Genomic DNA, 288358 nt, shown 5'->3' with positions numbered 1-288358 from the left:
CGAATTCTTTATGTCCTTCGCACTGCTTCAAAATTGGCAACCCCTGCCAAATTTCATATACCATTCGACTCAATGAGACGAGACCGGAAAATGTCAATTTGTGCTTTGTTTAGTTAGGTTTAAAAATCTTCAAAGGCTTGGACTGTAGCAAATTGGCACGTTTTTGTCTAACCATACACTCTTTCAGGAATCAGAATATATTGGCTCGAAAGGCACGTTCCCCATGTTGTCCAGAGGTTTGTGCCTTGCCATGTCATCTTATCACTTTCCTGGTGGAAAGGCAAAAGGAGGCAAAGCAAAAAGAAAGGGAACTGGAAAATGACAACACAATATAATCGCAACACGAAACAGTAAACAACCTAATTTTTTTACTTCCGAAGGAATAATGAATCCTACTGATAAAGACTATAGCCCTTTCCACACTGGGTTAGAAACAATAGCACACCCTTGAGTAAAAGCTCCCTGTACATCCATATATGACGAAACAAATAATCCGAATACGCAATCGTATTAGTGCAGGGCAGTTACATATTAAATCATATGAAGTCGTGTAATCGGATTCACTAAGATCACACGTATAATACTCAACGAGCAGAATAGTAGTTACGTGAAAATTGTGTTTGCAATGTTTAGTCAGTGCCCAGTTCCTTGACATTTTCGAACCTCACGTCCGACAGAAAAGTCTTTGTTTGAACGCAAGTTTGCCAGCTACGCCAATGGTTGGCATGTTCGGATGCAGCCCAACAGCGAATCTTGTGCTTTATTCAACTTATCAACAGTAGTTCTGGACCAACAAAATCAGTCGCAGTGCCCGCTCTATCCAATTCATCCGCCGATTCATTTCCAGTAATACGGGAATGACCGGGTACTCATAAAAGATATATAACATTCGAAATGCTATCTGCCGAACTAAGTGCTTTTGGGAATGCCTAACTGTCAGTGTAAAAATAAATTCTTTTACCGCAAATTCCCTGTTGAAGTGTCGATTGTACGCGACACACAATCGCGAAGATTTCTAATGGGAACACAATACAGTACCGTAAACCGGGGTGACTTTGATCATCGGGGTGACTTTGATCACTCGAAACTTTTTTCGTAGATCTCTTATTAAACCAGAATAGTCTACCGAATCATTTTAATTTGAAATAATTTTTATTCTAAACTTATTAAATACTGATTTGTTATACTTTTTGAGTATATTGTTCGGTTTTTGGGCACAAAAACTACAAAAAACCGAAATTTGACTTTACCTTATTTTTACGAAGTTTCGTAAAGTGTCTATTTTATATTAATCGCAGATTTGTGCAAGAGTAATAAATTACAAGCGATTTTTTTCCTTTCCTTTGGGATGTGCCAAATTTAGTTTTAAGAGTTTGTTTATTTTAAATACAAGTTTTGTGAAACTAGTCGGCAATTATTTCAAATTATTTTAAGCTAAAATTCGCAACATTTTTTTATTGTTCAATATTCCAACGTGTTAAAATGGATGAAACTTTTTGTATATTGATAAAGCACTGAAATAAATAATTTTAGTGGTTTTAAACGTTTTCAGAATCTTTTATTCTAGTTGGACACTAATTATACGAATTTTGGTTACTCGAACTTTACAGTACATTGAAATACTTTGTATAATACCAATTAACATCTATTTAACAATGAGTATCTTTCCAGAATTAGTTTAAGCAAACATTTGAATGAATAACATTGACATCAATAATTTAATGTGGGTGAACATGCAGGTTATCAAAGTCACCCCGGAATGCGAAAACGGACTTCAACTTGAAATCATTTTTGAAAAAATAGCAGTAAGCGGACAATTTTAGGTAAAACCATCCAATCTTGTTCTCCATACATCAGTACATGATTTAAAAATACTAAACTTTAAAAAATGTGTTGCGTCTAAAATTATGTAATCATTACTTCGAAAAGTGATCAATGTCACCCCGGTTTACGGTATCTACCAAGCGAATGGGTTTGGTATAGTCTCATTTCACGATTATATACTCCGGCACCGGCTCGGCCCTCCAACAAATAACCGTCAGTGTAAAATATTACAAAGTCATCAATTTGTCGCTCCATACAGCCATTCCTCGCGAGGAGGAATTCTCACATTGAAAGTTTTAAAAGTAATCAGGAACCAGTAATGATTGGCTCAAATGGCACGTTCCCCATGTTGATCAAAGATTTGTGCCTTGTCATGATTTGTCTTTTTGTCGTTTTCCTGATGGGCAGGATTGGTGAGGTAGTAAGTTTAGGGATAAGGAAAATAACGACCCAGAGAACATAGACAATACGGAAGTATATTTCATTTCCCAGGAAATAAAAGACACCTCGATTAGCGGATATATCAACACCCCCGAGAGGATATTGAGATAATAGAACGATAACAACTCCGAAGAAATATTGTCATTCAAATTCGACTTAAACCGATTTAGGCTTAGAAACTATCGTCGTGACATTTGAAAGCCATAGTTCAGTTTATAACCCTTTTTCGCTAGAAATTCCAGCGAACGATCGTTGTATCTACTGTATTTTCTCTGTAAGCGACTTGATTCTCATAACTTCCCATCAAACTGCCCACGAACCAGGATTTTGGAGCTCTAGCGTCATCAAAACATCAGTACTCTTCAAACATACCTTGGGATTCCACGGAATGCAAAAGAATACCTTATTCTAGTGAAGGTTATACGGTTCGTAAAACGGAAGTCTGCATTCTCTCTTATCTTCTCCAATTTCTTTTTCAGCCAGGTACAGCTTTATTCGTTATCCTGAGAGAACCAAACAATACCATACCTAGCCAAACTCACTGAAACTGGGGATGAATGAGTTAGGAGGGATTGAAAGGAGACACATGTGAAAATCTTTGAACAGATCATCCTTCAGCACAATCGAAAAGTGACCTTTCTTCAACCTTGCTTGCACTCGATAAATATTGAAACTCGAAGACTCTATACAATCAGCCGAAGCATTGTTGAAGAGAGCACCTCTGCGGTTGTGCTTCTTTTCATTAATTTTGAACATTTTTTTTCCTATTTTAAGGTATTAGAAGGAGCACGTCTCTCGCAACTACCAGTATTCACACCTGATGTTGTGGGAAGTGATTCAATTTTCGATTCCCCGAAAATCCAAAAAGGATCTACACGCATCAACCGTTTCATCAATACGATCAATACAATCTAGCAAAGTCCACACAATTAAATCCAATATTTTCTACCACTTAGTCAAAATTGAATTATCACACAGTAGAACCACAAGTTTGCCAACTCATGTGTGATACAGTCAAAGCAGAGAGTTACATCTAACGCCTCTTCTCTGCCAGGTTGTGCAAATGTTGGGTGATTTGCTACAAATGATGTTCTATAATTTATTCAGTTTATTCTAGGCATTATTCGTGTAAAACTCGAAATTGTCTCCCTCCTACCTCTAGTTGAGCGCCTACTTCGCATGAGTTCTACAAACTAATGAATTTCAGTTTTTCCTCTAGATCATTTCAAAATCGTAATGACAAATCTATTTCAACTTTTTTCGTCTGCTAAGCCACAATGAAATCCTGTAAAACTGTCGGGGGCTACAAAAACTCGCAGTACCTTCATCCAAACGGAATGCAGTTCACGTACCGGAAATATTTGTGGTCAAGGATCCGGCGATAACAAGCGGTTCTTGAAGAAATCTAGATGAGTGTGTCCCATTTATCACTCGATGAAAGATACTCTTTTGTATTCTTACTTCTTGTTTGTTTGCGATAGAATGTTGTCTTTTGTTTACTAGTAACTTTACTCTCACCAGACAATGATTCCTTCAACTAATACTAACATGTCTACTCACACAAAGTTAGATGTTTGATATTTTCGTCGCCCCCCATCTGTCCCCGGCGCTCAATTGTATCCACTAAGACAAAGCAACACCGCAAAAGTTTCTCAAAAGTTCCGCGAAACAACCTCCAACTAGGCGTTTCGGGTGGATCATTAAAATTGAAATTGAAAATGCACAACTTTTGGCCGCCACAGCCATTGTGGAAACTTTCACGAAGTGGAAAAAAGAACTCAATGGAACTAATTTCCGACAGCCGAAGTAGCAGTGGTAAACTCAACTTTAATTGGGTGAAATGAAGGGAAAATTATCCTACCAAAGAAATTGATGCGAAGTTGCAACGTAGTAAAATTGCGTTCAATTTTTAAACTTGCCTTTGTCAGCTATTTGGTTTGCTCTTCAATACGATGGGAAAAGATGCTAATAAGTCGAATCAAATCTTGAAGAATTCATAAGTGTTCTTTTCCTTTAGAAAAAGAAAATTAAAAATGTAGTAGGAAGATGACGTAAGGTGGAAAACGGAAAACGCCAGACGGAAGATAAAGAACGGATGTCGGAAGACAGTTTTCCATTTTCACAAAACTGATTGCAAGCGTGTTTTGTCTGTTTATCTAGGGTAGGTCTGACATTTCCTTTATCAAATGACTAGCTGTTACTATAACAGTAAATCTAAATATTCATCACTGTTGATACCGCAAATCACTCATTAACACAAGCCAGTCCTTCCCATCAGGAGAAACTACCCCATTCACGCTAGAATAAATTCCAGATTCAACAGAAACCACCCGCCGCCCTTGTAGTCTTCTATTCTGTGGTTTACCCAAAAACCATCCGAACCGTGCTTTCACGAACACACAACCAGCAGTCTTTTCGAAAACACTGGCAAACAGAAAAGACGACCCTCTTCCCGCAGAGAACTGTCCTGAAATTATCCTACCGAGGCTAACCTATCCCGTCTAATCCCTGTTCGGCATTCGAGTTGACCCAGCGGTACTCGGTCACCTCTTCGTGACACCCAACATCACCTTGTTGATGCAAGAGCGAGCAACATAAAACAGACCGAAAATTGTCGTAAATAACCCCCCCCCCCCCCTCTCCAACAAGTGTACGGGTGGCGAAGAACTGTGTTACTGTCTCTGTTCGGTTTCCTGTTCCGTTGGCCTCTTCAAACTGTCCATTTGCTTTGCTCGCTCAGTTGAAGCCGGAGCAATAGAATGTATCACTTGGCCCGGTACGAACAGAGTGCTAAATCAGAAAAAACATGCTGTCAGCACAAATTTACCTTTCTACTTAGTCAAGCTGCAGCTGTTTGCAACTGGTGCTCGAAGGAATTCTCAATTCAGAGGAGTTTATTTGTGAAGTGCTGATAAACTTGAGCAAATCGTGAGAACGGTCCTTTTTTGTTAGTGTCCCATTGTTGTGTTTTTCAATGGCATTAGCTTCGTTAAATTGAACTGCAAAACTTCAAACTTGTATCTGGAACAATAAAGGCTTAGATAGACCACACATTACAAAACAAGTTCGTGATCTGATTGAGAAGTACTTGCGTCTACGTTCTTCCCCGCGTATTCTGGTCCTTCTTCCATTCAGATAAATCCGATTGAATGGTGGATTGATTCATGCAGTCTGCCACTCGTGTATGTTCTATCCGTCCTCAGTTAAGTGTGGATAGATACGAACACTCGAATCAACACCGCCCTAACATGTCCGGTAACTTGAAGCCAACCTAGCAACTCTAGAGCCAATAGAAACATCCGAGGAGAGCAAAGGCCAGACTAGCGTAAAGTTGGAAAATCGATAACACAAGCGCTCGTTAACTACAGCCTGGCGAGGCGTGAGATAACCACCAAGCAGCAGTATGTTAATTGAATTGTTCCGTATTTACAACAGTTTCTCACAGCAGGAGCGAACGTCGCCACCAATAATTGCTAGGAATTGATTCTTGAGATGCCAGTGGATATGCATCGACCTGTGTTCAGGCAATGCAGAGCGGAGGAGATATGTTCAAAATGTGTCGTTGATGAAAAATTTACCCGTTGCAGTTGTCTTTTACGACCAATAAAATTGTAGAAGTAGTTAAAACTCGTATTCCAGTGAATCAAAATGGATGTTCCAATAAAACATATTGCACAAGTTAGAATATTCATTCTACGAACTATTGAATTCCGTATGATTTTACCCTCATGCTACATTTTACCCACTGCTGGCCTGATCCCAGAGTGAGTTCGCCAAATCCACAGCAGCACCGGTTAGGTCGCTCGTGAGAATTGCTGTTCCATTCATAATATTGCAATTTTGACTAAAATGTTGTGGTCGCGGTTAAGGGTCTTCGACTTCATCCTACCTAACAATATACGTTGGTTGCTTGAAAGCAATCAGCTAAACCAGCCATGCTTGATTTTGCAGTTAAAGTGCAAGTTCAGCTCCTGTTATTGCATAGTATCGAAACAACCTTAAATAGATCGAATCTTCATCATTCCTGGTTTACTATTTTTACCGGAAGGGAAGTAGTAAGTTTTTGCTTTTCTCATATAGAAAGGTTATACCATCACTCTGAAAACTATCAACCTAATCCCGGCTCTGACGGCCATGTGTCATATACCATTCGAAAGTTTTTCGTGCGAGAATGACCCAAACGACGGGAATTTTAAAATATAAGCAAAAAGATGGATTTCATGAGAAACCAGCCGACCGCAGATTATAACCATGGCCGATTCGAACGAAACTTTGCCTTATGATAACTTTATACATGTTTTTAAATGTCATGCTTATTGACACTATAACTATAACTATAACTTTATTGCAGAATATAATTCTATGTATAATTTTAAATAGAAATACATTTAACAAAAATCTTCCAAAATGCGATAGTTGTCGAGATATTTGGAATTTTGCTCCAACGAAAGCAATTAATTCGTGTAATTATGCCCTTTCTAAAAGTTATTCGCGTTTCCCCATCATAAAAAGTCAACATCTAATTTTTATCATTTTAATGACGAAAAAGAAACTTTTTCAGTGTATTTGGATCATGGAGAAACTTGCAATAAAAAAGTCTTCCTAACAACAACTTTTGACATATTTTTACAATTCATACTATTTTCCAGACTATTTTTAGTCAAAAATAGAATTTACTTTTTGAATGTGATTCTAGACGGCATTTCAAACCAAAATGCTCTTAACGACAATTTTCTGTAATGTATTAGTGCTCGATCTATTTTAAATTTTGTTTCAACAACACAATTATTTTGTTTTATTATGACCTTTTCATAAGTTATTCGATCACTCGTTCAGCAACTCTTTCCCGTCCGTGCAGTGTAACGTAAAAAATAATAGTACTAATCCGCTGCCAAGATTATCTTGCGCATTCTCCGCCTCGCCGTCATTTCAGTATTTTCCCTTCTTTTGCGTTTCTGTTTCTGAGTAGGGGAAGATGGGGTAAAACGCACCCCCTAAGGAAATATGATCATAACTCAGCTATAGAACGTTAATTGGGAGAATTCAAATAATAATATCGTCTAGCCAACATTTTGCTCTGTAATCACAATCATAACGCTTTGCAAAGTATTCAAAAACATGAAAAATATTCAATTTTTCAAAATCATTGAAAATCATTTTTTCAAAAATAAGCGGGGCAAAACGCACCTGTGCGGGGGCAAAATGCACCACTACAACGGGGCATAATGCACTACAACAACGGGGCAGGATGCCTCGCAACAACGGGGCAGAATGCTCGGTGGACAAGCAAGTAGTTTTGTTTACTGACGGGATTTCACAAAAGTGTGCCATTAAATAGCCTTAGGTTATGCAATTAGCATGTTTTCAGAACGATTTTACTGTTTTCATTTAAAAAATCAGCAAAATCAAAGAAGAGGGCATTTTGCCCCCAGTGGAGTAGAGATATAAAAATAGCGAAAAGTGAACTATTTAGTAGATTTTTCATATATAGTGTGACAGAATAATGAGCAACGGTACAAATAGAACTGGAATGCGCTGATATAATAGTAAATCAGCATTTATAAGAGCTGAAAATCCTTGTTTCACGAGCCACAATAATTACATGAGAAGAGCACGTTATTGTTTTTTGTTTATTTCTCGAGTTGCTATGGATGTACGGTTATCAAACTTTGGCAGTGTAAGTTAACTATGACGGACTTCCGACTGGTGTTGCCTTTATCTAGAAATTTTCAGCAGTTTTCGATATAAACAAGGGGTGCATTTTGCCCCGGAGTGCGTTTTACCCCATCTTCCCCTATAAAAGTTGGCAATGATGAGCTTCGGTTGACAAATGGCATGTGACGGACTCAATTAATCATTTTAGGAGACCAGGTGGTGCGATTATACTTGATACATACATACTATTTATTATTTTATCGTTTTCGTGTGTTGAAATAAGCTGTAGTTCTGTGGTTGATAGGTCACCCGGTAGAGTGCTGTAATTCTTTGCATAAAATAAAAAAACATAACCAATGTGCGAGGGGAAATCTTTTCGTTGATACGCACAAATTAAAATAAATAAAATTTGGATTGCAAATATGCAATCGAATTGATATATACATATGTGAAAGAAATGGTTTTACTCCACGTGAACAAGAACAGATCTTCAATGAAGCGATAAATAAACTATCGCGAATAGAGCTAGTTTGTACTGATTATACATTATACATTATGCTGTTTGTACAATTATAACAAAATTACAATGGTTTGATTGGACGAAGAGTTATTTCAAAAAAAATTATTCTCTATTTTGCACTATGAAATTCACGCTTCTCAGCAAAAAAAAACTTGTCCTGGAAATGCAATAACAATTGATGAAGGTAAATTAGATGGCAAATTTTCAGATGACACAGGATGTGTTACACTGAGTATTATCGATAAGACTATCGCAACGAAACTCATTCTCTTACTTTGCAATTGATGTAGTCAGAGTCGTGGCGAACTCCCACCAACTCGCTCATGCGATGCTGGTCTAAGGGGGATGCCAGAGTGAACGCGATTCGCAACGCGACGCGATGCGAAGCGATTTTTGACAGATCGCGCGACGACGCGCGACCGAGCTCCGTTCATTTGTTTCCTGCAAAATAATACAGTACATGCCAGAGTGGAAGCGACGCGATGCGATGCACTAAGCGTTTTTTTGCGCGACGCGCGACCAACCAGTACGTGCACAGGTTTTTCGCGCGAAAAGATGCTGACAAATTCAAAATTTGATTTTACTTTGGTGGCAGAGGATGTTTATGTCGATGTCGAAGCACACATTGGAGCTGTCTTCCAAAGGTGTGCACTGTGGGACCAACAACCCCGCCATTAACGGCACCGGATTCTTGTGAACCAATGTTGGAAATATGTTTTGGATTAATGGTAAGTAAAATCGATGGACAATTTTTAAATTGTTATTAATGGGTACTGTGAGTGACCGACATTTTCTCAAATGTTATACTTGCTCTAAACTCTATATATTTTTAAATTTCAGACGATTTTGCAAAGAATAGGTATAAAAAGTTGCGTGACACTTTTGGTCGCGAACTATGCAAGCTGCCGGTGTTCAGATCCGAGGATGCTGGTGACCCAAGCGTTTGCTCTAGCTGACCGCATTTCAAAAGTCTACTTTTTACGGCAACAAATGTAGTCCAGGCAAGCAATTGGCAATCTCAAGCCTCAATTTTCCAACAGCGAGGTATTTGAGGACGTCAAGGCATTGGAAGGATTTTTTGAAATCCTACCAAGTCAACTAGAAACAATGGAGGTAGCTGATACCTTCATTGGGCGATCATCAAGTGCTCCTGTCTCGCTTCCCACCAAACGATATAAAAAGAATAACGAAAAGAACGCTCAAGCAGAATATCTTTTAGAGCTTGAGCAAAGGAAGCTAGAACTGCTTGATATAAAACTTTCTTTGATAGCCCGCTACCCCATGTAAAGAAATCCCCTAGAGAAGCTTTGGCTTCGAATTGTGCTGCAACAGACAGGATTATGTGTGGGCTTTTGAACGTTTTATAAGAAATCTTCACTCTTCATAATAGCATCTATACATCCTTCCCTATCAATGATAACATTGTGACAAATACAGAAAGCTTTGGTAGTATCGTAGGCCGTTCCTTTCAATTGGTTTCCATAACAGTCTCCATTTAGCATTTATTGCCCCGACAGCACACTCGATCGATTTCCTTGCACTTGAAAGACTAGAATTAAAATATTCTTCTGAAATAGTGATATCTCGTTGAGCATATAGTCGCAAAACATGTTTTAACAACGGGTGAGCTTCATCATGGATATGTTTGTTTCCGGGGAGATTATTTTCTGATGGAATGCCTAGTTGTCCCGATTCAATCAAGTACTACCAAAAAAACTTTTTGTAGTTGTAGAACATTGTCCTAGAGTGTGGCGGATATTTCACTCGAATGTGCTTTCCATCAATGCTGCCACAACAATGGGGGAAGCTCCACAAAGTCCAGTAATCTTGCGCACGTTGTGTAAATAAATGTTGGGTTAGCTGTGGCATATGAATTGGCTGAAGCTTTATCCATAATGCAAGACAGATCTCCTTAATGATTTTAGCGACCGTAGATCTTCCAATACGAAACGTGTAGGATGGTGCATTGAACGACAAACCCATTGCCAGAAGCCTAGAAATATTGCACTGTATTGGTTCTTAAATAAAACTATTTAATAATTCAATCTAAAAACAGCTTATAAATTTTGCTAATATGCCACGATATATCGTAGAGATTGTAGAATTAATGTGTGGTATTCTACAAATTCAACATTATTTTTTAAGGGGTGATTGCTTTGCAATTCGTGAAGACATACTACGACGGGGAAGGGAGAGGTCTAGCATTACCTTAGCGTGATTAGGGGAATTATGGTTAAAACCGACACCTTAAGCTTAACAATTTTTCTAAGTTGCCACAAAACCAATAAAATTATAGTTTTTATGCAGAATTCTTCTTCAGAAAATTCTTAACAAGACTTAATTTTTTCAGCGCTTCAAAAAATTAATTTCATTAAAAATTATTGGTTGTAAAACTTGAAAAACAAAGTGACTTTTTGTAGGCACTGCGGGTAAAACCGACACCCTATAGGGGTAAGATCGACACCCCCTTTAATTTATTTTCTCTCCACTTTATTGAAATCTTTATCTTTATTAAAAACGAGATATATGCGTGAATAATAAAGTGTGAGTATGTATGATGCAAATATGTGCTTTTTATTGCTTCATCATGTAGTGAGGAGAAGAAAATTTGAAAGCGTAGTACTATAAATAAGAGTATTTTATGCTGTAGGATTATTTATTGATAAGTATTTCCAAATAATCCTTGCGCACATCATTGCAACCTCCAGTGTCATTTTATCTCGTAAAAGAAGATTTGCAAGCGTTCTACGTTCTGCTAATTGTATTCATTCTTTTATAAGTGACACACACACTTCTTAGTAAAACTATCTTTTTCAGATTTGATTTTTCGGACTCTGATCATCAACGATCTATTGGGGTATACATAAGATCATTGTCTCATTGTGATAAAGTTCATCTATGACAAACCAAGAGAACACTAGAAATTCGGTTTGATGAGCTTTTTGCAGAAATAGCAACAGCTTCGATAGAATCAGATAAGTAAAAATTCCAATTTTTGATTTTTAAAGAGACTTACAAGAAATAAACACAATAAAAGTATTTCTGTGTATTTCTGCTGATACTATAGTGTTCTAATAGACTAATTGAAGTGTCACAAAGATCTCCAGTATTTTGAAATGAATCGCAAGTATACACAACCATCTTAACAGCGTGTCGGTTTTACCCTAACCATAGGGTGTCGGTTTTACTTCAACAGCGCACATTTTTTTATAAAAGCTATTAAAAATATTGAATTTCTCAAACTCGTCTTCAATGCACCTAATTGATCATAGGACAGGCCGATAATAATAGGTACTGAAAAATGTGGTGATTTGAAAAGCTTTTGTTCGGTTAAAACCTTAAAATCTACCAACGAAATTTAACATCCAGACGAGTATGAACGCTGCTGTCGTATGTTTTGTTTATTTTTATGACATTCGGCGTACTAACGTAAATCCAATTTTTCTTCAAATGCTCTAAATAAACGCTCTAAATAATGTATCATTATGAAATGTATAAAAATTTGATTTCTAGGAAATGTTGTGGGGTGTCGGTTTTACCCACAGTGTCGGTTTTTCCCACAATTCCCCTATAAGTTTCTCTCGTGGTTCTATGGGAGTTTTAATAACGTTGGTCCACTCTTTAGTGAGAACAACTTCAATATGGCTTAAAATGTAATCAAACGTTTCGATGCTCACACGGGTATAGTTGCGAAATTTTTTTAAATAATTTAGCAAATCTTGGTGCAGGGTGAGATACGTCTTCTCTTTTCCTATTGATCGAATGAATTCCAAAATCTTTATGGTTTCTGAAAAAGAAATCGCGTACGCATTCGGACATGAAATATTTTTCGTTTGAGCTCATTTTCACAGAAACTTTTTAGCTCGCAATCCGTTCGACACTTCAACGCAATTTTTGTTTACGTATAACGCATATGACCATCGCTTCCAGTCGCGTTCACTCTGGCTATCATGTCGTGTTGGAAATCGCACGCAGTTCGCATCGCATCGCGTCGCGTTACGCATCGCGCCCACTCTGGCTTCACCCTAAGCGTGCCGTGGCGACCAGCGACTGTTTCGCTTGCGCGTTGTTTTTCGCATGCCGGGTAATACCATGTTCACACTACAGAGTTAAAACATGTTATAATAATTAGCAACAAGAAAAATGTCATCAAGACAGCGTTAAAACACGTTTTACCTCGTAGTGTGAACGTAGTATAACACAAAAAATCAAATATTTTAAAAACCTTATGTTTGCTCAAATTTTTTTTTCTTGGAATTCAAAGCTGATAATATATGCAACATTTTACAACTTGAACGGAATAAATATTACGTGAAGAAACCATTTAAAATTGCATTTTATTGAAAAATTGTTTAAAAAATAGTAGAAATAGTTAACATTTGTTAAACCTTTTTTCGACATTTTCAAGACTAAACATTTGTTAAACCACCAGTGAAGTTTGGTGCAATTCGAAATTAAGCTTTGGATGTAGAAAATATTTTACTAAAAAGGTGTATAAATTTTCAATTAACTAAAACTATTATAAATATTTCGAATAACGACAAAATATTTCATGAAAATGTTTAGGGGTACCTAAACAATAAAATAAAAACATATTTTTCAAAATTCACTACTTTGTGAAAAATAAGGGGACACTTCAGAAATTTTTACTCATATAGCTTAAGATATGAATATATAAGTACAATTAGGTCGTTGGATGCGGAATTAAATGCTCTGTTACTTTTCATTAAAATAAAGACGTTTCTTTAGAAGAATGTTGAGCATTTTTCATAATTGTTAAACCTCGCGAAATTATGGTTGTTTGCATATTGTTGTGACAAAACCGCACAGTATTTTTGACAAAAGTACATAAAAGCACATCGGTGAAAAGGGCTTAAACTTTAAAATCAGTTGAAAAATGACCGCGTAGAATTTTTTTTGTGTCGAAAATTCCGAAAAATAGTTTTATTGCTATAAATCATGATTTTGGGGATATACACCATTTTTCTTGGATTATTGGAGGGAAGGTACGGGAGGGGGGGCGTTTTGCATCTCTAATCTTCCGGCTATCACATCATATGATTTGATATTCTTAGTATGTATAGGAAACATAAGGATTTGACACAAGGTGCTTAAACGCACTTAAACCCTGTCAATTTCATTTTTTATTGCATTGTCTGCTCTAAAAATATCACAAAGGGGCCGTTCATAAATGACGTCGTATATTGACCGTTGTGAAAGAGCGTGGCAAAATAAATAAAATAAATAAAATAAATAAAATAAATAAAATAAATAAAATAAATAAAATAAATAAAATAAATAAAATAAATAAAATAAATAAAATAAATAAAATAAATAAAATAAATAAAATAAATAAAATAAATAAAATAAATAAAATAAATAAAATAAATCTATTATTTGAACGGGAACAGTTGAAGACAAAAACTTAATTTTGCCTTTTCTAATTTACATAAAAGCACATGAAACAAAGAGGGGAGGGGGTAAAGCTATTTTGGTGAAAAAATATCGCTAACAAAAAATGTTTTTAACGATACAGAAAGTGTTAGTCTGTGCTGTTCATTTCCATACAATAAAGCAACATTTGAACAAAATTTTCCCAAATTTTCATTGCAAAATCTTGAAAATTGGGTGAGTGACAGTGAACCTTCAGGAGGCATCTCGAAAAATTGCGGTGTACACCATAACCCAAAATCTTCTGGACCAATCGTTCTGGAGTTTTTCACGATTGTTCTTCACATCAATGTCCAGGTAAGTACGGGATCATTTTACAAAATTATTTTGATTTTTTTTTTACAATAACATGTCATGTAATTTTTTTCAATGAAGATTGCTGGTTTTTAAGTTCAATGTGCCACGAAAAATTCAAAACTCAAAAAATACGCACCCGTCACTACCTGAGGAATGTTGGGGAGAAGAACTGTGCAAAATTTTAAAATGACTGGTCTAGTAGATTTTGAGTTATGATGTACACCGCAAAACAAGTTTTCGTCGAGGCGGCTCCGCGGAATCTTTGTCACTCGTTCAATTTTCAGAAATTTTGAAAAAAATATTGTTCAACTGTGGCATTATTATATGAGAATTTGAGGAATATACCAACACTCTGTACAGCCACAACCATTTTTTAAACTGTCTTTTTTACCAAATTAACCTCCCCCTTAAATAGGACATTAAAGTATGTCACATTAGGGTGTCCCAAAATGACATCATGTTAAAAAAGTCAACGGGCTCACTTCTTAAATGAAAGGTTAGGGTATTAGGACCACTTTCTTCTTCGGAGTGAGTTTGCTAAAACGCTTCCTACTGGTGGCGACTTTTGATTTTTTGAAAAATGGGCCGATTTTGGATAAAATTTCAAATTTATGCCTGTTGAAGTGGTCCTGAACTGTCTTAGATATTTTTTCAGCATTTTTTATTTTTCTGGAGATCCAAACGGAGAAGTTTGGTTAGTTAGTTTGTACAAATTTGGAATTATAAGAGCGGCAGGGCCATTAAAACTTAGTAAAAAGTGAAATTTTTGGTGTTTTTCAGTATTTTTTCTTCAAAACTGGGTATCTACAAAATTTTAAAAGTACAGAAAATACTTTATATAGTTGAGCCGAATTCAGGGGCGTAATTTTGCTGAAGAAAGTGTATAGCTACGGCCAATAGGGTATAAGTTATTTACGTTTTTGTTAAATAACCTTTTGACATTTTATGATATTCATAAAAAATAACACTGTTCTACAAAATAAAACAACTTAAGCGAACTTAGTCCCCATATTACTTTTCGGAAAATAGAAGGAAAATGATGAAAAATGGCGTTTTTCGCTTGTCTCTAGTACATCAGAATCGGTTTTTATGAGCATTTGACGATTTTTTTAAAAAATGTTTTCTATACTAATAGCCACCTAGCGGGTTTGAAAATCACTAAAATTAAACAACTATGTCGAGTTAATGGCAAGTTATGGCGTATATTTGAAAGCTGAATTGATTAACGTACTTACATTTTGTATATAAAGTCATTTTTTCATGTTAGGAACTTTGAAGTGGAGAAAAATGCAGAAGAGTGAGGTGAGTGTTGAAAAACTGATATTTACTGTTTAGGTCACATAATTCCGAAATAGTCAAATTTGGGGCAAATATCCTCGAAAATGTTTTACAACAGAATACAGCGCATCTTCTGACACAATCGTTTTGTTGAAGATGCCTCCTAGAAGTAATTATGGAGAATTAACTCTTCAAAAAATAATTAGAGACTTCGCGTCATTAGCAAAGTTATTATTTTTATAATTTAAGTTACAAAAAAAATCATCAGATGCTCATTAAACCTCGTCCTGACATACTAAAGACGTACAGAAAACGTCATTTTTCATGATTTTCCTTCTATTGTTCGAAAAGCAATGTGTGGTCAAAGCACATTTGAACTGATTTACTTTTTGGAACAGCATTATGTTTGATAAATTACTAAAAATGTCAAAGGTTATCTAACAAAAACTTAAATAACTCATACCCCATTAGCCATAGCTATACACTTTCTTCAGCAAAATTACGCCCCTGAATTTGGCACAACTATATAAAGTGTTTTCTGTACTTTTAAAATTTTGTAGATACCCAGTTTTGAAGAAAAAATACTGAAAAACACCAAAAATTTCACTTTTTACTAAGTTCTAATGGCCCTGCCGCTCTTATAATTCCAAATTTGTACAAACTAACTAACCAAACTTCTCCGTTTGGATCTCCAGAAAAATAAAAAAATGCTGAAAAAAAGACAGTTCAGGACCACTTCAACAGGCATAAATTTGAAATTTTATCCAAAATCGGCCCATTTTTCAAAAAATCAAAAGTCGCCACCAGTAGGAAGCGTTTTAGCAAACTCACTCCGAAGAAGAAAGTGGTCCCAATACCCTAACCTTTCATTTAAGAAGTGAGCCCAATGACTTTTTTAACATGATGTCATTTTGGGACACCCTAATGTCACATCTTATGACGCAACATAAAAAAAGCAAACAGGTAGGTATGAGCAGTGACAGGTACTATGACTACGAAGAGAGAGAGAGAGAGAAAGAGAACACGAGAGAGAGAAAGAAAGCGTGGGAGGAATAGCAGCTGATGGTTAGTGTTTTTGTAAAACAATTATTTTTATATTGGTTGTATATATTTCGAATATAAATACTGCTACTGATAATTTGTCCGCCATAACCAATATAAAACAAATCTTGCAATAGAAGTCAAACTTTCACTAGAAGTTTTGGATTCAAAATTAAAGTTACTCTTGGTACATAATGATGCCATGAGTATAATATGAACGTTGTCTATATGAGAAAGCTATTCTCTCACTGCTAGGTGTGGTGCATCTACTCGTGACTTCGAACTATTATTTCCAAGTAAGATTCTTTTTGGATCACAATAAAAAATCTACTCACTCAAATGAAATATAATGATATTGAACAACTAAAAAAGCTGTATTTTTGGTGATTCAACTTTATCGCTTCAATAGCTGGCACCAACTTGGGGCCATAAGTTATGTGAACGTTAAAGTAGCTGGCTAATTGCAGCTGCAAAATTTAAATTCTTTTTAGTTTGGTAACTTTGAGCGGAATATGGGGCGAACGTAAGCTGGCGAAATGGTATCTACTCTTCCTCCGTTGCACCTTTTCCCGGAAAGTAAACCAGGATTCCATTAAGCGGTCATCCAACCCTCGTAAATCTAGTAAGTGATTGGTATTTTGTTGTTCAAGCGCGGTGTGTTACTATAATAATTTATTTGAAAAACAAAAATATTATTTTAATTAACATTTGTAACATTCCAAATCGACCAATTGACCAATTGACTCGAAAGTACCGTCTATTTTGAAGATCATTGAAATCCGCATGAATGTTTCATCGATTGTGAGAATCGATCTATTTTAGTAAATATACGACTGAATTGATTTCAATTTAATTAACTTATTTACTATATATTCATAAATCAAAACTGTAGGCCTCGAGAGGTCAAACGAGCACGTCCACATGACGTTCCGCAAAATCTAGTTATACAGTCAACTGATTGTTTTAGCATACAATGCTACCGAAGACATTTAACGGTGAACTCAAATTCTTTCGGAACCATTGGAGCTGTACTGCTTCAGACGAAAAGTTTCACAACCAGTGCACGTGCGGCATCCCGCCAGCTAGCGGCTCGGCCGGCGGAAACAGTTACCACACACAAAAAATTGGAAAATATTTTGGCACAATATTTGCAAAATCTGACGGTGAAACAGCCGGAACGCATTTCCAGCCAGCGGCACTCGAAACTGTAAACCACCGGACGACGCAAAGGCGAACTTTGCGAGTATGTGACCTATCTATCCACCATGCAGGGATAACGGCCATAGACGTGAGTACTTTGTGTACAGTTGCTTTCTTGCTCAATGTCTGGAAAATGCATTAACCCATGCTCTGTGCTTTCTCGATTCCTCACTCGCTCTCTCTCTGTTTGCCCGTACAACCGCAGCAGATGAAAATCCCGTTTCAAACATTTAAAACTTTTTCCTGCCGCTTTTTTTTCGAGGAGGACCAAGCCGGTTTAATATTCCGGTGAGTGGCGGCGGTTGAGTGGTATACAAGTGGAATATTGCTCCCCGAAGTAGCAAAGAGTAAACCCGGCAGGAGGAAAAGTGTGAAAAGCTGAAAAACATGTCAGTGCTATTTTCCCCCAGCTAGATGAAAAGGTGGTGATGTTTTCCATCAATTAGTGCGGTGTGGAGGAATGTTTACACTATGTGGTTTTTATGAAGTGTACGAATATGTGACGTGTCGGGAACTTGGGAAGGTTATAAGCTTTTTTTAGCGTACGGAATGGAAAGTAGATGAGAAATTATTATCTGTTATCGTATGGAGTTACCACACACACAAGTTGCCGTTTGGAGACATAATATAACTTTATTATTTATTGTTAATGTTTCAGTGTGGCAACAAGAACAAGTGTTATGTACAATGACACGATAAGTATCGTATTACTTACTAGCTACTAACTATTATTAAATTTGACATCACCGCACCGCAATCAATTCGGTCGAGTCCAGGGCGTAAGTTTCGTTCAATAACGTTAGACAATGTCTTAGAAGGAGAAGTTTCTTTCGATTAACCTAACCCTATTTCTATATATGTACATAGTACAGATGAAAATGAAAACCTTTTAGTTTCTCTTTGAACGGTATTAACACCAAGACCAACAGAGAGAAACGATATATGACCGGCTTGGTTAGACCAGGCTGGAAACGAGCTACGGATGTTTGCCGTACGCCTACATGGAATGGCAAGCGTTTTTCCATGGAATTTCATAACACTTACCCGTCCTTGTTCTAATGTGTTTTTTCAACATACGGTTTTATGTAGATGTCTGATTATGTCAATTGCAGTGAGCTGTTATAAATCAGTTAATGACTCAGTTTTTCGACATGACTTGATAAATGATTTGAAATTATAATAACGAACCTTTTACTGAATAAGGTTGATTATTATAAACAAACCTTTCACTGATTTTTTTAATGTCTAAAAGTTCTGTCTGTCGTGATCCATTGTCCAGATATTCACAAATAGTATCACCGATTAATTATATTGTCATTGAATCTGAATCACCTATATCACACATTGTTTCTCTTCCTTTGTCGCAGTCCGGATTCTGCTACGCATATTGTGTTTGATTCAACATGATACTTCACCAGTTTGAATCCAAAGGCCCGGGACTGAGTAAGATTCTGCTCTTCCGCAGTATTATTATCCTAATGAGTCGCTCCCGAGCAAGATGAACTGATTGCGAACCAGCTTGTGCTAGTTGGAAAGAGAGTCATTTTCTCGAAGTAGAGTCAAGCCTCAACTTAACCCTGTAATTCAGTCGCACGATCCTTCATTAAAAAATGCAAATTTCCCAGGTCGAGCAACGTCAGCTATTTATTTATCGTTCCAAACCAGTAGTAACCCTATCTGCATGCTTGTGTCATGCACATACACTGAACGATGCAACAGGATTAGGAAAACACTTATAACTGGAAGGTTGAATCCTTTTCTCCGGCAACTGGAGGATAAATGGAAATCTAATCCTTCCTCTGGATTTCGTCCTCTTCTGTGAACATATTCATGAAACATATTCAACATGCTCTGCCCAAGATCACGTTCGAGTAGCTTTTCTTTTATCCTTGTTGCTGTCTACTGCAGGGTTGTTGTATGTATCCACCCCCCCCCCCGACCATTGCAGCACTCCATTTTATGTTTGCTTTGTTCATCACTCCAAAAATACTGTCCCAATTGTTTAACTAAATATTTTAAACTGGTAGGTATGTGCCTATCGGCTACTCACTACAATAGCGCTTGGAGATTTTACTCTCTCCGTAAAGATCAAAGTCTAGAATTTTGGGTTGTTTTGTTCCTCACTTGGGAAAATTTATGGTACAAGATTGCTGGGAGGAAAAGCTCCCCTGATGCTGTCTAATAAACGAGAAATCATCTCATCGGGTAGCAGTTTGGGATGAACTACAAGCTTCGTTCTTACTACTTCTCATTGAATATGTTGAATACTTGTTATTTAGATGGGCTATGGGATTGCTCGAGTGTGCAACACAATTGATTAACTATGCACACTTTGTAGTCAGGCCCGTAGCCAGGATTTTGTTTCGGGAGGGGCATAAAAATTATTGCATAAATGTATTAATTCTGATGATTTGATATAGTCACTGGAAACTGAATGTAATTATGAAAAGTTCTCCAAAACTAAGACAATGGACATTAAAACTCCTAAAAATATGTTATCTGTTCCAGGAAAAGCTATAGTGTGTCGACGAATTCAATTTGCTTATTATTATTAATTTACAAGTTACGATTTTCTCTAGCTACAAAAATGAATATTCAAGAGATCAAAGTATTTAGGGGTGCTTGAAAATGCAACGTATTCTAGACTACACGCCCAAGCAACATGTGTAACAAGTCAAAGAAATTTTTTAATCTATTTGGTTGAATATCAGTTGTAGGAAAGTATCAAAGCATTTTTTCAGACCATGGATTGTTGCTAATAGACCACAAACAAGTTTGTTGCTGCTAATCGAACCGTAAAAAGTAGTTTTGTTGACTAAAAGAATTATTTTCCTTTTAACAACACCGACTCTAAGCGATAGTTAGTAGGTGGAGCCTATTATGTTTGATAACTGTTAGTTGAATGTAACTCAACACTATAGTGGAAAGCAGCTGTCAGCGTTTGTTTGCAATTAGTATCATATAAAGAACATAATACTTGCAAACTTGGAAAATACTTGTCGACACTTTAACAAAACCAATTTGCAACAGCGAGATGGCGTTATCTAGGGTGACCATACGTCCTGGTTTCCCAGGACATATCCTGGTTTTAAGCTTGCTGTCCTGGTGTCCTGGGATGTCGAGGAAAACGCTTGATTTGTCCTGGTTTTGCTCCATAATCACACCACTACCATAACTGCAACGTAAATTAACTCTCAAGCAGAAAACTAGAAACAAAGCCTCGAATCTCCCAATTAATGTTTCAATAGTGCCTCGTTATTTTTCATTTCCGCTACCTTTTTTACGTGAATATTGTGAAGAGAAACTATTAGACATTCATAGGAACGAGAGATATGAATAAACTGTAGTGCGATTGGTTCAAAATTTTGCAGCCGGCAGATATCCGTGAAGATTCCGTACCTGCCAATATTTTCAAAATAGCGCTGTTAGAATTCTGCGATAATTCTACCAGCTATGTTTCTCTTTATTTGCATGTCGCCATGTTCACGTTATTGATGTTATCACAAATAGACAAAGAGATTTAGATTTAAATGTTGCAAGTAGGGGAACATGGGGAGACTTGACCAGGTTTTCAGCTAAAACTGCATAAATCTCTAAATAGGCCTTCAATCCCTCAAAAGTCATTGAGATATTATGTGTAAAGTTATTGTGCGTCTTCATGATTTTTTGCAGAATTTTTAATTTAATTTTTGAAAAGTTACAAAAGTTTTTCTGAGATCGTTTTTTTTGGTCAAGTCTCCCCACTGCGGGCATGGGGAGACTTGACCAAGAGAATTTTGAAAAATCATAACAAAAAATTATGACATAAAACATACTGTAATTATTTTTTTCCATATTTTCGAGATCTTTGGGTAGCAGTAAAAAATATAAAAGGATTGCATTTGATAAATTTCGATTTTTTTAATGCATTTCTTTTTAATGATTAACTGTACTGCTTGCATTGCATGTTCACACATCACGAAATCAGTCCTATTATTACTAACTTTGTTTACTAATACTAAAATATAAAGACCTATATTTGAGGTGGGATTTTTTATGGCGTGATTAACATTAACAGTAGATACCAAAGCATAATAAATATCAGGAATTTTGTATCTTTCTTCAGCTAATTGCCACTTGGTCAAGTCTCCCCATAAAAACTTGGTCAAGTCTCCCCAACATTAGATATTGCGTTCAATGTCATTCAAATTCTAGTAACAACTATTCCAATATTCCAATTTATGTAAAATCATTTCACTGCTTCACAAAGATTAAGATGGTATATCAGTACATTAATAGTAATCAGTAGTCGAGTAGATATGTCCATACAAAGTTTGATAAAATATTACATCATTTAATGCAAATTTATTAATCGCGTAATATTTTCTGTAAGGAGAGGATTTTTCATTCTAAACTTTTAGAATTACCTTAAGGGATCGAAACGAGTATAAAAATATTTTTGAAAAAATTTTATGAATCGAATGGAAGACACCATAGCCAAAAATAGAATTTTGAGCTTGGTCAAGTCTCCCCATGTTCCCCTACCATATTTTAGTTCTTTAGTTTAGTTTCTAATTGGTAACTAATCATGTGTTACGTTAGAATTGTGTTTTCGTACGCGAATTTAGTTCAATTGTCGTTAGCATTTATTAAACGCACTATTCGAACACCCCCTTCATTAAGTTTTGTCACACACTTGCTTGATCACAGCGCCGAGCAACAAATTTGCTGCAAGCAAAGCTGCTGTCAACCGTCCTTCCGCTCAGATTGAAAATTTCATTCGTAGTGGAGTGAATCGACACGAGTGGTCGGCTATAAGTTCGCCACCTGGAAGAAAAAAGTGTGCCGTGAGGGTTTCGCCCGCGAATAAAAAACCGATTGTCGCGCCGAATGAATCTTTTGACTCCGATACCTTTGACGACGATACCTTCCGATCAAAGCGATTCGACCAGAATATGTGGAGCACGTGGAACTAGTCACATTACCCTAAAGCCGACGGGGTGTGCGGAAAGTGCAAAACTCGAGGGCATAATTAGTGCGAGTGCACGTAAGCTAGTGTAAGGAAGACATGGCTTATTGGGCCTAGTAAGTAGCGTTCAGGAAGGAGAAAAGGAAGAGAAAGTGAGACGGGGAAGGTAGAAACAGTAATAAAATGTATGTAGAATCAGATTTGTGGATTTTTTTGATTTCTAGATATGGGTAAGTATTTTCGTGCTACACATGTTCTTATTATAACATCGATCTTCATGAAACAATAAAGAGCTGGTAGAGTTTCATCTCAGCTTAAGTCGATAATGGTTGTCATTGAATATTTACAGAACTCTATATTTACTTCGACATCAGGAATGCCTGAGGGCAGCTACTTGGGATCATTGATGTTTCTGATTTTCATCAACGATGTGTATTCAGCGCTGAGGACTCCTCACCAGTCCTCGTATAAGATCTCAAAATATTCGGTCTCGTAAGTTGATCAATTGAGGGATTGCAAATTGCTCCAACAATAGCTTGAAACGTTTGCTGTTTGTGGTTTAGCAAGAACCGCATGTGTGTAAAGAAGTGCTCGGTCATTGAAATCCCACGAAAAATATTGCCAAAAACCCGGGGAATATTTCACCATGCACGTTCGAGAGAGGAAACGAAAGGTTCCCTTTTGGCTGTCCTGGTTTTTTACTCACCTGATATGGTCACCCTACGTTATCGATGCATTTGTATTCGTTGTCTTTCTTCTGTCAACGAATAAGCCACAACGAGAAGGCCGCCATGATGCTTTCATAAATTTTAGCACTATATTCGAATTGCATATTGGTAGGCGCAATCGAAAACTGCGTCATTTGTCTGGAGCGCTATATCTTATTGTTATATTTTCATCCATTCCTGATTTTATGTGAGGGCGCATTGAAAATGTGAACGTAAAATTGAAAAATTCACAGTAAATCTAGATGCGCCGGTGAAATTTAAGTATAGAATAGCAAAATATTTGCTTTCAAATATTTCAAATTATCTTGTCAAAATCACATCGCATTATTTCAACGCCGAAAATTTTTCAAACATAATTGAGCTCGATTTGAAACTAGGTGGCAAAATTGATTTTCAATACAGCGTACGTTTTCGTGACAAGTTACAAATAGACTCCGCCTTGGGCTTTTTTGGTGATGAAACAGTTGAGATCATGTTCACCTCGGCTAGATTATTACATGTGATTTGGTTTCATGATTAGTTGTTAATATTATTTTACTACAAAATATGTTGCTTGGGACGATTATAAGGTGTAGAAAAGACTAAATTGGAATGAGTAGAAAAATATCTAAACAACCCGTCTCACGAAACTTTACACGCATTTGCTAATCAAATCGTGTTCCGGCTTGGGGAAGGAAGAAACCAACGTCAAGATTATCTCCATGGATAGGAATATATCAGTGTGAAATACAAATTTGCTGTTGCAAAGAATGTCCGACCAAAGTGAATGTCGAAATTTGCTTTAAATCTTTTGATCAGGCAGGCGATTTGTCGATGCGGAAAATAGGTTCAACTCCTATTTTCATGATTAGGCGTCTTGCTACTATTCTAGTACTGATACTTCACCCGAAATTTGCGTTAACTCAACTTTATGAAATTTTCAATTCAAATGATACTGATCATGTCGTCTAGTCTAGTCTAGTCTACACATACACTGCCAATACATGTAGGGATCCTGGAAAATTACAGACGTTATCTTACAATTTTTCTTGTCAATATTAATGCTTGTGGTACATATGCACAACCATTAAAGCGGCAATCAAATTATTCATTTAATGAAGAATTTGATTAACGAAACATTTTGAACCTTGAAAAAGGAAGAAACGTGGACAACCGTACCGACCGTTTCAATTTGATGGGGCTTGTATAGATCGTTGGGAGTGACTTGGCTATGAGGATTAATGTCACTCCTTTGGTCCTAAATTCTTGGGATGGGACAGAGGTATTAAGCCCTGTATTGGCTAATGAGCCTAGGTTATAGCACCTTTACTCGCGCTCTGAAATGAAACATAATACGTAAAATGTCCGACGCTTTTAGAGACATCAACATCAACATCCATATTCTGCCGAAAAGCGCCCTTCCCAGGACAATGGTACACACCTCCACCCTCCTACTGATGTCTCCAACCGCGCTAGACACCTCATGTTTCATGTTTTATTTCATTTCATTGTTTATATTTTGTCGTTTTTAGGAATAGAATTCTTACGCAACTCCAATTAAGATTAAATATACCAACTGAACACAATATGTGTATATTTGAAATACACTAAGCTATACTCTTCTTAGATTGATTATATTTGTTATAATTGTAATACCTATAGGGACGTTTTTGTCAGAATGTTATTTTAACACTTTATGATCTTTATAAAAATATTTCACACGAGTTTTGTATCAAACTATCACAGTTCGCTGCTGCGTGTTGAGATCCTTTTCCTCGACGGTGAAGCCGCTTGGGGGTCATTCAGTCTGCCTTCACTCGCGTTATCGTGCCCGTCCATGTCATCATCGGTACTGCTTTCTTGCTGCTCACGATCAGAGGTTCTTATTTGTTTCTTGTTCTTACGGGTCGCTGTTGTAAATCCGTCTTCATCGGTATTTGCTTCTTTATTGGCGATGCTAGTTGTTGGTTTGGGAGCAGTTGTCGTGTTCGTTGTACCTGCATTATTGGTTAATTGGATCGTTGTTTTTGGTTTATCTGGAGGTTTCGATGGCTGCTTGTTACAGTTGGCTGTAGTAGATGACTTTTGACTAGTTACTTCGGCGCATGTTTTTCTGTAGTGGGCTGTATGGTTACAAAATTGGCATGTTGGGGTCTGCCCGGGATATGTGATTAGCGTTGTTTGCTTATAGGTCACTTATTAGTTAGCGTTGTTTGCTTATTTCTCCTGGTGTCATTCGTACTTCTCCATATTGTGACATGATTAGTTTGATGTAATCATCCCTAGTGCGCGGGGCCTAATCATGGATACGCACATCCACCATGTTGTTTTTCATATGCACGGGGATCTTGAATCTGGTGCTATTAAATTCGACCTGTACTAAGCTTCTAAGCGTGATCAAAACACAGTTTTTACGCGGTGTAGCTGAATGTACCTAACTTCTGCGAGATTAAGCTCAATTTTAACCTTAACTAACTGTTCCACTTCCTGAACTGTGGGTCTGACACGAGTTTTATTAAAATCGATCGAAATCGTGTTATCCCGTATGTCAGAATGTCTCGAATGCGGCAATGTTATGTGTTATTCACTTCGTAGTCAGTCGTAGTAGTAGGAATTATATTTATTATTTTAATATTGAATATTCGGAGAAATGGTTTTAAAGTTGATTATATAAATATTCAAAAAGATAAATTGGATGGATCTCACCAGCGTGTTAGGATACTCAGCAGCTTGTATAATAGTTTGAGCACCGACATCCCTCCGGTCGCCTCTTCCGTATAGTCCGCTGCTGTGGGACGACGGCCTGTAACTGCATTGGACTGTTCGTGGCGTGCTCAATCTGGCTGTTTTCCATTGCCGTATCTTTGTTTGCCAAGGCGGAAAAAAATTCTAAGCAGTTGCGATTCCGCAAGATTCTGGAACAGTTTGGGATGCCAACAGTTATGACTGCTAGAATATCCATTGCACACGTATATACACACATTTTATATTTCATTCAGTATATAAAGGATTTAAAAATACTATAATGCTACATTTTGACATTAAACGAAAATTGAAAACGACCCAATTTTCAGCAACACAAAAAATACGTGAATTTCAGCCAACGCCTACTCGAAGAGATCGAAATGACACTGATCATGTCCTAATCATAAAAGTCCTGAGAAAAACAGGATCATTTTCTCGAACAACTTCCGGATACAGGATCGGTCAATACGAATTGTGGTCGGAGGCTGTTTTTTGGGTGGCGTTGACCTCCACTTGCCTCCAATCGTGTGGGACAATGTTAGCCTCAAGAAACTCATTAAATAAGTTCAACAAGCGTCTTTTGGCTGAGTCTGGTAGATTCTTGAACATATTGAATTTGATTCTGTCTGGCCCTGGAGCTTTATTGCTACATGACAAGAAAGCAAGTGAGTACTCCTTCATCGAGAAAGGTGTTTCGTTCGCACTATCGTGAGGAAACGCTGCGCGGTAGATCTTCTGTTCCGTTCTACCAGTAGTGAGTGATAGCACGAAGACTCGCTAAAGTGGTTCAAGAAGCCTGCTGATGCATTTTTTGATAAAAATCGGGGGAACGCTATCTGGGCCCAGGAAGCTAGATTTTTTCAGCTTGGGATTTGTTGGAGCCTAAAACTCCATTAAATGACATACAACATGGTAAGCCGGATTCTTTTCGCTGCTCGTTTACATCCTTCCAGAACGACTTTGACTTAGATTTCAGTGGACGCCCGACGTTTCGCTGGTATCTTAAAAGGTGCGTCTGCTTTACTGTTTGTATTCGTGTTTGAGTTGAAAATAGTGGTTTCGTAATAAAAGTGTCTTATGTTTTGAGATTTTTAAATGTTTCGTTTGCCTTTTTTAATCATCTAAGGACGGTTGATTGCCAGGGAAGAAGTGGATAGGTACTAATTGTTCGTTTTGGCACACGGCGGTCGATTAGGTAGTTTAGAATATTAGGAAACCTCATCGCTGCTTTTTTCGCGTCGTCATTGTTAAGATTTTCGTCGCAGTTTATATCCAACAGCGTGCTAATGATGCTGTCGTAGTCCGCGTTTTTAAAATCGTAGACGATAGATCTTGAGACGTCCTCAAAATTCACTCCTGGGTTACCAGCGAGTATAAGATGTAGTGGGGGATGATGGCGCACATACGCTATCTAGCACATTTCGAGAAGAACGATTTTAAAAGGTTGAGATTGAATATCTTGAAACATATAAATGGTATAAACAATTTAAAGAAGACAATTGATGCTCTATTCTGTATTAATCTCTCAAATATCGGTTGACTATGCTGCGAGTTTTTACTATAAATGTAAACAAAAGCCGCACTCACGCATGTCATAGACAAAATTTGTATGCCGTGTTATAATCGTGCATGGAAAATTTTCTATGGAAAAAATCATCAATTTTCAACTTTTCTTCATATCTTTGGTTTTATTTGGTCTATAAAAAGAGATGCACTTTGAAGGAAATGAGTCAGGGAATCTAGAAAAAATAGTTATTTTTGGTTACAGTGTTGTTACAAATATGTTACATTTTCAGTTTAAAACTTAAACTGCATTTTTCTCACAATGCGTGTATTTTTGTTTTGAAAATAATTATGCCATTGTGTTTTTCAGATAGTTTTAAAACATAAAAACCTGTTTTAATCCAGTTAGTGGTGCAATTGTGCCTTTCTCATTTGTCAAAACTACGATTCCATAGCTGGTTATGTTCAGTGTCGACACTGAAACATCACTTGAAACCAATGGCGAGGAAGATCCGTTAAAAAATTTAAACTAATTATAATTTTAAAGTAGCAACCCCTTACTGCATACTCCTACCTAAGCCGATACAAGCCAAAAAAAAAATTTGGCCCTTTTTGGCCGGGATTAGGTTGACGATTTTTAGACCGATTGCATATTCTTTCTATATGAGAAAGGCAAAAATGTGCCAAAGTCAAAAAAGTCAACTCTCATCAATTTTTTTTTCGATATCACATTAAATCTCAACGTTTCATGCATTTTAAAGTCATTTGGCATCCAAAATACAAATTCGATTTTGAAATTTTCCCTTTTTCCCCCCTTTGAGAATTTTTCATTTCAGTTTATATGGGAATTTGCTTTGTGGTCGCACTCTTCGACCCGTAATTCCGGAACCAGAAGTCCAATCCACAAAAAAATCAATAACAACCGATGGGAAGGTTGTACCTTTCATTTGAGACTAAGTTTGTGCAAATCAGTCCAGCCATCTCCGAGAAACAGAGGTGACATTTTTTTCCACATAGGCACAATACACACACACACCAACACACACACACAGCCATTTTCCGATCTCGACGAACTGAGTCGAATGGCATATGACATTCGACCCTCCGGGCCGAGATAAGCTAGACGATTTTTAGAGCGATTGCATAATCTTTCTATATGAAAAAGGCTAAACATCTTATACATCAAGATAACTTTAATCAATCCCCAGACACAGTCATTTGAAGCAAAAGAACAAAAAATTCTCAACACGCTTCTCGCTATATCTCAGTTACCAAGCAGAATGTCAAAATTCTTAAACGCCGCTTTGAGATTTTTTAGAGAAGTGATGTGGCATATCTAACTCAGTTTACCCCAAAATGGCGTTCGTCATAAGATAGCCCAACAGCCTCTTACCGTTAACTGCGACTGATGCTGAATGCAAACGTTTGCACTACAATACCTTCACTGACTAAAGCATGGGGTCTTTAAAACAGCCAGTCCCATGTGTCAGTAGGTCCTCGCTATTTAGACTCGAATCGTAAACGACCCCGCAGACTTCAACCCTGTTAGCTGGTATATACACTCTGAATTCCTCCTTAAATGGCCTGTAGGTAGCAATATTAGTATATTAGTATATTTAGTATATTTAGTGGTAGCAAAAGAACAAGTGAAGCATCCGGATATGGGTTTTCACTCCACACTCACCAATATTGGGCCATATTTGGAGTTAGTTGTCAAAATCAACGCTGTTAACGCCACCGAAAGACCCCAGTTGTGGCTGCAATATACATCGCAGCTAGTGGATTAACACCAGCAAGTTCCAGCAGCAAGACTGACTCGTCATCAGAAGTGAAACATCAATCCACAACCTACGCCGACAGGGTCACAAGGCAGTGTGATTTATCTGCAATTACTGGTGAGATCGTTCTGATTATATTGTTTCTACCTACAAATTGTTATGTCATTTTTTCCATAGTGGTAGGCGATTTTATTCCTTCTAAGTTTTTTCCCTTTTTTATGATGAGGGTCGGGATTGGGCGGCATAGCTGCGAATCACCCGGGTTCACTGGCGTGTGTCCTGGTGGAGATGGACGTGTCCATCTTTACCATGTCGGTTGTCACGGTAAAGATGGACACGTCTGTCTCTGCCGGGGCACATGCTGGTGAGCTCGGGTGATTCGTGGTTGTGCTGCCTAGGCTCGACCCTCATTGGCAGGGGACAAAAATTAAGCCCGTACGATATTGAGCCTGTTCTAGTGGCCCTGCCGCTTCTAGTTTTCCGATCTGTTTACTTCGCATCCTTGCTCTCACTTGAGTGCTATGGCTCTAATTTTCATAACTTTCCCTACCTGGTCTCTGGCTGGTTGAATGTCGTTAAAATGTAAAAAAATTCCTTCTAAGTATTTCATTTTTTTTACTCTCTAAAGTACATCCCTAAGATTCGTTATAATCCATGATATTTATTTATTTCAATATTTGGGCAGGGAGGGTGCATCAGGGCATTATACGAATTGTGTCATGGATTAGGATACGTGGATCGCCTGTCTCTAGTGAAAAGATAATAATATCTGCACTTACTTCCAAATTCTTCGGAATTATGTAGTTATTGTTAATATTCTTATCTGACTCGGGATAGTAAATTTGAGAGCGAGTAAAGGCGCTTTAACCTAGGCGTATTAGCCAGGGCAAGGTGTAAATACCTCTGTCCCATCCCAAAGGACCAAAGGAGTGACATTAATCTTCTTAGCCAAGTCACTCCCAACGATTTATTATATTCCCTTTAAACTGAAACGGTCGGTACGGTTGTCCTCGTTTCTTCCTCCTTTAAGATTCAAAACAATTCGTTAATTAAATTATCCATTAAATGAATAGTTTAGTTGCCGGCCTATTTTGAAACATCTTTAAACCCAACTCTACAAGTAGGCCTGGCCATTTTAATATTTGCGACATATGAAAATATGCTTCAAATATTAATATTGACAAGAAAAACACTACAGACTAACTGCAGTGTTTTCCAGGATGCTTTTCAATACTGGCTGTGTAAGGGTTAGAATAGAATAGTATAGAATGAAGACTTTGTCACAAAACGCCACTCTGGATACTTTGTTTTTTCCAAAAATGATCTAGACTGTCATTTGAAAAGGGTCAAACTGTTTTTACCAATTTTTTTAAATGGCTCTAGTCTAAAAATGACAAATCCTACAAAATATGCTGTAGGAGTGATTTTCACAAAATTGGTGAAATTTTTGAATATTAATATTGAAAAAATTCTTCATGGACTCGTACAATGTTGCTTCAGAATCTTCATCGCGACGAAGCACGGTGAATATGAATCACCTGCATTCGTCCCACATCGTTCTTCGCTGTTATATTCAACTTGCTGTTGATATTCATCCACGAATGAAGCCGACTGCCAATCCGTGTTTATCCGAATGCCTTATCCATACGTTCTTGCCTTGCTACTCATCGAACGACCGAATGAACTGCACGAGGAAGCTATGAAGTGAATGACGAATAAACGAATCAGCAAAGCATTCCTCACCATAGCGATGATCGCTTACAACTATTGGCGAAGATGACTTCAATTTTATCTTCGCAGAATGATGGCTCGCGAAGAAATATATTTTTATTCTGATGCGTTGTACTGTTCGGATCAAGCCAATGCGCTACTGGTTCTTCAGTACAAAACTATGGGTTAAATTAACAGCCGAATCAAGGCAATATTTGTTAAATATAATACAATCTTAATAGAAGCCTTGTGTGTCAAGTATTCAAAGGAGATTGAACCCATGTTTGGTAATAAAACTCGGAATAAGCAAAACAAAATTCTTTTGGATGAAGTTTTGATTTCAATCTGCACATGGTGTTATATCACAATAATTTAACCTATTGCGCATGTTTTGCTAGTATCACGACGAAATCGCTTAATCAGCACGGTTGTTTAAAAATAAATTAGCTGTAGAATGAACAGTGTGTTGTGGGTGTAATACAAATATTACTTCTTGTTCCCCCATCGGGAAAGACTTGGCATAAAAAACGTGCTGTAATTATTTTACTCCATATTGTCGAGATCCTTAGATGCCAACAAAAAATATAAAATTGTTGAATTTCGATTTTTTAATGCATTCCCTTCTAGGGATTAGCTATAATGATTACATTGCATGTGCACATCTCACGAATTCAACCATGACTGCTAACTTTGTTAACTAGTGCTATAAAGATAGATTGATGTTTAAGGTGAGATTTTTTGTGACGTGGTTAACATTAACAGTAGGTACCACAGTTTGATAAAAAATACATCATTTAACGCAAATTTATTAATTAGGGGTCATACACTAATTACGTAAGGACATATGGGGGGAGTGGGTGTTTCAAAATATCTTACCAATTCTCACCTGGGGGAGGGAAGGTTTGTCCTTTCTTAAGTAATATCATAAAACATGCATGAAAAATGAAATCGATAAGAAAAATATTCTTCTCATAAGAAAAGAAGCTATTTCTTATTTGTGCCATGAACATTTTATATATCAAACAAAATGAGCACATACTGTACATCATGGTCATGGAAACGCAGACCTCAAATTGAAGTGTTTTGCAGCGACAGAATATGATTGTTAAATTAGTTATGGAATTTATTGTTGCCAACGTAAGGGGCGGCTTAATTGTCGATGGTTTTGTAGCAGTTACAGAAATTTCTTGACTCTTGGTGGTACATTGTTCTGATCGGGAACTGGAGTCACAATCTCAGTGGCGTAGTAAGAAAATTTTTCGGGGGGGGATATGAAATTTTTTTTGTATATATATGAAAAAATGTTCAAAAACATTCTGAGCAGGAAAAACATGTTCAAAAACCAACAACTCAGGGAACGGGTTTGGGTAGTCAAGGTAGGAAAGCTAGCTGTTGGTATAGAATAAATGCTCTTCCCCTACGAGGACAATCTGGGCGGCAAACTTCAGACAGTCTAATTTACTGAGCCCTTCAGTTCCCTTGTGCCATTCAGTACCACTTCCTCGTTGAGCTTCCGACTGGTTCGCGAACTACTCGGTCTAGTCTCCGACGATAGATCTAGCCTACTCCAACGAAAAGTTCCCCGGCGAGAGAAGTTCGAGCCAACCAGCCAGGTGCTGCGGTCAGTTCGGCGATTCCGGTAGAATAGGGCATCCGGTTTGCTGGAGCCCCGGCGCGACTGGTGGTGTATCGTCGCGGTCTACACGGTCTCGTTCCCGGCGGTGAATCTGACTGTAAGCTGACGGATAGGTCTCAGACAAAAGAAGTTCTCCCGATACCGATTCTTCTTTGGTTTCAGTACCACAACTTCTTGAGCCCTTTGACTCCGTAACCGATGCCATTTAGCACCGCAACTTTTTTAAGCCATTTAGTTCTCTTCTTGGGCCATTTAGCACTACTTCCTTGATGGTCCATTCAGTCCTCGACTTGTTCGCGAACAACTCGGTCTAGTCCCCGACGATGAACCTGACCTACTCCAACAGAGAATTCCCCGGCGAGAGAAGTTCTCCCGAGATCGAGCTAATCAGCTAGGTGCCGAGGTCAGTTCGGCGATTCTGGTGAAGCAGGGTATCCGATGAACTGGTGCCCCGATGACTCGCGAATAGTGGTGTCTCGTCGCTGCCTATTCAGTCTAGTCCCCAGCGGTGAATCTAGCTTACGCTAACGGAGAGTTCCCTGGCGAAAGAAGTTTTCTCAATATCGATTCTTCTTTGGTTTTCGCTATTTTTCTATCGGAACAACCGGTGGGGTGCCGTGGTCGGTCTGGCGAATCATGGAGCGTGACGTCCGGTTCGCTGGCGTTTCGACGACCCATACTCGCTGCTCTGTTGCAGTCTATTCGACTAGTACTCGACGGTGGATCTAGCTTATACCTGCGGAGAGTTCCCTGGCGGTGATTGCTCTCCCAAAACCGTTGTTCGATGTCCATTCCGCTGTAAGACGGTCATGATCTACATCAACGGTTCTCAACCTTTTTCGTACCACGGACCCCTTAGATATCACACTGGGTTGCTTCGCACCCCCCCAGATAAACATCAATTTTATATGCTATGAATATGTTATTTTCAAGACTTCGCGGACCCCAGGTTGAGAATCACTGATCTACATCATATCTCTGTTTACTGCGTTCCACGTCTCTACGTCGCTTGTCATTCTGTAGGCTACAGTATCCGGGTTGATGTCCGGTCCTCCCGTTTTAAGTAGCTCCCTGCACGTCACTTCAAACCTCGGACATTCAAAGACGCTCCAGACACAGTGTTGACGTTACGTACCCACACTGATACTCCTTAAGCAGCCATGGTTCGGTAGGAGCTGTTTCAGGTGGAAGGTCATCTCTCCGTGCTTTCTATTGACCCACGTCGACAGGTTTGGATGAGCCGGTAGGTCCACTTTCCTTTCTCCGTATTATCCCATTCCTACTGCTGCGTCATCATCGAATCGATTCTCATCATCTTCCTCACGTTTCTGACGTTTCATTGATTGTAGCACTTGATATCCTCCGTCAGGGTAATGCAGATGGGAATCATCTCGGCGTCAAGGCATACTGCCTCCGGTACGTAATCGCAACTCGTACGATCAGCATTCGAAGCGTCCTGTTCAGCTTTTCGCGGTTTCACTTGGTTTTCAGCGCCGCACCCCAAGCAGGAGCCCCATATCGCAGTATCGATGACGAGACACTCGATAAAGACCCGACATTTCGCATCAACGTGATTGTTAAAGCTCAATGAGTCGTCGAATATCACTCCCAATTGCTTCAGTGCACGCTTCGATGCATTCACAAGCCCTTCGATGGTGATCTGTATCCGCTGAACCGCTTTGCAGTTGCTGTGCAACAACAAATCCGTCTTGTAGTGAGCTATTTGCAGCTTGACCCATTCATCCAGCTCTCGATCGCATCTATTGTCTCCGTCACCGACACCTCTATTTCTTCAAGTGTCTCACCGTTAGTGACACATCGTTCACGAAACCAACGATTTTCACTTTCCTGGGCAGCCGCAGTGTTAAGACCCCACACTGATAGAATATATTCGTAAATCGCTAGGAATTAATTTCGTACAAACAACTTTCATAAAATATACGAATTTTTCGTACATATGATGAATCGTTCGTAGTTCTATCGAAACACTTATTTTTTATTACGAGTTTTTCGTGAAAACCACGAAATGACTTTCGTTAGCTTATTACGAAACAGCTTCATTCAGCAAACGAGTCGTTCGCTGTTATATACGAATATCTTTATAATATTTACGAGCACCATTCGTCAAACCGTCCATGCCAAAAGAGCAATATGGAGCCATTGTTGCTATTCGTCAGATAATTGTTGTTGTCTGACTATTTAGTAGTTGTGTCCGTGTCCGCCTGTTGCAGGAAGATTTCCTGAACCTTCCAGTTGATTCAGAATCTGGAGCAGTACAGAATCAGTTAAGCCGTCGCGTCCGTGCTGTCAAACATCGATCCTAAAAGATCGTTTCGTTTCTTTCACGAAAAATAATGTCGATAACTTTCGGGCAATGTAAACTGAATAAGTAAAATTTACGAAAACTTTCGTTCATCAATCAACCATTTCTTCGTATCGCAATAAAATCGATTTGGCCACATCGATTTGTTTAAATAAAAAAGACATCGATCCGAAAAGATCGACTGAAAACAATAAGAGACTAATAAATACGAAAACTTTTCTAAGATAAACGAAAAGATTTCGTGCGACCAAAGAAATCGTTCGTAATATACACAAACGTTTATTAAAATAAACAAAACATTTCATTTCATCCACGAAAAATAATGTCGTTATCAACGATAACATTCGTGCAGTGTACATTAAATGTGTAAAATTTACGAAAGCTTTCGTTCACCATACGGCCATTCTTGTTCATGAATTGAACGAAACTTACTATTTACAATGCACGAAAATACTTCGTTGCAGAAAACGACGAATGAATTCGTGCATTGCATGATTCATTATATTCACAAATTTATATTATCAGTGCATCCTAAGTGTTGGACAGAGAATGGAGCCCTGAGTTACGCCCGCTGCGACTCGCATTGCCTTCTGCCCATTTGTTCGTCTGGTACATCAGTGCTCTACTCTGGAAGCAGCTCTTCATGATCTGGCTCATTCTTTTATGTCACGCTGCAGCATTGGTCTATTCGAGGCTGGATGGCCTGGTGACTTCCCTGACTTTGGCTGCAACATCAGTTTCTGCACCTTCCTCATTTCGGGGATTACCATCGTCTAAAGACTTCAGCAGTAGCATCAAATACAAACTATTATTATTATTATTACATATTACATATTTGTATTTGGCAGCATCCTGAACATGTTCGGATATGCCAGGATCGCAGCTTTCAGCGCCACGGTTGGTATTCCATCCGGACCGAGGGTTTGCTTTGATTTTAGTCACATCTACGCGTCTTTGAGCTCGTCGTTAGTCACTTGCCACTCGACTGTGTTACCTCTGCCTTCTTCGGTGTCGGTGACCAGGCAGTTGAATCGTGATTCGGGAAGAGACCCTCAACGATTATCTTTAGCTTACCCGGGCATATTTCAGCTGGTGTCGACGGACCATCGTCTTCGTCATGACGAATCAGCACGCGTCCCCCAGGGATTGGCGTTTATTTCTCAGCACAGCTACTTATGGCAATTGGCTTGCTAAGCTTGATCTCCCGTTTTAAAGAGTCCCTACCTTCTAGATACGTCGCTTGCGTTCTTCTCTCACTCTCCGATCTGGCGCTCTGAGCCCGCCTTCTGGCTCTAAGACAAGCAGCGTGTAGCGTACTGAGTTACTCATTTAACCAGTAAGCTGCACGCCGCCTACTGCATGGTCCTAGTTCTCATGACATTGTAACGTCACAAGCCGTCACAATCCTTCTTGTTAGCCGTCAGCCGTATCAACGTACTTGATTCCGTTGTTCGCCGAAGTAACTCAACAAAGAGGTTTTCGTTAAAGGCTTTCGTCTTCCATTTTAGCTTGCCGCCCGTCCTTCTTTGTGCTGCGGCAGGGTTCCATTGGCCGATGCGGTAGCGAATCGCCTGGTGGTCTCTCTGGGGATACTTCTCTCACACTCTCCAGTCCATGTTCGCCGTCAGTCAAAGACTACAGAATGTGGCGAAATTTCTCTCGGTACCGATATCCGTTTCGTGAACCATTAAGCTCCTAGCTCCTCGCTTCGCCGCGATCTGCCCGTTATAGTCCTCGGCGGTTGAGCTAGCCTCCACAACGTGCCGACAGGTAGGTGTCGAGTCTGCAGCCAATTTTCACTACAAGGAAATATTTTCACAAGATAACTTTTGCAAATGAAACTTTGAGAATTTCATTTAAAATATTAAGCATATTTTTGTTTAACATGTTCAATTTTTTCAAATTTCTCCAAAATACTTCGGGGGGGGGGGGGGGGTTTCGTCCCCAAAACCCCCCCCCGCTACTACGCCACTGCACAATCTGCTTTACAAGTTAAGAAGTGTTGAGACCCTTCGTGTTGTTAGGCCAACATCTTTCTTTTCAAACTTTCGCTTCAAACCCGCAAGGTATATGAAAAATTTTCTGTCATGTGATTGTCAAAGAACTTGTTGGCCGTATAGTTCCAGAGTGTGAACTGTATTTTACTTCAAAAAAATTCGAAGATAGCCATGTCGGAACTATGCGTACGATAAGCGTTATAGTTGAAACTCCGAACAAATTCACACCAGAAGAGGTTATAAATTCTTTTGAGTTCTACATCACAAAGAAATAGATTCAAAGGAAGTGGAATGTAGCGAAGCAAATTATGTGGAACAAATCGGAGTTTCTAAATATCTCCCAAAATTTATTCTGAAATTTCTACTGGGCGAGATTAGGATACAAATGAAATTTCTGCAGATGATTATACACACACTTAGAAAAAATCGTATAAATTTACGTCTCCTGATCCTGACATATACGAGCATCAAAAATGACTTAGTTTTACGTTTGATTTTAATTTTACAAGACATTGAATTTCGTAAATCATGTAATTTTACTCCACATATGGCGTTTGTTCTGAATGACAGTAAGTGTAATTTTATGTCATTGCGCATGGAAAATATGTTTCATGTAAAATTATATGGAACACGGTGATGTTTAATGTTTAGTCATATCGTGAATTACGGTTTGTTAAATTGTGTCATGTTTACAATTACGTCAATGATAAAATTTATAATTTTTTGGTGTGTAGTTAAATTTTGTCCGGAGTTCTCTTTTAATAATTCAATAAGGGGAGAGGGAGTTCACCAAAATCATACGAACTCTTTTCTGGGGGGAGTGGGAAGTTGAATAGTTCTAAAAAGCCTTACGTAATTAGTAAACGGCGGCCCCGAGCAGAATATTTTCTATGATGAAAGGATTTTTCATTTCAAATATTTATAATTACCTTAAGGGATCGAAACAAGCATAAAAATATTTAAAAAAAAATTAAAACCAAATAGAATACGTTATAGCCAAATTTAGAATCTTACACTTAGTCAAGTCTCCCCATGTTCCCCTACTCTATCGTCGGAGCAATTAAATTTACGTACATTTTCGAAATATGCTAGAAGTACCAAGTTCCAATCAATCTTACATTTAAGATTCGCCCACTTAAAATAAACAACTTGATCAAATTTAGTAACTCAAGCTTCAAGATAATCAACACATTTCTGGTCAAAATTAGTCGATTCAAAAAGAAGCATTTCGCGGAACGCATTTTCACGCTAGACATTTTGAATTTATTTATGAAACTGTTATGAACACTTTTTCATTAAAAATATTTCTGTTTAATATTCCAGTAGCACTGATTATGGCAAGCAAAGCTTATTTCCGTTCAACTTTATAGTATGTCAAGACTTGTAGAACACTTGAGCGATATTGGAAAATATTGATATTTTTAACGTCCATTTCTCATATTATTTAGGCGCTTCTCCACAAAAGAAATGTTGAAGTTTTCGAACAAAACTTTTGCCTTTAAAAATCTGGCCTAGAGGATTGATATGTCTTGACATATTGATTCCCTAGACTCTAGTTTGTTCCGTGAAAAAATTATGAACACTTTTTATATAGTATTTTGAATGAATATTGCAACATTTAAAAAAAATGCTTTGGCATTTTCAGGCCATTTTTTTTAAAAAAAAGTCGTATATTATTTATGGGAAAAAACAAAATAGTTTAGTGGTTGGTGTCCTTAAACATCTCATGCGCTCTAAAATATGTTTAATATGTCCAGAGATTACATTTATGTTAAATAATAATTACTAAATTTATCTAAAAACGGTTTTAAAGTGCTACAGCACTGTAGAATAAAAAAAGTCGATTTTCAATTTATTAGTCAAAAATGGCTTTAGAATGTTAAAAATCATATCCCAAAACATGGAAGACGAGAACAATACATAAATATTCAGATTTTCAATTCTACCGCAATGCCTCTTATGTATATCTCGTGTGTACTGAAAACCTTAACCGCGGTTTTTTCGAAGCCACTTTTTTGAGCCGGCCGCAAATGTAACTCGAACAAATGATTTTTGAATGCTTGGAAATTTTCACAGTATATTCAAAATTGATTTCTCCAGCGACGTACGTAGGATTTTTTTATTGTTTAGCTTTTTAAATTAATTTTGTGTCGATTTTCATGACATGTTTGGCGTGCTCTACAGTGGTGTAGCCCCTTAATAGAATATATCCAAATTTTATTTCTTGATGTCATGTCAAGTGAGATATACATATTCAGCATTTTTTCTGTAATGCTTTGTTGTACAACTTTATTGAAAACATGCTAGATTTTGCTGAATTTAAAACCATATTAGCTGCTATTTAAGCTAAAGAATAGTCTTTCATGGTACAAGATTTTATGTTTACAAGCAACAACTGAAGTTCTATAGCACGCTACAAGTGCAATTCAAATGTTATGAGTGGCTATAAAAGTACGATGAAAGCTCAATTGATACTAGGATATAAGACTAACCGGTTCAGTTTTGGCAAACAGTTTAATATTTGCTAAGTTTGGTTGAAATCGGAATGCATCGATTTGTCAAAAACTTGTGGCTTGATTATACTTCTATAGATATAAAAATTATATTATATAAGAGTATTTCGTCTTACGGTTGCTATTTGTGCCAAATGGTCCTAAGAAAATTATTAAATGTAGATTCAAGGAAACTATCACCCAGTGTTGATTTCATCATTAGAAAAAAAGTTATTTGAAGTACCAATAGTCTACTATGTAGATTCATAATTGTGTTGATTCGGTTTTCGCCCGCGAGACATCCGCAGATTTCCAAATGTAATTGATTTGTTTTGCTTTGCTTGCGCAGCTTCCCGTTTCAAATCTGATAAAAAACATCAGCAAATAATCATTATGTACTACTAATTGTTGTTTATAGCAAAAGTCATCGTATTCCGAACATAGCAAGCATTTCTGCACCACTTCAGTCATGAAGCTCTGACGCTTCCATCAATGAACAAGAAATTTGTTTTTCTTGGTCGCAATGCAGGAGGAATGAAGAACGAAGAATCTTTAGCGAAGAATGGCTAGTGGCGATTATCACCTAAGCCATTCATGTGCCGATCCGAACGATGCGTGAAGATGAACATTGCATGAATGGCTAAATTCAACAAACAACGATGCGAACAAGCAGCGAACGGCAGACATCAGATTCGGATTTTTTGTTTGTTTGTATTATTCATTTTCGCTGATTCTGTGCTTCCGTGTGACGAACGGCGAAGCGTTATTCGAGGCATGGGTGAATGACACGACGAATATCGCATCGATGATGAACGAATGAACTAGTTCGGCGAAGAATATTTGCAACATTGGTCTGCATCAATAAATTTTCAACTTCAATCCAATTTTTTTGTGGGTGTGGTGGGGGGGGGGGGGTGTTGTACGGTGTTAAACCCCAAAACCTTCTCTTGGCAACGCCGTTGCTTGAAGTTATTTATTTCGCTTTTCATTTTCCGATATGTTTGGTTATAAGTTAGAAAAATTGCAGTCAGAAGGTTCGCACAAATGAACATTTTTGTACTGATAAGTTATCAAGTTTCTTCCAGACAACTTGGAAGTGTTCGGTGATTATTTCCAGCGGTTGTAGATGGTGAAATGAAATACAAAATTCGTTTTATCGAAATAATGTTTAGCTTATTTCAATGGATTATTACTATATTGAACAATAAATAGGCGACAAAGAGTAATCAACAAACAAAAAGCCATAACTTTTAAAGTATTCAAAATAGATATTTAAAGTCTTTAGTAAAGTTATTCGCAAAAGTAAGAGCTACAAATTTGCTGAAGACATCATTTCGATATAATCACTTCCAAGAAAATTTGTGAAAATATCTCACTCATAGGGGGATTAATCAGCAAAAGCACAATACCAAAAGAAAGGGCATAATGCCTCCATTAAATTCTCCGAAGATACTATTGACCTAAAATAAGCCGTTTTGGCGTTAATAATAGATTACATGTCTTTGATCGTATTTCTGGCAATGGGAAATGATAAAAATCTTTCGTCCGCATTTAATGTTAAATATCTCTTTTGATAATAGTCCGATTTCAACATTCTATAGCTTGTTCGAAAGGTATTCGTTAAAGCTGTCTAAAAACATATAAATTGTTAATCTATATTGTCAATTTCGGCAGATAATTCAAAAAAACTGCGAAAAACGCCATTTTTACGCATTCAAACATTCATATCTTGGAAACTAAACATCAGAATCAAAAATAAATTAAAAGCGTTCATACTGTTTTTTAGTTCTTTCATTTAAAATTGGTTTGAATAAGATCGGTCCAGCCATTGCTGAGAAACACGAATGAGAATTTGTCCGTTACATACACACACACACAGACACACACACACACAGACATTGTCCCAAATCGTCGAGCTGAGTCGATTGGTATATAAGACTCGGCCCTCCGGGCCTCGGAAAAAATCTTGAAAGTTTGAGCGAATTCTATACATTTCTTTTATAAGAAATGTAAAACATGGATAATTGTCGAAGTTGTATTAATTTCGCGTTTTGCCTTTCTCATAAAGAAAGGATGTGCAATCACTCTGAAAATCGACTTTTTAATCGAGGCCCGGAGGGCCGAGTCTCATGTACCATTCGACTCAGTTCGTCGAAATTGACAAATGTCTGCATGTGTGTGTATGTGTGTGTGTTTTCAAAACTCACTCACTTTTCAAACTTGATTTCAAATGAAAGGTATAACGCTCCCATAAGCTGCCATTGAATTTTTTGTCAATCGGACTTCCGGTTCCGGAGTTACGGGTTGAAGAGTGCGGTCACCCAGCAAATTCCCATATAAAATGGTAACACCATATGGTGTAATACATATTAAAAAGGGTGCAACATAACTTGGATTTGAGGTTCTAGATCACTTATGATCATTCTAAGCAGCTTTGATCACATTGGCCACCTATGGCGGTTCTTGATGCCACCAGGTACTTTCCAAGTTCGTAAGTTAATCTCATACCTTTTTCTCAAAGAATTCTTGACCGATTTTTATAAACTTGGTTTCAAATGAAAGATACAGTACTCCCATGTACTGTTTTTGAATTTCTTTCGTATCTGGCATTTGGTTCCGGAGTTACAGGTTGTTCATTGCGACCACATAGGTATTTCCCATATAAACCGGTACAATCGTAATATTTCAAAGGCTAAAAATCCATTTCTATTTGCAAGTCTAGATCACATCATTTTCTATTTGCAAATCTATATCACTGATTCTTTGAATATAATGTCCACCATCGACAGTTCCGGGATTTTCGGGTTCTGGACGTATTCCAGAATTAGTCACATCGATTACTCGATGATGACTGAACCGATTTTCATAAACCAAATCTCAAATGGAGGGTATAATATGCGGTTGGGTGTTGCCCCCTCTCAACTTCCCCTCACACCATCTCTTTCTACATAGACTCCCCCTCCCTCCCCTTTGACCTACATTCTCTTCATCCGCCATTTATATTTTTAGAGAATTTCGTCCCATAGCCATATATTATAAGTGAATTTGGAGTCGCTCAGCTCAAATTTGATATCGAAAAGATCAGATCAATTCATCTTACAGTGATAAATTGATTTTGTCACACATTTTATGATATAAGTTTTGCCAATAGTTGGTAATGAATACGAATGAGAACATAAATAAACTATCCGATTTCATTATCGTCAATTCGGTTCTTGCGGATTAGATTTCACCGTACTTTAGTGAACTGTAACTTTTTTTTACTACAAATTTTATATTGGATGAGAGAATCTATCGATATTCTTACTATTCTTACTCTGAACTATGACTATTGTTTTTGTGTACTTGATTGTTAGAAATTAGATTAGTATTAAGGCCAACATCATTGGGGCTTTGATAAAGGGCGAACACGAAATTATTGCGACACATTCAACAGGGCATAACTTTTTTACCATTGGGTAAAAATCAACCAAATTTTGCACACTTTCTCATTGATGTTTACATGCTGTCAAACTCGAAGTCGTGTTTTTCGATTCAACGAAAATGGAGGTGAACCAACGCGAGTCGAGAGAACAAATTCTTTCCAAACACCTGGAATTTCCTGACCTGTCGCACCGACAGTTGGGAAAAATGTTGAACATTCATCATTCAACCGTCTCCAGATTGTTGCAGCGGTTCCAGGAGCGGTTGACGTTGGACCACGGCAAAGGAGCTGGAAGAAAACCGGAACCGGAGAACAAAAAGACGGAGGAAAAGGTGAAGCAGATGATTAAAGCAAATCCCAACGTCTCAAGCCGTGATTTGGCTAAAAAAATCGGCTTGTCGCAGAGCTACGTCCAGAATGCAAAGAAGAGGGCTGGACTACATACATACAAGGTACATAACTTCCCAAACCGCGATGAGCGGCAACAATCGACGACTAAAACTCGGGCACGGAAGCTCTACGAGAAGATGCTGACAAAATATGGCTGCTGTGTGATGGACGACGAAACGTATATAAAAGCCGATTTTAAGCAAATTCCGGAGTTGGAGTTTTTCACCGGCAAGAGCAATTTTTATGTGGACGACAAATTTAAGCAGAAGAAAATGTCGAAATTCGCCTCCAAATATCTCATTTGGCAGGCCATCTGCTCTTGCGGACTGAGGAGTGAGCCTTTCGTGACAAAGGGCACAGTAAAAGGCGAGACCTACAAATCTGAGTGCCTCGCGAAGCGCAAAAAAATTTTTATAGGAATTTGTTACGTAACAGGAGAGGGGGGAATAAAGAAATTTGTGACAATTTGTTACATGGAGGGAGGGGCGAGTCAATTTTGGGCAATTTTTGCGTTACGTAATTTATGAATTGGCTAGAGATTACTGGGTAGGGTAAGTTACGAAAATTTAGAGCTCTAGTACTCCAGACGCCTTTCTACTACTTATGCGCAAATTAATAAGCATTGATGCCTTGTTAGCTTTGTGTCGACTATCAGAGATGGTACTTCATCAGCCTTTAACTAGCAGAATTTTCATAATAACTTGCATCAACTTTAGACAATTCTAATACAGTGAAGATCCGCTTTTAACAGCCCTTTGGTGAGTTTTAGGATGTTAAAACGGAGATATTGACAAAATCTTTCTTTTTAACAAACCGAGGCTCTTAAAATATTCTTCTTTAGTCCCTAGATATAGCTTCATAACCCTTTCCGATTATTTAGCATAAATTTCGCTTAATAGGGTCAGACAGCGCAAAATTTCAAATAAAATTAAAATTTGGATTTTTTCATATTAAGGAGCTCTAAGATAAGAATTTTTTCCTCCCGTCAAGTTTTTTTTCGGTTGTTCGATTATTTTGATTTCTACCATCAGTCCCTGGATATCCAAGTATTTTTATTTGATATTATTTCTTGACCATCGCATTGGTATCTTTTTGGTCCGATCGAGCCTTTTCAATCTTGATGGAGTCGACGCTGGAAACCTCCAGGATTAATAGTTTGGTGTGTAGATTATCGGATCGACGGAAAACAGTCTGATGCTGAACTACAGAAGACCGGCACCGAAGACCGGGGTCCAAATCTGAAAAAATCAGATCCGTTCAGATTTCGAAATATATATGTTAGTTGATTGTCAGCTAATATTTTTTGATGAATTAATATGATGAATGTTAGAAGTATTATTCGAACAGCATCATCTTGAATATAACCAAACATGCTTACCATATTCTTGAAAAAAAAATTATTTTTCTCTAAAAAGATTTCTCCAACCCGACAAAGAGGCGAATGGCCCTAAGGTTAAAACCTTTATAATCAAAACAAAAAAAATATTGGCCACCTATGACGGTTCTTGATACTCTCAGATAGCTATCAAAGCTCGTATGATAATATCACAGCTATTTCTCAGCAAATTCTTAACTGATTTCTAAAAACTTGATTTCAAACGATAAATACAATACACCCATTGACTGCTATCGAATTTCATTGAGATCTGACTTTTGATTCCGAAGTTACTACGGTTACATAGGAATTTAAACCGAACTAAGGTACCGGGCATATTCCAGAAATAAAGTCACATCGGATTCGGTGATGACTGAATCCATTTTCACCAACTAGGCCTCTCTCACATCCTCTTTTACAGGTATAATCCCTTTCCCCTCCCGCTGCATTCCAAAATATGTTTTACGAAGACAACATTTAATTCATGCTGATTTATCCACTTAAATATTATATTTTTTGTTCCAAGGACGTCATCGTCAACATGTTGCTCATCAGGTTCGTGGCACTCGTGCCCTTGTAAATATGTGCAAAGTGTAATAAGAATGTAATAGACATTTTCACAAATATATTGAATATAACTTGCTATTGGATAAATGAGAAAGGCACAATTACACCATTAGGTGGATTAAAACAGGTTTTTTTTACTTGAGTTTGCATCTGTGGTTGTAAATGAGCTGTCAGAAATCTTAATAGCCGATACGACATCTTTCATCCGGTAAAGATCCTGAAAATATGTAAAGTCCCTATATAAAGAGTATCCCGGATAGAATTTTACAATAGCATTTACTCTACAAACAATCATAAAACAATAAATATTATAGTTATTACTGTTTCAACATTGTTTGATGCCAAGTTCTCACAGTAGATTTACAATGAAATTTCATGTAACAATAAATTTCACTGTTCAGCAAAAAACTGATAAAGTGCATTCACATTAAATTTTACTGTTTTTGAGAAAAAATGGATGGAGAAAAATTGATTTTTTTAATGTTAAGATACATAACCACCCCCCTTTTTCACTGTAAAAGTCTATTTTACATTGAAATTTACTGTAAAAACGTTAAAGTTTATTGTTTTTGTATTGTAGCATAACACTAAAACTTACTGTAAATTATTGTAAAATTACTGTACTGTCACAGTGAGAATCATGGTTTTGTTACTGTACATTTCTATTCGGGATCCTATTCATGGCAGTAATATTGCTGGTTGAATAATAGTTTAGAACTACAGGAGCCAAAATCACTCCTCTACCATGTTATCGCGTGCTATTCCAAGAACGGCTTGCCCCAGTGTCCCATCGGTTTCCATTTCTCAACCAGTACATAAATAAACATTTAAACTGCTTCTCTCCAAAGGAAAGACGCAATCCTTGCGAGGCCCAAAGCAAATACAAGCCAAAGACACAAATCTTCGCTCGTTATTTGAAATCTCTACTTTCAGCCCAAAGGAGAATTGTTTTCCTTATAAATCCCGCCGAAAGCCGAAGGAAGTTCTGATATGCGGTTTCCTTTCAGAAACAATGATAAACACACACTTCTCGGATTGTTTACTTTATCGTTGAAAATTTGATGCGCTCGATGTCTTTTGCGGGCGGTTTGCTCGTGTGCTTACCGCAAATTAGAAACTCTGAGCCCGAAACTAAGCATTGTTTTGGCATGGAGAAGAAGCAAGCTTACGAACCCTAGCATTCCGGAATTTTCGGTTGGCGGAAGAATGTCTTGCTGAAAATGGCCTTCGGTAGTACTGCTGCCGGCTACGAATGCAACCATTTCACGAGATCGCTATTTTGTAGATAATTATATAAATGCTGTTGTGTTTGTCTTTGTTCCCAGGGTGAATGACAATCAACTTTTCTTCGGAGACACAACGAACAATAAGTTGGTTCCTATTGGAAACCGAGATTACTTGGATTAATTAAAGGACGAAATAAACGTATGGCGGGAGCGTTAGTACATTGTAAACGACAAACAACCGTGCGCGTTCTTGAAAATAACATTCGATGAGTGGCTAAAAATCATTGACTGTCTGTATATTCGAATAATTTTATGGAGATTTTCTTTGCTCAATTGATAAGCGTTTGGGTTTCTCCCTGTGTTGAACTATGAAAAGAATCTCTTTTAAATTATGTGAAATCACCAGAAGTGACCACTGAATAAGTCAAAAGTCTGCATGTAATTCGCAGAAGCACGCTTTCAACACAAAAGCTTCATTGCGATTTCCAACCACATTTCAGCTGTCAAATTAATTTAACGTTAATACGCCAACCCCAGATATAACCACATTATGGTTGAAGAAAAGAGTCACGCGAGGGTTTTTATTTTGCATTTTCAAATTTATGCAAACGTCAAAACTTCATTTAAATTTTTATTCTACGTGCTGACTGAAATCCCCATTCACGGTACAACCGACCGGAAGGTGTCCGATAGCATAAGGCCGAGGATAAAGTGAAATTAAAACATAATTTTCGTGACATAAATGGCGTGTTAATTTATTTTGCTACGATTGCAGCGATTTTAACTCAAGCAGGAAAGAGTTTCCTGTTTATAGGAAACATGAGGAATTTTCTCGCAATCATTATCGGGTGTTGAGAACTATTTCTAAGAATGACTGGGAAACACTGTTGTGTGGTGGTCTTGAAATGAGGTTATAAAAATGGAAGTGCACAGCGTTATGTATTGGGGGAAAGAACGATCTGTTTAGTGCCTTCTAGGGTTTTCGCATTTCCAGGCATTCTTGATTAGAGTAAGTCGAGAAATATGCATTATGATTTCGTCCCATCAGTATCTGGTACAGATTTAGCGCATAATAATCTAGACGCTAAATCAAAAAATTAAGCCACACTTGTGTTCACTTCTAAACGGCGTAAATAAAACGATTGTAAATGTACCATCAAATATTCACAGAAAAAACTTAGATTTTCAGAGAAGTTTTGTATATATGTTTAGCACAGCGAATCAATTATTAGGTGTTTTGGTAGTTTTTGACTCTCATTTCACACCATCCATAATAGATTGTCCCAAAAAAAATCAATACTCGAAAAGTCACGGTACTCAACTGAAAAAATGAATTTTACCATTAAAATTAAAAGTACGTTCAGTAAAATCCAAAAATCTTCGGTTATAGTGCATCGATATGAAATATTATTATGTTGAATCAAAGGTAACTGAATGCACTTTCGATCGTTAGAACATTTTATTTAAAAGCGACTACTGGTTCTGACGTTATTTACGAATCTATTGAACTTTTTCTTAATTTTTCGTCGTTTTTCGAAGAAAAATTAGTGTGTGATCAATATTTTTGGCAAGATAAAGTAATCCTAAAAATTATATTTTTATGGGAAATTAAAGCCTGCTAATAACCAATGAAAATAAGCACTTGTTAGTTTAAATCCGATGAAAATTGCGAAAGTTATTCAATTTTTTGTAAAATGGCAATTTTTGTGTTTCTCTGGGTCAACTTATTGAACCGTCTCGATTCCAATTTTTTCTAGGGCTGGTTTAATAATATGTGAGGGACTCTCTGTCAGAATTCTGTTAAACAAGTAAATGGAAGAATTTTGAAAGAATTTTTATGTGGGGTAATATTCGAACTCGTTTATCCAAATGATTAAAGACTTCAGATAACAATAATTTCAGGCTCAGTGGAGTAATGTCATCAAAAATTCGGCATACGAATAATATTTACATGTGCAGAATTGTATATGAACAAAATACGTTGTAAACTGCACGCTCCACAATACCTTGATACACACATCGGTAGCTTATGACTGTGCAAAATGCTAAATTTTTTGTAAATTTTTTGGACCTCATTTTCGGAATCAGCACACGTTTTTACATTGAAAATGACTACTAGCTTATTTACTTCAGAAATGCTGTAAACTAGTGTAATTATTTTAATCGTTTTTTGAAGAAAATTCTCACAAAAATAATAAATGTCTTTTTTTGGAGTCCTAAAATATGTATTGGAAGTATACTGCCGGTACTCGCATAACAGTTCCATATGCAAAATCATCATTCGAGAAAATACGCCCATAAGATATTTGTTTTATTTTGCACTACTACCGCCGCTATCAGTTTCATTGAGGAGCATTTGATCAGGAAAGTCGAAAAAATTCACAATACAAATATAACAGAAAAATATTGTCTGCAGCGTTCATCCAGAATGCATATGGGACTGGTGTGTGGGGTCGGGACTCGAACCCAAGTGCACTGCGTACAAGGCAATCGATTTACCAACTACGCTACGCCCACCCCAGAATATGCAATTAGAGTGGGACATGGTTATATGAAAAAATAAAATTTCGCTCCGAGTAACTTTTTGGGTGCCATTTAGCTCCCAGAACAACTCTGCAAATTTTTAGTTCGATCGGTGAAACTATATTTTTGCGCCCATGGTTTACAGTTTACATGGGATTTCGTATGGGGAAATCTACTTTTGCAAAATAATTCTTCCAAGAGTCGCCCGTTATCTCCTAAAAATAAATAGATGACTGATTTTTATAGGAAATTTGTCAAGGAAACAAAGTCTAGATGACCACGAAACGATCTGATGCTTGTGGAACAAGTTATTAAGCAAAAACCGATTGATGCCCTGAAGATTGATGAAAATTTCACTCGGTCAAATTATATACAAAATTTTTAACTTTCTCTTATTATGTACAAAAGAAGCCTCAATTTATCCCCCAAAACCCTTGCGAAGTGGCCAAACAGCATAGATAAATAATTTAAACACATTAAGAGAAGATCAAAACAAAATTGCATATAATTGGACAACCAACAGCTGTGGAGCTAGAAAAAATGAATATTTTATCAATCGTCAGAGCATCAATCGGTTTCAGCTTAATAACTTTTTTCTCAAGCATCAGATCGTTTCATGGTTTTCGAGACTTCGTTTCTTTGTAAAATTTCCCATAAAAGCCACATAACAATTTATTTTTAGGAAGCAATGGGCGACTTCCGGAGGAATTATTTTGTGAAAGTTAGTTTTCTAATACAAAATCCCATGTAAACTTTAAACAGTGGGCGCAAAAATACACACCTAGAAAAAATAGTGTAAATTTACGTCCCCTGTACCTGCAATATACGGGCATCAAAAATGACTTAGTTTTACGTTTGATTTTAATTTTACATGACGTTTAATTTCGTAAATCATGTAATTTTACTCCACATACAGCGTTTGTTCTGAATGGTAGGAAGTGTAATTTTATGTTATTGCGCATGTAAAGTATACGTTTCATGTAAAATTAAACGGAACACGGCAATGTTCCGTCATTTCGTAAATTACAGTTTGTTGAATTGTGTCATGTTTGCAATTACGTCAACGATAAAATTCAGATTTTTTTGGTGTGTATAGTTTCAGGAATCGAGCTAAGAATTTGCACAATTGTTCTATGACCCAAATGGTACCTGAAAAGTTGCTCGGAGTTGGATTCTATTTTTTGTCCCCCCCAATATGTATATAGAACTGTTATGCGGTTACCGGATATATAGTTCATAATTAACACTTTAACGAAAATTTTTATAAAAATGTTGGGTACTGAGATATAGCATTTTCGGTAAACGATTAAAAGCCTTGAAAATGTGCCCACATTTTTATTATCAATCATGATGATTTATATGTTAGGTCTAGTCTACTCAAATTTTTAAAACAAAATTTATACGTCCAACTTTCTTTAGAACAAAACTCACCATGGGTCTATCGAAACCTGATCACTGTATTACTTATGTTGATTTCTTTTCGGATTCGAGTTGCTCTGGTTTCGCACTAATGCTTACAAACTCGATAACGGAATCGTTCAAGTTCCGCGGCATACTGTGCAGCAATGGAAAACTATTCCCCCTTCACAATCAGACAAAATCGACGTGTAATCCAAGTTTTTTTTCATCACCCTAGCGCGCGAAACGATTGTGAGACAAATATATTTGAAAAAAAGAGATTATAACTACTATAATCTCTTTTATTCGAAAGCAGGCACTGCGCACGGAATTGTTTGCCCGACTGGGTAGATGGCAGCACATATGCAAAAACGCTAAGTGTGTCATCGCTAAATGGGCGAATTTCAAGCGTTTGCGGTGAAATAGGGGATACTGACCAGCATTTGTGATTATTCCAAACTGAGACATTAGTTTTAAAATCGCAAAAAACTTACTCCTCCCCTTAATTATGTTCTATCAAAAGTGCGGAGGGTTTAAAGCTTCCATTTCCCGACGGTTGTCAGCTTCCCGGGATTCGGGAAATAAATAAAAAAATTTCGGGCATTCCCGGGATCCCGGGAATACACAAGAACCATAAAGAAGTGAATGATTTTTTTAAACAAAATAATAAAGTTTTCAAACCCGTTTGATTGCATGTATATCTGTCTTAAAGCAGTCGATTTGGTGGCCTACACATCATTGAATCGTTTGATAACTCGTCATTCAGTTTACGCAACTTCTTTTGATGATTTTTCTGGGCTATATGTATAACCTAAATTTTGGTAAGTACTATTACGATTGGGATGATATACTAAACGCAGCTGCTGGAGTTACTGTCCAAAATTGGAATTCGTATCGGAACATTTCGATGGAATGTGATCAATTTAATACAAAGTACCTTCTTTGACAATCTTGAATGAAAATATTAAGCTGTTTCAGGGTAGTTTGCAGTTATTTCCGTTCAAATGAGAAAACTGTGCAGCGATTTCCTGTTAAGGGCGAGTATCTAGATTGCTTGATTTTATCCCTTCAAAAATCCGGAACGAGGGTCATTGATAGGTTTCGTGCTCGATTGAAATGACACTGACAGATAAATGGTAAACAAACGATACACGTGTCGAGTCTTTATCCAGAGGGATTCAGCGTCGTTAATTTTTATCAATGTTGAATGTCGTGTGATTTCGTTAAAGATGCCACAAGGGCATTGCACAGTGACATTGAGTTTGTATTCATTTCTTTTGGGATCTTGTTGCGTTCCTCTTCAAGGAAAATTAATTTTTCGTCAGTGTCTATTTGCTTGTTTGTTCTCTTGAATTCTTCTATTATTTCGCTCTGTGTGTTAGCTTTACTTTTTGAAGCCACCCTAGATAGGCCTGCAGAGACCTCCAAAGATCCAGTTGTTGATTGCTCCAAATTCGGTTCATCTTCATTGAGCCATTCCTCACGATACAACGCAGAATCTGGAATTGAATGTGAAATGAATGCATCATTAAATTACATTCACATTTAATAATTACAGTCTGTATCATTCACAATACTGTCCTAAACAAACGATTCCACGTTATTGATTTTGTACTTCCCTTAAATTTTGTGCACACTGTCATAATGAGGCCACTGTAATGGGGATCCACCGGAACGTCCGATTAGTAGTTTTCTGGTTCTGAATCTGTTTCTTTAGTTCCTCAACAGAAACATCTCGCTCACGTTGCTTAAACTTTTCCTCTATATTACTACTAAAACATGATTGTATGTTGTCATCCGCTCTAGCATTTCTTCCCAACGCTCACACCTTTCATACACACATTGTTTGAATATTCGTAGCACGGTGGATCGAACAGATAGAGGACGACCTGCGAACCCTTCGAAGACTGCGAGGCTGACGACAAGCAGCAATGAACCGAGTGGAGTGGAGACGGCTTCTGCATACAGGAAGAGACAACAAGGCTCTAGGGATGGGCGTAGCGTAGTCGGTAAATCGATTGCCTTGTACGCAGCGCACCTGGTTTCGAGTTAGGGTTAGAAATTTGTCATAAGAGATTTTTCTAACCCGAAGAGACCTTAAGGTTGAAACCTCTATAATGGAAATAAAAAACAAGGCTCTGACCTGAACGTTAAGGTAAGTAAGCTTTCTGTCAAAGGCAATTGAAGGTCAAAGTTGAAAATTCGAGGAACACGTGTAAAAAACTATTTTGTGTTTAGTGGTAATCTTCATTAAACAAATTTTAAATTTAATTTAATTAAATTGTATGTGCCATTCTAGCTGAAAAGAAGAATATAAGATTTTATGGTCACCGCAACATATTTATTTCATGGACTTGTTGATTTTTCTCGGTTCATTTTCACCGAGAAAAATCAACAAGTCCATAAAATGAAAAGAAGAATGTTTTAAAAACTTTGGGTGAATGCTGCTGTTAAAATATGGATATTAATAATATTTAGGGGAGTTTAGTTCTTGCGACTTTCATTTCGGGTCGCTCAATTGATGTAATTCGTATGAATTGGCACCAATATCTTTGCTTTCTTCTTATGAACCAATATGATAACAAAAATCGCCTTGCCATTTGAACCAATGTGTTGAACAAAGATGGCTGACGCCGCTCTAACCAACGGCTTGACACGGTTAGGGCGAAAAAAGGCTCATTACCCTAGTTGAAGTTTTTAAATTTCAACATTTTTGTTATCTAGGGTGAGTATAAAGCTATTCCAAGAATGACTAGATTTTTCGATAGCGTAGGAAAAGAACTTTCCGTGGCCGTATATGTAATATACGTAACCACAAACAAAATTGTTTTTTTTTGTTGATTTAATTTCTCCTGAAGAATTTCGAAAATTCGCTTTTGAATACGAAGAGTGCTCCGAATTTAAAATGGCGGAAAACTTAGGCTGAAAAATAATAACAAGTATCGATTGATTTGCAGTTTTATTGAAAACACATCTCACGCGATCCATACTTTATCATCAAAAGTGACCAGGTGGCATCATTGTGCATATAGTCGTAAGTTTGCGAGATTTCCGCGTCACATATTGAAAATTCTGAGATGAAATACATTCTCTTTTACACGATTTTCATAAATTAAAAGGATAAAACATCGCCAGCGGACCCTGGACTTCCCTACTATAAATAATTAAACAACCAAAGCACTAGAGAAACACTCCTTACAGTTTAGCATTTTGATGGAGTCCAAAATATAAGCAACCATCTGTATTCGCTTATGCTGAAGTAACCAGAAGAAAAAACAATTTTGTTTTTTTTTCGCCCAGGAGCCCAACACAGCCTCTAGGCGGCCTACTTATTTTAGGGCTTTAATGAAAAATCCATTACATACAAGAATTATCAACATTATTTTCGTTTTTCTCATCACGAAGCCCACCTACAAAAGTTTTTTCAAGCCAAAAAAAATTTGGGCACTACAGGGTTAATAAGTATTACATCATTTGGACATTATGGTTTACTTGTTTATATGTGGGTGTACTGTGTGGCCGCACTTTTCCACCCGTAACTCTGGAACCGGAAGTCGGATCAACTTAAAATTCAATAGCGGCTGATGAGAGCGTTACATTTTCATTTGAAACTAGGTTCATGTATAATCAGTAAGTAAGCTACTAGGTCGATGCTCGTTCTTTTGTAGATAAAGATTCAACAGCAATCCATATTCATTGTAGTTCTATTCATATGCCTAGGGTTGTGGTACCGATAAATTCCGGGAATACCAACCTATTATTGGTACCGAAATACCGGAAATGAATAAATATAGGTACCGGTATTTTCGGTACTACGTGAAGCTTTTAATGGCAACTATAATTAACCTAACTTTTCAGCACATATAGAAGCCTGTTTCAGAACATCGGCCAGCAAGGTGTGGCATTAGCAGATTGGCGAATATAACTCCCTTTGAACGTAACTGGATATTTTAACTATTTACAATGATCCTTCATTGAATTTGTGTATTTAAAACTACCATGAATAAAATAACAATTGATTTGATTTTAGAATCACTCATTAGCGACATTCGAGTTGGTTCGTATTATTCGATGTATGTCGACATAATAAGTTTGTGGCTAAAGTCACACCTGCACTAATTTTGCCGTTGAATATTATTTTTTTATTATTTCGATTATAGAGGTTTTAACCTTAAGGTCATTCGCCTCTTCGAGTTAGAAAAATCTCTTATGAAAAATTTCTAACCCTATGTGCGGGGTTGGGATTCGAACCCAGGTGCGCTGCGTTCAAGGCAATTGATTTACCAACTAGGCTACGCCCACCCCCGGTGAATATTATTCTTCAAAAAAACGAATGCTGACTTAATACCTAACCTCGATCCGGATAGGGCACATAGCGATCCCACCTGAGTTTGTGATCGGCGTTGTTTGATTTGCATCTACATTCAGGAATCTAGATTCTCACGACATGATCTGTTGGAACTACGTGGGATAAAGTTTCTTCAAATAATTCTCAATATTTCGACATAACTCATTTAAGAAACTCCAACTTAGTGTGTGGTACAAATCGTGTCTCGATATCATCATCATCCATATACACGGGAATCTTGACTCATGAGCTGGTACTTAAATTGTTTGTTAGAGTTTAAATTTTCAGTTTCTGGTCAATATTACCGTTTTTGACCTGGTTGGTCAGTGGTAATCAGTTCCGAATGAGGTCATGTTTGGCATCCATAAATGTATGACCAGTTATACGGATGTTCCAGATCTTCCAGAATCGTAATCCGGGACATCCAAGATCGGTTGTATCATGTCCAAATTTAATATATACAGTTTTGTTTTTGTTAATAATTAGTATTCTGTCAATAAACTTGCGATTTATGATGATGTTTCTGCATACATCTGTGGATGCCAAACATGACCTCATTCGGCACCGCTTAATTGCATCAACTGAACGATGGAAGAGCTTTGTTTGGTAGGAATTTTCTCAGCTTTTAAGTACAAAAGCTTTTAGAACGGGTATACAAGGTATATTTTTTGAGTTAGATTTATTTTTAAAAACAAGTTATTCACAGAAAAAGATCAATAACTTTGCAACGGTTGTGATTTGCTGATATGTCTAGAACTATTTTTTACTTATTTCTCCTCAAAAAGTTCTTAATCATGAACCAAACACCCTGTATAAGAATGGTAAAAAAATGCTAAACTTAACATTGACTTTGCCGACACTGTACAAACCACGTGAGAACCACAACCCGGCATTTTTTTTTGCGTGAATACACAATCAAATTCAAAACATGCCGAAACCGCATTTGATAGTATTTGTGAAACCAAACCGCAAACATAATGTCGCGAAGCGTGAGAAGCGATTACAGCTCACAAAACGCGTCGCGACGTCTCGTCATTCCGGCTGTGTTATGACTGTGGCAGTCGCTCGGTTGGCCGGTGGATCATTCGCTGCCACTTGCCAGTGAGCTGCTAGTCATTGCGACGATCGTACGTATTTGTTACACTGTGTGTAGGGCGATGTGGCATTGGTTGTGCTTGAGAGAAGAATCTTGTCTCCCTTTCTGACCCACTGGGAAGCACTGCAGGAACGAAGGAAAGTATTTTTTACTTTATAAGTATATTTTGGGAATTTTCTTTTCATCCGAAGTGTTAATTCAATGAAGGAAATATATTTCGAAGTGATTATTAGACTTTACGTTTTCAGTTAATATAGTAGACTTCACTGTTCAAGGTTACTGTTCAATATCGATAAATACACGGAGAGTGGTAAACATTTTTATGCTTGATTCAATCAGCTGTGATCAAAGCTATGTTACTAGGAAGTATATGTTTGCATTTTGCCAACGTTCCTAGAGTGAAACAGGAAAGTAACCATCGTCACTCTAATAAAGTGCTAATGAAAACGGATACCTCATGCAAAATAAATTTCGCCTCCCCGTGCAGGGCCGAGAATTGAGTAATTTACAGAAATATCACAACTAATGTTGATTTATAGTCGACGATTACTCGTGAATCGAAATCCAATGATACGCTCTATTTCGTTTCATATTGCACAAACGATGTAATTCTAATTCTCTGAATAATGAAAATAGAAATATAATTTTCTTTTCAGCAGTCGCTTTGAGCAAGCTTATACCAGAGTCATCTGGTTGTGTTTACATAAATACAGCTGTTTTAGGCACGGAGGTGAAGGTCGTCATCGTGATACTGTAGCACAGCTGTGAAGCCGGTCTTCAACGGCCCCCTTCAGGACCTGTTGATCTAAAGTAACAAGACTGATCAATATCTACAGAGTGAAATGGATGATGCTAAAGGTAAGGGATTTATTGCGTTTAAACAAATTTGACAGAAAAATTTACGAGAAATTACTTTATGAACAAAACAAATAAATGTTTTGACAATTTCTTGGATCTCACAAAAACGCCAAAAAAGTAACTAGACTATCGAGAAGTGTGACAATACCTTTACGGAAAAGCAATGACTATCATATTGTTTCCCGAAGCGGTAACAGTAACATATAACAATAGCAAGGCAAACAACTTGAATCTATTAACCCAAGATACGCATAGAAAAAAATCGTGTAAATTTCCGTCTTCATCAGTGGCGGATCCCGCGGAAAGCTCACGGGGGTCCGGACCCGTCCTGAAAATTTTCAACCTGTTGAGAAATTTTAAATTAGTTTGAATTTGATGTATTAGTTTCAAACTAAAAATCAAATTTGACCACCAATACTGATTTTCATTAAAAGAGGTTTTTACGTATTATGTATTGCACAATGTTCATTTCGAACTCCCGATTTTTTTTTCTGGATCCGCCCCTAGTCTTCGCACTCTGACATAAAAAATGCATAAAAAATATCATAGTTTTGCGTTACATTTTAATTTTATATGACGTTGAATTTCGTAAATCACGTAATTTTACTCCACATATGGCATTTGTTTTTAATGGTGATACGCGTAGTTATGTCACTGCGTATGGAAAGTACATTTTTCAAGTAAAATTAAATGGAACACGGTTATACTTCGCCGTTCCGTGAATTACGGTTCGCTAAACTGTGTTTGAAATTATGTCAATGATAAAATGCATATTCCTTGGTGTGTGCATGTATCGGTTAATATTTCTTTTGCTGGCACACGCCAAAAAATATGAATTTGACGTAATTCCAAACAATACACAACTAAACAAACCGTAATTCACGAAATGATGATAAATTGAAAACTAAATTTAAAATCAAACGTTAGAATATTCAATTTTTATGCTTGTATGTGTCGAGGTCAGGGGATACACGTAAGTTCACATAATTTTTTTTAAGTGCCTAGGCACAAATAATGTTTGCTGTCATAGAAAGTTGTTGTTTTAAATATGAGTTATGTTGGAAAATGTAGAATTAATTACAGACACTTCATACACAGACTAGCGAAGTGTCAAAATGTGCAGCCAAACGAGCATGAGGGTTTTCACGGTGTCTCTGGTAGAACAATATTTACACAAAAAATCAGTATCGCTGAAATATTCAGTAATTGAATGCTTAGATACTCCTCTTTCATCTGAGACTAAATTTGAAATGTTCTATCGGGGGGTCTAGAACAATAAGTTCTTATTAACATTTTGATGATTATTTTTGAAAATTGTGTTTCAATGAAAAGCGCTCTGAAGATAAATCACTTTTAGGGGGATGGATCTTTGGACATACAGTATCAGAAGGAGAGGCTTGTTACGTTAATGAATACCTCCGATGACACAAATGTCCGACATTTAGCCAATTTCGGGATGATTTAAATTAAAAATTTGAATATTTTTTTTACTCGGTGAATTTTTTGTTGTCTCTGGCAGAACAATATTACCACAAACAAATTAATATCACTGAAATACTTACTATCCGGAAACTTGCTTCTATTTTAAAAGAGACAAATTTTGAATTGTTTTTCCTATGTTTCTAGAACTTTTTTTAATATGAAAAATAAATATCTATGTTTATATACATATAGACACTTCATTACTCGTTCATTTGTCGATATATGAAACTAACTTTTTTTTTGAAAATTGATGAATAATTAGTATCAGTAAAAAATTTCTTAGTTAATGATTTATTTGTGTTCTTTGAATTCAATAAGTTTTGTGTAAGTATTGTTTAATACTTAAATTTAGAGCTTTTTTCGCATACGTGCATTTCTTTGAGCGAGAAATCATTTTGATGTGTACCAATTTCAATAATTACAGTGTTTGAGAGTACACTTATTATAAGTACATTGGCCTTATATCTGCTTCCTACTTCCATGGTAAGTGAGATGAAACTGTCTTTGTAGATTAATCTTCTGAAATTGGCTGGAATTTTGAATACTTTCTTTTTGGATTTGCGATCAATGTACTAAATATTATTATATTTTGCCTTAAAAATGCTACGATATAGAAAACGTTACAATTTTTCGCATCTACCAAGTTGTGAAAATATTCAAATTATTTTTTTTTAAATTTATTTTAAATAATTGAGTTTTTGGGCCAACATACGGTTTAAACCTGTTATAATAACTTTTTGGAATTTCTTCAAATCCGCAAAACAGTACCGCTTTGTTTATATTTTATGATAATAGAATTGTTTTGCTCAGGATTGTTTTCCGACCCTTGTCTTGCTTAAAATTATGTCATTTTTGGATTCTTCAGAACATTTTACCTTTATTTTATGTATTTAGATCCTTTGTTTCGTTGACTACTCAAATCAAAATACTTTTTTTTCTAATTTATTTATTTGACACAGCTCATTGCGATAGCTTAACGGAGCCGTGGGTCTCTTAAATAATTACAATATAAAAATGAATAAAAACAAAAGTTATTGAGCGTCCTTTGGATCTCGTCCACGCAACTTTTTATTGCGCGGGGAGACTTTCTTTCGCGGCGGGAAAATATCTTGTGGGTCCATTGCGTTTTCATCATTGCCGTCAATGTCATCATCGTTTGTGGTGCCTTAATGTTCACGATCAGATGTTCCTCCTTTCCTAGGGCACTTACGGGTCACGAGCGTAAAGCCGTTGTCGTTGTTATTAGCTTCCTCGCCGGTGGTGCTAGCAGTTGATTCTGAAGCATTGTATGCTGATTTTACAGTTGTTACCGTTAGGAATACCAGTTAGGAATACCCGGGAAAAAGTTTCTCCAAGTATCAGGCGTGACTGATTCCACTTCTCCGAATTGCGACATGCATTTTGTAATTGATTCATAGGGCTTACGCGGTGACAAATCATGTAGCCTTACATCTGTATAATTGTTTTCTATATATACTGGTATCTTCACACTGTCACTTTCAAACACGTGTTTGAGGTTGTTCTGTAAAGTGAATCGTTTTGTTTGGTCTAGCGTGTTGAATGATATCAATACCGCACTGCGCAAGTGATGATACTGAAGATATATGACATCCTTAAGCCTAAGCTACATGTTCACCTTCAGAAAATGTTCCACCTCACGGAAACTCGGTCGCGTAGACCAAAATCTTAAGTCAAGGTGTCTTCGAAGCAATTTATTAACGTTCCTCTGACAGTGTGTGCTCACTGATTTAACCTCCTAAAAGGGAGATGTATGTTTTGAGCTATTCATTGAAAAATTACCTAAAAATTCATCAAAATATTGAAAACATGTTCTAGACCCCCCGATAGAAAATTTCAAAATTATGATCAAATGAAAGAGGAGCATCTAACCTTTCGATTAGTGAGTATTTTGGCGATACTGATTTTTTTGTTTAAATATTTTCTACCAGAGACACCGTGTTTTGTGAAGGAAGTATGGCCCATACAAAGAGTATGGGATCTTCCGTGATGTCAATTTACATTCATGATTGCTAGTTTTACCGATTTGTCTCCCCAAGTCTATGTTTAAAGCGTTTGTAAAAGTCATTAGGGAAACTGTATCCAAGAAGATAGCAGCAAAACGATTTCTGCAGTCATTTAGGTTAAAGATGCTGAATCTCCGAATAAAGACTCTTCATCAAAATCGTTGGTTTACTATCTATCTATCAGTGCCCAATTGAGCACGAGACCTAAAAGGCGAATACGAAATTATTGCTACACATTCAACAGGGCATAACTTTTTTACCATTGGGTAAAAATCAACCAAATTTTGCACACTTTCTCATTGATGTGTATTGTTTACATGCTGTCAAATTCGTAGTCGTGTTTTTCGATTCAACGAAAATGGAGGTGAACCAACGCGAGTCGAGCGAACAAATTCTTTCCAAACACCTGGAATTTCCTGACCTGTCGCACCGGCAGTTGGGAAAAATATTGAACATTCACCATTCAACCGTCTCCAGAGTGTTGAAGTTGTTCCAGGAGCGGTTGACGTTGGACCACGGCAAAGGAGCTGGAAGAAAACCGGGACCTGAGAACAAAAAGACGGAGGGAAAGGTGAAGCGGATGATTAAAGCAAATCCCAACGTCTCAAGCCGTGATTTGGCTAAAAAGATCGGCATGTCGCAGAGCTACGTCCAGAATGCAAAGAAGAGAGCTGGACTACATACATACAAGGTACAGAACTTCCCAAACCGCGATGAGCGGCAACAATCGATGGCTAAAACTCGGGCACGGAAGCTCTACGAGAAGAGGCTGACAAAATATGGCTGCTGTGTGATGGACGACGAAACGTATATAAAAGCCGATTTTAAGCAAATTCCGGGGTTGGAGTTTTTCACAGCCAAGAGCAAGTTCTATGTGGACGACAAATTTCAGAAGAAGAAAATGTCGAAGTTCGCCTCCAAATATCTCATGGAATTTATTTTTTCACAATTCTTCGAAAATTTTGTGGAAATGATTCATAACTGGATTTCTATCGTGTACCACAATAATTATTCCGTTTCCTTCACGCGGAAACATTGGTGACTGCAGAGAGGAAGTCAGACCTCTCGTGGAATTGGTTGTGGTATGCTCGGCTCCCTAAGACTGAGCGTAAGTTGTGATGTGCTCGTCGCCCATTAGAACGAGAGCAGAAGATTGGTTGGAATATCCGTAGTAAGTCTAGGTGTGCTCGGCACCTTAAAGATCGAGAGTGAAAGATTGGTTTAAACAACCATCATAAAAGTGTTTAAAAAACAATCATAAAAACACACAACTTGCTTTGCCCGTATTATTTAAGAACAAGTGAAAAGCAGTGAAAAACAACGATGTTCAGAATGCTGCAGTTCGTCAAAAACAAGAATGGGCACTGCCGCCTATGTACTGAGCCAAATACGAGGCAGGATATGGTCGCATGCGATGAATGCGACCGATGGTTTCATATCGGATGCGCTGGGTTGGATGGAAAGCCAACCAAGGAATAGCGTTGATTTGTTTCAAATGTTCTGCAATAGAACAGCAATTGCGATCCACGGGGACAGCCCAAAACAAGACGAGTATGGAAACACTACTGAGTTGAATGCTAGATTCACTCAAGGCATTGCATTGAAATCAGCATGCTGCTCCAAGTCGCCAGACAAACGATGATTGGACCATATATTTGAAGCGGCAGGCACTAATGCAGTTGCCAAAGTTCAAAAGGTCAGCGAAAGACTGGTCAACATTCAAAAAATATTCAACGAAACTTCAAAGGAAGGAAGATTTATTCCAATGGAAAATATAAATCGGCTGCAATAAACCATAGGAGGACATGCTGCTAAGAGTATTCAGCCGCTCATGATGGACCCAGGAAATGTTCCACAAATCATGGAAAGATTGTAATAAAACTTCGATAAACCAGACGTCGGCTACAAGGAATTACTGCACGACCTGACAAAGATTAAAAACTACAAGGGGCAGCCCTATGGGGTTGCACGAACTGTAGACGTAGGACTATACTACTTAATGTAAAATATTTATTTTCTTAGTACTTAGTGTGTGGGAAAAAACACCCGGACCGGTGAAGAAAAATCAAATTTTAGACAATATAATCACATCTCATGTACAGAACAAGCTTTCTAGTTGCTCTCAAACAGATCCTAAAAGTTCAAACACCCATGGATAACCCCAAGTTTGTAGATGTGTTTCGATGCCACAGGATTGTAAAATGGTTAATATTACGTCAGGAAAATTCAATTCTTCCGTGACAATTTTTTTTGCCTGAAAATTGCTCTGTGTGTATGCAAAGCTCATGATTTGTTGGGATATTAGCATTGATCGGAAAATGCTTTCCAACGCTGCGCATTGCATACATACAGGACATTTTGCAGGTTACCCACTCGCTATAAACATGTCTCATTTTTGGACATGTTTAGAAATCAAGAATCATGTTTGAAAAAATGTGTTTATGACGAAGTATTTTTACCAGATATGTACAAAACATGTCTAACAAGAAACATAAGGTGATTGTAATTGAGTCAACGCTGATGATGATGGGTAGATCAAAAGAGACAACTAGTACCACCACGACACTATTAGCGCGTTTCACCAACATTCCACGCGGCCTTTCCCGATTGAAAGGAACGGCCGCGCTTAGCCCATCTGTCATAATATCGTGATTTTGCATAGCGAAGGGCTGAATTATTTTGTTCCAAAAAATAGCCCTGCGTTATGCAACACTTTGTGCAGGTTGATTATACCAGTTGCAAGTGGGGCCAAATTCACCAAGTTCCGTAAAATTCATTTTAAATTACAGAATTGATAAAATTGCTTAGATGAGCGAAACTAATTAATCAAATCCTGTTTCAAAACTGTCCTTGCGTTTAAACCAAAATGGGAAGCTTATTACTACCACTACATTACTTAATTTCAAGTGCAAATAGCAAATACATGTGCTAGTTAAACCAAAAATTTACTGGCAACATTACAGCAGCATTTAGGAAGCAGTTGAAGCGGTCGCCTGTTGGACGACACAGGGTAGCGTCCCTCCACAGCCAGTGTAACGGATAGCTCAGCTACACTGGCTGTAAAAAACACAGCGCAGTGATCTGCTTCGCCAGCCGTTCAACAGGGAACTGAGCGTGTCTGGCCAAGTCCGTTCTTTAAATAGTCGATGATGACGTCATTCATAGAAGCGTTGCGCGCTAGGTACACCAATCCGTCGTACAGGGCTTGGGAAGCGCTATCTTCTGTGTGTTAATGCGCGATATTTTGACAAGGTTGCATATTATTTAATTTTTTAATGCTACGATATCAATCATCCTTGGGTTTATCTATTGGAATCTATTCTTAGAAGTATTTCGGGGCGATTTGTGCAAAAAATTTGAAAATTTATCGTGAGATGGCTGAATTATATGCGTTTAAAATTGGACCACTTTTCGTTACATACCATTTTTGTAGAATTTGCAGAGTGCACCCCTATATCGAAAACAAAGACGTAGTCCTACGTCAAAAGGAAAGCAGCTTTGCAGCAGCAGAGATCTCCGAAAATTGGAAAATCTCATCAACAATATGACGGTCCTTAGTAAAGCAGAATATCTGCAAGATATGTGGTTTGTTGAAGAGCAAATAAGTTACCGTACACCGTGAAAATAAAATGGGTTAAAAATCAGAATGGCAGAATGACCGGAACGGTAAGAATGAAGAAACGGTGAAAATTCACCTTTTTATTGGAAGCACATTTCTCAGTCCTCAAGCAGGAATCGAACCTGCGATCTCCCAGTCTCTAGTTGGATGGGTTAACCACTGCGCCATCTTGGAACTGTGATGATGCCATCACATGCTCCCGTCACCGCCACTTCCTCCAATACCTACTAATTGACCTATCGACCCCCGATGTCCCCTAAAAGCAGATCGTCACTTCTCCCTCTCCTCGATCAGGCCAAATCTCTCTCGTTATATATTTTTTGGTTCAGTGGACTGCGCTCAGGTTTGAGATATTTATTATCACTGTTTGCCCCCTTAACTAGTTCAGTCGCTGCCAGACTTTGGCGGGGCATGTTGAAGTCTGCCCTCAAAAAAAGATGAAAAGCCCACGGTCACGATTTTGGAGATTTTCGGACGGATCTTCGTATGATTCCTCTTCACTAAAAATAGTGAATCCAAAGAATTTGTAGATTTTTTATAGGCCATTCCTCAACTGAAAAAGGTTTTCTTTCGATAGGTCAAAAGTCAAAAGTTTTTAAATTCAATCGTTTTCAAATGCGATTGCACGCATTTTTGAAAAATCATGTTTTGAGATAAACGCGTTTAAAGTTTTGACAACACTTTCGATTAATTATTCGTGGTAGCATGTCAATATTTTGTATAATTTCATGGAATTATGGGTTTTGAATATCGTGAAAACCCCATAATTATATGAATATATGAATCGTTTCGAAATTCAAAATGACCTATCCAATATGGCGAAAAATCAAGTGGTAATTCAGCAAAAATCGAGAAAAAGTGATTTGAGTTAATAAGTATCAAAATCAAAAAAAAAATAAAAGCAGCGATTCCAATATGGTGGCCTAAAATATGTCTTTAACAATTTTGACCAACATTTTTTTATTTTTCACCGTTTTCTGTTATTGTTTGATAACTCACGATTAGTCTGCGACGGCAGGTCCATATAACAGTCCTTCCTCTACCTCGAATTGCTCCTGGAAAGAAATGGCTCGAATGTTCTTCTCCAGATAAGCCGTCCTCGCGTAGCCGGACACTCTGCGTTTGGCAGCTTCCACACGTTGATTATCAGAGTTCCGGGTCGAATGGGCTGCTTCAGACCCAACAGCAACTCCCAGCGCGTTCATAATATTCAGCACTGACGAGCTTCCTTCATTGAACAAGTTTGCGGCTATACAAGCGATACCTTCCATGGTTTGAGAAGCAGAATGCAAATATTTCGGAACCAGTCTCCCGTTGAAACATTCATTGGAATTCTGGGTATTTCCTCCAGTGCACCACTGTAGCAAATCATCTGCGGAAAGAGCCTCGTAAACAAGCCGTGAGATACGTTCTCGAGACCTGTACAGTGCAACGCGAAGCATTCTGGCAACGTGCATAATGCCATGAAAAGGTTTCTACCTGAGGCACGTCGCGAGCCGAGAGCATCCCGTGGCGGCCAAGACGCCGCTTCGAACAATGGTCTGTAAAAAATTATACCTTTCAAAAATGCAAAGAAATAAATCAAATTTTGAATGAGAACCTTTCCTTAAATGTTTTGCATAATCTCACAAATATTTTCTTGTTGACAAGAGTTGCCAATTTTTTTGTTCACTTAAGTCAGCAAATTCAGCAACTCTACACACCTTTGTATATTACCTATATACCTACCTAAAACATTCCAAATTTTCGCAGAGCTGCCCACGAATCTGTTGGAAAACTCCATTGCATCCACCAGGTCTTCTTCATCTACGATCCCCACTACACCCTCATTACATTATACTGCAAAAGAGTCACCAGCTAAAACTGTCCGTAGGGGCTACAAACGCACAAAGCAAGCCCGGACATTCCCGGCTTGGCATTTGCTGTTGAAATCTTACGAGATGAGTAGGTATCCTGGCTCCGAAGTTTAGATCCGGATTCAAACCTTCGTTTTCTAACTTTTCACTTACGTCAATAGAAGTTGTTAGTGATGCACTCTGTCTTTCTAAAAAAACTTAAAAATATTTCATCGATTTCATTACTAAAGTAATCAACTACAATATTTTTTCAGAAAAATTGATCTCGAACACTTTTTTCGGCATCGATGATGACGAAGATATCGGTATGAACCGGAAGACTACGATTCCGTCCATCCGTCAGCGAAATTCGCAAATACACGCATTGGAGAATATGGACCACAATGAGGAGGAGGAAAAACTACACGAACTTCATTCGTCGCTGAAACGAGCAAAGATGCCAAAAAAATCGGGAATCTCTTTTGGCGATGAAGGCCTGCGTAAACGGGGCCGATCCACGCACCACGAGAAGCATACTTCAGATCCGAGCAGCAGTACCAACGAGGACGAGAGTAGATTTGGAGAGTCGTTTATGGTTTTAGAATTCGCCGAGAATGCCGAGACTGACACGATCCAGTGGATCATCGACAAGATTCAGGGAAAGAGGGTCGATGGAGGTGCGGAGCTACTGGTGCGAAAGGAGCCGTTAACCAAGTGAGTTTTATTGTGGTTTTTACTTGAGACACAGTGAAACCAGGTTCTAACCCTAAGGGACTGTTCATAAATTACGTAACGCAAAAAATGCCCAAAATTTATTTATCCCCAACCCTTTGCCTAGTACGTAACTATTTATTTAAAAAAATATTTTTAGTAGAATCATGTTATGCAACGTTCTAGCTTACTCCCCCTCCCCATATGTCACAACATGTCACACTTTGTCCCCTTCCCGTCCTGTAAGTGTTGCGTTATTTATGAATGGTGCCTAACTACAGAAAAAATGCATAGAAGTATTTTTGAACGTATTCTGACTATGAATCCATCTCGTAGAGAAACGCAAACCCTAAACTTGCACATCTCAGCCACCCAAATGAAGTTCCTCGAAATCGCAGACGATATGGGCTTCATGAAGCAAACCAAGACTGGAATCATTAGAAATTTTAACGTCGCCTGCTTGGATGACTTCTTCTACGACGGTAATTTTATTCAGTTACGCACAAACAGTCAAAAGTCACTAATCTTTACCTTCTCAATTTAAGAAACAATGGCCGTGGAGGACATCCTGACGTCGGCCGATCGCCAAATCATTATCAAATATGCTTTGGAAAACATCAGAACCTTTGAACACGAACACCACATCCCCGGGACCAAAGTTCAGCTTTACCACGGCCAGTCAATCATTCAAGCAGCCCAACAGGCCGAGATCATAACCCACTTTTACTCGTTACACGACAAATCTAAACTGCGCAAACTACGACACGTGTGGATAAAACCGACCAAACCACAGCCGATTGACGAGATACGAGATTACTTTGGTGAAAGTGTCGGCATGTACTTCTCCTTCCTCGGTTTCTACACGTACGCTCTGATATTCCCAACCGTGCTTGGTCTTCTACAGATGGCTCTATCCGAAGAAACGGAGACTGTCCCGTTCTTCTGTATATTCTACGTCGCTTGGATGAAAGTGTTTCTGGAGTTGTGGAAGCGAAAAAGCTCATCCCACGCGTACCGCTGGGGAACGATTACAATGACAAATCTAGACGAGCCCCGAGTTGGATACTACGGAAAACTGGGCAGAGATCCGATCACCGGCAAAATGACGCTGCATTATCCAAAGTGGAAAACCTACGTACAAATGTACTTCGTGACGACACCAATCATACTTCTGTGCATTTCGATTGCCGCATTTGTGACCATATTCCAGTTCTATGTGGAAAGTTACCTGGCGGAGTTGTACGGACTGGACTCGTACATCTTGTACGTCCCGTCGATCGTGAATGCCATCTATATTGCGATTTCGACAATCGCCTACAATATGCTAGCGACTTATCTGACGGACAAGGAAAACCATCGAACGCAAAGTCAGTACGAACGGCATCGAGTTAATAAGTTGATCGTGCTGGAGTTTGTGAACAATTTTCTATGTTTGTTCTATATCGCCTTTATCCTGCAGGTGTGATCCTCTGAACTAACTAACTAACGTGACGATACTGAATATGATTTTAAATTTCAGGACATGAAAATGCTAAAAACTCAACTGATGATGCAGTTAATCGTACTTCAATTCATCCAGAATGTGCTCGAAAATTTATTCCCCTACATCAAAAAGAAGGTAGGGCTCATTTCGACCAAACTGTTCGTGAAATCAAACTACGAACGGCAACGAAAAGCATTCGAAGAGTACGATCAAATGGGGATTCAATCACTGGATGTGGACGACTATCGGATACTTCGAAACAGGAAAGAATGTATCCTCGAGGAGTACAATACGTATGACGACTACCTGGAACTGTACATTCAGTTCGGTTACATGGTGCTATTTTCGTCAGTAGCACCGATGACATCGTTCTGGGCCATCCTGAACAACGTGATCGAGATCCGGCTCGATGCGTACAAATTGTGTTCATTCTTTAAGAGACCCTTTGCTCGACGAACGAAAAATATTGGAGCCTGGCAGCTGGCGTTTGAAACGTTGGCCGTCATTGCCATTATGACCAACTGTGGTATCCTGTACTTGTCGCCACAGATGAGGTTGGTTTTTGGTTGATTTTGATTTGATTCTTGATTTTTGATTGTTTCGTTCGCGCAGGGAGTTGGCAACAAATCTCAGTCCGGAATCCTACACCATCACTTTCCTGGTCATCGAACATGTTCTGCTCGGACTAACGTGGTTCATTTACAAGGCCATTCCTGACACACCGCTGTGGGTGCGAGTGGCACTGGCCCGGGCGGACTACGAGTCTCGACAGGCGCTGAAACGAGAAGTATGTTAGCAGCACTAACAACAGCCGTTTGTGCTTAGTACTAATTTTTTTAACAGTGTTGATATTAAAGTAGTAAATCTTACAACGAAATCTTTTCTAGGACTAGATAACAAGCCATATTACACCAGCCATGAAAGCAGCATTTGCGGTTTTGCCAGATTTTGATCACAGAGTGCCTTCACTTCACCCTTTCATCTGAAGAAAGATGTGTTGTTTTTGGACATTCTGCCGTGTGTCCAATCAACAAACTTTCCCCGACTACCAACATATTCAGGAAACTTTTCATATTTATACTATGTAAAATACACACTTGCTTTACTAACAATGAATTAGGCCATGAATCCACTAGCAGTGTAACGAGCGTTGTGGTTTGATCAATAAGTTTTAACAGATGTTGCAATCTAACACTATAGGCTAGGTTGATTGATATGAAGCAGAGTGTTACTAAAATAATCTTACTTATAAAACAATGTGATAATTCTACGCTCAAAGTTATTGTTATAAAAATACCTAGATTAAAAGTTGTGACAGCTTTGATCGTTGATCGGTCTGTTGACCGCAGCACGGTTTACGCGTGAACGAAACTAATTACCTTTCTCCATATCCAAAATAGAATGCCCAGCGCTCTCGAAATCTACTGTTCAGGCGCTTCCGGAGTGTGTTCGATACGCATTCGCTGTTGACCTAGAAGCTCAACAAGTCTATTTGGCCTACACTTAGAAATTATAGTTCAAATCGATGGTTCGCTCAATCTGTGTACTTTCCGTCGCAGAAGTGATTTTAATAGATTGTTCTTATTGTATAATAAAAATATTACTAAATATTACAAATTAAATTTTCTTTGGATCCGAATAATCCGAACTACACCTTCCCAGAATACCGTTCAGCATGAAGCCAGAATTACTTTGCCATAGCAAGAAGTCCTATCTAGTGCATTTCGTCTATAAAAGTGCGGCTCCAGCCTCCCATCGTATCTTCATCAACCTGCTAATGGTATCAGTAGGTCTCATTCATTTTTTCTCGCGTCAGCTTTTTCCCGCAACATTTAATTGCCGTTTCAGAAATTTTGTTGGTTGCACAATTTCCCACAAATTGCCGGTGGTGAAATGCTTCACGGTAGATTTCTGGTCCAGCGTTCCCGGAACGTATTTTAGCGTCATTGTGTTGCTCACTGAGAAAGGAAACTTCTACGTGCTGATGTAAAGGAAGGGCGTACCGTTGGGCCGGCCTGCCGATTTCTACGTACTAGTGCGTAGTGCGGACGGTACATTCAACCAGCGTTCTACTGCTGGCTAACGGTGAACTGTTCGCTTCATCAGTCATTGTACAACGAGAGGTACGAAATTTTTAGCATGAGCTTTTTTGATTTAATTCTAATTTAGCATTGAGTTTTGTTTTCACATGCAGATTGGGGTTTTTCCCGTTTTTCCATACAAGTCTAGAGCTTTTATTCAAAACGACATATCTACAATGAGTGACTCACTTTGTTTTCTTTCTCTTCTGTTAATAATTCGGTTGTTTTAACATTTATTCCTCAACTCTTTGCATAATATGCTAGTCAAAACCACCGTATTTCTAGCTGTACTGAAAAATAAGTCAAAAGTGCTATAGCGACTCCGTAAAAATCGAAGGAGAAAGTGAGAAAGTAAACAAAGAGAATCACTCATTGTAGATGTCATTTTGAACAAAAGCTCTAGACTTGTATGGAAAACGGAAAAAAACGTAAACTTGGTCGCATTATCAGGAATCAGTAGCGTCTAGCTCAAATAGCACGATCCCCATGTTGATCGGAGAGTTGTGCCTTGCCATAAATCGTCTTTTCATCATTTCCCTGATGGGAAGGTTAGGGGTAAGGAAAATAACGACACAGAACAATTAAAACAGAGCATTCTGCGCCTCGGAAGGATGCTGAACGATCTGCAGGTGCTACAATAGCAGGAATAAAACTTCCAACCCCCGGAGGAATTTAGAATTTTTATTTAAACTGTGAGCAAATATATCAACACCCCCGAGGGGATATTGAGAAGACAGAACGACAACACCCCCGAAGCACAGAGAACAGACGTCCATCTTCAGCATTCAACTTGTGTAAAATCTCTAACGGTTTCGCAGGTAGTTTGGATATCCAAACCAGGTGCCCTACTGTCGTTATGTTTTTTGTGGCTGAGTTCGACAGAATTGACAGGTTATTCCTCTACCCAGTCAAACTAGTCCGGAACCGGTTCGGACTTCCAGCATGAATTCCAGCTCAAATGCATCAATCGATATAGTTGGAATCGGTTGTTTTATTTGAGCAAGATTCCATACTGAATCTATTTAAGGATTTCGAACCGGTTCCGGAATGGATTTGACGGATATTTGGGATAGGTTGGTGTGGTGGCGCTAGTGTTTATCGTATATTAATACAATTGTTTACACACGTTTTTTTAATATTTTTGTTCGATCATGGATGTCTGTTCTCTGTGCCCGAAGAAATATTGTCATTCAAATACGGCTAAAACTATAGCTCTGCCACACTGGGTTAGGAACAATAGCATATCCTTCAGTTTCAGCTCTCTGTACATAGGATCATCTATGTATGGAAAACCAAAAATACGGATACGTAATTGCATTACTACAGGGCAGTTGCACATCAAATGATATGATGTTCCGTAATCGGATTCACAAAGATCACATGAATAATACTTAGCGCGCTGAATAGTAGCCATGTGATAAATGAGTTTACAATGTCCAGTCAGTGCCCTGACTAGAATACTGCAGTTGTGCTTGGAAAAATGCAAAAAATTCTTTGACATTTTCGGACACACATCCGGCAGAAAAGCTTTTGTGTTAACGCAAGTTTGCAAGCTACGCCAATTGTTTGCATGTTCGGATGCAGCCCAAGAGCAAATCTTGTGCTTTATCCAACTTATGGATAGTGGTAGAACTGGTTCTGGACCAACGAAGTCAGTCACAGCGCCCGCTCTAGCCAATTTGTCCGCCCATTTATTTCCAGTATTTCGATCTCGAATCTGCCGACCAAAGTTCTTTCAGGGTAGCCTGACTGCCAGAGCAAAAATAGATTCGAAAATTTCTGCTTGGAATACGGTACAGTATCTACCAAGCGAATGGCATTGGTCTAATCTTAATTCAAGACAATAGAACCAGCACTGGCTTGGCCCTCCAACAAAAACCGTCAGTGTAACAAACTACACCCAACGCAATTTCTCAATGCAAAAAAGGCATTACATCCTTTCGTGCATATTCCGAATTAGAATCATGCCTTCTTCGCATTGTAGACCAAGCATAGCTACAGCATTATACTAACACAGCTTGATTCATGATGAAATACACTCAGGTTTTTTTTTACGCGGGGGATACGAGCCGCGTAAATGAAAACCGCGTAAATGAAAACCGCGTAAATTTCAAAATCCGCGTAAATTTCAAAATCCGCGTAAATGAAAACCGCGTAAATTTCAAAATCCGGGTAAATGAAAACCGCGTAAATTTCAAAATCCGCGTAAATGAAAACCGCGTAAATTTCAAAATCCGCGTAAATGAAGACCACTTAAATTTAAGAATCCGCGATAAAGGGAACCTCATTGATGGGTACCGCGTAAATTCCAAAATCCGCGTAAATGAAAACCGCGTAAATTTCAAAAACCGCGTAAATGAAAACCGCGTAAATTTCAAAATCCGCGTAAATGAAAACCGCGTAAATTTCAAAATCCGCGTAAATGAAAACCGTGTAAATTTCAAAATCCGCGTAAAAAAAAACCGCGTAAAAAAATACCGCGCAAAAAAAAACCGCGTAAAAAAAAACTTGAGTGTAAATTGATTGAGAATACACGCTACCATATTATCTGCCCGCATGTAAAAGTATTAGTTTGTTTTGCTTGCTGAGTCTGCCAAAAAGGTGGTGTATTCTATACATGAATACCTCTGTGGTGTTTGTAAGAACTTCTGCCTTCATACACAGTTACGCTTTTTTGTCTGCGAACAGCTCAATTCCAACCACACTAGACGCTTAAACAGTTTCCGTTCACGAGAGTGTGTGATATACGCGTTATTTTCCCATAGCGAATGGATTTTGCCGTAAAATCATCGCTCACTCATTCTATGCTTCAGAGAAGAGTGGAAGAAAATGATTTCTTGATCGTTTTTTCAAAACGTCATATCTGCAATGAGTTACTCTCTTTGTTTACTTTCTCTTTCGATTTTTACGGCGTCACTATAACACTTTTCACTTATTTTACAGTACAGATCGAAAGACGGTGGTTTTAACTAGCATATTATGCAAAGAGTTGAGGGATAAATGTTAAAATGACCGAATTATTAACAGAAGAGAAAGTAAACAAAGAGAGTAACTCATTGCAGATATGACGTTTTGAAAAAACGCTCAAGATTTGTGCTGAGATTGATTTGCGGTGATCGTTAACCAGGGCGGTGATGTGCGCTCAAGAGGATGACATGGCGTCATATTGGCGCAGTCAACATAAAAAACTTTGTTTATAACAAAATTAACGAAATCTGTCTAAATACAAACGAGAAGCACTTTAGTTTCGATCAAATTAGAGAAAGTGTGCATTGTTTTCTATTTATACTGCTACTGCTATTTGTTGATGACATTTTAAGCAATTTTGGCGTTGTCAAACTGACCCCCATTGATCGGTTGAAAAATGATGTTACCTATTGAGTTCTACAAGATGACGACACGAATGAACTTATGATGAATGAAGTTCATGTTTGACAATACTGGTTTGTTTACCTCGTCAATTGCGTAAGTGCGAGTGCAACGGGTGCTCATCAGTTGCATTCGAGCTCACGTAACTCCCATGTAAACAAACCACCGAGAATTGTCAAACAAAGTTCATCCGGCTCATTTTGTGGGGTTATGTCGGTTGGTGTAAAACCTAATTGTCACACTCTGTATGTAGAGATAGGGATGCCAGTTACCTGTGTGCGATGGATTCGCATGTTTGGGAAATAATACAAACTGAAATGAGTACCTGCCACTGCTGCTCAAAAGTGTAAAACCATGTCATCACTGCCCTTATAGTTTATGATACTTTAAACTTAATACTTTTACTGCGAAATACTTATATAATATCACCTGAAAATACTGTTGATATGAGGAATGCCAGAAACGATTGGCGGACGGCTTCTATCAGACAAACGTCGAAATTTGTTAGCCCAATATTCCCATATAGGTAACTTTCTTCTGCGTATAGTGCACTTAAAAAAACATTAATCATTATTAACATTTATGAACCTATCTAGTGGCTACAACTCGCATATCGCTGGTAAATTTAGGGTTGAAAGAACGCTGAAAGCTCAACATAAAATCAACACATAATCATCACCCACACCCCATCAATTTGATGATGCTATAAACTGTTCTCTCCAATATGCAGCATGTGATCAGTAGAAAGGCGAAATGGAAACAGGTCCTTGAGCGTGTATTAGTATTTTCAGAGCGCACATTTATTCGAGTGGAGATGTCCTTTACAAATGTATTAGTGCGGAGTCATTTCAATAATAATACTCCAATATCGTTAAATTCACTGATACATTCCCAACTGTAGGTTTGTGTAAGTTTCTGTGGTGTAATCGCCATTTAATGCATTTTTGTCCCGGACCAATATCGCTTTCTATGCATTATACCAGTTACAATGCAAAATTCTCATTAGAATCATGCTTATTCGCATGTAATTGATACGGCTCGCGTTTTGGGTGTACGTATTCTTCAAGTTGTCTCTCTATTTAGCCAGACAGCCATTCTTCGCGAGGAGGAATTCTCACATTAAAAAAATTAAAAGTAAAATTACATGCAAGTGTAAGATCACTGGGAGCAAATGTATCCCAAGCAGAGCTGCAAATTTTCACCAAGTTGTTTTGAACTTGAAGGAAGAACAAATCTCAAATCATGCCCTACTATGTTCAATTCGCAGTTATTCGTTTACATCATTCATTCAAACAGCCTAGCTTGGTTGGTGAATGAAAAAGCATCAATTTGAAATGAAGACGTACGCTTTGGTTATGAAAATCCAGCCAACTTGAAAGTGAATGATTAAGGGAGGCTTTGAATTTGAATCATGGTTGGGTTTCATTGAGCTGAAAGTTGGCATTTAAAAATGAAAATTTGCACCACTGATCCCAAGTAACCATTTGAGGACATAGCCTTGTGTGGCTAGTTGCACGATCGCCCACGGTATTACTAGCGACATCTGTTGAACGCATTGCACAAAACAGGATTCTGGCAACCATGGTAAATATATCTTTTTCAACCAATGTAAGGGCAACAATGTCAAATGAAAGATAATAAATGGAAGATGGGAGCATTTTTGCAGTTGTCAAATTTCTATGTGTTTACGTCGCTAGTCATTCTGTAGGCGACAATATCCGGGTTGATGTCCGGACCTCCAGTTTCGAGCAGCTCCCTGCACGTCGCTTCGAACCTCGAACATTCGAAGACCACATACTTCGGTGTCTCCTAGACGTTCTCATACTCCGGGCACAATGATGATATTACGTGCTGGAACCGATGACGATACTTCCAGAAGCAGCCGTGGCCCGACAGGAGCGATGTAAGATGGGAGTTCACCTCTCCGTGCTTTCTGTTGATCCACGTCAACAGGTTTAGAATTAGCCGGTAGGACTTCCTTCCTTTCTCCGTATTGTCCCATTCCTGCTGCCACGTCGTTATCGAATCGATTCTCACCACCTTACCTACGTTTCTGGTGTTCCTTCGATTGTATCACTCGATATCCTCCGCCGAGTGATGAAAATGGCGAACATCCAGGCGATAACGTATACTGCCTACGATGGCATTGCTCTGTACGCGCTCGCGACTCTTACGACCGTCAGCCGGAACGTCCTGTTCAGCTTTTCGCGGTTTCGTTTGGTTTCCAGCACTGCAGCCCAGGTAAGAACCCCATATGCTGCTTCTCGGGGCGCTGATGCCTGGCATGATCCTCGCTATTGCGTTCGTTGCCATCGACGACTTTTCGCCGACGTTGTCGACGTGGTTGATGAAGCTCAACCAGGCGTCGATTAACACTCTCAATTGCTTCAGTGCACGCTTCGATGAAATCACGTGCGATCTGCATCCTCTGACATGCTTTGCAGTTGCTGACCAACAACACCTCAATCTTGTGGCGAGCTATCTGCAGCTTGACCCCGTTCATCCAATTCTCTATCGTGTCTATTGTCTCCGTCACCGACACCTTCACTCCATCTAGTGTCTCACCCAGTCACCGTTAAAAACACGTCATCCACGAAAACAACGATTTCCTGGGCAGCCGCAGTATCAAGACCCCACCGTACACCCCGTTCTGAAAAGTTGGACCGAGAATGAAGCCCTGAACACTACTCTAAAAGTAGCTCTTCAGGATCTGGCATGGTTATTCTGTTCAGCACTGCGGCGATGGCTTCCCAGTTAGCGCTGTTGAACAAATTCTTCACATCTATTGTAACTACAGCGCAGTATCGATCTCCTCTTAGCTTCTGCTTAGATGCCTTCTCAGTACTCACGTGCATTATCCGAAATTACCTCTAATGTCAACACTACTTTACGGAATCCAAGCTACATCTTGGATAGTCCGCGCTCACCATCCGTGCATTTCGTCGGCCTGTTAAGGATAATTGTTTCCGGAAGTTTTGCAAGTGTGTTCCCTGGCCCTGGCTTTGGCAGCAAAAACAGCTTCTGTACCTTTTACATTTCAGGGAAACTCCAATGGGAAATAGAAAGAATGACCCGGAAACGGTGACAATTCACCATTTATTGGACACACTGGGAAAAGATATGTCCTCAAGCAGCATTCGAACTTACGATCTACCAGTCTCTAGTTGGGTGCATTAATCACTCCGCCATCGAGGTACTGCGATGATGCATCACAGATTCCCAACAGTATCGTGATCCCCGCCACAGTCTCAATACCTATGAGAGGTGTTGGGGGTAGAACGGTCCACTGTAGGTATTAAGAGGGGGATCACGATACTGTTTGGAATCTGTGATGCATCATCACAGTTCCTCGATGGCGGAGTGGTTAACGCACCCAACTAGAAACTGGGAGATCGCCGGTTCGATTTCTGCTTGAGGACATATCTTTTCCCAGTGTGTCTAATAAATGGTTAATTGTCACCGTTTGCGGTTCATTCGTTCTGTCTATTTCCTATTGGACACGTTCCGAAAAACCTTGTAAAAAATTGTAAGTTAATGAAAGTAGGGGTTAGCCCACTACTCGGGTTCTTCTTTGCCCGGTGGACCCTTATTTTCAGGGTAGCCTAGGTGCTTCTACAGAATTTCGGATTTTCGTTTCACTACAAAAAAGGTAAACAAATAAAATTCCTGCTTGAGGGCATATCTTTTGCCAGTGTGTCCAATAAATAATTAATTGTCACCGTTTGCGATTCATTCTTTTTGTCTTTTTCCCATTGAACACGTTCCGAAAAACCTTGTAAAAAGTGTAAGTTAATGTAAGTAGGAATTAGCCCACTACTAGGGTTCTTGTTTGCCCGGCGGACCCTTCTTTTCAGGGCGGCCTAGGTGCTTCTTCAGAATTTCGGATTTTAGTTTCATAACAAAAAAAAGGTAAACAAACAAATAAAATTCTAACTTTACCGTTTATTCTTCCGAAACTCTCCTCTGCTGATCGTTCCTTGCAGTCTGCTGCTGACGACGGCGGGAAGGCGACGGTTTTTCCCGACCGGCCGGGACCCCAACGACCGAGTTCTCCTGCTGGTATCGTTGGCTGCTCCGGCAGCGGTCCTGAGCATTTAGCCAGGGAGGTGAGCTTTGCTCCTTTGTCGGAACCTCTCTAGCGACGGTGGTGACGAATCACCGGATTCTTTGCTCACCGCAAAGAATCCCGGAAGACACTGCAGTGTTCTTCCCAGGGGAAGCCGCTGTTCACCCTGCTTCGCCCTCCTTGGCTATTAGCTGGGAAGAAGAGCAAGGCTCGTTCGGCTTATCCTCCCCAACGAGGGCGGAATGGTGCGTGTAGATCCTTTACGGTTAGCCGAGGAAGCGAGAGCTCCTTGATAATTAGTTTCCCCCAACGGCGATCCAGCACCACACATTCTTTAGCATTCGGACCACGGGCCGGCACTTTCGACGGGAATCTACCGTCGCACTCGCGCACTTAACGACTTTACAAAGGCGGGAAACTGTCCCGAAAAAAACCACTACAATTTTCTGGACGTCTGATTGTAATCGTAATCCGTCACTATGTCTCCAAAACTCGATGGCCGCCTTTCACTCCACCAAACAACCACCAAAAAACACACCGCCGCATAGCTGTCATTGTTATGGTACAGCATAGTAAGCAATCACTTTTGCAGCGAGAGGAGAGCGGTGACCTATCTAAACCCTATGTTTCTTATGTGCAAACATAAAACAAAAATTACTACACCTATCTGAACGCACAAAACCGTTCACAAATGCAAAACTATACAAAAATTTACAAACTAATTGTGAACGGTATCGAAACAGCGGTGAGCATAATTTTACGTAAACAATACACTCTACGAAGAGAGTACGCACGAATAGGTATATTTCCACCCAGTACCAAATTGTTACCCCGACGGGTTACAAAAGGTAAAACAAGACACACGTAAAAACAAGGAATATATGTCAGGGAAACTGCCTTCAGCTAGACACCCCTGCAGGACCACCCTGAACATGTCCAGATATGCCACAAGCGCAGCTTTTAGCGCCACATTTGGTATTCCATCCGGACCGGGGGTTTTCTTTGATTTTAGTCACATTGACGCTTCTTTGAGCTCGTCGTTAGTCACTTGCCACTCGTCTGTGTTTGCTCCTTCTTAGCCATACGGTGTCGAGGACAAGATAGTTCTTCGGGAAGAAACCCTCAACGACTATCTTTAGCACATTTCGGCTGGCGTCGACGGGCCCTCGTCTTCTCCTTTACAACTCGGTACGCGTCCCCCAGGAATTGGCGTCAACTTCTCAGCACAGCTCCTTATAGCAAACTTACTTGCTAAGCTTAATCTAAGCGGCCCCAGCTTCCCGAAACGTCACCTTGCGCTCCCCTCTCACTCACCGATCTTGCTCTTTGAGCCCGCCTTCTAGCTCTGAGACATGCAGCGGTCAGCGTATCGAGCGACTCATTCACCCAGTAAGCTGGACGCCGTTTACTGCGTAACTACAGTTTTCGCGGCATTGTAACGTCACAAACTGTCACAATCCATCTTGTTGCATCAGCCGCATCCACATTCCTGCTGTCCGGCCGAAATGCCTTAAGAAAGAGGTCTTTCTTGATGGCTTTCGTCTTCCACTTTAGCTTGCCGGTCGTCGGTCTCCGTGCAGTAGCAGGGTTCCGTTGGCCAATGTGGAATCGCCTGAGATGGTCGCTATGGGGATACTTCTCGCACACTCTCCAGTCCATCTTCACCGTCGGTGAAGGACTAAAGAATGTGGCGGAATTTCTCTCGGTACCGATGTCCGATTCGTGAACCAATTAGCTCCCAGTTTTGTCACGATACCAGGAAGCATTTAGCATCTACTTCGCCGTGATAGTCCACAGCGATAAACCTAGCCTCCACAACGAACCGACCGGTAGGTGCTTCACAAGACATCTTTTGCAAATGAAACTTCTAGTATTTAGTATTTAAAGTATTGAGCACATTTTTGTTGAACATATTCATATTTTTCAAATTACATTAAAATATTTCGAGGGGGAGTGCCAACTACCCACTTCACCGATTACATGACAAGGGATTTTCTTTCACAATTATCGTTCGTTTTCTGCTATCGATTATGAAGTTTATTGATGCTCAATTTAAAAAAAAATCACTAACTTTGTTCCGGTACTTTTGATGTCCTTGAAAGAAAATTACTTAGCACTATAATTGGTTAACTAATAAATTATTGTAAAATATTGCTAACTAGCACCTAATAGCGGAAAAAGCAGTAAAATCATACCCAACTATTTACATATACAAAGCTGTTTTTGATCCATTTCTTTGGCTATTTACAAGTATAATATCATTAGATGGAAATAATTTTCTTTTCACAAGGAAAGTTGTAAAATACTGAAAAAAAACGTTGCGCAAGAAAAATAATTTCATAGGGTCAACAGTATTTCTTTACCACCGGACATAAAACTTATCTTCGAAGTGGGATAAAACATATCTCAACTATGTACTCAGATCCTTTCGCTTTCGCCTGCAGGCGTTTTGATGGGCCACAATTCGATTAACCTTGCAATAAATCTCCAAAAATGCTTTTCATTTTCATTAGCATACAGCACGCAATCCAGGTAACACTTTACATTAATACAAACGCTTCTGCTGGCGAGAAGAGTCGTAAGTGTCGAACAAACCTATCTATGTACAATTGTTTGTTACTTTTGGCATGTTAACGTTAGGTCGATACGTGTATACTTCACCATCATATGTTCTATCGCTAGAAAGCAAAATCAATATTTTGGCAGATGGAAAGTAGATGTCGCAGTAGGCGTTGGCACAATAGATTTCAGTTTTTTCGTTGTATGGTGTAACTGTATCGCTCATTCGGTGGTGGTAGTGGTAATAGTAGTAGTAGTAGTAGTAGTAATAGTAGTAGTAAGGAAAGTAGCAGTATGTTAGTGGCAACTATGTACTACTGAGTGCTACGAGGGCTGCTACAATCTGTTAATACTAATACTACAGGTGTGTCTGCAAGAAGAAAGAAAGGCGAATTTCAGAAAACCAAAACAGAGTTGAACAAAATATGGTACAGAAATAGTTAGGGTTATGGTTGGAAGCACACACACAAACACAAACACTTGTAAATTTAAAATTCAAAATGGGTTCGTTTCATTTTAGTTGTTATATTTTCGATACTTGGTAGTCTTATCACGTGATACATTGAGATGTATGATATTTGCTTGCTTAAATGTGTCTGCTATAGAGTTGGCGGATACAACAGTTCTGCCAACTTTTCTGCATTTTTTTGATTACAGCGTTTTTATTGTTATTGCGAATACACTGTGAAAAGGGACTTTAGCAAACGAGAAAAGAAGGGTTCAATTGGGAAAACAAGTTGAACTATTTATTGCTTGCGGCGGGGAAACAGAAACTAGAAGGGTAAACATGTAACAGTGTGACAGTTGATGCGTCTGTTTTTTTTGTTGTATTTTTTATAGTATGTGTCCTGCCTTAGTTTCAATTTTCAAACTACGTCTAACTATCTATTCGAGTGTATATTTGATTCATGATTGCTTGTATAAGAAAAAAAATCGTAAACTATGATGCTCACTCATATCGCGCTACTGTACACTGTCAGCCAAATAATCATTGATGTAATTTTATTTTCAGGAAATAAACGTAAAGCAAAAATTGTACCTCTTCCTTCAATAAGTAGCCCTTCGGTAATAGTTTCCTTGATTTCACTTACAACATTTCGATCACGACTCCGTTTCGTATTTCATAACTACAATATTATTGTATTTTTGTTTGTTTTATTTGTAAATATTTTTCTTACCTAGTATTCATATCAATAATTTCTTGTTTACCTATTCTTTGTATTATTTTTGCTTTTATTCAACTTCCCTTTATTGAAATGTCGTCCAGATTTGGTTATTGACATAATGTTCAGGTAACAATTCATGCCTCTTAACACACTAAATAATTTTTGGAAGTTACATAGTTACTACAAGTGTGCGATTAAAAGTGATATTTGTTACCTTTTCACCATGTTACCTGCTTTTGACTTTTCACATGTTTTTATTTGGTTATTTTTTGACACCCGCTGGAGAGTAATACATAGTCGATTGTCAAAATTAGATTGCTGTTTTGTTGTTCTAGTTAGCACTGAAAGATAAATTTTGAGCGGAGATTTTTAGAGCAAGTACATAATTTGAATAATGAAACTACAATTCGAGCGGCTGAACGTCTTCGAAAACATACTTCCAATATTTATTTTAGAAATGGTAAATAGGAAACCTTTCGGTCGATGCAAAATAAAATTGTGAAATTAAGTTGGATTTTTGTTGTTTCGAACTCATCTCGTCAGTAACTAGCACCAACTTGGGGCCAAGTTAGTTGATGTAACATTGGACATTAGACTATTGGACACTATATCCAAACAGTCACACGACCTACATGACGATGTCCCGTGAAGCCCCAAGCTACTGACAAAATGAATTTGAAACAAAAAAAATCCAACTTTGTTTTATGTTAGGCCTTGTACTCTTAGTGCACAAATTGACTTAATCCAATTTTTCCCTTTTAGGAATTAATATTGCAAATTGCAAAGCCAATTCGATTTCTTAGCCACTGAAAAACCAATAAAAGTTATCACTAAATAGTAAAAACACTTAACCAAAGGATTTGGAGACGACCAAACTTCGAACCACCGTATGTGTAATCTTATTTCAAAAAATCTTGAATCAAGAAAGTTTCAATATCAAAGATAAGAAGTAATACAACCGTAAGACCATTAGTTACGGGAACTTTTACACAAGCGTGTGGTTACAAACCAACAAACGTAATAGCATGAAATGAATTCTAAAAAAATCACCCACACGTACATCAACGATATCTGTTAAATACATTGCACAAAACGTGATTTTGGCAACCATTTTAGTAGCATAATGATCGGCTTACAATTTATCAGCTTGAATAGCTTCAACAGTTTCTGGAATTTTTGAATCAGTAAGCTTTTCAGCTCAAGCTCTCAACAATTTAATGTTCCTGAGCCTTTTAAATAACTGTAATTTCTGATATAAAGTCGTGGGTTACGTTTCGACTTTGTCTCATCAGAATCCGCCACAAACTTAAAGCCGACATACTTTGATGCCGGATTGATGCTAGATCCGAGACGGAAACACGGATTTGGATTTCGAAGAAAACAGCAGGTCACATGTGATATCCCGTTAGAGCACAAATTGTGTTTCCGTGTTGGATCTAGCGTCAATCCGGTACCACATTATTCCGGCTCTAAAGTAGTGTCGGATTCTGATGAGACCAGATTAAAACCGTAACCCATGACTTGATTAAGTTAGGTTTTGTGCCTTCACGCAAAGGTTTCACCTAAAACTTTCGCCATTGGGAGAAATATTGGTGTGAAATTTCTAACTTAATGCCTTTCTATGAATAGCGAGTGAGTATGATCGTCAACGAAGAAGACAACACGTCATGAACCTTCCATAGCCGAAGGACCGATTGGACTACATACATCCGAATAGATCCACTTTAATAGTCTAGGAAACGAACATCGGTATCGGGAGAAATCTACTGACTAAACCGTGACAAAAATGGGAGCTAATCGGCTCAAGAAATAGACATTGCTATCGAGAGAAATTCCACCGCCAGGGAACTCTTAGTCAGAGTAGGGTGAGTTCACCGCCGAATAATATCCGAGTCGATTTCGATAAAGCTGGGAGCTAACTGGCTCACGGAAGCGGGTATAGGTGTCAGGAGAAATTCCTCCTTCGGGGAACTCTCAGTCGGAGTAGGATGAGTTCACCGCCGGGGATTATCCGAGTGGATTGTGATAAGGCTAAGAGCTGAATAACTCACGGAAACAAAAGCTAAATGTCAACGTAATAGATAGAGGCAAGAAGCAGGAGAAGAGTCGAGAGTTTAATCGAAGGTGTATCGAATGTAGTTCCGTGGGGAAGAAGGGCGGAAAAAGAGCAAAGAGAATTTTAGTGGTTAGGCACGAAAGCGAGTCGTGAGTCCCACACAGTACCAATACACTACAGGCTAGGCTTTTGTAGCCTTTTAAACCTTACTATAAAAATAATCTAGTTGCTATAAAGTCACTTCCGTTGAAAGGCTTAATGGTTAAATACTACCCCCCCCCCCCCCCCCCCGGCTATTCGGTCATCTACGGAAGCTGTCCGTCAATATCAGCTCCTTTCTCCGAGCTACCTAGATAATGTCGTTAGTGGTTGTTTCAGCCGACTAAGAATTACACTACGGACCACCTGGTCCGGTGGTAAAAACCCACCAAACAAGGAACCTCAATTCCATAGTGTCATGCGACCCGCACTATGGTTAAAATTGTTGAGCGAGTTCAAAATATTCTCAACGGCGAACAGAGCCAGGGAAGCGCCAGTTGAACTCCCCAGTATGTTGCATTACGCAGCGATCCGAAATGTTTTTCGGTGATGATCGGCTCTACCGGGATTTTTGTTGACTGAGACTTTCAGTGAAGTTTTGCTGTAATTCGATTAACAAAATTCGATTTGTGCAAACGAACCGGCCCAGAGATGGTTTAGCATTAAGGAACTTGTATGCTATAGCAGCGACCTTTCCCGGCCAGACCCACAATTGCAGCTTGCCGATAGGCACAATCAGCTAGAACCCATCACCGACGCCCATCTGCTTGCCACGGAACTTGGCAGCGACCCTTCCCGGTCAGATCTACAATTGCAGCTTACCAACGGACGTGATCAGCTAACTCCGACGCCTGTATGTTGACAACAAAATCTGAAAGCAGAGACTACGATATGCTCCGGTCAGATAACAGCAGTCTAAAACAATTAGAGCAATTTGAAGTTCCTGCTTTTGTTTACACAGGTAAATGCAATGAATGTATATGTTCTTCCGAAGTAGGACATACAGATGCTGCTCCCGCTGAAAATCCACCCCTATTACAGCCAGACGCCACCACCATCGCCGCTCGTCTTTCTACCGCTCAACCATCAGGACACTATCAGGAGGAACAACTTAGTATCTACTACCAGAACGTGAGAGGACTACGCACAAAAATTGACGAGTTGTTCGTCGCTGTTTCAGAGGCCGAATATGATGTCATTGTTCTAACCGAAACGTGGCTGAATGATCAAATCCATTCGATCCAGTTATTCGGCCCAAGGTACACGGTTTACCGTAAAGATCGCGATCCAGACAGTACAGGGAAAAAACGTGGTGGTGGTGTGCTTATTGCAGTGTCCAACCGGCTCTCGTCCAAACATAAAACGGATAGTAACGATCTCGAACAACTATGGGTAGATATTCGCGGGCGCGATACTAATATTTGTGTAGGCGTAGTATGCATTCCCCCTGATTCCGCAAGTGATATAGATATTATTCAGAAGCACATAGACTCAGCACTTGACATCGCAACTTCCATTCAACCCAACATGGCTCATCTACTGTTTGGTGACTATAATCAGCCAGGACTTCTTTGGAAGAGTACACCCTCCGGTTATGCCTTTCCAGATCCTTCTGAATCTATCTTTTCGAGAGCGAGTATTGCCTTATTGGACGGAATGTCTATATTGAACATGCTGCAAATGTGTACCGTAAATAACAGACGTAATCGAACCCTGGATCTCCTGTTCGTAAATGAAGAAGCTTCTATTAACTGCGCCGTTTCAGAAGCCCTTGAGCCATTATTTGCCTGTGACGCATATCATCCTCCTCTTCTAGTAACGCAGATTTGTCCCCAGTTGGCAGCGACACTTAGATGCTTTTTGTAATTGGTGTAGTCGCAACTTGCTGGCTCTCAGCGTGGCCAAATGTTCCATAATATCTTTTACTCGCAGAAAAAATCCAATACTCTGGAGCTACACCATCTCAGGGGAATCGCTAGAGAGAATGACAGTTATCAGAGACCTCGGAGTACTCCTGGACTCACAACTGACATTCAGAAATCATTACTCTCATGTTATAGCACAGGCAAATAGAAACCTCGGCTTCATTATAAGAATCGCCAAAGAATTCACTGATCCATATTGTTTACGGGCACTCTATTTCTCACTAGTTCGATCTGTCCTGGAAGCTTCAGCACCCATTTGGTGTCCTTATACGAACATTTGGATCAACCGAATAGGAGCAGTGCAGGCAAGATTCCTCCGTTTTGCTCTTAGAACCCTCCCATGGCGTAACCCAGCAGAGCTACCACCGTACATCGATCGCTGTCGTCTGCTCGATATGGAAACCCTAGCGAAAAGGCGGAACATATTCAGAGCAGTATTTGTTGGGAAGATATTAACTGGTCAAATAGATGCTCCAGATATTCTCTCACAAATAAATATCTATGTGCCCCCTAGAAATCTCAGATCGCATAACTTCTTAAGACTGGAATTTCAGCGCACAGAGTATGGTCAGAACGAACCCATTAGGGCGATGTGTAATGTTTTTAATAGTGTTTATGACCATTTTGACTTTTCTGTATCTTGTGATGTTTTCAAAAATAGACTAAGAAGGTTGACTTAGATTTTAAGATTCCATTTTTGTAATATTTGTAATTTTTGTTCTTGCAATACTGTGTACTATGTGATTAAGTTTAATTGTAGTGTAAAATCATTGTAATCAACTGTGAAAATTTTGAAAAGATGATGGGTTTTTACGCCAGGATTGCTTCTGAAGCATATCCTGAAATGGGCTTTTCCCATTCTAGAAACATTTCATGTAGACCAACACAGGTCAGATGAAAAATAAGAATAAATAAATAAATAAATAAATAAATAAATTAGGCCAAGAATTAAGCCAGGGGCTTCCTGCTCCCATGTCGTAGGAGCGACTGAAAACAGAATTCCCTAAGTCAAGGTGTAGTTCCGTGCCGAGGACTTATTAGCTAGAGGGTCTAAAATATGCAAGTCGCACACGGAGCATTTTGGGTTTTGCCCTTACTATGTATCGCGAATCTCTGTCACAGTGGGCCGCTATTTTCTACGCAAATCGTGGGAATCAAATTATGTGCGTGTCCCATTTAAACCGGATATGGCTCGATACATTCTTTTACAGGCCAACTTACATGGTCTCCTCTACTTGTTGTGCAATATATGTCGGTAATGGAAAGTACAGTTCTCTAATCAAAAATGGTTAGAATAGCACAAACCAATCTCCAGCATAAACGTGAAGTGACTATGTATCTCCCTCGACTTATGCAGGAATGTAAAGCTTCCATAGCATTGGTTCAAGAACCGTACTTCCATAAAGAAAACTTCTATATTGGAAAGTTACTTAACACTACCTTCATTGCTTACAAGAAGACAGGCATGACTAACCGTGAAATGCCTCGTGCTTGCATTCTTGCAAATAAGGCTATTGACGCGTGTCTCACATCGGAATTCACAGCTCGCGATATCCGTGCTGTCACCTAATGGATTTACACAATTGTACGTCCAATACTGTCACACGGATACCTTGTATGGTGGCAGAGGGGAGAGGTAATGACCACTAACTGAACCATCTGCAAAGAATGGCGTTCATGGCGTGTACTGATGCTTTCAGGAAATCTCCAAATGCTGCTGTAAAAATCACTATCACGTGCATACAAACTGCAGGTTACCGGTCTTTGGAACAGTAACCATGTTGACCTTTCTACCAGTCATACACAGCTGTGGTCACAAACGGCTACTTGGGGTGAAGAAATTCTTGCTCCCAGCGATGTTACACTCACACATGATCGGTTTTAGGTCAGATCGGACTAAGTGACATTTTATTGATTTCGAGAAAAACGAGTTTAAAGTTTGAATCGCAGTACCCTTTACGTTATAATTCGAAATTCATTTTGCCATAATTCTTGTTTAATATAACATATTTCAAATCTGACAAAAGTAGAATGTAGTTGAAATAATGCTTTATCTATCATTATCTAATTTTTTAATATTTTGCGACTTAGTCCGGTTTGACTTAACACCGACCATATAGCTTTCCTTACAGGGCATTCCATGTGAAGATTCTTTCGGGAGAGATATGGTGGTCTGGCTATACGGAGAGATAATAACAAACGCAAGCGGCCTCTTACACTGACGTGTTGGTGCTGTTGTCTACTATCGTGAAATGAGATTGGACCAGTCTCATTCGCTTGGTAGATACTGTACTGTATTCCATGCAGACATCGCCGCGATTATGTGCGGGGTACAATCGGATACAATTCAACAGAGCTCGTCCAGCAATGTTATAAATTTCTGCTCCGATAGTTAAGGTAATCAAGGCCTTTACCTTGGACAAATCACGATCTAAGCTGGTGATCGCATGTCGAACCAAAATCGAAAAACTAAGCATTATCAACACTATCTCTCTTGTATGGGGGCCCGGAAATTTCGGTATTAGTGGATATGAATTCGTTAGGACCAAGTCGGTGCGCAGAAAATTCTCAAGGAAGGGGTTTTGAATGTTTTCGTTCCTTGTATAAGGAAAGTATAGAAATCCTGAAACATTGAAGGTAATTTTCGAGTTCCGGAGGGCAGAGTCTTGTGTCGACTTGGTTAAACAAACTGGGACAATATCTGTTTTCGAGAAGAAATCTTGATCAGACACCAACGCCTGCTAGCTTATAGTAGTGTTGTATTCTTACTGTGGTGGTTTATAGTAAGCCTACAGACTAAACGTAAACCTTTTGTTCATCCCAATCCTCATCCTTCGGTCGTGAATTTTCCATTGATGCTGTTTCTTGCTTGTTGTCCAACTTTTATGGTATAACTGACCTGCTAAAATTAGCTGCAAATACCATTAGCTGCCGAGACGTGAACCGATCCAGAAATGCTGAACAGAACAACTTACATCTGTTTACAACCAACTACGCAGAGTTTTTCATCCTTCTTGGCGATACTCGTTCCTAATTATCTACTAGCTTGTACTGAGAGAGCTTCCCAGCGGCGGAATTTCTCACGATACCAATGCTCGTTTTTGTGAGCCATTTGGTTCTCAACCACGCTTGCGCAGAAATCAATTACGGTAAAATTTCTCTTGACAATGATATCCTGATTTTCTTCGAGCTCGTGTTGTTCGTTCATTATTTTTCCTCCTTGGCTGCCAATCGACATGTTGGATAAAAGAAAAAATCCGGTTCGAGCACCGCAATTATTGGAGAAATGTACAAACTTGTCGCCAAACAAAGGCGTTTCTAGAGCAACCGTGCCACGTGATTTCGAAAAATTACTTACATTTTTCGAGACTCCACTGCAACATGCTGACCAGGGTTTTGACCGGCCACTGAAAACTCAATTATCACATGGCAACTATTTGGTGCGCTGAGTCATTTTCATGTGATCTTTGCAAATCCGTCTGCGAAATCTCATATCTTCTAATATGCAACTGTCCAGCAGTAGTGCAATGGCAATTTCGAGTTTTCGGCTATTCTTCCATAGACGACACCGTGCTTAGACGACTGAAACTCAGACATACTAAAGTTCCCTATTCAATGAGGTAAAGAGCTTTAGGCTTTCGCACAGGTGATGTTAACTACTTATGAGCTCGACTCACCAGCTGTTTGTTCTCGTGTTGTCATTTTTCCCACCTACTTTCTCTCCTCCACTTTCCCCTTCCTTCCGATCAGGGAAATAATGGGAAGACACGGAAAGGTACAAACCCCCGACTAGACACGGGGAACGTGCCATTTGAACCAATATATTCTGATTCCATTTTTTATATATTAATAAAGACACTTTACACTCATTCTGATTCCTGATTGGAGACAAAAATTGTTGGAATAGGAATCCTGCGGCATGTTCAATTGCATACCTTAAGCCGCTATTTTCAGTGTTCCTCGTGACTCTTTATCTACGTCTGACAGCATAATACGGCCCAAAAAGCATTATTTTAGTTTTGTTCGACAAAATTTCCCTTTTCAAGGTGATTCCTGCTAAAAGGTGACTTCTATTGAAAGGCTTAAGGGTTACACAGTATGCTCCGTCAATATTGTCGGGCCTTACTCGGCGCGGCGTGTGACGTGAGGTGACTAAACTCACCTCACTTTACGTGACTTTTTCACTCAATTCTTAGAGTCGACTCGGGTGAGGTGAGACTCTACACAGCGGTTTAATGGCCGTCTCACGTCACCCGGAGCGACTTTTCAGAATTGGGTGAGAAAAGTCACGTAAAGTGAGGTGATATTAGTCGTCTCACGTCACACGACGCGCAGAATAGGGCCGTGTGACTGTTTTATATTAATTCGTTTTTTAACACAGCTTAACGAAACCATGAGTCTTTTATATATTTACACAGAGTAAAAAATAAAAACAACAAACGAATGCCAGTGAATGTCCATTAGATCTCATGCGCGCAACTGGCCATTGCGCGCAGAGACTGCTATTAGCGATTTGATATTCACTGACAATTTCAGTTTTTTCGCCGCCTCTCAAGAATTCTTCATTTTTCTTTCATCATCGTGCTAGTCCATGTCGTCATCTCTAATGCTCGCAATCAGATATTCTTATTGGCTTCTGGCGCTTACGAGTGTGAACTCACCATCATTGGAACTAGTTACCTCACTATGTTGAATAGTGTTGGCTTGACAGTTTGAGCTACTGGACGCAGCGTAGTTGTCATTATTGCTTTTTTAGTCGGTTAATCTGCTTCCGCATTAAATTTTTCGTTCCAATCGATTTCTTTGCCAAAACGATTTCGAACGTTTTCCACGTCACGTTTGCCGTAATTTTGTGCAAGACCTCAAGACATTCGTTGAGTGGGAAACTCATGCGTGCAATACTCGGTCAACCCATCCTTTTGTATTAGAGGTGTGCGCCGCGCCGCCGATTTCAGGTAAAAATCGGCGGCGCGCCGGCGTCGCGCCGATGTGCTTACTATTTTTACATGCAATCGTAGGCGAGGCGCGGCGGCGGCGGCGTGGCGCACACCTCTATTTTGTATACCAATGTTGCAGGTTTATCGTCTATCAGTTAGTGGAGACCATCCTAGTAATACTTTACACGGAGGTTCCAGTTTTGAGAACCTTAAGCTCCGTCAAGCTAAGCAATTCCGTGTCCAGATTCTCACGCCTAGATATGCACAAGCATCTAGCAGTAAAACACATTAATTTGATTGAATAATTCAGGGCATTCTTTGCCGATACAGTTAATCTATCCTTTATATTAACGCAAGAACTGTCAATGTGCCTTATTCGAGACGGACTCCAAGAGGTTTACCTCGATTTGAGTTATTTTGACAGATCTCGTGTTCTATTGGAATTACATTGACAGATAAATGATAAACAATAATACTGCGAACAAACATCTCAAAGTGATCGTAGTAATACAATGAAGCAGTATGATGATTTTCACATAATTGAAAAAAATCATTTTACGGTTAATGACGGAAGCAGATATTTACACTGCAAAAAATCTTTCAACTATTTGAAAAATACAACTTGAGGACTGATCATCTGTGTTTCAATTTAAAAACAGCGTGCGATTCAATCAAAAGAAAAAAAAACTATTGATCGATAATGCTAGAACATGACATTTTGACAACACTGGTTTAATTAATTAGTCAATTAAATCGATTTATTTTCTTATTCGTTCAACTCAAAATTCATGAAAGTGACATTGAACCTAACTATGACAATCTCAACTATTAACTCTCAGTCGGCCGTCAACTCTTACGACTGATTCCATAGAACATTGCATGGAACTGTTTAACCTTACTTGTTCAACAATTCACCGTGAATTTTTACATGGACGTGAATTTTGATTTTATCATTGTACGATAAACTAGGTTCGAATAGCTATAAAATTTCAATACCTTGTAATTAAGCTCGCTGAACTACCATATTTTCTTTGATGTCGTCATCATGCAATGTTCCACAGCCAACTATGTGGTATATTTTCGCATCAATACTCAACACCTAAACCAATCGAAATCGTTTTCTCGGTGGAAATCAAACAAAACAAAACAGTTCGGCTTCTTCGACACAATTTTCCTCCACTCGCTCCGTGAGTCCTTTTATGATGTTTAACATTTTTGTTTGGTGTTTGTTTTTTGGTACTCTTCACGTTGTTGGTGGCCAGAACAAAAACATTAAACTGATTGTCTGCGATTATAGAAAAACTAGCCTGCTCGATAACTAAACTCTTATCAACTAAACATTCAATCTCCTGGAGAAAAAAATCAACAACGTTTACTCACACTCACTCCTCTTGCTTCGGTTCCGCGCCTTCATCGCTGGAATCGCTTCCGGCCTGACTGGCAAAACTTTTACTGAAACAATCTTCAATGATTTCGAGCTAAACCAAACAATAGAAAAGAAGGGCAGTATGAATATATTTTTGCTGAACATTTTACTGGTTAGTCAAAGAACTCTCCCAGGACGCTTTTGGTATGATGGTTGATAGAAAGGGAAGCTGGTACAACGTTAACACACTCTGGTTTGGTTAGATACGCCTTCGGCGGCAACGATTTCAACACAGGATTACACAATAACATGTTTAAGCCGTTGTTTTTGGGGGTAGCGAATGGATAATAACCCGTAGGTATGTAGATATATGGCAGAACACGGCGATTGAAGGATATTTCTCGCTTTCTCTCTAAACTAATGAGTATGTCAACGTTCGAGTGCTAAGTCTTATTATCCTCTTCGTTTCAATTATGGTAATGATGATCTTCAAACGCCCCTAACATGAATCGTTAAACAGTGTTAGTTTCTAATTATATGATAAACAAACGGTTTTCCTTTCTTTTTGAACAAGAATGACAAAATTTTATGATTCAACAAATATTTGCTCTGTAATGAACCACTAGAATGCGATAAATGTGTGTTTAATTACATACTTACAGGCTACATAATGATATATTCGCGAGATGGAACGGTTTTCCCTCTTTCACTGATGCTTAGAATAATGTTGTTATGTACACTCGACTGAATATCGTAAAACTACATCAACTAGGTTGCTTATTGAGAATGTTCTTGTAACGATTAGTATTATTCTTATCTTTATCAGTATATGCATCAACTTTATACATTGTGAGTATTGTTTGTATAGGTATATTTATATATGTTCAGTTCTTAGCTGGGTAGGTTTATTTTCCTGATAACGAACGCTGGCTTACATGATACATTTTGGTTTTTGGTTGTTGTATAGTGGTATATCAATTGGCTACGATTAGCATTAGGGCAACGTCTGTTTGTTTGAGGCAGGTTCTCCGTGGTTCCTCACACAATCAGTTCGTTTTACGTTGCCTTCAGTTGTAATCATAGTCTACTTGGTATCTTAGATTTTCCTGCGTATTCGATTTGTTTTGTGAATCATTTCCAATTTTAATTTGAAGAAGTTATTGAAAGCATGAAAAGGTAGAGATGGAGAGATGATTAGTTGAAAGCATTTGAAATAAGATTAGTGGAATATGTACGATCAGTGAAATTTGTCAAAAACACCTAACACCGAAGCCATGAAGATTTAGAACTTTTCGCACATGAGCAAATTGGGATAAGACATAACCTTGCCCATGTACCGACGTCTTGTCCAAAAATTCTACTACCCATCTATTCAATGAACGATGAGACTCAACGGAATCACCGGCACAATAAAGGTAAAGTTCCCTCCATTCTCGATTCTACGACAACGAGTAGCAGAGGTAGCGTATTTCGGTTACCTATGGCAATCCGAATATGCAATCTCGTTTTAATTCACACTCAGTCATTTTCAATTCTCATTTTTTTATCAAAAAATGAAATTAATGTAATGTAATGGGCATCATATAATACAACTAGAACACAGTAAACACGGGAAATCTGCACATCCAGTACCGTCACTAACTCACAAATCCACAGAGTCGAACAATGCCAAATAAGTATCATTACTAGTGTATTTTTGGTGTCTTCAGCATTAACTTCAATATCGAAGGTACCAAAATCATTCTCAATCTCAAAGCGTAAACGAGTAGGCGTAGGAAATAATTTACACGCATGCTTTGTCGCAAGTCATTGTTCTAATTGGGACTATATGGAAATAGCGTTGCTCTATCGTCATTTTCGCCGGATTTTGGCAAATGCAAGACATTTTTCGAATCTGACTGATGTACAACAGCAAAACTCTGAAAAAGTTCTTTTGGTAGTTTTTGTTGACTTAAAACGAACGTTTGAAACAATTGAACGTAGTGTACTATTTTGTGTATTGGAGAGGCGTGGTGTAAGAGGAAATATTCTTGAGAGCAAAATTCCCAAATGGGAATAATTTTGGATAAGACCAAATTTTTTGTGCATTCTCCTCGTCAGTAACTAACACCAACTTAATACTAGTTAGATAAGTTCAAACCAGCACAAAATTGGCGCTTTTCCCATTTGAGGGGTTTCGCTGTTACTTTGAAAAACGTACGCGAGTTACAAAATACAACAGCTCTGCCTCGTCGGAACCTTAGTGTACCACAGGGTAGTGCTCTGGGACCACTTTTGTTCATATTATATATTGACGGCATCAAAAAAATTATGGAGAATCCGAAAGCAAACCAATTTGCCGATGACACAGTTTTAGTTTCGATAAGTGCATCCGTGATGTGGTGAGGATGCCGGACAACAACCCCATCAATGTGGTTTTCACCTCCAACCCGGCAGGTACAAGACGGAGAGGAGCGCAGCGTTCCCGGTGGCTGGACCAAGTGGAGCAGAACCTAGCGCGTGTTGGGCACCTGAGAGGTTGGAGACAAGCAGCAACTGACTGAGTGACGTGGCGGAATATTGTGGAACAGATTAAATCATGATAATATAATGTATACCGGCTTGAACCTTCGTTCGAACCGGTCACAAAACTTAATAGTTCCTGGTTTACCTAGAGTTTTTCAACAGCAACAGTCTTTCTCCAGACTACCTAAATTTTTTTCGACAATTAGTCTTTCTCAAGACTACCTACTTTTTCTACTCAATCAGTCTTTTTCAAGACTAAAACATTTTTCAAGAACAATTCAACCTAAAGAAATATTTAATTCTTCCAACATGCCTGGGTCCTCCAAGAAAGGCCGTGTGCCAAAAATTAAAGCTAAACGGAAAAGGGTATCTTCTCCACCAGAAAATTCAATTGACTGCAGCAACATTCGATGTTTTATCCGAATGTGAAGCTGATGAAATTTCTAAATTTCCTCGCATTGCGCATAATGCCAATGAGAAGAAAACGCAATCACCTCCGCCTATAACAGTGATGATCTCCGACTTCAAAGCCTTTCGAATTGAGCTTTCGATGTTCCTTCCGGATGTGAAAGTCTCTTTTCAGATTGGCCGAAGAGGAGGAGTTACAGCGGAGGAATTGATTGGCCACAAACGACTACTCCAGTATCTTACGGAGAAGCTATATAAATTTTATTCATATGATTTCAAGACAGATAGACTATTCAAGGCTGCCTTGAAAGGGCTACCACAAGGTAAAAGTTTGGATGAAATATCCAACGAATTGAAAAATTTACTTGGCTTTTCTTCTTCACAAGTTATTCTTATGAAGAGAAAGGCTAGCGGTGATAACACTCCAGTACGCTCTGGAATTATCCAGGAGCTTTATTTAATTCATTTTAAACGTAATGAGGTTAATAATTTGAAAGTATTTGAAAAAGCACGTTTTATGTTCCACGTGTGAGTAAAGTGGAAATATTATAGACGACATGGGGGCAGAATTCAAAATCTGATCCAGTGTCGTAGATGCCAAGGCTTTGGGCACGACACAAAATATTGTCATTTGGATTCCAAATGTATGATCTGTGGTGATAAATCGCACACGAAAGATACTTGTCCAGTGAAAAAATCCACAAAAAGTTTCAAATGCGCTAATTGTAACGAAAAACATAAATCAAATTTCTGGGGTTCGAGAAAAAATTAAAAATTCTCGTTCTAGACAACAAAAACAACAAATAAAAAATGTAACTACTTCTTCAGGTACACTTCAAAAAAACACGTCCAAACGTGTTAATCCGATTCAAAATAGATTAACAACTTCTTCTACCTCCGTCACACCATCCTACAATGGTGTGTCATCTTATGCTTCAATGGCAGTTAACAAGGCCAAAATAAGGGCTACTGTTACCACGCCTACAAACTCGTTTGCACCCAACGCTCCCTTTAGCCCAATGGATCTAGGTAGCGTAATGGAAGAAAAATTAAAATACCTGCAAGACTCTATGTTACCTATGATGATTGCTATGTTAAATTCTACCTCCATGTTTGAAGCTTTTCAAGCGGGGTGGAAATTTGCTAACAAAATTGTAATGAAATTAAAGTTTAGCAATGACTTTAAATAATCAATTAAATTTATTAAATTGGAATGCCCGTTCATTAAATACGTGCGAAGACGAATTTTTCAACTTCTTGAGGATACATAATGTGCATATAGCCGTTGTGACCGAAACTTTTTTAAAACCAAATATTAAATTGAAGAGTAACTCTAATTTTGTTATTCATCGATTTGATCGAATTGTTGGATTCGGCGGAGGAATCGCAATAGCGGTTAATCGCAGGATCAAACATTCCGTTACGCCGTCTCTTGACACCAAGGTGATCGAGAGTTTGGGTATCGATGTTGAAACTGATCTTGGTATCATTTTTATTGCTGCAGCCTATTTGCCTTTTCAGTGCACTGGCCAGCAAATTAATGTCTTGAAAGGAGACTTACAAAAACTTGCAAGAAATCGGTCGAAATTATTCATAATCGGTGATTTTAACGCCAAACACCGAACCTGGAATAATGCTCAAAGCAATTCCAACGGTAAACTACTTTCTAATGATTGCTCTGTTGGTTATTATTCGATTTTGTTCCCGAATGGTCCTACGTGCTATTCGTCTGTAAGGAATCCATCAACAATTGATTTCGTTTTGACAGATCAAAGCCACCTTTGTAGCGAATTGATTACACATGCTGACTTTGATTCTGATCATCTTCCAGTAACTTTTTCACTTTCTCGAGAAGCTGTTTCCAATCCCATTAGCTCAGTGTTAAATTATCAGAAAGCGAATTGGGAAAGGTACAAAACTTATTTTTATTTTTGTTTCGTCTTTGGTGTAAGCCACCATACAGACTATTACTTAACCTAAACTTAATGCAATTATATTGAGAATAATTTTAATCATGACCTTGATTTACAAAATAAAGCTGACATTGATACGGCATTACAAAATTTAAGTAATTCTATAGTTGATGCTAGAAATTTATCAGTACCAACAACACAGAAAAAAATTAATACTCCTATTATTGACGACGATCTTCAACTTCTGATTCGCTTGAAGAATGTTCGAAGACGTCAATATCAACGTTCTCGTGATCCTGCTATGAAATGTATCTATCAGGATCTTCAAAAAAAATTAAGCGAAGATTCACACTCTTAAGAAATGAAAATTTCGCGAAAGAGGTTGAACAAATCAAGCCAAATTCTAAACCTTTCTGGAAACTTTCTAAGGTCCTTAAGAAACCTCAGAAACCAATTCCAGCTTTAAAGGAAGATGACCACATACCTCTTAAAAACGAAGAAAAAGTTCAAAAACTTGCTCAGCAGTTTGAAAGCGTCCATAATTTTAATCTCAACGTTGTGAGTCCTATTGAAACCGAAGTCTTACAAAAATATGAAAACGATTCAAATCAAGTATTGTCTCTAGATGATATTGTTGAAACAAACTATGATGAGATCAAATCCATCATGAAAAAGTTAAAAAATATGAAGGCTCCAGGTTATGATGGAATTTTCAACATTCTTCTTAAAAACCTTCCCGAAATCACCATGAGTTGTTGAATATTTTGACCATACTTGGTCAAAATATTCAACAAATGTTTTAAATTAGCATACTTCTCTGAAAGATGGAAAACTGCCAAGGTTATTCCTATTTTGAAGCCAGATAAAAACCCAGCAGAAGCATCTAGCTATCGACCAATTAGTTTACTCTCTTCTATTAGTAAATTATTTGAAAAAATCATCCTAACTAGAATGATGTCACATATCAATGAGAATTCTATTTTTCTTCTTGAGCAGTTTGGATTTCGTATTGGACATTCAACTTCTCATCAACTTGTGAGAGTAACTAACATGATAAAGGCAAATATCTCAGAGGGCTATCCCACTGAGGTTGCTCTTCTAGACATCGAAAAAGCTTTCGACAGTGTTTGGCACAAAGGATTAATAGCCAAAATGTGGGATTTCAATTTTCCAATTTACATAATAAAGATAATTAAAAATTATCTTACTAACCGTACCCTACAGGTTTCTTATCAGAATTGTAAATCTAATAAGCTACCCGTTAAAGCAGGCGTCCCTCAAGGATCAAGCGTCGCACCAATACTATACAATATTTTTACCTCTGATCTTCCAAATCTATCTACAGCATCTCAGCCACTGGTAGGAGTCTTCGTATTATCTGCAGTCGACTGCAACGAAGCTTGAATATTTTTAATGAATACCTGAAAAAATGGAAAATTTCCACTAATGCGGCCAAAACACAATTGATTATGTTTCCGCATAAGCCAAGAGCTTCTTCTTTTAAACCAAATTAAAACCATATTATTAAATTTAATGGTTTGAATTTAACGTGGTCAGATCAAGTTAAATACTTGGGTTTGATTTACGATAAAAAACTCACTTTTAAGGATCACATTGAAAGAATCCAAACAAAATGCAACAAATATATAAAATGTTTATACCCTCTTATAAATAGGAATTCTAGGCTCTGCCTAAAGAACAAACTATTAATTTATAAACAAATACTTAGACCGTCAATGCTATATGCAGTGCCAATCTGGGCAAGTTGTTGTGCTACTAGGAAGAAAACGCTTCAAAGGATTCAGAATAAAATTCTGAAAATGATTTTGAAGCGTCCTCCCTGGTTTAGCACAAATGAGTTACTCAGACTCGCAAACATAGAAACATTAGAAATTCGAACAGTATTATAAGCAACCTCCGACAAAAATCGTTGCAATCTTCAATTGCAACGATTAGCTCTCTTTATAGTTTATAAGTTAGTTTATAAAATTTGTTTAGCTCTTTATTCACAAGACAAGTAGGTTTAAAACTTCCTGCTGCAAAAATCACTTTACTGCGAAAGCATATTATATCTTCATAATAATTAACTGAATCATAAACAATAGGAATAAACAACTTGTGGCTGAACACCCAACATACTAAATTAGAAATGTAATGCAAACAAAACAATACAACCTAATAGAAAATAATAAATAAAAAAAACTATAATCCACTGTAATTTATGGTTCACAACTCCCCACTTTACATATCTTCGAAAAATACGTATCTCCATCGACACAATAAAGATTCATCCAAAAAAAATTATCAATGAAAGCCAATTGCACAAGGAATGTTTTACACTAATTTTCTTTGAAATCAGCTACATAAGGGGCTCCACATACCACAAATACAATTGATTAAAAAAAACTTTTTGTTTGGTATATTTATGCGCTAGTTTCCTAAACACGAAGAACACGAATTAATGAAATATTTGCAAATGAGAAAGTGCCGTCATGACAGTAGAAACATTTAAAAGTAGCTACCACATTTTTATCATTCATAGCTTAGCGGGAATTGACGGTGTTCACAACTCCCCATAGTTCACAACTCCCCATATATTGCAATGTTTTATTGGGTCACTGTGGTTGTTCCCTGGCCATATTTAGTTTTTATTGTGATTCTTGTTTATACTTTGGGGATACACTGGTTTGTCGTATATAAATTGAAACGATGTTCATAATTTCAGGAGCTAATTCATCACGTTACTGTGATTTTTAATTCATGTTTTATTATTTTCTATCGGATTTTCTTGCAGAGTAGAACGATTTATGTTTATGCTTTCAGAGCTTTAATCACGATATTCGTAATTTATATTCACGATTTCGTGATATTTTAGTCATGAGTTACGTGTTAGATTTTTCTGGTAGAGTAATGTGATATATGTCCATGATTTTGGGAACTCAGCCACGATTTCCGTAATTTCTATTCACGTTATCGTGAGATTTTAATCACAAAAAGAGTGATGATTTCAGGATCATAACTACAATTTTCGATATTTTAGTTACGAGTTGTGTAATTTATGTTCATAATTTCAGGATCTTTGTTACGATTTTCGTAGTTTATAAGCACGTTACCGTGATATGTTATTCTTGATGGAGTAAAGTTCATGTTTAATTACCATCGAATTTTTTACTCGGAGTAACGTGACAATGTGAATTGGATCATAAAGGCGTGACTGATACGCCGTATCTTGTTTTTCGAACTACATCACGAACACGATTTATGGCTTTATAATATATTTTTAGTGCTTTTCTGTCCCGACATCACATTGAATCTTATCAAACGAATAACGATGTTCGAGGTCCTAATAGTTTTCTTATATCTGCCGTTCGCTCCTATTAATAGTCGCTAGAATCTGGACATAACAATACGATATTTCAAGAAAAAACCCTAATTTTGTGAAATAGCTCACGTGAAAATTTCATGTGCAGAGTTGCATGAAATTGAAAACGATTACGGATGTCTTCTAAATATCACAAGCACTCAAAACATATCGTAATCATGTTTTACGCCATGAACTATTTTACGAGCCCGAATGGTCAGACATGAAAATTATACTACGAATCATGAACCACTTCACAACACATGAATGATATTTTATGATTTTATACCCTATTTCACGGTCAGATGTGACTATTAAACTAGGAATCATGAATCAATTCACGTTTCCATGAATAAAATTTCATAACTTTGTGAGTCGTTTCACGAGCACGAATGACCACTCGCTAGGAATCATGAATCCGTTTACGTATACATGAATTATATTTTTCGATCTTGTGAAGGAAAATAGAACATAATTATAAAACACATTATTGCTGTTCATGGTCCAGTTTACGTAACGTAAAAACGTGATTGTTCCAGAATTCATGGCACTTTATTCACGATCTTGGGAACAATATTTTTCGTGTGCTGTAGAATTTTCGGTATATTTACAATTTAAACTATCATGAAAAGCGCCGTTTTCGGAAGAACGGGGTTTAGTGATGGGTTGATAGCTACAATCACAATTAGTCACAATGAGCGCAAAAGGTAAAATTTAAGCAAACAGAAATCCAGTATCCACACCAGAATTTGAAGATAATAAAGGGTACTAACTTAGAAAAACTTTCGCAACGCAGACCAAAAACCCTCGGTGGGAACCGAAACACATCCTACGGTGCGCTCGACCAGCTCTAGTTCCGTGCTGGCGGTATCGTCGGTCGTTTGTGTGGGCTTGTTGTTAGCCTATAAAAGTGTAAAGGCCGAGATGAGCCAAACTAGCAGAAAGGAAACGGCACGGAACTTGGTAAACTGCAACAAGGGTGAAACAAACCTACGCAGCCGCAGGCCCATAGTTAAACCATGTAATGAACAGCAATAAACCTACAGAACCATGTCAAAAACATTGTTCCAGCAACACGTTTTCATAGGAGGTGTTTAATTTTATTTTAAATGGTATAACATTAGCATTGGTATACTAAATAGCTTATTTAACTGTATTTTGATAGAAACAATTAATGGTGTCCAAAAGACAACTCTAGAATGAGCAAGTCGTGGATATCCGTACTATAAACTCCGACTCAGTTGAGAACAAGACGAGCTTAGCCCTGTTCATTTGATTTTTTCATTCTTAAAAGATTTTAATCTCAGATTTCTATAAATAATAACGTCGAGTTCATCAGTTCAATCACGGTTTGGCCTCTAAATAAAACTTTACATTTGCATTTAACAAGAACTAATCTTATCCTCTAAAACTAACAATCACACCGACTACGACAGTCAGAGCCCATGGGAATGAATTAGATCTTGGAATCCATAAAACTGATGCTGACTTTCTTTCCTACTTACAATAATACAAGAGTGTGTATTTTTATTACATTATAGTTGTATAATTGAAAATAAGAGTACTTAAATGATATCATGAATAAGCTAATATGTCATAAAATGAAAAGAAAATACAACTATATAACATTGCTGGAGCCGATGTGAGCTTTAATTTACTTTCCTAAGTCAAATCCCTCCGTTGAAACATTTGTTCGACACGCGAAATGTCCGCTAATCCCTTTTGATTACAATTTGTTCGAAAGTTGGGTAACATACAACGACAATGAATCCCAGCTGTACAGGAAAATCTGTACTATGGTTGACGTTTGATTTCACACAGCGTAGATGCATTATATTTACAGTAATGTGATGTGATTATCATTAGTTTGTTCTTTATCGCATTAAATTACGCTTATGTTGATAACAATATTCACAAATAGGATCTAACTTTGAACGCTTTCGAATGTTCGAGATTCCCAACTAAACAGCAAGGATGCTTTCAAGTAAATTTTATAGGCTACAATTCCATACTTGTAAAATTAGTAAAAAAAATAATTTACGTAAACAAGAGTACAATAAATAAAGAGCATAAATACATACACTAAATCACAATGCGATTCTCTTGATTCTCTGATCTGATTGATTCTTTTCCTAACGAGCTTAACATGCACAGCTCTCACTCATTTATTCTCAGCACATTGCGTTCAAGGTCGGCCAGCGAACCGGAGCTGCCATCGGTCAGCCCGCCGAGTCCGTTGTCCACGGAAACCGTCACCGGTGATGACGATGTCGTGGACGCATCGGTCGTTCCGATGGTCGTAACCGAGGCAGCCGATTCGAGCGGAGGAGCGTCGGAGGTCTCCAGCCGAGCACCGGTGCTGGTGGTGACCACGGACATCAAGGATGCGGAACCACCGGCACAGCTGCTGGCGGTGACCCTTCCGGACCCTCCGCTGGTGCCACTTTGCTCAATGCTGGAGCAGCTACTATTTTTCACGTAAATCACCTGCTTGTGCAGCTTTTTCATATTGACCGAGGCAGACGCCACAGACGACGTGGAAGAGGAGTAGTGTGATTTGGAAAAGCTTACCATTTCGGACGTGAGCGAGTTCAGGGCCTTCTCGACCGTTGGCTTGTGACGGTCCCGGTCCGAGAGGGTGGCATGCAGTGGAGATGACTGGCCTGAGAAGGCTGATTCCGGAAAAAAAAGAGAACAGTATCGTGAATAATTAGAACTAGAAATCGTAACTTATGTCGTTAACTTACTTCCTATATCACCGCTAGAGCTCGATTCCGTAAAACTGGGTGTCCCCTCGGTCCAGGTGGGGGTAGAGCCTTCGACCGACGCCGGCGGTGTCCACGCTAGTGCACCTCTAGATCCGTAATTGCTATTGGATGACGATTCGACTGCTAAATGACTTTCTAATCTTATTTCTGATATACTGGATGTTTTCAATGGAATTTAGAATTTTAAACGAATTTTTTTCATTCACCGACAAAAACACACAACAATGCAATGACAGAACGAGATTAAAAGGAAGACAAAAGAGAAAAACGTAAGCGATAGTGTAAATAATGTGAATGAGTATTTTTATTTGAAAAACTGACCGCAAGACAAACTCAATTTGTGTAGGTGTGGCATGCATAAAGATCACTGAATGCAAGGTACCGTTAAACCATTATCAGAGATTAGTTTAAAATACATTTAGCGGCATGTTGCATTGCTCTAATTTTTTTATCCAACTGTATCTACAGCGTACCAAACAAACTGAACTGAGTTGACAAATTATTGGAAAACTTAACAAAACTGATCTATGCATTCCGTTCATGCGCACCAACACCCAACCAAATCATCCACACCTCCCTCCCCCTAGCAGTATCCCGTCACCCTTTCTCGTTTCTCCCTCCTGTATACCTACCTAATCGAGTCTTCCTTATAGTTATCACTTCGACAGGATGTGCTCCTCCGATCTACCGTTCCTCCGCCACCGTCACCACCGGCACCGGACGACCCTCCGCCTCGACTGCCAACGCCGCCCCCGCTGCCGCTGCCACTTCCGATACCGCTGCTGCTGCCCGTTTTGTCGTCGGACGAGTGCCGATGACTACTGCTACCGTGCTCGGAGATGTCGTCGAAAGCAGGAGGAGGGGTGGAAGAACAGGAAGGAGATGTGCCTAGCGCGATACGAGGAGAAGCGGCTAAGTTTTGGTTGTGTTTTTTTTGCATACATATTTTGTAGGTTTGTATCGATGCTTTATTACTATTATTATTGTCGTAAAAAAATCAAGCCTAAGGTTGATCAGTTACAATGAGTGAAAGCATATTTAAAAATAAAGAACAGGTAAGAGTGACTAATGGGCATTTCAAGCACGTAGCTTTTAACAATACAAAAAAATAAATAAAAAAAATGATATTTGAAGCATATGGTCAAAGGGGAACTGTATCAAACACATATAAAAGAGCTAAGCTATGGAAACTCGAAAAATACTGATGACTGAAAATACGAAGGCCAGCCATAGTATTACCTGTAGGATCATCCTTGCAAGATGATTACAATTTGTTTAATGTCAGCAATCTATCATTCCTTAAGAAAAAATTCTAAGTTACGTTGGGCACAAGGTAAAGCCACTGACAAGTTTGAAATTGTTCATTTAGAGTTTAAGTTGCACAGTACATGATTTGGTAAGATATTTGGAGTTGCAGGCATAAAACCCACACACCAGTTACCACTAAAATCGTGAATAGGGACGGGCTTAGCGTAATTGGCAAGTCACTTGCCCATTATGCAGCTCACCTGGGTTCAATTCCCACCCCTCACATAAGTATGGAGACTTGTCTAATTCGAAAAAGAGGCGAGACTCCAAGGTTAAAGTCGCTATCATCAAACAAAAAATATACTTTCGAAACTCACTGGACAACGCATTCTATTATTTATTAGCTCTTAAATCCGTTACTAAATGTTACTCATATAAGGGTTACCTTATATGCAGTAACATGTCACAACGCTGCAGATGAACCCAGATGTTGGAACATACTATCTCTAAATCAGCAGGGTATGTAAATAACGACAAAAAGGAGTTGAACATTTCAAGAACATCAATATGTATCAAAAATGCGTATTTTTATAAAATAGGTTTGCAAAGCATAATTTTCATGTACTTGTAAGTCATCCTGAGAATCTAGTAAAGCAAATCGGAAACAATTTAAATGTGCTATAGTACAGTGTCAAACCAAAACCAGAAACCAAAACAAAGCCTTGTTATATTGACGAATTTCGCGCCAAATCGTATTCCGAGTTGGCAGCACCCACTCAGATTTTAATGAAACTTTCGGTACATGAAGACTTTGTCACAAAAAGCCATTTAGCATACTTTGTTTTTCGAAAAATGATCTAGACTGTCTTTTGACAAGGGCGAAACTTTTTTTACCATTTTTTTCAAATAGCTATTGTCTAAAAATGATAAATCCTACAAAAAATGTAGTAGGAGTGGTTTTTACAAAATTATTGCATCAAATTTTCGAATAAAAATATTGAAAAAATTCTTCATTGACTCCTACACTGAAAAAAATCGATTTTAAAAATTTAAAGTCGATTTACAAAAAAAAACCATTTTTGATTTCGATGAAATTTTGTTCCAAGATAGATAATTATGTTCCCTAGCTACCGTCAAAAATTCAAGTTGGGCACTTTCAAGGAAAAAAAGTTTTTTGAAAAAAACTTTTCCTTGTCCAAACTGTATTTTTTTCTTCAGTGTATTTCTATAGAAAACTAAACCAATGTAAGTCATAATCATCTCAGAATACAATAAAACTCAGTTTGTGAGAAGATATTGTCTAATTTAGCAACTAAGTATATTTTTATTAGGAGGTTAATACTTTTTCATTTTTCATAAAATCGATTTTTTTACTTTATCTGAAAGTAAACCTCCTTGAGAATGTTTTCCCAAATTTTTATAGAGATATGAGAAATAGATCGAAAGTTACAGCGCTTCCAAGCGCACTTCGTCTACCAAGAGCAGTAGTAATTTGAAATTTTAAACTCGATTATCTTGAAATGTCGTCTTACTAAAAAGGGTGTTTCCGTGATCACGATTGCCGAAAAACTACTCAATCAATTTTCTTAAATTTTTTCTCAATTGATCGTAATTAATTTTTCTCGTACTTTAACGATTCCTTTTTTATTCATAAATTTTTCTTCATGGATAAGAGTTTTTTAATACAATTTTTAGAGCTTAAAGCAGCGATTTTTTACTAAAAACGTTCTCGAATGCAGGAAAAAATTATTATTTATTCAACTAATCGTTAAGGTACGAGGAATACTCATATACTAATGAATTTTTTTGAATTTTGGGATTTTAGATGATCTATTGGTCTTCAATCGTGATCACCACAAACCTCTTAAATAAAATTAATCGCCAATTATCAATTTATTTTTATAAACTTATGTTTGTTTATTTCACTGAAAAATGTATTACCAAAATATTATAAGTTTGATGTATTGAAATCATTGCTTTATATCTTTACTTAAATTCAAACTTTCTTGACATTTCTTTCATTTGAATTTTACATAATTATTTATTTATTTTTATATGTAACATTTGTGTTAAAACTATCTTCATGCATGCTATTTTGTATTATTTGTATACAAGGAAAATATTTTTGGTTCATCTTCTGAATTAGAATACCCTTTCGTCTCTACTTTGCCATCAGGAATAAGCACAAATCTGTGAAATTTTTGAGTTTCAGATATTGTTTTGGCGTTATTATACAGATCTTCGAGTTCATCTGACATTTTATTGTACTATTCAGTGAATATGTAGCAGAAAATTAATTTTGTGATATTTTTATCAGTTTGTTCAACGCCCAGTTATATAACTCTCGGCGAGTTGTTATGGTATTTCCATAGTCGCGAGCAGGACTGGCTGTTTTTGCCATTCGTTTGAGAGTACCACTAATAGCATCACAGGGTCCTTTTCCATGGGATGCTGCAACAAAATGCCATCCTGCGCTCAACTCATACTTTGACTGGAATCTACACAAGCTTGCGAAGTTTTGCTTATTTTTGTATTGTGTTGCTGCTCCATCAGACATAAAATAAATTTTAGAAAAGTTTGTCAATTATTTCATAAAATTTATCAGTTTTGAGAGGAACAAATGAACTGCAGTCTTCAAGTCTTCCAGTCTTCTAGTCTTCCAATCATTCAGTCTTCATTCAAGTTTGTTATGAATATATACCAAATTCGTTACTGATACTTTTTGCATGTATCAGGCAACTAGCAACTGGGAAAATGGATCCTGAGATGATTATGACTTTCACTGGTTTAGTTTTCGATAAAAATACACTGAAGAAAAAATTCAGTTTGGACAAGGAAAAGTTTTTTTCAAATAACTTTTTTTCCTTGAAAGTGCCCAACTTGAACTTTTGACGGTAGGTAGGGAACATACTTACCTATCTTGGAACAAAATTTCATCCAAATAAAAAATGGGATTTTTTTGTAAATCGACTTTAAAATTTTAAAATCGATTTTTTTTCAGTGTAGGAGTCAACGAAGAATTTTTTCAATATTTTTATTCGAAAATTTGACTAATTTTGTAAAAATCACTCCTACTACATTTTTTTGTAGGACTTGTCATTTTTCCACTAGAGCCATTTGAAAAAAATTGGTAAAAAAAAGTTTGGCCCTTTTCAACAGACAGGCTAGATCATTTTTGGAAAAACAAAGTATGCAAAGTGGCTTTTTGTGACAAAGTCTTCATGTACAGAAAGTTTCATTAAAATCTGAGAGGGTGCTGCCAACATTTTTTCGAGTTGGCGCGAAATTCGTCATTGGTTCTAACCGTATAGAGTCAAGTAAGATGACATTAAGTGGGCATGATGAGTTTTTTCTACGGAGCATCTATACAGTAGAGTGAAAACGAAAACTGAAGACCAATCGACCCAACCCTGAGTCGATTTACGGTCTCATCAGGAATATTTTCTTTCACCCTTCCAGGTTATGGTGTCTTTAGAGCACCATAAATTTAAACAGCTATTATTTTTGGTTTCCACAAGAGTTGTTTACAAAATTCAGTAAGCTTGATAACTGGTACTATCACCTTTCATTCAAACACTCAAAATTACTAGTATTGTCATGTCAGTAAAACTAATGGGAAAAATGGACATAACGTCGTTGTCTTGCAATATTATTAAAAATCGATAAATCCTATCAATTTAGACTGTCTTCAACTATAGTTTCAATGCAATTAGAGTATTGTAAATATTCTAGCAGAAATGTATTGATCACTGCAAAGTAGAAATTGAGCAGCTGGTAGCACTACGAAATATCTTGATCAAAATAGATTTTTCGTGTTTCATGACCACAACAGTTCTAAACAAAAATAGTTATAACGGTAGAAAAATATTGATCAAGAAGGGATATAATTTGAACCAAATCAGGCATTTTGTGACAATTTACATCGAGAAAACACACTAACTCGCACTGTGTGCAGTAGTATATTTGCAAATATTATAAATAACAGTATAGTCCACTCTTGCAAATCTCATACGAATCATAGAAGACACAAAACGTACGCCATCTCGCGACGAAAAAGCATTCTAATCAATCATTTTTAGCTTGCCTGCGTTTAGCGTGTACTGTGAAATTAACTGTCAAGATGAAATCGATTGCAGGTGCACAGATTCTGTGTTACACAGTTTTTCAATGTGCTGCACAGACTTTTAAAACTGCACAGAATTCCTCAGTTTTCTGTTATTATAGCGCAAGTTCCACCAACCTGGACTCCGCACTTTTAAAGTGCGAGAAATCAAGCTGCGGGCTGTCAAAACACATAAGCTTATCCAACTGCGTGCCGTTTTGACGTTCGAATTGGGAGGAAAACAAATAATTTACACGGCAAATTGGAAGGAAAACAAGAGTGATTTTCTCAATATCTCCACAATAATCGCGGTCATGCTTGACGATTCTATTTGAGTTGACGGTTATAGGAGATTTCTTCCAAATACATGGAACCGAATGATCCATCGGACTTTCATTCACTTCCATTTCATATGCAACATTAACTTCGTCTTCGAAACAGATGCGATTCTCATCTTTCATAAGATGAACATCATTGGTTGCACATTCGGGTGCAGTTTCTGACCGGGAAAAAGAGATTTGTGAATAAGATTAAATTCGTTTAATACAGATTCGTGAAATCAATATGAATTAACGCTTACCCTTGTGTTTTATTTTGTGTATTTTAAGAAAATCTTAATTCCGGAAATGCAGAGAGCAGGCATGCACAAGAACGGTGTTGCTCCGTGTCCTATTGCTGTGCACTGACCCATAATGTGTCAGCGTTAAATTCATTGAGCTAGTGCTTGCGCTGGTTTCCGATGAGCTAGAGTTAGCAAGTAGCACGAGCACGGATGAGCGAGAGCCCTCGCTAGCACGGTGATAGCTAGCACGCTACACGGAGCTATAGCTCAGCTATAGCAAAGCAAAATAAAAAAAAAACAACGCGTTAGTGTGAGTAATGATGCCTGCATCATTTTTTCAGCAACCTGTCGCACATTCACCAACGCATAGTTCTTGCTTTGTCCTATTCTTTCGTTCCATAGCTTACACTACTGCACCGTTCTAGCTCATCGGACAAGCTTACCGTGCCAGCTCATTGAGTTAACTCGTGCTAGTTCACTGAGCTAGCTCACCGAGCTTGCTCGTGCCAGCTTACCGAGCTGGCTCATGGTGCTAACTTATCGTGCTAACTCGTTGTGCTAGCTATTTGAATCCTACAGCTCGAGCACGCAGGTTACCTAGCACGAGCGGTGTCAGTGCTTATTGCTTTTGGTTCGTTCAAAGCGGCCGCTCAGCTCGTGTTAGGCTCTCATGCTGTTCTTCATGCATCACTGGCAGAGAGCAAATAACGCTATTTTTACTGAGAGAAGCACTGCAGCAAAATCTTACCCAGGCATCTACTTCTCTGTATTTCAAAAATGTTAATCCAGTTTGGTTCTCTATGATAAATGGTTTTCTACTTTAAATAACCTATTTCCAGCATTTAGGGTGTTGAGCCCATTTTCGCCATGTTTCTATTATCACCCTACCCATTTGAAGCCGTTGGTTAGAGCAGTGTCTGCCATCTTTGTTCAACGCATTGAGTCAAATGGTAGCGCAACAATAGGGGCACTCGATTCGAGTTTTCGTTATGATCAAACACGAGAATTTCACTGTTGTCAGTGTAATTGTGTTATTATATTGGTTCCTAACAACGAAGCAAAGCTGTTGATATAATTTTTTTCGCATTCCATTGATTGTAGGCCGTGAAATTAAAGAATTAGTAAGGCACCCTGCTTAGTATGGTGAAAATAGGCACTTTACCCTATCTGGAAGAAGGACGAAAATGACTGGGCATTTTTGGAGCTGAAACAACCAGATACCGTACATTTCGGTTTACCCATCACTTTTTTAAGCTGTGCGCAAAATCTGAATTCAAACAACTTTCAATATTTTGCATTAATGACACGTTATACAAAAATTGCGGACGTAGCACCAGTAATCATAGCAACCAGCCAAGACAATATGAACGACTACACTAAAATTCAGACCGTACTATAAATCGTGTACACTTTGCGTAAGCTCTTGAAGGAGCTTGTTTCAATATTGTAAAGAAGAGTTATTTCTAACGTTGCACAATACAATGACCGGTTTGGCAGCACTTATTGACCGTTTGTTTGGCTTCTACGAAAACCTCTACAAATCTCTGGGTCAAATGTGTGTATTTTGCATTATTATTCCCTTCATTTCTACAAAACAATTTTGAGAATGACGTCATGTGGATTTTTTTCTAATGTTTCCACTTTGTGCTAGTGCACCGAGGGCAACTTCTGATGAAGATCTGTCATTTGCATATCATAAAAGTTGTAGTGTACTAGTGATCTTTTGTGTCACTGCGGCGCTAGTGTGATGTCTGTTGTGAAACAGAGAAGTGGACCATATTGTCAATTTAAAATATTTGATATTTGGAAGAATTTTAGTTTATAACATGGTCGGTGTTAAGTTAGACCGGACTAAGTCGCAAAACATCATAAAATAAGATAATTATAGCATTGGATAAAGAATTTCGTCAGCTACATTCGATTCTTGCCAGATTTGAAATATGTAAAAATAAACAAGAATTATGGCAAAAATTAATTTCCAATCATAATGTAAAGGATGCTGCGATTCAAACTTTAACTCGTTTTTCTCGAAATCAATATTTTGTCATTTAGTCCGGTCTGACTTAACACCGACCACATGACTCATTTTTTGATTAGAGAACACTAACCTTCGAACGGAGAGATATAAGTTAGGTGTCTTCTACAAAGTTGTAGAACAGGACAATAAGATAACTTAGATATACTTCTTTGAAAAGTTATTGATAGCGACCTCTATTGGATAAATTGTGGAACTACATTTTTGAAGTCAAAAGATAGCACAGCCGTTGCACAGTGGTCCAGAATGCTAATTTAGCAGGATTTAACATTTTCACTAAAACTAAACAATTGAGCCTAAGGATTAAAACTAAACAATTGGGGACATAATTGAGGGAGTTTACGTATAGTTTGTGAGTCCCTTTTTATATCAAGCAACAGTTAGGGTGGTTTTGTTTTCACCCAGCGCAGAAAAAAAAACTTATTTATCATTCTAGAAAGAGCCATACTATCTTCAGTGAAGGTGCAGAACGGCTAATTTTCGGAAAGTTTGCTGAAGACTTGACTCTCATATTTATCTAAATTTCGCCTTATAATTAGATTAAGAAAGTTAAACTTTGCAAGGCCCTTCTTTTCGTTTCAGCAGGAGCTAGGGTAGTTCTAATAGTAGCAAGATCTACAAATAAGACATTTGAATGATGCGAGACAGAACTCAACTATCTTAAATGACGTTGTAGCATAATACATTTTGGACAAATTTGCCACAAACACACAAGCTTTATCTTTCATACTTTCCATTCTATAAGAAATCCAAATGTAAGCTTTAGAGAGTTCCTTAAAAAACGGTTTAATTTGAATAACTTTTGTAGTTTTTATTTGACACTAAAGTAACTGTTGGGCAACTAGAAGATTGTTTTAAGACGCATCATTTGTTCAAGTACACCAATTAGTGAACTATTTTCGTTACAAAGTTAGGTGAACTTTTACATAAAAAATTCTTTGCAATATCATTAGCTTCGATTAGTGTACATAATATTAAATCCCATTTCTGACATATGAAATATCACACTTTGTAGTATACATGGCCAATGAAATACATCATATTTTATATCTTATAATAGTTATTCCAGAAATGTTTTTTTTAGTTTAAAGTGTATATAATTTTCTAACGAAAGAAGCTAGAGGTTTTTAGTAAATTTCCTACCACCCTACTTACTATTTAAAATAATTCGAAAGTCTTGCAAAGTGCTAAATTTGACCGCGAGAACGAAACTATATCTTTAATATTGTCTACCGTGGAAGTAATTTAAACATATTACATATAACATATTTTTCAGTTTTCATTTTTTACTAACATATCCTTCAGCTGATTTTCAGAGTTTTTGAAGACGAACATTTCTTCTATTACATCAAAACTCTAGCTTCTATTTTGAATTTTATTTTTAATTAAAGTAGAAGTAATTTCAAAACATCTTTTTTTAAATCAATTTTGTTAAATTTTGAAAAAAAAATCGTTATCGTCATTTTTGTTCATTATACCTCACATATATGTAGTTGAAAAACAAGTATCTTTCATTTGCCATCAACATCATGATTTTAAATTTCATGTAAAATGAAAATGAAAGATGGCAGATACGGCTTACACTTCACAAAACTGTTCTACAATTTGTTGTTCTACAACTTCAAGTAGTGTGGCTCTGTAGGTAGTGTGGATCTATCCAGAATAATTATTTTGTTATGTTAGTAAAATTAGAACTACCCTAACTGTTGCTTTAACTAAAAGAAGGGTTCACAAACTGTCACAGCTTTCCCAACGACGTAATAAGTTGTTTAGTTTTATCAAAAACTTAAAATTCCTGCCAAATTCGCATTCTGGACCACTGTGTATTGTGCTTTGTTGTTTCTCTGCATTCTTCTATTGTTTGATTGTCAGTGGTTTTTTGGGGCTGTGCCAACGTAAGGACTCGATTCACACTCACAAAAACGCGACGCGTTAGGTAGGACATCGTCCTGTAGATGGGCAACATCGAGCCCGAAACCGGTCGGCAAAAAGGTAATTTTTAATCCTTTTTTAAAGTTAGTAAGCACAATAAGTGTTGTGTCCTGTCTCGCGTCGCGTTTTTGTGAGTGTTGATTGTCAGTGTTCGTCAAATTCACTACGATTACACTGCCTTTGATCACGAATCAGTCCCATAAAGATAGGAAATCCCGTAGCAAACGGGACAAATATGCGATCATGGTTAGTACATTGAGCGCCTTTGTGGCGACGGCCAGTACTACTAACAAGAAGACAGGATTTTTTCGAACCTGTGGGTCATGCAATTTCACTTATTTAAAACAACCTGATCGAAGCCGTGACTACTGCCATAGGAATTGATGTTTTTAAATCCAAAACACTGAAAACTCTCATCATTATAGGTGTCGTTCGAAAGGTGGTGATCAGTAGATAACGAAAATTGATGATTGACGCCAGCTTGCACTCCAAGAGGGCGACTTTTAGTTACCATATAATAATAAACTCCCATGTTATATCTGGTGCATTTGACATGCGGAGTTAGTAAACGAGGAAGTCGATGTTTGAAACTATTTTGAAATTCCGCTTACCATTCATCATTTGAAAAGGGAAGATAGATAGACGGTGGACATCGAAGAAGGCTCTATACCTCCAAATTGTCTGAGGTAAATAAGTTACCAAATTCTGCTACTGAGAGTTTGGGTTGGTAGCACAATGACTGATAAACATAGGAAGATCGGTATGGAACCATGCTACCTTACTTGTTCAAATGTAAATCAAATTCCTCGAACTAATAACCGGCAACATCATTCCGGCGATTCCAACACCATCTGTCGAGTACTCACTGAGAAAGCATTACCGACTTTTTGTCAGCTTGTAACTGCACAATCATGTTAGATGCTTTCGGGAATGATGTTCTGTTCGTTCCGCAAGGAGCGTGACAAGAGTGGTAGATAGAACGTTCAAAAAGGAAAACGAGGAGATCCATTGAAACCGATTTCCGAAAGCATCTATAACGCTTGCGCTCGTGTAAATCGTATTCGACTCAATATTATCTGTGATTATTTTTTGGTAAATTATTGAGTGTAGAAATTATTCTTCCCAAATGTAACACATTGTTGCACTATTGGATCAATTAGAATTGATTGTTTGGGAAATCTATATTTCTTCCAGTACACCAGCGTGTTGTGGAAACTGGTAATCGCCGTCTTGGATTTTTGAAATGGTGTCAATCATCGATTTTCGTTATCTACTGACCACCAGTATTTTGTGGTAACTGAAAGCAACCATCCTAAATTTCAAAATGGTGTCAATCATCATATTTCGTCATCTGCTGACCACCATGCGGATCTTCAAATAACGCAGTTTTTTACCGCATAAAAAACTTCTGTGTAATTTGTTTACTCTTGTGCTCCTTCGAACTTCTTTAAAAAGGTTACGTCTTACCAAATCGCCATGCTGTGGAAGTAAAAAAAGGACTTTATTCTAAACCAAATAAATAAAAACCCGACGCACGGTATGAGGAGCGGAAAATGGGGCATGAGGAGTTGAAAATTATCAAAACGTCCATATGTAGTGCTTAAACGTTTCAAGTAACGTTTGTATGTATTTCGGGAGGTGTCGTTAGTGAATCGAAGTGGTTAATAAACTCGGAGTTGTGCGCAGCACAGTTCGAAATATACTAGGGAAGGTTTCTGCAAATATTACGCAATCGAGCTAGCCCACAAAAGTAAAAAAATTACGGCCAAAATGCAAATCTGAAAGCTATATGACCAGGAACCAGACCAAATTCGAAGGATGTACTGGCGTACAATATGTACCGAATTTGACTTCAAACAGTTTCAGCGACAAAAGTTTTAATGTGCCAGGGATCACGAAATTGTTTCGCGGAAATTGAAGATTGTCTTTACAGACAAATAAGCAAGCAAATTTATGGTTTGGCAAGGAATCTGCAGATGGGACCAGAAGCCTTCGATTTTCATCACAACCAACAATATGGACGGACAGTAGTCTATTGCCATTATTTAGGTTCAAATTTTGCCCAGATTTGGCGAGTTGCTACTACACTAAGAATGCGTTACAGTGGTAATGCGATAATGATGTAAACGTCATTGAGAAAGAGATGCACCAAATTGATACGAAAGCAATAACACAGTCACTACAAACTGTGTTTGAATAGCTCCATGTTCAAAAAGGATTGCTTCTAGGCAAAAGATTGTCAGCACAAAAACAGAAAATGTGTTTCCTGTTTTGGGTTTAAGTAACCATTTTTCAATTACATTTCATTCTAAAATCCCCAGAAACAACATGCGTTTATAATTCGGAGATTTAATTCCCACAGAATTGAGCTCATTTAAACCATAGCAGTCTCTATTATATCCCATTTAGAATTACGTTAGCCAACTAAATTTTTTTGATTTGGTGTAAGTGCCAATGCCTTATATAAAACTTCATTTTGTGGTATCCAAACGAAAACGGATTGAAATAGTGTTAAACGAAAGTAATTATGTGAAAAAAATCCCCTAATGGCAGAATTCGAACATGCAACCCTTGAAACTCCGGCCCAATGCACAAACCCTTATACCATCCCTGGGCTATGATAACGTCTCAGGCAGACCATGTGCTAATCGCATTGACGACAGTGATCGTACCACTGGCTTTAGCGCCGCTACCACCCAACGCATTTGACCTTGACGGTACGATCACCGTTGACAATCGATAATCCCAAGGGTTGCAGGTTCGAATCTCCCTTCTTTCGCATAATTGTTTACATTTAACTCGATCTGTTTTCTTCGTCGGATACCACCAAAAGTGATATTAGCATTCATTGAACAAGAGGAAAAGCGGATATCGAATATAACACAACAGGTTTTCAATGTTGTTGTAAATTCAAGAGTAATACAATTATAATTTTGCTTAAAGTACAGTTGAGAATTTAAAACAGATCAAACATAAAAGAATATCAGAATAATTGGTTAAGTTAAAAATAATAATATGGATAATATCGAAGCAGAAAATTGCACTGACTATGCTGCCTTCGTACATTCTACAAAAAAAAACGGATGCAATGCAATTCACCGCTCCGCAGTTTTATGATGATTTCAAAGTACGCCTTTCAACGTTCATTCGCTTGACAAAATGAATTAACAGAAAAACTACCTACGCGACTATCCAAAAACTCTACTGTCCAACTAAGAAGTGATTATGGATACTATAGTACTACTACCGAAAACCAACAAGCGCGCGGCCAAGGAAAAGGACCCAAGCTATTTCTAAACGAACTCCTCCTTCTCCCAGCTGAACTGGCTGAAGCAGTCTTCCACGTTGTGGTTCTCATCCACGGGCAACCCAGCCTGACGCAGCGTGTTCGTCCGCTGACCTGTTGGTGGCCCAGAAAAGGTTTTAACGCCTCTTGGTTTCAGTCGGGACAGGACACTGTCGTTCCGGGCTATTTTTGTCACCCGCAACGTTTGTATTTTAGCACCCGATTCCGGATCCGGAATGGTTCTCAAACGTTCTTCGTTGCGACGAATCTCGCGCTCAATTTCTTCAATTCTTCGTTGAATTTCCTCGCGATTGCACACGTTCACGAGGCAGTTTCTTGGCGTCAACGAAAGGGGTTTCTTCTCGGGGAGAAAAGAACCGTTGCCGAGTTTCTCTTCCTTTTCCTTCTCAGGCCGTTTAAGCGTTGAGTTGGGTGATGCAAACACCTGCATTCTACTACGAACACCATTCTGCATCTTCGACAGAACTAAATCCTCTCCCATTTCTTCTTTCAACTCTTGCACTCTCTCCGCCATCGGAATGAATTTTTTGTCGTTCGTTGGGTTGTTGTTAATTTCTCCATCCGGTGGGGTTTCTTTGATGATCGGAATGATAAAACTATTTCTTTTGATCAGCGGTACTTTTGCGGGTTCATCGGGGATCGAAAATCGTCTGATTCGATCCTGAATCGAAGCGGTTCCCTCGAGGGAATCCGATTTTTCCGAAATTGTTGTCATCTTCTTCATCGACGGCACACCTTCGCTCGGCACGGATTGTTCCAGGTTCGGTTTCCGTAGATCGGATATGTTTTTATAGCGTTGAATTGGAGGTACGCCAGTTTGCGCACTCTCGCCGGATTCCACAGTCTGAAAGTCATGGCTGCTGAGCCAACTAAGGACTTTGTTCGGCGATCGCGCATATTGCTTCGCATTGGTGCAATGCTGTGGCGGCTTCGGGGTCGGTTTCAGTTGGTGGTTGGGTTTACCTGGTGATTAACGGCGCCGTATCGAAAGTGATTATTTTAAGTTTGGATCGAGTAATTGCTGAACACGATTGAATCGAGCACGCCAAGATCTACTAAGCTCCGTCAAGGGAGGGAATTGGGAGATGACACAATGAAATCAAAACCGAACAATTGTCTTCAGATTGCTAGCAGGGTAAAGCAATGCAGTCTCGGCTCGTTGTGAAATAGAAAGTACCGTAAAACGGGGGTACCAGTCATGGTACCAATAGATTCAACGCGTCAACATTTTGTATTATGTTAAAAACAAAAAAGAAAAAAATTGTAAAAAAAAATTCGGCGATAAAATTGTTGATTGTTTTATGTATAATAATACATATAAAACAATCAATTTTTATCGCTGAATAATTTTTTAGCCTATTTTCTGAAATTCTAGACAAATTTGTTTACATTCGAACAGTTACAAAATTACCCAATTAAATCGCCTGAAATTATGCAACCAAAATTTCTCACAACGATATTTGTTTCTATTTTCTCACAAATTGTTAGTTTTTATCTAAAATAATGAATATTTCAGTTATAAACGTAAACGTTCCAATGTATATCTACGCGATATTGCTGGAATTTATCGAAAAGACGCGAATAAATTATATGCTTTTCAATTTCAGTTTCAGCCCAGAAATATATCTATTTTTAAAAAAAGAGATTTTTAGTTTCAGTTGTTTGATCGAAAGAATTTTCAAATGGTACATGTACTAAACAACTTTCATTTAATCATAGTTACCCCGGTGATCATAGAAACCCGTTTTACGGCATATTTCAATTTCGTTCACCTAGAGACTAAAGAACAAGTCTCTGTTGAAATATTATTTTCCTGTATGTCGGATTTCATAAGCTTAACCTACCTTGATTATCAAAATAATGTAGCTAACTACTAGCACGTTTCATAACTTCAAACGTTATCTATTATTCGCGCACAATCGAGATTATAATGGTTGATTGGAATATTTTTGAACAGGTTACTGCAGTGCACGTTCATTTTCGTTATGGAAGTGCATAATAAAATAATATTCATTGCGCTTACACAAGGAAATGATTACCTAGGCTAAATTACCATCCTATTACAGTACACAATTTCACTAACAATTTTCATTCAGCTGAATATAAGTCTGGAGGCCGAAACTACTGCACTTTACTCTATTCATATTACACTGCTTTCTCTCGAATCTGTTCCAAATATCTGATTCAAGAAAAACATACATGCATAATAAAAACAACTTTGAATTGATGCAATAGATGAAAACAGAAAACCAACATCGAAAGATATTCTACGTACGAAAGTAAAACGAATCGAACTGAAACTGAAACATTATCTACGCTCTGAACCTAACAACAAGGCAGAGTTCAACATTCCCAAACACGCACACACACCTGCGCTGGATCGTCCCCAGTGGCTACTGCCGGATTGACTGGGCAGGGAACCTGTCGCACCGGGACCGCCCGTTCCACCACCGCCAGCGCCTTTCTTGCCAGCTTTGCTCATTTTGGGCGATCCTCGCGGTGGCACCGGTGGCGGTACACTCGCTTTCACGATGGAAGTTTTCTTCTTCAACGGTGGCATTGTAGGAGTTGTAGAACTGTTCGCACCAGCAGCACCGGAAGCAGCACCCGTTCGCGATGTTCCTTTGGCAAGGCCACCGCTGGAACTGACCTGTGCTGCTGCCACGTTTGCAGCTGTACCGTTACTGCCGGAGCTAGTAGTCAACGAAATGGTGGTCTGTACACTGGACGTGGCATCCAGATCTGGTTATGGGTTATTATTTTGTTTATATCGGGATAGTGATAGCGAAATGTTTATATTCATGTGACCGGGAGCATGTTCATTCCCATAAATTGCAGCATGGAAAGCGTAAACGGTGTTAGATAAAATATAGGTGGTTACAAGATTTAAAATATCGAAAAAAGTTAGTATAAATATGCTACATACCTACAGTAAAAGGCAGAACCGATCGTTTACATAACAATAGCAAAAATGAGGATGTTTTTTTACTAAGCAAATTTGTACTTCTTGAACCGCACGACTATATACCCGCTAACAAAGTTAAGATCGACGGTGTTCTTACCGATACGAAGCACGGTATTGGCTGATTCAAAGACACCTTGCTCCAGTGAGCGATGATTTTGAATGGCAATCGCACAGGATGGGACAACATTGTATGTTCCTGAAAATACCATACGCCTTAATTTGTCAGGACATGTCCTAGTGTTCACTTGACTGTCCAAGTGTCATGGGATGTCGAGGAAAATACTTGATTTGTCCTTGTTTTTCTCCAAGTTTAAAATAATATTTCGATTGTGTCTCGTTATTTCGCTTTTCAACTTTCTCTTCCTCCATGGTTGGTGTTTTTACGACTGTTGTCGCTCTAGGAAAATATTGACGGCTCTACAGTCAAATTAAAATTGAACACTGCATTTTATAACGTCTAAACTTATCGACCGTTGTTTTTTTGTTTTCTTCAGTGGAAATTGTCTGTATGGTATTGTAAAACAGATGATTTTTTGAAGAAGACCGAAATCAACGATCGAAACGTTATAAATCGTAGTTCTCAATTTTATTTTGACTGTAGAGGCGTTAATATTTTCCTTTTCTTACAGGGTAATTGAAAAGAGAAACAACAATACATTCATATGTGCTTAAAGAAAATCTGGCGGCCGGCAGACATCTGTCAAGATATCGGAAAAAGTCAAAGTTTTCAAAACGGCGCTGTCAGAATTCTGCTATCATTGAACTCATGCTGAACACTAATGAAATTTCTTGGTTGAAAACAAGCCCATATGATATTGCCATTCTTTATTGTTTTCAACGAAGTTTTACTTTAGTGTTTACACAGAACAAATATCCACCATGAGATTTTAACTTGTGCATCTTGGGATTTCACCGCTGTCATCATTTCGTTCACTAGGTGAGTTTGACTGAATTGACAACTGATCACATAGACATTTCAAAATGACCGTCATCGCTATGCTTCTAGTTGGGATTCGTTCAAATAATGTATCTTGCTCTATATAACATCCTACATAACAGTGAGTACGGGTGGGCGTAGCGTAGTTGGTAAATCGATTGCCTTGTACGCAGCGCACCTGGGTTCGAGTCCAAACCCCGCACATAGGGTTAAAAAATTTCCATAACCTATTTTTCTAATCCGAAGAGGCAAATTACCTTAAGTTAAAAACCTCTATAATCGAAATAAAAAAATAACAGGCGAGAGGGAACGTCGCGCTCAAACTGATATAATTTACACAGGATCACTAGCGTGTAGTGATGAAAGCTATTAAACGGAATCTCAATGCTTAGGACAGGGAATTTAATCTGTCAAAGTCTGTCCTTTAGAGAGCCAAGGACCGGGAGAGACTGCATACATACAAAGTGCAGAAGGCTCCAAATCCTGACGAACAGAAAAATATGATGGCAAAGTCACGGGCCCGGTTGCAGACGAAGCCTAATTGTCTTATCATAGATGATGAGAAGTACGTCAAGGCGGACTTCCGGCAGCTCGTCTACTGTTCTCCACCACCCAGCACAAGTTTAATGTTCCGGAGGAAGTGAGGAAGTAGAAACTTTCAAAGTTTGCCAATAAGATTTGGCAAGCGATGAACTGCTTATGTGACAACCGGGGTCACTTTCGTACTCAAGGACATGACTAATAATGGGCAATTATGAAGCAGGTACTACGGAAGCATCCCAAGGGTATCTCAGACATCAATCTGACAAGTTCTGAACTGATGGAGTACATAAGTAGGACAAATCTCCATATTCTGAATATAGGAAACCGACCAACTTCTGCGAGGTCAGGGAGAGAGAAGGTGTTAGACATAACACTTCCCTAGAAACAATTGAGGTTTTATGGCAGTTTTATACTCACTCATAAAACTTAGATTGGACTTGTAGCACGCAATAAAAATTAAATTGTTACTTGAATTTGCTCTAAAGAGTTTCGCATGTGGTTCCAAATGAAGCTGATGTCACTCTCAATGTGGGAACATTACCGTAAGCCTAAATCTACAAACTGACCTCTTTTTGGAAAATTTGACGACTAAATTTCATGGATACTTTCCAACAATTAATCAGCTAGACGACTTGAATGACGTGGAATCGATAAACTTATTCATAGTAGCATCCTACGAAGAAGACTAGGGGAACCCCTTGATGGAGGGCTGAGCTTGAAAAAATGTAGAAAGATATGAGAAGAGCTTGGAACCGGCATCAGCGTGATGACTAGGGCCTTCAGGTCAGTTCGTAGTGCATACAAGAAATGTCTTAGATCTGCAGAGCGAGCTGGTTAGCGAAACCTATTCACTAACGTCTCTAGGCTGAACAAGGCTAGCAGGTTAAATAAAGATATCTCAAAATCGAAAGTTTTTCAGATGAACTCCTTAAAAACCAAAAGTGGTGTTTTTGTGACATACGAAAAAGATGTTCTTAATTGTCTCTTCTACGCACGGAACAAACAAAAATCGATGCAGTTTCTAGGTGCTATCGATCCGGAGACGAACAATGTTCACAAATCTCATTCTGGTGATTCGGACTCGTGGGCACGCACATTGGTTACTACTGAATCGATCAAGTGGGCTGTTGGCAACTTTGCTCCATGCAAATCACCTGGAAAGAATAAAATCTTGCCCATACTGCTGCAAAAGAGATTTGATATTCTCAAACATGTCTTGAGAAAGATTATGCTTTCCAGTCTTTCTTCGGGTATATCCCGAAAGCATGGCGAGAAATAAGGGGGGCGCTCAAGTTATGAAGAAGCCACGATGTTATTTGCAGCATTGAAATGGGCTACTCGCTCAAACTAGCTTGGGTGTGGTCCTAGATAATGAAGGTGCTTTTGACAATGTGTCCTTCCAGTATAATCTGTAAGCGATGCGCGACCATGGAATATCTGCGTGCATCTCGGGTTGGATAAACGCAATGCTTAGTAACCGCATTCTTTGAGCGTCACTGAAACAGGCAGAGATAAGCAAATTGAGTATTTATGTCCTCAGGATGGCGTTCTGTCACCTTTGCTATGGAACCTGGTTGCGATGGCTTATTGAGGAAACTCAATTAGCTTAGATTCCCAACCTACGGGTTTTCTGGCGATTACCGCTAACTAATTACTGAACTTTTCACCAGGGCATGCAACAACCATTAAGAACTATCGAACAATGGTGTCGACGAGTAAAATTATCAGCTAATCCATACAAAACTTCAATGGTTCTTTCCACGAAGAAGCGAATAATAAACAAGGTCCATTGCAGTTCTTTGATTCTGAGTTACTATGTGCAGATCAAACCAAATAAGTTGGAGTTATATTGGATTCCAAACTGAACTAGTCTGCTCACATTGAGTTCAGAGTCAAGAAAGCGTGCATGGCTTGAGTAGTGGGTAGTGCAGACGTACTTTTGAAAAGACCTGGAGTCTCAAACCCAAATACAGGCCATTCTAAATATCAAACCATTACACATACACCTCAAACAAGAAGTACTAGCATATGCATACAGGCTGCACGTTACTGGGCTTTGGAGCAGTAACCATGTTGACCTTGGTACCAGTCGTACACAACTGTGGTCACAAATGGTTACATGGGGTGAAGATATGCTTGCTCCCAGCGGTATTACATACTGGTGCTGGTGTCTACTGTCGTGAGATGAGATTGAAACAGACTCACTCGTTAGATAGATACTGTACTGCACTCCATGCGGAAATCTTCGCGATTATGTGCGGGGTACAATCGGCCCTTCAACAGAGCTTGTCCGGAAAAGTTATGAACTTCTGCTGTGATAGTCAGGCTGCAATCACGACCCTTAGCTCGGACAAATCACGATCCAAGCTAGTGATCGCATGCCGAACTCAAACAGCGGATTTAAGTATTGTCAACACTATTTACCTTGTCTGGGTGTCCAAACATTCCGGTATTACTGGTAATGAATGTGCTGGCGGATTGACCAGTGCAGGTGCAGTGATTGACTTTGTTGGTCCTGAGCTCGCCCTGCTAATTTCGACAAGTTACATAAGAGAAAAATGCGGTTCTGTCCTTTGTTCGTGCATCGCTATTATTGGAGAAAGCTAGAAACGTGTCGCCAAACAAAGGTTTTTCTAGAGCAACCGTACCTAATGATTTCGAAAAATCATTTACATTTTTCGATACTCCACTGTGGCATGCTGACCAGGAATTTAAGCGTCCATTGCAAACTCAATTATCACATGGCAACTATTCAGCGCGCTGAGTCATTTTCGTGTGATCTTTGTGAATACGACTACGGAACCTCATATCGTCTGGTATACAACTGCCCAGCAGTAGCGCAATTGCGATTTCGAGTTTTCGGTCGGTCTTACATAGACGACACCATGTTTGTTGGACGACTGGAACTCAGAGACATATTATATGTCCTTATCCAATGTGATAAAGAGCTTTAGGCTTACTCGCAGGCGGTTTGAACTACTTGTGAGGTTAATTTACCTACTGTTTGTTTTTGTGATGTTTTTTGTTATACCCTTCCAATTATACTTCCTCACTCCTCCACCTTCTCCTTTACTTCCAATCAGTAAATGATGAGAAGACCCGGCAAGGTACAAATTCCCGACTACATACGGGGAACGTGCCATTTGATCCAATATATTCTGCTTCCAGCATTCACTTCCCGTGCCGTGTTGTGGGCCTCATCCAGAATGTGCGATCCCAAATGTGTCATTGAACTGGTGATTCGAACTCGTCGGCGTTACCACGCACATTGGTTACTACTGAATCGGTTTTTTTTCTAAAAACTTGGGGACAGATAATCAATCATCACATCAAGAAGGTTAGTCATTGAACGTTTCCAGCTTCTTTGCTATGATATCATCACACATATCTCGTACCTCAAGCCCGTGCAAGAGCTGTTCAATCAGCATCCGGTCCAGGAACTCCCCATAGTCTCAGTAGGCAAAACCTTGCTTCACACGTATGACGAACTGTGTGACTGATTCTCCTTTTTGCGCATTACGTGCATCTTGACAATAAAAGTTTGCTGGATTTCAAGGGCTTTCCAAATATTTGAAGGCATTGTTCAACGCTGCACCCATGTGCAATCTGACGTAATTCAAATACTGTGGCTCAGGAATGTAGGTTAGATTACCTATTCAAATACATCGGATGTTTTTAGTTATTATTTTGATTGTTAAGGGTTAAACATTAGGGTCATTCGCCTCTTTTCGGGTTAGAGGAATCTCTTTTCGAAAAATCTCTAACACTATGCGCGGTGTTGGGAATCAAACCCGAGTGAACTGCGTACTAGGCAATCGATTTAACAACTACGCTATGCCCGTCCCCCAACTGATGTTCTCTCTAATGGGCGATACTCAGCAGTGCCATAGTAGCGGGGAGGGTTTTGGAGACAAACCCCCATCCCCGAAACCCCCCCCCCCCCGAAATATTTTGAAGAAATTTGAAAAATTTAACATTTTAAACAAAAATATACCTAATGGATTTTTCTTTAATTTAAATTCTCAAAGTTTCACATGAAGAGTTGTCTTGTGAGAATATTTCCTTGTAGCGAAAATTAGCGACAGACCTCGACACCTACCGTTCGGCTCGTTATGGAGGCTAGGTCTACCGCCGAGGACTATAACGAGTAGGTCGCGGCGAAGTGGCTCCTGGTATCGTGACAAAACTGGGAGCTTATTGGTTCACGAAACGGACATCAGCACCGATAGAAATTCCGCCACATTCTGTAGTCCTTGACTGACAGCAAACATGAACTGGAGAGTGTGCGTGAAATATCTCCATAGCGACCACCAGGCGATTCGCTACCGCATCGGCAAATGGAACCCTGCAGCTGCACGGAGAAGGACGACCGGCAACCTAAGTGGAAGACGAAAGCCTTTAACAAAAACCTCTTTGTTGCGTTACTTCGGCGAACAGCGAAATCAAGTACGTTAATGCGGCTGATCTAACAAGAAGGATTGTAATGGCTTTTGACGTTACAATGCCACGAAAACTGGAGCCATGCAGTAGACGGTGTGCAGCTTACTGGTTAAATGAGTAGCTCACTACGCTTGGATCCAGAAGGCGGGCTCAGAGTGCAAGATCAGAGAGTGAGAGAGGAGCGCAAGCGGCGTTTAGAGAAGCTAGGGACGCTTTAAAATGGGAGATCAAGCTTAGTAAACCAGTTTGCCATGAGTAGCTGTGCTGAGAAGTAGACGCCAATCCCTGGGGGACGCGTACTGAGTCGTCATGACGAAGATGAAGGCCCGTCGACACCAGCTGAAATATGCCCAGCTATGCTACATATAACAAATATACCCGGGTAAGCTAAAGAGCAAACAGGGGCAGCCACAAAAAAATAACCTGAATAGTGGTCGCAGTGGCGTAGTTTCCCCTCACAAAAAAGCTAAAGATAATCGTTGAGGGTCTTGAGAAGGGGCTAACACAGCCGAGTGGCAAGCGACTAACGACGAGCTCAAAGAAGCGTCGATACAACTAAAATAAAAGAAAGCCCTGGATGTAATACCAAACGTGGCGCTGAGAGCGCGATCCTGGCATATCCGGATATGTTCAGGATGCGACTGCAGAAGTGTTTAGACGATGACAATTTCCTATAAAAGTGGAAGGCACAGAAGCTGGTGTGTGCTGCACAGAAGAATGAGCCAGATCCTGAAGAGCTACTTCCACAGTAGAGTACTGCTGTACGAGACGAACGAAGGGCAGAAGTCAATGCGAGTCGGAGCGAGCGTTCCTCAGATCTCCATTCTAGATCCAACTCTTTGGAACAAGATGCCCGGCAAAGTGAAAATCGTGCTTTTGACAGACGATGTGTCAATAACGGCGATGAGTGAGACACTTGGAGAAGTGGAGGTGTTGGTGACGGAGACAATAGACGCGATCGAGAACTGGATGAACGAGGTCAAGCTGCAAATAGCTCACCACAAGCCGGATGTGTTGTTGGTCAGCAACTGCAACGCGGTTCAGTGGATACAGATCACCGTCAAAGATGCAATTGGGAGTGAGTGACCGGTTGAGCTTTAACACCACGTTGATTACATCTGCGAAACGTCGGTCTATTATCTAGCGTTTCGTCATTGATACTGCGATATGGGGTTCCTACCTGGAGGGCGACGCTGAAAACCAAGCGGGAACGCGAAAAGCTGAACACGACGTTCTGGCTGGTGGAGTTACGATTGCGTAAAGAATAATCAATTCGATGGTGACCTGGCAGCAGGAATGGGACAATACGGAGAAAGGAAAGTTGACCAACGGGCTCATCCCAAACCTGTCGACCTGGGTCAATAGAAACCACGGACCTTCCACCTGAAACGGCTCATGTTGGGCCACGGTTGCTTCAGGAAGTATCTTCATCGGTTCGGGTACGCAACGTCACCATTGTGCTCGGAGTATGAGAACATCGAGGAGACACCGGAGCACGTGGTCTTCGAATGTCCGAGGTTTGAAGCGACGCACAGTGGCACCTGTTCATACAAAGTTGTGACAAAATTATAACAATTGGTCTATGTGGCTAAAACTTGGGGTTTTAACTAATTTTGGGTCGCTGAATCAATTTCTGCTATTAGTTTTGATATTCAATGTTTCATTTTTTGACTACTTTTACATAAACCCATTTGAATGCGTTGGTCGTTAAAGGGTTAATATAAACATTAATCATAGTAGCTAATCTTATCGGATAGCAGAAATGGTTGACAAAACTAGTAAAAATCACAAATTTTTCAGTAATATGATGTTGTTTAGGCAGTTAATTTGTAAGGGGATTTATGAGCTACAGGGCGTCTCCATATGGGCATTTTCAAAATGACAGATATACCAACTTTGGCGCAAAAATGCGCAAGATGAGCCCTATATATCTTGAAACTACACTAAATTTTGAGTCAGATTCATGATAAGTGACCCATGGGAGACCATCTCAAAAATTGGAAGACGTATAAAGATAAATTACTGATATGATATGAAACTTTTTAATTGGATTTTTTTGATGCAAAACAAACGTAAATCAGTTTTGCACAATAATCTCCCATCTATAGTTTAGCATATTCATTCTTATTTTCAATGAACTTAAAATTGCTCCAATCGGCTGTGTAGTTCTTGAGATAGATTTGAAACTCTAAGGTACTAAAAATTCTAGTGAATTGAATTGAACAGAAATACTCAACATCACTTGCTTCAACGGCATGTTAAAAATTCATTTTTCATCCGATTATAGTAAAATTTTGAAATATCTTTATTCAAACTGAGAGAAAAATAACATAAATATTTACAAAAGAATTACAAGACATTAATTTTTGGGGTTTTGTCACTCGTCGTGCCACTGTGCGACGTGCAGAGAGCTTCTTAAAACGGGAGGACCGGGCATCAACCCGGATAATGTAGCTTACAGAATGACAGCGATGTAAAGACGTGAAACGCAGTCAATAGAGTTATGATGTAGATCATGAGCGTCTTAGAGCGGAAACGGCGTGATGAACATCGAGCAACGGTTTCGGGAGAGCGATCACCGTCAGGGAACTCTCCGCAGGAATAAGCTAGATCCACCGTCGAGGACTAGTCGAGTAGTCTGCAACAGAGCACCGAGTATGGGTCGTCGAAACGCCAGCGAACCGACCGCCACGCTCAATCCGTAAGTGCATAACCGACCACGCCACCCCACCGGTTATTTCGATAGAAATATAGCGAAAACCAAAGAAGAATCGGTATTGGGAGAACTTCTTTGGCCAGGGAACTCTCCGTCAGCGTAAGCTAGATTCACCGCTGGGGACTAGATTAAGTAGACTGCGACGAGACACCACTAGTCGCGGGTCATCCGGGCACCTGTGAACCGGACGCCCTGCTTCACCAGAATCGCCGAACTGACCTCAACACCTAGCTGATTGGCTTTTCTCTCGCCGGGGAACTCTCTGTCGGAGTAGGTCAGGTCCATCGTCGGGGACTAGACCGAGTAGTTCGAGAACAAGTCGGGAAGCTGAATGGCTCATCAAGGAAGTACTGCTAAATGGCACAAGAAAAATACTAAAGAGCATAAAGGAGTTGCGGTGCTAAATGGCACCGGTCACGGAGCTAAAGGGCTCAAGAAGTTGTGATACTGAAATCAAAGAAGAATCGGTATCGGGAGAACTTTTTTAGCAAAAGAACTTTCCGTCAGCGTACAGTCAGATTCACCGTTGGGACCTAGACACCTAGAATCGCCGAACTGACTTCCGCAGCTGGCTGGTTTGCTCGCTTTCGAACTTCTCTCGCCGGGGGAACTCTTCGTCGGAGTAGGATAGATCCATCGTCGGGGACTAGACCGAGTAGTTCGCGAACAAGTCGGAAGCTCAACGAGTAAGTGGCACTAAATTGCACAAGGGGGCCGAAGGGCTCAGTAACGTAGACAGACTGAATTTTGCCGCCCAGATTGTCCTCGTAGGGAAAGAGCACTAATTCTAGACCCACAGTTAGCTTTCCTACTACCATACAGAAATTGCCACGTTGTGTGGATGGTCGAAAACTGGTGGTGTGTCGAGGATGGGTGCTGTAACCAGAGATGCAAACGGGACCGGTAAAATAATTTTTTTCAGGTACATTTACATTTGCACAAGCCGTACAGCCCGCTACAGCAACGCATCACTTCTGCTCTTGCCCGAACGGTAGCCAAACGGTGTACACTTTTCCGTACAGCAGTAAAATGCATTTTTGTTTTGCTGCTGTAGTTTGCCCTCTCGCTTTGTACACTTTTCTCTGCATAGTCAAACGGAAAGGCCCACACACGAAAGCGTTGATGCCGGTCGTAGCGTAAATGAACCGCATTCATTGTCGTCGTTTGTGATTAAAAATATTAAAAAGTGTAAAATTACGAAAGAGAAGCTGTACCGCTCGCGTCTGGTGATTGTCCTGTATTTTTTTTGTCATGTTACTGCTTTGCACACAGTCTGCCATACAGCGCTGGGCGTCCTGCACTGGTAAACGACAGCAGCGTCGTATGGGAAAGGAGAATGTAGACAGAAATATTACAGCCGTAGAAAAGGTAAGCATTTTGCATTCTTGGCTCTAACCCTACTGAAAGAACTAACTACTAAGTAGTTGGATAGGAATATGTGCTGTGCACATAAAAAACCGTGCAAGGTTCCGTGCAGCAGAAGTTGTATTAGCGGGTCGGGTGACTGCACAAACTCGTTCCCTGATTTGTTGATTTTTTTTGTACATTTTTTTCCTGTACAGGTTATTTTTGAGCATTTTTCTGATCTCTAAAAACATATATACATACATTCATATATTGTGTATATACAATAAAAACATATCCCCCTCCACTACGCCACTGATACTCAGACATATTGAATGATGGAATTCTCGGCGTAGGAGCAGCATTGTTTCCGACTAGATTATGGCGGCCGGCGATTACTTGTGCCACGGTACGTTTTGAGAGTGCGATAATTGTGGAAAGTGGCTCCAAAACTTCGAGGTCTGTTTGAGCCCTTCTTCGAAACAATGCGTATTCCGTTCGGACGTAACCTCACGTAACACTGATTCCATCAGATTGTCCCCAGTTCCGTCCAATAGATAAATATTAAACGACAATGAAGCGAAAAATGCCGATAAAGAGAGCATTCCCCAGCGACATTGGTCGGTTGAAGAATTTGTGGTATCACCTAGCTAATGTGAACAAGGCCAGGCAAGGCACTGGCAGAAGGGCGATAAAAAACAAATCAGTAACACTCTACACACATTTCTTTGTATTGATACATAAACAATCGGGTTCTGCCTGTTAACTCTACTCTTGAAAACGTAGTTACCTGACTTTGGCGTTCCGGTCGTATGCTGGTTGAAATGTGTCTGCGTCGGATGGAACTGAGACTGCTGCTGCTGCTGTTGCTGTTGTTGGTGGTGGTGATGCTGGTGGGAACTGCCTGCTACAGCTGCTCAAATTGTCGCCGTGGAACAATAAAAAAAATACACAAAACAGACTATTAGTATCATCACGAATAAATTGTTCCATCATTTGAAGAAGTAAAGCATGTGGCTTACAGACAGAGATATCTCGAAAGGAAACCAAATTAGAAATTCTGAGAATATAGGCATTGATTGAAAAAAATACTGTTACTGTTATTCGATGTACACAAACATCCGTGCAAGTTTCGAAAGAAGTGAGTATTAAACTCGATCGGAGTTGAAGAAGAAATTGAAGTATGAAATAGAGTAATAGTAGAAAAACGTTAGATTGACAAAATACAAAACGTGTCGTAATCGGTTACAAACGCACAGATGAGCAGTATAAAACAGAAAAGTCAAAAAACAAAACCGAAACCTTCATAACCAAACACCAAAACAAACAATAGAAAAATCAAAACGATACTTCGATACACTTACGCTGGCTATCAGTTTCTTCATTTTTGGCTCTCTGTGCTGCTTTCGAGAGGCTTTTTCTCTTAGACGGCGAATGTTTTAGCGCTGATACGGATTCACGCGGAGAGTGGAATATTGGAGCGATAGTTTCAAAATGGTTCGAATGGTGCGGGCGGTTTTGTTTCGGGATTGGTCAGGATTGAAAATAAAAGAAAGAGAAGAAAAACGCAAAAAATCAATTTCTAACATTTGGACAAATGGTCCATTTGCTTTGGCAAAGGTGAAAACAAAATAAAAACGGTTCTGGTCGGTGTCGGTAATAAAAAAATGGGTGTTAGAAAAAATACATTATTTTCAAGCAAAACTGCTAACGAAACGCTTGTGTTGGATAAAAAAAACTGTACAACTTAGTTTAGGACCGAATGCCATCCAGTTGCATAGGAACGAAACGCAGAAAAGTAAAACACCACTCGTGGTCTTTCAAATTAAAACAGTGGAAAAATTACAGACTATTATGCATAACTTAAGAACTAAAGTACAAGGCGACTCCATTGGTGATAGGTCAGAAAACGAAAAAGATCGTGGATTAAAAGGAAACAAGTTCGAACGGAATATACCCAAATGTGGCAACCGAATAAATGAAACAGGTTAAAGCGCTCAATTCTCTCAAGCAGCGTCGAGAATCAGGCATACGGAAATATGTCGCCTACCAAATACTGCATTCTATTTGCACAATATGTACACAATATCCGCTATTGTCATATTTGAGCTATTTCGAAAACCATTCCAATGCACAATAAATATAAAAGCAACCAGCAGCGTGCCTTGCTTATCCTAGAAAATACTGCTAAACCAGGATCCTAAGGATCTTCAACTATGGAAATCGCTTCTAATTCCCACCGGCGTCCTCTTCTTCGACCATTTGTAAATTTTAATCAACCAATCATGAACGAAACAAAATACTCTAACAAATGAAACTTATATACAGCAATCATTTCGCAATTTAGAACAAGAATGGAATAGGTCCAACTAAAATGTCTTTTATTTACGGAAACAAATCAGAACTCAGTACTCAATCAATAGCGATAGTAAGAATAGCAAAGAGCAGCAAGCAGTAAAGTTCACACGAAATTGAAAAAAAAAAAAGCTTCAAACTCTAGCAACAGATCAGAGATAACTTATAGAAACTATAAAAGTAGTTGTATGTTATACAAGTATGGAAATTTAACAAGTAAGTCTACTGCAGTTATAATACAATACAATGGAAATATTGAGTAAGATAGTTTAGTATGCACAAAACTCATTCACTAAAATTGCTAGCAAAAGTACGCCAGTCTTGCAAGCAGTAAGGATAAGTAATTACAAAAGGTTAGAAAGTTGTTAGATTACCTATATAGCTGGTGACCAACGTGCGAAATTTTCTATGATTGCCTTTGATCTCGGGAAGATCCACTGGGTAGGTTTTTTTTTGCAAAAGTTTATTGTATATTGTAAAGTATTTTGTTTTTGCATTATTGGCACGGATTGTGTATTTAGGTGTGGTTTTGTTTTATACAAGTTTGTTCATTGAATGCAGCATGTATGCAAAGAGAAAGAGAGAAAAAGGGAAAGAAAAAGAGAGAATACAGTGGTTTGTAAACCATATTCTAGTCATTTGAGAAGTACATTTTATAACCAAGGGGGCACCAGTTACCTACGATGGTACAATATGGGACAAGAAGAAGACTGTTCGGAGACCGAACAGGAGTGTGATGAGTAGTGATCACCGTTGGGAAAAACGAGCTCAAAAAGAAAATGGTTAAAGTAAATTAACCAAAGAGAAGCTCCCATTTGTATATATGACTTCATTTCAAGTAGGGTAAACCGCCTATTTTCACCGTATTGGGGAGGGTGATTATTAATTACACGGCTTACAATCGATGGTATAAATTAGCATCAACAGCTTTTCTTCGTTGTTAAGAATCAGTATAATAAAACAAATGTCCTGAAAACAGTGAAATGCTCGTGTTTGAGCACAACGAAAACTCGAATCGAGTGCCCCAATTGTCGCCATACGATTTGACCCAATGCATTGAACAAAGATGACCGACACTACTCTAACCAACGGCTTCAAATGAATGGGGTGGTCATAGAAACAGGTGAAAATAGACTTATTACCCTAATTTCAGTATAATAATTATTTATATCATCCAATCGCTATTCTCGTTCCTACAGTGAGGATTGTATCGATCGAGATGACGTTGAGTGATAGTGAGGAGATTTCATTGCGACCTGTTTGCACTGCCGCATGGTGGCACCCGTTCATACAAAGTTGTGATAAAATTATAAAATCGGGGTTTTAACTAATTTTGGGTCGCTGAATCCATTTCTACTAACAGTTTTGAAATTCCAAATTTCTTTTTTTTTCGACTACTTTTATGTAAATGCCCATTTGAAGGCGTTGGTCGTTAAAGGGTTAATATATTCATTAATAATAGTAGCCAATCACATCGGATAGCAGAAATGGTTTGCATAACTAGTAAAAATCACTATTTTTTCAGTAATATGATATTGTTTAGGCAACCGATTTGTAAGGAGATTTATAAGCAAACGGGCGTCTCCATATGGGTGTTTTCAAAACCATAGATATAACTTCGGCGCAAAAATGTGCGAGATTAGTCCTGTATATTTTGAAACTACACTAAATTTTGAATTAGATTCATAATAAGTGACCCTTGTGAGACCATCCCAAAAATTGGAAGTCGTATAAAGATAAATTACTGATGACATTGAATTTCTCAATTTATTTTTCTTGATGCAGAACAAACGTAGATCATTTGTACACGAAAAGCTCACATCTATAGTTTAGTCTTTCCAAAGAACTCAAAATTACTCCAATCGGCCGTGTAGTTCTTGAGATATCGCTATTTGAAATTCTAATGAATTGAATTGAACAGAAATCCTCGAAGCCTCTTGCTTCAACGTCATTTTAAAAAATCATTTTCTATCCAATTATAGTAACATTTTGAGATACTTTTATTAAAACTGAGAGAAAAATAAAATAAATATTAGCAAAAGGATTACAAGACATTGATTTTTGGGGTTTTGTCATTCGTCGTGCCACGGCGTGCCGCGGTAGATTTTCGTGATTCCAAAGTTAGACCACCCATAGGAAAAGTGGAACGCTTGCTGAAAGATAAAATGTGTCTCAAGCAAACTGATGTTATTTCTATTCAGTTTCACCATGTACGTGGTGTTGTACTGTTAGGGTTCAAAAGTAATCGCTTAACTATTGTAATGGCATTTAATTAGCAAGGGACTGGAAGGTGAAGTATATTTCTCAATATTAAGAGCCACAGTACTCAAGGGAGAGCAAGGAGGTGAAGGAAGAAAGTTTAGAAAAGCGTGGAATAGGGTCATATGAGCAATAGAGTGACAAGAAAAAAAAATTACCCCTATCGGCTCACCCCTAAGTCGATTCCTAGTCCCACCCGGAGTACTTGCTCCAAATTTGAAGCAAATCAGAGAAGTCTAGCTACCGGACCAACCTTCCTGAAGTTTGTATGGGAATTTTTGACATTTTACAGGGAGAAAACCAACTAGATCGCATTTTTGCCGCTAGATGGCACTGTATGCACCGTATTATCACTGTAAGTGAAAATAAGAAAGATAATTTAATTGTCTATAACTTTGTCGAAGACTACTTTTCAATACGGCTTTGTTAAAAGAAGTTATTAAACTTTCAGCGAAGTAATGTCTGAGTCAGTTTTGCATGGGGCCTAGCAGTGCATGGTTGTGTATCAGTCGATTCCCATAAACAAAAGATTTTTGTGAAATAATGATTGGGTTTAGCTCAATAGCATGTTCAAAAGAATTAGAGTCAATAATACGAGTCATGTTTTGGTTAGAACATTTTAGTTCCACACGTTACAACGGAGAGAGATAGAAATTAGGTGTCTTCCACAAAGTTGTAGAATAGGCATTTTGCAATAATTCTTCCGAACATCTCGATATCCTATCTATGTTCTATGAAAAGTTAGTGTTGGCGGTGGAACAAAAATTTTCTAACCAAAACAACTCGTATTAGGTACTACCAGTGTTGTCATAATCATAATCAAAAAATTAAAAATCAATGATCACCGTCGAAAAAAATCTTCGATGATAATCGTTTGCATTATTACCACCATCATTATCATGGACCTTATAACTTGATACACCGAGAGTGATTTTGATCTAGTATTCTCGTTTTCAATTTTATGTGCCCGTTGTCACCCATTGCTGTGCTCGCAACGGTAACCAAAATAAAATCGCCACGTGATTGCCACACATTCGCGTAGAAGGATTTTTTTTCAAACTTCGTGAACAACTTTTCTCAGCGTTAAACGTTTATCGGCTTTGTTGGCAGCAGAGAACGTGAAGCGCTGGAAGCGTATGGATTACGACCGGAGCAAATATATACTATTGCACACGATAACGGTAGTAACATGATAGCATCGGTTTTGCGATTACGCGAGGCACTGTCGCATATTTCAAATGAGAATGAGGTCTTGCATCAGGAAAAACACGCTATAGAAGCAGTTTTTGATATTGCTCCCAGCCATCGATTAGCCGATTTGAATGCTACAGACGAGGCTCTTGCAGAAGAGGATCAGAATCGATCCGAGCAGCTCCACGACGAAGATTCAGATACATCGTTTTCTTCGGATTCTGAAAATTCAGATAACGAAAATGTTGAATGTGACGAATCGGAACATTTTAAACTACTTTCAATAAGCAGTACGCGTTGCGCAGCTCACACATGTCAGCTAGCAGTATGGGATGCTCTTCGTAAACACACCAAGAGAATTGATGACATCAAAAAGTTGATTAAGACTTCTAGACAGGGAAAGTATAAGCCAACATTTATCGAAAGTAAAGCCCATGATTCTCCATTATCGAATGCGACAAGATGGAATGCCGTTTATTTGATGTTAAAGTCATTGAAAAGTCAGAAGGCGTTTTACCTTGTCTTAGAGAACAAATTTAAAGAAATGAGTAAGTGATTTTGTTTATACTGATTGAAACCTATCTTTAAACGTTTACAACAGTTTATGTTACCTATCAAAAACATTATTGCTTGATATCGCTGTATTGCTCTTTCCAGCATTTTCAAAACATTGGACGTTTGTTGAGAGATTTTGCGATGCCTTAGAACCGGTGTTCTACCTGATGATATATCTTCAACGTGAACACGTCCCGTTATCTGCATTTTATACCGAATGGCTCATTTGCCAAGCACAATTAAGCTTGCTGAAAACGAACACACTTGCAGCAAAGTTGTTGAAAACCATGGATGCGCGTTTACAAAATTTGATTAACACAAATCATTTCAAGGCTTGTTTATACATGGACCCAAGATATAATTACTTGGGTTCCAATCGTATTACGGCTGCAGATAAAGCGATAGTTCAGGTATTATACCATTTCATAAATTTTTCTAAGAACATCTGGTAATTGATAAACATATATATTTAGCGTTACTTGCTAGAACTATGGGAGCGTCTTCAAGAACTAAACGGTACTCAGGGAAACTGTGACCACGTAGATTCGCCTTCCGAAAGCAGCTTTCTTGAAGAATATCTAAATGATTATTTTCAAAAAGATTCTTCCAACTTGGAAGTTCCTGAGCTCAGGGCCGCACACGATACAATTTATCAATTGATCAAGGAACTAGAATTTCGTCCGAAGGTACCAATAACTAGCCCAACCTCGTTTAAATTTCAGCATACAATGCAACCGTCTACGACAGACGAGAACAAGAGCTCACCTGTATCACAATATAAAGAAGCATTCGATGTATTACATTACTGGGTTGGTGAGAAGATCAAAAGACCGGAAATGTTTCGTTTGGCGATGGTAGTTCTTTCCGCCCCCTCCACACAGGTGATAGTAGAACGTGCATTTAGTGCACTGAAACTTGTTTTAAGCGATCATCGCCAGCGCTTAGGAGACAGACGGATACAGGATCTGATGGTACTGAAACTCAACCCAGATTTGTTACCACAAATAGCAGAAGAACTAGATACCTTTAAACTTTGATTGCATATAAACATATTGTGAACTTTACTTAAGAACTGAATTTGAATAAAGCTGAAGGGTTAGAAATTGTGTAATTTGCTGTTAATTCATCATGCCCATTTTTATGAAGTGTTTTGTAATATTGAATAGAGATGGCTGAACCGATTTACACAAACTTAGTTCCAAATGAAAGGTATAACGCTCCCATAAGCTATTGAATTTTAGTTGATCCGACTTCCTAAAACACTTTTTCCGCGAATTTTTTAGAACTCTGCGCGAAGCGATTTGATCAAAACTTTTGTACATTATGTGTATCATTTCAATAACATGCTGTAATTTTTCTCTAACAATATATCGACAAACGACTCGGTGACGAAGCTTTTTGTAGAACGTCTCTGGAAAAACATGATTTGCGGTGCTACTTGCCATTCCAGAGTTACAGGTTGGTTAGTAAGGTTGCACTGGAATTTCCCATATAAACCGTTAAAATCGTTTCCAAACACATTCCCCCAACATTTCGAAATATTATCACATGAAGATAACATTGAACTCATGGCGATTAAGCCAATTAAATAATATACTTTTTGGTTCAAAGTGTGTCAATGTGTGTCAAAGTATAATAAGAATGTGATAGACATTTCCACAATTATATTAAACATAGCCAGCTAATGAATCACAGTTTGAATAAAATGAGAAAGTCACAATCGCACCACTAGGTGCATTAAAACGGGATTCGGCGATAATGATGAAAATCCAACTGGTCAACTAAAATCCTAAAACTGAAACATGTTTAATAGTATAGTGACATTCCTAATATTGTAACGTTAAATTAATATTTTGTTTCGCTGCATCAGAGAACATTTTTCCCACTAACAAATTTTTGGGCCCAATATAACTTCCTGCATCTTCCGTTATATTTACCTCTAGTTGTTCAATCGCAGCTACTGCAAAATTCCAGACGAAACTGATTGAGCAGTGCGCATAATAAAATATCAATATCACTCATCACTGATAATTGGTGAGATTGATTTTCTCTCTATATGATTTTATGAGAACGTGTGAAAGAAAAACTAATCACGATGATGAGATCGAAGAAGGCGTAATGGATTTCATATTTTCGTTGTTTTTCTAAACTCGTCCGTGATTTTGCGGAGAATTAATATCGAATAAGAATATCAGTAGTAATTTTATGCGTTACCGATTTTTGATTTTTTGATAATTTCCCAACACTGGGTACTACAACTCTTCTGAACATATTATTGAGCTCAATCAAACCATTATTTCACAAAAAAGGTAGTTCGTGTCAATCGAGTACTGATACACAACCATGCCCTGCTAGGTCCCATGCAAAACTGACTCAGACATCACTTCGTTAAAAGTTTAATAACTTCTTTTAACAAAGCCGGATTGACTAGCAGTCTTCGACAAAGTTGTAGACAATTAAATTATCTTTTTTATTTTCACTTACAGTGATAATACGATGCATACAGTGCATCCTAGCGGCGAAAATGCGAGTTAGTGGGTTTTCTCCGTGTATATTGTCGATAAATCCCATACAAACTTCAGGCACGTTGGTCCGGTAGCTAGCTAACCAGATCTCCGTGTATTATGAAGATAACGCAATCGAGGTACGACTACATGATCTGTCTCCGCATACACTCCAATAGGAAAGAGTTGATTCCCCAACTCTCAATGGAACCACAATCAACTACGCAGAAGAAGCGAAACACCTAGGTGTTATCCTAGACAACAAACTGAATTGGTACTTGCACCTGACATACGCCGTTAATAAAGCGACAATAGCACCTGTTCAAACCATCGAATATATTCAGAGGGTGTCTTTGGAGGAATTGTTCGTATGAATATTCCTCAGAATCTGATAACAAACAATTGAAATTAGGCATGGCTTACTATGATCGAACTAAAAAAATTAACGAGGTAGAAAGTTGGTGTCTTCGACAAAGTTTTAGAAATACCGAATTTTTGTATGGAAAAGGTCAAAAAGATAAAGTAAGCTTACCCTATTCATAGGGTTCTAAAGTGCCACGCACCAAACCTTCTTAGCTTTATTGTGCATAGTTAAAAAAGTGCCTGTTCGTGCATCTTGGTTTGCATCTTTCTTTCTTATACGTAGTTGAAGTTGGTGTAAAAAATGTACAAATCTTCAATAACTTTGAAACGAATAAGTATTGTTACATACAGTCTTTGACACTATTATGTAGTTTTTATACCTGCATATTTGTCTTGAGCACAGTTTGCACGAAGTCACAATGAAAAAAGTTATATTAAAAAAAACTATATTTAATGGGGTTGCCATAGAAAACGCCTTAGAAATCGATAAACTTTAGTCCTACAAGCTCAAGTTCTTCAAAAAAATTCTTCACTATGAGCATTTCTTAAACTTTGTCGAGGACACCAACTTTCTACCTCGTCAGCATAAAAAAATTATTTTTTTTAGTTCGATCATAGTAAACCATGCCTAATTTCAATTGTTATCAGATTGTGGGGAATATTCATACGAACAATTCCAACAAAGACACCCTGTGAATATATTCGATGATTTGGCCTCTAGCGAATTAAGTTCACGTTTTTAGCGTTTCCGACCACTGTGTACTGTGACCGTGCAGTGAACTTTTCGGGAAAACTTATGGTCTCAAACCGAGGTTGGCTTACTAGTTCTACACGACCATCGCCAGACCATGATTAACTTATTCCTCCAGGCTAGCCTGCACCAAAATCAACACCCCCCAACAGCTATGGAAGCCATGCTTCATCCACCTTCATTAAACAAACATGCTATTGGGGAGGCGGGACTTGGCTCTACTAAAGGGTAAACCACTATTTGATGGGGATTTAAATGGTCACCTTAGTATAATAAAGGAACTCAAACTAAAACCTATTTTCAGTATAGTTCAAGATAAAATGGAGACTAAACCGAATTTCCACATCTCATATGAGGTTCACATAGTGGATCGTCAGATATTAGATGTAGGGGTCCCATACTACCTCAAGGTACAATATCATTCTGTACGGATGGTTCTAAAATGAGGGAGCTGACTGGCTCGGAAGTCTAGGGACCAAGAATTAAAAAAGCGATATCAATGGGAAAGTGGCCTACAGTTTTCCAGGGGCAGAGTTATATGCAATATACACTTGCTCGGAGGTCTGTAGGAAACGAAACTACTAACATGCAAAAATCGGAATCTTCTCGGACAGCCAAGCAGCTCTGTTGCCATTAAGGTCGTCGAAATGTGAGTCCAAACTGGTTTGGAAGTGCCTCACATCTTTACAACAACTGGCAATGCGGCATAAAGTAATGATATTCTGATGGGTACCAGGCAACCAAGGAATCGATGGGAACTATCAATGAATTAGCCAGACGTGGTTCATCAAACATGTTTGCTGGACCAGAGCCATTTATAGCCATATCTACATGTGCCTTCAAACTAGAACTTTCGGGTTGGGCAAGAGACCAACTACTAAACGACTGGCGTAACTTAGTAGGCGCTCTACAAGCTCTACATCCAGATACAACGAGATCCAAAAAGCTAATGGATCTAAAACGTAAAGACTTACGTATAATCACAGGTTTATTTACGGGACATTGTCCTGCCAAGTATGAACTGGAAAAATTGGCAAAAGTCAAGATGACATTTGTCGATTCTGTACCTACGCGTCCGAGAACTCGGAACATATTCTCTGCCATTGTGGAGTACTTTTTCTTCGAAGAAAGCAATACTTCGGAACCAGGTCCCAAACGAATCCTCAGCTACATTAATAATGTACTACCCGGTAGGGATTACAAATGTGGACAAACAAACAACTCGCTTCCAACTAAATTGGATTCGGGCAATTTGTATCATGTAGAGCAAACAGATGCAGCCACAAAAGATAACCTGAATAGTGGTCGCAGTGGCAAAGCTTCCCCTAACAAAAAAGCATTGTGAGAATTCAAATGTATGATACTTGTCCGGTAAGCGTCCGGCAACGTTTACCCATAAACGAAGTTTGGCAGCTGTTGACATAGAAAAGCCTTGAAGTTAACAAGTTCGGACTGGGCATGTGAAAACCATATGTACCGTTCGATATGTGCTGGAAAATTAGTGACGTCGTGATAAACGAACGAGAAAGTAAATAGAAAGAGGCTCTCAATGTTACTTACGGCCTGTTCTATATTTTCCCCAAAAATCTCTTTTTGAAAATTTTGGACGAATCTTCTCTGTGATAGGTATTATGCTTTATCATTTTAATCGCTAGTAACACCATCTCAGAGTGCCCGAGAATTTGATTTTTTAGAATCTTGCGCATGAAACTTGCCATAAATTTTTCGGATCAACGCAGATTATCTTGCGTTATAATGTAATATGGTGGCGGAAACCATAACAATGTTTTTCTCCATATATTTTGAGAATTTTCCCATGGAAACTTAACTGTGTGACTATTTGCCTCAAATTTGGAAGAGCCTTAGAGTGGCATGGAGAACCTTACTACTATATATCTGTTTACACCTATTCAATAATAGGGGGCCCTTTGTTCAATATAGCCGGGGCCCCGAGTGGTCTTAAAACGACCCTGCACCGGCGCACAGAACTGTGAAAAGCAGGTTAAAACTAATTATCTCGCGAGCTTTATATTTTAGGCATGGGGCCTCTATGAGAAGATCCGTACAGGGAGAGCCCTTGCTGTTCGCATTACCCTATCAACGATAAATACACCTAGTAGTGAGACCTGAAATCTACAAAAATTGACAATTTTTTAGAAATATCATTTCTAAAACTGCACCAGAAAACAGGTATGTTTCTCTTCTCTTTATCATATTATGGGATACTTCCTAAGTAGCATTTCTCGTTTTATAACACATTACAAGTGCATTCTAAGTTTTAAAAGGGTTTCAAGGGTGCCAGAAACCTCAATTGTTACTATACTTTCTATGGAAAAATTCAAAAAAATAGTATTTGCTTGGTAAATATTTGCCTCGAGTTTCAACTGCAGAGCGAGCAAAGGCGCTATAACCAAGGCTGATTAGCCAGGACATGTCTAAATAACACTGTCTCATCCCAGGAAGCTAGGACCAAAGGAGTGACATTAACCTTTCGTAGCCAAGTCACTCCCAACGAATTATCAAACCCCCTATGAATTGAAATGGTCGGTGCGGTTGTCCATTTTTCTTCTTTATTCAAGGTTCAAAATGATTCGTTGATTAAATTCTTCATTAAATGAATAATTTGATTGCCGTATAATTTTGAATCATCTTCTACATTGTACGCTGCACAGTTAGCATGGCCGCTTTAATGGTTATGTCACATACCCCATGAGCCATAAATATTAATATTAACAAGAAAAATTGTTGGCGAACGTCTGCAATTTTCCAGGATCCCTACACGCATTGGCTGTGTATGTGAAGACTAGACTAGACTAGATTTGCCTTAAGTTTCAACTGCTTTGAAATTTTCTACAAAATGATTCATTAAATTCCACTTTCCATTCAAGCAGGAAGATCTGCTTGAAGAGCAGGTGCAAAATACTACATAATATAGCATATTTTATGCCACGCTGTTCATGTAAATCTATAAGGATGGGTTTAAAAACAAAAATTGCGTTTTGGGTAGTTTCCATCTCTTTCAAACTCCCCCAAAACTACCCAAAAAAATTCTCAGGTCAATTATAAGATTTAGGTCCTAGTATCAGTCAAGATCGATATCTAAGTGTAGGTATGTAGATTCCTGCAAAAAAAAAGCTGAATGTTTTGGTCCCCTTTCCAATGGTGAATCGCTTTTTCGCTCACAAAATGAAAGATACTGATCTAAGAGTGTTATGCTTTTATCATCATAGACTCTACCAATATACCATTTCAACATTTTGATAACTCACATAGAAATAAGCCACGTGAATACTGTATGTGACCTGAAGCTGCCACCGAACGCCAGTAGCGCTAGTTGTTTCAAATGTCAAATACTTAAGGTCGTCTCACATGACCTGTACAATATAATTTCAATGCGAAATTTAAAATAAGTAAATAGTAATCAAATATATGAGGAATCATGTGATTTTTGCATCGCTTCCTTTCTTATTAAATTCGTTAAATTCGAACGACTTTATTACCAGTTAAGTACATAAAACCTACTTTATTTGAAATTGAGAAACGTCAAGTTGAGCCAATGACATTCACTCGTGGCAATGTGAATGTATCTTAAATCGTGCTTGCTGTCACTTTTGGCAACTAGGTGAACCAGAACCAGAAAGCCAGCTTATGGGGTCTATTCTCACAGTCACGCACCTAGTGACTAGAAGGAAATTTTGTTCTAGTCACTAGGTGACGTGACTGTGAGAATAGGGCCCTATGTTAGCTTCACTCAAAACGAGTTAAAAATATCATTTCGTGGAATCACGTTTGTTCATCGCGCTAAAGCAGCGTTAACGGCTACTCTTATAGAACGATGACTAAATTGTTGAAACATGCTATAGATATCGACGCCAGAGAGGTGACTTCACCATCTGGACACTAGATATCGGTCCATCAACCTCATTGACCGGGATCAACGGCTTTGCTTCCCTTCCAAAGGAAAACGTGACCACAGATTTTTCACCTTAGAAAATCTCAACAACCCGAATGGGATTAAACACAGACCCATTGTAGTGAGAAGCGGTCATGCTTACCAACTAGAACTAAACAAGTCAAAAAAGAGACAGGTTCAATCTCACTCATAACACATATTTGACTGCTAATAATACTAATCCATCATCTCTGTTGAAACTTTAGTAAAGAGTTGCAACCTACAAGGGCAGTATCTGAATGTACCAGCTATTAATACGATATTCAGAATATAGTACAAGAATATAGTATAGCTACATTACAGTTAGCCAAAAATGTATTCTATTTCACTCCGCTTATGTCCCTGACATTACCCATTAATCAATTTTCAACACATTTGTTTAAATGCTCCATAAAATTTTTCATAATATAGTTAAATCTTTGCGATCTTTGTTGAGTATTAGTCATAATATGTCACGTGATACCTAACAGCAAGGATAGTTTCAAAATAATTTGTTGATTTCGAAGCTTGATCAGTGTTATTTTTCACTACAAAATTGAAAACTTTTCGAGACATGAATAATATAAATATAGTTATTCCTATAGACCAACAAATACAGTGCGGTGAGCAGAGCATCCAAGAACTACACTGCGGAGTAACATACGATATATTTTTTACTCAATCCTCCATCCAAAGCATCAACAACAAACCCTCGTACAGAAATCGTGTTTCCTGTGTCTTTTTTTAGTAAAAGTTCAACAATACTGATTCCAGATTAGCGAAAGACAGAAATTTAAATACAATCAGTTACTATTAGCCGATAATCACGGGATGTACATAAACTGTTACATATTAGCACTACACGTACACACCCACCGAACGGTACTTACGGGATGGAATTTTTTTGAAGACCGTCTTCGCCATAAAGTCCTGAAAGCGTTGTGCATAGAACGAGGGCCGGTGTACCGATACGGTATCCTAAAACAAAAGAGAGTAGTTAGTGTGATCATCAAACAACAAGCGAGGAACAATTTATTTAGAGGAACCCGAATAAACGTGATTTTTTTTATAATTCACGATTTAAATGAGCAAAAATATTAAACAAAATTTAAAATGAACATCTTTGTCGAATATTTGATGCAACTGATTCCGCAATCCTGCAATCCTTAGTGGATTAATTAAGAGAACCGTTATCGTAACAAACTTTGTTGAAAGGTGCAAATCAATTCGAGTCAATCCGCAGAATAAAATTCATTTTTAATGATAAAGCATCTGTGTTGCTTTCGGAATCATTCTGGGCGCCCGTTAATTTTAAAGAGATGTTTTTCTCGAACATGACTTAATGATGAAAAAAGCAGTTTAACTTGACTATTTGTCACGGAATAATGTTTAAGAAAAACAATTTAATCGTAAAAGTTCGTTTGAGATCCGTACATAAGCTTAAATTTATGATTGTAGATAGTTTTCCTCCGGATACCCGATCAGAATCAATAAAATATAAAAAATACATACTATTTCTATAACATATTGTGTTTTAAATGTGGTCTCGTTAGTAGCTAAAATAACAGAAAATTTTATTAAGTATCAACGGGAGATATGCTGCCCATAATCGCAAGTCAGTCCCATGTTCTATGGGGTTCCCTATCTACATGGGACTAACTTGCGATTATAGGCAGTATAGTTGTGATAATATTTTGTTATGATGATCTTCTGATCGGGTAACGTTGATGCGATTTGCCGTCTTCAACAAAGTTGTTCGTGGCAACGTTTCTTACAATATTCTCACTATTGATGATGCTACCAAGCAAATCCAAATGAAATGGAATCATCTTATGTTTAGATTTCGTCGAGAAATCCTATTAACATAGCAATGTTAATAGGATTTCTAGACGAAATATCAATTAAAGCGAAAATTACACTTGATTAATTGGTCGGAAATTTAGACCAGATGTTTCTTAAAGAACTTCAGGCCCGGTAGATTTTAAATTTCACTTGTTTTCTGATCTCGGTTAGGACAACACTTCCTGCTACTTACACCATCATGTATAATACTCTTCCACGTGTGTTCCAGCTTTTTCCTTAACCTATAGGATTGCAAAATATCGATAATACCGATGAACAGCAGGAGCCGTTCTCCCTTTTCACTGCGTGCGGGTATACCACCCGGTCTGTAGGAAGTAGCAAAAAAACATTGGATTAGGAATGATGCTGGCCCGCATAGGACAGGCAATTCGAAACCAGTACTTACGGTACATCGTCCTCCTCGTCAATCGGTTCACTTTCGGCCTGAATACTTTCCATTGCAGTCGAATGCGCAACAAGCCGCTGTCGGTTGATGGACCTATGGTAGGTGTAATGAAAAAGCAGTTGTGGAGAATTTGCAAAAAAACATGTTAATAAAATGTAAAAATCAGTTTAAGATATTCGAAGCTTATTACGGTAAAGCTTGGAGATGGTTATAGATGATAACTAGAGATGTGATGGGAAAATGAAGGTCAGCCAGATCTAGTATAGGTTGATTCGTTGAAGAGTGATTGCCACACTTGAATACAATAAGTCTATGGTTTCATGATACTGCACCTCTTTAATCACAATATATAATACTGGATTAAGCTTTATCAATGTTACTGAAACAACAATCGGTTACAATATAAGAAGACCGATCGAAAACATTCACATCAAAGTAGTTTTCCTTGCAATTTGCTTTAAATTGCATCTTCCCTTAGAGAGAAGTCATAAAGGGAGGAGAGGGTGTATGACAAAATGCCACATTTTGTGACATATGGAGGACAGGAAGTAGGTTTGAACATGTTTTACCGAAGAAATAAAATAAAAAATATATTCAAGACGAGCTAATATTTTTTTCAGGACGCAATTTATTAATGGTTTTTTTACGCGGGGATAAGCACAATGCAAAAAAATGCATTTGCTCGAATGAAAAAAAAATGGTAAACTCAAATATAACTTACGAAACATTTAGTTTTGGAGTATAGTTTAATAATAAACTGCATAAGTGTTTATGCAAAACCTGCAAGTTATATATTCAATAAACCATTGGCTAAACCAGTTAGATATGAGCTTTAACTAACATTGGATACCTATTTCTATTCCAACCACCAAAAACGACGCGTCACGATTCGAAGTGTGCTTCCTGTTCCTACCTGACCGAGCGCGAAGCGAACGACAAAATAGTTACTTTTATCTTGTGAGCAAAGACAACCGTAACTTATTTTCTTGTCGCGATAATATATCTAGATGAGTGAGTCGGAAGTTGTACTCTGGCCATACAATGTGGCTTGCCTGCCAGTTTTTCGTATAAGATCAAGTATAACGCGACACATTTGGTGAAGGTGAAAAAGGAGCTTAGACGTGCCTTTATCCAGTTCGACCATGTCAGGCTTTTAGTGCAAATAATGTTCAACAAATTGGTCCAGGTGACAAGATTTATTTGACATAACCTAAAATACGTGGTGGTATATGACAATGTTTTTCAATTAGCCACAATCGCACCTCGGTTGTACCTCATTGGATATGATATCCCCACTACGCAATGCTAATAATGCCGGATGAGAAAATCGAGGCTCGGCCACATGATCTGTCACCACGTACTTGCAAAAATGTCATGGTGCATTTAAGAGAAGTGGAATTCATTACGGAGGCCACATGGAAAAACTACTACCCAGTTATTTCAAATGATGTTCCCATTCCTGTCTACCTGACTCCAGTGTAGAATACACAATGCGATAGTACACACATAAACAAAGCCTTTATACCACACGTTGCGGAAATTGACCTGTTTGGACAGACCTCACAGTCGTTTATGGTGTTCAGGACAATTGCAGGCCTGGTGCTATGATCATACAGATCACTAAAAATCCTTCCTGGCTGTAACACTAACATATGACGAGTGGCTTATGAGACTAGCGCGTTACACTCTGAACCGCTAGACCAGGGCCGAAGTCTTCACACATATCATGGACAAAGTAGTACGAGCCAGATCTGTGAACAGGTAGCGTGTGACGGACAACCCTGCTTAGAAACCGCCGATGAAAGCTCATCTATGGAAATGAACTCCAACTATAGTCTCCAATACCGTTATCTGAACAACTAACGGTTTTCATAAGACCGGAAGGGGCAGGAAGCAAGAAAGAACATCACATCGATTCAACAAGAACGATGATGATAAAGACATATACAACAGCGAGAGAGGAATCAACGACTCCCAAGATGCAGTTAGTAAGGAAACCCGCTCCGCCTGGCAAAAAGATCTCACCAAGCAATGGCAAGTCCTACGCACAAAATTTAACAGACAACCGACGTTGGATAGATAGTTTTCTGATTATATTATAGGGCGCCTGAAAAATCTAAATGTAAAACTGAAAAATTCACAGTAAATCTAGGCACGCCGGCAAAAATTGAGTACTGAAGGGACAAAAATTTGATTCGTAATGTTTAATTAAATCTTTCCAAGATAGCATTGTATTATTTTCCAAATATTATTGAAAATCATTTGAAATTACGTGGAAAAAATGTTTTGCAAAATACAACTTACATCGATCAATGTTCTCATAACATGTAACAAATAGACTGCGTGTTTGGGCTTGATGAAGAAACCGAGAATTATTACACGTGATTTGCTTTTATTAATAGTTATAAACATTTGTTCAGAACAAAATATGTTGCTTGAGTAATCGTCGAACGGTGTCCGCCCACTAGGCCGAAAATCTTTCGGCCGAATGAACATTAGGTCGAATGAACATTAGGCTGAATGGATAGTTGGTTGAATACACACTATACGAGATGAACTCAGGGGTGAGCTGATTGAGTTTTCAAAAATTAATTATTTTTTAGGCAGTCTAGTGTCCATATATGTGTGCATGTGGAAAAAAAATGTCACCTCTGTTTCTCAGAGATGGCTGAACCGATTTGCACAATTAGTCTCAAATGAAAGGTACAACCTTCTCATCGGCTGCTATTGATTTTTTTTATTGTTTGGACTTCCGGTTCCGGAGTTACGGGTTGAAGAGTGCGACCACACAGCAAATTCCCATATAAACTGAAATGAAAAATTCTCAAAGTGGGAGTAAGGGAAAATTTCAAAATCGAATTTGTATTTTGGATGCCTAATGATTTTAAAATGCATGAAACGTTGAGATTTGATGTCCAAAATTTTTTTTGGCTTGTATAGGCTTAGGTAGGAGTATGCAGTAAGGAGTTGCTACTTTAAAATTATAACTAGTTTAAAATTGCTTAACGGAACTTTCTCCTTGAATCGCCGCTGGTTTCAAGTGATGTTTCAGTGTCGACACATAGTATCTCAAAATCGTGGCTGTCGATCCATCGTATGTACTATGTGCAAATAGTACTGAATATGTAATATACATTTCCACCATTGTATTGAACATAATGAGCCATGGAATCGTAGTTTGGACAAATTTGAAAGGTACAATTGCACCACTAGGTGGATTAAAACAGGTTTTTATACAGGGTGTTTGGTTCATGGTTAAGAATCTCTCAAGGGGCGTCCGAGGATCATATTTTGGCAAAAAATCGTTCTACACATATTATCAAATCACAACCGTTACAAAGTTATTGAGCTTTTTCTCTATTAGACGTGTTTGTCTTTACGTGCCTTTAATTCAAGAAGTGTACCTTGTATTTCAAATCTTTTAGTTCCATTGGAAAGTGAAGAAAAGTTCCTACTGAATAAAGCTCTCATATCTTTCAGTTATTGGATTTAAGTAACCTTTAAGTGATGAAGTAGCCAAAAGGTTATGTTTGATAAGGTTTTTGTGAATTTACTCAAAATAAAGAAAAAGGATCATAACAACAATTGTCGAGTTTCAAAAAGATACACAATTTATTCTTCAACATGATATTCGTATCTCTTCTCCTTTCGTTGAAATTTCGTTATCAAACTTTTTATGTAATCAACTTGTAGTGCTTAAAAGACTCTAGCATAAAAAATATGCTTCATATCCTTATTGCCAAGATTTCATTGGAAAGTTGCGAAAATTTCCTACCAAATTATGTAAAATATCTTTTAGTCAATTGTACTAAGAGACCTCACTGCCAGTAAAGTACTCTAGAATTGATATTTTCAGAGGATTTTTGCAATTTGTTTAGTTACTAACTAACAAGCTTAATCATTGCGATTGATCATCTCATGCCCCTTAAAACTCTTTACATCTTGGTTTTTGACACATTATCCCTATTTTATTTCACAATTTAATAGTAGATACAACATGACGTCACCAGAAATACAATGTGTTCGAAATCGTCGTTTTTGCATATGCAATAATCTGATTAAAATTATTTTGCGTCGAAACCAAAAGAGATACTGATACGGACTGTAAAGGAAGAATGTTAAGTGGAATACTTTTTTATTTATAGCTAGTAATAACTAAGATGAATAAGATGAAAATATCCAAGTTCAATAATCCAAACACGTGGAAACAAAAAGAGATAACGTAAATGAACAGATCATGCAGCTTTTTCAGACGAGCATTTCGAAGTATTAAAATAATGATGTTGACTATTTAAGTTTTCGATAATTGGACGACTACTTGATAAAAACTCTAACTTTAAGATACTTTACATATAAAATATTACATAAACTCAATAGCTGAAAGATATAAGGACAGCATTTAATATGAAAGTTTCTCACCTTTCTAATGCAATTAACAAAGTCAAAATACAAAGTGTACTTTTTGAGTTAGAGGCATTAAAAAATAAACAAGTCAATTTCAGAGAAAGTACAATAACTCTGTTATGGCTGAGATTTGTTGGTATGTGTAGAACAGTTTTACATTTCTTATATTTTCCCTCAAATATGATCCTCTATCACCCCTCGAGAGATTCTTAAGGGGACCTTCTGTTGGATTCTGCGAGAAATCAAGCAATATTTTTTTTTGTTGAAAAACGAAAAGACATACGAATTTCTGCTTTGATCTTTTATTCATTATTTATCGATAATTAGAAATTGATTACTATTTTTCCTTTGTCCGTCCTGCTTGGTTTTCCTTGACGTCATCCATAAATGACGTAGTATTATATGGGGGAGGGGTTTTTTTGTATTTTGTGATGATGTGTGACGACAGGGCACAGTGGTCGGAAACGCCAAAAACGTGAACTTAATTCACTAGAGGCCAAACAATCGAATATATTCACATGATGTCTTTGGTTGAATTGTTCGTATGAATATTACCCACAATTTGATAACAATTGAAATTAGGCATGGCTAACTATGATCGAACTAAAAAAATTAACTTTTTATCCTGACGAGGTAGAAAGTTAGTGTCTTCGACAAAGTTTTAGAAATGCTGATAGTGAAGAATTTTGTTGAAGAACTTGAGCTTGTAGGACTAAAGGTTATCGATTTATAAGGCGTTTTCTATGGCAACCCCCTTAAATCTAGTTTATTTAATATAACTTTTTTATTGTAACTTTTCGTGCAAACTATGTTCTAGACAAATGTGTAGGTATCAAAACTACATAATATTGCCAAAGACTGCATGTAAAAATACTCATTCGTTTAAAAGTTATTGAAGACTTTTACATTTTTTTACACCAACTTCAACTATGTATAAGAAAGAAAGGTGCAAACCAAACTGCACGAACAGGCACTTTTTTCACTGTCTAAACTATGCACAATAAAGGTAAGAAGGTTTGGTGCGTAGCACTCTATAACCCTATGAATAGGGTAAGTTTACTTTATCATGTTTTTTTACCTTTTCCATACAAAAATCAGCAAAAAAAAATTTTCCGTAAAATTTAGTAATTAATGGTATGACATCCTTTTGTAAGCATTAAATTCATTATGACATGTCTAACTGGGTATATATCAGTTTAAGATCTCCAAAGATATTAAAAACTTCACATTTTTGCTCCCACGCTTATAAAATCTGAAATATTCAGATGTATGTGAAAAAATTATTTGTAATTGAATATCAAACCAAGAATTTCAAAAATTGAGGCAAAAAAACTTAAAAAAATTTTTTTTGCTGATTTTTGTATGGAAAAGGTCAAAAAACAAGATAAAGTAAACTTTCCCTATTCATAGGGTTCCAGAGTGCCACGCACCAAACCTTCTTACCTTTATTGTGCATAGTTTAGACAGTGAAAAAAGTGCCTGTTCGTGCAGTTTGGTTTGCACCTTTCTTTCTTATACATAGTTGAAGTTGGTGTAAAAAATGTAAAAGTCTTCAATAACTTTTAAACGAATGAGTATTTTTACATGCAGTCTACGGCAATATTATGTAGTTTTGATACCTACACATTTGTCTAGAACATAGTTTGCACGAAAAGTCACAATAAAAAAAAGTTATACTAAAAAACTAGATTTAAGGGGGTTGCCATAGAAAACGCGTTATAAATCGATAACCTTTAGTCCTACAAGCTCAAGTTCTTCAACAAAATTCTTCACTATGAGCATTTCTAAAACTTTGTCGAAGACACTAACTTTCTACCTCGTCAGGATAAAAAGTTATTTTTTTTAGTTCGATCATAGTAAGCCATGCCTAATTTCAATTATTATCAGATTGTGGGGAATATTCATACGAACAATTCCTCCAAAGACACCCTGTGAATATATTCGATGGTTAGGCCTCTAGTGAATTAAGTTCACGTTTTTGGCGTTTCCGACCACTGTGCAGGGGGGTAGGGGGTCATGTCATGCTACGTAGCTTTTTTAAAGGGGAATAAAGGTTGACCAGATGTCACGACAACCTTACCCGTTTCATCTAACTAACATCGTTTTATTTTTTTTTTTTAATTTTTTTACGGGGAAAAGGGGGGAGGGTTACCGTCAAGCTACGTAATTACTAGGGGGTATTTAGAGTTTTGTGACGAAATGCTACGATGGGGGAGGGGGGTGTTAAAAAATACTCAAAAATGCTACGTCATTTATGGATGATCCCTGGGCGATTAACTGTGAAGGAGAGCTAGGCTCGTTTGACTGATCCTCCACAGTGAGAACGGTCGGTGTTCGCTCCTTAACGTTTAGCCGGGGAAGCGAGATCGCTCCTTTGCGGTTAGCTTTCCCTCTATAGCAAGCCAACACCACACACGAGTGCCCGAACCACAAACAGAAGTTTTCGACAGGGATTTTATCTGTCGCACGCGAGCACTTCACCTCACTGGTTAAACGCGGCGGAACACTGTCCCGAAAAAACAGCATTGTTTACGGACGTCTGTAATACTTTGTAATTTCTAATCTCGATGGCCGCCTTCCAACTCGTTCAAAACAAACCACCAACCGTATCGCTGCATAGCTGTCATCGTCGATGCACAACATAATCAGCACACTTACCACGGCAACAGCAGAGTGGAAACCTATCTAAACCCAATATTAATTGTACAAATTCACGCAACAAAAATTATCTAATCTATCTGCACGCACACAACCGTCCACAAACGCGAAACTATACAAAAATTTACAAATTAAATGTGAACGGTATCGAACAGCGGTGAGCATAACTTTAAGTAAACAAATAAACTCTACGGAATGTATACACAAAAAAGGGTATATTTCCACCCAGTGCTAAATTGTTACCCTGACGGGTTACATCTTGTAGTTAATCAAAACGAGAAATTGATATAATTTATTAAAATAGATAAAATTTCCTAAGACTTATATCTAATTTCAGTAAATTTTGATGAAAAATAAAATATATGTGTACGTATGTGTATGCGTATGTGTATGTATTTTTCTCAAAGATGGCTTAACCGATTTGCCCAAACTTGGTTTCAAATGAAAGGTACAAACTTCCCATCGGCTGCTCTATTGAATGTTGTGTCGATCTGAAATCCGGTTCCGGAGTAACGGGTTTAAGTGCGTCCACACAGAAATTTCCCATATGATACCACTATTTTTTAAAAATGCAAAACTTGTTAAAATGGGTGCAAATTTTTTTGGATTTGCCAGTCAAAGTCGCTTTGACATTGGTCACCTACGACGGTTCCTGAGTAGGAACTGAATAATGTTCAATGGGGGAGAAAAGGAAAATTTAAAAAAACGAATTTTTATTTTTGATGCCAAATGTTTTTAAAATGCATGAAACGTCGAAATATTTTGAAATCTCGAAAAAACAATTTGACAAAGATTGACTTTTTTGTATTTTGGCACATTTTTGCCTTTTTCATATAAAAAGGTTATGAAATCTGGAAATCGTCAACCTAATTTTTTTTCGACTTACATAGGGCTTATGGATTTTACAGGGGCGTAGCTAGGGAAGAAAGGGGGACCCTCCTTCACTGGTCCCTCCTCCCCATTTAAACACCCCCTCCCCTTCAAACTCCCCTTAGATCACCCCTCATTGCACTCCCCCCCCCCTTCACCCCACACCCATCCACCCCCGCATGTCAAAATTAGTTAACATGAAGACAACATTGAACTAATGCTGATTAGGCTAATTAAGAATGATAGTATTTTTTGGTTCAAGTGCGTCAACGTCGACACGTAGCTCATCAGGTTCGTGGCTGACGAGCGTGTGTAGGTGAAAAGTGTATTAAGAATGTAAGACATTTCCACGATTATATTGAACATGATTGGCCATGGAGTCATAGTTTGAAGAAATGAGAAAAATGCACCGCTGTGATCTCGTTTAAAAATTATAAATAATTAATTTTTCATACCTATGTTTGGTACAAGCCAGATAAAAATGTATATACTTCCAAACATTTTTCGAAAAAAGGAAATCACATCAATAGAACAAGACCTGCTCTTGACGTTGGCAGCAAAAAATATGGTTTCGTGAAAAACGCCATCGTTTGAATTTTCGAAAACAATAAATCATTTTTTTAATTATCGATAAATAACGAATAAAAGACAAAGATCAGAAGTTCGCATGTCTTTTCATTTTGTCCACGAAAAAATCTCAAATATTGCCTTGATTTTTTGCTGAATCCAGGAGAAGATCCCCTTAACCATGAACACCCTGTATTTATAAGAGAATTAAAATGTGATCAAGAAAGCAACGAACCCCAGCGCTGTAATTTGTATCAGTTGCACAACTTAAAACCTTCATATAAATGATTACACCTATTTTTATGTTAGTTCATTTTCTTGCATTAGGTAATCGTCGCTGTTGTGCTATCTTATGACAAACGCCATTTTGGGGTAAACTGAGCTAGATATGCCACATTACTTGTTCGAAAAATCTCTACAAAGTGGCGTTTTCAGAATTTTGAAATTCTACTTGGTTACCTAGATATAGCGAGAAACATGATGAAAAATTGTGAGTTTTTTGCTTCAAATCACTGTATCTAGGGATTCGCTCAAGCTATATTGAAGTTTTAGATGTTTTCATATGTGAAAATGTCTGAGGAACACAATGGCATAAATATTTTCAAAAGAAAATTAGACGAGTTGTGAGAAAAACACAGTTTTAGTTTTAAAATGGAAATAAAAGATATTTGGCAACACTGTAACCAAAAATAACATTTTTTTCTAGATTTCCTGACTCATTTTCTTCAAAATGCATTTCACCGATTGTTTATAGACTATATGAACGCAAAGATATAAATAAAAGTTAAAAACTGATGATTTTTTTCTATGGAAAATTTGCCATGCACGATTATGACACGTCATACAAATTTTGTCATCAATACACGCCTATGACACGTGTGAGTGCGACTTTTGTTAACATTCCTAGTAAAAACTCGCAACATAGTCAACCGATCTTCGTAATATTTGAGAGATTAATGCAGAATAGATAGAAGCATCAATTGTCTTCTTTGGATTATTTATACCAATTATAAGTTTCAAGATATTCAATCTCAAACTTCAAAAATCGTTTTTCTCGAAATGTGCTAAATGGCGCTTGTCATAAGATAGCACAACAGCTACGTAATGTTTTTTGTTTCTGTTTAGTTTTTAGCACAAACTATGCCAAAAATCCTTGAGTTTAATTTATTGATTAAACAACTTTAAACCAGCTAACCTAATGCAAGAAATGAACTCAATAGTTGATGTACATCCAATTATAAAATAGATAAATATCTTCTATTATAGATATCATATTTTCGGCGGATGCATTTAATATTATTTTCCAGAGGCTCACTTATTACCCAAAATTGTTCTCTACCTACTACGAAAATCAATAATTATTTTTAGGAGGAATAACACAACCGAAACAATAACATCCATCCGGTACGTATTCCGACCAGGGAAACATTAATCAACTGTTTCAGAGAATGCATGTAAAACGATATGAGCATGAGATTGTATCACGGGAAACATCTGATGTTCGCGAATAGCTTCGTTAGTGATTTGCGAATGGAATGGGTCATACCTAATGAGCATTTTTCCATAGGTACTGTTCCTGCATCGGACCAAGAGTAGGGGGGAAAAGGGATACGTATAGTTAAAGTTATTTGCTTCCTTCGACAAGGCATAACCGGAATCGAACGTTCTATAGCTAAAGACAGTGATAACGTCTATACATTCCGAGAGCTCGTAAACTAATATCTTGTTCGCACTACAGAGTTAAACGCGCTTCAATTGGAGTCTAGAATTAGCTAACATGTTTTATAAAACACCTATAGAGCGAACGTTGCAATGGAACAGGCTTGGAATTGAGCTTGAAACAAAACTAGAGAACATCGCCGTTGTGCACGGGTTGACAGCCAATTCATTCGTTGACAAAAACAACAGAGGAAAATTAATCCATAAATGAGACATCGATAAAGGCAGGTGCAGTTGACTGTGTTGTGTTCATCTGTACAGATGCAATTTCCTATAAAAACGATCATCCAAACGGAACGCAAATGAGTGGTTTTCAATTCCAGCAAAGAGGGGTTTTTCAATTTTCATTCAAAGCTTTGGGGAGGTTCTTTGTTGTTCCCAACAGGCAGTCAAAGTTGTGTAACGGGTGTGGTGCGAAACATTGTATGAACATGAATATAATTGAATGAAAAATGACACATAAACGTTTGATAATACAGAACTTTGAACATTGAACAGTTGTTGCATAATTAACTCTAAAAGATGCTATGGGCGACGTGACACAATTTCGAACAGTAAATGCAATTCAGGAACCACGTTTTAAAGGTGAACTGGACATTACTGATTGGTCAGGCTCGGCTTGAACAACGTTAAATTGTAAAACATTTTTATTCTTCTCAGTATATTGTAAAAGTGTATATATTTGCTCAAAAAAGCGTCTCAAGCAAGGCAATAAATTAAAAGTACACTATATTTATTTAACACTATAGGCCTAGGAACAAGCCAATTTAGAACGGATGACATTACATATATTCAAACGAGTCTACTATCGCCGAGAATGTCAAACAAATTGGGTGCGCTAGAAAAAAAAACTAACATTCCATGTACATTCAAGTGTAATTCATGTGGTAATGTAGTTCCGAATATTTAAATATGAGCAATGCAGTGTCAACCTCGAACGCAATTGCCGAAAACATCCTACGCAAGCACCTACGACCGATTTCGTCACTTATATGGGAACTGGTTTTCGGGAGATTGGATTTCATGGTTTTCATAACCAGGATGGTCCCATAACCAGTTTTCACTGCTTGTTTCCACCCAAAAGAGAAGAAACTGATCGTTAGGAAAAGTTTATAGAACGTCAACAACAAATCATTCTATTGATAGTATATTACTGTTATGACATATGAACTTCTCTTTCGACGTGAAACTAAAGTCAAATATATTAGTGCATTATGGACGACACATATTTTTGTACGTTGGTAAACAAAAATGTAAATTCAAGTAAATTGTGACATTTCTTCTCTGTACACTTGGCGAGATATAAAACTCAACATTTATTTGCTCGGTCTGGTTAATCACGGTATCCGTTTGATACTACCCGTCAGAGTAATGATAATAGATAAGTCACCTATCTTCATTGGATAAATGCGAGAATCTTGCCGCCTTTGGGGTTTGAACGTCACAATTTCAGTGTGGTTCGTCCATAGTAAAAAAAAACACTACGCTCAAAAACCTATTCCTCATGCAAATTATTTGCTAAATGTGCATAAATAAACAAACATCTTCCCAAGCATCAGCTGATGCAAAATTGAAAGCATAACACACCAAAAACCATAAAATAACAAAATGTAAATGCTCGCCAAGTAAAACAGCTGATGGCAGAGTGCAAACTATTACCATACACAAATATACACTACAGCAACAAACAATACCGACGGCAAATTCCGACACACGCAAACGGAACGTCTATCTCACCTGCTCCTGTTGAGGGCCGACGTCCGTTGCTCTTCCCGCTCCTGCACCATGTACTGGTCCGCCTCCGGTGCATCCTCGTAGTCCGATTCACCGTCGGATCTCGCTTTGGCCGCTGCTTCCTGTTTCTCCTTCAGAGCCTGATCGAGATTGTGGACCCCGACCAGCAGTGAGTAGTCCATAATTTTGAACGATTCCAGCACCCGGCAGTCCCGCTGGATGGTTTTGATCAGAGCGTTGCAGGTGTCCGCTTCCAGGAAGATTCCGTTCGGATGGTGCTCCATAAAGTCCAGATCCTTGTACGTGGGGGAAGATTTGGATCGTTCCACTTTGTTGGCCTATGGAGGGAGAGGATGGTTGAAAATAGTTTATATTAGGAGTTGAAACACTATACGTGGGTAAATATTTATATATTGAGGGTACTCGTTACAGCACACCCTGGTAAAGTTTACGTATAGGCGGCGCTAGCCGAATTGTCGATGGGGAGCACGTCTTCTTGGGAAATTTCATCTGATTTGGAAAATGGATTTACAAATTTTCGAAACACGATTCCTGACATTCCGCAATAGTGGTGACGAATTTGACAAATCATATACAGAAATTATTTAAGATGTTACTCAAGGAAGCCAATAAGGACCTCTCGTATCTGTTTCATTCATCAATGATATTGATGCAATAATCTACGATATACTTAATAAACACATTAACACTTCATAATGAGTTATAAAAACAAGCATTCTAGTAAGAATTTTTAATGGATCACTTTCCGACTGAAAAGCCGGCCCTGGAGCCGCCAGTGAGTAAATGTATGAATTGAAACTTTGCTTCAATTGTACACGTAGAAAAAATCTATTCTCGCAATCCGGCAGAATCAGTACTAAACCGTGAAAGGAACCAATCACTAGTTTCATTGTTTGTATCAAGTTCTTTTCCATTAAACAATTGTTTTGCAATCTTAGCTAAGTGTGTTATTAAAAAATCACAGCTATTTTGTCAAAAGCAGTTTTCAGATAGGTTTCTTGCTTGATTTGATTCATGATATGATCTTAGTAAGTGACTTATTTCGCAGGGTATATTTTACATATTATTTGAAAGTATAGTACAGTTATGTACATGATTCGAATGGAGACAAAATTGTTAACATTTTTTCGACGTGCACACTAGACTGCTCAGAATAAAGAAATTTTGAAACCAGAATCGGACAACCCTTGAATATAGCTACCAAACTAAAGTGCTTCAGGCTTGTGTGGGATTTTTCGAAAATTTGCGTGAAGAAATCCCACTATCTCGAATTTTCACAGCTTAGTGGCACTGTATGCATCAGATTATTACAGCAAGTGAAAATAAGAAAGATATTTTAATTTTCCACAACTTTGACGAAAACTACAAGTTAATCCAACTTTGTCAGGAGAAGTTATTAAGCTTTTAACGAAATGATCAGTTTGACATGGGACTCAACAGATCATGGCGGAGAATCAGTAGTCGATTACCACTAACTTTATATTTGTGCGGAGAAATGGATGGATTTAGCAAAATAGTTTGCTTGGAAGAATTTCAGTACCTAAAATGAGTCATCTTTTGTCGACAAAGAATTCGTTCCACATTTCAGCAAAAAGTGGGCACCAGCACAAACTTTTCACAGAAGAGAAATAAAATATGGGTTTATTTAGAAGTAACTGCAAAATTCCTGTTATACAACTTTGTAGAAGACACCTAAATTCTATATGTCTTCGTTGAAAAGTTAGTGTTGACGCGCTCTATTCTGTGAAATGTGGAATTAATTTTTTTTTTTTTTGACCAAAGCATGGGTCATATTATAGAAAAAAAATCTTCCAAACGTACTATTCTGCTAAACTTAACAATTATTTCACAATAATATAAAATAGGTAAGAATCAACAAACCCGTATCGTGCGGTTGGCCAGGTTGATCCCAGTCATAGGGGCGCTGAAATCTTAATCTGCTTTATAAGCAAGTGAGGATAAGTTAGAAAAAAAAATATGTTAAGTGTTCCAATTTCCAGCTTTTGAAAGTCGAACTGAGAAGAAAGTCAATGTAAGCACCAAAGGGCACAAAACTGAGACTCCACCAAAAGTCCACAAGACCACGCTAGGACCTTGTCAGTCTCATTCAAATGTAAAGTAGATAAAATAATAAATAATGAATGTGTATGATTTGTTATGGAATATGTGTTTCGACTTTGTCTTGTCAGAATACGACACTAACTTAGTGACAGACTAAGCTAGCGAAAGGTTGAGGCTAGCTCCAAGAAAAATGCAAATACTATTTGCGTTTTTAAGCAAAATTCTAGTTCTGCGTCACGTCCCGCAAGCAAAGGAGTTCTGATTACGCTTGGTTTAGCTTAGCAATGCAATATGCACTATGTTACAATTCCCCTTAGTGGAGAATTTTTTTGGTAAAACCTTTAAGGAGAAAACTTATTTAACACCATCTTTGCGCGTGAAGAGCACGAAACCTATAACTAAATTAGTTATGGAATATGCATTTCGTTTTCGTCTCATCAGAATCTGACACTAACTTAGTGACAGGACTAAGCTAGCGCCGGATTGATGCTAGCTCCAAAAAACAGAGGGACGCTAGCTCCAAAAAACGGTCTTGTGGGACATCATCGCGAACGGCTCGAGCGTTTGAACGTTATCGTCTTCGATTGCGTAAGCGTTTCTATGTCACGAATACCGTTCGCATATTCGCGTGTATTCTTGGATGATTACGCGCGGGTCGTGAACGCGATACTTAATATACTTTTCGGTGTACGGTTCAGATGCTAGAAGAGAGTGAGTTTTCCCACGTCACTAGAGTTCCATGTTCATGTCGCCATGGAACGTGTTATATAGTGGATATGAGCATCATTTTTTTATTAGTCCAACTGAAGGCGTGGACCTCGGCTACTGGAGCCGAGAGTAGGGATTTCCGGAAATAAACGATTCATGATCGCGCAAATGCAGGTGTTTGTGGGCTCACTCCTGAGATCGAGTTTGTAAATTTATCGTTAAATATTCACTTAGTTACCGGGATGTTATCCTGTTTGCGAGATCGCTGGCGTAGGTGTACGTGGGTGATCGCGAAGGGCTCGAGCGTTTGTATGTTAAAGTATTTGTAACTTGTGTTAGCGTGCATAAATTAGATTTTATAATCGTGAGGCCATTCGCATATTCGAGTGTATCCTTGAACGATCGCGCACTGATCGTGAATCTGATACTTAATTTTTAGTGTGTAGTATACATGCTAGAAGAGAGTAAGTTTCCTCATACCACCAAAATTCTTGATCATATCGCCATGTAATGTGTTGTCTAGTGAATATAAGCGTAATTTTTATTGGTCCCGCTTAACACCCCGTTTATAAGTTTATTAGTGTTAAGACATTCACTTAATCACCGGGGTGTTTTCATGACCGACACCGCGGGTGTAGGTATGTGTAGATGATTGCGAAGACCGTAAACTTTTATATGTTAACGTGCTGAATGCTAGAAGAGAGTGAGATTCCCAATATCGCTAAAGTTCCCGATCATGTCGCCATGGAACGTTTATTGGATATGAGCGGGATTTTTTTTTCGATTGGTTCAACTGAGAGCTACTAGGGCCAAGGGCAGGGAACTTTCGGACGTGCCCGATCTCTGATCGCACGAACGCATATGTTTGTAGATCCGTGCTTTATAGCGCTGTTATGAGTACATAAGTGCTAAAACGCTCTTTTAATGACTGGGGTTTGTGTTTGTGAGATCACAGGGGTAGTTGTGCGTGGACGAAGCTCAAGCGTTTGTATGTTAACGAGTTTGTCGCATCTGTTAGCTAACTTCGCATGGATCAATTCGATTTTATAATCGAGTGGCCATTCGCATGTTCCCGTGTCCTTGAATGATCGCCCGAACAGTGAATCTAATGCTTAATGTTTTAGTGTACGGTTCAGATTCTAGGAGAGGATTTTCCCATATCACTAGAGTTTCCATACACGTCGCCGTGAAACGCATTGTCTACTGCATATGAGCGTCATTTTTTATTGGTCCAACTGAAGGCATGCCTAGACGCAGAGGTCACTAGGACCGAGAGTAGAGACCTCCGGACGTGACCGATTCATGATTGCACGAGCGGTAGAAGACCGCGTTTGTAAATTTATAGGTGCTAAAACGTTCACTTACTTACCGGGGTGTTTCAATGTTGGTGAGATCGCGGGCGTAAGTATGTGTAGATGATTGCAATTGCATGTTCGCGTTTGTGACCCGGTTTGTGTTACCGCGAAGGCTACGAGCGTTTATACGTTTGGAATAGGAGAGATTGTGAGTGTATATGAGAGAATATGCAATTGATTGTGTTAGTGAGAATTTTATCATGTTATGCTGACTGGAAATGGGTGATTCACGTGCGCCGATAATTTAATCGTATGTTCATTTATCCTATCCGATGTTTTCACCGGAAAAGTAACCAACGAATCCTAGAAAGGATTACTCACTAGTCTATCCTATACGCCAGTTCTGTACCCATTCGCTGACCCAGCTGTCACAAATACTTAGACGAACACATACACAGATAAACATACGACTAACACATAACAATAGTACACTAGAACAAAAAAATACAATTATTACTATACTAACACTAATAGGTTTCTAGTTTCCCATTTCTTTGTCTAGCCCTTGCACGATGACGAAGCCGACCGATAAATCCTGTGCGTAACAATTTTTGCAAACCGGATCACAGTAAAAGTCTATCCATGTCGACCCGCCAGTCGGTCACGCCAGCGCGCACAGAATAGAGACCCATAAGCCCTTTCGGTCTCCTCGATGCACCACTATCGAGGCGTAATTTAATAACTATCTTAAAACAATTGTCTGTCAGAAATTCTTTAGCACTGATGCACGAAATATGCTTAATGATGTTTGCAATACTGTCAACCTAGGGGAGGGTGTGGGCCTCTTCTTTTTGATAAAGTAACAGTTAGGGTGGTCCTAATCTAACCAAGATAAAGAATATTACTTTTTAATCATTCTACATAGAGCTATACCATCTTCTGGGAAATTTTAGAACAACTAATTTTAGAAGTTTGTTGAAAACATGCCAGCACCATCTTTCTTTTATGATATTCATTTAAAACTGAAGTAATCTTCAGACAACTTTAAGATTGTTTTAGGGTGAATAAAATGTTTTATAGTTTAAATACTACATATTATCGTTGAAAAGTTATGAGCACTTTTTCGACAAAAATGGGGTGTTTTAGAATTCCAATATCACTGACTCAAACAAACGAAAGATGATTTTGTAGTACATATAAGGTATATATCCCTTTTTACAATGAGAATCGACAGGACAAGTCTGTCTTTGCCATGAGACATGTTGGTAAACTTGAGCGATTCGTAGTAATGCTGCGTAAGATCGACTTCTGCCAGCAGAAGATAAAAGATTAGTTCGTAAGATTTTAAGCCCGTTTCTAATGACCCTGCCACTTCTGGTTTTCCGAACTGTTTATTTCACATCCTTGTCCTCACTTGAGTCCTATGGCTCAAAATTTTCATTACTTTTCCTACTCAGTAATGTTTAGCTAATTCAATATCGTTAAAAAGTAAAACAGAAAATGTGACTGCATATTAGTCGAAATAAAAAAAGAAAAAAAAGTTGTGTGTGTGTTAATTATCCTATCTCCTACTAGCCGGTAGTGACTTACAAAAAAAATGTTTGCATGTATTTAAACATATTCATGCAAATAATTTAGTTCCATCTTAGTTCCATCATTTAGGTAGGTGTTAGCTCAATTGACTTTCCGATGACCAATTTCGTATACAGCGCCAGACATGTTCCAAGATGATCGTTCCATCAACCAAGCCCGCCTTAATGTAATGTTTGTATCAGTTGGATTTTAACATTACAGTAAAATGTCAATTCCTTCTCGGAAGGAACAAATCGACGCGTATTTAGTGTATTGCTTCAATTTACATACGATATAGACATGATGATAATACGTTGATATAATAAATGTTATATACTGATTGGATATGCTTACAGTTTGATGGTCGTTAGTATGTGTTTGAGTTCATCAAATATGACCTCTTCTTCATCTTTGAACCCGTCGAAGCCAACTAGCGGTAGCGAGTCATCCGAGTATCGCTCACCGAGTAGTTAGGTTTGTCATCCGTTGACGTGGTGGTGCATAAGACGTTTGTCAAGTTTGAAAAAAAAGAAAAAAAGTTCAAGTATAAATCTTGCTTAAAACATACATTTGTCCAGTTTTTTTAAATAGTTGGATTTTTTCACGTTGTTTACCTTTTTACAGTGCGCATGATCGACTTTGCGCGTTAATATCCCCCAAATTCACGAATAAGTATATTAACGAAATAAAAAAATACATAATAAAGTCTTCAAAATTAAATAGTTTAAATCAACATGAAGACTTTTTTCGAACCACGCGCATTGACCGTTTACAAGATAATCCCCCTTAAGGCTCAAGTTACCTTAAGGCTTGATAGTATGCGTAAGAAAAATTGTGTTCAGCTTTGCCACCAGATTATCCATTTAAACCTTTTCAAAACTCTAAAAGAAGAATATCAGTCGATTTATTAGATCATCACGATTCAATTCATGCAAAATACCTGCTGGAAAAACCATCGGCTTAGCTAAATGGTGCTTTTGAAAAAGTGGCTGTGATTTTTTATCACACTACCACACCGAGCTGGGGTACGCACCACAACTGCGCAATGAAAAAACCACAGCCACTTTTTCAAAAGCACCATTTAGCTAAGCCGATGGTTTTTCCAGCAGGTATTTTGCATGAATTGAATCGTGATGATCTAATAAATCGACTGATATTCTTCTTTTAGAGTTTTAAAAAGGTTTAAATGGATAATCTGGTGGCAAAGCTGAACACGAATTTTCCTACCCACACTACCAAGCGTTCAATTCTAACACATGCTTAAAAAAGGTAACTTGAACCTTAAGGGGAGCGTCTGGTGTAATGTGCTTAAAACGAAAGTTATTTTGGTTTACGATTTTGAAGGCAAGGCAACAATAGATTTTTTTGTAATATTAGGATCGCTTTATACATTCATTGTGCACGAAAAAAAAAATATTTTCAGTCACACAGAGCCATACGAGCGTTCCAAGAGTAGATGTCCAACCATTTCCAAGTCGAGGAGCGCCACAGTGAACACGATAACTCTCGATAAAATGGTCTGATACGGGAAATTCAATAAGATTTGTAAAGCTTAGACTTGTAGTTAGTCGATGAACCTCAAAAAATAGAAAAAAGCTCGAGTTTCGGAAAATGGCTTCATGAAAACCGAAAAATCTCATATTTTAGTGTAAAATTCGCTCAATTTTCTTCAAAATAAAAGGGAGAATTTTTTTTAGTTTTCTGTGGATCATCGACAGGCTGCACATGTTGGGCAGCCTGATAATAAAAATCAAGTCAATTCGTTGATTAGTTTTTCAGTAATCGTGATCGCCAATTTAAAAAAAATGGAAATGCTGTTTCGAGAAAAACGCTATTAAAGGGTGTCCCGCATCAAATTGCATCTCGGAAAAAACACAGTAGAAAATGACCCGTTGGGTTTTTTCTCTTGAAAATTTGAGTAGAAGTATTTTAGAGTGTATTGTTTACACTGTATTTTTATCGCTGTCAGTTTTTCGAAAAATTTTGCGTTAGAATGAAATCTGCGTGTGCTATAGCAAATACGAGCGTGGAATCCATAGCTGTTTGAAACAATAGAAGTTCAGCGTGGCCACCGAGATTACGGGAGACCTTTCTAGAGGTTCAATACTAACAATCAAGCGGAAAAAAAAGTCGATTATTTTTGCCGTCTACATCGGACGCCATCCTTGGGTTTCCTAAAAAAATTATACTTGTCTTTTTTAAATCATTTGGTAATAGAAAACGATCGAAATATTCCAACATCTAGGAATTGTTTTGATTCCAAATTCTCTTTCATTTCAGCGTATACGCACCATTTTCATGCAGTCTAAAGGGAGTTCACACTGAAATCAAGGTATACAAAAATGCTACAATATAAGAACTTCAAGTCATTCATTTTGCTGCATATCAAAACGATGCGTCAATTTATAGGGATTCGGATCCATAAACTATTGAGTGCACTCTCCATTGATGTCTTTCATTAGTCTTTGCATGGAGCCGTTCCCAACTTCATTCACCATCACCAGACCAGTATGGTTCAATTGCACGTATTTTTCAGCAAAGATAATAATCGTGTTTAGACACTCCTAGAAATTTCACCGTTTATGCTAGCGTGAAATTAAGGTTAATAAAGTTACATGGACTTTTTAAAGGATAATGTTTCATCAAAAAATTGCAAATTTTCTAAATATTTACACAGATAGTATTTCTGTGTTCTAATTCTGACGACGCCATCTTAAAAAATAAAAGCTCTTGGCAAAACAGCACTTACGATTTACGTTTATACATGTATTGGTCCAAAGCATAAAATAATCGTTTTAGTGGTAGTTTGGCTAAATAGCAATTCTAAAAATGTGTCCGGAAGTTGGTGTAAACTGTCTTTACTACCTAAAATTTCTGCATCAAAGCCTCACTAGAGGTGGTAACTCTAGCTGGGAAAAACTATTAAAACCATGTTTAAATTTCAAAACGGCATTCCAATTCCCTAATCTAATTGAACACGGCATCTTATAAAACATAGCGAGAACCGTCCATAAATGTATAACTCCCTCCAAAGAAAACACAAATTCTACAATTTACATATATTTTCCTTTCGCTGTTTGCTCTAGCAACGTACGCTTGGTCGGATTGGGAGTTCACGAATAAAACAAAAACAATATGATTTACTTACCTTTCGTTTATACGTCGATCCCTTCAAGTCATACTTTAAATGCATCTTAACGTACGATGGCAGCAGGTTGTTCATCGCCACCAGCCGGACGTTTTTACTATTGCACTGGTAACAGTAGAGCCCAAAAAATTTGGGCAATAGCGTGCGGGGGTTTTGATTTAGATTCATATAATATCTATAGAGAGAGAAAAAACAGTCGAAAAGGTAAACAAGTTAGAATAATGTTGTCTCGCGCAAAGATACAGGCAATCGAATTCACTCAACCGTAGGAGGGGATTGTTTTACTGGGAAAACTGAGAATTCAAAAATGCATCCATGCGAGTGAAATCAATTTCCGACGGTGCTGGACACAGGAAGCAAAACCTACCCTGGTAACAGTTTCTGCAGAAACTCGCCCTCCTTATGCATCACAGTCTTGATGATGAACTCGTCGTCATCGGTTAGATAGAAGATCGAACCGGACGCACCTGGATTCGAGAGCTCTCGCAGTGGAGCTGAACACATTGACATCTGAAAAACGTAAAATCAATTTAGCGGTTTGCCGTCTTGACCGCCCTTCGTCGACCTACCATGAAATCATCCGGCTGGATACCGAACAGATCCCGAAAGTACCTAAACGCTATTGGAGCATAGATTTTGAACTTGAACTCGCTAAAGTGGTGCGCCGGGGTCATGCTGGAGCCCTCCGGTGGGAACGATATCGTCTCCAGCTCCCAAAAGTCCATCATCAGCAGGTCCCGCCGGGGTTTCGACGCAAGACTGCCCACCGTATGCTGGATGCCGAGCTGAATCGAACCCATAATCTGGGTGGTTTGAATTTTCTTGTAGGTAATCTCGCCACCCTCGCCCACCCGCCGGTGACCGATCTTGCGCTCCTTGTCCGACTTTGGCCGGTGGAGCCGTCCGGCCAGTGCCTGCTCTGCTGACATCTGAAATTAAAGTAGAAATAGCACAATTAGCATATTGGGGTAACGTGTGGTTGGTGTTTTGTTCATAACGAATCCGTCGCGGACTAGTCGTCCTATCGATTCTAGTGAATAGTCATGGTTCGATTCTTGCAAAGAACGTTTTTATTACTCTCCAGAGAATGGGTAGGAAGAAATAGTAGAAGTGTACCCATAACCTTAATACATTTCATTTAATTTTATATAGGAGCATCCTGGGAAAAGGGAGCCCATTTCCATTCCCTATCGGTAATTGATGTGCTATGAAGGCAAATTTTGTCGAAAGCATTCTATTTTGAAATTTCACTGACGGAGCAAGCAGTGCCACATAACCGCAAAAAAAAAATGCAATCATTTCGGGAGAGCCAAGATGAAGTCTAAATGAAATCGGAGAAAGAATTCGTTCAATATTGGCTACATTATGCAAAACAGCCGATTTCGATGTGATAACATATTCATCTGCTTTTCGATGCTGGAGAAAATGTTACCGCAAAGAGGTGAAAGACAATCGGATTGCATTTGGTTGTTTTCGTATGTTATCGAACATTGAAAAATCTCAAATAAGATAGTTTAAAATAATTCAAAATGTCATTTTAATAAATTGTTCAATCTTTATTTTTAAAATTTCGATCTCGATAAAATATTTTAATTAGCTTATACCGTGAAGGCACATAATTCCGCGCACCTAAGGCATGAATAAACCTATGAAATCTATCGATATGAAAAATCAACAATTTTATAATGTTTCTATGGAAAATTATAATATCAGGAGAATTTAAACAGAATTACACAAAAATTGCAAAAATGAAATATGTTTTGGTGAACCAAATTCCGCGCATCATATGTTGCACTGATTGAAATTCCGCGCACAGGTGCTTCAAATTCCGCGCAGCGCATTATTTAGCAGGATTCTGCCATGTTTACATCTTAGATGTTATATTTCACATGATTCACATGTAGATTGCAGCTAAAACCACAAGGAGTTGATTGGATTTAGTCTTAAATGTGATAAACGCCCTTCAGTGTTTCTGTGAAGGCATATTGACGGTTTGGTTACCTTCCTGTTGAAAATCCGCGAACATGATTCCGTGCATGAAAAAAAATAAAGCGGAAAAATCCGTTCATAAATTCATGACCAAAAATTACGATTTCGTGAACTGAACGATTTACGAAAATCGCGACAAAGTTCCCGAAATTGCGGATACTAAACCTCGTATTCATAAAACTATGTGTGTTTTCAAAAAACTAGTTCGCGCAAAAATGTACATGGCGTTACATTGTAATGTTTGGTTGGGTTACTGTGGTTGTTCCCTGGACATGTTTAGTTTTTGGTATGATTCTTGTTCACACTTCAGGGATACACTGGTTTATTCATGATTTCAAGATCTCAGTCATGATTTCTGTAATTTCTATTCACGTTATCGTGATATTTTAAGCACAAGTAGAGTAATTTGTATTTGTGATTTCAGGATCATAGTCATGATTTTTTTATGTTCCTAAATCGTTTTGGAGATACGTCAATGAGCAGCGGAAAGAAACCGGCTTGCCTTCTGCAATGTTTTTGAATGGTGAAGCTGGTCATGATTCACAAGCCATATGCAAATTGTTCGCCTCTAAATTTGCGAGTGTGTTCGTCAGTGAGACACTGTCCTCGCAGCAGATTGACGTTGCAGCTAGCGGCGTGGCCCAACTCGAACGGTCAGTGAGTGAGATTCTTGTAGAGCACTCGGATATTGTATCAGCAGCATCCAAGCTTAAAGCATCGTCATCTCCTGGGCCAGATGGTGTCCCTGCTGTGTTTTTGAAAAAGTGTATATCTGGTTTGGTGGAACCACTCTGTCAACTATTCAAAATGTCACTGACAACCGCGATTTTTCCTCAATTGTGGAAAGCAGCTTTCATCTTTCCTGTCCACAAAAAGGTGATAAGAGGAACATTGACAATTATAGAGGAATTTCTGCGCTCTGTGCCATTTCCAAGCTCTTTGAGTTAGTCGTGATGGAGTCAGTGTTTTTTCACTGTAAGGAATATATTTCTAAAGACCAACACGGATTCATGCCGAATCGATCGACGTCGACGAATCTACTATCTCTAACCTCTTTTGTGTCCGAAGCGTTCGATGCGAATCAACAAACTGATGTTATATATACTGACTTATCTGCAGCTTTCGACAAAATCAATCACGATATCGCAATCGCTAAATTGGAAAAACTTGGCTTCAGTGGATCACTTCTTCGATGGTTCCAATCCTATCTCGTTTGCCGTCAACTCAGTGTGAACATAGGTTATGCATACTCCAAACTATTCTCCGCAACGTCTGAAATTCCGCAAGGAAGTTATCTCGGACCATTGATATTCACTCTCTATTTCAACGATGTAAACTATCAGCTGAAAGGGCCACGGTTGTCGTATGCAGATGACCTAAAAATTTTTAACAGAATTAAGAGCCGAACGGACGCACTTTATTTGCAGCAGCAATTTGACACTTTCAGCATATGGTGTGAAAACAACCGAATGATTCTGAATCCGGCGATATGTTCTGTGATATCGTTCTCCAGAAAAAAGATCCCATTGAGTTTGAATATAACTTGTCTGGAGCTCTTGTTTCCCGGGTGAGCTGCGTTAAGGATCTTGGAGTGCTGTTAGATTCGAAACTTACATTTAAGAATCACATTTCGTATGTTGTTGGTAAAGCATCGCGAAGCCTGGGCTTCATTGTCCGTACGGCTAAATCCTTCACAGACATTTATTGTCTCAAAAGCCTCTACTGCTCTTTAGTGCGGTCCACGCTGGAGTATTGTTCGGCAGTCTGGAACCCGAATTACATGAACAGCAGCGATCGAATTGAAGACGTTCAACGAAAATTTATACGGTATGCTCTTCGACGCCTGCCTTGACGCGATCCTGTTCGTCTACTAAGCTACGAGAGTCGGTGTCAACTCATCCAGCTCGATACCCTTCAGCGTCGTAGAGAAACTGCAAGAGCCTTATTCATCTCTGACCTTCTGTCAGGACGCATCGATTCTCCAGATTTACTAGAGCGAGTCAACATCCAAGTAAGGTCCAGAACGTTACGCGGAAACGTTCTGCTGAGAGTGCCGTTTCGACGAACTATTCAAACAGCTAATGCCGCTATCACGGGACTACAACGCCTCTTCAATCGTGTGTCGCACCTGTTCGACTTTCATTTGTCTCGGATATCTTTAAGAAAGCGATTCCTGCAGTTTTTTAAATGTAATTAGTTTAAGTTTCCATCGTTGGGGCCGAGTGCGGCCTGTTGATGCGTGCGATGAAATAAATAAATAAATAAATTATGTAGTGTAATTTATATTCATGATGTCGCGATATAAGTCATGTTTTTCGTAATTTATATGCACGTTATCGTGATATTTTATTCTTGAACATACTTTCGAATGACACGTGGAGTAATGTGACTCATGTTCATGTTTAATTACTACCGGATTTTTTACTTGAAGTGACGTCAAAGACAAACTCAAGATCGAGTGGTCAAAGGTTTTCCACGTACCATCTAAATGCGACCCCTCGATGAACTTCTTTCGCCGTCCTAGTGACAGTTCAATACTAAACTGAAGCGAAGCTTTGCGAAAAAGGACACAACGTCGATCTTTGCGTTCATGACAATCAGTTAATACGAAAATTTCAGCAGAAAAATAAACAAATTTTGAGCTTTTCATAGATCGCTAATTAGTTGATGTGTCTGAGTTGAGATACTGCTATTGATAACAAATTAGTAAACTAGTCTACTGACCGATATATTTTTCGTCAAATTCCGCAACGAGATACCAAGCCTTTGTATTAGATATTGCGAAAGAATCAAGCGGATGTTGAACTCTACGAATTTTCTCATTCTCAATTGTTGGAAGATTCACCTAATCAGGATACGAACTGCTAGACATGAACGAGCTCACATCAATAATTCTGGCCATCAGAAATGGGTCGTAATTATAGTAAAAATGGCAAAAAAATATTTAACTCGTCGATTTGGACAACATGTTTGTTTCATAATAATAACTTTGCTATGATCGTAACCATTTTGTCGACGTATTCTAAAAATTATCGACCCCTATTAACGAGGGGACAGCAAATGGTTACTATAACCGGTTCATCGGTTCACGGTCTCTGATACATCTTTCGTTAATGGTTTCCATAGGACCTTGAGTTTATCTTTGCTAACGTGACAATATGATTGGGAAAATATACTTTTGCATATAAAATAATTAAAATAATCTATTAAGAATTGTAAAACGATCCATAAAAAAGTTGTTCATTAAGTTTTGTTTTCTTTTGTGTTTCAAATTCATCTCGTCAGTAACTAGCACCATCTGGGTGTCTAGTTAGGCGATGTATCCAAACTAGTACCCAAATTAGCACTAGTTAGACACAAAAAATTCCAAACAGTTCACACGATATATGTGAACGCCTAAAGCCACATGTCCCGAGTGATGTCCCGGGAAGCAAACGAGGAATTCCACGAAGGTCCGTCCGAAAATCTTTAAAATCGTGACCGACCATCTTAGATTCCAATGAAACTTTACACGTTTCACCGTCATGCAAGACTAAATATTTTCCACAGGTAATAAGATTATTTTAACTCAAGAGCAACTTTTCAAAAGGGCGTAAACGTTTCTACGTGCATGAATTTCAAAATTTTTTTGTTCATTTACTGTATTTTATACAGCAAAACTATCTGAGAACGAGTTACAGGGAATGAATACTTCTGTCTGAAAAAAATTTACACTGAAAAAAATGTTGTGTCATTTTTCAAAAAAAAACAAAAATTTATGATAAAAATTTAAATTGCGAAAAAACCCATTTTTTTAAATTTTTTATATTTTGTTACCAAAAACCTAAAGAGAAAAGAAACATTTTGAATGTGATTGCATGATGGAGAAAAAATCGGTAAAAAAGTTGTCCTAACAATAACTTCGTACATGTTTTTAAATTTCATGCTAATAGACATACAAAATTGTAATTCTATTACAGAATATAATTCTAAGCACCATTTCAAATCAAAATGCTTTTAAAAAAAATCTTCCAAAATGCGATAGTTTTCGAGATATTTGAAATTTTGCTCCTTCAAAAACAATTAATTCGTGTAATTATGCTCTTTTTAAAAGTTATTCGCGTTACCCCATCAAAAATGTCAAAAATTTAATGTTTATCGTTTTAAAGACGTAAAAGCAACTTTTTTTAGTGTATTTGGATCCTGGAGAAGCTTTCAATAAAAAGGTTTTCCTAACAACAACTTTGGACATTTTTTTATAATTCTTACTATTTGCAGTCAAAAATACAATTTTCTTTTTGAATATGATTCTAAACTCCATTTTAAATCGAAATGCTCTTAACAAAAATTTTCTAAAATGTAGTAGTTCTCGAGATATTTTAACAACACAATTATTTTGTTTTATTACGACCTTTTCATAAGTTAGTCGCGTTTCTCCATCAACAATAATAGGTTTTTCAAAAGGCCCGTAAACTTTCCTGCAACTTTCTCTTTGACATCAAGGCGATATTGTGAAACATTTTAAAGTTACATGAAAACAACCAACATATGATTCAGCTATATAGTTTAATCAACAGACCCTATGGTTGAAATATATTTTGGTTGCTTTCATGTAACTTTCAAATGGTTTACAATATCGCCTTGATGTCAAAAAGAAAGTTGCACGAAAGTTTACGAGCCTTTTGAAAAACCTATTATTGTTGATGGAGAAACGCGACTAACTTATGAAAAGGTCGTAATAAAACAAAATAATTGTGTTGTTAAAACAAAAGTTAAAATTTCTCGAGAACTACTACATTTTAGAAAATTTTTGTTAAGAGCATTTCGATTTAAAATGGCGTTTAGAATCATATTCAAAAAGAAAATTTTATTTTTGACTGCAAATAGTAAGAATTATAAAAAAATGTCAAAAGTTGTTGTTAGGAAAACTTTTTTATTGAAAGCTTCTCCATGATCCAAATACACTAAAAAGGTTACTTTTACGTCTTTAAAACGATAAACATTAAATTTTTGACATTTTTTGATGGGGTAACGCGAATAACTTTTAAAAAGAGCATAATTACGCGAATTAATTGTTTTTGAAGTAGCAAAATTTCAAATATCTCGAAAACTATGGTGCTTAGAATTATATTCTGTAATAAAATTACAATTTTGTATGTCAATTAGTATGAAATTTAAAAACATGTACGAAGTTATTGTTAGAAAAACTTTTGACATTAAAAATGTCTTACTCCACTATCTGGGGCTAGGTGTCATTCTAAAATCTAAACTATCTCTCATGTAACGAAACTATGTAAGGTTTGCACGCTTAGAACTCCGATATTACTAGATGGATTTTAATCATTCATACACCAATCGATTCAGAAACACCTAACTTAAATATTGGTAATAATTTAATATCTCCCCAATAAAAGTAGACTTTTGGAAATTGGTAAAATTAAAAAGTTCACGAAAAACGGGAAAATTACCAATCGTGAGGCAGATTTCTCAGACACAGCCATCAAAAGAGGGCAGCTTAGTGACTCAATGAAAGACGAAAAGTCATAAATAGAAGCGACGCATGTCCGTTTAAATCAGTTGTTGCTCTTATCTCATACGAGCAACATCGTCTCCGGGCGTTGCAATAAGCGCTATCGATTTTCGGCAACGTTGGCATTTGCACACACTCGCACCTAAGCGACTAAACCATATACGGTTAGTTTATAAATAGAGGTGACGCATACACGTTTGAATCAGTTTTTGTTCTTATGTCGAACGGGTAAGATCATGGCTGCAGCGTCTGGGCACTACAATAAGCGGTAGACGCTATGCATTTTCGGCAGCGGCCATGTGCGGATTTTTCGGGTACCAGCACGGTGTCACAGAATGATTTGGAAAGTGGGTGGGTGGGGTGGTTTGGATTTAATTCAATACGGTGTGTCCTGCTTAAGGTTCAAGTTACCTTTTTTAAGCATGTGTTAGAATTGAACGCTTGGTAGTGTGCGTAGAAAAATTTGTGTTCAGCTTTGCCACCGGATTATCCATTTAAACCTTTTTAAAACTCTAAAAGAAGAATATCAGTCGATTTATTAGATAATCACGATTCAATTCATGCAAAATACCTGCTGGAAAAACCATCGGCTTAGCTAAATGGTGCTTTTGAAAAAGTGGCTGTGGTTTTTTCATTGCGCAGTTGTGTTGCGTACCCCAGCTCGGTGTGGTAGTGTGATAAAAAATCACAGCCACTTTTTCAAAAGCACCATCCAGCTAAGCCGATGATTTTTCCAGCAGGTATTTTGCATGAATCTAATCGTGATGATCTAATAAATCGACTGATATTCTTCTTTTAGAGTTTTGAAAAGGTTTAAATGGATAATCTGGTGGCAAAGCTGAACACAATTTTTCTTACGCATACTACCAAGCCTTGAGGTAACTTGAGCCTTAAGAGTGTTGCGTTTGAATAAAGTATATTTATTTTTATGCATGCGTGTGCGTTGTAACTTGTTAATCCATGTTTACGGCGCTTTGTAGCTGCCTACGGTAAAGAGCCTATTGGTTTTCATATGTTTCATATTTCGGTTATATGTTTTTTATCAGTAAGGCATCTGACAACGTGCTTCTGTAGTTATTGCACTGTTCAGCAGCGTAGTATTTTATATAGGAGAGTACACTCAGGTTTTATTACGCGGTTTTTTTTACGCGAAATTTAAAATTTACGCGGTTTTCATTTACGCGTTTTTTTTTTGAAATTTACGCGGTTTTCATTTACACGGCCTGTATCCCCTGCGTAAAAAAACCTGAGTGTAATTGCATCGGAAACAATCACATTCCCAGCAGAACTTTTTGTTTTCTAATTTCAAACATTTTTGTTTCGTACTGCACACAATGGAAAATTTTAAAACAGAACTTACCGTCCCAGCAGCTGTTTAGGCGGGTGTTCTTTTTCGATTCAAATTCAAGCCATGTTTTAATCGTTACTGGACATAAAATTGTTTTCCCAGTTTATCCAGTCAGAGTATCTGTCCTGCCCTATGTATTTAAAACATAGTTCTAATTGCGTTTTAAAGTATACAACAAATAGAACGGTTGGGTATACTAATTTAAATTTTAAAATAAATCTGTTTTGAATTACAAAACAAACCGCTGTACTGAAGATATAATTATGTCAGTCCTATTACTACATAAAACACCTATATAACATAAAACGCTGCAGAATTGGTTTAATAATACAATGTTTACACTACAGAGTTATAACACGTTTTATTTATAATTAGCAACAAGAGAAAATGTCACCAAGATAGCATAAAACCCGTTTTAACTGGTAGTGCGAATGTTGCATAACAATGTAATTTATCAAATAATTTCATTTTTTGTCCACCACTAATCGATTAAGAAATACTTAACCTTAAAATTGTTTACATAAGTTCATTAATACATTATTGAAAATTTAAATGGAAAATGAAATTTCATATTTCATGAAGAATCTGTATATTTCCGTTGGTGGGCGTGGGCGTCCTCGTCACAGTTCTAAATATGGAACTTTTCTTTTAAATATATTTTCTGGACAGACCAGCCAATTTTGACTAGATGGATCAGCCAAATAATGCCAATCACATAGTGAGATACTTGATTAATTAATAGATTACCGTTAAAGGACCTTCAATAAATTATGTTTCAATGGGGAGGGTATATAGCAAATTGTAACATAAAAAACAGGCGAGTGAGCAAAAACTTGAGTCGATATGTGTGATAGATAAAATACATTTGCACGCTCTTGAAAAAAAGCTACATTTTTAATGTCACCGTGGTCGTGTCCGGTACACACCCCTTTAATTTTTTTACCGATTTTTTCTCCATCATGCAATCACAATCAAAATATTTCTTTTCTCTATAGGTTTTTGGTAACAAAATATAAAAAATTAAAAAAATGGGTTTTTTCGCAATTTAAATTTTTATCATAAATTTTTGTTTTTTTGAAAAATGACACAACATTTTTTTCAGTCTATATTTTTTTCGGATAGAAGTATTCATTCCCTGTAACTTGTTCTAAGATAGTTTTGCTGTATAAAATATAGTAATCGAACAAAAAAAATTTGAAATTCATACGCGTAGAAACGTTTACGCCCTTTTGAAAAATTACTCTTGTATCATAATACTCCAATTGCCAGAGAATATCATGAAGATTCATACAGCGAACACACCTGCAAAGTTTCGTTCGAATCGACGATGGTCATATTTTGCGGTCGGCCGATTTCTCATGGAATCCCTCAAATATAGCTCTGGTTTGCTGACGAGAAAGCGAAGACGAACTCTTGTCTTTTGGTTCAAGAAACCAAACGCCTGGTATTATGCAATAAAAATTGGACTAAACCGTTTTGCGCGTTAAGGGCACAAGACCTAATTTTAATTAAGTTTTGTTTTCTTTTGTGTTTCGAATTCATCTCGTCAGTAACTAGCACCATCTGGGAAACACAAAAAAAAACAAAACTTAATTAAAATTAGGTCTTGTGCCCTTAACGCGCAAAACGGTTTAGTTCAATTAATATTGCATAATATCAGGCGTTTGGTTTCTTGAACCAAAAGACAAGAGTTCGTCTTCGCTTTCTCGTCAGCAAACCAGAGCTATATTTGCTTCCCGGGACATCACTCGGGACATGTGGATTTAGTCGTTCACATATGTCGTGTGAACTGTTTGGATTTTTTTTGTCTAACTAGTGCTAATTTGGGTACTAGTTTGGATACATCGTCTAACTAGACTCCCAGATGGTGCTAGTTACTGACGAGATGAATTCGAAACACAAAAAAAAAACAAAACTTAATTAAAATTAGTCCAATTTTTATTGCATAAAGTTGTCCATGTTCCATAAAACAAAACTGAAAATCCCTAAAACAGTGTGAATGATCTATAAAAAAGAGCGATTTGATCCATAGATTATGTAAAATTAAACCATAAAATGGTCGCAAAAGAGCACTAAAATAGTAAGAAAAGAGCAATTAAAATCAACCAATGCCCCATAAAAATATTGGAAATGTTCCATTTAATGTTACATTTTGCGCCATATATTAACTGACATTGATCCATAAAATATTAACAATGTGCATTAAAACACGTCGATATGTTCCACGGTATTACAAAATGGAGCAATAAAATGTTAGAAAAAGTTCCATAAATTTGATGAAAATGTTTGCTAAATAATTTTTCTTGGTCCATAGAAGATGTAAAAATGAACATGTATTGATTCATATATCTAACGTTAAATTATGGTTCATCGATATTTACAAAACGATCCATACGAAAAGAAAATGTAAAACGATCCATTAATATGTGCTTATGCACTTGAAAAATTAAATTTAACGAATTCATGTGAAATTTTTGCTAGAAATCATGGATAAGTTACCGTATACATGAATAACGTCTTATGATTTTGTGAATTATTTTACGAGCACGAATATTGAATCGTGACTAATGTATTAGGTATCATGAACTAGTTCACCATGATTGAAGGTATTCATTAATAATATTCCGGATTTCGTAAAAATGGTTCACGAGAAAATGTGATTGTGCTATGAATAAAATCACGATTCAACCTTTGGTTTATGAATAATGTGCATAAAGTTGTGACTTAGTTCACGAACAGTGGAAACCGTGACAGAAGTTCACAAAACAAATGCATCCATTAATAAAAGCGTTAACTGTAATTTCCCCATGTCTAGCAAAATAATGGTTATTTCCAGGCATTGCATTTATCGCTCATATGAGTAAATGCGCCCGGATAGTTTGCTACTGCGACAATAAAAACTCACATTTTCACACGAAAAGTTATTGGCACTCACTCAACTTCTCCGGATAAATAAAACAGCCGGAGAATGAGTGAATGAGTTTATCACGGTATCCTTTTTGCGTTCGCTGCTTTGCTGTCGTTATTCCAAAACACGAAAAACAAGTCTATCATACTTCTTTGTCGCTTTTCTTTGTAATTAAATGTATTTTTACATTTCTTATAAAAGAAATATATAGAATTCGCTCAAACTTTCAAGATTTTTTCCGAGGCCCGGAGGGCCGAGTCTTATATACCAATCGACTCAGCTCGACGATTTGGGACAATGTCTGTGTGTGTGTGTGTGTGTGTCTGTGTGTGTGTGTGTATGTAACGGACAAATTCTCATTCGTGTTTCTCAGCAATGGCTGAACCGATCTTATCCAAACCAATTTTAAATGAAAGAACTAAAAAACAGTATGAACGCTATTAATTTGTTTTTGATTCTGATGTTTAACTTCCAAGATATGAATGTTTGAATGCGTAAAAATGGCGTTTTTTGCAGTTTTTTTGAATTATCTGCCGAAATTGACAATATAGATTAACAATTTATACGTTTTTAGACAGCTTTAACGAATACCTTTCGAACAAGCTATAGATTGTTGAAATCAGACTATTATCAAAAGAGATATTTAACATTAAATGCGGACGAAAGATTTTTATCATTTCCCATTGCCAGAAATATGACCAAAAACATGTAATCTATTATTAACGCCAAAACGGCTTATTTTAGGTCAATAGTATCTTCGGAGAATTTAATGGAGGAAATATGCCCTTTCTTTTGGTATTGTGCTTTTGCTGATTAATCCCCCTATGAGTGAGATATTTTCACAAATTTTCTTGGAAGTAATTATATCGAAATGATGCCTTCTACAAATTTGTAGCTCTTACTTTTGCGAATAACTTTACTGAAGACTTCAAGTATCTATTTTGAATACTTTAAAAGTTATGGCTTGTTGTTTGTGGATTACTCTTTGTCGCCTATTTATTGTTCAATATATAAATAATCCATTGAAATAAGCCAAACATTATTTCGATAAATCGAATTTTGTATTTCATTTTTCTATCTACAACCGCTAGAAATAATCACCGCACCGAACACTTCCAAGTTGTCTGGAAGGAACTTGATAACTTATCAGTGCAAAAATGTTCATTTGTGCGAACCTTCTGACTGCAATTTTTCTAACTAATGACCATCGGATCGATCTGAAACATATCGGAAAATGAAAAGCCAAATAAATAACTCCAAGCAACGGCGTAGCCCAGAGAAGGTTTTGGGGTTTAACACCATACAACCCCCCCCCCCCCAACACACCCAAAAAAATATTGGATTGAAGTTGAAAATTTATTGATGCAGACTGATTTAATTCAATATTACAATAACAATTTTCTGATCCGTAGATTGATAACCTGTTGTTGTAAACATCATGAGGACTTTTGATAAATTGTCGGAATGGGGTCCTGATATGTACCTGATCTATTGGTCTTCATTTCACAGTTGTCTAATAGCATCAATATCAAATTCCTGCCTGAAAACATTCCAATAGAAAATTCCAGAGTTCTGTAATCAATCATAGTCCTCAGATTTATTTTCAAATTGATCTCGTTTTTGTAGAGATGTACTGTAATAAGGGTCTTTATTTAATAGGAAGAGAAGTTAAAATTGATTTAATGTCTATGAAACATAGAACTGCTCACCAAAAAAATGCATAACTTTCAACATTTGCCAAAAATGTTTTTGCCTTTCTCATTCACTCTAAAATTCGTCAATCTAATCGCGACCCGGAGGGCCGAGTGTCATATGCCAATCGACTGAGTTCGTCGAGATCGGAAAATGTCTGTGTGTGTATGTATGTGTGTATGTGGAAAAAATGTGACCTCTGTTTCTCAGAGATGGCTGGACCGATTTGCACAAAGTTAGTCTCAAATGGTACAACCTTCCCATCGGCTGCTATTGAATTTTTTATTGATTGGACTTCTGGTTCCGGAGTTACGAGTTGAAGAGTGCAACCACACAGCAAATTCCCATATAAACTAAAATGAAAAATTTTCAAAATCAAATTTGTATTTTGACTTTTTTTGGACTTTGGTACATTTTTGTCTTTCTCATATAGAAAGGTTATGCAATCACTCTAAAAATCGTCAATCATACCGGCCCGGAGGGAGTATGCAGTGAGGGGTAGCTACTTTAAAATTAAAACTAGTTTAAAATTTCTTAACAAGTTGAAAATTTTCGGCAGGATCTGGAGCTCCCGGACCTTTCTCCATGATCCGCCCCTGGTTTCAAGCGACGTTTCAGTATCACATAGTATCTCAAGATCGTGGCTGTCGATCCATTGTATGTATGTGCAAATCATACTGAACATGTAATATTCATTAATAACGAGGATAACACTTTCCGAATGTAGAGAGAAATTTATGAAAAATGACGATTTCCATTCGACTCTAGCAGTTCCTGATCGATTTTGATGAGCATTTAATTTTTGTTATATGACCAATTATATGTATAGGTCAAATGTTTAAAAACAGTAATTTAAGGTCAAGATAGCATCATTTTGAAACCGCCAACTTCGGAGGTTTAGTATCTTCGATGAGTTTTACAAACGTTAAACAGCGCATCATTTGATAAAATAATTTTGACGGTATATCGTCCAAGAAGTATTTATGGTGATTTTTCTCAGGTTAATATTGATGACTACAATAAAGTCTCAACAAATTCGCTAGACACGAACTCTGTTACTATTTTCTGAAAAATTAATTCTGCATAATTTTAAAACTTCAAAAATTACGGTTTCGGAATTATGCCGTTTGGACAGTATGATCGATTTTCACCAAACCCCCACCAAACCGAATTTCTGGCTACGCCGCTGACTTCATGTAAGTAGAAACAAAGTCGTTCTACACTCGTTCACAAGAAACTTCTTCGAATGCTGAATATCTATTATAATACATTGAAACCCTGATTTTATCAGCCAAATATGAACATATGTATGATGGGCTCTAGCAGACGAACAAGACTGAATTCGAGTAAATCCTTTCTTGAGCATGTTTTCCTTATCATGAAGATGGAAATATGCAAAAATAAAAAGTTCATCATAATCAGAAATAGTTATCAGACTACATCAAGGGACGGGAAGAATATTTTAACAGCTTCAGTTTATTATAAAGAAAAAAAAATTGCCCGATTTAGTCAATGTCCCCATTTTGTCAGCCTAAAATACACCATGAGACTGATAAAAATGGGTCTTTATTGTATGTATTATTCACTGTGTTTCACATTAATAGGTACATTTCATTTTTGGGGATTTTTTATTGTATCGAACTTCAACAATTTTTAGGTAATTTTCAAGGGGTTTTTTATAAACTTCTTCCAAAATTTGGCGAACCTATTCCAATTCGTATACCAATTAATTGGTATACTTAAGGGTTAATATGTTGCAGATAGAGAAAATACTGAAATTTTCAGTTTTTTTCTTACACAATATTACGAAAGATTATTAAACAATTTTTCTTAATAAGTTTGTGAAAATTATAAACTATTTGAAATTTTTTAATAGTATAATTTTTTTTTATTTAACCGTGATTTTTTAATAAATAGTGACCATCGCTTCACAACGTAGTCTATTTTTCATGGCTTGCGGTGAGCACGATCTCTCGAATTGCTGAACTGAAAATTATGGAATAGAAATTAATTTTTAGTATTCTTTACTTTACTCGCCGCGCAGATAGCTCTGAATTCGACCCGCTGGTGCCCTAAGACGATTACGCTAGATTTTCAGTGCACTGTGCACACAGTGCATTAACGCAAGTGACGGAAGGTTATCGAAAAGTTTCGTGAAAATGAAAACTCCAGTAATGATGATGATTTTCCCAAACGGTTCGTTTTCGAGAGGTTTTTATTTGTTCTTTGGCATTAGGATTAGCGATAATAATTCAAATCAAGGATACTACTGGTAAGTCACCTTTAGAAAAAGTCGATGTCGAAGTAAAATTTGGAACTATGCACGCATGCACTTCAGAGATAGCGTGATATCCGGAGCTGCGATTTCATTTCAACCCTTTTTTGTGAAAATGGCGATACTTACAAATGTAAACATAAGGCTTTTTTCATACATGCGAATGAGGGCTTTGAAACGCAACCAATTAACCTAAAAATTTTGATTCTATGATATTGCTTTCTTAAACTACAGCAAAAAATACAACGGGCGAAACTGTATTTTTGTTTGTTTATTTAAAGTTTCGCCCTCCACGCTCCATGCAAACAAACAGGGCGATACTTTTTTTGCTAGCAGTTTAGAAGCGAAACTGTCATTTTCGTATTTTTTTAGGATTATCAAGCTGATATCAGCTGTAAATAGTAACAATGATCGCTATTGAAAAAAACCCGGACGAAATCGGTGGTGTAGAACTGTAGTTATTGTAAAAAAACGTAAGAACGATACTTCAATGCTGATAGGTGGGACCGAAAAAGTAAACAATCGCCAAAGGGTAAAGTATAAACTTCAAATAGATTCAAAAAAAATGCGATTTTTTTGGCTCAGTACAATATATAACCCCTTTAGGAAAATTCAGTTTTCCCACCACAATTTAGATATTTTATTAACAGAGCATTAACAATAATTCGTAGCTATGTCTATTTTATGGGCCATTTTTTCGCTTCCCATTGATTTGATTTGATATTTCTAGCACTGATGTTGTCCTATGCTGATTTGAGCGATTCTCTGAGTCCTGCCACTATCCCATGTAGTATGTGTTATCAAAAACATCGCGAAGCATCAACTTCAAAATGTTCTCAAGCGATATAATATCCGAGGAGAGTGATAAGAGTTATAAGAAATGTCTCATCACACTGTTAGGTGGATTAAAAGCGTTTTTGAAGTTTTAATTGATTTCCACGAAATTAAAATTTTATTACCTTCTCCGGTGAGAAGGAAAAAGTCAAATAAATTTTATCCGGAAAATCATTCTCACGCTATTTGTGGAGACGGAGAATTTTGCGACTCATCTTATCTCGGAAAAGTTGGACATCGGATAAGCTTCTTCTCGCGTGAGTGAGAGAGAATTACAATGCCTGGTTATTTCGCATCGCCTTCGATTTTTTCTTCTGGAAATTAGTTCTTGTTCTTTTTATAAAAGTTTAGCACAAAATTGATAAAAATTTTCCCGAATGATTGGTGCAAACATTGTGTGATTATGTTCAGTACAACGAGAGTTACTAACGTTCAAAACTATCAGTTAAATTTCTTTCCAAATTTCGAAAAGGCACCTCCATAAAGAAAGGTTAGTCGTAGCCACGACAATAAAATGAAATTCAGCCTAATAAGTGTCAATATGATCGTAGTATCAGTTCTGTAATAACCCTGTACGCTAAGATCCAAATGCGGAGTGGGTCGAAACAACATATGACGGTATTGTAGTACTTTGCTTTCAGTTTGGTTTCCAAGCATGTGTTCATCTAACCATTTTTCTAAATTAAAGTACATAAAGTTTCCAGAATTGTTTGAATGACCAACATTACTCACGAGCAACTATTTTGGATTACCTCACGTTCTAACGAACGCCTACCTCAAGCTTCTTAATATATTTACGGGCGAAAATCTTATCCTATTAAAAGTGATTTTCTTCTCTAGTGTCATCAAACAAGCGTTTAACATCACGGATGTCCTAGATCTGTCCTCTGTTGTCAGCCCGATTCAGTTTGGATACTATATCTCATAATACAGCGTAACAGGCATGCAACAGCACTGCTCTCACCCATCATAACAGTGACGACAGTCACTTCCTACTCTCGTGCCATGTGATCATCACCCACGAATACGATGCTACTAGGAAAAAAATCTTCCCATTAGAGAATGCGGGGTAAAATAGAGCAAATTATACCTTTGCATATAGAAAACAAATGACCTGCTTTTCATTGATTATTTTTTATTTCGTTTTCCGTTCACGAAAAATGCCAGTAAAAGGTGACCTGTCTAACTTTAAGATATAATGAAATTTGTATACTTGGCCTGCGTTAAGCCAAACCGAACTGAGCGCCATAATTTTTTTCTAGTATTTTTCATTATTATTAACATAGCAAGTTAAGAAAAACTTATATGCTTTCGTTTACTATTTGTGTTCCCCAAAATAAATAGATGTGGGTGTTGCTAGTGCTATGTTGGATGCGATAGAGTTTTTAGAGCATGTATCTCTAAATGGCGCTTGGTCCTCTTTGGTTTAACACAGGCCACTTGCGATTAGTTCACAATAATAATATTAGTTTTGGAAAACCTTGCATTCTTCTCAAAAGTTTACGATATAATATTGGTATTGGCGTTTACATTTTTAAGAAGACATTACCGCGAATTAGGAGTATTGAATTGAATTAAAGCAAAAAGTTTGTTAATAAGAGTGGGTAGATATTCTAGAGCTTATCAGTTATAAACTTAGAACGGAGAAATATATCTAAAGTATCTCGTCATTGTTATTCGTTCGAATCATCCAACACGAACCGAATGCAAGCGTAACTAATCGTTAAATTTTGCTAAAGATAACAATTTCCCTACAAACTCTTCTCGGATGCTGAAAATATCCTGATAAAAACAATAATTCTAATAAAAGTGAATTTCATAGAATATTAATTCAGGATTAGTGCAATGGATCATTAATTCAGGATTAGTGCAATGGATTAGTTATAAAAAAATTCTGGAGACGTTAAGCATTCTAACTTGAACAATGGCGCTGCCACACATGGTTTGTAATTTCTTATTCTAATACGTCAAAATTGTACCGAAAAAAAATCATCTTTCAATTTTCTCCTTCAACCCAAATTCCCCACGGAATCACGACTGAGTAGAAGTTAAACCTTCCAACCGGCACAAGGTGAATCGGATGCTGCGAGAAAAAAAAACAAATCTAGTTTAGCTCTTCAGAAGTCAGAATCACAGAACGACAAACGAAGGTACGGAAAACATTTCATGCCGATTTAGCTCTTGAAGATCGCTGTAACAGAATTTTAAATTGATGCTTGTCTCGTGTCTCTTCCATGATGCCATGTGCCGGTTTGTGCGGCACACATACACACAAACACACACAGAAGCATATACACGTGCTTGATTTTCCATCCCATCCTTCAGCATGAGTGCAGGTGTTTAATCTCAGATACGTCCGTCCCCGTGCGACATTCCGACGTTCAAGCCGTTTTTTTCGTCTTGAATGGTGATATAACCATATTCAAAACGTAAGTGTGTACCATATAGTCATTTTATTTTCATCTTTTTTAATTATAAACTGAACAGTGTTTCAAAGACAAGATTGATAACGCTTCTCCAGCGAGCACTAACAAGTTTGACAGTGAATATTTGAGTGCTAATTTTTTAACTATCGACCGGGTCGTAACATGTTTGGGTAAAAATTTAATTCAGATATTATTCGTCCCGCCTGGTACAAACGTTCGGGCGGATTTTCCTTGTGTGCATGGACTCGTTGTTCTCGTCGGTGGGAAGCAGAATGAAAACTCTGCTATGATTTCGCTTATATCAATAAAGGTTTGGTAACGTGAGCAGAATAGTAAGGGATGCATATCTACTCGAGCAAATATTAATATAATCAAAATGATATCTAAGCACGCTATATCAGAAGCAGAATTGTGCCGAGATCGTACCTTGTTTATCAAAAGGTAATAGGAAAAAAATCATTTTCTGTTTTTCTCTTCCTGGATAGGATGGGTTTTAATAATCATATTAAGGATATTCATATTTTTACATAGATAAGTCAAGTGAGTACAAAAATATAGAAAAACTCTTAATGCTCGGTTAAACCTATTCTAACCTGGTAGAGACAAACGAAGAATGAAATTGTTCATAGTATTTCTTACACTTTTCGAAAAACAAAATGGGAATGAAAATATAGAAAAAGAAAATAATAAGTTATGTAAGAGTATATTTATAGTGTATATTCAAGTGCTGAATTGAAACGCGCGGTCAAAATCAAGTAATAAATACTAAACTCTACTTCTACTCTGACATCAAATTTAGTCAGGGACTCGGCAAAGTAATTAGAAAAGCTCTTAAAACATTCTCATTTTTTATTTTAGCTAAACCCAGTTATGATAAAGCTGCTAATTATCGTATAGGTCAAATGGTACCGTAATTGGACTGGTTGGATAGCATTTTTTACATCATATAATTCGAAAGAACAGCTTATGATATAAAGAAGAATAGTTATTGTTTTAGTTATTGAAACGCTGATTTGAAAAGTGACAACTCGCTGGCGGAAAGGTCCAGACGTATGGAGAAATTCGCTGAATCGTTTAAATAAACAGTAATTGCGCCTACTCGTAACAAGTACGTTGCCAGAGTGTAGAAAGGCGAGGAGGCTTAAGCATTCCCTCCGAAATGTTTAAAAAGAATTATTAAATTTCACAAATTAAAAAATTATTATTAGAAAACAAGTAAAAAAAATTTATGGAAACATTTCGACTCGCCTGTAAAAAACTTGAATCCGGTGGATACGCAAGAAAACGTTCGAACAACTTGATGCGAAAATATTGTAGAAACTATTATGCAGGGATGGAATGCACCTCAGAGCAAATATAGAGAAGAACAAAAACGCTCTTTGCTCTTTTTATGCGAACCACCGCTCTTCTTTTTTATAATACACATCTTCACTCCGATATGGGTTGCTCCCATTTGTGCATTTCACTCCATGGCTCTATACACAAATGTATAGAAATGAGGAGGCTCTTTATTGAGCATATTGGTCCAACGCACACGGAAGCAGTGAAGACAATAAAAAATATGTTAAAACAGTTCTGCTGATCAAACTTTTTCTGAATTTTGGTTTGATTCGTCTTTCACCATGTTTGGCAATGAGAGGAGACTTTTTTTTAATTCGTTTATTTGACACGGCTCATAGCGGTAGCTTAACGGACCCGTGAATCTTTTATACGTTTACAATACATGTAAAAATAAAAATACAAACAAGAATTAATTAATTGGATCTCGTGCGCGCAACTTTTTATTGTGAGCGGAGACCTTTTTTCGCGAGGTCTGTTGTCAAACAGCGCCAGGGGGGAGAGGAGGCTTGAAAAGTAGTTCTTCAAGGTGCGCGAAATTGTGCATTTCTTAGAGCATAGATTTTTCCCTTTTTCGTTTTCAAATTTCTCTTTGTGCGGCAGATCTGCACATTGCAGTGTATTTGTGCAGCTCTATTTTTCGTCGGTGTATTTCACTCTTTGTGCACAATGTGTGATAAAATATTAATAAAAAAAAACTCTTTGGAAAGAGTACTAGGTCGCTGTTGTTTGTCACGGTCAGAACACTTACTCAAGTTATAAATTAAAGTTAAACGATTTTTGTGACGACATTAAATTATGTTTTCGTATTAGCAAGGATTAAGTACGTATACAGTAGTACAGGTCAAAATGTTCAGATTGAGCTACGTGCATTGTGATCTCTTTCGTTCTGTAACCGATCATATATACGTCAAGCAATCACGTAAGTATTTATCAATATTTACTTCCATGTTTCATATTCAAACAATGTTGTTGCAAGGGCCTTAATATTGCATCCAGTAGCAACATTTCAGTCTCTTATAATGATTGGTTATCACGCTGGCGCGCTGTGCGATGAAACGGTAAAGAGACATCAAAAAGGTAATCAGTCTGTTTCGAACAACTAAAGCTGGCGATGTACATATCCAGGACACATTTAGTGATAAAACTACACATTACGAGAAACCATGAACAGAAACCGTTGAGACTAACTTATCTACGGCCATGTAAACCAAAAACCGATAGACAAATTTGTGGCTGCGGTTCAGGCAATAATGACAACAGCAAAAGTGACGGCTGGTATCCCCAAATCAACAGCAAGCACCATTTGTGAGGAAGCTAATATAAAGAACGGCGGAGAGACAAACACCATTCCAGAATTAACGATGACGACCACAGCTACAAGAGTAAAATGAATGACTCACAAGATATAATAGGTGAAGAAGCACATGTTTCTCCGATGCGAACGAAGGTTCTCATGTACAATAACTAGTTGGCGTGTGCGTGATCTGCCGAACACCCATTAACATTCAGTTGCAATGCAATCACTCCTTTCCATCCGATACCCGGAGGGCCGAGTGTCACATACCATTCGATACAATTCGTTGAGATCAGAAAATGTCGGTATATACACGTATGTATGTATGTGTGTGTGTCAAACAGTGTCATTCAATATTTCCACAGATGATTAAACCGACTTAACTTAGTTTCAAATGAACGGTATGGCGCTACCATAAGCCCCTAATGATTTTTTTGTTTGATCGGACTTCCGGTTCCGGAGTGACGGATTGAAGAGTGTGATCACATAGTAAATTCCCGTATATACTAGCACCACCGTGATGTCTAAATGATGCAAAACATATTAAAATGGATGCAATATTACTTGGATTTGCGGGTCTAGATCACTAATAACCAATCAAAGTAGTTTTGAGCACATTGGCCAGCTATGGCAGTTTTTGTTGCCCCGGGAACTTGCCACACCTATTTCTCAGCGAATTCTTAACCGATTTTTACAAACTCGATTGCAAATGAAAGATATAATCCTAATATTGATTGCTATTGAATTTCATTCCGATCTTACTTTTGTCTCCGATGTTAAGAATTTATTTATATAAACTGGTACAATCATACTCCAAATCCATTAAAATGGACATCAAATTGCTTAGATTTGCAGGTCTAGATAACTGATAACTGATGAACCGATTTTCACGAACCAAGTCTCAAATGGAAGGTATAATATGAGGTTGGGTGCTGTAACCCTTACTATGTGTCAATGAGGCAATATTACTTGAACAGAGCCGTCAATATAAAGCAAAATGCTACGTTGTTATAAACATAAGCCTACACATTCTGTTCTGCACCGGGTCTTACTAACTACTATCTGTTCGTACGAGCTGTAGCGTGTTTACAAGAGAAAGTTTAAATTTTCCTCCTACTTCAGCATACTTATTGCATATTTACCCACTGTTATCTTTATGAACCCTTCACTTTTTGGATACAAACTTCACGTTGCTGACTTCGTATCATTCCATGCTTCGAGCATTGTTGCAGGATGCCAGATAATGCAAAAACTTCTGAATTCACTCGATCTTGTAGATCCTACAGCTCATTACTCTAAAAAGGATTTAGAGAGTGTAACGCTAGCACTGCACATCAACAAATCACCTGCAAGATCAGATATTGTTTTGGCACATTTCCACTCTTTGTTCTTCATAACTTGCTCTGGAATTCCCTACTCAGTCTTGACCATTGGAATGTTCTTATGCACTATATTTTCCCAAAGAGAACAAATTGGATTAAGACAATTTTGTACATTAAGGGCACATGACATAGCTTACATTAAATCGAATTAATTTAGTCGGTAACTAACACCAATTTGCAACCAAGTTAGATCTATCTAGAACCCAACTTGACACTAGTTAGACACTATATCCACACAGTTGCACGACTTACATGACACCGAAAGCAAATGATAAGTACCGAGTGATGTCCAGGAAAGCAAAACCAGAGGCTCTAGTTTTCTGATGAGAAAGCGAAAACGATCACTTGCTTTTTGTCTAGAGAAACAAATTCTCAAAGGAAAAATTGCAATAATCCAATTTTGTGCATTTAGGCCACAAGACCTAACTTAAATTAAGTTGGATATTTGTATTTCGAATTCATCTCGTCAGTAACTAGCACCAACTTGGAGGCTAGCTATTGTCTAGCTATCTAAACTAGTAACCACAATCCATACGTGAACAGAGGTCTAAGTGGAATCCCACTAGTACCCAAATTAGCACTACTGAAATATAAAAAAATTATATTTTAAGCCTGTCCCATAACAAAATCTTGGAAAACTTGCACTTCTTTGATAATGTAAAGTATGGTGGCAGTTATGTTGATGAGGTTGAAATTTTGTCTGTCACCCTGTCATAAATTATTAAATTAAATTAAAAAATGTTGCAAAAACAAAAAGCACCTCTCCATATTTAGGTTACTCAATTTGGTTGCCATATAGACAATAAGCATTTCTTACGAGAAAATCGAGTAATTTCAATAAATTATGTTTTTAAATGACCAACAGTAATAATACAAAGTTGACTATTTTTTGGGTGTATTAAGGAACATTAGAAAATTTTTTTACATTTTCAAAAAAAAAATTCTCGGAAACGAGAAGCAAAATAGATTGATATTTTTTGCATGTTACTAAACACACTTTAGTCTTGTATAACAATTTTAAGTTACATACCAAAACCCCCTCACCACTCCTCGCCTGATCTTTGAATTTACCGATGCAAAAATTAGATGAAATGCGATACCATGGATTGGCGCTCGTACGTTTATCGGAAATAAGAATTTAATAGGGCCTTACAGCAAAGTATATTTTCTGGTCCTTGAACCATCCGTTTTATAAAAACCAAATTTGAACAAAACAATATTTTTCTTCGAGAAATCATCTTTAATTAAATTAAAAAATTCAACAATTAAAATTTTTCATGAGAAATAAAACGATCAAGGAGACTATATTAATAAATTTAATGAAAAAAATCACTTAATGAATTTTAATAAAAGCACCAGCTTAAATCTCTTAGTTTTTGCTTATATTTTGAAAGCCTGCTGGGGCTTTATTACAACTCCACTCAACACCCTTGTTTCAGAAAAAACTCAATTCTATTTAGATATGGATAACACACATTTATATCGTTCTTACAAAAATAAATGTTACACTTGTCTATGAAGAATATTTTTGCCTTGAAGAACAGCTCATGAAATAAAGAATGTTAACTTTATTTTTATTCAACGAATATATAAATCATCTTGTCACCAAAAATAAAACTACAAAAACTGTCTGAAACGAGGAGGATCTTGTTCCATTGTACTGTGATGAGCAAGCGAAACAAACAAGGTACTATTGCGAACATAGTATTCGTAGTCCGACCAAACTACTGCAAATTGGGTAATTGGCTTGAAATAAATTCGCATCAAAACTGTTCACTGAAATGAAGAAAATGAGCCAATTATTTTAACATTTGTAAATTATGCTAATTAATCCATTACGTTGAACGTACACTATGTCAGCCGTTCTTTACGTCTAACGTATATTATGCCAATCATTATGCTTAGCGTATACTATGCCTAACGTATTTAACCCTTAAAGGCGCAAATCATTTTTGCTCAATTTTGGGACAGTTTGCAAATGTCTGCATTCGGAAAGTTGCTTCTGTTTTGGTTTTGTTATTTTTCACAAAATGGCGCCAAAGCAAGAGGAACAGCGTATTCGTAGGTGCGTAAGAATAATCCAAAATACTCCCGTGCAAATTTAGCAGAGTCGCTGAAAGTAGCCAAATCGACTGGTACAAACGTTATTAAAATGTTCGGGGAACGGATTGACAAAAACTACGAAACTAGAATCAAAAGAAAACCGGTATCAATGTTACGTGGTAACCAGAAAAAGAGTAAGCTTCAAACGTACTTCTAACCTTTCCATCAGTGATGTCGGCAGTAAATTGGAGACATCACACACAACAGTGTAAAGAGCTTAGAAACTAGCCGGGCTGTGAACATACAAGGTTACAGTGACACCCAACACGACTAGGGCAAGAGCGCGCATGTTGTACACAACGAAGTATGATTGCATAGTAATGGATGTAAAACATACGTCAAGGCGGATTTCAAACAAAACTCAGGTCAAAAGTATTACACGGCTATCGGAAAATCCAAAAAGATTCAGAAAAAACACTTAGCTTGGCAGGCGATTTGCACATGAGGGCCAAAAATGGATATGTTTGTGACAACTGGCACTGTCAATCAAAATACTTAAGTCACGGAAGGTCTGCAACAAACTTTTGTTACCTTTTTGAAAAAAAATAATTGTTCCGTGTTGTTTTGACTAGACCCAGCTTCTTGTCATCGCGAAAAATGGGTATACCTCCAACAACGTGCAAGTCGTACTCTTTTGTCCTTGAGTCCCGCTATATATACCAACATAATCAGCGGTGCACTTAATAATGTTTGACAAATTCTGGACCGTTAAACCCATGCCCTTCCGCCTATCGTTGCGCATCCCAGAAAAATAACAGAATAGAATGACATTTCCGAAAGCCATCTAATCGATATGTTTTCTCTTGCACGTTTCAAAAAATACTTAAATCAATTATGCTGCAATGAAAGATTCGAATGATTTTGATATTTTGTTATTAAATCAATTAATGAACCTCCTTCAAAACTTGAGTGTCAAGTTAAATATCAATGGAGAAAATGTTGTAAACTTTTCTATCGTGTGGCAAATATAATTGAGTACAGTTCGTACCCGATCTATCAAACTTTGAATCGAGACCCCTGTATACGAATGAAAAGACATATCCCTCTTCTAAAAAGATGCCTATTGTATATAGTTAGTTGACAACAAATTTGGAAAAGTCCACATGGGAATCTTGAGTCGAAATATCAATTTGTCTTTGTCGGACGTTTCGGTCCGTTTCGGATCTTTTTCAAGAACTCTAAAAGGGTTTACAAAAACCGATAATTTGTATTCTGTTGTCCAGTAACTGCTTGCGCAACAAGCAATTATCATTTGTCTGCCCAGCTCGATCGTAGATCGTTTTGTTACAATGATAATAACAGTAAACAAGTATAATGTCAATATAGTAAGTACAAAGCTGTCAAATTTCCATTAAATAAATTTGACTTCTTATCTCTGAAAAGTCTCAAATATGGAAAATGCAGAAGACTAATTTCCAACCCTCGCGCATAATGTTATAAATTCTCTAATCCAAAAGCAAAGACACATAGGTTAAAACCGCTATGGGAATTTTTCGTTACGGCGCTAATAAAGGTGGAGCTAAACGTGTAGGGTAAACTCAATGTATACATCTAATATAAACGGTTCCAAAACATATTCAATTGTATCATTAAACATTGTTTGGGGAAACGCTTACATCATACGGTACCATAGTTAGGTGTAGTTTAGCAGACAATCTCCGTCATCTAACAGGCAGAGTGAGGACACAAAAACTGAGCGCAGCATATCGATTTTGCCCGAAGCTTCTTGCTGCTTATTTTAAACTTCAACACATGCCCAAATTCCCCAGTCTGCAAACACTCTAGCAGCTGTGTTCCGCATACAAAGAGCGAACAGCATGACGACGACGTGTTGTCTGCCGGGAGCTCCCTCGGATGATCAAGAATTGAAAGCTGTCCAATGAAAGAGCTTCATGGAGCCGATTTTTTTTTAAATCTTGCTGACTGCCCCAAACGGAACACTATTCCACAGCACGTTGCTATAATGGAGAAAATATGATAATAGCCTGTTTGTTTTTTTTTCGGAGAGATGCAGCCAGTTCTTTAATATCAGTGCTTTAGTGAGTACCCATGAAACCAAGGATTACCCAAACTGTTTTGATTTCGACCCGTCCTAATAGTACACGTCGTTAACCTATAATTTATTTTATTCCATGCACTCATTGTCGACTGGTCAGTGACATGGCGAACGAATGCCAGCGACCTTGCGTCGTCAGTAGTGAATACAAATGTGAGGTAATCCACTTCAACGTTAAACTGTATTGTGGACTGCATTTTTTCCCGAAATGATACACTCTTTGATACATACTGTATAACAACGAAGTTGCCAGCATCCTCCGCACAACCGCTCGCTGATTCGACGATAGCACCAAACCATAGTTTCCCATATTTATCTTGCTATCTTTGCAACACAATCCCCATGCTTGTCATTCATAAGTGTGGTATAAAAAACCGGTATTGTTTCCAGAAACAATCACGTGGGTATACGTTTGTGAATAAACCGCAAAAGCGTGTACACAAATATATGAACTGCCCAGATGCAAATTGCTTTTTGGCTCACATGTTATATGTTATGATGTTGCAAGAATTCATTTCGGTGAAGTTGAAACTAGCAAAACCAACTAAAAAATCATCAATTATTTAAGTTACCTCTGAAGGGAATACTGCCATCCTGGAACAGTATCCTTGATGACCAACCTCTCACTATCTTCTATTTTATCTTAATGCAAAACTTGAATCCAACCGAAAATACAACATAAGTCACTATCCTCAATTCAATCATAATACAGACTGTTCAGTGAAGATCATAATATGCTAATGATCTATTTTTCATAACACAACGATTTACTTAGAATGACTGTTGCATAGTTCTTCGCTATTAAGGAGCAAATTAACGCTCACATAAGAACACAACAACGGATGGAACTGCATGAATGTTTGATTTTCCAAAATTACCCGGACACTAACTGGAACTTTGAGGAAGAAAAACGGCCGTTTCTTCTGTACCAGCAAAGCAATATTTATTTTTAGCCATCTTCGCTATATTTTATGTGTACGCGTGACTGACAGGAAATAAATGCCGCGCTCTGTCCAAACTACGGAATTTATAATTAGATTGCAAATACATTAGCTAACATGTATCGGGAAGAAATTTCTTCCAGGTAAGGTAACGCACCGAGAAAGATTGTTTTGATTTAAATCTTTAGGACATAAGCGAATCTTCTTAGATGGTTTGGAAAGTTGTATGCAATTCAAAAGCAGAAAAAGAGTATGAAATTAAATATGAATAATTGGAAGTCACTCATTATCATCCGCATAAATGAATATTTCGTGCAGATATCCTACACCCGATCGTAGCGATCTGGGGGAAGTAGTCCGCATTGGTTCTAGATCGATGGTCTCATAGATCCAGTAAATTTGTAGCGATTACACTCAGAACTGAAATACATATGGACAAAGAATCTGCTCATAAATTCAAGATTTTGAAATATGAAACATTTACAAAAATCGTAACCAATTTCATGAATAATACACCTAAAATTCATGAAATTATATTTCCACATGTTTACGCCAAAAAATATATGGTTTTTACACTCGAATGTTTGGTGTAACACTACGGTTATGTCCTGAATATGTTTAGTTTTTGTTATAATTTAAATTACAACACACCGATTTATAACAACTATATCGACTAAAAGAATACTAAATGATGTTCATGATTACAAGAAGTTAGTGACGATTTTCGAAATTTCGTGATACTCGGGTCATAAGTTTGCTGTCGGATCTTTCTGGTACAATAATGCAATTCGATTCCAAATTTTCAGGGCTTAGTTATGATTTTCTCTTCGTGTTATCATGATATTCTATTCAAAAAAGCACTCACGGATTTAATAATTGCGCATGCTATCAAATTTAGTAAGCGGATTCGCATTGACTCATGTTCATTATTTTATCAGTTTTATCATTATTTTCGTGTGTTTTCTTCGCATTATCAGTATTACGCTCATTTTTAACCTTCTAGAGGAAATTTTACATGGAATAACGTGACTATATAAACAGGATCATGCAGGCGTAGCTGATGGTACCTCACGATTTAGTGAACTATTTCACGAACAAGAAATGTAACTTTGTAATATTTTATTTTTGGACCTCAGTGCAGTTATCATCTTTTTCCGAACATCACACTGAATTTTACCAAATGAATAACAATGTTCAAGGTCCTAATACTTTTCTCATATTTACTGCTCGTACTTATGACTGGCCGCTAGCAGCCGGATGCAGCTAAAATAGTTGCCATCGTTTCTGCTTCTTCTTTTCATTTCATCGCCAAAATCAAAACATTGCATTGGCGCGCGAGACAAAATCGTTTGTAAGTTGAATGTCTTATCTCAGATTTCTTAGAAATTGAATTACTGTATGCAGAATTTTGATTCGTTTGGGAAATATGCATATTTTTGTTTTTCAAAACAATTGAAACACGTTGTAAAAAAATGAGTCAGTTGATTGCTGAACGATACACTCGTGTGCGTACCATCTCCTATCGGTATAGTAGCGTTCTAGCCGCACACAGATGCTGTAAAGTAACCCGAACATAACCGAACCTTTGTTGTGATTTTGGCATCGCTTTACCTTAATTTCATGACGCAGTACAAGGAACAAAAATTAATGTACAATATTTCAAATTTTCTAAACCATCGTGAAAATTTCCTGGCCATGTGCAGAGTTACATGAAAGTAAAAATGATTGGGCATATTCAAAATTTGTAAGCTTATTCACAAGCGTGCAAAGTAGACCGGGAATAATCATGAATCAGGACCCAGTAGCTATATTTTATTAACTATATCATGGAAGTGGAAACGTATGCCATGATTTCGTGAATTATTATCACGAGCATGAATGGTGAATAGTGACAACTATTAAAGGAACCACAATTAGATAACGGTATAGTGGAAGTCGTGACTGAAGTTCACAAAATAAACAAAACGTTCCACAAAAAAAGCGCTCTGCCGACTTCACGAAAAGAAAAATTGACACAATTATAAAAGTCATGATTTCTGATCGCTTTTCTGTTTTCGTAACTTAAAAACGTGATTGTTCCAGAATTCATAACAATATATTCACAAATATTCGAACATTTTTTTCCAAACAGTTTGTGACAGGAGCACTAATTTGAAACGATGGAAAACTTTCATACGGTAAAGGTAATGATTGTTCTGCATTAGGGAAACTGTGAGCATTTGAATATGAACACTATTTAAGTTTTATTTTGCTAGTTCCCGACCAGAATGATATAACAAGTTTATAACAGAACAAAATTTTTGAAACATATTGTGTTATAAATTAGGTCTCGTTAGTAGTTAAAATAACAGAAATTCATAACAAGTAACAATGCGAGATATAGTTTTGAAATATTTCTGTTATGTGTTTTTGATCGGGTTGGTTTAAAAAAATCAAGACACACCGTTTATCTGTTTATTTTTCATGTTGAATATATTTTAAGCTCTCAATGCATACCTTGTTTAAAAGTTTAGTCCTGCTAGAAAATGTGTGATTGAACTTTAATTACACCGGTTGTACTGATTGAAGGGACTCACTCGAAAATTGTTTTATTTTCTCGAGAATTGTCCTCTTAGAGCTGTAGCTGGGAGTTGGGATTTCGGGAGGGGCCCCTGTCAGAATCACTTACTATAATCGCAAACAAGATGAGAAATGTCACACACTAAAACACTGCTTAAGGTCAATTGCAGCGAGCCGTGAATCTGATTGTGATAATGAGTGTACGGTTCAAATGTGCGGGCGTTGGAACACCATGATCGCGTGGCAAAGAGCGTTTATTTGTACGCGCTTGAGATTACTGTACCATGGAACGTATTGGTAATCAGATTATTAGTGCTACAGCGTTCACTAAAACATTGGGACGTTTATGTGTTTGCGAGATCTTGGGTGTAGTTGTGGATGATCACATTTGCCGTTCGTCTTAATGCATCATCGCGAAGGGCTCGGGCGTTTGTAAGCTAACGTGCTCGATCATATGGGCGTTTTCATGTCGCGTGGGGATTTGTATGTCGCTTGGACTTTTTTATGTCGCGTGTATGTAACTTCGTTTGCATAAATTCGATTTGTAACCGTATGTCCATTTGCATATTAGCGAGTGTTCTTAGATGATCACGCAGACTGTGAATCTGATACTTAATTTTCAGCATACGGAGATGCTAGAAGAAAGCGAATGCTCCCATATCAGTTCCCGGTCATGTCACCATGGAACGTATTGTTTGGTAAATATGAGCATAATTTTGTATTGGTCCTACTGAAGGCATCCAGACTGTTAAAACCGAAAGTAGCCATTTCCGGACGAAACTGATTCATTATCGCACGAACAGAGGCGTATGTAGGTTTCCTCTTGAAACCGCGTTTAGAGGTTTATTAGTGTTAAAACATTCACTTAATCGCCGGTGTGTTTTCATATTTGCGAGACTACCGGCTTTGTTGTGCGTAGTTGATCGTGAGGATCGTAAGCGTTTGTATGATATCGTGCTGAATGCAAAAAGAGTAAAATTACCCATATCACTAGAATTCCCAGTCATGTCACTATAAAATGTGTTGTTTACTGGATATGAGCGTCAACTATTTAATGCTAGCCAGATCGCGGACGTAATTATGTGTGCAGGATTATAATTGCATGTTCGCGTTTGTGACCAAATTTGTGTTATCGCGAACGCCATGAGCGTTTGTATGTTTAGAGCGAGAGACGTATATGAGAGAATATGAAATTAATTGTGTTAGTGAGTGTTAGTATGAATCTAACTTAATATATAATAAAAAGGGAAAATTTACAAGCTGATTAAAGATAAAAAAGATGCAAAGAGATTAAGTAGAAGCGAATAAATTGATCGATATTATTTTTGGTATATATGAGCAGTAGAAATGCAAACTAATAGAAGTACAACAAAAGCAGACCAATGAAGTAGCAAAAAGAACACATGTAATATGCAATCAAGCTATTTGAACTCGTCTAAATGCTAGCAAATTATATTTATTTATGTTCGACTGCTGCTGATTTATGCCTTATAGTGGGGTTTCTAAGTCTTGTATATATAAATCAAACGACTTGGTTTTACATTATCCGATGTTTTGGCCGCCACCAAAAACGGCCAAAACCTCGAATAATTCAAAACCAAGCCATTTTATTTATGTATACAAGATTTAGAATTCCAGATATTTATTGACTATTTACGACAATTGCGTAGCTTAATTTATCTAACCCGTTCTTCCCGAATGCTTGAATGGAACATCGAAAAGAAAAAAATCACGAGTGACAATAAATTACTCGCTATTCTATCATATACGCCAGTACAGCATACATTCTCTGACCAAGCCTGTCATAGATACTTAGACGAACACATACACAGTTAGACATCCCGAATAGAATTTTACAATAGCATTTACCTTACAAACAATCATAAAACAATAAATATTATAGTTATTACTGTTTCACAATTGTTCGACGCAGAGTTCTTGCAGTAGATTTACAATAAAATTTCAAGTAACAATCAATTTTATTGTTCAACAAAAAACTGATATAGTAAATTCACATTAAATTTTGTTGTTTTCGTGAGAAATATTTAAGGAAAAAAATCGATTTTTTTAGTGTTAAGATACATAACCACCCCCCTTTTATACCGTAAAAGTCGATTTTACATTGTAATTTACTGTAGAAACGTCAAAGTTTATTGTTTTTGTATTGTAGCATTACACTAGAAAATTACTGTACTGTCACAGCGAAATTCATAGTTTTGTTACTGTACATTTCTATTCGGGATACGAGTGCTAGTCGCACACTAGTACTAAACAATTGTACACTAGTACTAAAAAGCTTAATTTATTTGTTGATAAATATAAAGTACAAGGTATAAAGATCCAGTGTTTTCGACAACGTTCTTTAGAATTTAATTTTTTCAGTCTTCTGGAAGACTGAAAAGTATATCTCGAACCATTAAAAATGTAATTTTCAGGTTTTACTAGGTTTAGAACTCCTTACCCACAATTTTGAACAATAGAAAAGTTTTGCAAAGTGCATAATTTTACTGTGAAAACAAAACTATATCTTTTATATTGTCCATCGTGAAAGTAATTTAAACATACCAAATATTAAGGGTAAATACGTAAAATGCCAAATTTTCAATATAACTTTCGCAGTTTTCATTTTTTCATATCCTTAAGAATATTTTCAGAGTACTTTAAGACGAACATTTTCTTCTAGCACATCAAAACACTAGCTTCTATTATTCAAAAGATACCACTACTTATAATATCAAAAATTTATTTTTTGATATCAATTTTGTGAATTTCAAAAAACTATCGTGATCGGCATTTTTTGTCCAACTATACCACGAATGATGTCCTTATATGAAGTTGAAAAAGAATAGCTTTCGTTTGCCCCAATCTGTGATATTTGTATTCCAAAAAACAGTGCTCATAACATTTCAACGGTAATAGCTAACTACGTGGTGTCATTAAACAAATTATTCACCCTAAAACAATTTTAAAGTTGTCTGAAGACTGCTTCAGTTTAAAATCAAAACCGCAAAAGTTATACGAATAAAACAGAAACGCTAATGAAGACCCTAAACCTTGACTTTGAATTTCTTGAAAAATGCTTACATGTTTCCCCCAAATATTGTATATTAACAATATAGTCCACTCCTGTAAATCCCATACGAATTACAAAGGACATAAATGTAATGCCATCTGTGGATGAAAAAGGTTTTTAATCTCAATAAATAATCATTCTGCGATTAGCGTGCGCCGTAGATTGAAATGTCAAACGCGCCCAAGAAGTATAGAAGAGAAAGGTGGGCAAATTGCACGGCTCACAGAAACGAGGCTTGCTACTTCGCGAATTGACAGTTTTCGGGTACGTCAGAAAAATCGTTGAGATAAACAATGAATTTCTCGAAAGTTGTTAATTGATAATATTTGAGCTCTTATGGTGGAAAAAATAGTGTGCAATGGATTACGCCATAATTACACTAGACACAGTGGATAATCAGTGCATCTATGTGATTATTAGCGTAAATCAGGAATTTAGCTGCATGCCATAGAAAACATCCCACCGTAATTTGCTGTCAAAGGTATCCGACATCGGCATAGCTTCCTTGTGCTTTATCAGGTGTCGATCATTCGTTAGCAGCAAACAATATAAGAATTTCATGTAATTGTTTTCGCCGACGATTTCTATGACGCGCGCTCGTCAAATGTTTACACTTTAACGAGCTAGCCTAGTATATGTAAGCCGTGGGCAAATTGTTCATTTCCTAACGTGTTGGTATTTGTGTGTCTGAAACCTTGAGTATGCTGCCAGGCCTGCGCAACGTAAGAATCAATAGTTGGAGCTCAGTGTAAAATATATCGTGGGTTTATCGGTGTAATTTGTTTTTGCATCAGCTGCATTTTTGGGATACTGCTTTAAACTACCAGAATTTTCTCCAGCTGCGAAAAAATTATCCCAAATACATGTACTACCCATAAAAGCATAAGAGTCCCATATTGAAAAACAGCAAGCCGAGAAAAACACTATTGAAGATTTACATTCTTATTGAGCCTTATGGATGGGACAACCATGTTTTGGTATTTTTTTTCGGTATTTTCATAACAAACCTGGTAATCTTATTTGTTCATTGTGATTCAGAATACAATCCAACAGATAACTCATTTTCGTCAAAAATCCATATGCGGCTCTTGTGCTTTTATGAGCAGTGTAAGAAGATAATGAGATTTCCAGCATTTTCGTCAGCGAAATAGTTTTCTGTTTCCTGTTCTTTGTAAACTGTGCCTCTTAATGAACTGGTCAGACTATGCAATGATCGTTATCTCATGCGGGTATTAAAATATGATCATTAGAACGAAATCATGTAGCTTTCTCCTGCTGGAAAGATGAGAAATCCAAAAAAGTTTTCTCCACTGAAAAAACTTAACACGTTAACATCATGTGGAAATCTATTAAATTATTTCAATCCACAAACACATTAAATACACACCGTTGCCACTTGAATATTCATTCGAGTGTGGGAGATATGGTTTTCAAATGAAATTCATGCGAACATGATGTGAAAAGCACATCAACATCATAAGAAATACCATTGACTAAAATTTTCAAATGAATCACACGAGAATATCACATTGTTTTACTTACAGATTCCATTGGCAGAAGAATCGGTGAAATCAATTGTTTTACATGTAGAAATGCACTACATGTTTTTCATGCGAAAGTCATGTGGAAAGTTCAATAGTATGGCAATGATCATTCAATGGATAAATATGTCATATTCACGTGGAATTTGTTTGAATTTAATTTGAAACACGAAATGCTTTTTAATGGATTTTCATGTGAAATTCAAAGGGAAATCATTTCTTTTACATTTTAGCATGAGAACGCACATGAAAGTGATGTTTAATTGCATATGGTTTTATCGTTTCGATTATTTTGTGTCCCTAATCTAGAAATGTCGCCACCTCTACTATAACGTATTGTGTTGAACTGAGAATTGTCATTACGTACTGCAAAATTTACAGTGTACTAGTGCCATGGTGGCGCCAGTGTGGTGTCTTTTAAGAAGTGTAGAAGTGAACCATATTGTTATTTTATAATATTTGTTTCTACCCAACTTTTCTAAAATGTGTCGTTCTACAACTTTACTGAAAGTAGTATGATTCTATCTAGAATGATTAACAAAAATAGGAGGCTTACAAACTAAGAAAACTTTCCCAAAGACATAATAAGGCTAAGATGTTTATTTTTAAAATTCCGGCTAAATTTTCGTGCTGGACTACTATGCACTGGCTGTAAAATTATCTGTGATTTACCTTTAGATGTTGACATTTTTTCCTTGATTGTTTCAGTGCACGGTTTTCCATTATGCGTAGATTGTTCGTAAAACTGACAAGTGACAGTTTGGTGATCATAGGTGCATTGCGTGATCTGTGCGTAGAGGGTACCAGATTCCAATGTCACGAAGGAAGGAATGGAACGATTTAGTCGCGTTCTTACCACCCGAACACACCATTGGCAATGACCGGAAAAAAATTCCTCCAAGAGTAGTCTTTAAGGGAGACTATTTAACTACACCGCAGTGCGACATGAATCTGCAGATTGCGCTATCAGATGTACCCGGAGACAGATCATGTAGCCTTACGTCGATTGCATTATCCTCCATATACATGGGAATCTTGCTGATTAACATGTGATGCCTGAGTTATCCATAAGTTGGTTTTTTTACCCAAATACTTTCAAGCGCGTTTTCTCGAAAACATGTTTTTAAAAACGGTTGGCATGATTGAGAGAAAATCATTAAAGTTATTTTCAGGATTGGTGACTTTTTTTTAAGATAACGAAGTTGTTCTTGTAGATCAGTTCATCTAGCATGTATCGATTGTAGAACTGTATTAGTGCTAAATATCTTACATGTTGCAGCTGAATAAGCATAACATTGTAATTGGGTATACACATTTTCTCTTTCAATAAGCATTCCACTTCTCGCGCGAGCGCCCAAATTCTAGAGATTTTGAAGTCATTAATCGCTGTAAAATTACTTTTTTAAGTCAACTCATTGAACTGAGAGACATTTCGATCCACCAAATGCATCCAATGCTCACTATAATACTAATGGTAATTTATATAAAATTGGTTGATTTTGGAGTACTAGTTAAACAGTGAGATGCTAATTGAACGATAATTTACAGTCTAGTTGATGCTATTAAAGCTAGATATAGGTTTTTTTTCCAATTCGTTTATTTAACACGGCTAACAGTGGTAGCTTAACGGAGCCGAGGATCTTTGATGTGTTCGTAATATGTGAAAAATATAGACAAATGTTAATGATTATACTTTGGATCCCGTTAAGCGTGGAGACCTTCTTTCGCGGCGAGAAACCGTTTATCTGCTCGCCAATGCACTTACGAGTGACCAGTGTAAACCCGTCGTGATTGTTATTAACTTCGATATTGCTCTCATTTGATTTTGAGGTGCTGGATGCTGTTTTTACGGTATGGCCTGAGCAGCTGCCCCAAATTTATCAAAACGTGCGTAGTTCAGGTAATGGTATTACAGACTCTGTTTTAGATTGGTTTTGCCGTAGATGAGTTGGTTGAGATGCATTCTCCTCCGCATCTTCCGCGTAAGGTGGTACATGGTGAAATGCCTGATTACATGACTTGCACGTAGGAATTTGCCCCTCTTGGGTGTGTAACGAAGTTTGTTTTATAGTGGCTCCGAAAGTTTTGAGTCTTATTGTCAAGTAGGAGGGAATAAGTCATCCTTACCACAAGAACAACGTTAAGGTACTTAGAGTTCTAAGGTGATTCGTCTTTGCCAGTAACTAGGTGGGAAGTGAGGTAAGCATGTCATAGGCTGCGGGGGAAAACAATGACAGCAAACTGAAATCCAAGCAAACTGAAATCCAAGCAAACCTATATCGACATACATGTATCAACATTAGTAACTAGTAAACAATGTCGTTAGCTGTCGTTTTTGAAACCAACATGGTTGATCGGCGTTTTTGATAATCGTATTACCTGAGAATAAAAGCTCCTTGGTTAAGATTCTCCGGAAAGAAATTTCTCCATGTATCAGGTGCAACAGATTCTGCTCCTCCATATTGCGACATGCATTCTGCAATAAGCTCAGGAGGGATACGTGGTGCTAAGTCATGTAACCTTACCTTCATTTTGTCATTTTCAATATACACGGGAATCTTAATTCAGACGTCACATTCTACCACGCGCTTTAAGTTGAACGAACGGTCGACTTGGACTTGAATGATATCATTACTACCTATCTAAACCTAAGTTCCATTTCCACCTACAGAAGGTTTACCACTTCATAAAAACACGGTCGTATTGAACAAAATTTAAAGTCAACGACCGGAGCAGGGCTTTTTATCAATTTTATTCATGCCGAAAAGAAAAATACAAAGTTTCCTTTGTTCTGGCTGGTAGTTGTCGTTATCTGGGCACGATTGTAGGTTTGATTCTGACAGACGTAGAAAGTAGACTGAAGATATCTGTAGTTTGATTTCGTTAGTTGTGTGCAAAATACTGTCAAGTAACAATCTGTTCTTCGTATGTCCGTAGCGTTCTATGAACAGAAAGAGTGCCATAGTACATTAGATGAAGGGACAGATTTGTTACAGGCATTCGTTACAGTTATTTGAGCTGAAAACTAATATCCCGCAGCTGCAGCGCTCGTAGCTTGTTTGAAAGAAATCACAAATAATCTGTTGCCCTACATGGCCATATGTCACAGAATACTGAGTGCTTGGAGTACAATTAATGTCAATATAAATCAGTTTTGGAATTTTCGTTTCGAATTCGTCTCATCAGAATCCGACACCAACTTAGTTAACAGTCAAAGCTAGCGCCGAATTGACGCTAGCTACAAAAAACGGAGACACAATTTGTGTTACTAAGCAAAACCCCTAGTCCTAAGTGATGCCCCTTAAGAAAAGATGTTCTTGCGTAGGGGCGGGCATAGCATAGTTGGTAAATCGATTGCGTTGTACGCAGCTCACCTGGGTTCGAATCCGAATCCCGCACATAGGGTTGGAGATTTTTCTTAAGAGATTTTTCTAACACGAAGAGGCGAAAACCTCTATAAAAAAGTAGTTCTTGTGTCTCCGTTTTTTGGAGCTAGCGTCAATCCGGCGCTAGCTTAGTCCGCTAACTAAGCTAGTGTCGGATTCTAAGGAGACGAAGTCGAAACGCAAATTCCATAAATAATTTAGTTATAGGTGTTGTGCTCGATGGTTTTAAATAATTTTCTCCTTAATGGAGAAAAAATGGTTTTTACCAAATTGTTCTCCACTAAGGAAAAATGTAGCATAATTTCAACATATTATCAAAACTAAAAGTTCGCAATCAAAAAGTTGTTCTAATATCAATTTTTCCAAACCATCACTAACATAACGGCTAATATCGAAACAAGCCTCTCCCAAAAACCCGGCATAAAAGTATTCTCATATTGCCTTTATTGCGATCCATCTAAAACAATCAATTGTTGGTGAGTTGCACGAATAACTTTACGACCTATCCGACTGACGCATTCCGCACGCAATCTTTCCAAACAGAAAATCCCACTCTGGCTTACCCAATCAAGATAACCGCTAAATGCTCAACATTCAATTCAAACAAAACATAACGTCATAACAGTTTTTGCAACCGACCGAGACGGTTGTGCCTCCAGGTGGAAGGATTTGTTCTCGAGAGAGTGACGGAGTGCGAGACGCTGTATGCGTTATTGTGGGAGAGAGAGAGACCAGTTTGTTAAGTGTGAGTCGACAGTTGATACGTCGGAGGCGTGGTCAACGGCATCCTCGACAAGTGGTGTTTTGACAGCAAACCGCGGGTAGACGAATTTGCCTACCGCGGTGGCAGAAATCGACAGTGATCGTGCCTGTACACACAGAAAAAAATATAGTGTATTGGTGTCGTCGGGCAATTCTAATCGACGAGAGGGAAGCGTCACAGGTAGACCCATTTGCTCTATTTGTCTACCGCAGAAGTGGTACGACGAATAAGGAAAACAAGTGGCACCGAAAAGTGCCGCATCGACAGTGGGATTTTCGCAGCAAGCCACAGGTAGCCACATTTGTCTACCGAGGTGGTGGAAACGGAGAGAGCGCGCTTGTGGTGGTGATACCGACGAGCAGCTTAATCGGAGAGAGTTTTGAAGTGTTGCAGGTAGGACTATTTCTCTACTGAAGAAGCAACGCGACGAAGAAGAACAGCAGGTGTCACATTGTCAAACAACGGGCACCGAGTTTTCAACGTAACACATGAGGTGTGTTCTACAGGTATAACAGGTATATTTTTCATTCCTTTTTGTGATAGTTTTTCTTGCTAGGTAAAATGGATGAAGAGATGGGAGAACGAGTAACAGACCCTCCCCCTAAGCCTTATGCTGAAAATGTAAATCCGACTAGAATTAAAATTTACCCAGAGTCGTCAACGGGACCATGGATTGTATTTATTAGGCGTAAAGTAAAGGCGCTAAATATTATTCAAATTTCTAAAGATTTGACTTCGCGATTCTCGGATGTAAAAGAGATCGTCAAAGTCAATAAAGATAAAATACGCATTGTCGTTGGTAGTTTCAAACAAGCCAATGCAATTGCTTCTTGCGAGCTTTTTACGCGTGAGTATAGAGCGTATATTCCTTCAAAGGAAATTGAAATTGATGGGGTCATCACAGAATCGAGTTTGACTGTTGATGACTTAGTTAAGCATGGGGTTGGTCGTTTCAAAGACACCATACTTAAAGACGTAAAAATACTTGAATGCAAGCAATTGCATTCAGTATCACACGAAGGAGATAAAAAAGTTTATCGACTGTCTGACTCATTTCGAGTGACTTTCGCTGGGTCTGCGCTGCCCAACTATGTCATTATCGATAAGATTCGTCTCCCTGTTCGCCTTTTTATCCCTCGTGTAATGAATTGCCTTAATTGCAAACAGCTTGGCCACACAGCCACTTACTGTTCCAATAAGGCACGGTGTGGCAAATGTGGGGGTTCTCATCAAGAGGATACATGCAATGAAAATTCAGAAAAATGTTTAATGTGCGGAGAAAACTCACATGAGCTCCCTGCATGCCCCATTTATAAATTGCGTGAGGATAAAATTAAACGATCCTTGAAGGAGAGGTCTAAGCGCTCCTATGCAGAAATGTTGAAAAATGCTACCCCTAAACCCATCTTCTTAGGAAACACTTACGCATCTCTATTTTCGGAACAGTCTGACTCTGACGGAGCGTGCGAAGGTACATCATTTGTTTTACCCGGAAATTCCAGAAAAAGAAAACAGTCTTCTTTTCCCAAGCTGCCAAGCAAGGGCCTTAAAATTTCTCCACCAATAGATAAACTGCGCCCAAAACCGAAAAATTCCGATTCAAAACCGAAATCAATTCCGCCCGGTTTTGGGAACGTACAATCCAAACAGAACACCATTACTGGAAATAATAAAATTTCGACTACCTCTGAGCCTCAGCCGGGGGTAGGATTATTGAAATTTTCTGAAATTGTTGATTGGATTTTTAAAGCATTCAATATTTCTGAACCACTAAAGAGTATACTTTCAGCTTTCCTCCCAACAATTAGAACATTTTTAGAGCAGCTGATTGCTCAATGGCCCATCCTTGCAGCGATTGTATCTTTCAATGGGTAATTCACCTCCTCCAATGAAAGATTCCATCACTGTTTTACAGTGGAATTGCAGAAGTATCATACCTAAAATTGATTCCTTAAAAATTTTACTGCATAATTTAAAATGCGATGCTTTTGCTCTATGTGAAACATGGCTTACCTCAAACATTAATTTCAACTTAAATGATTTCAACATTATTCGCCTAGACCGAGACACCCCGTATGGAGGAGTGCTTCTAGGAATTAAAAAGTGCTATTCTTTCTATAGAATTAACATCCCCTTGTTTGCGGGCATTGAGGCTGTAGCTGTCCAAACGAACATTAAAGGCAAAGACATGTCTATCGCTTCTATATATATACCTCCCAAAGTTCAAATTGGACAACGTCAAATTTTTGAGGTAGTGGAATCCATGGCTGCTCCGCGTCTGATACTGGGAGACTTCAACTCGCACGGAGTATTGTGGGGTTCCCTCTACAATGATAATCGATCCTCTTTGATATACAATGTTTGTGACGAATTTAATATGACAGTTTTAAATACTGGCGAAACAACACGCATTCCCAGACCTCCTGCACGTCCAAGTGCATTAGATCTATCTCTGTGCTCGACATCACTTCGGTTAGATTGCACGTGGAAGGTTGTACCTGATCCTCACGGTAGTGATCATTTGCCAATCGTTGTTTCAATTAACAGTGAATTAGGCCTTACGAATTCAATCAATGTTCCTTATGACTTAACACGAAATATTGATTGGAAAACATACGAAACATTAATTTCCACTTCTCTTGCTTCGACAGAAGAGCTACCCCCTACCGAAGAATATGAATTCCTAGCGGGTTTAATTATTGAAGCAGCAGAACAAGCCCAAACGAAATGCAATCCTGGAATGACAATAAATAGACGGCCCCCTAATCCTTGGTGGGACAAAGAGTGCTCTGATGCATATGAAGCTAAACAAGTTGCCTACAAAGAAATTATGAAACAGAAAGGGGGTATACGTGAGAACTTTGAAAATTATTTCATTTTGCAAAACAAATTTGACAGTATACGTCGTGCCAAAAAATCTAGTTATTGGAGACACTTCGTTAATGGCTTGTCAAGAGAAACATCAATGAGTACTCTTTGGAACACAGCCAGAAGAATGAGGAATCGAAACGTGACTAATGAAAGCGAAGATTTTTCGAATCGTTGGATATTTAATTTTGCCAAGAAAATTTGTCCCGATTCTGCTCCTGCGCAGAAAATCACTCGCGATGCTCCCACAAGTAACGATTTCATAGATTCGCCTTTGACAATGATGGAATTCTCAATTGCACTCCTCTCATGCAACAATAATGCTCCGGGACTAGACAGAATTAAATTCAACTTGGTGAAGAATCTGCCTGACCTAGCAAAAAGACGCTTGTTGAATTTATTCAATAAGCTTCTTGAGCAGAACATTGTCCCGCACGACTGGAGACAAGTGAGAGTTATCGCTATTCCAAAACCGGGAAAACCAGCCTCCGATCATAACTCGTATCGACCGATTGCAATGTTATCCTGCATCAGGAAATTGTTGGAAAAAATTATCCTACGACGTCTCGACAATTGGGTTGAGGCGAACGGCTTGCTATCAGATACCCAGTTTGGTTTTCGGAGGGGAAAGGGAACGAATGATTGTCTGGCGCTACTTTCGTCAGAAATCCAACTAGCTTACGCAAAAAAAGAACAAATGGCGTCTGTGTTCTTAGACATAAAAGGAGCATTCGACTCTGTTTCCATTGATGTTCTCTCAGAGAAACTACATCAATGTGGTCTTTCACCAATATTAAATAATTATTTATACAACTTATTGTCAGAAAAGCACATGCATTTTTCATATGGCGATTTGGCAACATTCAGAATAAGTTACATGGGCCTCCCACAAGGTTCTTGTTTAAGCCCCCTTCTCTACAATTTTTACGTGAATGATATTGATAATTGTATTGTCAGCCCATGCACTCTAAGGCAACTTGCAGATGATGGCGTGGTTTCTGTTACAGGACCAAAAGCCTTAAATTTACAACAACCACTGCAAGATAGTTTGGATAATTTATCAAGTTGGGCTTTGAATTTAGGCATCGATTTCTCTACGGAGAAAACAGAGTTGGTTGTTTTTTCAAGGAAGCGTGATCCAGCTCAGCTTCAGCTTCAGTTGGTTGGTAGAACGATAGCCCAAGTCCTGACTTTTAAATACCTTGGAATTTGGTTCGATTCTAAAGGCACATGGGGAGGCCACATTAGGTATCTAATAACGAAATGCCAACAAAGGATAAATTTTCTGCGAACAATAACTGGATCATGGTGGGGTTCTCATCCAAGTGACATGATAAGATTGTATCAAACAACAATACTTTCAGTAATGGAATATGGGTGCATCTGTTTCCGTTCAGCTGCGAACACTCACATTATTAAACTGGAACGGATACAGTATCGCTGTTTACGAATTGCCTTAGGTTGCATGCAGTCGACCCATACGATGAGTCTTGAAGTACTAGCGGGAGTTCTTCCTTTAAAAGACCGATTCTGGGATCTCTCTTCTCGTTTACTTATTCGATGTGAGGTTATGAACCCACTGGTAATTGAAAATTTTGAAAGACTTGTCGAGCTTCAACCCCAAACCAGATTCATGACAGTGTATTTCAATCACATGTCACAAGAAATAACGCCTGCTGGGTATGTTCCCACATACGTCAATATACTAGATATTCCTGAATCCACTTTATTCTTCGACACGTCCATGCAAGCAGAGATTCGTGGAATTCCGGATCATCTACGCTCGCGGGAGATCCCTAAAATATTCACAAGTAAATATCAACACATAGACTGCCTTAAAATGTTTTACACTGATGGGTCACGAATCAGTGAGGCCACTGGTTTCGGTATTTTCAACAATAATTTTTCAATTTCTCTCAAACTTGCAGAACCCGCCTCTGTTTATATAGCGGAACTAGCAGCAGTTCACTATAGTTTGCAAATAATTAATACTTTACCCCCGAACCATTACTTTATCCTCACTGATAGTCTCAGCACAATTGCAGCTCTACGCTCAAAGAGGATTGATAATCACGATCCATTCTTTTTGGGGAAGATACGAGAATCTCTGAGTAACCTGACAAGAAAATGTTATAAATTTACCCTAGTGTGGCTCCCCGCCCATTGCTCTATTGCGGGCAATGAGAAAGCTGATAATTTAGCCAAGATTGGTGCACTAGATGGTGAAATATATGAAAGACCCATCGCTTACAATGAATTTTATAGCGCTTCTCGACAGAGGACACTTGCTAGTTGGCAAACATCTTGGGACAATGGAGATATGGGACGATGGCTACACTCAATTACCCCTAAAGTATCAACGAAGGCATGGTTCAAAGGATTGGATGTAAGTCGAGACTTCATCCGTGTGATGTCTAGGCTCATGTCCAATCATTATACTTTAGATGCGCATCTCCGTCGTATTGGGCTCGCTGAGGGTAATCATTGTGCTTGTGGAGAAGGTTACCATGACATTGAGCATGTTGTTTGGTCCTGCACTGAATATCGTGAAGCCAGATCACAATTAGTAGATTCTTTACAAGTCCGAGGAAGACCAATCCATGTTCCTGTTAGAGACATCCTGGCGTATCGCGATCCTCTATACATGGAACTTATCTATCATTTTCTAAAAACAGCGTCTGTCAAAATTTAATTAAATTCATCTCCTCATACTCTCATCCAAGGCTAATCATTCACCAATTAAAGGAACCTAGAATATTTAGTTTTTAAATTTAGACAATAACAGAAAAAAAAGTAAATAAATACACCCGAAAATACTAGATCAGTATGAAATACAACAATGTAAGGAAAAAAGCAAACAATAAAGTGATTTCAGTGTTAGTTTTAGACAAAGTACTAGTATAGTTAAAATTAGTCTTAAGGATTTTTGTAACGTGCTATGTAAAAAAAGAAACTGGCGTAAAAAGCTATTGCAAATGCCGTGTCAAATAAACGTATGAAAAAAAAAAAAAAAAAAAAAAACATAACGTCGTTCCGAAATGACTTAGACTAAGTCTATTATACTGCCAATTATTCACCACCCGTAACGAACAAAACTTTACTCATAATGAGGACGATCGACCTGTCCTTGGCTTACGTTATCGCATAAATTCCCACACACGTTTCGCCATCAGTCGGCAAGGGAACACCAACCAACTAACCAACCGTCCCGCTCTATCTGGTTGTCTCGGTCTTATCGAGAACATTCCACCCACATTCCAAAAGCAACCCCTTTCTTTCCCAATCACCAAGTTCGCAACGGGATGAGGCAGGCGCCCAAGCTAGACTGTACCAAGCTAATTCGAATCGGGGGTGTAACAAAATGGCCAATCATTGTTTAATTGATTTTTTTCCTCAAATCGTTGCTACGACGAGACGAAATAATATCCATCAATCCAGCCGCCGTGCTCGATTGCTGTCGGGCATGATGTTGCATAATCCCATTTCCTACCCACTCAAGTGGGTGCCGTTTCGGGAATGCCGGTTCCTTTCCAAACCACCTACGCAGTACGTCGCAGATGCGCCGCAATAGAAAAAAAACATCCCGTAGATGGTGCCAATTTGATTGCATTCCTAACCAAGTTACACACTACCACCTCCGCCGGTAGCTGTGGATGGCGGCGGCTACAGCTGCTCAGGTGTGAACACAGCAATGGCTTGTAGTAGTACCTGCCGGCGAGAAACGATCTCTGTCATCAGTTCCTCCAGCGGTTGTCGCGCCAGGTGTTGTAGTAGGGTGATGGTCGGTATATCGGTGCATCTAGCTAGATTGCTGGTTTGTAATTGAATGTGCTAACTAGTACCCTATTGCAGTAACTAGCCAGTAATCGACACGAGTGCGGATGGAAATTATTAACCGCCTGGTTCCAGGACAGTTTGTGTGTATGATGTTAGCAAATTAAACGTGAGTTAACGTTCATAAAATCTTTAGGTAATTTTACTAAAATTCTAATCAACTTCGAATCACTCCTTGACACTTTGATCGAAGCTCAGAATCAAAATTTATTGGCTCGAATGATTCTGACTCTGATTAAAAAAAAGTATAAAAGACTTCGAAGTTACATTCATTGCAGTACTGTATGTCTATCGCACACGAACATCATCTTTGACCACAATTTTCAAATCTCGAGAGATGCATTATTCAAAGTATACGTGACCAACCAGCTCATCGTATAATTCAAGCATATTATTTTTCGACTAAACTAGGTTATGGCAGCATCAAGTGAGCTCAAAGCATACTCGCACACCAAAATTGCGTGTGGTTTCATCAGCCCAGTGGGTGTCCCAACATTTTAACCACCTCGCAGCTCATTCAAAGTTGTTAATGTTTCATCGTTCACTTTTGTTTAGTATATCGCGAGAAAACAATCTTGGATTTTGCACCATCCAACAGCACCACCAGCCTCTGCAGCAAGTTCGTTCCCGTTCGTTTCCTCGGAGAGAACGATTTGTTTCAACTTAATTGAAAAAGTGCTCTATGGCAATAGCGTAATGGAATGGAGAGCGCGCACGTTGAATATAAACTTAATTGAAAAATCAACAGCCTTTCGTAATCGGATTCTCTCAGCTACTGCTGCTGCTGTTGGGTACTTTTCCAGCAGAAGTGACGATGGCTACGCTTCGTCGAAGGTGCAGGGCCAAGGTGCCTGCAACTACTATAACCGAGCATCCCTTGCAGTTCATCATAAAGTACCGCTTGCAAACTCAATCACCCTAACTAGCAAAACCTCCGGTGTACGGTGCCGGGTGACGATGTTTCGTGAGCTGATGAATAATGTGTGTGAGCCACTCGGCGTCACCAACAGGTAGACACTCCAGCGAACTATACACACCGCGTGTGACGACTGCAATTGCAGCAGAGGCCAAAGCGACGATGTCTAGAGGTAATCAATGAATTCATTTGCAATATTGTCTACTTGCCCACTTGCCCACTTACCAGTCCGGTTCGCCACAGCAGTCGGACAGATATCATTCGACCGCAAGAGTGCTTGTGGGTATTGTTCAGAGGAAACTTGAGTCACTTTCAGGAATGCAATGGGAGCCAATAACGAGCGACTCTCGTTAGCGATTGGTTCGCATTCGTTTAGGACCAATAATTGAATATCGGTACTAATGGCCATCGTTGCATGAGTAAGTCATCGCATGACAAATTATAAGTGCCGGAGACAAGTCCAAACAATCATCAGAGAATCGATGCTGTAGAACACTAAAAAGTTTGAACATTTCGAACATATTTGCATGCCCGTCCAAACTAAACCGATAGGCACTGAACTGAGTAGCTCATTCAAAATCATTTAGTGACTAATGGGGTTTTTCATTGAAAAACCCCGGGGCGGTGGATTGCACTGGTGTTGCATTTTCTAGCAGAAGAGCAGGCCACTAGACGTGTTTCATTCCCACTTCTGCAAGAAAGTGCAAAACCAGTGCAATCCACTGCCCCAGTGTTTTTCAATGAAAAACGACATAAGACTCAATCAAGTATGCGTGAATGTTCGGGAGTGGCTTGCTGATGAAGGTTAATTTGTGCTTCTGTTGCTACAAATTCATTAATTGAAATAACGACTTGTTGGTGGTGCGTCGCATCATTTGTTGCTAGTAAACATCGTTAGGCAATCTTAGACCTTCTGATGCTTTACTGATATATGGTGGGTGGAATCTGGGTTCGATGTCGCAATAGCTTCAGTATCAATGAACTTGGAAACTGTAATAGGGTATGTTTCAGCTATATTGCTCATGTACGTCGGCAAAATCAATTGAAATTCTAAGAAAGTTTAAGAATATGGAAACTATTCGTGGCGTAGTTTTAATTCGAAGAAACAGGCTCAAATTTGAAAAATACTTTTTCATTAACACGGCAAAGCTGTATTATCGTGCAACATGAGGCCAATCTATGTCGCCATTCACCTCTGATACAGAACTCCTATCCCTTACCTTCCTGCGGTGCCAACCGGGGTACACCGGGGCCTCCTTTTGCCGTTTTTGCTTAAACTCGGGACTGGGTCGGGTTCTATCCCCAACCGTTGTCAATTCGTTCACTTCGATAGGTTGACGGATTGGAGCCTGTCTCAGTTTCGTTTCGAGCGGGAGTGGCATTAGTGAAGATCTTCTAGGATCTATGGTCGAATGCTGACAGGGAAGGGGGACAAACGACGCGCGCGTGATACTGCTAGTGTATCCGTCTTGCAGAGTGAATCTTTCGGTACAATTGATGCTTATTTTGGGCAGCTCAAAATTATTTCTTGGTTTTCTTTTGTAAGTTCGGTTTGTATACAAACTTCGATTAATATTTTTTCTCCATAAATAGTTATTCGAAAACCACCTCCAATAAGACTTCGAGCTGACTAGTATCAATGATCAAGGGTCAATACGTCCTGAAAATTCGTGGCGTCTGTTTTTTTTTAATCAAATTTCGAGTTTCGTCAACGTGTCACTCAGTAGTTTTCAACCCAATAAATACATTGTAGAAAAGGATTAGCGAATTTTCTTTGAATACAGTCGCAATAAATAATGATCCGGCCCATTACGCAGATAAGATTATTTTTCCTAAGCAATACTTCCACGGTCGGCTGTGTGGAGTTCAAATTGCTTTTGTTTAGAAAACATGATACTCTCGGTAGCCAACTACCCAGAGTTTAAAAAGAATCAAGAACTAAATAAGATCTTTTCTTTTTCGAGTGATCGTGTACTCGAAAACCAACTAAACTACTACCTAATAAACCATGCTTTACAGGTCGCATCGCTTGCTTGGAGTGGATCCTAGACATTATACCCTTCCAAACGACCAACTCCGCGACACATATGGAAGAGCCTGATGAGTCGTCTACCTTCCGTTAAGTAGGTGGAGCATCAACGCTTCCCTCCTACCTTATCCTTGATCCTTCCCCGTGGACGATGGATATGGGGCGGCCGGAAATGATAGCTATCATGTTGTTGAGGTTTTAATATGGGTCGGATTGGTATGAATTCCTACTTACCACTTCCTAAGCAACTCTTATTAGATAATCAGCAGTCAAACATGATGAAGTCAGTGTGCAATCCGCCAAAATCATCGTCACAACGCAACTTAACGCAACACAGCAATATCTAAAAACCAACAGTGGACTGGACGTGCAGCACGAATGCCGTAAGAGATACCAAGATTAAGCTTAGTAGTGAAACGTCGACTTCCGGGAAGATCCCGCACTCGTTGGCTATAGTGTATGCAATCGAGGAAGATGCGCATGCGACGACCGTTCAAGGAGGTTGGAGTCCAAGATCAAATAACTCGAAAAACTAATATGCATTCGGTCATGATTCATGAGGACGACAAAATATTTGTCAAGCTGGTAGGCCCCCAGCAAATGCAGTTTTGGTTTTCGCCGGTAAATTCTCTCGCAACTGATGATCTGTCAAGGAATTTTCAGCTGCGGAATCAAAATTAATCTTTTCATTACCAACAAACAGTAGACTTAACACCCGCACAGTGATGCTCGAAGCGAGCAGAAGTTTTTGAGTCTAGTGCAGTGCAAAGTGCTATAAAGCAAAGACAGCTTTTAAGATTATCTACAGCGTTCTCCACCTCTTCGAGGTTTTGGAATTTTCGCTTCCTTGGTGTGAGCGCGTTAAACGTTATTCGACCAGCAGTGTTTCTCATCTTGTGAGCTGCCTGTGATAAGTAACGTTATTATATTACCGTCCCCTTCTTGGTTCTTCAATTAACGTGCACTAGAGATGGGCAAACCGAATCAGTTTAGTGAGCGATTCGTTTCCGCTTCACTCGAAAAAAAGAATCGGCTTTTGATCGATTCAGTGATTTATTTGGGAAGAATAAAGAAATATCTATTTGATTTTGATCTGGAGTAGATATTTTGATTCCATATATAAAAATAAGTGTGCGTGTGTTCATTGCGCTTATTTATTTTTATGTAATTTATGTCCACAGCTAACTCACTCCATTTGCTAACATCTTTTTAGGATCATCGTGCTTCATTAGATCGGGGCAGCACAGTCATTCAGTTATTTTCGGCTCAAATTCAATTTCAGTTTCAAACTGAATTTTGTTTCTGTGCTGGTTCTGAGTGGGATTATCGAGCAAAATGATTCAGACAAGATTACGCAGTTCACTAATACCTTAAAATTCAAAAGATGTCACATTCTGCCTTCACATATAACAAATAAATACTTTTGTTTGTGAATTAATTTATATTTTCTCTGAACGAAAGGCATTCGATTCTTTGTGAAACCTCAGTAAACTTGGAAATGAATAAATGAAGAAGGCGTTGAAACAGAATGCTGGCTTCGGTAACTTGTACAAAAATATTCCATTCTAAATGTTATTATACATTCCCCTAAGTCACCGAACTGCAGATTTTTTAAAAGAATCGCAACATTTAAAAAAAAAATTGTAGCTCACACAGTCTTTTTCAAGAGTCGATTCTTTTGAGCGATTCGCGATTCACTTGTCCATCTCTAATGAGCACCATTCAACAAGCCCGTGCAAAAATGATTCCCCGTGACAATGGTTCGCTTCAAGGCGAAATGGATATCGAAATAAAATCGACTCCTCGGCTCGTTATATCCAGGCTCCTCCCACCCTATATCAAAGCCAGGGACAAAAACAGTCTTGATTTATTGCAGATTTCTCGAGATCAGACGGATTCGACCGAAATAGGAATATAAAAAATTCGCCCCGTTAAACTTCGGGTGGTGGTAAATAGTTTGAAGCCGGCAAATGATATTGGTGACCTACTACGAAGAAGTATATATACCAACTAATCGTGTTGAAACTGACGGAGTCGTCTCCGGTTCGAGTTTGAATTGGGAATCTGCTGACACACGGGGTTGGGTGTTTTTAATACTGTGGAGGAAACCCACAAGATCTCTAAACATGTCCTGCATACAAATAGCGCGAGGAGAATCTTAAGCATTCCCTTCAGCAATGCTCTGAGCGATCTTTCGCGGAAATGCTAAGGATAGCTACGCCACCGGACTCTACAAACATCTATACTAACTTGTGTACCGACGAAGGCGACCGTGATGAACTCCACGAGGGAACATCTTCTACTGTGCCTAGCAGCAAGAGGAGAGAAGGAACATTTCCACTTCCAAGCTCCGTTGTAAAGGCCAGAAAGTGTCTCTTCAAGGTCCCCCAAAAATAACTGCTCGATGAAGTACTGGTGCAAAATCGAAGCAATTCGCAAGTCGCTACCGGTTGCAGAAACCTGAGCTCAGAAAAAAAGTTCCCAGCACTTCAAGGAACATCAAAAACCCCAAGTGTTCCCATATCTCAGCCATAGAAAGAAACCAGCGCTGGCTTAATAAATTGCTCTGATATTTCCACAGCCTTGAATATTTCTTGCCCTATTAAAACATCTTAATAAACTTTCTCTCCACAGTAATAACATTCTTGAAGCAGTTGATAGCCATCGAAGGATGCAACCTCCTTTCAGTGGTTGCATCCTTCGATGGCTAATTCATCGAACCAAGTCTTGGAATTGATCTCTGTTTTACAATGAAATCGCAGAAGCATTATCCCGAAAATCGATTCCCTTAAAATTTTAATGTTCTTCGCATACGGGGAACGTGCCATTTAAGCCAATATATTCTGATTCCTGATTCTAATATTGCTAGTACTCCGATGCTGAAACAAACCCCCCACCTGAAAATGTCTTTCTGAAGCAACTAGGCCATTGTCATAAAAAACTGAATTTAGATCTATTTCCCTCTCTTTAAACCACAAGCGAATTTGGATCTATTTCCCTGTCTTTAAATTAAAATTTCTCGAAATAAAAGCCAAAGTGTACATATAGCATTAGGTCATTGCAAAAAATCACTCAATTTTAAATTCTCAAAGCCCTCCCCCTTTCATATTGTGGCAAATGTCAAAGTAAGCTCAGATGCGAAATTTCACATCATTTGGACAATTTTGGACCCCTGCCCATTTCGCTTGAAGTTTTTGAAATTGGTACTATGGGAAAATGAGAAGGAAAAATATATTAAATGCTATAACTTTTAAAATAGCACTCAGAAAATTACAATTCATATCTCTTTTTTTAAGGGAATAATCTTAGTATTTGAATGGAGATATCTCCGTTTATCGTTAAGGGAAAATGGGATACTGGGTCATGTTGCCCCAAAATCCCGCATTTTTTATATTTATTCTATTCCGCGCTGCAATACATATTTTGCGGTTTTTCTAATGTGAAAAAATCTCAAAAATCGAATGGAACCTTTACGACTTTTGTTTGAATACGAGAAGTTGGGGTTATTGTCATTCATATTAAATGTTTTTATTTTCTCGTGCATCTATTTTTAACAAAACGTACTTTAATGAAAATAGAAAATCCAGTGGTGTAACCCCTTAATGTAGTCTAAAACTGCCACCCATCTTAAGATAGTCCATACATTGCTGTTTAGTATTTAAATGTAGTTTTAAAAATCTTTTATTATAATCCCCCAGTTTAAAAAAAATTAAAATGTGAAATGCAAAAATTGGCTCTAGGTCAAAACCAAAGTTGTCAAAATACAACAAAGTGTCACCCGAGACACTGAACCGACAAAATGCATTCAAGCATTGCAAAAAAACTTGCTTTGGAATTCTCAAAGCACACCCACTTCCCACTCTCACACTTGTATCGTGACAAATGTCAAAATAAGCTCAGAAACCAAATTTCACATAATTACGACAAATTTTCATCCCGATTCGACTGAAATTTTTCGCAATATCACTAAGGGAACATATGAGGAAAAATACATTAAATGTATAACTTATGAAGTAGCTTTCGCAAAATTTTGGTTTATGCATTATATATAAAGGAGTAGGTCTTAGTATTTGAATAGTGATATGATTGTTTCTTGTAAAATACAGGAAGTTGGGGTTGTGGAGTACTGTGTCTCAAAATTCCCCTATATTTAATGACTTTTCTGAGCTCTGTGGCGAATTATAATTTTTTGCAGTTTCTCTTATGTGAAAAAAGCTCAGGAATCAAACGGTCCTTTTGTGACCATAGTCAGAATACGAGAAGTTGGGGTTCTAGGGCCTTTTGACACTCTTTAAATTTCACCATTTTCTGATGAATATATATGGGTCATTCCACGCGAAGTGATCAAGGCACTTGTAATCGACCTTCACGGATTTTAACCAAATTTGGAGGAATTGTTCATCTAGGGTCAATATATAAGAAACCAATTTTTTGTGTCAATTGAACCACCTCTCGGGCCATGGAGCATCCTCAGTTTTGACAAACTGTCCAAACACTTGATTTTTTTATCATATCTCCGGTTCTATTTACCCTAGAATCAAACCGCAAGATGGTTTTAGAACAAAGTTGTACAAGAAGTCTAGAAAAAATAACAATTTTTGGCAGAAGTGCTGCCAACTATGCGATTTTTTCAGTGAAATATTAAAAGTTAACTATTCTCTCAATACATATATTTTAATTTTGAAAATTCTAATTTTCATTTTCATTTTTTCTAAACTCCTTGACCAATTTTCTTCAAAAGTCATCTTGCGGTTTGGTTCTAGAGTAAACAGAACTGGAGATATAATCAAAAGACAATCAAGGGTTTTGGCAATTTGTCAAAACGGGGGGTGCTCCCATGGCCAGACGGGTGGTTCGATTGACACAAAAAATCGGTTTTTATATATTGGCCCCATATGAACTATTCCTCAAAATTTGGTTAACATCCGTGAAGGTTGATTTCAAGTTTGCATCTTTTTTGATCACTTCGCGTGGAATGACCCATATAAATTATTCTTCAACCAATTTTTATAAAATGTGCCTTGTTGAACGTGGCAAATCCTCAGGAATAAAATAAATTCGTTATGGGTAAAGTTCGGAACTATTAGATTTCTTAACATTTGGTCTCGATACCACATTTTTTTTCATTAAGTTGCACACATCAACTCATTTTAATATTAAATTATTATTTAATACACTATTTCTATTGTAAACAAACGCTAAGGAATCACATGATAGAAGTTCCATTTCAGGAAAACTACAGTGAAGTATTAGGGAATTCATTGAAAATATGTGTTTTCCAGATTAAATGCCAAAAAACTAGTGCTTCTGAATTTTACAGATATCCTGTCCATATTCACTTTATTCCTGAGAATTTTCCATGTTTAACAAAGTATACTTGATAAAAATTAACTGAATATTTAAGTTATATGTATGAGATAATGACAAGATATAATATGAATTAGGATTGTGGTACCGGTACCGAAAATCCCGGGAATATCGACCCATTTTTGGTACCGTAATACCGGTACTGATTTAAAGCCAGTACCGGTATTTTCGGTACCATACAAAATGTTTTATGGAATATATATATATATATATATATATATATATATATATATATATATATATATATATATATATATATATATATATATATATATATATATATATATATATATATATATATATATATATATATATATATATATATATATATATATATATATATATATATATATATATATATATATATATATATATATATATATATATATATATATATATATATATATATATATATATATATATATATATATATATATATATATATATATATATATATATATATATATATATATATATATATATATATATATATATATATATATATATATATATATATATAGACTCAATTTGTGGACCCGTTTCCAAATATCGGTCTGCAAGGTGGCTGTTGATTATATTGAATTATCTTCTATATAAATCGTTCAGCTTATGCCTTTGTGGGGAAATGAGGTGGCGCCATCATCATAATAATTCTATAGAAGTTAAACATTACTAACTCCCGATATGTTTAAATCCCTACACTATTTGGTCGAAATAAAATTTCAACTAGCTTCTACTAAATTTCAAACTATTCACATAAAAGACGCGAAAAATTATTTTGAATTTTGTTTTATTAGCGACATTCTGATTGGTTCGAATTATTCACTAGGTGGTCAAGTCAAGTCTGTATTTGGTTTGCGCTTAAATATTTAACTATAAAAGAACGAACAGCGATTCAGTAGCTTATAATTTGAGAGTTGGTGTACTGCTTCGAATGGTGCCATTCGTAATGTTCGGCGATCGGACAAGTCATTAGAACTCAATAGTTCACAGGAAATTAGGAGCCTTATTTTGCATTAAAGTCAGCACCAATTTACAGCAAAGCGATAATGCCGAGAGGGAATGCGGCCAACGTACACGGATTTACATTCTCATTTCGATTTACTGATGATAATAGGGTTTTTTTTTACATTTACCATCTGTTGAAGTCGACGAAAGTCGCACCGCTTAGCAGTTATTGAATTCAAAGTGGCCTAGATCTCGAAATAAAAGAAGGTGCCGCATTCGAAAAATACCTTCTGCTGCAATAAGACATCAGTTTGAGCATTCAATTTCACTTTGAAGCGCTTCTCGAATCTTTTGAAAAAAATATGCCAGTACTGGTACTTTACCGGTACTACCGGTACTGGGGGCTTCAGTACCGCAGGTTCTCGCCAAAATGGGTCGGTACTGCGAACCCTAATGTGAATAACAAAAGGCCATAACACCGCAACTTCTCCTATTCTCACTAAGGTCGCCAATGTTCCGTTTGTATTCTGAGATGTTTCTACATTAGAAAAACTGCAAAAAATGTATGATTCGCAGCGTAGGACAGAAATGTCTTAAATATAGGGGATGTGGGTGACAAAATATCCTAACACCTCAACTTCCCATATCTTTCAAGAAAATTAAATTAAATATTAAAATTGCGTGCTCAGTGGGTAGTATCGATAACTTATAAGGCAAAAAGGGTAAACAACCTTACAGCTCATATCTCACACCATTCAAACGTCAGCAATTCTCAACGCGATAAGAGAAATAGATTGAAAACAAATCACGAGCTTCTAGGGTTACGATACACGATATTTATTTTTGATAATACACAATCACTCTCCGTTCAGTATCGACGAACAAACGTCACGTCCCTGGGCCAACTCAGTCTAACTCTGTTTTGACTTCACCCCGATAGAGCTGTAACGTCATTTTATTGTGCTGAACGATGTGCCCATCGCGACACACTTCAGTCCAGCTGATGAGGCGTTACAAACAGCCGGCGAAATAACACCTCTCTCTCTCTCTCTCGTCCCGCAGCACTATGTATTTGGAGACGTGTGCATTTTTTTCCATTCTTTTTTTTTCTTCGTATCTCAATGGCCCCAGCCGCCCGCCACCAATAGGTACGTAGAGTAAACATCAACGACGACCGTCGCACAGTAGTCCAGCGCTGTGCAAAGCAGGTCAAAAAGGGTAGTACGTTCTACATAAATGGGTTCTTCGGGAAAGTTTATGAATATGCCAATATAAAGGGGAATGGTTAATTCTCCTAGAAGAGACATCCGGAATTTGTTCGTTCAAAAGCAACATGGCCAAAATCGGTACCTTCGGCGAAGTTTTAGAGCATGTCATAACAAGTAACTTCGCTGAAGGTACTTAATAATTATGATGGAAAAATCATACAATCTATAATTATTTTCGTTTAATTTCTACTGGTTCGATATATTCTGCAAACTCGTTCAGAACCTAAATAGACGTAAAGTTGCCTTTCGGGCAAGTCCATATCAACATTTGAATAGGGCTAATAAGATTTGTAAACAAACTTTTGTTTTGCTGATTTCTCCTAATTTGTTATCATTTCAACACAGAAAACATTTGAAATTGATTCTACCAAGGATAAAGATGTTGATTCATGTGTATTTTTCATGAAATTCAACTCGGTAGCGGAATAATGAGCGAAATAAGTTTGTTTACAAAAGTCTCATTAGCCCTTTTGAAGAATTACTATAGAAGTATTGTTTAGTAGATAAGTCGATTGCCTTTTATGCAGCTCACCTGGGTTCGATTCGCAACCCTGCACATAGGGTTAGAAATTTTTCTAACTCGGAAAATATAGAGGCGAATGACCCAAAGGGTAAAATTTTTTTTATTATAGAGGTTTTAACTTTAGAGTCATTCGCTATAACTTCTATACCTAACTATATCAAAACAAAATTCTGATTACACTAACACAATACGATTTGACGAAGTTTTTCCTATGACACCCAAGCGCAAGCGAAAGCCAGAATTTTGCCCACTTTGGAACCACCGTGCATTGTCTGTCGTCGATGCAACGAGAGAGCAAGGCCTTGAAGTCACTCCGGCTAAACCAAGCCAAGGTGGGTTCTACATTGTGTCTCCTTCACGTTCCGCATACAAGCAAACTTACATCACATTCGCAACAAGGCATACCTGAACAATGTGAACCTGCCGGCAGGGATCAATGGCGTAAAGCGCACAGCCACAGTAACATTTTCCGTTATGATAGAATAATGGACTTACTAAAAACTTGTTTAAAACTTAGGTTAAGCACATGTGTTTTTGTTTGCATTCCATTCAATGGCACTGCTAAATGCGAATTCTAACTGGAATCGCTTAAGAAATGGGTACATTTATTCATTAATACACTATCGTGGAGTTGTGGGATTCTGCGCACGTAGTTTACAACTGCGTGCAAAGAGTATCTGTACTAAAGACTGGAGGTCTTATTAAACATATTAAACATCCAATTAGAAAATATAACATTTCACCCCAGCCGACCTTAAGTACAAGCCATACTAGTTTTCGTCCTTTCAGTTTGGCTATTTGCACGTGTTTATCGCCACACGTTTCAGTCGACATATATCTACGTAGCATGTAAATTCTTTTCGCCGAAACCTCCCTAGTTGGAATCATGTCGACACGGGGTATGCAGATCACAGACATTTAATTTATTATGTACTAAAGAAGCAATGATTGGTCATGAAACGAATGCCGCTTACTTCGAAATGCAGCAGCATCAGATCCGGTACGACGCTTCCATACATTTTATTTTTGCTATCACGCGACCAAACACTCCGCACTCGAAAGATGACGTCAGAATAAATAACTTTCCGCTTATTCACTATCCACAAACTGTATTTTCGCTTGTACCGGGATTACACACACTACTCGTGCCTTCGGAAATGCCTTTCCTTTGGAACACGAATCCAAATAGAGCCGCACGTGCCACCTGATACCAATCAAACCACAATCGTTGAGTTTAGAGGTTGAATCAACCGGCTCGTCTAGAAAGATCAAATTAAGCAAAAAGTCCAACTAGACGGCACTTCGCTAGATATCTCCGCGGTTGTCCATCACAACACGATCTGTTTGCTGTCACGTCACATTCTGATTGTGCAAATTGGTTGCGATGATGTCGAACTAAGCTCTAACATAATTCACACCTGAACAGCCGATAATAGCGCAGTTATTTTGATCCCGCACGACACCATCCGTATTAGGGGGGTTTCATTTGCCGATGGGGTGCAATACTACTAGCTTGTAATGATCCAGAGGCTGTTATCAGCAATGTCGTCAATAAAGATAGCGGAGAGCCAGTCGACGGTTATCGCATGCGGAGGAATGTTGGGAGTATTATTAAGAGGGTAAGTGTGAATGTTGTTTTTACGTAACTGTAAGCAAAATCTGAATCATTGGCTCGGAGGCCTTTATTGATATTTTGACTAAAATATTTGCAATAGAAATAAGTACATGTAATGTTTGCTTTCGTAATTTGTAATCTACTTTAACATTGAAAAGTAGTAGATGGGATATTTTTAAACCCGCTAAGCAGACACCACGGTGTCTTTTTTTAACAACTTTATGCAAAAAAATTCAGCATCTCTGAAACTTCAGGATATAAAAGAATGGGCTTTCCCCTTTCATTTGAAACCAACATCAAAATAATCCGTCGGGGGGTCTAGAGCAACTTTTTTTTTGAAGTTTTTTTCGTGAAAATATAGATTTTACAATAGAACTAGTTCATATTTCTGTCCCTAAATGGTGCTTTAGACATTCGAACAACACTAAATATGAGAATCTGGTAGATATTTTAATTGTCTACAACTTTGTTAACAACTAAAAACCGATTTGAAATTATCCGATAAAGTTGTTTAATATTTTAACGAAGTCTAAGTTAGTTTCACAAAAACCCTAGTGGTTTGTAAGTCAATTCACACGCACTTTTTTTCATTTGCCAAATACCTGTGTAAAGTTGAACCGTGCATTCAGCGGAATTTGAGAGCTTAGCAAGTCTCATCTTTTAGCTGAAAATTATAATTCCAGATTCCACCTGATATAGGGCACCATTAATATTTTTGGGATGAAAAGTCTTAGATAAGTGTTGACCAAACTAGTATGATATTAATATTCTTTTCCAAGATGGTGAGTGATTCCTCCCGCAGAAACAGCTTTTTCAATGATGTATGCCTTCTTTTTCATTTTTTCGATTGTTCTCGGGGATGACTGATAACTATTCTTGCATTAACCTCCTACTTTGTTAGCATCTTCGTATAAAATTCACTTGTCCTGAACTTCAACCTTTATATTTGAACAAACTCAATGAAACTGTTAACACCATTGCAATATTTCGCGAATTTCATTGCAATGCTTGGTTAAAAACGTTGATTTTCCTTTTCAAAATTAACTCAATATGACAAACAGTGAACAAAAAACTTTGAGTTTTTGGATCAAGATATTTTTTTGGGATATATTCGTGGATTTGTATGTATATAAGGATTTTCTTGTACTCAAACCATATTTTATTTTCAAAAGTAATACATTTCGCATAATCTAGGATCAATTGATTAACGATTTCTCACATAATTCATAGGAAATGGCCGTAAAATCCAACTGCCACAATATACTTTGCGGAAAAATTTAAATAAATCGTTTCACGCTAACCACTAATTTGGACAGTTACTTCTGTGGTTTGTGTTCAATTATAAACTGTGTGTCCCAACATTTTTTAACAGAATTATAATAGCTGACTTAAACGATCATAACCTAAATTATGCGACGGATGGTCCTTTCAAAAACATAAATATAAGCAAACTCCTGTAACCAAGCAATACTTTCCGATGAATGGTAGTTCCTTCGAATCTATCGGGAAAGATTACAAACTTGAACCAAAAGCACAAATAGTTTTCTGTCTCTGTCAAACATCCTAATTTTCAGAAGATCCATTAGAATTGCCAACGAAGAAGTTGTAATGAATCCCGTCAAATAATTTCATGCCACTAAACCCAATTATTTTTTTTTTGGTAGTGAAATAAGTGCGAGAAAATATATTTCCAAACCACTAGGTCTTGTGTGAAACTATCTTAGATATAACTTCGTTAAAATCTTAAACAACTTTTTCGTGTGATTTCAGATCAATTTTTAGTTGTCAACAAACTTGTAGACAATTAAATTTTCTACCAAATTCTCACATTTAGTGTTTTGTGAATGTCTAAAGCACCATCTAGGGACATAAATATGAACTAGCTCGAGTAGAAAAACCAATATTGTTACGAAAAAACTTCAAAAAAAAAAAAGTTGCTCTGGACCCCCCGACGGATCATTTTGATCTTAGTTTCAAATGAAAGGGGAAAGTCCATTCTATCATATTCCGAAGTTTCAGAGATGCTGAATTTTTTTGCATAAAGTTGTTCTAATAAATACACCGTGTCCTCCCCATATGGTACAAACTGCCCTTCATAGTTGTAAGACGTTGCTTGAGGATGAAGTGTGCCACGGTCTAGAAAGAGCAACGATAGAGTAGTACAGGTTATATGATTTTCTCGTATATACTCCATAATATGCCACATTAAAGTGCTATTAATAATTCGAAAACAGTTCAAGCAGTACGATTTCCACGTACTTACTTAAATACTTGATGGGCTACATCTATTCCTCGATGCGACTACGCCGAATGGAGTATCCTCCTCCACTGGACTCGATCCTGGGCCAATCGCTTCTAGTCGCCCTAAACGTTGAGCGCCCTCAGGTCCTCCTCAACCGCACAAAGCCATTGTGTACGCGACCTCTTCCGGGTTCCGGGTTGAATATTGTCTTCGCTTGACACTCATCCAGCATTCGGACTTGGTGTCCAACCCACCGCAGTCTGCTGTGTTGTATCAGCTTCACAATATCCGTATATATTTGGTATAACTCATGGTTCACAAGCGATGCCGCCATATTCAATCTTCTGCTTATGGCCGAGTATTTTCCGCAGCACCTTACGCTCGAATACTCCTAACGCTCTACGGTCGATTTCCTTTAACGTCCATGCTTCATGACCGTATAAAGCCACCGGGAGAATCAGGGTCGCATATAGAGGGAATTTCGTCTTCATTCGTAGACTGCGAGACTTTAGCTGGTTACGAAGTCCGTGATAAGCCCTAGTTGCAGCTGCAATAGTGCTTTTCACCTCGAGGGTAACATTGTTATCGCACGTCACTAGAGTTCCAAGGTACTATCTAACACCACTACACTACCGCTACTGGACCCAGGTTGTTTACTAGCGACCATGTACTTTGTTTTGCCGGTATTAATCGTGAGTCCAATTCTCGCTGCCTTCCTCTTAAAAGGGGCAAATGCCTCTTCCAAGGCACGTCGATCGATTCCGATAATATCGATATCGTCCGCAACGTGCAGGAGCACATGCAATAGTGAAATGATGATACCGCTCCTCTGCACACCAACTCTCCTAGTCGTTCTCTCGAGCGTTTAACAGTAGATTCGATAATACATCAGCCTGCTTCAATCCATCCAAGGTTACGAAGGATGTCAAAATTTCATCCGCAACCCTTACACTTGATTTCGCGCCATCTAGCGTTACACGAATCAGCCGTATTAGTTTCGTCGGAAAACCATGTTCTAGCTTAAATTGACTCCTCAAGCAGTCTCAATCTGTTGAACAGAATACGGGACATTATTTTGTACGCGGAATTAAGAAGGGTTATTCTTCGATAATTAGCGGACTCCAGTATATGCCCTTTTCTTAAAGAGCGACCGTCTAGCCAGCTAGCAGACACTTTTTCCTCCCTTATTTTCGACATAGGACTTCATATAGTTGCTCACTGCCATGTTTAAGAAGTTCAGCCGGAAGCTGATCATTACCACACGAATAATCCGGAACGTTCGCTGAAATGATCCATTCATAAAGTTGACCTTAGAACCAGATGTTTTAGTGTTTCTTGAATTCCCATTTGCATGAGTTCGTACTTATGGCCTACACATGTTTTTTTTTTGCTCCATAACGACCTTCTGGAAGATCTGGAATATCCGTTGAACTGGCCAATTCATGAACTGTGTCATATAGCTCTGAGATTTCTTCGAAAATATTTTTTGGAAATATCATTCGCATAAATGAATACTTGTGACTGAGATAGGGACCCTATTGGTGACGTAGTGATCTTCCGGAAGATCCATAACTGGCTCTGGAAGTCTGTGGTTTTCTTGAATGTTTGTTATTTAGATTTATTATTGCAAAGAAATCGTATTTGTGTGTGAGGGTCAATAGCTGAGTCAAAGAATCAATATCATTTTCAATGGGATTTTTATAAGCTTCCAGCATATTACATATTGATTGACCACATTGTCGATTGCACATTATGAGAAATACTATTATGCAGCCGGAAACGTAATCCGAAACCTCCAGGATCGGTCGCATCATGTACAAATTTGATATACACATTCATAGTTTTGTTTTGTTTGTGTTGATTAATTAGTGTTCTGTCAATAAACCCGTGATTTATCATGACAGTTTTGCGTACATCTATGTCTACCAAAGATGACCCCATTTCGGCACCGATTCCCACTGGTCAACCTTGCCTCAAACGGTAATACAGTTTCGACCCGTTTTTATAAACTCCCGATTTTATGAACTTTTTGTACCCGATTTTATCAACCTCCCGTTAATTCATGCTTTTATGCCAGCAATGCAGGCCTACAATCTTACAATTGTATTCAATCAAGGTAATGGGTCCTGCCTTGTTATGTAGCAGTCAAAATGTATGGTAGTTTACCCAATTTTGGTCCTATTTAAGGTAATTGATGAACTAGGATTACATTTTGCTTAAATTCTGATAAAAAATCAAGGCTGTGTTTTCATGATAAACTAAAACACTTTCACATATCCGTGGAAAACATAAGGATTGGAAGAGGTGCCGTAGGTAGTCACAATTGTACATTTTGTAATATTTTGTATTTATTATATTGAAGCTAATGCCAAACTGCAAACAAAATTTAAACCAAAATTAAAACAAGCTTTTGTCTTGTTCCTGTTCCCTTTGGTTATCTTCTATGTCATCCAAGCGTATTGATCTATTCACTTGTAAGTAGGAGCACACTAACCAGTCCGAACCAACTAGAATGGGTCATGCCAGTCGAAAGCCACAGACCCAGGCTCAAACCGCCCATTTTCATACAAATACGTTTGCCGGTTCAAAACTCTTTGATATCCGATACGGGATATTGTTTGATGACGAAAAACCCTAAAAAATATCAAACCTGTTTGTCCCATTGTTGAAATTCTACGCATAACTATCCTACTAATAAAATAACCAAAAAAGTAAAAATTAAGTTTGTGGAAAGAAACAGTTTCATTAACTAAGAGATGGGTACGATATTAATAAGTAGGGCTACTGCGCCCTAATTCATCTTAGCTTCTCTATTCCTCCCACCAATTTGAACTCACTAGTTAAATCAGTATCTACTATCTCTGTTCAACGCATTAGCTCAAATGGTAGGATGAATAAGTGCACGTCGTACTAGACTTTTCGCTTCGCTCAAACGCGAGCATTTTACATCTTCCAGGCAAAAAGTCTAACTGTATTGCTTCTTAGGGACGAATCAAAGATGATGATACTTATTTAAGCGCAATCCAGTTACTCTAAGTCGAGTTATCAACGATATAGTGTGACTCCAAAAACTTAAAACATGGCGAACAAATGCATTTCCGATTTTAGTAAAACTTGAAGTTGTTCGCTTATCAAGAAAGCTCTCAGTGCACACTTTTTTTCTAAACAACATGAATAGACAACATCATTTGTGTGGATGGTGGCTGGACCAGAATTTCCCGATTTCTTCTTCAGATTTTCCCACTGAGTATTTTTCGTCAATTCTTCCGCAAATTGATTTTTTCTAATGAAAACTGTACTAATTACGGTGAAGACGTTGAATATGAACGTAATTTTAGACTGTAAAGCTTTATTTCATTTCCTGTTTCTCTCCAGATCACTAATTTAATTTTCATCTTCGAGCGAGTTTTTCTTCGTTGTCAGTTTTGGAACAAAAGCGTAGAATGGCAGTAAACTACCAACGCTCTGTATTTAATTAATCAAAGAATAATTTCTGCATAGCGCTTTCAAGGAGATCAGCTGTTAAATGGCCTGCGTTAAGCCAAACCGAACTGAGCGCCATCATTTTTTTCTGATGTTTTTCATGTCAAAATTCATTTTTGAATAACTTACCATTAACATAGAAATTTTATGAACACTTATATCCTTTCATTTGCTATTTGAGTTTCCAGAAATAAATAAATGTGGGTGTTTCTAGAACTACATCAGATACAATAGCGTTTTTAGAGAATATATCTCAAAATGGCGCTTGGTCCTCTTTGGCTTAACACAGGCCAAATGTCGTTGACAGAATACAATGATTCTTTATGAGTCTATCGGCAAAATTTCAGATCGATCCTATGCTTGGAAGTTGGATTAGACAACTGTCGGATAGTACTGTTAAATACAATTTTTTGCACTGAAAGGACATCAGGTTTAATTTTTCTGCAAACTAACAACTTGAGATAATTCTCAAATTGCTTCTTATTATGTAGGATGGAAAAAGGAAGTTAAAAAAATCCCGATTTTATCAATTTCCCCGTTTTATCAACCAAAATTTTTAGATACTACTGTGACTATTGAATCGGATAATTTGGGGTTGGTCTTCGAATACTTTTTTCCGTTCCCCAACAAGAATTTAGGCCAGCCAGAATGTCACTATATAGACGCAATGACATTGAAAACCATTGTCATCTACAGTATTAACTCTTTCATGCCCAACTTTTTTCTAGTACATGCAAGGTGTCAAAACTATTTTTCCTTAAAAACGGTGAGGTCAAGAAACACAAAAAGCCTTTTTTCATGAAGAGAGGTGCTTCCCTCGAAGTGTTAGAAGCTACTCAATTTTTCCCTTACAGTGCTCAATACAATTCTCCTACAACATTTACAATAGTCCAATTGCGTGGAAAACACAGCCAAAGACAGTCTAAATTGAAAAGTTTTATCAATTTTCGATAATATTGCAACATAACGAAGATATATGAAAAATTCATGTTCCGTCGTCAACGTAAACTGTCCCTGGAAGCACTGTTACTGTAATTAAAACTTCAGTTCTAGAACTGATCCTTGTAACAGTTAAGACTCAAATGAAAGGTAATAGTCACATTTATTAACCTTTCTTGTTTTTGTGAGCAGATCTTGCCTCAATCAAAAGTTACAGCTGTTTAAAAACGTTGTTGTCCACAAACAACATGGGCGTGAGAGGGTTAATGCGAATAAAACAGGTAAAGGCCAATAACGTTTACAAAATTCAAAGTGGATTATTTGAAGAGGCTACTGGGTTGGGCAAGCTTAGTTGTTAAATCGATGGCCTTGTACGCAGCTCATCACGGTCCGATTCCCAACCCCGCAGATAGGGTTATAGATTTATCAAACCCAAAAAAGCGGCAAACTCGTGCCCGTGAAAAATTTCGCAAAATCATATTTGATTCCTGGCGTATTAGTCACAACTCGCCATTCGCGTTCGTGATCCTTGATTCATAGTACATTATCCACAATCTCTTTTCAATTTCATGCACATAGTTGAGAAATTTTCACGACAACTATTTCACAAAATGTGGAATATTTATCAAGGAATAATTTTTGTTCCATGAACTTTTTCATTTTTCATTTTCGGCCGGTTTCTCATGGAATCCCTCATGTATCAAATACGATAATGCGCTCAAAACTAAAATATCACTAAAACAATCGTGAAAATCTTGACTAAGATCGTGAAACACAAATCGCACTACTCTGCCAGAAAAAATCCGACGCGACACTCGTGAATAAAGTATCAGGATAACGTGTAGTTATGAAAATCGTAACTAAGGTTATGAGATCATGAATATAATTCACACTTCTCTGCCATAAAAATTCTGAGGTGAACTCATGAAAAAATATCAGGATAACGTGAGGAGAAATTACGAAAATCACGGCTAGGCTCACTCCTGACATCATGAACATCGTTTAGCATCTTTTAGTTGGTATAGTTTATACAAACCAGATTATACACAAATTATGAACTAGTAACATAACAAAAACTAAATGTATGCAGGGAGCAACCACAGCAAACCAATCAAATATTCGAATGTAGCTTTTTAACGACATTCAATCAGCTAGAGATTACTGAGTAGGGTAAAGTAGGACAAGTCTGTCTTTGCCGTGGGACACGTTGGTAGACTTGAGCGATTGGTAGAAATACTGCCTAAACTCGACTCCTGCCAGCAGAAGACAAAAGATTAGTCCGTAAGATTTTGAGCCGGTTCCTAATAACCCTGTCACTTCTAGCTTTCGGATCTTTATATTTCATATCCTTCCTCTCACTTGAGTACCATGGCTCTAAATTTTCATAACATTTCCTGCTCAGTAATAACCAGCTAATTGAATGTCTTTAAAAAAGAAAATTTCACTACATATTACTATGCTATATTTCTCCTAGGTGGAGAAAATTTTTTGGCAAAAAAAACTATTTTTCTACACTAAGGAGAAAATTGTCTTAAACCACTTTGCACGTAAAGGAAACGAAACCTATAACTAAATTAGTTATTGGAGGCGTGTCTAGTTCCTCTCATCAGAATCCGACACTAACGATTTTTGTTTCTGAGCAAAACTCTTGTCCTACGTGATGTCCCGTAAGAACGCCTGCTAAGCCAAACTAAATTGTGATTTTTGTTGAATTCATGAATGGATTTCCGTGTAGATGATAGTCATCGTCTAATTTTCGGCAATACCAATTCTAGTTAGTTTACAAATACGGATGTAGAAATTCCCAGGTAATGGACATAATATAAGAAAAATTGTTTATTATGCATTTTTCTTATTTCTTTCCATGGACCTATATGGTGTAATTTAAGCCTACTTGAATTAGTAAATAAAAATGAAACATAAAATGCAATAAACCATACAAGATATCACAACTCTAATAAACGAATACACTTAGTGAAGTTCTAAACATAATTCAACGCATAGGGCCAGCTTGATGCAGCATAATTTAAGGGTTCCGTCACACCACTGTAGAACACGAAAAATAGGTATATTTCGCGAATTTCCGTTAGTAAAAAAGAGTAATAGAATGCATGCATTTCAATGAATTCTGTTCTCATAACTATTTTCGTGTATTTTTCCACTACATAGGCAGCTGTAGAAATTGCACACCTTCTGTAATATCAATATATTTATTCAGAAGCCTGCCCTGCTAGCCAAAACAAACATGGTGGAGCATCCTGTCGCGATTTGACAGTAACGATCGCTTCATTTCAAATAATCGCTATTTTTTGTGGGACACTTTATAAATGCCTCTGACACGTCGGTTCGTCGGCGGTTGTGGTTTAAGCACAGTATTTACAGTCGATTTCAACAATGTGAATGTTTTTGGGCTAATTACTCCTGACCACGTTGGGTTTTCAACATGAGTGAGCTGAATTTTTCACATCAGTAATTCAATAGACTACCAAATAGCATTTTTTCAACTATAGGCTGTTAATTTCGTATGCACGCCAAATTTTTTTGTTTTTGTATCTTTTACCGAGATCTCAGCAAACACTTTTTAGTGGTGTGTCAGTAAAAGTGAAACGGAAAATATTTTATTGAAAAACAATAAACGAATATCAAATGCTAAGATATCAATTTCTAAATGGTCAGACTACACCAAGGTGCTTGGAGTTCCAAGGTGATTCGTCTTCGGCAGTAACTAGGTGAGGAGTGAGATAAGCATGCAGCAGACTGCGGGGAAGAAAAATGACAGCGAGCAACTTTGTTTACCCACTGAAATCAAAGCAAACATATGGAGAGAACTAGTAAACAACGTTGTTAGCTGTCGTTTCTAAAACCAACATGGCTGTTCGGCGTTTTCGAAGATCGTATCACCTGAGAATGAAAACTCCTTGGACTACATGGCTACTCCAAAATTACTGAGTCTGTACCCGATCTGAAGCCCATAACAAAATACTATCATAACTATACCTTCTAGCGATACCTGATTTATACCACAATTTGAATTGAATATAGCGTTTTGTTATAATTCTCGACAAACATATGATTACGACGTATAAACCAGCTGTCAAAATTCACTTTGAGCGATAATTCTGAACAAATCGTTACACACCATTCACAGATGTTGGTAGTAAACAAAAAAGAAGTTTTTTTCTTTCCTTAACTGCCCTTAACTGTGTTCGGCCTATAACGGTTCGTCCGTAATTTCTTTTCAAAGAAAATTTTGACAGCTGGCTTTACGCCGTAATCATATATTTGTCGAGAATTTAACTATTTCAATAGTTCGGGATGAAATTTAGTTTAAATCATAACCAATCGTCCCCATAGTGGATTAGCCCGTTATCGATCATAGAAAGCTTATAAAGAATGCAGTGAAGAGTTAACATACAAACTGGAAAGCATGAGCACAAACTTCATTTATACAGTACATACACTAAATAATTTGGTAAACGTGAACTTATTTGAGCGAATAAAAATGTACCATAATGGTGACGGCCGAGGCTGCCCATGCAAAATTTTATTCATCCGTCCGCTTGACCTGATACTTGCGGTTCACCGACTACGAATTGGCGATGACCTGGCCCACATTTCTGAGTGATTAAACATGGCCTTGATTCGAGTAAATGGTAGAGAACAAAAAGTGATAAAGATGGTTCTGTTATTCAATGCATCTACCATTCATTGTGCTGTGGAGATTGTTTTCTGCGTTGAGGAAATGCCAACCAATTTTGATTTTTATTGCTTAGATGAGATGATCGATCGCTGAGAATGTTATTATAGCAATCACACGGTCCTCTGATAACACTATCAAATTTTGAGGCACTATCAAAAAAGTGATTTCACTTGACAAAATTTTAGAATCTGAAAAGGAACAGCCACCAAAAAGGTAAAAAAATATCCAGAACAAGATTATAAAACATAGTTATTACTTTGTGTTTTATGTTGTTAATACAAATCCATCTATGGCGTGTTGATCGTACTACATTTCGATATTAACAATTTCTATTCATGTTTTTCCGGGTTAGAATGAATACATTTTGCGGAGCCCGTGAAAAAAACTCTTTTTCACTATTTCCTTAGTTCTCAAATAGCCCCTGTTTTAGTATTCCACTACATCGACATTTTACTTATCGCATTAGACCGCTTTCCATCGGTATCTCGAAGCACTTCCCAAGCTACCTCTACTATGCTTGTTGATTCATCGCAGCACGTCACAATCTACATATCCTAGTACCGGTGCACAGCTCGTAACCAATTCGTAGTACCGCAAATCTAACACTTATCTAGAGCTAGAGCTACTGGTGATGGATGGCGTTTGCGTGACTGCGACCATACGCTCGCTATTACTCGAATGCCAACCAACAGCTTAGTCGCCGGCTCACGGCTTTTTCCTATCACACTCCCGCGAATAACCGCCCACAACAATCTATGTAGGGCAGATGCACACTTCCATAAAGATATTCTGATTAGATCTATTTGGCATTTGGAGCAAATGCTGCCCAGATTGGTTGTCGCCTGCACATTTTTCTATAGCAATCTATATTTTTTTCCATTATTAGAAATAAAACAATTGTCGCCGTTTTAGGTCGCCTTGACGCGAACTCCGTCTCAAATCTCATCAGAGTGCAGCCGATTACAGCGCGGGGAAATCCAGTCTGCAATTAGCACGTTTCGCTGGCGTATTGTTTCTCGTATGTGCTAGAAGTGCGTTTCGTAATTCCGGCTGCCCCGGTGCCCCGTACACTTGATGATTTATTCGAGCGACGATAATTCAAGTGACATTTTCATTCCCTACATATATGAGAGTGCTTCTTAGAACGACCCAAGTGGCGTTTCCATATGGAACTCTAATCCAACCCAACACAATGTTTAATGTTACCTATGCTGGTGGTGCAAAGAACCTACCTATTCCTGGAGGTGTTAATAATTAAATGCGTCCAATCGCATACACATTAGAGCTTGTGACGTAAATTATACCAAAGCATAAATTTGTATAAATCAAATCGCGCTCGCTTGGACGAGGGTCAACAAAGATAACGTTGAATTTAGCCCCTCTCTTTTTATTTCTCGTTTTTAGAAGTTTCCTCCTGCCTTGTGGAACCGATTTTGGAAATAAGCCCCCCTCTAAATATCTTGACCAAGCATAAGTCTCCGTTAAAAAAATCAAATTTGTATTCCGTATTCCTAGTTTTAAGTTAGTTGTAATTGTACCTCTTGTCCCCCATCTTGTAAATAGAATTGTATCCCTAGTTTTAAAACACCTGTGAAATTTTTCATAAATATTTGTTCCCCTTTTGTGTACCAAACTATATTGTTAGTTTTAAGATAACTGTAAATATTTCCTAAAAAACTATTACTATTGAATTCCTTGTTTTAAAATTCATAAAAAAAATCTTTTGTTCCCTCTCTTGTATATAGAATCTTTTTTCTATTCTTAAGATAGCTGTAAAATTTTTCTCTTTCATAAAAAAAAATCATCATTGTAACCTCCTAGTTTTAAAATATCCAAAATGTAAAAACAAAAGAATTTGGCACCGCCAAGCTAACGCATTTGTGCCTATCAAATAAACGAAATGAATAGTAAAAAACAAAGATAATGCTGTTCGATATAAAAAAAACCAACTTGAGTGTACTGTGCTACATATTGTTTCTCGGAAAGTCGAAGAAAAATGATGAAAAATGGCGTTTCCGTTTGTCTCTAGTACGTCAGGATTGGTTTTTATGAGCATTTCAAGTTTATTTTATATTATCAATTATGAAAATAGCCACCAGACGGATTGTACATCGGGCGAAAAAAAAATTCATAAGTTACTATTTTTAGTGGACATTCGAGTGCTGAGTTACATGGCGTAATTTGATTTTATATATATATATATATATAAGGTCGCGTTATCAAGTTATGCTCTATTGAAGTCAAAAATGTTTAAAAATAGTGTTTTACAGTTGAGATCACATGGTTTCGAAACCGTTAACTTTGCAGGTTCAGTATCTTTTAAGAAGGAATAATGGAGAACCAATTTTCAAAAAACCATTATTTAGAGATTTTGTGCCTTCAGTAAAGTTCTTGAGGATAATACTACAAATAACTTTGCTGAAGACCTAAGAGCTCTTTGTGTGTAGTACATCGAAATATAGAACAATATTTACGAAATTTAAATAAATCCATTCTTCTTCAATATAACTTCTTTGTAGCAAGTTTTAGAGACTCGTACCATAGATAAAACTATGTGTTTCATTGTTCTAAAGAACTTTGCAGAAGATCAAACAAATCTAAGAGTTATGGTTAACATTAATATTGAAACAACTCGTTTTAAAAACTTTTTTTTTAATCCGTATGTCTTCTACAAAGTTGTTTCTAGTACCATTATCCACAACTTTACTGAAGACGTCACATATCTAAATACCGCTTTCTGGAAAGTTGATTATCCATTATTGCTTCCAGAGGGAATAATCCGCTACACTATTTTGTATAAAATTTGAGTAGATAGATTATTATTAAAAATGTATGATTCAGTTCATTTTCTACGTCTTCCCAAGTCGATCATAATAAACGAGTGTACAAAACGTCTATTGATTTTTTTAACAAAAAAAACTACCCTAACAAAAAAAATTGTACAAAAGGGGAAAATATTACAAAGAACCGTTGTTTCTATTCAAACAGCGAGAAACATGAATAAACCTCAAGGCGATATGCACGCTTACAATCAACATAATATCGATTGATTTCAAAGGTGGCAAGATTCGGCGAAGTAAGATGTTCATTGTAGAGAATATGTAGCTTTCTCCGAAGTTGAATGTGGACTCTGAGCAGTTTCATCATATCAGAAATGCACTGCTCACAAACAAGAAGCCATGAATAAAAAATTTTACTGCGTACTACTGTAACTCCGGTAGTCTAAAAACTACTTTATTATATTTGACATCGAAATGTATTGTTTGCATTTTTGAACTTAACAACTATATCGCGATCAAACGATGTACTTGACTACTACTGAGTTTAACTCTGTTCGAAGCAAAACACAACATTTCTTGTAGATTGGAAATTCTTTAGCATTAGAGCTATGAGAAAAGAACTCTGAAAAAATAAACGACAATACAAACGAACAACGGCTAAAATCAACAACAAATTAATTTCTTTATATTTTATTAGAGTTAGAATGTGTGATACGATACTTAATTTTCCAAAATTAATTAATTAACGACGTTTGGCAACTATTCACTTAGAATAGTCTCGACGTCAATAAGTTCAGATTGAACACGAAAAACCGCATTGTTAAAAATATTCAAGAAATAGAGGATTTCGGTTTTATGTTTAAGAAAGTGACCTTAAACTCGTCCCGGAATGCAAAGATTTCTCTGGTCAAGACAACGTTGAAATGGTGGACGGTAAACTCGCCCTACTTCAGCACTCCCGCTTGGCCAAAGTACTCTTCATTCTCAAACAACGTCATGCAACTATGAAAGTCAGATTACCACATGTTAATTCTGTAAGGTTACTGATACATGATGCAACTGCTAATGAGAAAAACGTCACGCAATATATTTTATTTCTAGGCTTCAAAAGTCCTGTTATCTTTCCAATTACCATTACAATATAACTCCTTTTTGAAATCTTAGATTGAAACACGAATCTCTGTGATATGCTGCTTTATCATTTTAATTGCTAGTAACTCTACCTTAGGGTGTCCAGGATTTTGATTTTTTTTGGTCAACTTGTGAATGACAGAGTTACTTGCAAATATATTTTCATATCAATTCAGATTATCTTGCTTGTATAATGCCACCTGGTGATGGAATCTATAACCATGTGTTTTCTCCATAAATTTTGATGATTTTTCCCATAAAAGCTTAAGAGGACCTTCTCCTGAATTCGGCGAAAAATCACAGCAATATTTAAGAACTTTCTGTAGAAAAATGAAAAGACATACGATTTTTTTTATTTCGATTATAGAGGTTTTAACCTTTAAGATCATTCGCCTCTTCGGGTAAGAAAAATCTCTTATGAAAAAATTCTAACTCTATGTGCGGGGTCGGGGCTCGAACCCAGGTGCGCTGCATACAAGGCAATCGATTTACCAACTATACTACGCCCACCCCCACATATGAACTTCTGCTTTTGATGTTTTATTCGTTATTTTTTCGATAATTTGAAAATGATTTTATTCGAACATTCAGAATGGCGGCTTCAAAATGGTGTTTTGCTCGAAATCATGTTTTTTCTTCTAATGTTTTTTCTTCTAGGTCTTCTTTTATTGAACTGATGTCTTTTATTCATAATTTTTTTTGGAAGTATATACTTGTTTGTCTAACTTATACCTAACGTTTGGCATTATTAGCCTCTCAGGAGATAAAAACTTCCGAATTGGTTCATCGAACAGTTCAGGATCCTGAAACTATGTGGCGCTAGTGAGCATACCATTTGTTCATCCCACTGTATGTAAATTTCCTTGTTCCTAAATAGGTTGGAGTCTTCGACAAAGTTGATTAGAAGATCAAAAGTTACGAAGCGGAAAGTCTATAACTAAATTAATTATGGAATTTGCGTTTCGACTTCGTCTCATCAGAACCCGACACTAACTTAGTGACAGGACTCAACTAGCGCATGATTGACGCTGGCTCCAAAAAAACGAAAACACTGTGTTTCTGAACAAACCCCTAGCCAAGCGTGATGTCCCGCAAGAATCTTAATCAGAACTCTTTTTCTTGCGGGACATCACACACGGGTTTGCTCAATTACACACTAAGTTAATGTAGGATTCTGTAGGATCGAAACGCAGATTCCAGAACTAATTTACACAGATTGTTTATTGTTTGTTTTTACCACTACAGAGAAAACATCGTTTGGCCTGTAACACATATATCAATGTGGTAAAATGTACAGTGGAACGCAACAAATAAATGAAAATAATTTTAAAATTATGTGCATTTAGTTTCAGCTAATTTTCAATAATGATTCACCTTTTTGAAAATAATTTACATTTTAAAAAGACTATTCCATTTACAATATAACATAGACAAAAAATAAAAAAAAATCGAATATTATTTCTGTCGACTATTCTGGGCGCACTGCTTTCCGCTTCTTGTATTAATTTTATTTTTTGGTAAGCAATGGTTCAATTTACCCTCTGTCGCTATGTTTGTGTCCATGTCTTCATCGCTAGAGCTTTGATTTTCGCTGTTACATGTTTGGTGCATTTTGTGTCTTCGAGTAACTCTGTCTTCTTTCGTGTTTATTGCTTTCCTAGGTATGTTAACTATTGGCTTGAAGATACCGTGGAATATTGTTTGTCTGGCATTTATTTATTGGCCGGCTGTCTGTGGTGTGTCAGCAGATGTAGAAGACTGTTTGATGCTTTTGATTGTAGTAGATGAATTTTAGTTGGTTGTTTTGGCGCATGGCTTATCGTAGTGTGCCATATGGTTACAGAACTAGAACGTGGGCGTCTGTCCAAGGTATATGCATAGGGTTCTTTATATGTAGCTAATACCTTGAGATGATCTACCCTCGAAGGTCAAGTAAGACGCTATAGGTTGGTTCAGCCGCATTCGCACCACCCGAACACCGTTGAGAATGCCAGAAGAAAAGTTTCGTCAAGTATCGTTAGAGACGGACTCCACTTCTCCATACTTCGACATGAATCTTTTAATATAAGCCGTAGTAGTACGAGGTGCCAAATCGTGTTGGTGAATTTCCGTTAAAACAATGTTTGCATATACGGGGATCTTGATTTTGACTTTTTCGTATTCGACGTCATATTGCATGTTGTTCTTCGCTACGAAGCTTTCTGTCTCGGTAAGGAGTTGAACGCTATTAGTACCACCTGTCTCGTATGATGTAGCTGTTTGTATGAAACTTCTGTAAGAATGAGTTCCACTTTAACCTTGATAAACTGTTCCACCTCGTGTACTGTAAGTCTAAGACAGGTCTGTGAAAATCGTTCTCCCGTAATGAACGAAATTTATTTTGTAATTCACTCATATAACTCGCAGTTGGGGGTAACGGACCTTTTCTGTGTCTATATCTGTCCAGAAAAATAATTAATTTTTGAAAACTCCATCGGCCCACCCCTGAGTCGATTCCTAGTCCCTCCAGGAGTTGTAAAATGTATAGTTCGTGGAAATCGAATACTGATACATAACCATGCACTACTAGGCCCCATGCAAAACCGACTCAGACATCACTTCGTTAAAAGTTTAATAACTTCCAGACTAGCAGTCTTCGTCTAAGTCGTAGGCAACTAAAGTATCTTTCTTATTTTCAATTACAGTAATAATACAACGCATACAGTGCCACCTAGCGGCGAAAATGCGAGTTAGTGGGTTTTCGCCATGTAAATTGTCGAAAAATCCCGTACAAACTTCAAGCACGTTGGTCCGGTAGCTAAACTTGTCCGATTTACTTCAAATTTGGAGCAAGTACTCCTGGTGGGAGTAGGAATCCACTCAGGGGTGGGCCGATAGGGGTCATTTTTTTCTTGTCACTCTATCTTACACCGACACGTTAGAGCGGCGCGGTGCTCGTTTGTACACTGTTCTCATACGGTGCACGTTTTCATTTCTGATCTGTATGAGATAAGGAAACGTTGTTGATAAAATTTTCAAACATTATTATTCTTCGGAAAAAGCATAGAACTGATCATAAACAAGCGCAAATCTAAATCAAGTTAATAGAACGATATTTCTAATTCAATTATTTTTCTATTATGTAGGGGAAAGTGCCTATTTTCACCATAATAAGCAAGGTGCCTCACTAATTCGTTAATTTCTCGTTCGTCAATCAATGGAATGCGTAAAAATTGGCTTCAATAGCTTTGCTTCGTTGCTAAGAACCAATATAATAACACAAATGCGCTGAAAACAGTAAACTTCTGTTGTTTGAGCGCAACGAAAACTCGAATCGAGTGCCCCTGTTGTAGCGCTACCATTTGACTCAATGCGTTGAACAAAGATGGCAGACACTGCTCTAACCAACGGCTTCAAATGGGTAGAGTGATAATAGAAACATGGCGCAAATGGGCTCATCACCCTATTGGTTTTAATAAGGACGGTTTGCTGATACCTATGTTTGGTAATTCAGGTTAAGAATCCCATGAGACGATTCGAACCTAGCCGGTACGGCTCATACGCACAGTATAAACCACCTACGAACATCAACATCCTTCCAATATACACAGACGAACCCGTTTCGGCAGCTCATGTCAAATGAGCACTTTTAAAACAAGGCAACCTCTTTTATCAACATTGCGATGCAGATGGAAGACCCACCTTTCGTTTTATTATTTTTTCTTGAAGGTTTTTGAAAATTTCGAGCCTGTAGTTTTTTTTTGGTTCAATTATAGAGGTTTGAACCTTAGGGTCATTCGCCTCTTTTTCGGGTTAGAGAAAACCCTTTAGAAAAATCTCTAACCCTATGTTCAGGGTTAGGAATCGAACCCAGGTGAGCTGCGTACAAGGCAATCGATTTACCAACTAGACTATACCCGAACCATGTAAATTATTAATAATTTGATGAATATTTGCTTTTAATATGAGTATTCACTGGTGAAGGTACAGAATTGATCATTGCCAAAGATAAAACAAATTAATAGAAGGATTTTTCTAATTAAATCTCTTTCTCCTTTATGTATTTATCCTAGTAAGGACGGTTTACTTATAACTAGGTCTAGTGATTCTGATCGAGAACCCTACGAAATGAATCCAACTTTTCCGACACGGCTCACACGCACGGTATAAACCAGCATTTCGCCATCATCGCTTGGACCTACGGACAGCAAGGTCTGTGTTAAGGAAAGTCTTGCGCAAGTTTGTGAAAATTGTATTTCACTCTTAGAAAAAATGAAAGTTACATTTGACGTCAACAACGTAACGACGTATTTTTCCTGTCTGATAATAGGATTTTACATATTGTGATATGTACAATTAAATATTGTGACTCATTTGATGTAAAACTCTGATTGAATGACATAGGAAAAGCCGAACAACTCACATTTTTACATGTAATTAAATGTAAATTTATGTGAATTGGGATGCTTCTTTTATGTGCATCTGGCAAGACGTAAAGTTACATGTATTTTTTTCTGTGTTGTTTTGCCTATTTTTTGCCGATTTACGGATTTTTCAATACTATACTATTAAAACACACAAATTTCAAAACAATTTTTGACTGAAAATTGTATAAAATCAATTTTTTTGATTCAATTTTTTCAGAATAATTGCAGAATGCATAAGTAAACTTTCTTAAATTTCGGTAATTTTCTTCGGTAATCTCATGCGAAGCTTTTTATAAAATTCAATAGGTTAAAAACTCATAACTTGAAAAAAATTTAAATTTATACAATTAAACAAAAATAATGTCTAAACGATTTTTTTAACTGAAAGAGCCAACTAGTGTCGATTTTATATGAAAACCGGTATGAAATAAACATTAAAAATACATACTTCATATCACAAAGCTCCAATCTTATTTACAATTCAACAAAAACTGCCGGATACTAGCAAAAGTTAACGGAACTCCATTCGGTTCCATTTCGGTGCTCTACGCGATTCGAAAGCCCTGCCACCATCTTTCCCATTAGGTTAGAATTGTGTTGAAACCTCGCTGACGAAGCAAACAGGGAAAGCAATTAAATCATCGCATAATGTGTCTCTCTTTCGGCCTTTCCACTTCAAGGTACTGCAAATGGACATTGGCCTTGTTCTTGTTCCTGGTTGAGAATTATATTCTACCCCTCAATTCTGCATCAGAGTGTGACGTGAATGAGGCGACTTACCGTGCTGCTGATTTTAAGCTCTCGTTAGCACCGGTACAGCACGTAAATCTTTTTTTTTATTTTATTATAATGACTAGTCTAATTATATCCCTTAAAAGGCTTGAGGAGAAGATTACAAATGTTCTCTGACGCTGCTAGCAAAGTGCATCTTTTTTGTCGCTCATTTCACAACGCACGTGCTTTTTAATCATAAAGTTCCATTCACAGCATACAGGTTTGATAACTGGCGTGTTTCATTAGACTTTTTGCCATGAGCTTACAACATGAGTTCGATTATGTGGGTTTTGCACGGACGTCTAGCGTATGAATTATACCATAATATACGTTCTCGATTACTCTGGAACTGAATCCTAGCGATGAAGCTCTCACCAAAAAACAACAACATACACTCGTCCAAACGTCGGACCCTTTGTACGTCGCAAGCATGTAATGAGTGTGCTGCCGAGCGACGATGGCTTAAATCAGCGGCAAAGCAAAAATGTAATACTATACTAAACCTCGACCTTCAGCCCCAATTTCATCCACCAGTGACGGTGTTGTGTTATGCTGGCAGCCATAGTTCACTGCGTAACCGGAGCAAGCCTTTTTGTCTGTCTGCACAACTGAAGTGGTCTTGGTCATCATCCGAGATATTAAAACTTGTAAGCCACAGACGACACACAAACACTGGGGCTTCAATTCCAGCTCATAATAGCGTTGATGGTCGCCACTAGTTCAACTTCAATTGTCATCCGCAAGCTGTTGAATTATAACTTCGCCAAACACGCGAGCTCTCCAGATTTGCATATTTCATTTAGGGTAGAATATACTCGTACATGCGAGTGCATAAATAGACCTTTGCCGTAGAGCATCAAATATGAGCATCAGCGGCTCTCATGACCGATTTCATGGCGTCGCGATCGCTAGGCAGGAAGTGTGAAAGATGATTCCCGGAATGTGAACGGTGACAATTTTGTCACACGTAAAACCAAAACCAGTGTGGATGACATCACTCAAAGTTGCTGGTGCCGCAGTGGGTTATTATATTGGTTGCCATAGTAGGTGGTGAATTTTCTCAATCCTATTTACATTTTGGTCGAATTTATTTTTTTTTTGTGGAGATCGATATCATTGTAGGTCTAATTAAAGTTACATATGAAATATTGACAACATAGTTCTAGAATTCGCAGAAAAAACAAACCAGTTTCACCCCTTTTCAAAATAAAGTCATGTCAGGCACATATGAAATGTGATTATTTCCAATCTCAGTTATATTTGACAAATATAACAAACGAGATTCGGAACGAATCGTTGCTATTTCTAGCATAAAAATGGGTAGGGCATATCAACATATACACTAATCGAACAACGAAAAAGAATGCTATCAATTCCTCCTTCCCTCCAAAACTTCTAAATATTGCCACATAGCTTTCTTTGCAGTAGCTCAGGTTTCATCAGAACCAATAATTTATGTCAGCAAATCATGGCGGGTTTAACATGTTTTAGCTGATTCCTGAGACTCCTGGAATTTAGATTTAACCATAGTTTACTATGAACACTATTGTAAAGTCGCACAAACGTTCAAATATACAACAGATGTTATATCAAACCATGTCAGATATCCAAGCGAATTGACGGCGGCTTTCACAATTACCGCATAAATTGATTGGCATTACCATAAAATATTGAAAAGCGTGGCCATTTTAGATACTATTTTCTATACATTGATTATCGTAAATACTTTGATTGTAACAATTTTAGAAATTTGTATGGCGCATACCTTTACAGAAGAGCAAATTTGTTATCTCTTCTATTTGAAAAGTCATGCACAATTTTTGTAGAAAAACATTTAAATAATAGAATAATTCTAAGGTTTCACCCCGGGCCCGGAGTTTTGAAGGGGGCCCGGATTTTCAACAGAAACTAAAATTTTGGTCAATACTTTCAAAAAAAAATCAATATCTTGTGTATGATTTAAAAAACTACTGCATATTGGATATCAAATATATGTATTTGTACCCAATTAAAAGATCAGAACAGGGCGGGCATAGCGTAGTTGGTACATCGACTGCCATGTACGCAGCTCATCTGGGTTCGATTCCTAACCTCGTACATAGGAATGGAGAATTTTTTAAAGAAAATTTTCTAATTTGAATGAAGAAGTGAATCGCCCTAAGATTAAAATTTCTATAATCGAAAAAAAGATTAGATCAGACTTTCTAGGAGTAAAAAATTAATGAAAAATTTTGTTAAAATTTCGTTGATCAATTTTTTTCACCACTTTAAGGTTGGACAGAGAAAGGGTAAAATTCGCAAACGAAAAAAGCAGTTTTTTTGCACACCGTATGTCAGATCTTCATAAAAATCAATCAGCAGTACTGTAACAACATTCTACATACGCTGATTGATTTTTATGAAGATCTGACATACGGTGTGGAAAAAAACTGCTTTTTTCGTTTGCGAATTTTGCGCATTCTCAACTTTAAAAAGCACTGTTTTTGGGCGACTTAGTGGAATGTTATATTAAACACTTTTCTTTTTTGATGTCTCTCGCATATTGATACAAACACTTATGAAGGCATATTGATACAAACATTGATGAAGGCTGCAAGTCGTGGTATATCTGCATTTTAAAATATTCTGCTTTTTTATCTATTTCCATTGTTACCATATTTTTATTTTATCCTGCTTTTCACGCTGTTTATTTTTGCATTTTTATCCATACCACTTATCTTAACTTATAGTCATTGCTGAGTTTTTCCATTTTATTTGCAATTTTTCCATTCTATTTTATTTTTTCTGTTATTTCATATTTGAATACCCTGCTTTTTCATTTGTTTCTTTTGTCTTTCCATAAAACTTTTAAAATTGGTCTATTAGTTCCATTCATTCTTATCATTCCCTTTTTCTATTTTCTGTTTTCTCTATATATTTTTGCATTTTTCTTTTTTAAATTCATTCCAAAATGTTTCATTGTCACTTTATCTTCCTTTCTCGTATTTTAGTACATGTTTTCTAGTTTCTTGCTTTCTGTTTTCCGTAGTTTTATTTTTTCTCATTGCTCATTTATAATAATTTTTTTTTTTTTTTTGCACATGTTCCTTAATCTTTCATTTTGTTCATTTTTGTTATTCTTAATTTTTCCATATAACCTATTTTGAAAGTGCTTTTTTCTGTTGGCCATTTTCCAACAGGTTTTGTTTTTTCATTTTTTGATTTTTCTAGAAAACATTAGATTTATTTTTTTGCATTATGCGCATTTTTTCTTCGTTTTACATTTAGGCTGTTGTTTGAATTTCTATCAAGTTTAATTTCTAATGTTGTTTTCCATTATTTTAATTATCTAATCTATTTTTTCAATTTCTTCTTGTTTTTTTTTTCAATTTTGTGTGTTTCACCATTTTAGTTTCATACTATTTTTTGTTTTCTATTTTGTCCGTTTTTGTTCAATTCATTTTTTTCAATTTCTTCATATCTTTTATATCTTTTATGCATTCTTAACGCTTTATTCACTTTTTCTATTGCTTTAAATATTTCTTGTTTTTAATGTTGAATATATTTTATTATTTTCGAGCTTTTCAGTTTTATGCATTTTTATTTTATATCAATGTTCGTATTTTTTTAGTTGTTTTTTTTTCATTTTCATTAATTCTCAAAATTTTTCAACATCTGCCGATTTTTTTATAATTTTCACCATTTGTTCAACAATATTCGACTTCGTTAATCTTTGCAATTTGTCTAGTTTCCTGTTTTCTTTTATCGATTCTTACAGGTTTTGTTTTGGTTTTTGTTTTCGATTATACATTTTTTGACAAATGACTTTAATTTGTTTATGTGGTTGATTTTGCGATTTTTAGTTTTTCTGTACACACTTTCAATATAAAGTTTTCCATTTATTTTTATTTTTTTGTACAATTGAGCAAAGCGAATTTTTGATTATTTTTTTTGTTTAGATGATGTTTATATTTTTTGCAATTATGTGCTACATTTTTAATCTTCCATTTCTTTACTTTTACTAATACTATTGACGAAAAATTCCTCTTCAGTCACCAAAACGTACGAAGACGTATTCAAAATACTATGGAGTATTAACAGCCCTCCGTTTTTACTGTCATTGGCACTACAAACAACTAGAGAAAAAACTTGTACATAACAATATAATTTCAGTGTAATATATGTACATAATATCAGTAAGTACAATGGATTCCAAACTTTAACTTTGTGATGCACGGGCAATATACAGTGGTGGGGGCCCGTACGTTGGACCTAGGGTTGTGGTACCGGTAATACGGGTACCGAAAATCCCGGGAATACCGACCCAGTTTTGGTACCGTAATACCGGTACTGAACAAAAACCAGTACCGGTATTTTCGGTACCATACAATTTTTTATGACAAATATGTTAACTCTGCAGGGGGATCTGTTTCAAAATATCGGTCTGCAAGATAACGTTTAATTATATTAATTTGCCTTCTAGGTAAATCGTTGAGATAACACCTTTGTGTGGGAATAAGGTGGCGCCATCATCATAATAATTCTAGAAGTTAAAGTTTTATTAGCGACATTCTGATTGGTTTCCATTATTTACTGGGTGGCGCTAAGACTATGGTCTAAGTCATGTCTGTATTTGGTTTGCTCTTAAATCTTTATCTATAATAGAACGAACAGCGATCTAGTAGCTAACAGTTTTAGACTTGGTGAACTGCTTCAAATGGGGCGATTTGTAATTATTGGTGATCGGAAAATTCAGCAAAACTCCATAGTTTACAGGAAAGCAAAGAGCCTGGATATGCGTTAGAGAATAGTAGGCAAACGACATAAAGGTCGAAACCAATTTTTAGAAAAGCAAGAGAGGAAATGCGATTAACCCGCTCGGATTTACTGCCATTCTCGCTTTGATTTACTGTTGTTAATAGGGTTTCATACATTTACCATCTGTTCAAGTCGACGAAAGTCGCACCACTTAGCAGTTATTGATTTCAAAGTGGCCTAAATTTCGAAATCAAAGAAGGTGCCCTATACGAAAAATATCTTCTGTGAAATGAGTCTTGCCATTCCGAAGCAATTAAAAACAATAAACATGTTTTTTGATCAGCAAAAATCAATCATCTGAGAATAAGATCATCAGTTTGAGCATTCAATTTCAGTTTGAAGCTTATTTCGAATTTTTTAAAAAAATATTCGAGTACCGGTACTTTAACGGTACTACCGGTACTGAGGGCTTCAGTACCGTAGTACCGGTTCTCGCCAAAAAGGGTCGGTACTGCGAACCCTAGTTGGACCCCTCCAGGCCCGTATTTTCTATCTACGGCCCTGGTCGTATGCGAATGCGGCTTCATTCGTATATTACACTCGTGGTGGAAAGGTGAACGGAAAGCCAAAATCCCGCTCGGTTCGAGCCGGTCTCCAGTTTTCTATTGGTCGAATCCATCCTTTGCTGAGTAAGGGTCACTATGCCGAACGTGTCGATGAGCACCCGTTTACCTGCCAGCATGGAATGGAATATTTAAGTATCGGAGCTGGCAGTAAACGCAACCCGCGATAACAAGAAGACCAGTATCATCCCCCATCATCTGCAGCTGGCCATTCGAATTAAGTCTTTCTTTGTTGGCAGGTAAAACGTTGCAGAGAAAAAAGCTCATCCTTTTCAGGGTCGTCATTGTATTCGCATGAAGAGGTTTGATTTGATATTCCTTCCTTCTCTCTCTCCCTGTCTGTCTCTCTCTCTCTCTTTCGTTGGCGTATCCAATTATAAAAATTATGCTTGTATCTCGTTCAAATGGCTAAATTTATACACTAAGTTTGATTCGCCGGGATCAGTCAAAAAATTTCTAAGTATTTGAATAGTATCCCGTTCGGTAATTATTTCAGTAAAACAATTTTACTACAAATTTCTCCGCATAAAATTTATATAAAAAGATGGGTAGGTAATGTCAGAGACATAATCAATGCAAAGTAGTTTACACTTTGGGCTGTTAATACAAATGCTGCAGTTTTTACCAACTTCTGAAAGGTTTTATTAAAACCTGTTATTTCGCTATTTCTAATTTAAATACCGAAATAACGAGACACGTACATCGAAATCTAAAATATTCAAACATATGCTTTTGATTCTTACATAATAACTCTAATAAGGGGCTTTAAGGTTGAACAGAGACACGGACAAAAATCGAAAACGAAAAAAGCAGTTTTTTTCGCACCGTTTGTAAGATCTTCATGAAAAACAATCAGCAGTACTGTAACAATATTCTACATAGGCTGATTGATTTTCATGAAGATCTAACAAACTGCTGAAAAAACTACTTTTTTCGTTTTCGATTTTCGCCCCATTGTTCGTTCCTCCTTAATGATAATGAAAATTTGGCAACAGACGAAAATGTTGTATACGTCTGACATCAAATGGTATCCAGCGTTTTACGTGTTAAAATAACGGCCTACACCGATCTATTCACATATATGTTAATTAATCATATTTTAACAGTAGTCGTTACGCTATCTGCCAAGTATGCATCAATAACTGTATGTTAGAACAAAGCGGTGAACGTTGGTTCTATGGCTGGTAGAAAGTATAATCTCTGTTAACACCGTAGCAGAGAGTTATGATTTTTGTAATAGTTCTTTAACAAACTGACTTTAATACACTCTTTTAAGACAGTAAAAATTAATGCATTTCAATGAACAGTCAAATTTGTATTCTACTGCAATCCGGTTATGTCTCTGACTTTACTCACCAATCACTTTTTTTAAATAATCATATATTTTAAAGAACAACAACAACGATCTCGCAGTTTTTTCACAAGAAACTAATAGCATTTTGCCCTCTCATTCTCTTTTTGCTGTTTCACTTAAATGGTAAAAGTAACAAAGTGAAGTTTATATGTTCAGAAACGTAATCTCAATAGTGTAATATACAAAGACTACCAAATGACGGAAAATGACTTTGAAAACGAAAAGTTCAAAGCTCGTCTATCACTAGATCAATTTATCTCCACCAGCAACATGGCACACTTTGTGGAACATGACAACGTTAGGATCAAGATTCGCGTCTATCAGTCTGCTTCCTCATCTCGTACTGATCAGAAGCCAAAAAGCGCACCGCTGATGAACAGCAAACAAACAAAAAATACTAACCGCAGCGCTCCGCTATGGCATGTACGTGTAAACTATAAAAACAACAAAGTCTGATTGTCCCAATTGCGAGTGAAATGAGTGAATCACAAAATAAATTACGCCCATTACGGGAGAACACAATCGCGTTTGACTATACGCAGACCCGTCTTAAACCTACAGTGCGCGAGGTGAAACAGTTGATCAAGGTGAATATGGAACTTGCGCTTACACAAGTGTCACACATGCAACTACATCATACGAGAAATGTAGTACTAATAACGTTCAACTCCCTAGCCTAGGCAGAAAGCTTTGTAGCGAAGAACAGCATGCAACAAAAGGTCGAATATGAAAACGTCAAAACAAGATCTCCTTGTATATGGACAATGATCTGACGGAAATTCGCCTACACGATTTGGCACCGTACACTAGCACGGATTATATTAAAAAATCATGTCGAAGTATGGAGAAGTGGAATCCATCACAAATGACACCTGGAGAAACTTTTTCCATAGCATTCTCAACAGTGTTTGTGCGAATGCGGCTTAACCAATAAATACCTGAGTCAAAAATTTTCAAACGAGCCTCCCAAATTAGGTAAACGTACAATTTCGAATGAAAAATCCAACTTTTTGGTAGTATTTGGTAATTTAAAATCAAATTCAGATGTCTTGCGAAAAAAGACACAATTTGAAGTTTTTCGCATTTTTATTTCTTTCAAAATACTACGGATGACCTAATTGACCAATTTTAAAGCAATGGAATTGTTGTAAGACACAGGCTGTTCGTGATTTTTTCCGATCCGATAAGTTACTATCGATTTCTCAGAAAATCGTAAGACTTTCTGACTGTCATACATATTCGTGGAACCGCTATTCTAAAACATTAATTTTGACAGCTGAATCTAATTCATTCGTTTTTTTAGAAAGGAGATACGTGTTTTATTTTTTTGCCATTCTCAAAACAAAAATCATTATAACCGTAAAACCGTGATTACAGCAACAATTAAAAGTGAAAAAAAATAACAGGTAAGTGCTTTGGAAAACTTGATACTCCTATTTATGGAATGATTGATAACTTATAACACGCTCACCCTCTTTTGGGTGAAATAAGCGTTCGGACCCTCTATTCCATCAACTACCGTTCAGCGGCTTGCGGCTACGTAGAAGATTACACACGCCACTGCGAGAAAAATACATGATCCACCGGTTGACAGCTGTAACTAACCAGATTAGTTAGAAATTTGTTTTTTGTTGCTTCTTAAGGAGTATCTCCAATAAATATTTTGAAGGTAAACATAATCCCATTGCAAAAAAATAATAAAAATTGACCGTCTGCATTGTCTGAACTATCCCTACATGATAAAAGGATAGGAGAACGTAGCGTTTTGCAAATAGTCACCTAGCGTTACTATGCAGTGGTGCAAATGATCTTTTTAGTACCAAAATGTAGTTGAGGCTTTAAACTAATAATTAGGACCTTTGACGGATAAATTCTTTCACATCTATCCATCTAAAAGCGCGATTTTCTTAGGTAAGTCCGAATAGCCCCGTGTTCCCTTATATTTTGAAGTTATAACAAAATGGAACAAAAAATTGTTCTGGACCTCCTTTTTGGTCGAAAGAAACCACATATACTACTTTTAGTACCTAACAACATACCGCCGATGAAGAAATGCCCCGCAACTTGTAAGTAATTCCACGCCGAGCATCGTTGCGCGAATTTGTAATAACGGATTTTAGGAGTAAACAAGATGTGTTTACACATTTATCCAGTCTGTAACTTTGAATTCGTGATGACATATACATTAGGTTGTCCCAAATAAATCGATGTTCGAAAAGTCATGGTTATCAACCCTATAATGAAAGATAAGCATATTTTAAGCACTTTTGAAGAACAAATCAAGTTTCTAAAAAATCATCTAGAGGTCCCGCAAATGCGATTTATGAAAAATTTTCGAGAAAAATGTCGTTTATAAGCGGTTTCCGCAACTTATTCAAAGCCCAATTTTTTTGAAAAAAATTTCTGTGGGCCTTAGGGAACAAATCCCACTTGAAATTTTTTACAAAAAGTGTTTATATCAATGATATAACCTCTTAATTATGGCGAAAAAAATATTTTTTAGTCGATTTTGAAGAAAATCCACACAAAACAAATATCAACAATTTTTTTTTATTAAACCAAAGCCATGCATTGAAAAGAACAATTCACTACCAAAAATTTCGTGAACGGATATTGTGAAAATTCGGTCGGGGGACTGAGATATAGCATTTTTAGTAATTGCTTTCAAACCATGAAACTTTGCTACATTCTCAACCGTAACTTGACCAGTTTAGGCATATTTTTTTTTTTTTTTTTTTCGAGAGTTGTCCTACTGGAGCTGTAGAGCTAGGTTCTCGGAAGGGCTCCCCGTCAGAATCACATACTACAATTTGCAGACGAGACAGGCAATGTCGCCCAATAAAACACTGCATTAGGCCAATTGTAGCGGGCCGTGATTCTGAATGTGATATTCATTGTACGGTTCAGGTATGTGCGGGCGTAGGGACTCGCGATCGCGTGTATCATCGCGAAGGGCTCGAAGATTTGTACGTTAACGTGCTCGATCGCGTGTGCGTTTGTATGTCGCGTGCGCATTTGTATGTCGCGTGTGTTAACGTGTATGAACTTCGCGTGTATACATTCTATTTCATAACCGTGTGCCTTTCGCATATTCGCGTGTGTTCTAGAATGATCGCGCGCGGACCGTGAATCTGATACTTAATTTTTGATTTTTGGTGTACGGTTCAGATTCCAAAAAAAAGTGGGTTCTTACATATCATTAGAATTCCCATTCATGTCGCCGTAGAACGCGTGATCTAGTGGATATGAGCTTTATTTTTATTTTTTGATTGGTCCAACTGAATGTATGGACCTAAATTGCTAGAATGAATGCTAAAGATTTCCGGACGTGACCGATTCATGATCGCGCGCGTTTGCGGGTTCGCGTTTGAGACCGCGTTTGTAACGTCGTAATTACTAAAACGTTCACACAATTGCCGGAGTGTTATCAAGTTTACGCGATCTCGGACATAGGTGTGCGTAGATGATCGCGAAGGGCTTAAGCGTTCGTATGTTGACGTGTTTGTCGCGTGTGCTCGCGCGTATGTGACTTCGCGTGTATAAATTCGATTTTGAAACCCTGCGGCCATTCATATATTCGTGGACCGTCATTCTGATCTTTAGCTTTCGGTGTACGGATCACATTCTGACAGGGAGAGAGTTACCCCATATCACTAGAGTTCCCGGTCATGTCGCCATGAGACGTGTTGTCTAATAGGTATGGGCGTATTTTCTTAATTGGTCCAGCTGAAGGCATAGACCTAGGCTTCTAGGATCAAGAATAGACTTCCGGACGTGATCGATTCGCAATCGCGTGCGCGAGGGCATTTTTGTAGGTTCCCGCTTGAGATCGCGTTTGAGAATGTGTGAGTGTTAAGACGTTCACTATCACCGTCTTTGCTGACCCAGCTGAAGGCGGGTGTAGAATGGCAGTATAGGACTCAAAAAGAAGAAATAAAGGACAATATATGAGAGACGTAATAGATTAGATAGGTACAAGCTGAATTGATGATCATCACATAAAAGACATACATTAGTACTTCAAACTCTACCAATACTTGAATAGCCAACCACCACACATAGCAGATCCTTTCTTTTTTTTATGTCGCTAGCCGTGCATTGAAGAATGCCTAAAACTCTGAACTAGGCCCCGTCAAGTCCTGTCCGTCATCTGTCCGTCTCGTCCTGTCGTGTCTGGGGCTTCCAGGGTACATGCATTCACCAGACGAGACTAGCTTAAATCAGCTTAATTGTGCACTGGTTTGGTAGAATCGAGGCGATCATCGAAATGATAGATCCTACGAGTGAATGCACTTGGCCCAGTCACCTGTCGAGCATTTGTATATTTGCGAGTTTGAATGTTTACGTGTGTATGGGAAGTGTTGTGTGTTGAGATATGTGTGTTACCTGTAAATAATAAGTTAATACAAATAAATTAAATATTATTAATGTTAAAATAAGACATGTGTAATATGCTACTTGCAGTTTTTGGTCGTTCCTACTTATCTGATTCAATTGAGTATGAGAGTACATCTCAATTCTTCTAAAACCTAGCGACGTCTGATGGTAGCGAATAATCATTATTGGCAGCAATGTTACCCACATTCATGTGTGTTAAGCAACACACATGTAACATGCAATAAAACTACTTGGAATCGTCTAAATGCCAGAAAATGATATATATATTTACTATTAACGACAATTGCATTCCGTTAAAAGTTTCTCATGCTATGCTGACCGGGAATGGATGATTGATGCGCGTCGGTAAATTAATCGTACCTTCATTTATCCAATCCGAATGAGTCGAATCGAATGCACTAATTGAACACAAATAAAAAGTGATCCAAAGAAGGATTACCCACTATTCTATCATATAAGCCAGTTCTGCATCCATTCCCTGGTCCATATGTCACAAATACTCAGAAGACCCACATACACAGATAGACACACGACTAGCACACAACTGTACACTAGTACCAAAAATTACAATTATTACAACACAACACAACTAATAGGGTTCTACTGTTATTTTTTTTTAAGGTTGGACAGAGAATGCGCAAAACTCGCAAACGAAAAAAGTAGCTCCCCTCCACACCGCATGCCAGATCCCCACAAAAATCAATCAGCGCATGTAGAATGTTGTTACATTACTGCTGACAGACTCCCATGAAGACCCGACACACGGTGCGGAAAAAACCGCCTCCCCCGTCCGCGAATTCCACCATCTCTCCGTCCAACCCCAATGCGCCTGTGCACGTTGACGAGGTCGACCGATAAATCGACACACAATGACTTCCACTGCGAGCCGTGCCCACAAAGACTGCCGTTAAGCTGTTGAACAATGTCTGCAAACATAGCCCACAGAGAAAGTCAATCCACGGCGACCCGCCAATCGGCCACGCCAATGCGCACAGGCCCTTAGCTGACTGTTGGTTTGGGCTGGTGCAGAGTATGAACTACACAAAACATAAAAAAGGCCCATAAGCCCTCTCGGTCTCCTCGGGGCACCACTATCGAGGAGTAATGCAATAACCATCTCAAAGCAGTTGTCTGCTCAAATATGCTTGAAGATGTTTGCAGTACCGTCAAACCCGTCAACCTACGAGAGGGTCATGCATTGAAAAGTACAATTCACTACAAAAAATTTCGTGAACGGATATTGTGAAAATTGGGTCGGGGGACTGAGACATAGCATTTTTAGTAAATGCTTTCAAACCATGAAACTTTGCTACATTTTTTTAATCGATCAATATCTCAACCCTAACTTGACCAGTGTAGGCATATTGGATGTCAAATATAAAGAATTTCTCTCTATCTTACAAAACTTTTCCATATATGGTATATACTATCTTTTTTCTAAGGAAATCTTAAGCATGCTCGGAGTTTCATGGTTTGAAAGCATTTACTAAAAATGCTATATCTCAGTCCCCTGACCGAATTTTTACAATATCCGCTCACGAAAATGTTTGTAATGAATTTTTTACTTTTCAATACATGCCTTTCGTTTAATGAAAAAAAATTGATATTTGTGTCGTGTGGATTTTCTTCAAAATTGACTAAAAAATAGGTTTTTCGCCATGATTAAGAGGTTTTATCATTGATATAAACACTTTTTATAAAAAACTTTCAAACGGGGTTTGTTCTCTAAGGTCCACAGAAAAATTAAAAAATATTTTAAAAATAATTGGGCTTTGAAAAAGTTGCGAAACCCACTCATATACGACAATTTTTCTCAAAAATGGCCATTTTTCTTAAATCTCATTTGCGGAACCTCTAGATGATTTTTTAGAAACTAGATTTGTTCTACAAAAGTGCTTAAAATATGCTTATCTTTCATTATAGGGTTGAGAACCATGACTTTTCGAACATCTATTTTTTGGGACAACCTAATATACATCTGTATACACCAATCAATTGTAATTAATGTAAGCTACAATTTATGGAAGGAAGTGATTTGAAATTCTGCTGCTTAAGTTAAAATTCTTAATCTCTTTTAACCGTAATTTTTTTAAGTATGATATTTTTTGGGATTTCAAGGTTGACGCGTAGCTGATCAAATTCGTGGCTGGCGAGTCATTGTATATAGGTTCAAAATGTACTAAGAAGGTAAGAGACATTTCCACAATTCTACCGAACATAACCAGGCACGAAATGAAAGTTTTTAGAAAAAAAAGAAAGGCACAATTGCACAACTAGGTAAATTAAAGCATGTATTTACATTTATTTGTTGTAAATATATATAAAAACAAACGGCTTCGTAAGGCTCACGCATTGCCACGTGTCAAACGAATTTATAAAAAGATTAACATGCTACAATAAAGCAATTAGTTCATATCACAAGCAAACCTGAAGCTATTTGTACTAGCCAATCCAAAATAAAAACAATTTTAATATTTATCTTCCGGACTTATATTTCTAAGTAAAAATCTAACCCTATCTACCTACATAGCAGCCTGCGCCAAACAAAGGTTTTTATATTTCAGTAAAAATGGAAAGATAAAACAGTAATTAGCTTTATCTAACAAACTTTTGCGATTTGAAGAGTAGCCTAAGGTGTAAGTAGACCCAAAAATATGCAAAAGTTAACAACAATTCTTTTGTTTCAAAAAATAGAGATGCACCTTTTTCAGCAAATATGTGTAGTTTATTGCTTAAAAACTTTGCAGAAGATTACACAAATGTAGCAAATTATCGTAAAAAGAATTAGAAAAAACAATTTTAAGGAGTCTACCGTAAATTACGCTACATATTTCGAAACCATCACTATGTACAGTTTTACTGTCTTTTGCAAAATTTCATCAAAATAGAATTTCAAGCAAATCTCTTGCTAAGTTAGTTGGAAAAATATTATTCATTATCTAAATATACGTCTCATCATATCTAAAAACTTCATTGAAGAATTTTTATGTTCAAGATTTTGGGTTTAGGCGTTATTGAATTCTGATCGTCAAAATGGGAAAATTCTCCTACTACTATTCATACATGAGTTTCAAATTAGGAAATTTTCATCTCATTCGATGATCCGGGTTATGAAAGCGGAATTGGTTGCTGAAATTGTTGAACCCATCTGTTAGGATGGCACAAATTCTAGAATTCAATGGAATCGATTTAGAACTACTCGCAATACGATCTTCATTCACTATGCAAAATGTTGATTTGAAAGGTTGCACTATATTTTAGTACAAACAGGGAAAAATCAAGTTTTTTTACCAAGTCTCGTGTCGAAATGTTCGGATTCCATTTGAAACGAGCAACCAGCGCTGTCTCGGTTTGTTTGCACGTTTTACGTGCAGCTTTCATGCAACTCCTGACTTGTGATCTGTCATCCATTCCTGAAGCCTTTGGGTGACCTTTGAAATGGTCGAATGATGTATATTCATCAGTTTCCCCAGCGATGCGAAAACGAAGTATTTGGAATGTGGGTGTTCAAAATCCTTTCCCGAACGGTTTGCTGATTTTATTCCATCTTGGCCGGAATCCCACAGAAAACTGCACAACTGAGCATATGTAAACAATATACTCTACAGGGAAACTAGACAAAATTTAGTTAAGTTCGCGGTCAAGTATGAAAAAAGTTACGCAAGTTAGAAAACGTCGCCATGTATATCATCATGCTATAAGTAATAATCTGAAAATTTTCTATTTAAACGTGATTTCGTTGAATATCATTAGATTTTAAATAACCAGCCGAAGTGTAGTCACGACACTTCGGTTATGTCACACTAACTACCCACCCATACTTTTTTTTAAAAAAAACCAGCGGGCTTTTATATAATGCTCACATTTTAAGTCAATAATTACAACAGAACAAATGATAACAATACGTACTGTTGAATTATTCAACAATGTCGGGACGACTGCATCATCAATGTCAGCTAGGAATTCTTCGCATGTTGCAAACGCGGGGTTACCTTTGCAAATCAACACTGTGCCTTTTGTTCCATATTAAAATCAATAATATTGTTTAGTTGCATTATTAATTCATTCGATTGGCAGAAACTAGTCACGTAATCGATCTGTTCAGCGCTGGTAGCATCTAACGATACATTGGGATCAGTACACAACACACGTCACTGAATGTAATGAATTCGAATCGAATTCGATAAAGCACAAAAATGTATTTTTTCTCGGACTTCTTAATATTCACCCTGCTGAAGAAGTAGCATCTCAAGAAAGTGCATCTCTCTAGACGTAAAGTTGCAAGATTTTATCAAAGCATACCATTTTCAATTTCTGACCAGATTCATAATATTATAGGGAGTGATTTTAATGTGGTGTCAACGGCTTTCCTATAACCGTAATCTTGATCCATCTGAAACAATCTCAAATCAAATCGTAAACTTTCCGACAAATAACCACACCCCTATCGCCGATTCGCGTGTACGGTAAAGATTATGTTTGCTCGACTTGTAGCGATGTTGTTCTCTGGTGTACGCATCTCAGATAACACTAGCGTTTATAGAGCACATCGTGTTGGACGCCGCCGCACTGTGCTTCCGATACACACAAATCGTGGACAAAATTTCGAAAGCATTTTGAACTTTGTAGAGTTAGGATGGAAGAATAATAAAACAGCCAATATTGTCTACCAGCAATAACAACCGTTGCCTAGCAGCAACGCGCTAACAAAAGCAGGTGGCTTTTTCGGACATCATAACAAGCAGCCAACCATGGAGCCCAACAATTATGTTCAAGTACCAAGCGAAAATCAAACTTTACCTGGAAATATCATCCATTGATCATTGTAGGACGAAGATAACCGATGGGTAGCAAGTTATTGCGATACTTTGATTGAAATCGCCTTTAGTTATCGGAATGAAACCAAAGTTTTACATTATGCACTCCAAAACACGTATTTTTTAAGCCTACTTATCAGGTAAATAAAGGAGCTAAACGAATCTGAAAAACTAATGAACAATACAGAAAGCTAATTGTTTTTGTCGGAAATTGCTTACAATACTGTGCGTCATAATTTCTAATGTTTCAATGTATGTTTGCGAGTCTGTGAAACCCACTTGTGCTAAACCAAAGAGGACGCTTAAAAATTATCTTCAGAATTTTATTCTGCATCCTTCGAAGCGTTTTTTTTCCTGATAGCACAACAACTTTCCCAAATTGACACTGCTTGTAGCATTGCCAGTCTAAATATTTATTTATAAAATAATAGTTTGTTCTTTATGCCTAAAAATCCGTTTTATAAGAGGATATAAACATTTTATATATATATTTGTTACATTTTGCTTGGTCGCCAAGCACAATGAATTGTATTTTTGCTTATTTAGTAGAAATATTCCATTTGTACAGGTTATTATTGGAAATATTTAAGCTTCGTTGTAGTCAACTGCAAATGATTCGAAGGCTTTTACCTATAGCAGAGATGCTAGTATTATCACTGGAAAGTGACCTACCTCTAGGAGAGATGCTAGTATCACCACAGGAAAGTGTGTTTTTACGGTCACCCAATCAATTGTTGATGAATACCTTACAAACGAACAGCTCTCCTTTCATGAAATAAGTTTGCTGGCCAGCAAATTGGAAAAACAAATACGCTGCAGCAATAAAACTGATACCTAGATCGGTTTCAACTTCAATACCCAAACTCCCGATCACCTCGGTCTCAAAAGAGGACAACACGCGATGTTCGATTCTGCGATTTACCGCTATTGCGATTCCTCCACCGAATTCAACAACAACGCACGATTTCGCGGACGAGTATATTAATTAAATAAATATAAATGATTATTTAAAGTCATCATTGAACTTTAAAATCTTTACAATTTTGTTTGCAAATTCTCACCCAGTTTGAAATGTTTCAAACATGGAGATATATATTAGCAGTGCAGTAGTCAATTGAAACATTAATTGCTGCAAAAATTTTAGCTTCTCTTCTATAATCCTACCTAGATCGCATGGAGCAAATGACGCGTTGTTTGAATATGAGATTGGAGGCGTCGTAGTAATCAATAGTTTTGACGAACTACCTGCCCCATAAGTTTAAAGTGGCGTGCAATTATAGGATGGAGTGACCGAGATAGAATATCTTTGTATAGATTGAGATGTGTTTCTATTTTGAATCGGTAGAACACGCTTAATGATGTTTAGTGGAAAGTCACCTGATGAAGCAGGCATTTTTGTTCTTTACTGTTTTTGTGCGAAGTACGAGAAATTGTAAATTTTTCGCGGATTGGACATGCTGAGAAAGTGTGACCTAGTATAGGTTGTAGATCTCGCCAAATGCAACACAAGACCATGCTTGAAAAATGTTGTATACCCTAAAAATCTTGATTTATGGAAAAAAAACTATTTTTCGGGACTTTCGGCATTGCAAATATATCTACGCGGTCAATTTTCAATCGATTTTAAATTTTTGGGTGTTCTGGAATGAAGAAGAAATGAACTTTTTAACGGTATGCTATGTTATGTTCTTTTGTGGCTTTGGGTCAACAATATGAAGACATCCATAATTATGAAAATTACTCAACATTCTTCGGAAGAAGCTTCTTCGTTTTAATAAAATTTTAAAGAGCATTCAATTTTTCATCCAACGACCTATCTATCATCAAAATCGGTTAAAAAATGGCTGAGTTACTTTTTTTTTAATTAGAAACTTGCTCGCATGAACTCTTAAGGGGTTAGTGAGGTATTGTCTTGCACTATAAGATGCTATAATTATATCTTCCGGTATTTTTTTCCAATTTCAAGTTCACACACATACTTGTATACGTAATTGAGCAAAAAAATATTTTTTGAGAATTTTATATGAGACTGTCCCGCAAAAAGTTCATGCGAGTAAGCTTCCAATTTGAAAAAAAATTAATAACTCTGCTATTTTTCAACCAATTTCGATCATAAATGAGTCGTTAGATGCGGAATTAAATTTTCACCTTAAATTTCTATTTAAACAAAGACTCTTCCTAATAAAAATATAGAGCAATTTTCATATTTTTCATGTAAATATCGCAAAATAATGGGTACTTTCATATTGTTGTCCCAAAACCGCTTAGTACTTTAAAAAACTACAAAACAGCATACCGTTGGAAAGGTCATTTCTTCTTCTTTCTAAAACACTTCGAAAATTTCAAATCTGTTGAAAAATGACCGCGCTGAAAAACTTTTCATGCTGAAATTCCTGAAAAATGTTTTTTTGCTATAAATCAAGATTTTGAGGGTATAGTAAATTGATCAAACGTGGTTTTGTGTTGTATTTGACGAGATCTACTACATTTAATAGACCACTTTAAAAATACATTCTTTTTTTTTATTTTGTAGCACCGTGTTATCAATCTCATTTGGGTTAAAATAAATTAAATAAAACTGCTGGATAATTCCAAAACGCGGTGGTGTGATAATGTCGTTAGCTTTTGTCTTCATAAGAGTTACTTGTGAAGGAGTAAAGGAAAATAAATCTTCCAATTCATTGGATATTTCGTTTAAACTTTGACCTTGCGATAAGCTTTTCAAGACAGCCTTTTGCGTGGTCTTTCTGTCTTGATTTATATATATTTATATATAAAAAATTTATATAAATTCTCCGCGAGATAAAGAAGAAGACGTTTGTGGCCATTCAATCCATCCGCTGTAACTCGACATTCTCCTCTTTGACTAATCTGAAAAGAAGCTTTCACGTCCGGAAGGAACGTTAAAAGGTTCTGCAGCCGCAGATTATCACTGTAATCGGCGAAGAAGTTTTGACCACGTTCATAGATCAACTAACTTGGATCCCCGAATTTCTTCAATTAGTGCATAAACCAACTTAAAGTTAAGTCTGATGTTTTGTGTTCCGGATTCTCCTCGTCAGTACCTAACAGATGACTGGGTCGCTAGGAAGATACAGAAAACAACACACAACTTAAGTTCAAACGACTAGTCGGGACCGATATCCCGGTGGTATAGAAGTTCTGTTTTCCACTGACGAGGACAAAATTGAATCGAAACTTTTGTGGCTATCACGTCAATGTGACAATGTGGGTTATACTCCCTAAAGGAGCCAAATCTATGCAATTAATTCATAAATCAACTTAAATTTAAGTCTGATGTTTTGTGTTTCAGAGTTTGGTTTTAATGTCATTTTTTGGATTTAGTATCTACTTAGCGGCCCAGTCAGCTATTAGCTACTGACGAGGAGTTCAATTGTCCAATTCATTTCGTTCTGAAAGTACTGAAAGTAGGGGAGATGACCCAATAGTGGATGAACTATGCCAACGCATAAGCAATTTTAAAAGTAAACTAACTCAAATTTACTTATATATGGTATGTATTTGTATTTATTTGAAAGATTTTTCAATTCTACAGCTAAAAAAATCCATACATGTAAGTTAAACCTCTACTTTTTGCAAAATGTTTAAAAAAGGAAACGCTGTGTAAGACCCAATAGTTGTGATAGTGTTCCTATAGTTGGAAGTCTATGTTCCTATAGTTGTAATATATGTTTTCGCTCATCCACATGGGTTATTTCGTACCATTTTAACGAATATAATGATTCGAACATTAAACATTATCGAATTCTAATAGTATATTAGTATAAATAGTATAAACAATTATTAATGTATTTTCAGTTTTTGGTTTTACAGTAATGTGTTCGACAGGATACCCGGGTATCTTTTCATATTTCAATCCATGAAATTCCAGTGCTCTTCTCCAAGCTGGGGATTGGTATTTAGTGACATCTTAAAACATCCCCAAGCTTAGCGTTTTAGGGAATAAAATTTGATGATGTGGAAAACGGGGCCCTGAGCAGGGCTTCTAGATTTTTTACCCCGTAACAGGCCGACAACGGCACCCGGGTACTCAAAAACTGAACTGCTCATAACTGCGGCATTTTCTAACCCATTTTGACTCTTTTTGCTGTTTTGGATTCAGGAACCCATCTTCTTTTAGACTCTGTGAAAATGAACCGGATGAATTCATCTGGTTGTCGGGATTTCGGATGTTTCGGAGGAATGATCCGGTATTGGAATACCATTTGTACATTTCAATGGGATACTAGCAATATGGGTATCAAAATTCATGATTTGACCCCGAAACGGACATTCCTGAACAGGTTTTCGTGGGGCCGTGGGTTGCCGTTTGGATGTCAAAGTATTATATGGTCCCGTAACGATGAATAACAGATTTCTGAAACAATTGTAACAAATTTGATTTTTGGGTTTTAAAGGTTAAAGATGTTTTTGTGTTGTTGGTTAAAAATCATAAAGAGTAAAAATAATAAACGACAATTACAATTACGAATAATCAATTTAACAACTGGCTACTTGCGTACTTATTTCTATTTTTCCATCGAACGTAATTTTCGTTATTTATTGTCACTTTGAAATTGTCAACCTCGTTAAAATGACCCCAATCTATTGAATGTAAAAAAGATGTTACATATTCCCAAACTATGTATGTAGAGAATAGAATGAAACACAACTATCATATCAGTGGTAGCTGGACTGAGAGAGAAGAAACAAAGAAGAAAACATCTATCCGTACCAGTTTGGGATGAACGGAAATGGTAGTACAACTAATGCAACAGGTAACACAACTATACCAACATGGCAGGCTGGTTTGACCCAATAGTCGTGCTATACGTTTTTATGAGAACAAATAGACAAAGCTATTTTTTTTGATACTGGAAACTGCAGTTTAACTTATTTTATGCATATGTATACATATTCATGTTGCGTTTTGTTTTTACTTAGCTTTGCAGTTAGAAAAACAAAGCTATTACTATTACAACTATACCGACATGACCGTATTGGCCCAATAGTTGTAATACACGTTTTATGCGAAAAAATAGTCTAAACTATACCTTTTGATATTGAAAAGTACAGTTTAACTTAGTATTAGAATGCATATGTAAAAATACGCATGGTGGGTTATGTTTTCACTTAGTTATGGACTTAGAAAAACAACTGGCTCTACTATTACAACTATACCGACATGTTAGGTTACCCTGGCCCAATAGTTGTAATATACGTTTTGTGCGAAAGAATAGTCAAAACAATACTGTTTGATATAGGAAAGTACGGTTTAACTTCTTAGTAAAAAGTATATGTAAAAATATACACGATCGGTTTAGTTTTCACTTAGTTATACGCATAGAAAAAAAACTACTCCTGCTAGCGAAATGGTTAGCGCGCTACCGTCGTTATGTAGTCCGCAAAGAAAAAGCATTTTATGCAGATATTTGATACTATTACAGCACAAATTCTTGTGGTATTCTAAGTAAAATTAGAAATATGAAATTTTTAAACTGATATTTTTCCCTTAACGTTATTTAAAGGATAAAAAACAACCAATTTTCATCACTATCACAACTATTCCTGCTATCGCAACTATTGGGTCAGCTGCCCTAACTAAACAACTCAATGATTGCCTCTAAATATTTGACAAAGTAACGACTATGGAAAACGATTGATTAACTTTTATCATGAGTACATATCATGATAAAAGTTAGTCGAATCTCCTGGGTCAGGATATTCTTTTTTTTGATATCGCGTATCATTATCATGATTTCACTTGGTGGCAAACGTTTGACATTGAAAATGTCTTACTGAACTATATGGGGCTTAGTGTCATTCTAAAATCTAAAATCAAACGATGTCACGTATTTGCGACGCAATTTATTGATGGATTCCCGTCTTTTTACTGCCAAACAATTCGAATTGATTAATTTAATTAAATAATTCGAATTGCTATATAGTTTATGTATTTCAATAGTACAGTGTTGAAAAACCCCTAAAAATGAATAGATATCGGAAAACGTGAAAACTTCCATGCATTCGATAGCGACTAGGGACTCAATAAAATACTACGAGATTATAAATAGAGATGCCGCGTGTCCGTTTGAGTCAATCGATGCCTGCATTCCAAATGAGCAACATCACGACTATATCGTCCGGACAGTACAGTACGCGGTAGAGGCTATGGAATTTCTATGCAAGCCGCACACAGTTAAACCTCGAGTTGAAATTTTGTACACACGAAGATGGAAATGCGATAAGTTCGAGTCGTGTACACACAATGATTAGCAGTGTGGGTGGAAAGAAAATGTTAGTAGGGCAGGTTTGGATTGAGTTGAACACTTATGCTGGTGTATGCATTGTGTTGAAGGTGTTTTTTCGGCCATTTATAGGAACGCATGGTAATGAGACTACACACACGTTTCCTATTTCGAATATACGTGAAGCGGACTCGATTTGATTTGCGCGTACTGAGAAGCGTGGATTTGTTAAGTGGGTGAAGAGATTGAGTAATAGTAGCGTAGTTTCAGTTTTGATTTGTTTTCAAAATCTTGCAAAGCTAATATATAGCGATTCTTGATAGTTGGCTCAAAGGTAATATCATCTGATCACAAGAAAGCACTGATTGGTTTTTATTATTATCACAGGTTTTGAAGCATTAGTATTTTATAACAACCAAATTCCGAAGAGCGTATTCAGCAGCATGGTAAACCCGTGACTAAAGCAACAAATAAAATTGAAAATAATAACAGCGGATTGTTTTGGAAAGTTTGAGACTCCATTTTATAGAACAGAGGGTTGTTTGGGTGAAAACACAGAAATTTTCAAGGCGTCCACCACTTTTGTGCGAAGTGAGCGTACGGGACTATTCGGACCCTCTATTTCATCAACCACCGCTCAGCGGCTTGTGACTACGCACACGATTACATGCGCCACAGCAAAGAAAATACATGATGCGCAAATCGACAGCTGTTACTAACCAGGTTAGGTTTTTGTAACGCATTTTTTTTTCTTAAGCAGTTTCTCCAATAAATATTTCATAGGTAAACATAATTCTACTGTAAAAAAATTAACGGTCTGAATTGCCCCGTAGTGAGATTCGATTTAACCCTACATTTTAAAAGGATGGAAAAACGTAGAGTTCCGCAAATCGTCGCCTAGCGCTGTCATGGAGTGGTGCAAATGAAATTGAATGGCACCAAAATGTAGATGAGGTTTCAAACTAACAATTAGAACCTATGGCCGATAAATTCTTTCACATCTATCTACCTAAAAGGGCGATTTGCTTAGGTAGGTTCGAACAGCCCCGGCCCCTGTTATTTGTTTAGCCATCAATCGATTAAAAAAGGAAGATTGTTTAATATTGAAAATTTTATTGGAAATTGAAGTTTCATATTTCATGGAAGAACGAGCACGGGCTTCCTCATCACAGTCCTCAGTATGGGTTGCTAAATGGATCAGCCCAATCATGTATTTTTTTCAGTTGATCGATTAATAGTAAAACAATCCCACTCGATGCGACTAATCAATGTTGGCATTTCTTATATAAACAAGCCCAAGGAATCAAATGCACTCAGTCAAAATGACCGCAAGAGACATTTTAAACCACTTTACCCTTATTTTTTCAATAACTCACACTTTCAGTTTAACATTGCTCGACATCGCGGAAGAAGGCTGAATATGGCTGATGCAAAGTAGTATTTCTCCGATAGTGGTGTTATCTCTCTGGCGTCGGTAATAGGCACTCAGTGCGGGCAAAAATTGAAAGAATATAAATTTGAATGAATAACGCTTCTAACACCACTGCTTCCTATAATTCCAGTATGTAGCTAGCTCTGGCTCTTCTTAGGCTGAATGCGGTTGATAAAAAATCTGGACTTCTTTACACAAGCGGCACTACATTTGATCCTCCGCATTCAAATTTAACTGCAAACTTTAGTTATGAAAATACTTGGGGAAAACAGGTTCCTAAAGAAAGAAGTAGGATTTGAATGTTTCGTGCTCCACTCGTCAGTAACTGACACAAACTTGCTATCAGTTAGACGATATACCCAAACAAACACTAAATTGGCATCAGTTAGACTCGGTACCAGCCAGCTGCTTTAGGCGTTCACCCATGTTGTGTGAACTGTTTGGATTTAATGCTTAACTGATGCCAATTTGGTGTTTGCTTAGATATATCGTCTAACTGACAGCAAGTTGATGTCAGCTACTGACGAGTGGCGCACGAAATATTCAAATCCTACTTCTTTAGGTTAGGTTTTGTGCCCTTAAGCGCAAAATAAACATCTATTTTTTCCTTTAGGAAAAAGAAAGATTGCATACAGGTTCATGCAGTTCATGCGGTCATTCTAACTACCAGTTATCGATTCCCTGGACATTTTACAACAGAGAAACTACTTTTGATCAGCTGCATTCAAATAGATTCTTAGATGGAGAGCCAGGTTTAACTCTAAACTTGAGTAATAGGAAGAATGAGGGTAAAAAGGATTCGTTCGTTTCGTGTGATTCTGTATTCCCTGGCCTTTCTTAGATTTATCGAATAGTTAGGGTAAAACTGGTCCACGAGTTTTGTGTCGAAATCAGTTTCTTGAAGTTTTTAGCATAATAAATGATCGTTTTGGTAAACCGCATTCAGCTTTCTTTCAAGTTATAGTTTCAGTATTGAAAATAGGATCAAACAAAATGGCGAATTGGAGTAATAATGCACAATTCGGCAACTTTAAACACCTGCAACTGATTTCCCTGATTTTTCTTTTGACGTTAAAAATGTCTTATTCCACAATCTGGGGCTAGGTGTCATTCTAAAATCTAAAATATTTCCTTTGTAACGAAACTATGTAAGGCTTGCACGCTTATAACTACACTATTACTAGATATTAATCATTTATACACCAGTCGATTCAGAAACGGCTAACTCAAATATTATGTGCAAGAAAACTAGTCCACGAAAAAAGGGAAAATTACTATTCATCAAAGAGGTTATAAATAAAGGTGCCCGCGTGTTTGTTTGAATAATTTGTTGCTCGCATGCCAAACGAGCAACATCATGGCTATAGCGTCCGAATGGTACAATACTCATTAGACGCTATGGATTTTCGGCCGTGGTGGTATTAACTCGCACACAGTTGAGCCGTGTACGCGATTATCCGGTGTCAGTACCAGGTGCGAATCGTGTTCACACAATGATTTGCAAAATGGGTGGGTTTTGGATTGAATTCAACGCTGCAGGGCGCAACTTGGTGCGCTGCTTGTGGGTTTGCATTGGCACAAATTAAATTATTTTTATTTGTGTGTGCATTGGGCTAACGATACGGGGAGAATCGCCATGCCAAAATGCTTGTGGCAGTTTGTACGTACGTATGGTAACGATACTATTGGCACACGTTTATACTTCGGATTTACGTCAGGGTTACAATATTCACAGATTTTTCTGTAATGTCACAGATTTTTTTACAATTTTTGATCACAGGTTCCTTTTCACAGATGACAGATTTTTGGCATTTTGATAAAAATTTTACAGATTTTCACAAATTATTGGAAAAATTGTTATTTTTCACAGATTTTTTGGAAATTTATCACAGATTTTTTGTCCTGTTTTAGTCATCACAGATGGTAAAAAGATTTTCTGGCAGAAATACAGATTTCAATGTGGCATCCCTGATATACGTGACGCATTTTTATCACTAAGGCATCTGACAACATGCTTCAGTAGGTATTTCGAAAGCACAGGCGGACTCAACTGGGTTTGTACCTTTATTAAATAATTTCATTTGTTAAGCCATTAATCGATAGTGTTGATGGATCAAAATTCATACTCTTTAAAATGCTACATTTTTAATGTCACCGTGGTCGTGTCATGTACGGATCACTTTAATTTTTGTTTCAAGATATTTTTATTCACGAAAACTGCAAAGGATTCGTTTCCTTGCGGAGACATATCCAAGTAAGGTAAACTAAACTCTAAAATCAAAGCTGTAAGAATCGTTAATCAAAATTGCAGAGTTTTGTCCAACAGAAATTCCACTGTACATCGCCGCTACACCCCAACCGGGAGAAAATATCTCTTATCACATCGGCAATGCGCTACAATATTATGCGACTGGTTCTGCTCGGTTGAGAGCTGCACAAACACCAGCCGCTGCACACAATATTAGCTTTCGATCGCAAACCACTATAGCAATACCAGGGGTCTATGCAAAACTGGCCCGTAGCTGATAATAGCTTCGATGAACCTTGCCCTACGGTAGACGGAAGTTTAATGAACTGACGTAGATTAATTCTGTAGAAGAAACAAACCATTGGATGGGTACGTAAATTTTTTATTAAATTGCGAACACGCTTACTGATTCTTAAGTGTGTTTCGATTTTTTTTAATCAACATCAACAATCGGAATTTGTTTGCATAAATTTCACTTAAATAACTTTTTCCCTGCGTAGGAGTAGGAAAAGGACTATAAACTCAACAATGCTCGTCCAGCAACAGTTACTGCCTAGTGGCCGCCGCTCAGCAGGTATAGAGCACAAGTTTCGACTCATTAGCTTGTTTACCGGCATAATATCGCGCACACATCTCGTCAGAATACCGAACTAGGCACCGAGAAGCAAAGAATTTAGCACGAGCCGACGGCAAATGCATCTGGGTATCAGCCGGCTGCCTGATGAACGATGTTGCTCATTTGCTTGAATTATGACCGGATCATAAATTACGGTCGTTCGTTGGCTACCGACAAGCGTGTAACGACTGTTTACTAAAAATCAACCCTTTCCCCCTTACTATACCCCCACACATCGACGGTTTCTATTCTGAACTCGGTGAAAACCACTGTTACAGCAGTGTTAAATGATCAAAAAAGTATGTTAATTAATGGAAACCCGCCAGTTGATACTGGTTCTCGATTCCCTAGCGGTACATAACTGTTGTACTGATGCTTAGCTGATCCCGGCAAAGGTTATTACAGAAGGCAGTGTGAGAGTACAACCTGTGTTACCTTCAAGCACGACCGGGTTCCAGAATTAGCAAATAATATCCCTGATTGATTGGGTTTGTGTACAATTTTTGACAGCAGCTGATAAGTAGGTAATACAAGTTCCTAGGTGCCAATGAAAAAAAAAATAACACAGTCAAACATTGGTGTGCGCCGAGACATGCACGCAATATGAGTCGTTAGCATACCGTAGACCACTAATGAATAACCAACCAATGACACATATTTTGCGACTTTCTTTTCAGTTAAATTCGTCAAAAAACGGACCGAAATTAACATTTGGGATTTCCGTAGTGGAATCAGACGTGGAATAGGGTGGTTGTTGGCAATTCCCTGGCTTACTAGTACAGGACGTCAATGTAGAAGGTTCCTAATCTACCAAGGAACCATAGCACCAATAATTTGCTTGGTAAAATTCCACAGAAATTGAAATACCTGTACACAGTGGTTAATTTTTTCAAGATTGCGATTATTTCAATAATTGGAGCCGCCCTACCAATCATTGCAAACAGGTACGTACCCAAAAGAGAATTCCTCCACTATGCCACGTGAAATGGCTTCTAATGACTCACGGCTCGAGCCGCACAAAAAATTTGAATGGCGAGAGATAGAGAGAGACAAATATTAAAGCTCGCGACTTCATTTTAGGACGGACACACACACATGTACCTTGCACCAACCACCAACAACGCGTTCCATGGGTCGTTGATTCATAACTATTAGCGATGTCTGCAGACTAACCCACGAATGAAGGAGTTAGCTTTTCACTGTTAGCCACGGAGGAAAGAAAGTGCCCGCCATAGGATAAACTGCATCACGACTGACGCGCAGACCAGCGAACAATAACAATACCAAACCAAACAAAAAACAAATATTGCAAACCACCTTGGGTCAGCTGTCTCAAGTTCGAACTCACTCGGCCATCCGTAGAAGGTTATCACACTGCGCTGTTGGGATGTTGCGGCTCAATTAGGAAACAACCGAAACAACCTCGAACGAAGTGGCGAGGCGGTAACGGCAGTCCATGCCGAATTTGAATGTATGCCGCTTGCTAACCTACAGTGCATGAGAACGCGCCACCATGAAGGAATCTCACTTGTTACCGTGCGATGAAGGTTTCGCTAAGCACCGCAGAAAATGGCCTCTGACTGCGCGAATGGGAAGAAGCCGTTTTCGTTCGTGCGATACCATCGATAGTGAAGTAACGCTCACTCTGATCATTCATCATCCAGCCAGCTGGTAGGTGGCACAACGATGGGAAGGAAGCGCCTATGATTGCTTGGCCCTTTATGGTAAATTGATGGATTAGATAGCTTAATCATTGCCGGTAGCTGAATCGGTTGGAATTCCTGCACATAACAAAGCCCAATGAACTTGATCTACGATGCTATGGAGAACTGTTGTAGCGGCTAGTGATAGATCGATCTTCGTTAATCGCTTACAAGAGTTCCGTTAGTAACACGAAAGCAATATCTATACGGATAATAAAAGCTGATTTGCAGGAATTCAATATCGATGATTTTTTCAGAATCATCCATAAACTTATTGAAAGAAAATATACTGTATCTTTGGCGTAAAAAACTTCGAAAATATTAACTTCAAAACTCATGACTAGTTCTGACAAGTGGGATCTGCGCTATGGTTATGGAAAGCGCCCGATTGTGCTCAATTACAGCGTCATAGACTCGAATCGTGACGCGGTGTTACACTTTAGTCTATTATTAGGAATCGGTTGAAAAAAGCGCTTTTAACTTACCCCATCGGCCAGAATTTGTTTTCCTGGAGTATCTCTGATGAATTTTCCTGAAAAAAAAGAATAGCATATTAGTAATTAGTACTCCCAACGCTTTTCCAATTTTTTTAAGCATATGAATCAAAAAGCAATTTTAAATGATTTTATATGATTTATTTGTAAATGTATTTGACGTGATGAAATATGTTTTATAAACATTTTATTAATTCTCCTGAAAAGACGTATATCGTAGCGATTCGTCGTCACCAAAATTTATAACTTTTCTACAACTCTGAAAATGCATGCTGTAATGTAACAATATTTTTCACTAAAGGAAAAAAAATGGATGAACTAATTTGCGATCGTTTCCGTATTATACTCGTAAGCGACCCGTAGATTCCGTGCTTGGCTAACCGAGACATCACTCAGTACCAGGCTTTAGACGTTCACATATGTTGTATGAATTGTTTTGGAGTGTCTAAGTGGCGCCAATTTGGTGTTAGTTTGGATACATCGTCTAACTGGCAGCAAGTTGGTGTCAGTTACTGACGAGTGGAACTTGCTGTAACATTTTAGGTAAAATTTTGATTATTCTTCAAATTTAACAATTTGAACGGCATTTGACTTGAACAAATATATGGGATTATCCAATCACGATACATTTCAGGAAGCTTTCTTTAAAGGGTCAGGGTTAATTTCCAGGATTATTGTACATGAAAACAATAAGAGAAGCAAATAATCTTTTGCGTATTTTTGAACATATACTTATTCAACAAAAACATAAAACGTTCTATGGAGCTAGCGTCAATCCGGCGCTAGCTTAGTCCAGTCCCTCAGTTAGTTCTGGATTCTTAGCTTAGCTTAGTTGACCGCCCGTGAGTTTCCCAGGATTGATCAAAGTCTGTTGAAATTTCATATTAAACCAATTGTATGATACTTGGAAGTAGTACATCATACTCAACGTGCAACATAAAAAGACTAAAATTATAGTATGATCAATAACGTAGATGGCCACACCCATGCAGGTCAATTTTGGGATGGAAAGAAATGTTAATTCAACACTTGTGACTATTATGAACGAGGAATTCTCTGCGTCATCCACAAGTGTCACAGGATAGGATTGGTGTTAGTAGGTAGGGAAATGAATCAGGATATATCTTGGTAGATAGTGTGAATTAGCTGCGTGGGATATAATAAAGGTAGCTATTCATCTATAGACAATATTACAGTCGGTCATTGGGAGTATTGCTAATTAACACTTCAATGATTATTTCCAAAGTTTGCAGTACAAAGCAAACGTACAAAAAGTATAAAAGATATCCCAAATGAATATAAAAATTCACTGCGAAATGTAAATGACACGTTGGCATCTCCACTCTCCCTATCACACACGTTTCCATAGTTGGGTTAAACGCTAAATTGCAAACGACATGCGAAATAAATATAGTAAACACAACGACAAGGGCTTTTGATCTATCGGTGGCCCAGAATAAGAATGGATGGGAGAAGAGCAATACTCGCAAAGACCGACTACCGTATGAGCGGTTCAAACTCGAAAGAGTGACGCAGAGTACTGCACTGGATGATTCTAAAGAAAGGACCAGGAGTGCGATTTTACGAAGTTTTAGCTTCCGATGGCCCTACATAACAGAGTGAAGTTCTGAAGTGTTGGAATATTTACCACTTGTTAGGAAAGCCTTCATGAGACCTCAAGAAGTGACTTTTAGAGGTTTTCGTCAATGTAGATTTGTCGGTAGACGGTTCCAGATGTAATAAAAACCGCTTGCCACACAAAAAAAAACTTTTTGTGCAATTTGACAGCTTCATCTTAGGTCAATTCAAAAAATTTCCTACATGAAAGTTTGCTTTTTGCCTTTCTCCTATAGAAAGGCTATGCAATCACTCTGAAAACCGACTTTTTATCCGAGGCCCGTAGGGCTGAGTCTCTTATACCATTCGACTCAGTTCGTCGAGTTAGGCAAATGTCTGTGCGTTTGTATGCGTGTGTATGTATGTATGTGACCAAAAATAAGCACATCGATTACTCAGAAATGGCTGAACCAAACTTAGTCTCAAATGAAAGGTACAACGTTCCCATAGGCTGCTATTGAATTTCATTTAATTCCGACTTCCGGTTCCGGTGTTACATGTTGAAGAGTTGGGTCACGCATGAAAGTCCCATATAAATCGGAATCAGCATGACATCTAAAAGATGCCAAATTCCATAAAATATGTTCGAAAATGTTTGGATTTATAGTTTCAGCTCACTGATGCCCAATCAAACCCACGTTGACCTCATTGGACAACTTCGGCGGAACCGGAAGCTTCGGGAAAGTGGTTATGTTCCTGAGTTGAATTCACATCAGCTTCTCAGAAATGTCTGACTCGATTTTTGCAAAATCAGTCTCAAATGAAAGCTAGAACATTCCTATTGAAAGCTATTAAATGTGCTTTGGATCGTAGTTCTGGTTCCTGTGTTACGGGTTGAAATATGCGGCCGCATGAGAAATTTCCATATAATCCGGTTATCAATATTTGTATAAATGATTAAAATGCAAAAATAATTAAAATGAGTTACAAATTGCTAAAAATTGTTGGCCTACACTCTTATACCATTCGACTCATTTCGTTGAGTTCGGAAAACGTGTGTATTCGTATGTGTGTATGTCTGTGTGTGACCAAAAATTGCGCATCGGTTACTCGGAGATGACCGAACGGATTTTCTCAAAGCAAGTCTCAAATAGAAGATATAATATGCAGATTGGTGTAGTATCGCCCCCCCCCCCCCCTCCCACTTACCGTAACACCTCCACCTTTCATCACTCCCCCCCCCCCATGGACACCCTCGCACCCGCATTAGAGCATTGCAAAAAAAACACTCATTTATGAAATCTCAAAGGCCTCATATAGTGACAAATAACAAAGTAAACTCAGATGCCAAATTTCATATCATTTGGACAATTTTAGAACACTTTGCTTGAAGTTTTTGACATTGGTTTCGTGGGAAAATAGAGTGTGTCCCACATTTATACGTTCACCGTAATTTCTCAGAATAACTTTTTTCTATTCAAACAAACTGCACCAATTTTTTAGCGCTTGATTTGAAGCTTATTCAACGATGTTTCTTGAAATTTAGAAGCCCTGGTGCGTTTTGTTCGTTTGTTATGGTAGTTTTTAAGTGAAAAAAGTGATGTCCCATAATTATAAGTTCACCTTACTTTTTTGCCTTTCTCATATAGAAAGGTAATACAATCAATCTGAACATCGTCAACCTAATCCCGGTCTATCCCCCCATCGCACACCATCCTTCCCTAAACCCACCTTCCCTCATCAATTAAGTTATGAAAATTAGAGCCATAGTACTCAAGTGAGAGCAAGGATGTGAAGTAAACAGATCGGAAAACTAGAAGTGGCAGGGTCATTAGAACAGGCTTAATACCGTACGGGCTTAATCTTTGTCTTCTGTTAATGAGGGTCGAGCTTACCCGAGCAAAGTCCAACATCAAAATTATAGCAAATATACAACATATTTTGATATCAAGCATCAAATTGAAATCTTACTTTGATATCAGTTTAAACTTTTTCAGAGATGACATCATATTTTGATCTCATTTTGATGTGCTTACATTTTTAGAAAAAAATATTTGTTTCTATTTCTTTGACAAACATCAAATTGATTACTTATTTTGTTATCAATGAAATATTTCACCATCTCAATTAGTTTTCAATTTGCTTTCACTGATAGCATAAATAGTTTTCTGTTTGATGTCATAGTGCAATTTTTCTGCTTTCGATTTTGATCTTTTTACCGCTAAAACGACCAAAATGATAACAACCTGATCAATCATTCCCTACTACATTACAACATCAAGTTTAGTTCTCAATTTGATATCAGACTCTGCTCGGGTAGGCAGCATAACTACGAATCACCCGAGTTCACTAACATGTGTCCTGGTATCGATAGACGTGTCCATCTTTACCGTGACAACCGACATCCCTAGTAGGTCTGTAAAACCAGTGAAAAATTTGATTCGAAATGATTTTGAGTTAGAAAACTATTTTAAAATTGAAACTAATTTTAAATTTGTTAACAAGTTGCAAATTTTGGGGGGGGGGTCCGGACCCTCCGAATCCTATTCCTGGATCCGCTGCTGGGTTCAAGTGTTTCAGCTACGACACATAGCTTCTCAAGTTCGTGGCTGTCGATCCATTGTATGTATGTGCAAAACGTATTGAATATGTAATGGACATTTCCACCATTATATTGAACATAACCAGCCATGGAATCGCACACAAAAAACCAGCAACAAATTCATGAACAAAAGGTCACGATTTCGAGAACTGAACATTTTATGAAAACATGACCAAGTTCCTGAAACTATGAATAATAAACCTCGATTTCATGAAACTGTTTGTGTTTTCAAAAAACTAGTTCGTCCCGAATATATACATGGCGTACACTAGAATGTTTGGTTAGGGTACTGTTGTTGTTTCCTGGACCTGTTTAGTTTTTGTTGTGATTCTAGTTCATGATTTGGAAATATACAGCCGATAGTCGAATGATGTTCATGATTTCAAGAGCCTATTCGCGATTCTTGTGACTTCTCATCACGTTATTATGCTATCTCATTCATGAGTTTACTGTCGCATTTTCTGTCAGACTAGCGGGATTAAAATTCATGATTTCAGGATCCTATACTACGTTCACACTACGATTTAAAACGTTTTTTAACGCTAACTTGATGACATTTTTCTTGTTGCTAATTATTATAACATGTTTTAACTCTGTAGTGTGAACATAGTATTAGTCGCGATTTTTGTAATTTCTATTCACTTTATTGTGATATTTTAGTTATAAGTAGAGTGATTCATGTTCATGATTTTAGGATCTAAGTAACGATTTTTGTAACTGCTGTTAATGTTATCGTAATATTTTAGTCATAATTACTCTATATTTTTCATGTTCGTAATTTCAGGATCCTAATCATGATTTTCGTAATTTCTGTTCATGTTATCGTAATCTTTTATTTTAAAACTTACTTGCAAATTGGACACGAAGAGTAATATGTCTAGTTTTCATGATATCAGCAGTTTTACCATAGTATCCGTAAATTCTCTTCGCCCAATTTTGATCCATTACTTTTTGGTTACTATCGGTTTGTTCATTGGGATAACGTGACAATATGAACTGGATCATAAAAATATGACTGATTCGCGATATCTTGATCTGTGAATTATATCACGCACTATTTGGGATTTTCAGCGCAGTTTTTGTTTTCTATCCAGACATCACCATTAACCTTATCAAACGAATAACGATGTTCGAGGTCCTAATAGTTTTTTATCTAATGCTCGTGTTTATTACTATGATCGCTAGCAGCTGGACATTTCATAAAACAATGCATGGAATAAAAATGATTCCACGAATAATTCTCCAAATTTTGTGAAATAGCTCATGGGAAAATTTCATTATCATGTTGCATGAAATTGTAAATGATTAGCGCTATCTTCTAAATATCACCAGCGCACAAAATAGATTGCAAATCATGTACTAGGCATCATGAACCAGTTCACTAATACATGAATAATATTTTATGATTTCGTGAATTATTTCACAAAAATTATCGTGAGTTGTGACTTATAGTAGGTATCACGAACCAGTTCACGAATACAAGAATTATATTTCATGATTTCATGAACTATTTCACGAGCACGGATATTGGATCGTGACATACATTAGGAATCATGAACCAGGTCACGAATACATGAATAATATTTGATGATTTTGTGAACTATTTTACAGGATCATACCTAATATAATAAATATCGTGAATTAGTTCACGAGTATTGAATCGATTCATGAATAAAATTTTGAAATAGTTCACGAGAACATATTCAGAATATTTTGATTTTGTGAGCTAAGGCTCCTATATCTATGAAAATCATCATGAGCCAACCTTTGGTTTTATGACATAAACTTGTGAACTAGTTCGCGTACTGAAAATCGGATTAAAAATTGCTTGGCTTGGTGACACAAAACAAAAACAAATTGTTCCACTAAAATAAGCGTTATTCGGGCGTTACTGAAGGGAAATTGAACATAATTATAAAACACATGATTTTTGCTCATGGCCCTATTTTCATAACGTAAAAACATGATTGTTCTAGGATTCATAGCACTTTTTTCACAATTTTGGGAACATTTTTTTCCATGTAGCTTGGATATATGAGAAAGGCACAATTGCACCACTAGGTGGATTAAAACAGGTTTTTAAAATGGGTTTTAAACCAAAGCTTTGAAATTTATACCTTGTCGTGGAAGAGTTAGCATATTAATATATGAGCACTGCTACTTAGTGTAGAATTGACTTCATCCTTTACAGCTATTGTACAACAGCCAGAAGAAACCTAAAACATTTCTTCAGCTACATTCGACTTTTAGCTGATTTGATTTTTTTTTTGAGAGTTGTCCTACTGAAGCTGTAGAGCTAGGTTCTCGGAAGAGTCGCCCACTAAAACACTGCTTTAGGCGAATTGTAGCGGGCCGTGATTCTGAATGTGATATTCATTGTACGGTTCAGGAATGTGCGGGCGTAGGGACTCGCGATAGCGTGTATCATCGCGAAGGGCTCGAGCATTTGTACGTTAACGTGTTTGATAGCGTGTGCGTTTGTATGTTATGTGTGCTAACGTGTATGTAACTTCGCGTGTATTAATTCTATTTCATAACCGTGCGCCTTTCGCATATTCGCATGTATTCTAGAATGATAGCGCGCGGACCACGAATCTGATACTTTATTTTTCGTATTCGGTCAGATTCTAGAAGAAAGTGGGTTCCTTCATATCACTAGAGTTCCCAGTCATGTCGCAGTAGAAGGTGTGGTCTAGTAGATATGAGCTTTATTTTTTGATTGGTCCAACTGGATGTATGGACATAAGTTGCTAGAATGAAGAGGAAAGATTTCCGGATGTCACCGATTCATGATCTCGCGCGTTTGCAGGTTCGCGTTTGAGACCGCGTTTATAACTTCGTATGTGCTAAAATGTGCACATAATTACCGGAGTGCTATCAAGTATGCGCGATCGCGGGCATAGGTGTGCGTAGATGATCGCAAAGGGCTTAAGCGTTCGTATGTCGACGTGTTTGTCGCGTGTATGTGACTTCGCTTGCATAAATTCGATTTTGAAACCCTACGCCATTCATATATTCGCGGACCGTCATTCATTTAGTTTTCGGTGTACGGATCACATTCTAACAGGGAGTGAGTTACACCATATAACTAGTTCCCGGTCATGTCGCCATGAAACGGTTTGTCTAGTGAATATGGGAGTTATTTTTTCTTAATTTTTCAATTTTGTTTATTGAATAATATGGACCTAGACTGTTGGTACCGAGGGATAGAGACTTCCGGACGATCCCGACTCATGATGACACGAGCGCGGGAGTTTGTAGGTTGACGCTTGAGATCGCGTTGGTAAATTTATGAGTGCTGAGACGTTCACCTTATCACCGAGGTGTAATCATGTTTGCGAGTTCGTGAGCGTAGGTTGCTTGAAAAATCGCGAGGGGCTCTAACGTTTGTACGCTGACGTGATTTTGTAACATATTTGCATGTGTTGTTGAATGGTCACGCGAACCGTTAGTCTGATATTAAATTTTCGGTGTGCGGTTAGAATTCTGGCAGAGTGGTATCCCTTATATCGATAGGGTTCCCGGTCATGTCGTCACGACACGTGTTGTCTAATAGGTATGAGTGTATTTTCTTAATTGGTCCAGCTGAATGCATGGACCTAGGCTTTTAGTATCAAGGATAGACTTCCGGACATGACCGACTCGTAATCGCGTGCGCGAGGGCAGTTTTGTAGGTTCCCGCTTGAGACCGCGTTTGAGAATGTGTGAGTGTTAGGCCGTTCGCTATCACCATCTCTGCTGACCCAGCTGAAGGCGGGTCTAGAATGGCAGTATAGGACTCAAAAAAAGAAATAAAAGACAATATATGAGAGACGTAATAGATTAGAAAGCACAAGATGCAGCGGAAGTTATAATCATCACATGAAAGATAATGGATAATAGAAAGATAATACTTGAATAACCAACCACCACACATAGCACATCCTTTCTCAATTATCTATTTGTTACTGGTTGATTGTTGGTTATGAGCGAGTAAATAGAGGAAAGGTATAGAACAGAAAAAAGGCTCACATCAGCCCTCCCGGCCTCCTCGATACGCCACTATCGAGGCGTATTGTAATCAACATCTTGAAGCGGGCTTCTTATATAAATCAAATCCTGAGTAGTCATAATGATTGGTGGATTATTAACATGAGAACTAATTAACCTCAAGTAGTAGAACTTGATGCAAATAGAAACTAAATAGAGCGAAGGACCTTATATTTAGATAACACTATTGAATCTATTGTGGCTTGATGATGTTTACAATACCGTCAATCCCATCAACCTGCGAGAGGGAAAATATTATTCTCAATGTCATGTCAAAACAAAATGCATTTGATGAAAATCTTCCAAAACACGACAATTTTTAAGATATTTGGAATTTTGTTTCAAAACAAAAACAATTAATTTATTGAATTATTCTTTTTTATATACTTTTCGGGAATATGATTTTAAATTCAAATTACAAATCAAAATGGTCATAACAAAAAAAACAAAATTTAGTAACTTTCGAGTTATTTACAGATTTGTTTCAACATAAACATGTATTTTGTGTGATTACGACCTTATCATAAGTTATGCGCGTTTCTCCATCAACAACATGAGGTTTAAAAAAATGCTCATAAAATTTATTGAAGCTCTTCGAAATAGAATTTATACACGCGAATTCACATACGTGCACACGCGACAAACACGTGAATATACAAATGCTTGAGCCCTTCGCGATCACCCTCGCACACCTACACTCACGATCTTGCAAACTTGATACTGAGCTAAAGTAAATTTTTCAGCACATATAAATTGACATCACATAACCACAAAATACAAATCTTTGATATGAAATCTCATTTTTATTCCTGTACAGCCAACAGTAGTACTGTACAATGCACCATTTCATCACATTCTGCAGCGCAATTATTCGTCAAGCAAACATCAATTGCTTGACCAACCCCAAACCACACCATGTCCCTCTCTTATGGCGTCTTTGTGGTCTGCATGCAGCATTCAGCCATTCCTATCATCGGCCTTGGACTGACTTGCACTTTCATTGCCCCACCAAACGATGCAAAATGAAAATAAATAATGAAATAAAGAAAGCGAGGAATGTACATTTCCAAACTAAATTCCAATTCCCCCTCTCTATGAACAAGAAGGACAGTCTATTCGATCGAATTACACCAATCTGAGAGAGCGAATCTACATTGTAAAGAACCGATGTGAATAGTCGAAAGAAACATTAAAACACGATTTATTAACGATTTCTAAGGTGCCAGTTTTGTAATCCCCATACAAACCAGCCCCACTTTCAAGGTCTAATGAGTCCCCAACTAGTACAATTCATATGTTATCCCACCCAAGTGAACTGATCAATTCAGTTGTAAGTAGCACCAATCCGGACTAAGTAGCATGGACCAGATCAGTCAAAAGTCACAGACCCAGCACCATCGATTGTCGAGAGTATACCAATATTTTTAAAAGTTTTTTTCAATAAAATTTTAATGAATATTTTGAGGGTTCTTTCTAATCAAATATTACCCATTGATTGAATACAAGTCATCACTATACTCCGACTAAACAATGCGCATTTCGACTGCATATCAAACCGTCCAGGTAACACTTCCTATCTAATTATAAGAAGTGTACAGAAAACAGCTATCCATATATTTTTAAAAAAATCAAAAAACCTTACAAAAATAAAGTTTTTATGAAACAAATGTTTGGCCCTTCGTTGTAGCAGATTGGAATTGAACATTGTTAATACTAGATGAAGTTAATATTATTTCTTCACGGAGCCAAATAGATCTAGCTACCGGACCGACATCTTTAAAGTTTGTACGGGATTTTTGGGATTTTGATGATTATGGAGAAAACTCACTAGAATTGAGATTGTGAAAGATAATTGTATTGCACAGATCCAGCCGCTCACGGTTGAAGTCCAGAAATTAAATGTCAAATTAAGTGTTCGGATGAATTTTTGTGCATAAGATTCGTCAACTTTGGATCAGAAAATTGCTGCTCCAAATTTCGCCGATATGAAAGCTCCAAAACTAGCATTTCTACGGAATTAGATAGAAAGCTGGTGTCTTCTACAAAGTCTTATAATAAGCATTGTGCAGCTTCTAGATATGCTAATGCAAATACACTAGTATTCGTAAAACTACATTACAAGCCTCACTAAATTCGTAGGCAAAAATATGGTGTATCATGATAACTTAATTATTTCCAAAAATACTATTCAGCTAAAAGCAGCTATTTTTTCGAAAATAGTTAAGCTGACGGAAGTTGACTTATGAATGATCACCATGCGATGGTAGGCAGAATGCAAAACTAACTCAAACACTAGTTCGATAGAAGTATAATATCTCTGGGTGCACTTAGTCTTAAATTTGTTGGCAGTATAATTCATCTTTCTTTCTTCATCTGCTGTTCTAATGCCGAAAGTGCCGCCTAGTGGTAAAAATACCAGTAGCTTTGCTTCATATAGAGTACCGAAAAATCTCACACAAAGCGTTGGTACTAGATTCCGTTGCGGAATTTAAACTTGATTCTTAGTGTACACGACATTCGCAGGATTGGTGCTACGATCCTGCTAACCACTAATAATGGATTATTGAAAAAATGCTTAAACTTCCTTATGGAAAAGCTCTTTTCAATCAGATAAAGTATTTGTGAATCTTGCTTCGACCACTGTACATATCAGAGCGAATGAATTTGACCATCTCTTCTGTTACACCGGCATGGTCGTACAGAGGATTAGGTGTTGATCTCATAAGGCAGTTCTTATACATTTCCTAAACAGTAAAATTCAGCTACGCAGTCTGCCGAATCAGACCTAATTTCGAATTTACTTTGCAATTACAACTGTTCAATTGAAAACTGACTACCGATTTGGTAGCAGTGAGATTCATTGCATGAAATAAAATCATAGCACGTATTCGGTCGAAAACATTATTTTAGCATCTCCCCACTTTATTAGAATCGAACAAGGAAAAATAGTGGAACGGTTTATTTTATAGCACAGAAAATGGTTTATTCTATATGTATGAAACAGAAAATTCGTTTTCCACAACATGGATAGTAAAAAGGCATAAATGGTAGGTTTCCGGAAAATTGGCATGCCTCCATAAGACACTAATGCCAACTTTTTGAATGCAATATACCTTTACTTGACTGGTTCTTATACTATTAATCGGGAACTGGAAAAGGACTAGATATCACAAATTCTCTGGAACAATCTATTTAGGTGATTTACTTCAATATAAAAATTATCAATTGAATGAAATTTAGAATGCCAGGAGATAATTCACGCACAAGTGTGTACTATTTTCGTGCAAAATGTGCCATACACATTCAAAATCAAAAGACACTTGAATTGCGAAATCGCCGCACATCAAGAGCAGGTCGAAAAATTCAAAAACACCATCCCAAGCTCCATCCACTTATTGGGAATTTATCTTCCATTTCCAGCCGTCGTTTCAGATTACCGAAACATTATTATTGACCTCCGTTTTGTTCCTGTTCTTCCAGGAACACGCACCGCATCAGCGAAAAGAAAGGATATACACAGCAGTAGGATAGGATCAATTCCATGAAACATAAGCCGAACACCAGCCCAAAGAAGACACTCACCATATTCATCCGGTTCTAGCAGCTGATCCCGGTTGTAGTTGCTGCTGCTCGTTGTGAACTCGGAGTTTTTGGTAGACAGAGCCGATTCCACGTCAATCGTGTCGATCGCCGCCGTGTCACCGGAGGCCATCTTTCCGCGCAGCAACGATGGAAATCCTCCTCCACTCCACTAACCTTTCCTGCGATTCCGGCAGTGCTCACTAGACGGTAACGTTCTGATTCTCGTTTCTCAAACTTGGCCTCCGTTGCCAAATGCACTCTACCACGGCAAGTTTTTTTTTCTTCTTTCTGTTGTAGCGGAGCCAAAACAACTTTTTTCTTGCTAGTGCTTGCTTTCTTTCACACTTTCTTCTCACCACGCAAAACTAAGCTATCAGCTCTTTTTTTCATGAGATTATTTTCTGCGCTACGGCCCGTGCCTCTTCGGCTGCTGCGGGAGGAACCACAAAAATAATCACTTCGATTGTAGATTTTCACATACCACCGGAAACCCCAGTCGTTCACTTTTCGCAGAGGTAATGCTTCTTTGCTTTTATGCAATGATTGTTTTCCCGAAATATTAAACAAAAAAAATCTTAACCGTAAGCCGCGACACACAAACTGAACAAAATTGCACTTTTTTGACGCATGCGAATACAACTTCACACCCCCGTTTAAAATTTTACAATCGATACCGTTACATAGTTTTGACGTTCTCCCGCAAAACAATCTGATATGAATTTGAACGACTGGAATGTATCAACAGAAAACAATGAAAGCTGGCACGCACTTGGAAGGGGTTTGATGGGCCGACTGAAAGCAAATCACGCGAAGGAAGCCTTGGAGTGGAAGCGTTGCTAGCATTCAGAGCCTTTTATATAATGTTCAAAAAACGAACGAAGAATATTGTTTTGTTCTCAAGGGTCTACGAATAGTTGAAATAAAGCCGTTATTTTCATAAATTTTATGGTGACTCTTCCATACATTTCTCATATAATATATATGTGCTTTTCAATCAATAAATAGTTTATAGTTCTGTAAAACCTACAAAAGACAAACGATAACAAGTTTCGAATAGGAATCAAAAGCTGAACTGTCAGGTACTGTGAAATTAATGCAATGATAATGATGCACTGATAAATAAAAAGAAAAATCAAGGAAGAGTCTTTCATTTGCAGGAATATTATTCTTAAAATTTATAGTGGAAATGTTACAACTGATACAGTTGTTCATTAATGTTGAATAGAAGATTATTGACCAACTGAATACATATGAATTCTTAAATTACCCAATTTATGTCATCCTTAGTATTATAATGCAGCGATTTCATAGTATTATTTTGATTTTTAACTAACATTTAACAACCAAGAGTTATTTCAATTAAATTCTGCCGCTATTGTTGATTCGGGTTCAATTACCGCGGCTAATAATGTAGCTCGTGACACTGTATGTAGAAATATATGGTTTCTTATCAGCTCGAATAATTTAATTTAGAAAAAGCTTCCGCTAAACACTCAACCACGTGAGTTGAATACTCTTTAATTTATAGGAACTCAAATGTCAAGGAGCATAATCTAAGTGAATGTTTAGATTAACAATCTTATTCAAAAGCTAGATGAATTCAATTCGTAAATATCAGGCATTATTTTCTTCTACCCTAACTGATAATGGATTATTAAACCCCTGCTCTGTACAATTCTCTGTTACGTGAGAGCCAATGCGAATTTATTTCCCTTAAAAATTGGGACATTCCATTCGATAATTAGCTAGTCTACGCAAAGTCGCTTCACCACCATCGACGTTCACTTTTTCACGCACAGACATCAACACCAAAGAATGTTGACTATTATGTACCCCTCATTGTTGAGTGATTCATACTTTTTTTTCACTTCTGATAATTGGCTTACATTCTTGAGCATTCCAATCACTTCGATCGAACATGTAGCTCCCCTTTCCGGGGTAGTGGCAGCGCCTAGACACTAATCCCTCACGAATGAGTTGTGTCGAATGCACAGATAGCTGCTTGCACTATTTTTCTTTCTTCTGCTTCTTTGCTACCTCCTCCAAAGATTGCGGAGCGCTAGTTGCACGTTTTGATAGCCAGCAAAATCTAATAGACTGAAATCCAATCTCTTATCGGCTCGGAACGAACAAGCGAGAGGCGATTCTAGCACTAGTCCACTACTGCCCGATTCTCCTCTCTACTGATGATTCAAGAGGAATCCGTCACATAATAAATTACTCTGACAGAATCCTAATTCACTCGTGATTTTCCTCCATTTCTTGACTGTGACTAGATGATAACGATTGGCTAGGGTCGCGACCGTCGGAGGAAGGGCAATTATCTTCGGTTCGTATCCGCCCGTGACACCGAAAAATACCTGCTGAACGTAACTGATCGAGAAAGTATTGCTCACGCCCGTACACACACCCTACTGGCTGTGATGCCGTTTTCACACAATAGCCACCTTTAACTGCAGCTAGTGCTAAATCATTTTAGCTAGATTTGGTCGAAAAAAAGACTTTTCCCGTTTTTCCAATGTCCGCACGACAGCTCCTCCGGCCAGCACAGGCAAATCAATAACTTATTCTGCTAGCGCGACAGTGTAAAAGTGGAAGCGAGCTACATTTCTCACACATCGCAAGAGTTGCCAAGATTCTCTTTACTGCGTTGTACGCCGGAGGCTATAATTTTGCTTTAGTTTGTAATAGTTATCATTAAACTTTCATTAGTTCAGAATTTGATTAATATATCAATATTATTTTATTTGTCTCCATCTAAACTATCAACTAAAAGTAATCTGATATTCGTTGCGATTTGTAAAGGTGCCATACAGCATGTTGACAGTTACACATTCTCGTGAATTTCCGAGCGTTATCTACCACACGCATTAAGTAGAAATTCCGAACGAATAATAAGTAATAAGTGTAGCAATCGTAAAAAATACACTTTGGGGAACAATAATATCGAGCTGTTAATAATTGACAAAACAGAAAAGGCAATTTAATCTTCTAATTGAAACTCTGCTTGTCATGTAGCGGTTCGTTTCCCCTAAAGTATATTTTGCCAGTAATCCTATAATCATAATTTACTCGAAACTTGTCCCTTAATTTATGAAATAATAAAACGCAGTGCACCGAAGACACTCGAACGAATCGGCGTACGCATGATACCTATTTACTCGCGGTTCTAAGAAGTATGCACTCTTCTATGAGTGTGAAATATACAATGACCATTAAAAAACGAAGTTGACATTTGTGAACACGAGAAAAAAAAATTCCACTATTACATTATCAAAATTTCAACACAAAATTTAACTGAGAAAAAAATTGCATAAAAATTGTGCACTTGAAAAGTGTACGAATAATGAAAAACTCGCTTCCGAAACGCGAGTTAGCAACACTGTAACTTTTTTGCAGTGTTCGTAGGTCAAAGTGACAGTAAGCCTCTGTACACGAACACTTTCAAACGGGAAAAATCGCTTCATTCATGCATTTTGAGTCATGGAACGTCTGGGAGAAAAACGGTACTGCGTGTGTATACGTGTGATACCGTATCGTTTGAGTGTCATTCACAAAGCTGACAGTACGGCAGAGGGAAAGAAGTGCGTTCAATGGTAGCTCAAACGAACGAGTGAGTTCACCGCGAAACCGAGGGGTGTACTGGTTGGTAATGGGTAACGTTATTAGTTATGAAAATTCTAAAAAATCTCCTTTCCTTCTTTTCCATTCTCCAAGCGGCCTAAAATGCCGATAGCCCCACTACTGGAAGCGAGAATTTGATTCTGTAGCCATATTCTTATAAATTATGATGAAAGACGTTCTCGATTGATAGTAGGCTATGATTCGTAAAACAAATTTATACTTAAATTTCTGAAGAGACGAAATCAAAACGCAAACACTAATTATAGTAAGGTTTTGTGCCCTACATGCATAAAGACGATTTTAAACCAATTTTCTCCTTTAGGGAGTAATATAACATTTTGCTTGCATTCACCTGCTTAGCTGAAAACAAGGTTTGATTTCACTATGTCGCATCAGCAAACAGAACCTCTTCACTTACGGGACATCGTAAGTTAGAACTCGTATAGTGTGTTCACTAGACTGCCCAGAAAAATAATGAATTTTTGAATACTCTATCGGCCCACCTTTGATTCGATTCCTAGTCCCACTAGGAGTACTTGCACTAAATTTGAAGCAAATCGGACAAGTCTAGCTACCGGACCA

At 37.6% G+C, this 288358-nt stretch overlaps 2 protein-coding genes and 1 pseudogene across 30 annotated transcripts; 1 reads left to right on the top strand and 2 right to left on the bottom strand.

The window, feature by feature from the left end:
- The first annotated feature begins 55851 nt into the window (after positions 1 to 55851).
- On the top strand, positions 55852 to 69463 carry LOC131685172 (anoctamin-10). Of its 3 annotated transcripts, none has more exons than XM_058968696.1 (8): positions 55852 to 56751; positions 65629 to 65820; positions 65987 to 66425; positions 66759 to 66904; positions 66968 to 67881; positions 67942 to 68459; positions 68518 to 68692; positions 69306 to 69463. In XM_058968696.1, the coding sequence occupies exons 1-8, from the start codon at positions 56736 to 56738 to the stop codon at positions 69378 to 69380; spliced, it is 2475 nt and encodes an 824-aa protein (XP_058824679.1). In that variant the 5' UTR covers positions 55852 to 56735; the 3' UTR covers positions 69381 to 69463. The 3 variants fall into 3 exon arrangements, with proteins under 3 accessions (XP_058824679.1, XP_058824680.1, XP_058824681.1); XM_058968697.1 differs by having other exon boundaries at positions 55855 to 56751; positions 68793 to 69451; XM_058968698.1 differs by lacking the exon at positions 65629 to 65820 and having other exon boundaries at positions 55855 to 56751; positions 69306 to 69462.
- A 9985-nt stretch (positions 69464 to 79448) lies between these two features.
- On the bottom strand, positions 79449 to 286716 carry LOC131685168 (phosphatidylinositol 4-phosphate 5-kinase type-1 alpha). Of its 27 annotated transcripts, XM_058968678.1 has the most exons (20): positions 286039 to 286716; positions 284153 to 284582; positions 272374 to 272420; positions 166039 to 166398; positions 165837 to 165979; positions 165470 to 165644; positions 156668 to 157002; positions 154758 to 154787; positions 144713 to 144805; positions 144500 to 144632; positions 143355 to 143442; positions 131285 to 131347; positions 129914 to 130000; positions 129346 to 129468; positions 117981 to 118352; positions 103057 to 103312; positions 102404 to 102579; positions 100430 to 102328; positions 91484 to 91581; positions 79449 to 80350 (listed from the first exon to the last, which is right to left on the bottom strand). In XM_058968678.1, exons 2-18 carry the CDS (start codon positions 284280 to 284282, stop codon positions 101814 to 101816), a joined length of 3126 nt encoding a protein of 1041 aa, XP_058824661.1. In that variant the 5' UTR covers positions 284283 to 284582; positions 286039 to 286716; the 3' UTR covers positions 79449 to 80350; positions 91484 to 91581; positions 100430 to 101813. The 27 variants fall into 27 exon arrangements, with proteins under 27 accessions (XP_058824661.1, XP_058824672.1, XP_058824659.1 ...); XM_058968689.1 differs by lacking the exon at positions 91484 to 91581 and having other exon boundaries at positions 102228 to 102328; XM_058968676.1 differs by lacking the exon at positions 79449 to 80350 and having other exon boundaries at positions 83489 to 91581.
- On the bottom strand, positions 145868 to 146019 carry LOC131686459 (U4 spliceosomal RNA; annotated as a pseudogene).
- Positions 286717 to 288358: the final 1642 nt, after the last annotated feature.

This window comes from Topomyia yanbarensis, chromosome 2, assembly GCF_030247195.1.
Source record: "Topomyia yanbarensis strain Yona2022 chromosome 2, ASM3024719v1, whole genome shotgun sequence".
Taxonomy (NCBI): domain Eukaryota; kingdom Metazoa; phylum Arthropoda; class Insecta; order Diptera; family Culicidae; genus Topomyia; species Topomyia yanbarensis.
The sequence above is the reverse complement of the archived record's forward strand: the minus strand, read 5'-3'. Positions and strand labels throughout refer to the sequence as shown.

Bases quoted from the DNA above. Each gene is read 5' to 3' on its own strand.
- LOC131685172 (XM_058968696.1), top strand. The intron at 65,821-65,986 runs GTAGGTATCCTG...ATATTTTTTCAG, and splicing joins GTTGAAATCTTACGAGATGA to AAAAATTGATCTCGAACACT. The intron at 68,693-69,305 runs GTATGTTAGCAG...TATCCAAAATAG, and splicing joins GACAGGCGCTGAAACGAGAA to AATGCCCAGCGCTCTCGAAA.
- LOC131685168 (XM_058968664.1), bottom strand. From the start codon at position 284,282: ATGGCCTCCGGTGACACGGCGGCGATCGACACGATTGACGTGGAATCG. The intron at 165,645-165,836 runs GTAGGTTTTGCT...CTCTCTCTATAG, and splicing joins CTGCAGAAACTGTTACCAGG to ATATTATATGAATCTAAATC. The intron at 144,633-144,712 runs GTAAGTACTGGT...TACTTCCTACAG, and splicing joins GACGAGGAGGACGATGTACC to ACCGGGTGGTATACCCGCAC.